Source organism: Manacus vitellinus, unplaced genomic scaffold (genome assembly GCF_001715985.3).
Source record: "Manacus vitellinus isolate BGI_N305 unplaced genomic scaffold, ASM171598v3 scaffold_1_pilon, whole genome shotgun sequence".
Lineage (NCBI taxonomy): Eukaryota > Metazoa > Chordata > Aves > Passeriformes > Pipridae > Manacus > Manacus vitellinus.
This window is the reverse complement of record NW_021939396.1, coordinates 32,484,594-32,706,034: the sequence shown is the minus strand read 5'-3', so window position 1 is coordinate 32,706,034 and position 221,441 is coordinate 32,484,594. Positions and strand designations below refer to the sequence as shown.

At 38.6% G+C, this 221,441-nt stretch overlaps 2 protein-coding genes across 2 annotated transcripts; both read right to left on the bottom strand.

The window, feature by feature from the left end:
* Positions 1-21,481: 21,481 nt before the first annotated feature.
* Positions 21,482-28,570, bottom strand: PRDM14 (PR/SET domain 14). The gene is made up of 8 exons (XM_029959367.1): positions 28,410-28,570; positions 28,034-28,266; positions 27,673-27,729; positions 27,447-27,604; positions 26,998-27,265; positions 25,246-25,448; positions 23,630-23,731; positions 21,482-21,652 (listed from the first exon to the last, which is right to left on the bottom strand). Exons 1-8 carry the CDS (start codon positions 28,568-28,570, stop codon positions 21,482-21,484), a joined length of 1,353 nt encoding a protein of 450 aa, XP_029815227.1.
* Positions 28,571-37,118: 8,548 nt separating this feature from the next.
* Positions 37,119-214,847, bottom strand: NCOA2 (nuclear receptor coactivator 2). The gene is made up of 24 exons (XM_018079524.2): positions 214,752-214,847; positions 213,214-213,289; positions 157,791-158,024; positions 113,960-114,061; positions 112,916-113,088; positions 90,874-90,977; positions 85,929-86,106; positions 84,340-84,525; positions 83,399-83,500; positions 83,162-83,302; positions 79,909-80,056; positions 76,565-77,834; positions 67,720-67,930; positions 64,389-64,598; positions 62,198-62,413; positions 61,447-61,576; positions 58,204-58,369; positions 56,045-56,323; positions 55,117-55,194; positions 54,400-54,637; positions 52,504-52,681; positions 50,013-50,211; positions 44,230-44,319; positions 37,119-41,214 (listed from the first exon to the last, which is right to left on the bottom strand). The coding sequence occupies exons 4-24, from the start codon at positions 114,040-114,042 to the stop codon at positions 41,203-41,205; spliced, it is 4,392 nt and encodes a 1,463-aa protein (XP_017935013.1). The 5' UTR covers positions 114,043-114,061; positions 157,791-158,024; positions 213,214-213,289; positions 214,752-214,847; the 3' UTR covers positions 37,119-41,202.
* Between the last annotated feature and the right edge of the window lie 6,594 nt (positions 214,848-221,441).

The window sequence follows — 221,441 nt, the reverse complement described above, 5'->3', positions numbered from 1 at the left end:
GAGACGCAAGTGGTGGTGGTAGATGACCCATGATTCAGATCTGTATAAGAGAGTAGACAGCACTATGGCTCTGTAAACACTGATCTTTGTACTTTTCTTCAGGTGTTTATTTCTCCAAACTCTCTTATGAAGCTTTCCGACGGCACTGTATGCCTTTGCTAACCTGTTGTCTATCTCTCTGTCAATCTTACCATCCGAGGAGATGACACTATGGCTTTGTAAACACTGATCTTGGTGCTTTTCTTCAAGTGTTTATTTTGCCAAACTCTTTTATGAAGCTTTCCGAAGGCACTATATGCGTTTGCTAACCTGTTGTCTATCTCTCCGTCAATCTTACCATCCGAGGAGATGAGGTAATTAAGCTGCTGGACTGCAGTTACTCACCAACTGGTGAAATAATTCAGGGACTGCTAATGTCTTGCTAAGGTGCTCAGTTCTGGGTTACTGCTGTCTAGAATATGACTCATGGTGGCACCAGGTGCCAGCTGTTCAGTGACCCATAAAAGATGAGCCGGTAGTAGATGGAAAATCCTTGGGGGCCAGACATCCAAGCAGAAAAGATGAGTGGTGATGGTACCAAACCCATCAGAGTCCTGATGAGTGAATCTTTAGTGTGAACTCCCGAAGTGATTGCTTCAAGAGACCGGAAGGGCCTGGCACACTGCAAAAGAATTACACTAATTGCAATTACTACTTTTTGTTTCTCAGTGCTGGTGGAAACCTGTGCTGTTAATTAATCTGTCATTTACAGCTGTTGAAACAGTTACTTTGTTGCTGTGGGGACACAGGTGTGGGCACACTGCCCCTATGCGATGTGAAATTTGGTGAAGTCACACAAACCTTGGTATTACCTCCCTGTACCACATGTGGTTTGAAGTATATTATTCAGTTTCTTTTAAAATTCCATTGTTAAGTAGCTGGTTTAAAAAGCAGTAACAAGAAAAACCCTTCCCACAGGGTGCAATTACATGTATTGCTGTGGTGGGTTTTTTTGGGGTGGCAGCAGTAGAAATTGCTCCAAAAACAACTTGATAAAGTCACAGTAGAAATGTTGCTTCAAGGACTGTGTCAATAAAAAAGCTGAATACAAACTCTCCTCATGAAATCCTTAAAATGCAGGTGGCAGGAAATGTGAAGATGCATTAGGAGTAGTAGTTTTTTTATATGTCTTCTTTTCATATTTTCACTAAACATTGAGAAATGACCACTCAGAGATATAATTTCTTTAACCTTAGACCTGAACCAGTACTTATATTCGTGTACTAGTTCCCAAGAAAGACAAAAATGATCTTATATTCTTGTTCTGCCTTTATATGATGGCGACCTAAATTATGTCAAGATATTACATTTGTTTGAACTTTGAGATATAAACATACAGGCTTTTTCTTCGTTATTTTCCCTACCTTTGAAAGGTATCAAGGATGCTTCATGAAAGATGTAACACTTCACATGAAAGAGATATTGATGTATTTCCTGTATTTTCACTAAAATGTTAGCTAGTGGACTTGGTATTTATTATGGACTTTTTCCAAAATATTGACCAGCAGAGCTGATGCCATTTTCTACAGACTTTCTCCAAAGAGTTAGTCAGCAGTGTATGTAAAGATGTCTTCATTTTTAATCATATTTTCCAGTATGTATCACTGTTGCTCTCTGGTTCATACTGTGGTTTTCCTAGGCAAATAGGATTTGAAATACATATGACTGTACATGTCTAGAACAGAAGGACATCTTTAAAGGGAGTACACATGCTCTTTACAGATAGATAGCAAAGATAATTGGATTTTCCTTTTTGGTTTCAGTAACATTTTATTCTTAATTTCAGTGATTGTGCAGGCTCATTTCATCTTACAAGGAACAAGCATTAGAAAGGCATGTTTCAATAACATCCTGATGAAGTCCATCCAAAGAAATACTGTTTAGTTCAGGTTAAAAATCTGGATGTGGAAAACTGCATGCTGTTCACTGATATCTTGAAGTCATTGTTTGTTAGTGAACAATTGGACAAGGCACTATCAAACTTGGCTACATGACATATGACAGGTTTTGGCATGACTTTCCTTTCTTTTTAATGGACAAGCCTGTCTGTGCTCATGACTGTCAACTGCTCATCAAAACACAGAGCTTAAATCCAAAATTTGACATAAACACTACAGCTCTAGCATTTTCCCCTTTCAGTTCCATCTGAAAACATAGACAAAGATTACCTGAACATTTTTCTTTAATACACAAAATACTCACTGCAGGCTAAATTTATAAATCAGAATCATTCAAACATATGGATTTAATACCCTACTACAGAAATAGGTACAGTCTAATTTTGTCTCTCTCCAAAGCTGAAAATAAAATAGACAAGAAAATTAGCATCTGAATCCCATATATCAGGCCCTAGGTATAGTTAAATATATATATATACATATATATATATATATAGAAATATATATATACATGAACAGAATTTAATTTCTTAAACTGTTGTATTCCAAAATACATATTTAAAGATCGTTACTTAATTACTGAGGCACACTTGGTCTATACATATTTTCTAGCTCACTATTTGTCTATGTCATAAATATTTTACTACACTGTTTGGGGTTTATTTTACTAGGCACTTGCAAAATCAAAATCCCCTCAGGTAAGAACATAGGATGAGAATGTCAGCTCATGAAAATTTAAATGCTTCACTTACTCCTTTACTACACTCATTTCTTCAATGTCAGTTTCTTTAAATACTTATCTGAATTTTCCCCAAATTATTGTTTTATTTATTTTTATAATAAAAGCCTCAAAATGTATTTTAGTCTTGAAAGGAGAATTAAACTAACCACAAATTACTGAAATAAAATATTTTTTTCTGAAATTTCTAGTGAAATAACATGTAGATTGACAGCGGATGTTAGTGAGCTGCTGCTTCATCTCACTGTGGCTAGCTGTCATCAAATATTAGATCCATCAATGGCTATAAATGTGTTATTTTTAAGCCTCTGGTGGTTATTTCTTGTATGGTCTTTACAAAAAATACTTGCCTGAATTATTGTTAATACGACAGAATATAAGCAGAAAGGCTATAAGACCTGTTTCTTAATGAAACTAAGTTTTTTTGTGGTGCTTAGATTACTTTCAGCAAAGCAATTGAGTAAAGACAGTTTGAGATTTGGCCTTCTATAGTAAGCACTCAATAGGCTACAAAATAATGCTTTTACATTAATCAATTTTGCCTTAACAAATACATACTTTCTGTAAAAATAGGTTTATAAGCCATGTTGCTTTATTCCATATCCAGCAACCTTGGGATAACAGTCCCAGGCAGTATGAGATTGTGCTGTAGGCCTTGATATTGCAAAAAACCTCAGCTTCTACAAGCAAACATAGATTTCTTGGCAATTAGACTAGCTGGACTAAATTCCTCTCTGACATGATTTATAAATTCATCCAATTTAATTTGCTGATAGGAAGCTGAGCACTGTACCCGGGTCATTTGGTCTGATTTATATCAGAAAAGTGTGCAAAAGAAAATGGAGCTTCTCTATCTTGCTCTTGTCCTCTCCTAGATTCCTGTTACTATATAACAGGCATCCTTTTCCTTTAATTACCTTCTTCACGGCTTGAGAGCTTTGATGACTTGATTAAGCCTTGCAGTGCAGTTCCAGTCCCTACCCATCTGATTAATTAGCCCAAACCTTATTAACTTACTAATTCCAATCAATAATGCACTGATGCTGAACTGTGCAAGGGCAAACTAAGGATAGCAATTTTATTTGAAGACACAGAGCCACATATGGTGTGTTCTTTTACTTCTTCATAGCTGCAAAATTAAAACTACACATCAAGAACATATTTGCTCAGGGATGAATTTGTCACCACCTGTCTTACCTGAACTACATCTGCAATAAAACTTATAGTGACAGAGGTGGCACCCCTGTGCTGGACAGTCTTTTTCCAAATATTTCGCTGTTGTTAGTGCAAAATGGCATCCAGCATTTTGGGGTTGAATTCTCCTGCACAAAATTCTAATGGCACTCGGAAGGCATGGCAAACCCCTACCCTCTCCTGTACACCCTCCCTAAACCTGTCCAGAAGCAGGGAGAGCCACCTGGTGCATTTTACTTCATTTTAAGAATACCGGTGGATATATTTCAATGCTGAAGGATTATTTCAGCAACTACCAGCATAGCCAAAACAGCACCCAGATGAGTCAATGCAAGTTTGACTGTGGGTACCTAAAACAGAGACGATAGGTGGTGGCATTCTGTGGCTCTCAGCTACTCTGCCCCAAACGCTGCCATGGCACTGGTGCTGGAAACCTGATATATTAGTAGAGAATTCAGCATGGCTGGGGCAGCTGTGAACTGTCAGGCAACTCCAATTCTCAAGCTGCCGCTTTCCCACTCAGTGATTGACCATTGCCACCATTTCACATATTTTCATTACAAGTAGATGCTAGACCCAACTTTCACAGTCGGTAGCAGTTGCGCCTTTTTTTTTTATTATTATTTTCCTGCAGCAGGGATAGCACATTAAAGTAGCTCTACCTGTTGTTATGAAAAATACTGCTCTTGTCTAAGCTCATTTGAGTTGGACTAGCTTTCTTCAACTACTAGAAGGGGAAAAATCATAGAATCATAGAATAGCCTGAGTTGGAAGGGATCCACAAGGATCACCAAATCCAGCTTCTAGCTCTCTACACAGGACAAACCCAAAAATCACACATTGGTTTTAAAAGTGAAGCAGTACAAGAAAAAGTACAAAAAAGTATGACAAAAAGACTTCTCAATCATTCTTTCACCTGTAGTAGATAGTCCTGGCAATAGCAAAGATAGTAAAAGGTACAGCTCACAGTACACTTCTTAGCAATGCACACTGGTTTGCATCAATGGAATTTAGGATAAGAGTCAGTACCTAAGGTTGATGCTTGATGCTAACTATTCACCATTTATTCTCCAAATAGAAACATCTTCCAGACCAAACATATATGAATAACAAGCCTTTAAAGCACTGTGCTAAGACTATCTGTACGAGGAGACCTGCACAGGTAGGACGTGTGGGAGGACACAAGGGTTCCTCATTAAATGCCATTGTTATTCTTATTTTCACTGGGTTTTCATTTTCTGATCACATAAGCAGCTTTTTTGTTCTCATTAACAACGTCCTTTGTAAACAATCTATAGTGCCCGAGTACCTCCATTATGCTTTCCACAGGCCACTGACAACAAACCACAATTCTCTAAACAATACATTTTCTGGGAGATAGTGGATATCAAGGACTCTTAATAGTGCTATGGCGAGAGGATCAATTGTTCAGCTCTATAGTGCAGGAGTGTCTCCTGAGCCCCTCAGTGCCTGCCTTTGTGTACAATATCACTGATGGGGAGTGACATTTCTTTCTCAGGGAACCTTCCATTAGACAGGCTGCTTTCAAGCAAATCCAGTGGTGGAGTGTTTGAAAAACAAAGCATGGGTAGAAATGGGCTTTTATCACATTTGGGCATGTGATTGATAAGGAATCAAGACACTTTTCCTGCTGCTCAATAAGAAACTCTAGGAATGCATTTTAATTCCTGAAGTGTTACTATTTCTCTGAAGTTTTAAATATAAATACCTGGTACCTCACAATTAGGGCACATTTCCTAAAACAAAATTTAAGAAAAATTCAAAGAATTCCTTTGTGTCTGCGTTTGCTAGAAGGTTTATATTGGTAACTAGTATTTGGGTATAATGGCTTCAAGCTACCTCCTACAGTTTCCTAAAGGTATGAAATCACATTTTTCATATGTTTGCACCAAGTTAGGCCAGGATAGTAATTATGCAAGGGTTATATTGAAACAAAGCTGTACATGAAGTTTCTACCCCATGAAAATCATATTTACGCTGCAAGCAGATCTGGTTTTGAACAACTCCTTCTATCATACTCATGTAAAATCCTTCTGCACATGTGCTTGTGAGTTTTGAGTCCAGCATCATGCTAGGAGTGGCAAGTAAATCATGAAGATTTCATCTTTACTGATTATGGCCTTTCCTGAAGAAGTAGAATGTGATGGTTTTTTCTTGAATTAACAGCCCTCCAAAGCCATACCGAAAATCCTGGATTTCTAGCTTCTCCTGGGATATTAGGAGAAATCAAGCTGTAGTTGAGATCAACAATTGATATGCAAGATATGGGACTGCTCATTTGTTAGAATTTGGAGTCACACTGCCCCGGAAGGAACTTATGAGGAGCCTAACATCCTAGCCTTGATGGCTAAACACCAGGGGTCAGGAAGAGTCATCTGCATGAGAGAGACCATACAGCCTTGCTGCGCCTCAGCTTCCTGTCTGCAAGCCAAAATGGAGCAGTGTGCTGATAAATCCTAACAAAGGACAATGAACTCCAAGAAGGAGGTGACCAACATAACCTGGCTTCACTAGGCGGTCGTTCTGCACAGCTAGAGAAGGTGTGAGGAAGTTATATTGTGGCAGAATTGAGATGCAAGTGGAATTCCGCATTAGCCCAAATTATGAAAGCTCCATCATGCTAAGGTGCTCATGAACACATGAGCCCAATCAGGAAGATTTTAAGCCAGTTTGCTACTGGCAACCAAGCTTTGCAGGGGAGTCTCATGCACTGTCACTGCCAGCACAAGATCCCAAGGGTCTGCCAGGCTGGATGCGCTACCCAACCTGGCTGGTCTCCCAGGGCTGGCACAGGACAGGGGAGGCATACTTCATTGGTCAAGATAAGCATTTAAGCTGCTTCCAATAATAATTTCATTCATTAAACCACGCTAAGCAGATTTGCTTGGTCTTCAAAATTAAGTCAAACGTGGAGAAAGGAAAGTGCAGCTAAGCTGATTGTACAAAGTCAGGCACAAAGGTCCGCCTGCCAGGGACATACACAGAGGTGCGAGCCTGGCTGCAGCAGTGTATCCATGCTGAAACAGGTCACACAGGCTTAATGAACATCCAACATCCATGGTCCCCTGTCACCAAAGGGTGTTGAGAAGTGATGTGACTACAGGGATGTGATTGCAGGGCTCTTAGGACTCATAGCTTATAGAGAAGTGCACAGGTCTCCAGACACTTCTGGCTTGTGTTTCTACTGTGCTCAGGGTCAGTCAAAAAGTTCATGCAGCCAAGTCTTAACACCTATTGAGATTCCTATTCATCTCACCCAATTATTCCCACCACCCCATCTCCCTTCTGTTTTCTGAAACAAGCTCTTCACTTGTCCTCTCCATTCCTCTTCTCTTACTGTCTTTTCTTTCCTTCCTACACTCCATTACCTTCTTGACTTTTACCTTGCTCTGATAAGATCCCTGAAAAAAAATTCCCGTTTTCACAGATATTCATGTAGCAACTGACACCTTCTACCTGTTCTTGTTTTCCACTACTTGTTCTTCTCTCATTCCCATTACCCCTCACCCCACTCATAAACATGCAAGCCAGATAACCATCACAGGACACGGACAGCAATCCTGATGGCAGACAGCATTGAAAGAACAATCAGCTCCTGCTTCCAAGCCCTTACATACATTATCAGATGCTGGGAAGCTGAGCACAATTGGCTATAGCAAGATGAGAGGACAACATGGGTTTGGTCAGGTATATAGAGACTGACATTCCTTCCCCAAAGTCACCCAGTGAGAGGCTGTTTCACCATGTTCTCCTTCCCTTTTATGCAGACACAAATTCGTAGGGATGCTGGTTTTGTCCAGCTACTGCCACCAGAGTGGTGGCCACCACTTCTGACATCGGCCTATATTGTGTCCTGAGTGATCCATGCCCTCAGAGATCCACACCCCCAAGGACTATAGGCTGAGGCTCTTCCTAAACATTGTCTGGGCAAATGCTCCTGACATCATGAATGGCATTGTTTGATGTGGTATGCATTTCCCTGCAAGGCAACCAGACCTGCCAGGTCTGGTAGAAAAGTCTTAGGTTAGTTAGGTCATGTGGAAGATGTCTATCTAGTGTACTGGGGGAAGGAACAGCTCAGGAGAAGGCTTCAAGGGCAACCTATTTTCTGCATGGTAAAAACCACAAGGGACTGACTCTGCTGGCCTAGCCCTTCCTCTAGGCATCCCTGGACTGCACAACAATCTAAGTAATACCCATTATAAGTAATTACTTAGAAGTTACTCAGTAAAATGGGGTATTACTATATTACATCTGTTCTCATGATACTCTTATCATAAACTATATATCCCATTCTAATCCATGTCACCCTGTTTCAATAGTAGCTGCTGAATATTCTTTCCTTGTGTTCCTTGGGACTGCAACAACAGGCTAGTTAAAAGCTGCCCGGACCTATAACACTAAAGCTCCTTCTCAAATTATACATTTTCATAACCTGTAGTTAGCCTGCCAAAGCACAACAGGAGTGAATCTGCTCATCAAATACGGGAACTCCATGTTTTGTTAAAATATTTGTCATTCTTCTGGTGTGCTGAGAAGGGGAGAAAAAACCACAAGTGGTTATATATAAAAAAAAGGGGGGAAAGTCTTCTATTTATTTTTTCCTATATTCTTTCCTTTAACTATATGGAAATGTTATTCTAAAATACATATAAGGGATGAGATTAAAAAAAATGCAGCAAGAAGGAAAGATCTGATGAGCTGGTATCACCCTAAAAACAAATGAAATATTTCAGGTTAGGATCCATCTCAGCATATATTTTAACGAATGGATTGCAGTGCAGAGAGGACAGTGAAATTCACATGCTCCAAATATCCCTGAGCTTTCATTCTAGAACATTAATGGAAGATTCCTAGCCAGGCTGAGTTTACTAAAACAAAAACAGCTCAAGGTCACACTTCTTAGGATATGTTCAATAGAATCACTCAAAAGGGCACATATGTTCCATGCAGATATATGTCAATCATATATGTTCTTACTTTTTGAAACCTGAAGTGTAATGGGACTATATTTATGTTAAAAGCATTTAAAAAATCAAGAAATCAATTTCTGGTAAGAAGCCTTCATATGAGGAAGAGGGAAATTTTTTTCCATTTTCTTTTCTTTTATTTCATTTTACATATATCAAACTATTTATTAAAAGCTATCAGTGTACCTACTTACCAAAAGTAAATCCTGTGTACTGCAAAACATGAAGGGAAGTGTAATAGTTCATTTAATTTGAGGTTTCACTTCAGACTTTAGGCACATAATTTGTTTTTCTGTTATTACAAGTTTAGGTTTTTAAATCAGGTAATTCAAAATGTTGTGTATTTTGCATAGTTCTGGTGAACTGTAAACCTGAAAATATATAACATTCTCATTGTAAATTATAAATTTTTACTGTCTTTACCTCTACATGCCTTTCTAAATACACACATACTCACATTTACACACAAGAGAATTAACAAATTGGTCGGGACCAACTAATAGCAACTACTGATTATGCTGGATGCAGAGCTAAATCCTGCAATATTAGCACCTAGAGAAGCGTCTGAGCCCCTCTACCCCAGGCGATACTCCTTTCAGTGGCTGAAGTGAAGAAAACACTTGAAGAAAGTGGTTTTGCAATGTATTTTGTTCACCTATCTGTCTTTCCATCAGGCCCTTGAGAGTGAGTGCATACAAAGAGAGTAGCTGTTGAGCATTACTAGGGAAAAAAGAGGTATAACAGACAATAGTTAAATATTAGGGGTTGGTGGTGGTGGGTTTCTTTTCGGTTTTTTTGGGTTTTGTTTTTTAAGAACTGGCTAGTAAAGGAGCAAATTCTAAGTAGCATAATTGACACAGCAGACTGTAGGGTTTTAATCAAGCAATCCATACATCTTTCCTTCTAAAAATTGCAGTCTTTCTTGGATCGTTTCCCATATATGTGTTAATTATAATCTTGAAAATTTAAGTAGGTACAATGTTCTGTCAATTTGTTCACTACTTAAAATAACAAAAGGGCTTCATCTCCAAGAAGAAAGTCTGCACAAAAGGAAATTCAGCAATGCAAGAGAAGGAAATTCCAAGTATACTTAAAAGCCTATAATAACTTCATTAAAGAGGGGGAAAAATGCAACTGAAAGCAACCTGCCTGCGGTATTCTAAACAGCACAATGGGGATAGATGCCCTACACTGACCAATTCCATTGGAGGGAGAGATATAAACTAAGCAGATTATTAGAGGGGTTCCTGAATATCGTTACAGAGGCACATATACAGTGTTCCAACAAAGGGCATCATCAGGCACGTAAATTCAAGCTCTACCCATGGAAAGAGAAAAGGAGCTGAACAAATGGAATTAGGAAGGCATTGGTAGCAGGACAAAGACAAGGACCTGCCAGAGACTAACACACCAAAATGTTCAAGAGGGAAACTTTTATTGCATTAGATTGAGCCAGGGAAGAAATAGTAAACAGTGGTTACAAATGTGTTAATCTGCTGCTTAGGACACTGAGATTTAGAGCAGCTCATTTGCACTGGTGATGTTCCTTTATTGCTCTTCCCCCCACTCCACCCCCCCCCCATACACTGCGAGGAGCAACATGTTGTAGAGCACATACAGTAAAGGCTGGAACCCTGCAGGCTCTGGAGGGTGCAGCTGACGCATGCTGCAGCTCCCTTCGAGGCCATGCACTGAGACTCTTTCCCTTAGAGAATAAGTCATAAGGAGGAGGACAAGCTGGATGTGGGAAATACATGTTTGTATCTTACTTCTGTATAGTAATTTTTTTTCGAGGTCAATTAACATGGATTTGGGCTCTACTTTTGGCATCAGTAAAGTAATTTAACTGATCTGGGGTTCTTTTTTTTTCCCACTTGGAAAATAAGATTTTGTATCCTTGTCTGTCTTTACACAAGTCCCTGAAGATCTGAGGACAAAAAGCACGAGTTAGCATCACACTGGGACATTAAAATATACCTATACCTACTTTAGCTCTCCCAAGTTTCTGACAGTGACCTTGAGAAAACCGTCTTTCAATAAAGAAATCATTGAGTAACAAAAGGTCACCAAAATAGCTCCAACACCACCCTCTCTTGCAGACTTCCACCTTGTCCTGGTTGCTGTAACGGCGCCTTGGAAAAGGTGGCAGTCAAAAGTCAGCAAGAAAGAGGCTTGGAAGAGACCAGTCTGGCCCAGAGCCTGCCTTACAGAGCTGGGAGCACGAAATGCCCCAAGAGCAGCTCAGCCGGGCCAGAAATTCCAGGATTGAGGTCATTGTACTGCAAAGGAGCCATTGTAGTGAAATCAATAGGGACATTTTAAAATACACTTACATGACAATTCCAGTGTCAGAACAGAGCAAGTCAAAGAAGGTTGTTCCTCACAACAGGTTAAACTCCTGAGGGTGGAGATAATCTCCCAGCAGGAAGGGAAGAAAGTGCTGTGCCCGCCTGGGCCAAGACGCTTTCACACTCCCTATTGCCAGCTTTAGGCTACAGAGCCGGCCATTATCAGAGTCATTGTCATTATTATCCTAAAATCTGCTGCCTGACATTCAGGCATCTATCAGGAAAAGACCAAGACCCTATTAGCGCAGGGGATGAGCCCCCAGGAGGAGGGAAGGTAACTTGTTGGCAGAGAAATCAACACTCCTATCAGCCCTGTTAATTCTAAAGTGACATTCATTGGTAAATCTAATTTTACCATCCTTTTCCATCAATCAGTCGAACAAGTCTCCTACCAGGGTTGGTTTTTTTTATTGTCTCACACAATAATTTTGCCTCACAGACACATGATCTGCTGGCCCCGGAGGAAGCTGAGCATCAAGCCTCTGTTCGTACGTGAAAACGATGTGCTCAAAAAGCACCACTGCCAGTGTGTCCCGACTGTATGTGTGATATCTGCCTTCCTGCTCTCAAGCTGCAGTTCAGGAAGTCACCATTTTCCTATTAGACATATTAATCGATTGTGAAAGAACGTCACTTCCTTTCCAAGTGATGCTTCCAACATGATGCTTAAATATTAGAAAAATCCCTTACCTGGAAGGGAAGCTTCCATTGCAAATGCACATTAGAGGTTTGAAAACAGTGGTCAGCAAAGTTCGTGTATTTTACTGATACAAAAAAAACTGTTAGAAAAATCATGAACTTTCATTCGTCACCTCACCAAGTCAGGTCCCGCTGAGGTTCTAATTCCTAAAGTTGATTCAGAAATATTTTCCCTGTTTTAGATGGCTGGTCACAAAAGATACTATCTGACAGGTTCTCATTTGTAATTCTAAGTTAATTCAATATTTTACCAGCAACTGCATAAAATACAAAATGAAGTAACAATTAGACCATACTCACACTTCCCTCCCCCCATTCTTTTTTGGAAATTAAATATTTGATTGTTATAGAATCTTTAAAGATCTGGGTATATAAAAAAAAACAATTGACTTCTTGATATATTGCTAACTAAGTGAATGGAAACAGGTGAAAGCTTGCAATAGTCCTGTAGCTGTTTAGGGGGGGGAAAAAAAAGGAATCTCTAAAGCTGTTGGAGATTTATGTAAAATAATCCAAACTCATGAAACTGAGTGTGAAGAGCAGCCTTTAAGGTGATCAATAGTACTAAAAGACCTCTTTACCACTCTGAAGGTAGTTAACTGAGCTGACTGCCTCGAGCACTGACACCTTTAAATGACATGTTTATCAAGGCAAAGATGGGTTACATTTGTAAAATATTTGTCCTTCTTCTCCTGCCATACATCAATGCACTAAACCGTGTAATTGTTTAATTTTCTTTTTTTCCATACCCTGAAAGTGATTACGAAAAGAGAGCAGTGAAGAGCTGACGTTCAAAGAAACTAAGGTTTATCTCTGTCTACTGGCAGGTGGGGAGGTGGGCAGGAGGCTGTTGATTGCTTCCCTCCCATTGGAATAGTTACAATAGCGCCTTAAAAGCTCTTTCTTACAGCCCCCCGGGCACTGCTACGTATACAGAAACATACGCCCCTGAATCCCGCTGAGGCGCTGGCTGAGGAACGAATCCGCCCAAAACTAGAAGAGATGGGCAAGATGTTGGGCTATAGAAGGGTTGAGGAGAGGCAGAGTTGTTGGCTCGGTCTGATCCATGGCCATGCTGAGACCACCACGGTGCTCGGGCTCTCATGGCCACCGCGTAACTCAATATGCTGCAGCTGAGGCACCTACGGCAGGTTAAACTTCTGACGAGTTTCTAACGACTGTAAAAACTCCCCTTTGGCCTTGGGTGTTATAACTATTTATGAGGTTGACCTTTAATTACTCTCTCATGTATAAATCTTTGATAATATGTCTTTGAAACCTTGACAAATACGGACCTACACAGCACAGGTCAATACCAATACAATAACGCCATAGAGCAGCTTCTACAAAAGCAGATGCTAAAGTGTATTACCAGAAAAGTTGCTTCAAAGGACTTCCCCCTTCAGCTGGGCACCATCAGCTCTTTCTTATTACGGAAGGGTTCGGGGAATGTAAAAAGCAAACATGCAAGGGATGTCAAATATCAGTGTGACATAAAGTCTGGAAAGGGTATGAACCATTATCCCACCAGGGCCCAAGGGAACCACAGCTGTCAGCAGCAGTAGGACAAGAGTGACTGCCATCTGCCATTGCTGTGGAGTCTTCTGTTCATCCTCAGTTCAGGACTTGGAAATAAATTGATGGTACCTAATGTGAATCTCACAGCATTTCTTGAAAAGTAGCTCTAGCAAATTCAATATATTTTGCAACATGAATGCCATCCAAAGTAGTCATGAAACTGAGAGTGGATAGTTATTAGTTTTGTATTCGATTTACTTGAATATTCAGTATTGCTTGACTTTTCAAAAGGACATTTTTAATAGATGTTCTACACATGCACGAGCATATGTACACGCACCCAAATAAATATACATAGGTGTGTATATGTACACACAAATAAAATGAAAAGTCTGTAATATTCTGTTAGGAAGGGTGAATACACTTGGTAAATACCTACACAGTGTAGAGGAGGGCGTTGTCAGTACAACCATACAGTTATATAAAACAGAACCTCATAATCCAGAATACTTCATTTTGATTTTAACCCATCTAGTATAACTATTGTTACCATGCAAGTTTAATACTTTGTATCATAAGTATTATGGAAATAAGTGGGGGGGGTTCCTATGACAATGATTAAAATCACAGAACTGTGATTTTAATCACTGTGCAGAACTATGCATATTGTATAAACACAATATGCATCATCTTTGACCATCATCATACATTATACAGAACTGCCATTTGTTCTAACCTAATGAAATTCTACTTCTGGGAGGATGAATCCCAAATACTTAGATTTGAATAAAAAAAGTAAAGATAAAATTAAAAGATTTTATAATAGTTTTTATTTCCTTATCACTGCTAGAAAAAGAATTGATATGTCTACCAGACAGATACAGTTAAAGAAAAGTGTCACAGACCAAAAGGTTGCACAGATTTTGTAGGAGGCTTTAAATGCTATTAGCCACTTTAGTTTTCCTTCTCTTCTGAACTTCCTCAGAATTCAATGATTTTCTCTTATTCAGAACAACTGTCTTCCTTTAGCCCTCCCATAGAACCTTTTTTGTCATAACAACATCCTGACCGAAACAGCTCCAAGGAGACAAAATCAATCAAAGCCACAAAAGGAGAATGTTTTTGTCTTGCTAGGCCCTACTGCTCATGTCTTATAGTTACAAAACCATCAGCAACTAAACTGGGTTAGACAGACCATCTGAATAGATCTGGTCAGTTACTCTAACCAAAATCAACAGACCTTTTTAATTTGAATAATTTGCAGTTTAAAAACCCCAACATATAGAAACAAACTATGTTAACACCATAGTTACGGTGTCGCATGAGCATAGAAACAGAAAAGTAGCTCAAAAGCCCTCAATCCAGACACCTTCCCTATGAGGAGTTAATATCAGAGTGGTTTTCTCCTTGCCTGCAAATCCGGCGCCTGAACTCTTTCTTGGATGGAAAGAAACTCAAAAAAACCCAAACTACCTGATAGGCAAACTTCCAAAATATAAGGCTGAGGGCACCCTTGTGAAGAGGTCTGGGGGGACAAGTAAAGAACCAACCCAGATGCTTGAGCAAATAACCAAATGTCTCTTTTCCAGGAACTTTCCCTTTTGATGACACATTTTTTCATGCTGAATTTTGATTTTTTGTGTATTAGATTAACGATGAGTGGGATCCCTCTCGCTCTGAAACTAAGGGAAAAAAGTCTTAGAAGAAGAGGCATGGGTTAAATTGAAGCCTACTGTGATGAAGTAGAGTGATAAATCTGGTACTATCCATACAAGGTTTCATACCATCCTTGGCCAGAGATTCAACAAAGTCGAGAGAGAGAGAGAAACTCACTTTGACTACTAAACTCCTGGATCAGCCTCCTTACACTGTGTGCAGCACAGACACCCAGCAGGGGAGTGTCTCGGCCCTGCTGGCTTCAGAGCCATAGTGTGAAGCCTTCTTTCACTGCCAGAGTGAGGAAGGAAGCTTTCAAGAAGGCAGCTCTAGACGCACCAGAAAACCAAGATCCTGCCCTCCAGGGCAGGACTGTCTCTCTTCCAGCACTGCAAGTGTCTCATGGAGGGGAAAGCCCCCAGTTCATCCAGTGTCCTTCAGCGCTACCATCTCCAATATTTGCTGCTCCTGTCTTGCCCATCCCCAGTAACAGTCGGAGCAGGATACTGCCAGCCCATGTTCCCTCTCTGCTTACTGATGGGTACATCGGTGGGAAACAGCCATACCTCAGGCTCTGGGGGGGAGGTTCAAGAAAAAAAGCAGATTCTCCTCTGGTTATTTCATTGAGGTTTTCACATTTCTGGAAGAAAAAAAAACCAAACAGATCCACTTTTCATTAAAAGAATCGTTTGAGTCTGTTGGTGAAACTGATACTACAGAAATAGACATTCCTGTGTGCTGCCTTGCTGCTCTATAATGGCTCTTGCATTAGGGACTGGGGGCAGGGGGGCTGCTGTTGTCCATTTACTTTAGTAAAGATTGCTATTGAATGAAACCTTTAATGGGGTGTTTATGCTCTCACTCAGCTAAGAGCTCCGAGCTTGGGGCAGAGTAGTCTTTCCCTCCACCTTGACAGCTATTATGGAATCAATACAGGTAATCCCTCAGCTGGCCGTCAGCACCCGCCGCTGTGGGTCTGCCGCTGCGGTGGGGTCACTTGTGGGAAGGCGAGACTTCTCCGGGGAGGACTTGTCACAGTGCTGTGCTCCCCCCACCCCGCTCCCGCCCACAGCTGCACCGGGCCAGCATCCTCCAAACCACGTGAAGCTCTGCAGCTCCGGAGGGAATGCCACTGACTCCACTTAGATTAAGCTAGAGGATGGACTCTACCCTTTCTCTCTAGGGAGCAGGAGCCTCACCACTTGATTTCACTTTAGGGATTATCTGTGACTTGCCCTTTTTGGCCAGTATAATCCAAGAAGTCATCCCTTTCTCCTTCCTTCATCCCCAGTGGATGTTCTCTGCTCCTGCATTTCTGTTAGGGACCAGAGTATCTCCTACCAGCTCTGCTTAAGTCCTTGCAGTCAAAGAAGGAGAGACTGCATTTTCTTGCTGCTGCTCTGCAGACTGATAATACTGTAGTTTGCAGGACTGTGTGGCATTCTCACACTAAGGCATGCAACAGTACTCTCTACACTACTAAACTGCTGGGCTAGCCAGAGGTTAGCCTTGTGACAAGAGATTAGTCCTGTGAATTTAAGTCTGGTTTGCCACTGCTGCAGTAGAGATGAGCTGGAGTCGCAGGACAGTCCCTACAACAAGAGCTGCTGCAGAATGACTGCCGGGGATGGAGATGGAGTAGAGTCACTCGGGTCCTGCTGTAGGACAGGCAGAGGTGCTGTGATACTCTCATCTGGTGCTGCCCCGTACCCCAGTTTGTCAACACCCAACCCCAGGCACCTTCGAGGGACTGGCTTTTCAGAAAAGGCATTCACTGGTGGAGATTAAGCCTCTTTAAAGTAGGAGTCAAACACAATAAGAACACAGACAGTTGCTGAAGATCTGGATGTGTCTTACATGAGGTCAAAAAAGAAGGAAAGAAAAGTGCAAGGACACTGCAAGGACAGTCTCACACCCCTTCCATGTGCCCAAGGCCTTGCACTACCTAAGTAAAGGAGACAGTAGGGAGAAGGTGCAAGGGGATGTGTGCGAGGAAAGAAATGGAAAAGTGTCTGTCGGGGTGAAACAAACACCAGCACTTGCTGTGGGGGCATTTAGGAGACTGGGGACCCAAGCAATTTCTTTCTTAAGCCAGTCAGGGCTCCTCTGGTGAACGACCTCTCTTGTTTTAATGGACGGTTTTGTTTGTGGCATTATCTTCAATTCACTAAGCTCCTCGCTTCTTTTCACCTATCCTCAGTGGTTAACCACCTCCCTCTTCTCAAGAGTCCCCCAGGGTGACAGCGGGACAGAGGCTGGAGCAGCAGGGGGATGGGGACCAGGTGTTTGAAGAGCAGGGATATGCAAGAAATGCTGGAGGCAGCAGATGTCGGTGTCCAGGCCTTTTGTTCCCTCATACTCGCCAGCCTGAGTTCTGGGACCACCTTTTTGTTTTTCTCTCCCCATTGTCATTCACACAGGAGGGGCTTCTCAGGAGTTAGCCTCACAGAGTCTCATCTCTCTCTCTCTCTCTCTCTGCACCCCACTGCCCCAAGAAACAGTTGATTGCCCTTATACTCCGGTTTCTATTTAGATCACTTTCTATTAACATTTAAAAAACCCTGACAGAGTTAATGCAGAACACTGAAAATCAGCCAGTGTCTTACAGGACTGGTTAGTCCCAATGACTTGACTTGCCACTCCCCTTGGCAGGACCATTTTTAATCCTCGTTAAGAGAAAGAACGGCCAGAACGCACACATCCTTTGCTTTAGTGAGAATGTGACTCCAGACAGGGATGGCACCCTGCACAGTTTAAGGTAAATTGAGTGAAAAGCACGGGTGCCTATTGCACAGTGTATTATTTTAGCCACTGTCAAGGAAAATAACACTTCTGTCCTACATTTGAACGTGCCAAGAAATTAAAGAGGTGGATCTGGTGCAGCATGCAAAGCCACAGCCCAGTCCCCTGAGAACTGTGGGTATGTCCTGTTTTCTTCTGACTCAGCTCAGAAATGGCTGGCAGGAGCATGGAGTGCCATGGTGCCTCCTCAGGAGGGACCTGGCAGCTGGGGCTGCCCAGCAAAAGGATTGAGCCTTTACAGTTGGTCACAAACATTCTACCTTGAACTTGCAGTGCAACCTCCCTCCTGCACGTGGCCTTCTGCACCATGCAGTCATCCTGGGAACCTGCCAGACCAAAATCTGCAACGTGCACACATGCTCTCTCCCTCCCCCTTATCTGTGTGTATAAACATCCGAAATCCCACTGCTGGCTGAGCTGGATGGAGCTGTGCATTCACCTGGCTGCTACCAGCACGGTTACAAAAGGTGCGAGGAGTAAATATGTAAATTCTCGGGGAGGAAAACCTCAGTGCTGGATGCACAGGCTACAGTCTCTCCTAAACCCTGGCTGGCAAGGACAGCAATAGGTTTGCATTGACAATCACTGCATTTTCCTCGCACGGAACCAAAATCTGCCGTGGGCTGGCAGGCGGCTCAGCTTGCCTTCCCTCCTGCTCCCTGCTGCTTCATTTCTCTCAACCCTGCTGTGAAGTGTGCAGAGCCAAGTGCCATCCTCACTGTCCCCAGCCCCAGCACAGCTGGGACTCGCCATTCAAAAGACAGAGGGTGCCGCTATAGGGTAGTTAAATACTATAGGGTAGTTAAATGCCCCATTTAGTTCTCAATCTGGATCCATCATCTTGCTTGGGCAAAGTGGGAGTGAACTCAATCTAGAACTGAATGGCACCAGCTTTCATGAACTATTGGGACACTTAAGGCCCAATCCATCAAGACACTCGGTGCCTTTGACTTCAAATGCAGTTAGCTGCTACTCAGCAGGACAAGGACTAGAATTCCCAGTAAGACAGTTTGACTCTGTAATGACTTACAAATGACAGAGAAAACACCCTTCATCCATTTGCTAGTACCTCAAATACACAACTCCAGTGCATTTGGCAGAAAACAAGCCATAGCCCATCAGTGTACATTATAACCTCCAGTAATTTATTTTCATTCTTTGCACCAATGTAATTGTAGCAATATTAATAATTAGCATCAAAATTTACATATACAGGTTTAATGTGCAAGACAACCAGTACAATCACACATACAAGTAAAACCCTTCACATACTCTTTTACAGGCAACACATGAAATGCTGTAGAAAGGTGCAAATATTTTAGTACGAGATATCTGGGGTTTCTTCAAGAAGAAAACGCACACAAGGAAGAGCACTACAGATGCACCATTTAAGTAAACAACCTTCATTCAAAAGAAACAAGGAAATTACTTGCATGGGAAGCTAACCATGCATTTCACAGTACTTTAAAGCCACTCCTAGTCATAACATTTATGTCATTATTAGTGAGTTGATTTCACCAAATCCTGAGTTATTTAAGGTACTGAACCAGCAAAGCCTTCATACACATAATTCACATTTCTGTGGGCCAAGATTCTGTATGCTTGAGGAAAAAGACCTCCTAATGACAGACACCTGTAAGAAAGATTCAGTTCCCCTACCCGTTCTTCAGCATGGATTTGTAGACCTAAGTACTGTGATAATTTTCTGCTCAGGAGTGAATATTACCCATTTAGAGGTCAGGAGTTCAGCCCTCAATATGCACAAAATTCAGCCTTCTCTATTATACTGCCTAGTGCTGGGCCTCAATATTTTACTTATAAGTAAGTGGTTCAATAAATATTGAAAAAATATTTTTACTATGAAGACAATGAGGACAGAGCATATCAAGTACAATAAAACTTACAAAAATTAGTGCAAATCAATATATTTATGGATAGAATATCTGAACGATATAAGTAAATGTACGGGTAACATTTTTTTCAAGTTTTATTCTGTATTTGGCACAAAATAAAAACTTTCCTTATACTTTATGTGCAAAATCCTTATTAATATGAGCTGATCTAGAATACTTAGAATATCATCATCCCAGTAACATCAAACTACTTGTGTTTGTCAACCAGCTCCAGCAAGGGCTCCCATTATCTCTCCTGAACACAACACACAGACAACTCACAGACAACTCGCAGGCTCTCACAGGGAGACACACAAATGCACAGCCTCCTGCCAATTGTGCTGGCCACTCGGTGATAACAAAAACTTCTGCACTAATTACAGCACTCCCTATACTCAGTGGTCCTTCAGCACGGGCTTTTTGATAAGCCTCCTAGTAGATATTTCACATTGACATAGAATATCATTGTTAACAATTCTGAAAATACATAAACTTGAACAAATCACTCCTGACTTTGTTGTATGGTCAGTGAGAAATGGAGGATGACACCTTCTGGTCCTCCCATGGAGGCAAAGGCTTTCCTGCAGTCTGGGGGAGGAATTTCACATGCTGAGTTTTAGGTTCTTAGGAGTCTTGGCATCACATATTCTATAGTTTAAGACTTTGAGTAGAGGAAGGGAGTGCCACTACAGCAGTCATCCAGTGTAGAGCCAGGAGGAAGCAGAAGAGCCCACCCTTCATATCAGGACTCACCACAAAAACCCATCTGGCCTGGACCAGACAGGTTGAATGATATTCAGAAAGAAGAATGACTGTGCCTGCAGGATCCTGGCCTGTGCTGAGACCACAATGAAATGCCTCAGTGAGGCCACCCGACTGCTTATGATCCAACTTGAGAGCTCACTGGCGTTTCTTCATGTTTGGTCCTCTAAACTCTGAGAAGGCAGAGCTTCACTGCCTCTGCTGGCTGGCATGTCAGGCCTGCACATCTCACCACACCCTGATTCTCTCTCTCTAGGCTAACCAGCATCCTCTGGAAGAGTTAATCTTCACAGTCCTGGAGCTCTCCATGTCCCAGCAGCTGAATGAAGAAATTGAAATACCTTTATGTTGGTCCAGCAGTCAGTATCTCTGAGGCAGTTCACATTTAAATAGAACATCATTAGAAAACTTACAGGATAAGGGAAAATAGACCCCATACCTATGGTCATGTGTCCAAACAAAACAGGTTAAATCAGCTTTGAGAAATGCACTTGATACAAACATCCCTCACACAAGTTTCGATATGGACTACACCAGGAAGTCCACAGCCATGGTGCATTACAGACGCAGAAACACTCCTCACAGTGATCTTTGTGCACAAAAGGTTTTGGGGAGGTCAAATGCCCTCCCGTCTGTTAAAATTAGGGTATGGGAGGAAAGGACAGGTTGAGTAACTAATATTCCAACTTCACCACAGTGTGGCATCAGGGTGTACCCAAAAAACTCCTGTCCCCTGGGCTCAGTCATATGCCTTGGGTCCAGAGACTGTACCTACCTCAAGAGTCACTGCACGGGTGAATGTCACCTCCCGTGGTGTGCACACAACCATGGACAAACAGATACACACACACTGATACACACATGAGCCGGTCCAGGACACACCCACAGGGTTCCCAACTAATGAACAGTGTGGATCCTCATGTGGAAGTTGTAATCCTCCTGCTCAGGGAAGTGCTGGCAGCGTGCAGCCCTTCTCCTTGCTGTGTGTGCGCCGCACGTGGCTGTCGTGGGCTGCATGTGAGGCAAAGGCTTTGCCGCAGTGCTTGCACTTGAAGGGCTTCTCCCCTGAGTGCTGGCGGATGTGAGTGCGCAGGATGCTGGATGCCGTGAATGCCTGAAGGGGCACAGATCAGAAAGGGGATGGAGCTGGAAGTAATTTGTTTTCACATATGCAATATCCACCTTCAGCTAACCCAGATCCTACCAGAAGCCATGTGACCTGAAAATTAAGTCAGGAAATAGCTCACATCCTCAGATAATTGGAAAAAAAATCAAAAAACTCACAGCAATGAGGGATCAGAAGCCAATAGCTATTGTTATATAGATGTGGCTGAGTCTAGGGAGATGGAGATAGATGAAGCTCAGAGAAAGATTTCTGACCAGAGACACCAGTAAATATCTTCCTTCATGTCAGAGGTAAGAAGTCAATACTGTCCTAATTAGCTTTGCAGCTCCTTAGTGTTTGGGAAATATAATGCAAGTTTTTCTTTCAACTTCAATTTTCTAGGTTAAACCCTTTCACTGGCTTGAGATTCAGCTGCTAGAATTCATCCATGCAGTCCATCATACATCTTTTGCAGGTTCATTTTCCCTGCTCCATCATTACTCTTCCTTCAGTCAGATCTTCCAGCCAGGTCCCCCACCACTACACACACACTTGAGAAGCAAAGTGTGCACTTTCCCACTCTGTCATAGACTCCTCCTCCCATTTGGGGATAAAACCCTCTCCCCAAAATTCGATCACGAATGTTGCAAAGTTGCCAGTGTTTTCCCCATTTTTTCTTTTCCCAGGACACTTTGCAGACCACACACAAGAAATTCTCTCTACTAAGTTTTCACAGCAAATGGCAATACACATAAGACCCTGAAGGTATTATATCAAAGGGGTCAAAATGTGTTTGAGGGACAGAACAGTGATGTTGACACAACACTGTTCCTTTAATCTCACAGCAAAGGAGTTGGGAATGCAAAGCCACCATTAGAGGTAGAAGGGGAAAAGGGGAATCATGATTGCATAGGACAAGCAGGTGAGGATTCTTTATAACAGCTCCTGGTTTTCCAGCCTCAGAAATGATGGCTATGTCCAGGATAGGTGCATCCTGAACTAGCAGTTTAACCTGATTCAATCCACAGCAGTCAAATGAGAACTAACTGGAGGCTGGTCAAGGGTCGCTAGAGATCTCTTTACTACAGTAGAGCTCTTTACCTGTAGAGCTCTGCCACCTACTTCTGTGATCAGGAGATAAGGGATGACATCTCATCCTAGACTCTGCCTACAAGGGTTCAGGATCTTTGGGAGACAGAAAAATCTAATAGCCAAAAGGAGCATTTTCTAAGGTTCGTTACTTCAGGACACTTCAGCTCCGTGTTAGTCTAGCCAGCCCTAAACAAAATGTCTCTCTCCCAAATCAGGAGGAGCTGACAACATGCTGATGGTGTTTCTGCATTGCATGGACACTCTATAGCACCTGGAGCCCTACCAATATTCATCCAGCAGCAGCCTGTACCATCCTCTATCTGCTGGGAGAGCTGTCACTGCTTTCACAGGGAGAGCTCACCTGAATCATCCCTGCTGTGATGGGCAGTAGCAGCTGAGCACATTTTTGATCAGTGCTGTATGGCTCTGTTTGTCTTCTTTTCCAAAGGAAACCTCCATGCCCAGCTGCACATCTACAGCCCTCTCATTTCAAGGTAAGCATGCACAAATCCCTATTGTGCAGGTTCAGTTTACAGACCAAATCTCTTTACGGCAATCCACAAGCAGTGTCACTAGTATCAAAAGCTACCTATCTGATGAAAAAGTGGGATATTGGATCTAGATGCATGCCTTGGATGGTATTTGAAATGCTCTCAAGCTTTCCTAGACCTTATTTCTGCAGCAGATCACTGAGCTGGGATGAACCACAAATTCTATATCAGATGGAGACCAGATCTTGTTTCTTCAGTCTTATCCAGCCCTATCACTTTAACTCACAACTGCCCAGAATATACAGACTTACCAGCTTAAATACAAAGCATTTTCTTGAAAGAAAACAGAAAAGAAACAAAGGATAACAGAGGACAGATGGAGGGATGGGACAGGATGCCTTACCTTATTGCAGTAGACACATTTGTAGGGGCGCTCCCCAGAGTGAACCCTCATGTGTTTGTTCAGGCTGGAGGACTGAGTAAAGCTCTTCCCACACACAGAGCACTGGGGGCAAAAAAAAAGGGCTGAAGTTAAAGTGAAGCATACAACAGCATAGTTAAAAAGACAAAGCATGCATGTGGATGATGTGTGCATGTATGCTTCCATATATTTATATATATACACATGTTATGTATTTAAGTATATATAAACACAATAGTAATTAGAAGCAGTAACAATCTAAAATAGCCAGAATTTTAGTATGGTTTTAAGAACAGATTGATTATCATATATATAAAAAATAATGCAAAATTTTAAAATTTTTCATTGTAATAGTTTCAATAACATGAACAGACAATGTCTTTCAGTAATAAAAATCTGAGTATTTCTCATCACAATTTAAAAAAAAGTAAATCAAGCTCCACTTGCTATTTTTTTCCTAAAAGATAAACTTACTAAAAAAAAAAATCTTAAATTGACCTCTTACAATAATAACCATTGTTTCAGAAATGTGGAGTCAGTCATAGAACTAGAAAGGAAAAGGGGAAGAGGGGAAGAGGGGAAGAGGGGAAGAGGGGAAGAGGGGAAGGGAGGGGAGGGGGGGAGGGAAGGGGAGGTTTCGGTTCGGTTCGGAGAGGTTCAGAGAGGTTCGGAAAGGAAAGGAAAGGAAAGGAAAGGAAAGGAAAGGAAAGGAAAGGAAAGGAAAGGAAAGGAAAGGAAAGGAAAGGAAAGGAAAGGAAAGGAAAGGAAAGGAAAGGAAAGGAAAGGAAAGGAAAAGGAAAGGAGAAATTAAATTGTATTGAACACTTTATTTTTAATAGAATGTTTTTCATCTCTTACTAATTCCATGTAGATATTCTGACACTGTAATAACGCCATTTTAGTTATAAAATATTTTCCTGGAAAAAAAATCACATTATTGTAAGATGATTTATAAAAAGGTATTTGGAGAATTTTAGGACTCATTTAACTGTGCCATCTCAGGCACTTAAATTTGCCCTTCCCAAGCCTTTAGAAAAAGTCTGATTTTCCAGTCTCAGAGAAAGCCAGTGCTGAGCAAGGTGTTTGGTGGAGATGAGTAAAGTATTTTAAAGATTTGCTTTCATCAATTGAAAATCTGGTCCACATGGAGTGTAAAACCTTTGACTCCTGTTTGGATCAACAGAAACATATACAGACGTCGGCCAGTTCTCAGACCGCAGGGGGGGTGTGTGTGGGAAACAGACATGAGACATCATCATGCCTGATCCTGGATAAGGGAAGCCCCACACTATTTAAGAAAAGGAGTAACAGCCATATGAAAATATCCAAAAAGCCCAGGAGATAATTCGTTTCATTTTAAACTCTTACTGACACTGTGGGGTTTGTTTTCCCCATATAAATCCATTACATGTCTCCAACTAAGCTTTGCTGCACAAGACAAGCTCTCCCTGCACAGGCAGAGCTTTCCCACCAGGGAACTGCCACGGAAACTGGAGGAGGGGGAGCATCATCAGCATCTTACCTGGGCCAAAAAAGACTTCTTAATCAGTTCCCCCAGAAGAGCCAGTGACTGAGGAGAGACCCGGGAGCAGGCTCACCTTGTGAGGTCTGTGCTTTTCGTGAACGTGTAGAATATGGATTCTCAGCCTGTCTCTTTTTTCGAAGGATCGGTCACAAAGGTGACAAGGAAATTTGCGGTCCCCCTGGTCCACGCAGCGAGTGTACTTGAGGTGTTTGTCCCGATAGTACTTGTAGGCAAAAACCTTGCCGCAGCGCTCACACTTGAAGCTGTCCCCGGCTTCTGTACGGCAGAAACGATTACACCACACGTGCCATTACACCACGGCAAAAGGGACTCAGTTCAAATCTGCATCCTTGTCAGAGCTGGGACCCAACGGGGAATTTAAAGCCTCTGGGAGGGTGATAACGGTAAACGGATGCTGGCAATATCATCAACAAAATACACGTCAGGTCTCCTAAGCGCTCGCACAGCTCCTTTCCAAGGGAGGGGGACAAACCAGAGCCCTTAGTCTGCTAAAATGACTGGCTTTAACTACTGACTTCAGCAAAGACAGGATTTCATCCTTGTAACTCTATAAACAGTTAGAGAACCTGTGAAAACCCAGTGCAGAGTCCCACATAAAAGCGTCTCCCCATATGGAACCATTGCCAGGTATTTCTTATTTACTTATTTATTTCTTATTTACTGTCCGTAAATTTTACCTCCCATCCCCAAAAGAAAATAATTTTGCACACCTTTTCTATCGTTTTCAATTACGTACCGAACAAAATAAGACGTTTATTTGGTTTTCTTTTGTATTTCAAACCGTTTGCAACCACTGAGTTTAGAAACAACACTGGAAAACTTTAAGATATTTTTGTATCCTTTTCTATCTTTAATAAAAGTAACTTTGGTTTAAACTTTAAGATGAAACGAACGATTTAGTTAGTCTGAATTAAACGCTTCCAGACAACAGGTACAAAAATTTCCATTCCAAATTTCCATGCCAATTTGCTTCTCTCCCCTTCTGTTGCACCTGGCCGACACATCCCTTCCCCGCTCCAAATCTTCCACCATTGGCACAAATCTCCACAAGTTTCACTTTGAAGAACGTCATACTTTCAGCACATTACAAGCAGAAGTATCCCACCCCACTCTCCGGGAGTAAGTGCATTAGCCACTTCTTTTGCCAGCAATATCGACATTGTGGGATCTGAACGACTTCAGCCTGCCCCATTTACTGAGAGTGTTACTTGCATGAAAAATATCACTTAGTCAGGTGTGCAATCCTAAGATGAAACAGGACCAAAAAAGGAATGACCCCGAAAAGCCCTTCTTCTCCCCAAAACGGCACCTCTGAACAACGGCGCTGCGGGGCCGAGGCAAGCTCAGCCCAGGACGACCAGATGTTTTACAATCGTCAGACCAACACTTTTAACTCCCTGAGGAACCGCGAACTAAGACCAAGCTGTCGGGGCAGAAAGGGGCGCCTCTTGCTCCCCGCTGCCGGCAGCCCTTGGTGCAAGCCACGGGCTCCCCGGCTCCGAGGGGAAGATGCTGCTTTGGGATGGTGGAAGTTGCAGGAAGGGGTGGCCGACGGTCGGCTCCCCGAGAGGGCGGGCAGATCCGGGGGACCGGGGCTGCGGGACCATCGCCATCTCGAGCACCCCCGCGGTCACCGGCCCACCGGTTCACCGCAGGGTCTGGTAAATTTTTAAAATAAAACACAGCTGGAAAAAGGTGATGTCTGTGTTTCTTTACCTCCCTTCGTGCCAATCTAATCCCTGCTAGGTACACGTCTATTGGGAAAAAGGGGCAGCGGTCCCCGAGGAGTCGCTGGAAGGCTCACCTTCGGGGTGCTGCGGAGGCTTCCCTTCCGACATGGCCTTCAAGCTGATGGGGATGCCCAGGAACTGCACGTAGCAATCACCGTACCACACCAGCAGCTCCTGTTTAGGGAAGATTTCCTTGCAGGTCTCGTAGAAGATTTCTCCCTGACACTGGATAGCCGTCAGATTCTGCTCCTCGGGGAATCTGGCACAGTTCACCAGAGACATCCAGTTACCAGCGGCGCCCTTCCCGTCTATGAAATGGCTCAAGCGACCGTATTCAAAGATCTGCAGAGCAGAGAGAACAGGATCAGTTTTGGCCAACCCATCCCGCACGACCCGCTCGCACCAATCCCACCACCCACACTGGGTTGAACCCCTCTTGCAGGCTACGGGAGAGGGACGGCCGAAAGCCTCGCCCCGACCCCGCGCTGGGGCTGCAGGCTGAGCCCAGCGATGCCTCCGCTACCTCCCACATCAGCGAGCTGTCGTCGTAAGTCTTGATCTCGCTGGTGTTGATCACTTTGCCTTGGAAAGGGCCGAAGCGGACTCCTTTGGGGATGGGGTCCGTGCAGAAGACTCCGAGGTGAGACACGTCCCCGTAGGTCAACCGCAACACCGAGAGCCCTGCGGGGGACAGGGCGCTGAGTGCGGCGCGGGCGGCCCAGCGCGGACGCGGGCGGTCCTGGCCCTACCTTCGGGTAACTGCAGCGAGTCCCAGTCGAGCGGCGAGGCGGGGGAGTCCGCAGCGCCTGCAGAAGAAGGACCCCTTCTTCAGCCCAGCACTGACTCTAAAGGAGCGGGTCCTGCCTCCCCGACAGAAGCCGCATCACTCCCTGGCCTTTTCAGGGTGTGGGCTCATAACACAGGAAAATCACGGGGAAAAGAAATCCAACGTGCCCCCGGCGATGGCCCTTTAGCCTGGCTGTCGCGGGATAGCCTGTACCCCTCTAGGAGCCGACCTGAACCCCCCCGCACACCCGGCTTCAGGCACATCCCTGCCTCCCGGTGCCACCCACCCAGTGTCCCTCTCGCCGCCGTCGAAGACCCCGTTACCCGAGCTGGCGGGGGACACCCGGAGCCCCGAGATGGCGTGGAGGCTCCCGGTCGGCTGGTTGCTCCGGAGCGCCCCGTACAGCACCGCGTTGAGCTCCTCCTCGGTGAAGCGGTACTTGCAGCTCTGCCCCGCTGCCTCGTCGGCCCCCGGGCTGCGGGCGGTCCTTAGCAGGGGGCTCGGATAGGGCGGCGACGGCGATCCCAAGGCCCCCGTCCCGCGGGCCGAGCCCTCGCTGGGAGGGAAAGGAACCGGCACCTTGGTGTAGAGGGGCAAGGGGAGGCTAGGGAAAGGCTCGGCTGGCAGGGGAGGCGGCTGGGTCAGGAAAGCGGGGACCCTGCTGAAGGAGAAGGAGGGCAGAGGCGGGGAGGAGGGAACCAGCCCGCCAGGGGTTTCAGGGGCTGGAAGAAGTCGGGGGCCGCCTCGAAGTACTGGACGGGAGGGAGGAAAGAGGGATAGTAGGAGGCGAGGCCAGGGCTCATCCCGAGCGCGTCTCCGCCGTCTCCGGGGACCGACTCGCCGGACAGGGACAGAGCCATGTCAGGACGAGCCGTCTGGGAAGGGAAAGCTGGACTTGTCGGGAAGCGGAGGGGCAGACAGCTGGGTGCTGCCAGCGCAGGGTCCCGCTGCGGGGCGGGGCGGGACGGAGTCGCGGGAGCCTCTGCTCTCTGCCCTCCGCCGCCAGGCGCCGTCGAGGCGAGCGGGCCGACGGCTGTCGGCCCCCTGCGGCTATATCGGCCTGCGTAGCGGGGGGGGGGGGCAGGCGGGGGCGGCCCACCCTGGGGGTCGCACAGCCCCGGGGGCGGGCGGGCGAGCAGGGGTGCCCCTTCCCCAGGGCGGAGCCGCAGTTATTCAGGGCTGCTCCTCTCCACGTCGGGGTCGGAGGGGGAGGCGAGGGCGGGGAGTCCAGCCTTCCGCACCTTCCCTGCCGCCGGCTCTGCCCTCCGCCTCGACAAGCCCCGGCCGAGGGCCAGGCCGTAGCCCGGGGGGCTCAGCCTCTCGCCAGAGCAGGAGGTCGCAGTGTGGGGCTGATGCTCGCAGAGGATGACCACATGCTGCCGGAGGCGAGGGCCCTGCGGGGCAGGACCCACGGCCTCCACACAGTGTCTCGGGGGTTGCAGGTGTGAGTTTTGGTTATGGAAAGGCAAAAAACACCTCTGAAACTCCGATGACTGGAACACGCAGCAGCAGCACGTTCTCAGTCCCTGTAGGTTTCACGGCCACTGCTGAGGTGCTTTTACACTAGCTTGGGGCTGCCTGTTGGGTGCATGGCAGAACACTGGGCTCTTGCTGGGGTTTTCGGGGTTCCATGACCAGGCCTACACTAGGACCTGCCCAGAGTAGGACCAGGGAAAGACATCTGGCCCCAGACTTGTGCGAAAGTGTGGGGTGATCTCCTTCTGCAGGATTTAATCCTGGTTTTTATGGTGTTTCTCCTTCCAGGTGGCTGCATGGCACAATTGCTATGAAAAGGGGACTTGAAAGGGGCTGAAGGATCACAGGGGCCCAGGTGTGCTCTTTGTCATTGCAGGATGTCATCCCTGCTGGTGCAGGGAGATGGAGAAATTTTTAGTCCAGGACAAAACCCCATACAGCATGGGTTACTGCAGAGCTCCCTCTTGAGTAGCTCATTCCAGCCTGGGTGACACTACACATGCAGGTGTGGAGGGAAGGGACAGGGTGTGCTCTGCTGCACTGCAGAGAGCTTGGGGACTTGCACACAAAGGTCTCTCTCAGAGAAAGGCAGCATAGGGTTTCCTGAGGCAAAGCAGAGCATGAGCCAAACTGCACACAGATTCAGCTGGAGATTTAAATGCTATTTCAGTGGATATAGGTGCTGTACTTTTTAATTTATTAATGCTCCATGTGATCCTCTGTAAAGCATTGCCTTCATCCCAAAGAACAGATGCACTAGGAAGCACTTTAAGCAGCCTCAGATAGAGAAAACCACGGCTCCAGACACAGCCACTGCCTGCACTTGACTAGAGGTGAAGCCATCCTTTCAAACCTTATTTCTTATCTGGTCTCAGTGAAGTGCTCTGAAATAGTGAGTTTGAGAAAGAATCACTGTCTGCCCCTGGGGAATGAGGGTGTTCAGCCCACACTCCCTCAGGGACTGTAATTCCTACCTAACAGAAGTTTTGATTTGCAACCTCCCCTTATTTTTTTTTTTTTCACTCAGGACATAAACACTAAAACAGCAAACACAAGCACACAACACTATTGAGAGAGACCCAGAACTGATCCAGGTTCCCTCAGCTTTCAAGACCCATTCCATAGCCAGCCCCGCATATCTCTGTCCCGAAAGTTGAGTAGGAACATTTAGGTATTTTGCATTAAATGTATTGAGCTAATTCTCCTACCTACAACCTCATTCTCCATCCTAACCTCTGTTTGTAAGACAAAATACAAAGACTGAATACACCAGGGAAGCTAAGAGGCACAGGAGTCTTAGGGACAAGGTAGGAATGCAGCTTTCAGAAACTTGCTTAAGGTAGTACCTTAGCTGAAATCGCCTGGGTTTTTTGTTGTCTTCTTTTTTTTTTTTTTTTTTTTTTTTTTTTTTTTTTTTTTATTTTATTTTATTTTAAATTTCCTCTGCGTTGTTCCAAACCTCTGTTATTTGTAAGACAGAATTGATGTTGTAGTGCTTTAGGAAACAGTTTCAGGCAGGCAGTTTAACATGCCTTTATTGATGCAACAGTAGCATAAAAGTAGTACCACCATTATTCTGATTTCCAGGAATAAATCTTTGAGCTCTGATTGCACAAAAAAGTTTGAGTTACATTCAGAATTAAAGTGTTGACAGATAATCTACGCTGTGTCCAGGTATCAGAGGACAGGAAGAGGGAAAGGGACTTGTGGAGAAGACATGCTCAGATTGGAGATTCATGAGAAATGAATACAAATGCAATGTGAAATTTTTAAATTCTCATCAATAGTTAATTGTAGAGATGCCCAGAAATAAAATGTTTCCTTTTTCTAGAAGCCTGATGACACACAGCCCAGGAAAGGAAAAGGGCTTGAGGCACTCTTGTCACTATACTGCAGATAAATCTTTAGAGGCTTTAACATCCCCATAGGGGTTAAAGGCATTTATTGCATAAAAAAGTCCCAACCGTGGGGAGAGATGTGGGGGACGCAGAAGTGCAGCCGCTAGAGGCACCCCCAGCAGTCTGGTCAGCCCTGTGGACCCACTCTCTGTTTTTATGCCTTGTTACAAAGTAACCAGAGCAGTCTATTGGCCTCCCTTCCCTGCTGCACGATTTTAGAATGTATTCATTCTCTGCAGTGATGTGGGGATGCACAATTAAGACAAGCACCAAGGGACATCCTGTGCAGGCTGCTTGCATAGCATTCACTCGCCTAAGTGACCTAAGTGTTGTCGCCTAAGTGACCTAAATGTTATCTCCTTGGATTGATCCAGATGTCTTGATCCAAAAAATTGCATCTCAAGCCCTTCTGTCCTCCTCTCAGTTTGGACACGAGCTCTTCATCATCACTCTTACGCCCACTCTACATCTTCCTTACTCCAGGCTTAAACTGGTCTGCCTCCTTCACATTCCCAAACACACAGGTTACACCTACAAGCAGCCCCTTCCTCCTCCAAAGATCACAGCAGCCCCTGATGCCCAGCTTCCCACGTGTGGGCTCCCTGTGCCCCAGCACTTACACTGACAACCACCTGCGGCATGGACATGGGAATCCCAGCGATGGCACCAGATGGAAATAACCTGAATTGCAATTTAGATCAGGTCAGAGCAGACACGGTTTATTGCTATGGCTATAAGAGACCACAGGGAGCAGAAGGGCAACTAGCTCTGCTGATGGACTATTAAAAAATGGGAAAACACATTAAAGTGTTTCAGCTTTCCTTTTCCAGTACTAGTTGTATTTTTAGGTACATCAGCATTTTAATGATGTTAGAATTAATTCTGTGACTTCACTAAAGCAATCCATTGCTCTCACCCCATTCCAAGTACACTGAGAATAGACAGTTAACTGAAAAATACTGCATAAGAAAAGGTTGGGGAAGTCAGTGTAAAATTTGCAGCAAACCGATCCTGTCATAGAGATGCAATCCTTTTCCCTTTGGTGGGGCAGGCCACTGAGTGGGCACATGAGCAAGGGCAGGAATATCTGTTGTTCTCATTTCTCAAAGAAACTTTGCCCACAGTTTGCAGGGAGCTGAATAAATTACTCCAGTCAGGATCACTGTGGGTCCTTCCAGCATCTTGAATAGTTGTAGTATGAAGTGATAAAGTGAAGTATAGCCTGAAACTTGGATGAGAGACATTTTTTAAGCAATAGAAGAGTTATCCCACCTCTCCTGCACTATCTTCTCAGGAACATCTCCTAGGGAGAAATTCCTGGGCACAACACAGAAGTTGGAGCAGTTTCATTGATTTCCTTCTACGACAGGGTAACCCACCTAGTTAATCTAGCAAAGTCAGTAGATGTAATAATTTTGGACTTCAGCAAAGCTTTTGATACTGTTTCTCACAGTAGCCTTCTGGACAAAATATCTGGCATACAGCTGAAAACTATGTGATGGGTGAGCAACTGGCTCACAGGTCAGGCACATAGAGTTGCAGTGAATGGGTTAACTTCAGGTTGGTGTTTGGTCACTAGTGGGGTTCCACAGGGCTCCATCCTTGGCTCAGTGCTCTTCAACATCTTCAGTAATGACCTGGATGCAGGACTAGAAGGAATATAAGTAAATTTCCTGATGACACTAAATTAGGAGGAGCCTTTGACTCCCTCGAGGGCAGAGAGGCCCTGCAGAGAGACCTCAACAAGTGAGAGAGAGGGGCAATCACCAAGTGTATAAAGTTTAACAAGGGCAAGTGCTGGATTCTGCACCTGGGATGGAACAACCCTGGTTGTGTGTATAGACCAGGGAATGAGAAACTGAAAAGCAGTGCTGCAGAAGGTGGCCTGGGGGCCCTGGTCCTGGTCGATGGCAAGGTGAATGTGAGTCAGCAGTGCCCTGGCAGCCAGAAGGGCCAACCGTGTCCCAGTGTGCATTAAACACAGCATCATCAGCTGGTCAAAGGAGGTGGTTGTTCCACTCTACTCTGCACTGGTTCAGCCTCACCTTGAATACTGTGTGCATTTTGGGCACCACAGTATAAAAAAGGCATTAAGCTATTAGAGAGTGTCCAAAGGAGGGCCATGAGGATGGTGAAGGGTCTGGAGGAGAAGCCTTATGAGGAGTGACTAAGGCAATTTGGTTTGTTCAGCCTGGAGGAGACTGAAGGGAGAACTCATTGCAGTCTTCAACATCCTTATGAAGCCAAGTGGAGGGACAGGTATTGGATCTCTTCACTCTCATGTTTAGTGACAGGACTTGAGGAAATGTCATGAAGCTGTCAGGGGAGGTTTAGGTTAGGTATCAGGAAAAGGCTTTTCACTCAAAGGGTGGTTGAGCACTGAAACAGGCTCCCCAGGGAAGTGGTCACATCACCAAGCCTGTACAAGTTCAAGAAGTGTTTGGACAATGCTCTCATGTACATGGTGTGATTCTTGGGGTGTCCTGTGCAGGGCCAGGAGTTGGACTCAATGATCCTGATGGGTTGCTTTCAAGTTGGCATATTCAATGATTCTATGATTCACCTCCCCAGCCTCTATGGTGTATCAGTTTCCCCAGTCTTCACTACCTTCTTCATTCTTAAATATGTCAGTGGGTGGAGGTTGAGTAGTTAATTTAGAGCATATTCAGTATGAATTGAAACATTTAAAGCAAAGTTCCTGCTGCCCCAGGTCAAATGACTTTGACCTCTGGCTCTCTGGTAGAAGAAGGGTCTGAATGCTATGTCAGCTCCTTCCCCTGCACAGAGACTCCTTCACCGTGGAATGGTGCTGCTGCCTTTGGTGCCCAACTTCAGGGGAGGTGGAGGGAACACCACATTGGATGGCATTGAAACTGTCACATGGCCTGTCCCCTGTGCCCAAACTAGTGTTGTTCTTTACGCCAGAATCTTTTAATGATCCCCAGAAGGATTCCAGCTCCTCAGGGGTGGAGAAGTAACAAAAACCAGGCATCCCATTTGTGCTGGTTTTGGCCAGGGTAGAGTTTGTGCTGAACACAGGATTGATAATATAGTGATGTTTTTGTTACTGCTGAGAAGTGCTTACAGAAGGCCAAGGCCTTTTCTGCTTTTCCTACTGTCATGCTGGCAAGGAAGTTGGGGGCGCATGGGAGACTGGGAGGAGATATAGCCTGGACAGGTGACCCAAACTGACCAAAGGGATGTTCCATACCATATAACATCATGCTTACTATATAAAGTAGATGGAAAAAATGAGGAAGAAGGGAACACTTGGAGTGATGGCATTTGTCTTCCCAAGTAAGTGCTACTTGGGGCCCTGCTCTCATGGAGATGGCTGAACTAAATTCACTTGTCTTTCCATGGGAAGCATGAATTAATTCTTTGTTTTTTCTTTGCTTGTGTGGCAGCTTTTGCTTTCCCTATTAAACTGTCTTTATCTCAACTCAGGGGTTTTCTAGCTTTTATCCTTCCAATTCTCTCCCCAATTCTGCTGGTGGGACCCTCAACAGCAGTCACCTGTGGTACCCAAGTAAGACACAAACACAGCTGAATCCCCACCTCCTCTCTAACTGGTAGAGGTCTATGTTCACTGGTGAAAGCACACTCTGCCCTGTTCTCTAGGTTTACAAGCACACACAGGTTCATGAATGCTGGGGATATGGGCACAGCCCTTCTGCCTGCCCAGTACCCCTGCCCACACCCCAGCCCTGACACCTGCTTTACAGCTCCTTTACTTGCTGGCTGGTGCAGCTGGATGCATTAAACATGAGTGCTCACACACTCATCCCTCCATATTCTGGTCATATCCACCGTACAATTGCCAGATTTCATCCTTTCAGGCAGAAGGTAAGTCACATTCTGTTTCAGCCACCATCAAATATTTCTCTAACTGTCCTTTAAGATCCTCTACTTGATCCTTAATTTCCCCCCTCTCCCCCCCGAGAGTCTCTCAAACTTCTAATTTGGGATTCTGTTTTTATTCAGAAAGAAGGTGGCTTCCTCATACCAACTGAAAAATACAACCTACTAAAATTGGGGTATCTTACGTCCTCTGGACTCCAAAGTGCTTCTTAAGCTTAAATCCTTCAATGCAATCAAGTGTGCTTTTTTCACTCCCATGGTAAGTATACAAAATGAGAGACTGAAGGGAAGAAGACAAAGATGAGTGGTCACTCCTGTTTACAACATCTAGCTTAAGCTCACCATGCTGGCTGAGGTTGGAGTCATTAGCAGCAGTAACAAAAGAAAGCTTAGACTGGAACCTAAGTCAGGAAAGGATTAATGAGGTCCATCGCACCATCTGAATCTTTAACTGCTGGTGTGGTTTCTTTTGCACCTGAGAGATGTCCCAAAAGCCTATCTTGAAGCGGTGCAGACCTCAGTGCCCATCTCTGAAGGACCACCATTCATACAGGTTCATTCATACTGTAATTCCAACTTGGACCTTTCCTGACCTACCTCTTTTAAGGACTTCATCAATTTGTGATTGTTCTTCCCTCTTTTAGCCAGTTAAAGAGTAGGAACTCTTAGTGGGACTCTGGACTGACCTGTATTAAAAGCTGGGATTCAGCAGCCCCCCCACAGTGCTGGAGCCTACAGACAACCCTCAGCTGAAGTTCCAGCAGGGATTTCAAAAAGGTAAGATGATGCAAGTCATATATACCCATTACATGCCCAAGGCCAACAGAAGCACTCAGGGCTGCCCTTTGGTTCTGCTTTCTTCAGTACAAGAACTAATTTATCATGAAGGTTTCACTGTGATTACTGTTTCAGGGGATGGGGCGTGAGTTTGGTCAAGAGGCTGTCAAGTACTTGGCATCTCTACCTCTGCACTTCATAGTCCAAGAACCAAGGCTGAGGGCAGATACCACAGGCTGCTCTATTCCTTTGACATGGCCTGAGCCCAAGCACAGCATGACACACAGCCCTCCTTTTATACTGGGAGTGACATATGGAGAACCATAAGCAGTGAGAAACAAGCTGGGGAATAATGCAAAATCTCTGGGCATCCCTGTTCCGTCTCTGTGAAAAGTCTAGTCTGCAGTTTACCATGAAAAGGACCTTCAAAAGGCAGCATCACTTTTTGTCTCTTTTGCCATGATGTCAGGTCCTTATGTCACATGCACTGGTCTCTGTCAACAAAGGCTGATCCAGAAAGCAAAAGGTAGTACTTCTCTTTCATAAAGTCAGTTAATCAGAGCTCATCATTAGCTTGTCACATTTTGATGCCAGGAGTCTTACTAAAACTGTTGTATCTTTTTTTTTTAATATTAATAAATTATAATAATGTCTAAAGGTAAGGTTCTGATTGGAAACATTTTCCCTCTTACTAGACAGACGTTTTCTCTACTTGCTTCTGACCTCACACTGAGAAGAAACATCCTCCTTCTTTGCTTTCTTTAATGTGGCATTATTTTCCTTATATCCAAAGACTACCATAATTTTGCTGAAGCCAAGAGGATAAGTCTTGTTTTGGTAGGAATGGTGAAAGGTTACCAGTATTTGAAGGTCTTTAGAATAACTTTAGCTTCTAAAATTTTTAATGTAAATAGCTTTTCTGCCTCATTCATTTCCCAGAGACAGCATACGGTCATTCTGATAACCAATCCTTGTAGTTCATTAATTTTTTTTTTTAAACTGACCAATCAAACTTTTTCAACTGTCTTAAATTCACCATTTGGCATAGCAAGAACAAGATCATATAACTCTACTCAGCCCCACTTCCCATCATTTGAGGTCTGCCTCTGCTGACACTGTCGTGAAAGATGCCCATTTCATCCTGACTGATATAAAAAAGTACTCATAATGAACTGTTCTCACATTAAACCACGAGATTAACATTTTCAGTTAATATAGCACTATAAAGATGAAAGGATTTGCAAGTAACAACTAGCTGGACTATAAAAAAGCCTTTAACAAAGCCTGCTGCCTTTTTAGAACCTACTGATCTATCTACACCCTTCAGTGCTTTAGTGCTACATCTTACACCCTTCTATGAACAAATAAAGACACAACAGAAACACGTTGAAATCTCTAAAGCCATGTAAAACCCGAAGGCATTAAAATTTATTAAATGATGCAATAACAACAGAATTCTTTATTTACAATAGCATTATTTAACATCAAATAAGCAAATAGCATCAGCAAAGCAATATTAACTTGCATAAATGTATTTAAAATTTCTCTGAATATATCTACCTTTGCATAAACTGCTAACACTAGAAATACAAACATCAATGCAGGTGAACAAAGTGATGTTCAGAGTCAACTCCGTTTTGAAAATAAATCACAACCTGAAACACTGTAAGCTTTCTCCTGAAGAACCATAGTTTATATATTGCTTAATTTTACCCTTGTATAATCTTTTCATATACACACATCTCAGATGCAACTTCATGATGAACTGTACAAATAAAACCCACAAATGACATAAAGGGAAAAAAATTAAATGACAGTAAATGTTTGAAGTAATGTGTCCATCATCTCTATTGAACAACATAAAGATTAAGTGATGATGCACTTATTCCAAAATTGTACACAATTCACTATACAAATATAATACATCAGACAGCTATGTAGGAATATACAAGACTTAAAAACAGATCTAAGGCATTATGCTAGATTTTAGCATTTTGAGGTTCTTGCACATAGCTTTTACCTGTAGTAAGAAACTTAAAAGATTTTGTTTTAGTCTACAAAGAAACACCAGGGAGAAAATTCTAATTAAAATCAAAGCCACTACAGTAAATTTTCTTTTGTGCAGAGAATGCTTTTGCTCTTAGGCAGCATACTACCATACAAATACTAGAAAACTTTTAAATTCACACCAACAATTAATGGCTTAAGTTGCATTTCAAAACTGATTGTGTATCTTTGGGTTCTGCAAGTGGAGCTGTGCCACCCATTTAATCTGTTAAGCCCATATGAATTTCGCTTTTAAACAAAGATTAAAAAATGTATTGTATAAACTGCAAAAACATTGCTTTTAATTAATACAGGCCCAAAGGGATACCGGTGTGGGACAATATTTTAAGGATCGAGTACAAATTAATTCCTTGTAGCAAAACAGCTCACTTCACTTTTTAAACTTACCACATTACATGAACACTTAAACAGGTCGCATGACCATGTATATATGCTTATTTTTCACATTATGCGCCTTTCACATTTAGTAATGTAAGTAGAACACTGATAAATTGTTCTGTCAAACAAAATCCAAGTACTTTCTCCAACAAATTTACTGTATACAGGATGAAAAATACTGATAATGAAGGGAATTGATTTGGCTTTTTTGTTTCTATAGTGATCAATATGATCAGAAGATTTCTTCACTCACTTTTCTCTTTCATTACTTAGAAGACGACAAAAGTCACAATGAACCCAAACAGAGCCAAAGTGATAGGTACAATCTCCTTTCTTTCAAAATGGCAATGGATGATGAAGTATCATAATCACTACAGATAAGCATTTGCAGGTCTGTTGTGAAACAGGACAAATTTAAACTATTTTGTCCACTGTGAAAAAGAATAATCTATCTGCAGAGGTTACAGTTAAGAACCGAAAAAGAATGGAATAGAAAAAAAATTATTTTAAAACCCATTTACACTTAGTGGTGGATGAAGTTAATTTCTTCAAATTTATGTACTTCTTATATAAATATTTTTTGTCAGATATATAATGCAAGTTTAACACCAATGTTATAGTAATGAGGCTGTGGAGTTTAGGGCTGATGGTTACTTTGGTTTCCCATCAGCAGGTCAGAGGATGGTTCAGCTGACTAAATATTCTGTTTGGTTTGGTAACAGAACAGTGGCAGCTGAAAAAATGTTGTTTCTCCAGAATGGTGACACTGCCCTCCTTAGGGACAAACACAGAAACAGCCTTTATCATATTTTCTTCAACATAAAATAGCTGCTATTTTATTTGAACTCCCACCTGAATACCAGAACAAATTAAACAGCAACAGAACAAACCTTTTACTCCCAAAAGGCAAGGCTGATGAGATATTATAAAACACATTGCATTTTACATTACATCAAAAAATTTGTGTTCAGGTTAGAAAGTTTGTGGATCGGTGTCCTGGTTCCGGCCAGGGCAGGGTTAATTTTTGCAGTAGCCAGGGGAGGGCATGGCTAGGACCCTATACCACCTCATGTCATTGGCAGGGTGGAGGAAGGGGGTCCCTTCCAGGGAGAAGGGCTCTCTTCTGGGTCAGCGTAGTGTGGTGGAGGGAGCAGTCGGTATTGTCTATTGTCCATGTGATAAGTTCGCCTCTTTCTTGTACCCTCTGTCATTAGTACTGTTGCTGTTACTGTTTCTTATCTCATTGCTGTTTCCAGTAAATTGTTCTTAACCCATGATCTTTACCTTCTGTGCCTCCCATCGAGCTATGAGCATGGTTTGGAGAGTCTCAGTGGGAGCACTAAATTGGGAAGTACCATTCCTAAACCATGACAATTAGGAGTCAGCAGAAAGAAAACAGAGGTCAAATCCATCAATTTCTTAATATTTCAAGTCCTCAGAAACTGATGTCAGTATAAGAAAAGATTATTCCAACCACAGTGGGCAAGGAAAAAAACCAACATGCCTTAACAGTGGCCTGTTTAGTAACAGTTTTTCTAAGATTTGTTACGAAAGGATATAAACGTACAAAAATCAAGAATTGGTTCCTACAGTGGCTGCATATAATATAGGTTAGTTAAATGATATTATGAGCAGAATCACAAGGTTTAGAAAATAAGAAGTCTCAAGCCTACAAATTAGGTCTAATCAAGGCATTGTGATTCTTTACAAAACACTTTTCCAGGAGACACACACGGCTAAGAAGATATCTAATTTAATACTGAAGTACCTCATTTGGAATCAACTTCACAACATGTATATCTCACAAAAATTATACAAGTAAAACACTTAAGTTTTCAACTTAAATTATTGCTTGTTTACATATAAACTGGATTTTATGTACCTTACAAAACGTCCTCGTAGTTCACACTGCTTTGAAATAATCAGAAACACACAATAGTGGTGAAGTCTGTAGTGATATCTGCTATAGGTATTACAGGAATTGTTATTTTCCCAGCTAAGGGGATGGGAACCAGAAATTATCATGCTTTAAAGCAGGTATCTTAGATATTATGCACCAATTCTGCCACTACCATAATCAGTACATGCATTACCATTGAACTTTGCTGTTCAACATCCAGTAACTGGTTGTCCAAATTGCTGGAAACACACCTAGGGAAATAACGGAGTAACCTGTTCTTTTATTCTATTAGAAAGAAGAGGAAGATGTCAGAGGTCAGGAGAGTCAGGTTAAAAAAAAATATCAGGATTTGCTGATTGTTAGGAATTTAATTAAATGAAAATGTAACCCACTTGTATGTTTGAATTCATGACTTGCATTATAAACACTACCACAAAACCCAACCAAAACGCCCCCTATAAACAGCCCTCTCGCAGGGTAATTTTCATCTGTTTTACAACTTTAACCCCATTCAAAATTGGTCTGTATAGTTTTCTGCATCAGTTGATCTTTGACTTGTCAGTGGAACACACTCGTTGAAGGTCTCTGTATGTACCAAACGTTGCTTCTACGCCCTCTTCCATGCCTCCTCTCCGCCCCAAAATGCAGGCCTTAGTCTAAAACACCAGTTTTCAGACAGAACTGAATCCTTTGCACCAGACTGAGTAAGCCAGGGAAAACAAAGCAAAAAAACCCCCAAGGTCTAGAACTAAACAGAAACAGAACAAGAGCATGGTCGTTTTTCCTTAAATACATACATTTAAATACATTCAATCTGACATGGTTTATGAAAATTGCCTGTCAACATTTACTTTGCAGGAGAGATCTAAGTTGCACTAAGGTGAATGCAGTGAACAGACTGAGCAACTGTCTGTACTCTAGCTTCAGACTGTCAAAGAAGAGGCTGCTCTTCGGCAACGACCACCCGGCTCCCCTCGGGAAGGCAGGGCTGAGTCCTGTCGGCAGCAGGCAGCCGCCACCGGCGCTGGCAGCTCAGCTGGGACACGACAAACAGACGCAGCTCTTCAAACTGGTAAGGATTTGGGGCCATAAGCCCAGTCAGCTGAAGAAAGGAGCAACCAAACCACCCTTAGGGTCAGCAATATTTCTGAAAAAGAAAAAAAAAAAAAGAAAAGGAAAAAAGAGAAATAGGGGAAAAAAACCCAATTAATTCTTCCTGCTCAGGTGGTGAAGATGGATAGGTCAATGAGATTTGGGATGCTGGAGTGCAACACCCACTGTCAACCATACTTGGTGTAATACTTTAAACCTGAAATTTAATTGGAACTTATAAAGCTAAACTATCCTTTGTGTACACAGATACAACTGACCTGCTATTTAATTTCAGTGATACCAGTAGAGGTTTAATTTCACTGCATTCTTAGGTCCTTAATTCATTCTAATTATCATGGATATTGTAACAACTCAGGATCATGTCCCTCTTGAAAACTCCAACTAACAGCATGGCAATAGGGTTTAAGAGAAGTCTTGTTCTTGGAATATGTGCAAAATCTCTATGTGTTACTGCTGCATCACCCTCAAAGGAAACAACGGCCTTAGTTCACTATTCCTTCCAAGATGCATAATAAAGAAAAAGGGAATAAAAAAGTAAAAAAGCTTCAGCTACTGATCCCTAGAGATGTTCTTTACCTTATACTTAATACCCTCGCAATGTCTTTACAGAAATACAGTACAAACTGGTTTCAGCTGAGTTGTACATTCTTATTTAAAAAAACCCTGAGGATGTGGTTTTCACAGTTGTTTTAAGACTGTCCCTTCTAGAGTCTGTAATCTGTGCCTCTCTGTCTTCCCTTGCAAAGGCCTGCTCCCATGGGGTGCTGTGGCCAGTCAGGTCAGAGAGTCAATCCAGCCAAAACCCATTTTCCTCCTCCCCTGGGGTTGCTTTTCACTTGTAGCCTGTGACACTGGCAGTGAAGAGGCTCTTCGCTTGCAGCCTCCGGCCATGCATGAGGAAGGCCCCATTTGCTCAGGGACAGTGCTGGTGGCAGGCAGCTTTCTCACCTGTCCATGTGCATGCTGCTAGGCTGCCTTCTGGAAGCTGCCTACACCATGCTTTTGACTTCACCACATTTTCCTCTGCATTCACACAAGGCCTAGAAATGTATCTTTATTGACAAAGTCAGCGTCATGAACTATCCCGCAATTCAGGAAAGCAAGGTCCTATGTTTTGTACATCCACTATTCCCAGCCCAGCTGGTGCAGCTGGAGCTACTTAGGGCAACCAGCTATGGGCAGCAGAGTGAGTCTTGATCCTGGCTCCTCCTTTCTTCACAGCACAAAGACACTGCACTCACATCCCTCATGCCCTGACTAATATGGACAAACTAAACTTTAACTCCTCTTTCTAAGATGTTGAGAGCCATCTCAGGGACCCTGTCAGTGGTTTTTGAAGATAAAGTGGGAAACACAAGTGAAAATACAAAGATGTCCTTATTTTTGAGGAGGACATTTAGCATTCAGTATCTCTAGAAAGATGCTAAATAAACACTTCCACTGTGCCAGCAACTTGGAAAAAATTGTGCACTGCAAAAATTGCACATTGATTCTCTTCTCAGTTTTCTAATTACAGAGCTTGAACTTTATTAAAACAAAGTTACACAGGAGTATTTTGTAGCTCAGTCGCATGAAAAAAGTAGCTATTTAACCTCTATTACAGTTCAAAGCTTTAGTAGAAGGTATTTATAGTGTATATAAATCATCTACATTTTCATTGACAGTCAGAGGTACATTAGTAGAAAAAAAGTAAAATCACGGAGCGCAGTCCAATGTACCTTTACAAAATAATTCAAGGTTTTAAGAAGTTCCTTTTCTTCAGGTGAGACAAAACTGCTGTCATGCATGGCTACTGTCCATCTTATTGTCACAGCACTGACTCCATTGTTCTAACTTTACACCCCAGAGATTCCCTGCCTAAAGTAATGCCACTTATTTCTTTCCACCGGCACTGTGAATTCTCTCCATCTTCTCTTACACCCTTTCTGTCACATCCACTCTATTTTCCTTCTGCCTTCAACCATTATTTAAAATCTACCTCCTCCTTTAGTCTGCTTCTGCCTCAACAGCCTTATTCCCTTTCTTTCCGCAGTGGTACCTGCGTATTTTCTTCTCTGACAATTGGGCTTCTTTTAGCACATGAAATTTAACTTGTTAGGGGATGCACTAAGTAGGAAACCTTCTATCAGCCTCACAGTACCTGAAGGAGCCTACAAGAGACCTGGAGAGGGACTTTTTACAAGGGTACGTAGTGACTGGACAAGGGCAAATGCCTTTAAACTGAGAGTAGGTTTCGATTAGATATTAGGAAGAAATTCTTTACTGTGAGGGCAGTGAGACACTGGAACAGGTTGCCAAGAGAAGTTATGGATGCCCCATCCCTGGGAGTGTTCAGTGTTGGATGGGGTTCTTAGCAACCTGGTCTAATGGAAGGTGTCCCTGGCTACGGCAGGAAGTTGGAACTGGGTATCTTTAAGGTCCCTTCCAACCCAAACCATTCCATGATTCTCTAGAAACACTTTGGTATATGACAGCTTCTACTAGAGCAGAACACTCTGCATCATTTTATTAATCATCAAAGTGACCAAAAAATAGTTGCAAATGAGACTCTTTATGCACAGGTCCCCCACTCTTGAAGACAGACACTTGTATGTTTACATGAACCATGAAGGTGTGGAAAGGGAGGTTTTAAATACGTGCGCACACAAAAAAGACAGGGATACAATAAAACACATGTATGGCTACTTCCACCTTAATACTTTCACATTCTTCACTTTCAGTCATGTTGATAACTTTTCAGACATATCTTCCTAATTTCCCCTATTATTCCAATTTCTTTTCTCTAAAAGCAGAAAGCCCTGCCAGGCCCCTGACCAGGAAGGCCTCGGAGGAGTGGGGGCAGCGGCGGCAGCTGCAGCTAGATGGCGCCTGCCCCGCACCGCTTCACCGCGGCCACCTCCCTCCCTCCCTGTGCCTATGATGCCAGCGGCTCCCTCACGTCAATTAATATTTCCCCGGGCACTTGTAACCCTGCAAGTAAAGAGATACTGTATCCATTCCAGCCCACAGCATATTCATCGTTCTGTTGCCTCTGTGGGCCATTTCTTACCCGTGCTGCATCTCCGTCCTGCTTTATCATATCCATTCCAGGCAGCTGGTTAGGAAAAAGATTGCCTCCCCTCATAGCAGGATCATTAACCTGTTGGTAACAAGATATTAAGGAGAATGAATTAAAAAATACAGTGGGAGGAGGGCTGGGAGTTAAAAAGAAGCATTATAAACCACTACACTACTTGCATATACCAACACCTACTTCTGAGATGATGCTGAAACCAGGGAAGTGACTGTACAGCCAAGCATCCTCCTTGCACAGCATGTATTTGACTCATATTATTCTGCTTCACAGTCAACAACAAAGATTTCTTTCCTGATACTATGACCCTTGTGCATGTTTTACAAAGCAGGCTCCATAAATTAGGTCAGTGTTATCTGAAGAGGACATCCCTGCTATGAAAATTCTGAAAGCAGAAACATGTAACTACTTTCCTAACCTCAATAACACAAGGCTTTGCTGCTTGCAAGCCACCACACAATTTTTTCAAAGCCTGATGAGATAACATGTAGGCTAAATTATACAAACTTAGTTTTAATGACACTTTTCTGATTGTAAGCAATGGGAGATAGCATTAAAAGGGAAAACGTGCAATGGCATGCTTTCCTAAAGGGATGGTCTCCACAATTTTCTGAACACAGTCACAGGAAAGAATTGAAGCTGTGCATTTCTGCACAACCAAAGCGTCTGTCATGCTTAGTTATGTGGAAAAGAGTGGTTTGCCAAATTTACAGCTTTGCTTTCTTAGTCAAAGGATTCGTCTCACCATGTAGGAACTGGTATAAAATACATAACAGAGCCCTTCAGCAAGGTTCTGAAATATTAGAAAAAACCAGCTTTCCTTAGAAGTTTTACGGGGAGAGAAACATCTTCCACAGTCTTTGCTGATTTGGTTCACTGCTACTTCCCTCAGAGTAGATGGATGCGATAACAGTGAAGATATGACCCTCCAGATTTTGCTGGAAGGAAAAAGACGTTTTCTCTGTCACCTGCCCTTTAGGAGACTTGTGTTGCCAAGGAGAGGAGATTCTGCCTGTGCTCTACCTCACTTCAGCTACAGCAACCTGCTGCAGCATGGGGGGAATCAAGAAATCCCAGAATGAGTAAAGCTGGAAGGGACCACAGTGGGTCATCTGCTCCAACCTCCCTGCTCAAGCAGGGTCATCCAAGAGCACATGGCACAGGCTTGTGTCCAGATGGTTCTTGAATATCTCCAGTGAGGGAGACTCCACAACATCTCTGGGCCAATCCGTTCCAATGCATGATCACCTGCACAGTAAAGAAGTTCTTCCTCATATTCAGGTGTAACTTCCTGAGGCCCCTTGCCTCTTGTCCTATTACTTGGCACTGCCAAGATGACCCTGGCTCCATCCTCTTGACACCCTCCCTTCAGATACTTATAAACATTGATGAAGTCCTGTCTCAATCTTCTCTCATTGAGGAAGACTGTCTTGAATTTACCACACCAAAGTCTTCTCATTTCAGATCCTCTTGACTGTTGTTTCTCTCGCTTTTCATTTTGAAAAATGGTGCAAAGCTAAATGCAATTACATGCAACCACCTAAAGAAGGAGTTTCAAATGCTGCCAGAGATAAGACTACAATTCAATGGGTAAGGTTAAAAATTTAAAATATTTTTGCCATAGGAATTTCAACTCTGAAGAAACTGATTGTTTAAGTGCTGCAAGCCTCCTAGTGATCCTTCCTTCCTCCTCCTTAGTATGAGTGAGCAGATTTTTAAATCTGAATGTGAAAATTTAAATCAGGATGGAAGAGAACCACGTTATTTCATTCATTCATTCTTTCATTCATTCAGAAAGAAAGTAGGCAGTTTTGCAGGTTTATCTACATGCATTTGACTAAGCAACAAAATCCAGGTTTGGAAAGTGTTTTCTGATATTGATCAACATTCAACAGAATGCACAAGTACAAATGCCTTTTCTGATTTTTCAGTAGACAAAGGGAGGTAAAAATCAAAAGCAGAAATAAATTAATTGTATATTGAATCAACAGCAGTTTTGGAACAAAAAGATGGCTGCATGATTTGCCTCATGGCACTTAGGACAGGCATAGAAAAGGACGGTGGTTCCAGGCTGCATACTACAAAAGTAGCAAAGGCATCAGTGAAGTTCCTGTTAACGGAATCTCTTTGCTAGTGATGATGCAAGAATCCTGAAATATAGTACTATTTTGTTATATGAATACATTTGCTTCAGAAGGCTTTAAAACACCCCATATTCACACATTAACTTTTCTGACTGCAATAAAAATCAGAAAAGTAAGGGGAAGGACAGAGAAATGGAAGGGTTTTTATAATTTTCTGAAGACAAGTCAAGTGGTGTTATCAGATGTGAAATCTGACTAAAACAAGACTGAAGATGTTTACAATTCCTTAGCAATAAAGTGTATTAATACAGCCTCCTGCTAATAAAGCAGAATTATATACAAGGTGTCTAACAAGAAAAGTTTCCTACCATTCCTCCTGGATGAGCTCCTTTCATCCAGGATGCTAAACAAAATCAAAATACTGTTTCAAGATAACTCTTCTTAGATGCCATTATAATTTTGGCCTGGAGAGTACTGTCATGAAGTCAAGGACAAAGTAAGATGTGCAAATGGTGGAACACCAGAAGGTTTACTTTCTTGATGCCTGGGGAAGCTGGCATTCTGTCCTGTTTTGGACAGAAGGAACCTGCAGAACTGGCAGCTAGCATTTCAGCATTCCTCGTAGCAGCCTCCTAGAAGAAATGCTAGTTAAGAGCAGCCTGAAGAGCTTTAATGTAACTATAAGAGAGAAGATGATAATGAGACAAGATCTCATTCCTCAAATACATAAAAAGCCTCTAAGTATCATAAATAACAAGCCCATTTTGAATGTAATCTTTTTATTTGGTGATGCTGGGAGCCCAGACAGTAAACAAGAGAAGGTGGAGATACACAAGTATGAGCAGATAAATATCTAACTTAGTATTTCTGAGCTCTGGATACATCTGTATGATACAGCATAGTGCCACAATGAGAGAGGAGACAGAGTCAACCAAACCTGTTTAGTACCAAAGGTAATATACCTGCTTCTTACCAGGTAAATAAGTCCAGGCACAGCTTTTTACTATTAGGTAATACATCTTCCACAACTATCTAATAACTATCTAATAACTATCTAATAACTATCTAATAACTATCAAAAGCAAGAATACATTTGCAGTGTGATCACTGTTACTCACTGTGGTTAGAAACAGACAATGAGAAGTTCAAATTATGTATTATGGAACAAAAAATGACATTGAATAAATAAACGGAAGTGTAGGTGACAGCATAAGAAAACCCCAATGAGTGAATGAAATGGCAACAGTCAGTAGAATTACAGAAAACACAGTCACTTTGAAAACCACCAGTGACAAGAAAAAGTCCAGCACAGTCTAGGTAAATTGCTAAATAAAGATGTCAAATAGTAAAAAAACCCTATGCACTGAAAACAGAAAAACCAAAAGTGTCAATATTAGTATTCAAATATAGATTTTTAGCTATTCATGTCTCTCAGGAAAGGAAATGTAAAGCAGCATAGCAAACATTCCTGAGGACTAAAAAGTACTGTCTCATGGCCCAGAAGTGGCCCCTCAGCTGTCAGTTGGCCACCTCTGACCTAGATGAAGCATAAAACATTTGCCTGCAGATGACACAGTGCTGGGGTGGTAAATCAGAAGGAAAACAGGTTACTGTTACAGTACGAGCCATGGCACTTTGCTTAAATGAACTCCATCTAAGAAATGCAATTTCATGGAGACAAAAGGGAGGCAATACATTTGGGAACAAAGAACAGAGGTTTCATCTATGTAGGATGTGCTGAGGAGAATTTGGGGATATCATAAGGGCTTCAGTGTGACATTGTCACCAACAGAATCAAGGTAACTCGTGGATAGGATTACAAGCTGTCTCTGGTTACTCTGTTCATACTTCTAGAAGGCGGTTACAACAATGGAGTTTAAAGTAGATCCACAAAAGGGACTGATGGGTTGAAAACAAACGTTGAGATGGATAAAAACCCCTCAGCCTATTCAGTTTACTGGAAGTTAGATAAATGTTATCTTGAAACAAGATCTTGTAGTGTAACAGGAAGGAAAAGCAGTGTGACAGCTGTGCCTGTGGAAACAGTAGCCTGCATGGAAATTTTCAAAATAAAACCAGATCTCTTTTTACAATGCAGTTTCTCAATTCAGGTTCTTGGGAAAAATTATGCTGCATAGGTACCCTGAGAAATCAGAAGGGGTCATCACCTTTAAATCTCCACTCTTTTCTTTTTTTCATTTTACTATTGTTTTACTACATTAAATTTGTGCAACTGTATGCACTTGGGAACTAATAATAATAAAAAAAGTCTGCTACAACTGGGCTTAGCAACTGGGAATATCAGAGAAGGTGACAGATTTGGGAGTATCAAAATGACTTTCAGTCACCAGTATGTAACAGCTGTAAAAGACAAATGTGATCTGCAGCTATATCTGTCAGAGTATTCCAAGAGAAACAGGGAACAACTAGTGTTATGCACATGGCTCTGGTGTTTAGGAAAGACTGATTCAAACCAGAACAGGTGCAGAAAAGGAAAGGAAATTTAAAGCCTAATAGGTTGAAAAACTGTGGCTTTTTTGTCTTGCAAGAAAAATCCCAAGAAACCCAAACCAAAATAATCCAGCTATCTCTAATCAACCAAAAAACCCCCAATTATGTTGATAGAATCTTTCTAAAATACAAGAAAAGAGCTATTTAAGGTAAAGGACAATACTGGAAAAGTAAATACTCTGTTATCAAATTTAGGCTGGAAAAAGGACATACATTAACAACCCATTAATATAATCAGCTTTAAACTGGAACATTATAGTATCACAAAAAAGGTTTATGATATTGTCTGCCATAGCAGGAGATGCTGCCCAAAGACACAAGAGGTACTTTCCTGCCAATATTTCTAAGAAAATTCCATAATTTCAAGACTGTGTTTTGAACAAATTGGAGTTCAGCTTTGAGACAAACACATGAACCTGTTAATTAAGAGGATTTGTTTGTCAAATACTTATTAATGTACTGTGTGAGCTTAATTGCAGATCAACAAACAGAAATGTTATTTTTTCTTATTTCAGATACCCTGAGTAGCAGTCTCAAATAACAGTGAGTCTGTAAACATTCTCTTGGCAGAAAAGAACAGGTTACTTATCTATTGAGTCAGCAACCTATTTGATACGCACCACATTACCAAAAATGTGGATTTTGTATTTGTGAAGTTGCCAGACAGTTAGTTCTTGAAGCTGATTGCCTTATTTATTGTCTGGTACTACACTGTGGCAGTTGAAGCATCTTCCACACCCTGCCCATGACAGCGTCTTTCACTTTTTTCTCTAGGAAACAGCTGCCTGCCATTCAGTGCTCGCCTCCACTGCTGGAAAAACAAGCAACTGCAACTGTGCTATGGAAACTTACCTACCAAGAACAGGAGCTAGATCAGCAGGCACTTTCACAGAAGTTTGGGAGCAACTACATATGTTGGCTACAGTGGTGCTAGGTCAAAATAGGAAATTTAGATGCAAAAAGTGCTCTCTACCTCATTGGTCACCTTGGTTATTCGAGTGCAGAGCTAAAATCAAAGCCCTTTTAACATCGTAATTTCTCAAGAAAACTAGTAAAAGAAACATAATGGCTTACAGCAGTTACAGCCAAACACAGTGGAGCTGAAAAACTACCGAAAATCAAAGCAAATCCTCTAGCTGTCATCTCACATCCTTAAATTCTCACCTGCTCAGGACCCATGGAGGACAACCCTGATGTAGGCACAGAGGTCGCTGAGGTCATGCTGATCTGCCCTGTCATCTGGTTCATGTTGTTCATACCACTTGTGTTGGTTGCCATGGATACACTGATGTTCATGTTATTGTTGTACATGCTGGTGCTTGCTTGCTGCCCAAAATGTGGTGGGGACTGTTGTGAAAACATGCTACAGCAAGGAATGGAAAAAGCAATGTGTCAGACTTAGAATGCTGAAGCCACTAAGAAACTGTTTTCTTTTTAATATATTTTAAGCTATAATTTGTATATACTGCCATTTATTCCAACTTCAAAGGAAAAACTAGTTTGCAGCTGCATTAATGTCTATGGAATAGATTTTTAAACTTTAAGGTCCCATGTCTGTGCACAAAAATGCATGCCTTTGCGTGTGAAACTATGGCAGAGCACAAATCTGTTATGCACATGCAGTAACAGCCAATTAGCTGTCTAAATGTGCTTTGTCTGTATTTTAAAGTAATTTTTGGAGGGAAAGGAAAACAGTTTTTTTTCCCTCCAGTGTTAGCACAGGACAGGAGTGCTGAGCTGAAATTAGAGCTAGTCTAATAAACATTCTTTTTTGCAAAATAATCTACTTGCACATATGAATACCAGATTTGCACATACAATTATGGGGAAGTGGGCTCACAAATATAGACATGCGATTGTGCAGAAATTTATTTACTAAATCTTACCATCAGATTTTGAAAATGTGGCACCGTAAAGAAACAACATAAAGTCTAAGACAATTATCCTCTGTGTTCCTTTAAGGCCTTTCTGAACAACTTAAGGAGGAGAACTGTGGAAGATCTCATCCCACATTTATTCAGTCAAGTGCCTTCTGGATAGTATCTTCCTTCTCGTTATGTTGGAAGTTATATTAGAGACTTCTTTACATTTCCTAAAATGCACTTTGCTGTTTACGTACCAGTCTTTTCTACTCTTCAAGCATAATCCAACAGTCAATGAAGGAATTATTACTGACAATGTGTCAGTTTAGAGGATCTGCATTAGCCTGAAAGACTGTGGAAGGGCTGCTGTGTGTCAGATGGCACACGGTAACCACCTCTGTATCCATGGCTAACTTTTACTGCCCCGTGAAGCACTGCTCCCACAGCTCCTACAGCTGAGGAAATCTTTCAGGGTTAACACTCAACCTTGCACTTGGGTCCTCCAGTAGGCTTATTGCTGTGAACTGTGAGACTTGGTAGAGTGCAACAGCATTCCGGGCACAGGACCAAACTCTGAAAATCCCACCATTCTCTTCCTTCCAATTCCATGTCTTTTCAGGCCACCTAACCCCATTTTTAAGTTGTTATCTGGATGGCTGAAATAGTACACTACAGATCATTGTGAATACTCAGTGGCTTGTGTAAACACATTTGACATGCCTCTGCTGTAGAGCTGCAGTTTAACAAAGCCAACCACTAGTCTTATCAAGCTGCCCCTGTGCCATTTTTGGCAGAAGCCATGACAGTGGCAGCTATGTCTCCTGCAGATGCTTCAGGAAGACAGTGAGGATGGGGCATGGACAAGGATGAGGATAAGAGATATATCAGCTGCTTTAAGGGGTACTTCATTTGGATCAGCCTCATCAATAAAATACTGGTGGTTTGGGTTTATTAAATCTTTGTCAACTGGTGGGGAAAAGATTTGTCACTGGGCTAGGACAATAAGAACAGCCTGAGAACTTCAGGATGACAAAAGCACTGTGCTAGAGACAGCTGCGTGCACCCCAGTGTTAAGTGATACAGGTTGTACCTGATACTTCCTTCCGTCTTCCAACGAAAGGCAAAGATCACTGCCATCTGGAAGCTCACTGCTGTCTTCAACATCCAGCCCATTTGATTTGGACAGACTGATTGTTAGAGCTATACCAACTGGGGCGGGGGCCTCAACTGAAAAGGTGACTGCATGCATGAGGCATGCTACGATGCTGTCAGGGAATTAAATTATATGCTGACCTCCAGTATGTGCAAGCACTAATGGGCTGAACCTGGTTACACTCCAGCATTTAAAGTGGGAGGTGATAATCCAGTCACCGCAATTCCAGAGCAGTAGGGAACGCACAGGCTCTGGCTCAGCTGACGCAGCCATGTGGAAAGCAGTGTGGGAACAGAACACGAAAACTGTATGCAGAAGAAATGCATCCACACAAACGTTAGGGGATGGAGTTCACTGTGCAGCAGAGGTGCTTCTTAAGGACACAGAGTGTTTGATCAGTTACCACAGACGAAGCAATGCATTGTGTGGATATAGGTCTTTTAGCTATGCACTCACTTCGCCTTGTAGGAAGGCAGAATTTAAACCAATTCGTCAAGCCAAATTGAAAAGAAATCTCTTTTAGGATAAATAGTTAACAACAAACACACTAACAATTACATAAAACAAGCCCATAAATAAGTGTAGACTGTAAATGACCCCATTACTCTGTGTGTTCATTTTGGTTTTGTTCTGGATTTACCTGTTACCACCCATATTCCCTTGTGCCCACCCATTCATCTCCGTAGAGGACTGATAGGCAGGATTAGCCTGAGACTGCTGAATCATGGGGCTTTGAGAGTGAGCCAGTCTTGGTGACATTAGTGGACTCTGAGGAGTGGTGGCCCCTGTGAAGCCTGGATCGGGTTGCTGACTTATACCTGAAGAAGAAAACAAGAAATTTACCCACTGTACATGCAGAGTTAAAACATGCCAAGAGCTCATACCTGTTGATATGTCTTTACACAGTCCTATTTATATCACCTGGAACCTATAACCTTGTATCTTAATGTGGGATTTAGATTTAAAGCAAAACATCATCAACTAATACTATATGTATAACCTTAAAAAAATTGTTTTGTGTAGGCATGTTGGTTGCCTGTCCCAGTCACACAAGTGGTCTCTCCTCTCTACAGACTTAAAGAAAAACACTGGTGACTCCCTACCCCGCTTCCCCACAACTGCATTCAGAACAACAAATAAAACATATTGCTTTTGTCTGTAAATCCATTTTGGTGAAAGTTATGCATGACCCGTTGACTGCATGGTACCACCTTTTAACAGTTAGGCTATAATTTCCAATTTTTTCTAAAACTCCTAAAACCTCAGAATCGCTGTTTCTCTGTCCCTGCAAAAACAGGTAGTGCCATTTTGTGCAAGCATTTAATGATTCTGTAAAATCAAAAAATCATCTAGATGCAAAGAAAACCTAATTAAGGCTGTAAAATGCCAATTGTGTGCAGAAATTTTGTTATAAACCAAGTCACTTTAGTCTTGTTTAAGTTCATTATAAATAGCATACTGAACATAAACAAGCTGCTCAATGAGGGGGTAAGAATAAGGTATTATGAAATTATTCTTATATTCATTGGTGTGACTTAACTTCTCTGTATTTTTGGTATATCAGAAAATGGCGATAATTACATCTCTTCATTTTCATCAAGCAGTTACAAATACATGGAGTGAAAGTAATACTATGAAATATTATTACTTTTAGAAACTGGCATAAAGGATAACAGATCACTAAGAGTAGATACCAAATTTAGAATTGGATGGGCATAATTGGTTATAGCAGCAGAACTTTCACATAACATACTATTTAATATAATTACAGTATAACTTATGCAATAGGTATAAATAAAGAGGCTGTATAACAATAACTGTATGGAGGTAACTGCCCCATGCACCCCCAGAACAAAGTGGTACACAGCTTTGTGAAACACACGAGGAAAATGGTATTAATTAGTATATTTACACAGGTTTAAGGAGAGGGAGTGGAATGCCTTATCTAAAACTAATTTATATTATTTAAATTCAATAATTAGTTGTTAATTTTACATTATAATGTACACATGAAGAACTTATTTCTTTTTTGGAAAAATATGTCTAGTATTTAAGCAATATCTCATTAACAAAATTTAAAAAATTACACACGGTTTTGCTTCAGGTTACTTTATGGTTTTCATCAATACCTATTCACATCTTTTTCTTCATTTGCACTTTTATCAGATATACTGGTTTGTTTAATTCAGTCAAAATTCAGAGTCCATCAAGCAAATACATACACATATATGGGTCTGCATGTGCACACCCACTTTTAGCTGTATGTATCTATATATAAACAAACATACACATCACACACTTCTACTATTGCTCAAAAAAAAGAATGGTGCTTGGAAAATAAGTCGTACTAGGGCTAGGAAAGTGGAAAGGCACTATATTGCATTTAAGGACTCCCAAGGGGTCCAAACCCCCATGCTTCACACTGTTCCCAGGGAGCTAGGCAAGAGCTTGTGGGAAGAGGGCTTGGATCCAGCACCGGGGAGCACGGGGGAGTTAAGGACTGCCCAAATGCTCTGAGATGGGGTGGGACCAGTACCGTAGTTTGGAGGAAACGGAAACTGCTGTGCATTGGCCTGCGGGATCCGCGGGTTGCTCATGGTTGCTGGTATGCCACCGGTGGCCACCATGCTGGGGGTCATGCTCAAGCCTTGCCCTCGCATCATCAGTGTCCGCTGCTGCACCTGCTGCTGCTGCTGCTGCATCTGCCGCTGCCGCAGGTGTTGGCTCAGGATCTCCCGCTGCCTCTGTGCCAGCATCTGCGCGTTGATAGGGCCCTGCAGGGAGAACCATCGCCGCCCATCAACAACCCCTTCCAAGGCAACCTCACCAATGGAGGCATCTCCACTAGAGCAATCTGGAAGATTCCAGCTTTTTCCCCCCCATCACACAACTAACAATAATATAAAGCAGGAGAAAATAATCCTATTAATACTTCTGTCAGGAAAGACTTCCAACAGTGCAAGAGTCACTAAATGAATTAATACTGGCATGTTTAAGGCTGCAGCAATTTGTAATTGCAAATAGAGTAGCTCATTAAAAAAACAGTACCTTTAGGAAATTAGAAGCTTGGTTAAAAATGGAGTTATATCTTTAGTAAACAACTACCTGTCCCATGTAAATACGGGAAAAATAAAACAGTAAACTATTTGTATTGAAAATGTATTTGCTGTATAGTATTACTACTATATTATATTAGAGGAAGAAAGAAAAAAAAGAAAGTGACTTCTTTTTTTTTAAAAGGTATTTCTCTCACCTGTGTTGGCACTCCAGGTCTCAAAGACAGATTCATGTTGGAGACGCTGCTGATTTGATTTATCAGTGGCTGCCGATTCTAAAGAAAAAAACACAAATCACCCCAACAACAAAACCCAAAAGTTTTTAGAAGGAAAGAGAAAAAGGGAGGTGTTACATCCAGAGTTATACACATCTACTTCCCCAAGTGGTTGGTCTGTAGGCCTAGTTTTACATATTCAAGCAGGGACTAATTTTCCTCCTCAAGTCCTATTATCACACACAGAATGTTGTTTCTTAAGGAGATAATACACCAGAGAAATATTAACACAGGCACTAAGCTGTTTATACCAAACTTCCTTCACAGTTCCTGTCCATTTTCAGTTTGGGACTGGACTGTTGAGGTTTACTCCAAATTAGACCTTATCCTGATGTTTGAAGGCACAGATGATCTTTCCTCCTTCAACAGCAAAACCATTGATATCTCACTTATAGTACTATGGACCGATATATTTAAAAATGAAACAAGAAACAACAACTTAAAACAATCCCCAAAAGTCGACCAAAGCCAACAGGAAAAAAAAGGATGTAGGTAACAGGCAGCAATAAAAGCAATTAGATTGGTGGAAGAGTCAAGATACAACAAATAGAAAAAGACTGGAGCAACAAAAAGCACCATTGTAACCTTGCTCAAAGACTTAGTGAGACCTAGGCTTAAATACTAGTCATGTTCTTGCATGGTATTATAGAAAGAATAATGTAAAGATGCCAAAAAAAATCATAAATGAGAATGTGCAAAGCACTGTCTTGTCAAAACTCATTGTGGCTACTGCTTTTAGTTTGAAAGGGGAATTCAGCAAGATCTGGTCTGTTTGGAGTAAGCTGACAGTACGTTTCACCTCTAAGAGGTGCCTGCACCAGCGTGGAAGCGGGCATGACAGGGGATGTACCTGCTGTGCCTGGAGCCTGTGCTGCAGCTGGAGCCGCAGCTGGTTTGGCTGGTTCTGCACGATGCCGGCAGGCCGGAGGCCGGGCCGGGGCTGCATGCGCAGGGCAGTGTATCCCGGGCGCTGCCCCATGGCATGGAAGCTGGGGTCCTGCATGGGCGCGTAGCTGCCCTGCGCCATCTGAGCCTGCGCCGCGTACTGCTGGGAGAACACCGGAGCCTTCTGCTCCATCAGGATGCTGGACTCCTGGCTGGGGAAGGACTCGGGGTCGACAGCTTGGCTCTGCAGAAATATGTGAACAATAGAGACAGTTGGTGGGACACAGCTTTTCAGAGGATTATATGAGACTAATACAGACAGCCTGCAAAAACAACCTTTTGGGGTGTGAATGCTTTTAAACAGAAAATTACATAAGTTTGCTTTACCTCAATATAAAACTTAAAAATAAATGTAACTGTATTTTTGAGTATCAAAACACGTTCATGGAGACAAATTCCTCCTTTTTTCTTTTTGTTTTTTTTTTTTTTTACACAAATACCCACAATCTTTCTCATGTTCTTAACACAACCACTGTATCACTCTACTAATGAAAAAAACCTGAAATGACAAATGTTAGATCAAAAGCTGTAAATTAAGTGATGGCAGCATATTTTTGCCATTGAATCTGAGATAAATTCAAAGACATTACAAATGAATAAGTAGATTTTTATCAGTATCCTTAAACAAAATAATGACCTCAAATAAAGATGCCTGAAACTATTACAGAAGTTAATGTGAACAGAGTGCCTAATTCTTTCAGGGCACTTTTCCACTAACTGATTATCCATTAGCATAAATAAGGTAACACAATTCTAAATTCCATTTTAGATATGCCCTTAATATTTGCCCTAGCCAGAATAATTTTATAGCTTATTCCATGCTGACCTTGAAAATGAAGTTAATCTAAATTTCAGTGCCCTCATGAAAGAAAGTCTTTAAGCTGCTATAAAATGATCAATGGTTATTTTAAAAAATATGTTTTAAAATGAGACCGTTTTCTTATCTGCAAAATTCTTCAACTGCTTCCACTGAGGTATTAATTAAATAGAAATGTATTTACCACTTAGTTTGAAATAAACTATTATTCATATTTTCTGGTAGTGGTATTCCAAAACCTATGTAATACTGCATGAAAGTTTCACACCGCAAAATTGAAGTTCACCAATAAATTGTATCTCCAGCTTAACACCTCACTGAGTTCTGTGTTGTACCAAATAGACTTGGAGATAGCTTTCTCATGTTTAAAGCAGAATTTCATTGGTCCTATTTCATATCTAAAATGCAGAGGTAGTTCAGAAGTTATGCTTAGGGTGCTGATGAGTGCTGGGAAATGAAATGGGTATTCTAGGATCCTCTGAGAATATTAAATCATCATATAAACATGTAAAGCTGATTTTGGAAATACAATTCTTATGCTAGAAACATCAGGAACTAACTTTTCCCCTGAATATTTTAATTTTTACCACATTTTTTTCCCACCATGTAAGACTTAAATGGAACCCACCAAAAGAACTAAGTGGAACCCACCAAAACTAACTGTCGGCAAAAATGGATGAAAAAGCACAGAACAATTTCATGCTACAAAGTTTAGGAAGCATGCTCATAATTAAAAAAAAAAAATTACAGTTTAAGTGCTTGGAACTCATCTCTTAACACATATTAATCAACTCAGGCAAAAACTACAGGTGAAATGAAACATTACAGGTTTGCTAATCCAAAAGATCGTTGCCCCCATCTCACAAAAGGCTTGATCCCACTCCTAGGCTTTCATATTCCTATTTTCCTCTTTCCTATACTCTGTTGTTGGCTGTGATCTTACCTTTCTCCCCTACAGGTGTTATTCTGACCATCATTTTTTTGTTTTGGTCAGTTTACTTGTATAAAGCAGGTCAGAAAAAGGAAATCTAGATGAGGGTGGCAGGGGAGAGGAGGGAAGGCTAAACCTGGAGCTGAAGGAAGCTCTTCAGGTGACACTGACACATTAGATAGACTTCCACCAAAAGATATAACTCCATCCTAGCTTGCAGGAAGTGTTTTATAATCCTGTTTTTCAGCTCCACCTTGACAACATACGTTTTAAAAGCAACTACTACATGCCAAATGCCATGTCCCACACTGTGTACCTGGCTCACTAGTTCTGGTATTCCTAGAGCCCTGTCGATTTCTTCTAAACCATCAAAATTCCTTAATGCCATGTAAAGCTGATCCAGAAGAGCACCCTCATCACTTGGTGACTCTGATGAAGGATGATTACACAAGAGATCATCTGGTGAGCTGCCAAACGGTTGCCTGTGAAAACATGAACATAGCGTTGGTAAACAGCTGCTGGAAAACAAGAAATAATATCAGAGGATTAGTACTCAAATTAAACTAACAAGTGGAGACAGAATTCTTTTAATCACTGCCAATTTTGTTTAGAAAATTATACTGGATGAAAGTTATGCTACCCAAAGAAGTAACTAAATAGTGTGATTAATGCCTGTCAAGACCCTACAAGCATGGTGTATCTGACAAGCAAGAAAGCACACCAAAGTTATGCCTGAGCGCTGATTTTATATTACAGGGTCAACAGTGGAACAGAAGTCAGTACAGAATATAGTCAATGAAGGCAGAAGGCTAAATAATTGTGGTTTTAAAACTAATTGTAACTTCGAATTTCAGATGTCAGATTAAGTATACTATCACAAGTAGACTCTCCTCTTAGCTGGTTTTCTATCAGGTTAAGCAAGCTGAAGAAGCCACAGAGGGCCATGGATTGTCTGAGCTTGCAAAACTGAACATCTGGAAGAGCTGGGCAGAAGCATGAGGGAGTAGGGAGAAAAGGACATTATCCTTTTTGTTTGCAGCAAAATACTGCATCAGCTTACCCCATCTGCATGCCCCATCATCAGCTCACCCCAACTGCACACTTGGGTACCAGTTTATACCACATAAAACCCACGTAACTTGGTTATGTGCCTTGGAGGGACATCAGCAAGAATTTGGATACTGTCAGGCAGAGTGTAGTGGCTCTATAAATCGTGCTTACCTCACCCCTGAATTTGTATGCAAAGCACACTCACAGTTACAAAGGCAGAATAAAGGTTTATTCTAAACCCAAAGGACAAAACTTCCTAAGAAACAAACTAAATCCGAAATAACACCTTATCTGCAGGCAAATAACACATTTTTGTTTTGCAGTTCACACACCTGCTCTGCTTCATGCATGTTACTACAAGACTACAATAGAAAACATAAAGAGCAAAGCATTCTGCAAGGAAGGGCAGCTACAATATGCGCATCATGGAAGAATCTCATCCCAGATAATTACTCAGATACAACAAAAGCTGTCATACATAGAGGGAGGAAAAGCACTATATGTGAACCCTTTTTACATGTCTGTTTAGAAAAACAAAGAAACATGTTTGTGTATTTAGTTTCCATAATGAGACATATGGTTGCCATGGAAGTCTAATCTCTATGTCAAAGCTAAGCAGAAGAGCTGCATCATCAGGCTATACACTGAAAAAACCCAAAGGATGGCAAGCAGGAAAACTAACCAAAATGTATTCTTTTTAATTAGATCCCAGGCAGTAAAACAAATAAGAGGATATACATTACATACCCTTAAAACATTGCAAAGTATTAATCAATCTCAAATACATAAGTTTCTCTAGCTGTCACAGATGGAATTATAAATCAGGAAAGGGAAAGAACAATAAAAAAAAATCCTCTGATTCAAATTGCTTGCAAACTTGAAGATGACCTATAAGAAGGGATCTACAATGTGGAAAAACAATTGATGAGGCTAGCAAAACAAACCTCCCTGAAACTGTAAATGGGCATGAACACACATGATAAGAAAAATTTTAAAACATTTGTCAAATCTGTATGTTAAACAATGACAATTACAATTTCCTCATTTCTTTTATATACTGAAATGATACTTTTAATTTTTTAAGAATTATTTTTACTCATTTAATACACATGACAATAATCAGATTATAATAATACTAGTCTTGGGGATTAATAAAATAAGAAATGGTGGAATCAACCAATTCATCATCTCTGTTTGGGTGCCTCTGATCAAATGATTCAGAGGCAATGCAATGGGAATTTTTTCCCCCACCATCTTCAGCTACAAGGGAATTATGAAAAATGCAAAGGTAGAAAAAATGGAAGAATTAACTACCTGGCTTGCTTACCAGATACAACCCTGTATTTTATTTTAAGGTGTAATTTTTAAAGTGAATAATTCAGTTATGCAAACAGTGCATTTTGCATATGGATACCTTAAGGAAACACCAGGAAACATTTTGAAAAGCACAGAAACTAACGAAGAAAATGCCACATATATTTATGGATAGTATTTTCGGACATCCTAATGAAAATTAAGAGAATGTAGTCGGAAGATTAACATTTTTTCAAGTATACTTCTTTCCAATTGCTTCCACTTCCTTTTCTTTTTATTGATCCCTCCATATCCCAACTTACACTGTTGAAAATATTTAGTGTTTTTCAATAAGACAAGCATAAAAAAAGACAGTATACAGAGTCAGTATCATAATGCACTTGCTTTAGAAGTTACCAGTTTGCACTTGCTTGTCCATTTTGCATCACTCAGACAGTCCATATATATATATATATATATATATATTATATATATATATATATATATATATATATTCTATAAAGTAAGCTGCAAACCTTTGGAGAAGATATGGCTCTTTTTTAAGAAGTGTAAACCACCTATTATAGTTTTGCCATTATTTAAAAAGTCTTAATAATGAACAAAGTTAACACATTACACATGAGTTAATGAGTTGTGCTTAAACTGTAGTTCTGATTAGCTGAGAAGGAGCTAACTTCAGGGAAGAGGCAGCCTTCCTTTCACTTCATCTTTCCTTCCTCATCTTTTACAGAATTTAGTTCAATTAAAAAAAACCCGAACAAAACATAATTAACCATGTCCTGCATCACTTAAAATGCTACCCCACTGTGGGAAGAAACAGGTATCTTGTAACTACACAGTTATGGCTTCTAGTACTGGCATTTTTCCACTTTAGTGTTCAGTATAATTATTAATAATTATTAATATTAATCATGCCCACGTTAATGCTCCAGAACTCAAAAATGGTGCAACTATCTGAAGTGCTGGCAGCATTCACTGTGACACAGAACTTTTAATTCTTACAACACATTAAAGGGCAAAGAGAGTGTTTATAAGTATTACTGGAACACACATACGTTTCATGAGCATAAAATACTATAAGCATTAAAGTGATGTACATTTGGTGAATATTTTATGCAGAATTTTGTTTCCAGGTGGTGTATAAAATATAGGCCTGTAAAAAATCTCTGTGTTCTGATGTGACACCAAGACTCACCGGTTCTGATTACCAAAAGTTGCCTGTTCTATAGGCAAGATGCTGTCTGGCCATGGTGCAGTCTGATTTGGAGGTGCCTGTTGTTGGCTATACTGAGGTCCTCCTATGTTCATCTCCAATTCAGATGGCCCTAGTCAAAAAAAAATAACCATATAACTCTTCTGAAAAGAAGCTACTTTCATGTTAATTCTTTCCATTGAATTATCTATGTTATGGTAAAAGCAAATAAAAACATTAAGACTTCAGTAACATTACACTTAGAAGCACCATTATTTTTTTGTTAAAGTTTGCTTTTAAAATTTGAGAAAACACGGTTCAAAATTATAAAATAGCAGATACAACATCATAGATGCAAAACTTAATAAGACAAGCATAAAAAAAGACAGTATACAGTGTCAGTATCGTATTGTACTTGCTTTAAAAGTGACCAGGAACACTTATAACGTTCACAGCATTTCCTCTAAAAAAATCTCTACAGTCTTTAGTAAACAAGAGTTACTTCTTATCCTCTTTCTTTTGCCTCACCACTGTGGAGCTATAGAGTAGCAGGAACTGTCCATCTCAACACATGCATTAAAATGTAGTGTTTTAGACACCTTCCTTCCCACGTCCACAAGAAATTTTCACTGTGAAATATGGTTCTCATCAAACCTATAATTGAAGTATTTTTTTTCTTTTTTTTTTAATCTGCTTCATCTTTAACAACCCAGCATATGCCAAAAGAAACAACTCCACACAGGCCCTGACTTACCCATATTCATGACCTGAGATGGAAGCATCTGCCTTGGGCCAGCCTGGTTGCTGGGTCTCAAAGGGATGCTGGCCGTGGGGTTGCGGATCATGCCTGCTTGCACCGGCCTGTTCATGGCGCTGGCTGTGGGTGCACAGCTCACCCTCACAGCAGCAGCCTGGCTTCCCCAGTCTCCAGAAGTCATGGCAGGTCGAGGGGCATTGCCACCGATCATTCCTGCACAAAAGCCAAACACACTTAGGTACCAGCACATGATTCAGAACAGCTTTAGCACTACTGCTGCCTGATGAGCTGCATTTTCAGCAACAAAAGTGCACTGGTATCACTCAAATCACATTGTACCACAACTACCCATTCAGACGTGCAAAGCTACAGAACAGTGCCTTATGCTACTTAGTCAAGGGACTGGAGATTGTTATACATTTTACAAGAGGAAGATCCCTTTATCATTTCCAAAATGCTGTTCAGAGTAAGTGTTCCCATATGTAGTGTGCAACAGGTGCTGAGGGTGTGTGGATAGCCTTAACTTCCTTCCTCAGGAAATGAATCACGTTTGCTGATTTGTATGTCACTGCTTTACTTTCCAAGTGCTAAGTGAGAATGGAGACTTGAGTAACAATGTGTTAACGTAAACATGCTTACAAATTAGAAGGATTGTATATAAATTCACATTCTGCAAACATCTTTTGGTGACTTCCTTCATCTGGAACCTAGAGCCTTCTTAGCTTCAAGGTTCACCCAGATAATCTTGCACCGATGTACAGTGCAGGGAAATTACTCACAGAAACTTTCCGACAGATGCTGAAGTTCATTACCGTTATTGTAGGGGAAGTCCTCCCACACCTACTGTAAACAACTGATACAGTTTATTTACACTTGGAATATATAGAATACTACACTCTGACAGTAGACAAAAAACCTCAGCCAAACTCCAACACAAAAACCCCCTAAAATCCAAAGATGGGCGTTCATAGTATTTATATATTTCAATTTTAATCAGTCAAGAGAGCAGGTAAAACACTAATTTCAGATTGGACTATTGGTTCAGATTTGTTTCTCCAGTTGCATTTTGCAATATCCTTAAATGAATACTAAAAGCCACACAAATAATTATTACTCATCAGTTCAATTACTTGGTGACAAATAACCAAAGAGAAAAACTGCCTGAAGAGGGTCTCTGTTTTGTGTGCTGTACAAAATTTGCTTCAGTGTTACATCCTCAGGTTTGTTCTATTTGTGTACATATTCTATGAGCTGAAATACGTGTTGTGCTAGAGCAAGGCAGGAACACAATAATACTCTCTAATTTGTATACATAAGATGAATGAAATCCTCTAATATGTATACAGAATATGAAAGAAATAGGACACTTAAAAGAATACAAGTTGAACTGCCTAAATAGGCTATTTCATTATCTGGCAGCATTCCTTTTTTAGTACTGATGCGAACTAAATATAAAAATTTGACACTGAATAGCCATATGAAAGGACTTACAATGCCTATTTATTTACTCAGAGCTCTTATAGCTGTTGTCACACACTTCCACAGTCTCAGACTGCGCATTAGTTGAAGTAAGTCCACCAGCCAGACTGTTCTTGTCAAACACGCTACAACACCTCTGTACATTATTAACATGTTGTAACTGCAACATCCGATGGTTCTCAAAAAGGTTATGTGTCAGAAAATGATGAAAACATTAGCATTTCTTTCATTTAAAATGAGAACAAAGGCTATTAAATACAGGATAATTGATGGCAAAATCAAGTTCTGTAGAGACACACATTGTAAGGGCAACAGTATTGCCCACGATTTTGTTTTGATAGACCCATCTCTATAGACCAGTGGTTCATTTGTTTCTGTGAGGCAGAAAGATTGGATTTTTACCTACTTAAGCCTCAGCTGAATCTGTAATATTTATGTGAACAGACTCTAGATGCCATTACACTGTGTTCATCTAGAAGTTTTCTGGTAGATGACAAGCAGTGCACAGGGGCAGGACTAAAAATACGCAGACACAGAAATTCAAAATAAATATGCCAATACATATCATCCCACGAAACATGATTTTCCCAGACTTTTTGGAAAGTAATAACCTGTACTTGTAATAACCCCAACGTTAAGCTACACATGTTATAGCCTGTCACTCAAGTATATTAAAAAAGAAAAAAAAAAAAAAAGGAAGTCATCTTACCTGTGCTATTGCTGCCTAAAGTTCCTTGACTTCCTATTATCCCTTCATTCCTGCCCATCAGACCCGGCTGAGGTATCACTGAGTAAGGGCTACTCGTTCTTATGGGTGGGAAAGTTCCTGCACCTGTTGGGTTCTGCAGTGTAATGTCAAGTGGTAAATTCTGGTTTGGTAATAACCTGCCCAGTTGCCCTGCTCGTGGGTTATTAAAAGCTAGACAGGAGGAGCAAAGAAAAAAAGCAAAGTTACAAAATGGAAACTTTACAGGTTAAAAAGAAAAAAAAAAAGAACCCAGACACAATTAAAGCTCTTGGGCTGAGCTATTTAATGCTGTTTAATTTACCCACTCCTATCCGTCTGAGAAACATCCCTTCTAGACATTTTAATGTAAATTTCAACATGGAACATTCTGACACTAAACACAAACCAGATATGATGTATATTTTAAAAAACTTTAAATGATGCAATTTAACTGACAGAAGAGCCACTACAGCAAAATACACCCCTATGTGATGTGCATACTACTGCCAATTAATCTTATACCTAGTAGGACTGTAATTGCATGCAGATCTCATCCTGAGGCAGATTGTTAGGAATTATCTCAGTTTTGAGTGTTTTCCAGCACAAGCTGTGCCCCTGAAGAAGTTAGCAAAATTAAGGGCAGATTGAGTCTATACTGGATCCCATAGCCCCATTTCTACATGTCCCTTTTAATTATTTTTTTTTATTAATGAAAATAAATACTTCCATGATTCAGCAACGATAAATAACTGGTCCAGAATTAGAGCTGTGCCACAATAATATTCTGGTATAACAGAACCATCCTTGATGGTTACTGTCATCTTTATGTAACTATTTTCTTCTAGTTTGTGCTTTTAAAATCAGCCTCTGTGAAGAAGACTGCCTCAGAAAAGTGAGGTTCAGATTATGATTGGCAAGCATCTGGCTCAGCTAGTCTTTGGGCAATGTTCCAATGCAAAAAGCATCTCGTATGCGCACTAGTTCTCAAACATGAATCAAACACTGACCTTGTAGCTATGATTCCATTTCCAATCATACTCACAAAACACATCCAAGTAAATTACACACTTTTGTGAAATTATTATTTGCAATACTTCCTGATAGCTTCCCCTAGTAGAGGTTCTGATTTAACAGCATCCTTAAAGCGACTTCTGCATTTTACCACATTACAAAGAAGTTAAAAAACTTCTTTCTTATTTTAGATTGAAGTAGCGCTACTTTTGAATTTGGAAACTTATATGAGGTTTAGTAAGCTTACTAAAAAGTACAGAAACATTCTATTCCAAAGGTCTCTGACTTTTATTCTTATTTTATAAAACCAGACTGCAGGACCTCATTATATTTATTCCTTTTTTTTAGTGTTAAGTTCTCTGGCAGGTGATTTTGCCTATATGTGTGTACAGGAAACACATCACATCACATACACCTAATTCTTAACCATGAGATCAAAATTTTGTCTTGTCTGTCTGTTCAAACAAGCAAACAAAACTTACTCATGAAACAAAAATGACCTTCTCAAGATTAGGGGCATCATCAAGTTTAAGGATTGAACCAAAAATGAACTTAAGTGACAGTTTCAGAATAGTTTGTTCCAAAAGTTTGAAAAATCACATAGATGAGCGAGTTGTTATATGTGTGGTTTTGCCAGCACCCCCTGATCTTACAAAAGGAAAGCTGGAAATGCAGCACAAAATAACAACACAGCTGATGAACTGTGATGGTGATTAGATCACATATTCTGCTCGTGGTCAGGATGGGACTGAAGGAGGCTCCTTGTTCCCATGTAACAGACTCAAGAAATTTGGCAAATCTAGCAGCTTTTTCTTTTAACAGATAAAAATATTTAAAGTATTTTCATGTAAAACCTGTAACATGAAAGCTGGTTATTTCTTCAGAAAAAAATAATTAAAAAACCCCAAACCTTTTTTGGAATTGTATATGATTTGACATTCATTCTACATTGCTTTTCTGTGAGCATATGAGAAGCCCCTCACTATTTCTGTGCATCTGTTTTCTGTATGTTCTTCTACTGAAAACAAAGCAGAAGTTCCTAGGGAAATCAGGCACAGACACAAAACTGAGCCAGAGGAAAAGGTTTTAGGGTTTTAATATAGATGGGAAACAGGATGCTGCTTTTACAGAACTGCTGCTAACCACCAAGTCACTCTCATTTACAATCATACTGTTACTGTACTGTCAGTAGCTTTGAAAGCAGATTTAAAGCTAGGTTAACTCTAGAAAGCCAAAAGGCTCCATTGGAAGGAACCAACAGACCTTGCTTCAGGAAGAATACACTAAAGACTTTACACGCACAAAGATTTTCTTCTGACTTTTGTGCTGCTGCTGTTAGTACGCCCATACTTATAAAAATGAGTACATTAAATCCAAGCATCTTACTCTGAGCAACACTGATAACAAGTGATTATTTAAGGATCTGAAGTGGCTTTAATACAAATTTAAACACTAATATTTACCAACAGAATATTAATGTTTATTTGAACATTTCTAAGTAATTTGGGTTACTTTGGAAGTGGCCCAGTGGTTTTTTAATATTATCAGAATATCTAAAAATATTATCTAAAAAGTTTTACAAAAAAAGAAATCAGTTTACAAGGAAGTAAAGGATGTAAGTTTACTAAGGAAGTAAATAGATGCTGCCACCTCAGCCAACAGGAGCAAAAAATGAAGTAGTGGCTTTTTATGCTACTTTATTCAACATTAGCTGATAAGACTTCTGTCTTGCTTGCTTTCCATTATTCTATGGTGGTAAACCAACATTTCAATGTTGATTTGTAAGCTAATTAATAAAACTAAGGAAAACTGTCAGCTGGAAGGGACTCAATTAAAAGCCACAATTTCAAATTAAACTTGGACATTCCTCTTTATCATCTGTCCTTCTATTAATCTTGTGGTTTTAGAAGAAGACTCTCCTTCATTCATCTCTTGTCCCTTTTACTGCAAGAGCTGCCAGAAAGGAGTGATCTGCATCACAAAAAAACACTCTCGGTGCCAAAGCCCTCACAACAGCAGCATCAGATACAACCACAACAGGGGACATTTGCTTTATTTTGAGGTACCCTTAGAATTCCTCAGAGGACACACACTTCCAGGGTGAACTTGGTGTGAATTAGACTTAACCTCCACGTGTGTTTTGAAATGGGACGACCGCAGGTGGCGCTGTGTCATCATGCAACACCAGAGCAGGACAAGGAGCTACCCGGTTCCTCCCCAGCCGACCCGGGGACACCTCGACCCCTGCTCTGGGGGCTCACAAGCTTAGTGTACACGTGTGTACAAGGCGGAGTGGACTCACTGCTCTGTGAAATCCTCATTGCTGGTTTCTGGGTGGCCACCGCCGCGCCAGGGCTGCTGTCACTGGTGAGCTGCATGAGGTCATTGATGATGGCTTGCTTGTCGACCGAGCCCGCTGGCACGCCTGGGCGGCTATCTGGGAAAAGCTGTGGTAACTGGCTGTTCTGCAGGTCATCCAGAATCTCTTCCAAGTTATCCAATTCACTGCCTGGCTGCAACAAAGAAAGCACAAACCCACAGTACACATCGCTGCTCGCCTGCTGTTGGCATCCTGCTCACACCAAGCCAGGCAGCCTGCAACTGTTACACCCGCACTGGTTTTGGATGCGTCCGGCAAGATGCCCGATGTGGAGGAAGCTCACAAAGCTCTTGTAAGGGGACTGTGCAGGCTTCCCAGGGCTCGTCTGCCTTGCTTGTGGGGAGACCAGTGTGGCACTGGCACCCCTTCAAGAACCCAGCATCAAGATGTATGATTCCACATGGTTCATACCTCGGGCAACAGGGAGACTCTCCCTGTGCACTCAGTGATCGGTGCTGACAGCAGGAATAATTTTGGCAGGAGAAGAGATCCAACAGTGCTGAAGATGGGGGTTTACATAGGTATAACTAATATTCCTTTCAGCACAGTCATATTTCTAGTCTCTTTATGACTTGATTAAAAGCATATGATGGAAAAGTTGCTTCATGGCTAAAACAATTACCCATATGCTTTTTCTTTGTCACATTCAAAACCTGAACACTGAATAACTCTATATAAGTTAACTGGCAAGAAATACATGTTTCAATGAAGTTCAATAAATTAAAACCTGAGAACTAGTTACTAGAATTTGGAATTGATTTCGCTCACAACTTCCGAAATAATTGAAAAAAACTTCTCTGGAGTAAGAAAAGAGAAATCTAGTTACACTTAATTCACTAGAAAATTATCATGAAATAAAGATGGAAGAAAAATTAAGTTCGTCCTATACTAACATAAATACCGACCTGCTTGTTTTTCTTAAAAATGTTGATTTTTGTAAGTATTTTTCTGGCAGCTTCTCTGTCTGTAAACTTTAAGAATTAGAATACTTTTATGACTGAAATGTGGAAGTCATCACAACTATATTCTCCAACCTTAAACCTTTGAATAGGGTAAAACTTGGGTAATAATTAACAACAGAGAGTCCAGACTCAGTTACCACCAAGCTGCACAGGAAACATATTATGACAGTATTTATAATAAATATCTACTCAAAATCAGCATCTTCATTAGGAAATGTGCAATGATGGAAGAGAGGCAGAGTGAGCAGCGAGCTGTGAAGGACAAGGAACTGAGAAATAACACCACAAACATGCACAACTGAAATACAATTCTTCCTGGGTTTTTGTCCTTCCCCATATCATGAACTTCTGACTTATTGATAGCAAGCTCACAGCACAGATCACAGGATAATGCAGAAATACCTGAGATAGTTTTAAACTAACTACAGAGGCTCTAGCAGGCTAGCTAGGAAGTACTGCACATTGCACAGTATGCACAAAAGTCCTGCTGCCACATCTAACCTGCTCCTGGGAAGCTCAGCTATTTTATTCAAAGGTAGCTAAAATGCCCCAAGGTTACACTGCTACATGCCTTTTTTGGGTGACTGGCTGCAAATAAACATGGTATTTACTCCTTTACTCCTTCTACATCATCTCCTAGTTTTACAGATTGGAGTATATGGTGCAAAAGGAGGGAGTTTACTCCATTAAAAGGCATCATGTGGGTGATCTGGAGGCTGGTATAATTGGCAAAATGGTAGGAAATCAAAGAATTAGAGGACTGGAGGAAATTTAAAATCTGAAGGCAAGATCAGCGTATGACGTTCCCTACAAAAGTTCATACAGCAGCTTGTTAAAAACATCCAGTGACAAAAAATCCACAGCTTCCCTGGGGAATTGGTTTCAGCACTCTGCCATCCTTACTATTCTTGTGAGTTTTTTTCTCAGTCTCAATGCAAAATGTCTCTCACTGAAATGGAGGCCTTTCCTTCCAATTGTATTTTGAATCTGGAAAACACATTGTGCTTTTTTTTCTTTTTCTTATTTTTCTGTATTTGAAAATGCATGCCCTTTTGGTCTTAAGCTGAAATAAATAAACAACCTCAATTTGTGAATCTTCAGCATATAAACTGTTTTCTAGATCGCTTATTAGTCTTGTTACTCCTGCAGATTGCCTTCAGCTGATCCACACTTTGGCTGAAGCCATGTCTGGAACAGGACTTAAAATGAAGCCTTACAGCTGCTGAGTAAAGCAGAAAATTTACTCTACACATGGTATGCTTTGATGGCATATTCCAGAAAAGCTGCAATTTTTTTAATTAAGTGACATTACTGACTCAAACTCATCATGATTCCTAGACACAGTTCTGAAAAAGTCCTATCTAGGCAGTTGTCCCCTCCTTTTAAAAAAAATATCTGTAACCTTATCCTTGACTATTGATAATAAATAGCATTTATTCACCCTGAATATTCTAACATATTTTCTCTATATCTCCTTGTTGCAGTTGAATTTGAATTCTGTCCTCCAGTATGCTTGCAGATATTCAAGTACCACATGCATCTTTACCAAGGATATGCTCTATTCTCCCATCAGGTCATTTAGGATAACTAAAACACTGAAAAGCTCTAGATGCTGCACGAGCTTCTGCAGAATCTCCATTTTGACAGTGAATCCATCAATAACTACTGTGTGTGTAAGGATTTCCAAACAGCTTCCTGCCCACTCACAGCAGATTCATCTTGACCATGCATATGTAACCTGCTTATGAGAGTGCTAGAAGTAAAAGGGCCAAAGAGCCTTACTCAAACCCAGGCACATGGCACACACTGCTTCTCTTATGTCAGCAAGCCCGCTACCCTCCTGCCAAAGGAAAAAGGGTTGGTCCAACATTACCTGTTTTTGACAAATCCCACTACCTTCCAGGCAATTACAAGCAGCTGGATGGACACAGTACATAGATTAAAAAGGCTGAGCCAGGAGGAATCAAGTGTGATTCTATGAAGCCTAAATCATGGCACGGACAGGTGATAAGCAGATTCAAAAAAGGGCTCCAAGAGACAGCCATGAGTGATGTTTATAGGAGCTGCAGTTTGAGTGATGGGAGATCTGGTACAAGAAGACTGCAAGAGCCAGTAGAAGAGACTGATATTGAGTATCATAAATTATAGAAGGATGATTCAGTACTCTTTGGGGGAATTAAGACATATGGCCTTCATTAAACATATCTGAGACAATAGTGAAGGGAAGTTTTATATGTTGTAAGGGGGTTTTTTTGGTTGATTTTGTGAGAGATTTTGTGTTGTCCTCTCTTTTAACATTCTGGCTACTGCAATTTGTTGTTTAAACATTAGGTGTTAAAATAATAACAATCCTAAACCAAACCCAAAACAATGCCAGGGAAGAACATATTGATACAAATGTGTCAGAAAACAGCACTCCCTAAGATGCTTTTAATTCCTTTCAGGAAGTGGCAAAGAAAGGCCAAATACAACAGATGTATTTCAACAACATAAATGCATAACCTTCCCCTTTTCTTTTGCATAACATAATCAATATTATTTTTGATGAGGGTTCTCAACTGCTACAGAAGTTCCAAGATAGGTTTAGAAGTAAGACCAAGCTACGACGTTAGCCTAAGTCTTTCCAGAGTCACCCTCAAAGGGCACCATATTTGCAGAAACTAGCATTAAAATATTTACTTGGTTATTTCATGGGATTTTTCTTTTATTTATATTCTATATTTATTTTGTTAATGGTCTAAATTGAACTTTATAAAAATAGAAGGCACACCCTAACCTCCCTGCAAAACAATTATTTGTCATGAATGGGGGGGGGAAAAAAAGCTGATAAGGTGTTAAGCATCACAAGAAAGTTTTTGTGTATGAATTTTCATATCTCTAAGCAATGCAATTGCTACAATCTCCACAGAACTTGGACACCAAATGCCAGGAAGCATAAGACAAATTATTCCTAGAAATATTTTTGCATTTGAAAAAGTACTTATTTTATACTGTCATGTAGAGAAATATAAAGTTAAGTGCTTACAGAATTTTTTTAGCTCTACTGAAAGGCAGTTACACCTCAACAGGAAGTCTGGTTTACAAAAAGTTGCTATGTCAAAGTCTAGCTTCCATGGATAGTAAAGGACTGGATAATATTCACAACTTTCTGGAAATCTCCTTCCTGCCATGGGCAATGCCCTTGGTTTGCAGTGAGACCCTGTATTCTAAAGACTTACAACAGGATGTCTTCTGGTGGGGACACAACTTCAAACTATACCTTCCTTACATAAATCATAAGTTAGCTCATCTGCTACCTCTGAACCATGGGCAGAGCAGTTGACCATAAGAGGTAAACAAAACCAAATTCCTGATCCAAACCACTGATAAATTAAAGGATTATAAAAAGAAGGGAAAAGGAAATTAGAAGTGAAATCAATATGGTATTTTTCTCTGTGGTAACTGCAATAAAGATAAAATTGGCTAGAAATCCTATTATATTATCAGGCTACTCTATGACTAACTTTTGAAAACAGAAATCTAATTGAAAGACATTCAGAAAATGGAATCCCTATTCTAAGGTTTTGATAGAATTTCAGGAAGAAACCAATGTTCCTCATCAACTTAATGGATTTTGGACTATTAAACCAGAAATAGGTTTTTGGAAGATGAGTGGCATGCGTAAAGAAAATATGCTAGCCTTGGGAAGATAATGGTTTCCACATAAAGCAGAGTTGATAAAGTATGTGAGGAACTCCAGAACAGTTTCTGAGTTTTAGGACAAAAATGTATATGCTTAAGATAATTTCTGGAACAGCACTGCTGGAGACTGTTCCATTGTGAAGTCCCTGTCAAACAGGCTGTCTGTATTGTCTACTGGTTAAAAAAGAGGAGAGTACACTTGTGAAGATTAGGATTTTATTCCACACTACCCCAAGTAATTTCTCAGAGAATAAGCTACTTTAGCAAGGCAATATCTGACGCTGTTCATCAGATTCTGTTTCTCTGATGTCCCCTTACACTTCTACCCTCCTTCCCCTCGAAGCTGTCAGCCAGTCCTTCCCACACTTGACCATCTCCTGACCACTACATGGGCTGCTCCTGGCCAGCAGCAGCATGTGCTGGCTGCAGCCAGAAGCACGAGGGACAGCACGAGCAGTGGTGTATAGGGAAGGTGCAGGGTAAAGTCCCATCTTGCAGCCACACAGTAGCCAGTGGGCTGTCAGGGAGAGTGGGAGAAGGCAGGCTTACTGCTGAGGGACACACTCTTCCGTTTTTAACAGTGGTATGAGCACTTGTGCTCAACAGCAACAGCACTGCTACAGTTGGTGCTGTAGGAAAAACTCCACTGAACGTCCCCAGCAGGTCTCTCCTTAATACTCTTCCCTACAGCTGCTGGAACTTGAATAACAATCAGCCTAATAAAGCTTGTTAACCATCATCCCACCAAGGAAGGGAAAAAGGTACGACAGTGCTGGAAATATTCTCTGCCATTTGAGAAAGGCTTCCTGTCAGTTGCTGCTCCCTGCAGAAGTGTATGTTTAAACACACTACCTAGAAGGCTGCTATTTTTAGTGTAGTGGTGCACTTCAAAGCATTTCCTGCTCAGAAAGTCACACCAAAAGTAAAAGGAGAAAACGCAATGGCTCTGCTGCCTCCCAACACACCCATCTCCCTTGCAGAGGCCACCCCACTGCTGGTCTACTGCAGTTTCCAAAGAAACTGCACACCCCAATGACTAATTACTTAAAAATACAACATTCCTCAGGGAGGAGAAGTTTTAAATAAACCTGCAAAATAGGTAACACAAGCACATAGCTAATTTTTACATATGGAAGGAAGAAGGAGGGGGAAGGATACAGGAGGATGGAAGAATTTAGCACAAGAATCTGTGTTCTGGTCTTGTACTAAATAGTTCCAGCTTTGATCTAAATTTAGGCAATGACCACTTCCTGTAGGAGACCATCTTCCAAAGCTGAAGAGTTTTTGATGCTAAATATTTTCAGTGATATCATAATTGGGGTAAAGTGGCTATTTGTTTAAAGGCCTGGCCTTCAGACAGTTAAACACTTACATTATTCTATATTCCCCACCATTTCCTCTCCTGCTCCACTCTGGACTTCTGTTTATTCAGCTCCAGGTTTCACTGCATTTTAAGTAGGTTTTAAAACTCTGTTTACAACCAATGGGAGCAACAAAAGTCCTTCTGTCATTATCCAGCAGTCTTCCCTCACAGAGATGGGACTGGTTCCTCTCTACCTTGGGGCTGAGGAAGCCCTTACCACTTTATCACAATTCCTGCACAGCTTCATGGTTTTCTGAATAAACCCAACTCCTGGACCTTTTCTGTACCTCTGGTTCCCCTGTCCTGGGAGACAAACTCTGTCTTCAAATTTTAAGAAAAGGCAATACACTCGTAGTCCATACTTCAACCCCCTCAAATCGCTCCCTGACCTCAGGAACATAAAATCTAAAAATAAAAAAATGAATAGACTATTCACTTCATGAAGTTCATAACTCTGGAGAACCTGATTTTCAACTGCTTGGCAGTGCTTGTAGACACTGAAGTCTCTTTCTGTAAAGTTGGTCTTATAATTAGTTACATGTTTACATTTAGGGTGAGACAACTTCATATCTTTAGTCACCAGAAAGTAAGGCAGCTAGTTTAAGCTCTTCATCTGTGCTACCACTTGTCAATGGCAGTATCACTGAGGGGCAGCTTACCTTCTCTATTTTAGACACACATTAGGATAAGATAAAAAAAATTCTGGAATACCTCTCTATTTTTCCATCAACGATAAAAGGAACTCGTAGGACTACCTTGGACTAGACAGCTAATTTCTAGAGGGGACAAAACTTGCTTTCTCAGAATGGGTTCACAAGCTAAGATGTTCACTGTGTACTCCACAGAGATCATAAAAGAGAATATTTATATTCTTTTAGAAATTTAATTCTTATTAATAAACCATCTAAAGACCATGATTTTGATCTGTGGATGACGGACATAAATTTTTTGGTAATTACCAAATTCTACATTCTGGTCCAGTACCTAATACGAAGGACTGAAGATCTCTGCCTTTAATCTAGTCAATGTTAAGGATCTGAACTAAAAATTGAAATCTATTAGATACTTTTAAAATAGTCAATTTTTGCCAGTTTAGTTGTGAATTTCTTGATATCTGTGTTTTTCTAGCCTAATGAAGCGTAAGTTCTCACAGAGAATCTAAGCCCCACCTCTACAGACACTACAAAATAGCAGTTTCCTTTCAAAACTAAACTAACATCCAGGTTTGAGGATAAATCCCTGCAGAAATCAGTGTAATTTGGCTTGGTTTCCCCTAAAGCATGGGAAGGATTGAAAAACCACAACTGCTCCTACATAATGGCAATAGTTGTCAAATTCTGTTGAAACAGAAGAAGCAACCTTAGGAATAGCCTGGATAACTGACATTTTAACAATGCTGCATCCACACTGTAGTGGTGTGTTTGGTCTCTATGTTTTGTGGTTATAACCACTGATGAAAGAACTGTCTACTAGTTACAGACTGCCAAAAGGGCAAGTAAAAAAATAATAATCCAGTGCTGTGACTTAGGGCTAAGAACATGTTGTCTATCCCTCCTCAGCCTCAAAATACAATATAGAAAATATAAAAAACGATGTCTTTATATACACACAATAAATAATTACAATAGATTCATAAAAACAAACAAAGTCCGCACATTAAAAATATGCAATATTTTTAAATCCAATATTTTAATAATGAAGGATATGGCTGTGAATGAGAACCATGAACGTTTGCACAGTGTATGATCTGATCATGATTTACAAACTAAGGCTTCATGCACAGGGCTGCCTGGGGATTAATGACCAGCTGTGAGAGTTGATAGTGTAGGACAAATCTAAGGATCATTAACTCCAGCTAGTTATAACCTCCCCAGAAAATGCCTTATATTAAAATTGATATTGTAATTACCCGTTTTATAAATAAAATAAACATACTGAAGTAGCAAATTGCCTTTGCTGCGTCCCTTTTCTTGCAAAGCTCTAAAAATTGGAGCATTCTGGGTGATGTGAACCTGGTGCTTTTTAAAAGTGAATTCTGCATGAAAGCCAGTGAAATAACACTTTTTAGCATAGGTCCTAACAACACACAGTTTATTAGTAGGTTGGGCAGTAGACCAACAAGTAATCTTGCACAGAATGTGAAGAAATTCTGAAAGTAAAATAAATGCAGGTAATCTTGCACAGGGAGACGTGATCTCTGTACTGAAGTTCCACGGGAACTTGGGTTGAATATAAAGACTTTTTAAGGAAAAGAAAAAAGAGAACGAATCCTCCCAACTGGCACAGAAGTCTATCTGCTCTGATTTTAATTTGCAGGTCAAGTGTAGCACAAAGACCAGTAATGCAAAGCTGGTATGAGTCCTATTCTTCAGCACAAACCTGTTTTCCACAGGAGGAGTGTAGCTGCTATGCTGGGTCAGGTCAAGGACCTATTTAGCACAGAGCAGTTCAACATCAGCCTGTGGGAAAAGCTGTCAATTAGTGAGCACTAACCAACAGTCATGAGTATTTTCTCTTTGCCTGACTACCATCTGGGAAAGGTTGCCTGCGTTATCCATCTCCTCCCAGGCAGAATCTGTGCTTTTAGACAGAGTGATGATCACAACCTAGTAACACCAATTGGAAAACTGAGTACAGACCGGATTTCAAAAGACAGATAATAGTTTCCTGAAGTGCCAAGATACTACTCTTAGAAGAAGTTATTTGGTAGAAATGCAGGTCTAGAACATGTCATTCACATGTAATGCAAAGATTAGCTTACCTGTTCATTAGGCTCAAAGCTTATCTCTTCTTTTTCCGTCCTCATAGCTATTAACTTTGTGCTACCGGAAGGGTCTGTCTTACTGTCCAACCGCTCCAGTTTTGGGGGTATGTCTGGTAAACCAATATCTTTAGTATCATCTTTATCTAGCAAGTAGCGAAGTAGTGCATTATTATTCTTCTTAGGACTCGCTGGCTCCTGTTTAACAGTCACCTCTGAACCAGGAGCTGTGCTACTGGACTCCTGATTCAGTTCTTTGCCTGTGGCCTCTGCTGTGAGCTTGGCCAAATCTACAGGAGAACTACTGTCCTGCAATAGTCTGTGCAAAATTTTATGCTTCTCCTTGAGCGAGGTTCCATGTGCTGAACCAGACCCAGGCAACCCTCCCGTGGAGTCCTTGCTAATGTCTCCCATGGTACTGGACAAAGGTGAAGGCTCCATCTGATCTGATTTGGTGGTCAGCAATTGTAAGAGCTTTGTCTGGCTTTTTCCGTCGTGCAGTTTATTTTGTCCATCAGGTCTCTCGCCACTGACAACCGGTGGCATGTTGCTATCGCTGTTATCTTTCTGTTCTCCTGAATGGCAGCTGCTCTCTGCTTGTCCAGTTGTACCTTCTGATTGCTCCCCGTATATTCCAAAGCAGTCTTTAGAGTCCAGGCTTCCCATCTTGCTCAGCTGCGGAGGATTCATATTCACAGGGGAATTTTGTAAATTTCCCATTTTTAGGTCAGGTGAAGCCAACGACGATCCTAGAGAAACGCCATGGCCCTCGCTGAGGGCCTGAAGTGCGTTCAGGGAACTGTTGGTGTAGTTATGGCTATTTCCTGTGCTGCTGCAGACTCCCACAGGTGAATGTAAGCTTCCTGCAGGGGAGAACTGACTGGGTGGGATGCGAGGACTTCCTGCCACTCCAGGGCTCACACGATGCCTTGGGGAAAGCATAGAGTTTGGCTGCCCTGGGTTCATGCCAGGGCTGCTTTGTGAGGGGCTATTCATTTTTAGTGCATAGTTACTACCCTGAGGAGTGGATGCTTGTATGCTTGACACATGGTTCATTCCCCCTGAACCACCAAACCTGCCTGCTGGCATGCCCATTTGTTCCTTTGGGCCATTTATGGCAAAATTTATATTGCTACTGATGGTCATATCCTGACCTGGGTTCCCACTGCACATGGCCTGATGGGCAGGGCTGCTGGAACTAATTGGGTTCAATATCTTCCCCATTCCTTGTCCAGTCAAATCCTGATTCATTCCACAGACATTCTGCTCTCTGTGTGGCAAGGGGAAGAAAAACAGCCTGTTAGCTAAAATGACAGTGGCCAAGCTGCAATTACTTTACAGAAAAAGAAGCAAAACCCCAAACCTTGCTTTAAAATAACACCAAACCCCTACAGTCAAAACCAAATCAACAATTTGAAAAAAGTGATATGCAACTCTCAACATGGCAGAACATTAACAGTATGTTTTTTCAGAACCTCATTAACAAATCAGTGGAAGAGAAGAAAAACAAAATTATACTTCATTTAAATGACAGTCATTAGAAATGCAGATAGGTTACAATTTCAAACCCTCTCCCTTTAACGTATCTTTCCTCTACAATTTGACAAGAGCTAACTTCTAGAACTGACAGAAATCTCATCTGAAACATATGACCCAACAAATACATGTTTTACAAGACAGCTGTGGACAGCTGTTTGCTGGAGAGTTTTAAATTTCTGTGAGATAGCCCCACCACAAGGCTGGAGTGGGCTATTTGCCCACCAAGTTCATAGTGAAAAGAAAGTTGAAAAAGTCACATTTCTACACTGCCAGAGTATTTCAATACTGCTCCAAAACAGCATGTGAGCCAAGGGAACTACTGGATACTGCTTTAGAATGAGAACAGTCTGTTAGCAATCTAGTCTTGCACAGGCATTTAGGAAAAGGGAAGAAGGAAAAAAAACCCCAAACCACATACACGTGAGCTGAAACTCATATTTTAGAGACACAGGCTGTAAGACAGAGGAAACAGAGGAGAGAGAGACCTTCCCCCCCCCCGAGAAAAAGCTCTTGTGAGAGCACCTGAAGGTCACTTCTCTTTTCCTCAGTAGATTTTAATTAGTTTATAGGAAGATGCAATATACTTTTTACTTCTGTGTTAAAACCTAATTCAGAAAAATTAGAACACATTGTCAAATACTAAAAGCTACAGAAGAGAGAGAGTCAAGTAGATAAGGAAGAAAAAAAAAGAGGTTCTGACAAAAGTCAAATCAACTCTGAACTTCTAAAAACAAATACTCAGGGAACATTCCTAATATGCATTTTCCATGAGACGAAAACCACTCCTACTTGCACAGATTAAGTAAGTGCAGATAAACCTTCACATTTTGATAAAGCATGAGAAGTGAAAAAACTGAAGAACACAGAGTAGTGACCCTTGTTATTCTGTATTTGTTACCTTACATATAAAGGCAAAGGTGAACAACAAGAACTATAAAAAGAGAGGTGGATTTTTAAAACCTTATTACAAATACAATAGTACCAGCATTCTGCTAAAAAAAAAAAGAGGCAAGAATATATGCAAGTGCCATTTTTAACTTAATGGTCCTTCCTTAAATTTAAAATTTAGCACTTCATGAAATACTAGGTACATTCAGAAATCCAAAGAAAAAAAAATTTCAGACAGCTTTTGGTCATGTCAATTTTTAAATCTACAATTTCTGTAAAAGCACTGTTTTATTCTTCTCAGAAAAAAAAAAGGTTCTGAGGATTCAAGGAAAACAGCATTGTAATTATAATCAGCCAACACATCTAACACAAATAGGACACACAGTGACTTAATAAAAACTGTATGTTGAAGTTCTGATACTCATCCTTGACTTTAACATATTATTGACTGTGTTTTTTAAAAAAACCCAAAACTAATAGTGGTGGCATTTCTCAGGATTGGACATGTGAAAGTCACTGCTCCAAGCACCAGAAAAGACAAGGAATGAAGAGAATCAAGGTCCTAGTAATTATAACATGTACTTTCAAGAAGACCCAGCACCAAGGTATGACAGACTGTGAACTACAGAAATTTAATCCTTCAAAGTTTTCTAGATTTAATTATATTTGGAAAGTTTCTTGTGTCTATTATGCAAAATACAGGAAATTAAACTACTGAAATTAAGAACGCGACATTAAAGGAATTTATGTATGTTTAATGGAAGATCTTAATGTGAAAATCTAGCATGCCATTTTTAAATCCTGAAATAATCTTACAGCTTTTTCCTGTTGCAAGCATTGATTTCAAAATCTTACGCAACCTCGTACTTTCCATGTCTCTTTGCAGAGTGTGGATGCAGCAAAGTGGCCAGGATTACCTGTGAAGCATATGAAAGGAGACTACAAGCTGAGGTTCATTAGTCGTCTGAGAACGGATGAGCTTGCTCTTCGTTTGGGCAGAAGCGATAGTGCCATCCGACAAGGAAAACCGATAAACAGGACTAAAAGCTAGTCCCTGCCTCAGCACTGCAAGCAAGCAAAACAACAGAATTAAATTAATGAGAAACTGTAGTACAGGTAGCTTAGCTGCTCAGCATCTGATGTTCTAAATCCATCAGCACTGATATCATAGATACTGTGCTACTTAAATAAGGAGAAAACCCCCCACTTTTGAAAATAAATAGTTGCAACGCACATAAAATAAAGGATCCCACATACTGTAGGGTCATTAAAAGAAAATCTATATGGAGTGACAGCAATAACAGGAAGTTACTATGAAATACAGTGTATTTCAGGAGTAAACAGGAAGTTCTTGATATCCATTTCACTCTTCATCAAATATGTGTCTAATTCCTTTGGTTCCTCATACTTTTTTTCATCTGCATCATCTATACCGTGATGATTAATATAAATGTCTTTAGTTTTTAGATCATGTTTCCAACAGCCTGTATCTTTTCCTCCATATTGCCTGCTTAAACTGTCTTGTAACAGTTACTTTTAATACATCTTTAATTTAAAAAAGTACATCAATCTCTTACATGGGAACAACTGGAAATAAGAACAACTAAAATGAGAAAGTTTTACTTTCTAAAGAACAAATAACAAAGACATACAACTCAAAAAAATGACAAATACAATTACCTAAGCCAAAATTTGGGCTGTGTTACCCTTTCCCACTGTTGACTGCATTTCAAGTTTGGTGTTTACTTCACTGTACATATTCTGCAGCTCTTTAAGTTTTCAGTATAAATCTGAACTTCAAGAAATTCAACCTCTACAAATACTTTTAATTTCCTATTTTTTTCATACATATACATTTTCTGTGGGTTTTTTTAATTTATTTTTTTTTTAATTAACAGTATAATCTGATCTTCATTTCATTGCTTGTCTTTCAGTATTTCCTGTTGTAGTGAAATTACATGGTTTTCCAAGGGTGGCGTTTATTTGTCTCATCTACAGAGCTACCACATTTTCAGCCTTGCAAGACTGGGTATGATTGCTTTCCTTCCCTGTCCCCCACTGTTATATATTGTTCTGCAAGATTTCAAAGTATTATTTAGGCACTGAGAAAACAGGAAGCACAATTTAAACAACCAGAAGGGTTTCTTTCAGAGTAAAAATGTAAAGAAAAACAAAAACCTACAACTGTGAAACAATACAAAGCAAAATTTCACTGTTAGGTATGTCATTGTTTCAGTTTAACCTTTGGGCACCAGAAGGTCCAAAGCTCTTAACTTTAGCATATACCACATCAGGAAATTCCAGTACTCAATGCCAACAGGATACAAGTGAAATCTCTACTTAAATCATTTTCCAAACCAATTCTTTAAGCAAACAAGAATGTTTCCGTATTCCTCTTGAGGAAATGCTGTTTTTCTGACTGTGGCCAATAAAAACTTACCATATATTCTGCATTTTATACTGACATTTAATTTCAAAGCATGTTTTTTTATTGTTTATCAAGCTAATTCTGCATTTTTTTTCACGTTGTAACACCGGATTACTTGTAGGAGACCATTACTTTCTCTGCTTCTATTATCAAACTATAATGACTTAAAAAATGCAAAGAGTTTCTCAGTCAAGCACAAAGATGCTATGGCCCAAGATATGCCTTGTTTTTCTTCTCTGCACTGCAGGGCAGGGGAGGGAAACATTTCAGCCATTAGTCCTCCCCAGTGCTGTATCCTTTGCAATAAAGCAATTCCAGAGGTTTTTCCTCCCCCTCTTGTCACTCACTCTCTTCAGTTCCACAAGAGAAGAGCCTTCTCATTTAGACTAATTGTACAGCTTATACCACGACCCTAAACCTCTCCTGCAAAATGATACAGTGTAAACTCCAAAGCACATATATTTTCATCACTTCACAGATAGCTTAGAGAGGACTCATTCAAACCTTGGCACTAGGTGTAGGAGCTGCTAATTAGGTCAGGAACAACTTGAAGAGGACCAAAGTAACAAGTGCCATAGCAGATACTCCTAAATGACCTTTGGCACAGGTGGGTTCTTACCTGAAACTGCTCTCTAAACCCCTGGTGTAACTTTAACTGCATACTACCCTCTTCAGTTCTGTCTGAAATCACAGCATAAGGCTGTGAACTCTTAGCCCTTCTACTGTATATACCCCAAAAAGTGTTATCTAAAACACCTCAGTATTTCTGTGCCTCCACATTCCTAAAACGCCACCTTAAAGTTTCATGAAAGCAGAACATATTAAATACTATTTAACTAATGCCTCATGACTAAAGCTCTTTTTTTGTGTGTATTTGGTGGAATAATTTGATATTTCAGTTACAATTTGGTTCCAAGACGGCATGCCTGCTGCTTAATGACCATAGTAACTATTTGTTACAGGCTGGCTGTAAACCCTGTTCTACAAACATGAACCCAAAGAATGATGCTCCTGCACTGGAAATGTTCCAGTTATTCCCCACTGGTTTTGAAATTACTTTCCCATGGACTAGAAAGGGTCATTTGTTTTTACTAATTTGGATCTTTGTAACTAGAATTAGCAGTATAAGGGTTTTATCAAAAATCCCCATCCAGTCACTGCCACAGAAACCTCATGGGGAACCTTTCACAGTGCAGTATTCTCCTACATCTTACCTGCCATAGTCTTGACTAAGTAGATGTGCTTGTGCTATATTCTATAACACTTATCAGCCAGATACAGTGCAACAATGCAGGTTTGCAAACAGCACAAGCGCTGCAGCTTTGGCAATTCACACTGAGTGTTTCTCACAGGGAAACGTGGCGGTAAATGTCCATTTTTGTAGAGAAAAGGAATATAGGTCAATGATCTGCAATGTGTGAGTTGAGGTTCTGAAGAATGATGGGCAGTGAATATTTCACTGGGCAACATGCAAGGGTCTTTCATTCCAAAATAACTGACATTTTGAAGCTTTAAAGCACATTCCAAGGTGGCACAGTTATAACAAGCAGGCTAAAGCAAACAGGGTGAAAGGTGCAACATCTGTACAGAGAGCCATCAGTGTGTCAGGTAAATCAGCTTGAGAAGGGGACTGTCACTAGTCCTTGATTGTTCCATGTAAACATAACAAAGAGAACAACAACCAAGAGATACAAATGACAAAGAGTTTAAATATAGAAAGTGCTAAAAATATGAAACCTAACCTTCCTGGTGATGCCTCTTGGCAAAAGATATTTCTCCCTCGTGCTGTAAATGGAACCTCTGAATGCATCTTCTCACCAAATCCTCCCAGCCAGGTTTCATGGCTGCTCGCATGGTACTTGTGTCCAGTGAAGTTATTTTGCCTGGTATTAGATACATTAGAAAACACTTGTTACAGCAATTTCCCCATTGAGGAAAAGAAATTAAAATTAAAAACTCCTACTCGTGTTTCACAATACCTTGTAGATCCTGGCGTGTAGTAAAGCTCTCTGATGAATGAAGAAGCGGTCTTTCCTTCATTGGCGCTCTTCTTGCAACACAAATCAAGCAAGACTGCAAATCTGAAAGAAAAATGTTTATTTTTTATACAAGGGGAAGACTTTTGTTTACACAAAGACTTCAGAAATATTTTTAAAAAGTTCCTTAAATCCATTTGAACCAAAAAATAGGTCTTGTACCAATAAAAAGATATACAAAACTCAGTGAGTTTATATCTTCGTTATTTCCTACAACATTGAACAAAACAAAAAAGGTGGGTTTGTTTTCTCTTTTTGAAGAAAAATTATCAAGGACTCCAGCCCAACCGATAAGTACTGGCACATGTTTTGCATATACCTGTAGTAGCTCAACCGTTCCGGAGATAATTAACAAACAAGAACACACTGCAGGCACAAAGAGTACATTTCTTCAACACTCACCATTTCGAACCTTCTAAGCCACATTTCTTAAACATGCCCCAAATGCTTGCTGTCTCTGAGAAAGCAGCTTCAAAGTAACCATTTGTACTTACCTGAATACTTATAAAACAATCTGAGGAAATTTACCTGCTGAAGTAGTAAATGGTAAAGGAAATGGTAAACCACGATTGTCTTCAAATTCTAAGAATTCAAAAAATTGCCCTTCAAAACTTTCTTCCCAGTCAGCTAAATTCTTCTTACAACTGAAGCAATATAAAACTAGGATATCTCTTTCAGGTAAACAGTTTCTCTCAATTTCAACTATACTGGTTTAACAAATAGGTGCATGCAAGTGTATACACTCATAGCCAAGATGAAAGTATCTTTCTACAGTTAAATGAAAAAGGAAAAAAACATACAATTTTTCCATTTTTTCAGGACTTAGAGTTCACTTTATCAATTGCCCCAAAAATTCAATAACACAAATTTAAAGTGGTAATTACCTTCACCATCCTCCTTGAAGGAATTTGGTTGAGAAACAGCAAAGCACTGCATAGTTTCATATTTCTGATGTGCTTCCTGGTTATCATGGCCTTCTTCAGAATCAGCAAGAGGTTTTACCAGCATCCGACAAGTAAAGGTATGGCTATTACGCCTAGGAGTGTCACCAGACCAAGATCCCCCATTCACTGAGCAAAAGCAAAGATCACATAGTGAGACAAACCTGGTAGCAGGCATTTCTGCTGCTTATCCACAGGAAATTAATCAAGGTGCTTTGCAAACTGGTCGAGAAACAAGCTCATTTAACAACAACAATCTAATTTTAATATTAAAGCCCAAACCAGCACATAACAAAGTGATTTACAAAATTATCAGATTTTAAGAGCCCTGCTAATTTGTTCAGCTATCATGCTTTTTTCAAATGACTTAAAATGACACAGTAGAAAAGCAGGATAAAAGTCCAAATATCGGTGCATGTAAAAGTTATACAGTACTGTATAGATCAAGTTAATTTGTAAGTCTGGAAAAAATAAGGCAGTATGTAGGATCTTTCCAGTGAACTTAGAAGTTATTAATACAAAAGAGATGTCTGCACTGTACAAAAATCTGTGTCCAGATTAGAAAGGGAAAGAAAAGGAACTAATATGTATTTATAAAAACAGGAAGCAATACAATAGGGAATATACTGAAACACACAGTCTCTGCTACAATGGGAAAGACTGGAGGGATGAGAACAACCTGGGTGGAGTGATGGATAAAATAAAGGCCTAACACAGTGCTTAAGGCAAGTAAAAAAAGAAATAAAATCCTTAGATGCACAAATATAGGTACTGGACATTAGTTGGAACGAATTAATGTAGCACGACATAAGGAAATAGCAGGGTCATATTTAAAATACTCTTCCCTTGCCCTCTTGAGTCATAAAATGCAATAAAGGCAGTAATATATTGAGTTTAGCCATTTACATTTTTGCTTCTTCAGGGTATATAAGTACACTAATAAAATGCTACAGCGAATTGCGTAATACTTTAAAAACTGCTGTAGGTAAGTGAGGCACCCGGTATTGACTTTCTCCTTTTCACCTCCTCTGAAATACAATCACATTAAAACTAATATCAATATGAATCAAAAAATGGCTGCAACTAACAAAAACAGGTTTTGAAAGATAAACATAAATACTGTTAAGAATAAAAACACTGAAATAAAAATCCTAGTATAAGGAGGTTGCCGGTTTTTCTTTTATATTCCCCCTTTCCTGGGCCATTCTTGGAAAAACCAGCCTAGACAGAGAACTAACAGGGAGTTCACATAGCTAATGCTGTCTTTTAGTGATTCACCCTGGAGATCCATTAAAAAGTATCAGCTAACATGAGTTACTAAGAGCAATTTTAACAAAGAAAAATTTGAAAAGAGTGGAGGATGCTTTTGAGAATAATATTAATAATTCATAGTCTATATATACATTAAAAATATATAGTGTATATGATGAAACTGTAAGTAATAGAAGGACATTAACTTCAGTTACTGAAACATTGACTTATAAAATCAAAGTTAAATAAGTAATGATATGATATGAGGAAAAGTTATATACCTAAAGATTTTGGCAGCAGGATTTTGACAAATTCATTGTGGTCCCCTACATGCAGGATGCTATATATGCTTGTGTTCATCAGCTCTTCTTGGTTGTACCTCAGGTACTGTGTCACATTCTCAGAAACAAACACGACATTACCTTCTGGGTTCACTACGAAGAAGAACCCATCTAGGGCCTATAGGGGGGGAAAAAAAGAAAAGTAGAGAGAGAGAAACACAATACCAAACAATCAGATTAACAAGATGCCCAGAAAATAAATACTCCACCCGGAAGACACAGCAGAATCTTTCCACATCAACCCCAGTTCTTATATTATTGTCTGTAATAGCAATGGACACATTTCAGATTGAGCATCTAATCTTACTTATATCAAACTAGTGTAAAAGCACAGAAGGGTACACACTTTGCAAAATAATGAAATCCACCCATGGAAAAAAACCAAATCTCCCACCCCAAACAAACAAACATAAATAATAGAAGAGGTTGCTATTTATCTGCCTGCGTATGAAGTAAGAAAGCTGGACCAGAAGATGGTTCTGCTAAACCCACAGCCTGTTCACTCCTCTATGCAATACAGGAAAACTGATCCCAGGAAAACACCACAGGACATGCTGTCACAAGGCAAGGAAAACATAAGCAGAAAGAGAAAGACTCTCTTCCCATCCCCAGCAGTGGATCTTCATGCAGCCAGGAATGCGAGAGATTAACAGCAGAGAAGGGCAAAGGGAGCTGAGAGCAGGCAGTGAGCAGTGAGGATGGGAGAGCTTTAGTCTCTACTGCCAGGAGTGCTTTCATTTTTTTTTAATTTGACACCAACTTAATTCAGTCCACACATGATCCAGAGAACAGGAACCAGACTTTCACCTCTTCAGCTCAGCTTCACGGTTTTCCAAAGGATTTAAAGTTTCTGTGAGGAAGTGTCTACATTAGTATTTTCTGCTGAATAGTCTCCCCCCTTATCTCTTGTGACAGTGACAACCTCGCTGCAGCATTCTTTCCAAGATATCTCCCCTATGTTATCTGAAGCCTAAGCCAAATACTACATCACTTCTACCCAATGAGGACAAAGTAAAAATTTGAGTATTGGTAAGAAATTCTCATGCAAACTTTATTTTTCTTAAGATGCAAGGATGATTGCAGATGGTAGAAATGTCAGAATACATTCATCTAACTTTATCTCATAAGAGCAGATAAAGGGGGACATATTTAAACTTAAAGTACCAAAGCATGCCACTAACAACCTACACAGACTTCTTCAGCTTTGCCTGATTTATTCACCTCTCTAAGGATTGGCAGGAAATCACTAGAAGAGTTGTGAGTTATTGTATCTCCAGAGACAGAAAGAAATCAGAAAAGCATGCAACCCATGATTCATTATGGGTCAAAACCAAGTGGATCCATACTAAACCTGAACACAGCTCACTGCAAAACAGTTTAACAAGCAGGAGCTGTCATAGCAAGCATGTGGCATTTTTGATACGGCCACATTTGTACACTGTACAACTTGTGTGTTGGTCTTAGCAGGCAGTTCTCAAGTCCTCTGATTACAGAGATGTTAAAAATATTGTACACTACTGAACAATTAGCAAATCCAGACAGTAAAAGAGAAGGTTTAGGATGGAATTTACTTCTGTCTTCAGCCATCTAGCACAAGGTTAAAGAGAAGACAGAGCCAGGCTCTAGTCAGAGGTTCACAAGGGAAGGATGAGACACAACAGACATGCGTTGGAAGACAGGAAACTTCATGGAGATACAAGGAAAAAAAAATTCACTATGAAGGTAGTCAGATATGGGAAGAGGCTGTGAAACTACCCTCTCCAGAGCTATTCAAACCTTGGCTGGACTTGGATCTGGGCCACCTGCTGTACTTGGACCAGCTTGTACTGGGAGGTTGGAATACACAAGTTTCAGAGGTTCTTCCCAAACTAAGTTAGATAATCATTCTGCTCCAGTGGAGGGATAGTTAAAGCACAATGCTCAAGCAGAGTAGCTGAGGCAATGGTTGACACACACCTTCTTCATTCTATTTTATATTACAATATAATAAAACTCACAAATAAATGCGCAAGTGTATACTTTTCCTGACTGCCTCTAAATTAAGATAAACCAAGTCTTTTTTCCTCCTGTTGTCATAAATTCTAATCTCTGACTTTTCTTTTTTATCATTGCCTTCTTGTTTCTGTTAATTCTTGGTTTCTCCTGTTAATTTACTTTCTTTGGAGAGTTCCCTCCTTTCTACGTGCTTTCTTAACATTCATTACATTTTCCTGCCGAATACTATTTAGTTTAACTAGCAATGATTTACAAATTATTAATAAATTGAGGCTCTAATATAATTTTCTATTAGCACCTCTGCTATGGATTAGGATCTTGGACCGCATTTCACCACCATTTGAAACCAGTGTAAGCATAACCTCTTTGATTTAGTCCTTTCCACATCGTGACAGCACCCTGTACTGTGTGAGGATATGAAAAGCTGGATCAAAGAACTGAGTTGGCTGAAAACTAATTGAAGAAAAAAAAAGATGCTAGCCACATCAGTCCCCTGAACTGGCTCACCATGGAACCACATGGTGTTTAGAGCTGGCAGAAGGGTCTGGGTTTGGCTAAACCATTCTACTTGCTAGCTGTCCATACATCAATTCAAAGGGATTGGAAAACCAAAGCCATCACAGATGTTTACTGCAGTCCTAAGGAGAAAATTTTCAAAGGCGAAGATGGCAAGCAAGAAATTTTGAGAGTTACTGGCATCCCACATTAATTTTCAGTTTTCTCTACTGTTTCCTAGTGTGGCAACTTCTTTGCGAAAGAAGTGCTCTGTGCTGTTTCCTCACAGCTGCTTCTTGGGCTGACCACAGAAGTGGTCTTTTGGGCCTAGAATAACAAAGGGCTTTATATTTCAGTCTCTCATTTCTTTCTATTCTATTAATAAAATAATCTTGCAGGTAAGCAGCAGCAGGCTTTTCAGCAAGTGCACCAAGTTACTTAAATATTCTAGAAGCTTTCGCTTTTGTAATAATTTCTTAATTCTGTGTCCAGATGTGAGCCACCACAATCAATAACTTTTCTTCAGAGCTACTGGGACAAAGGGTTAACAAATAATGGGTAACATGATGGAAGAGAAACCAAGAAAACAGATATTATTTTAGATGATATACTGAAATGGAAAATACATTTGTATTCTTTGAGATGTTGTCAGTTCTCTCTTGGCTATTTTCCCACACTTTCATGCTACCTACTTTATGCTTGAACCAAGAGATATGTTAAAATATTCCTCTGAGGGAGCTGCTTGATGAATTTTACTCATTTTCTTCAGCTGGAAACACTCGCTATTTTGAGGATTCTTCGGTTTTATTTTTTAATAAAAACAGACCAAATTTCTAAACCAAATCAACTAATAAACTGTTCATCAGCATTGCTATTTTTATTTGGCAATGAAAAAGAGTAGGTTTTTTGAGGAGGTTGTATAAAGGGGTTTTGTAAAGATGAAATAACTTAATTGCATTTCCTTAAGGCGATAAAGACACAAAGAAAGTATCTGTAGTCTTTTCACAGCAAACATGTAACAACTTCCAGTCCTTTTTGTTTCTTGGTGCAAAAGGACCATGGTTCATTAATTGAGTTCCACAATCTTTCATTGTTAATATGCAATGGTTTCAATGCAAAGAAAAACTAAATTAAATGGAATAATGGAACAGACAGGTGATTTTACATGTCATGTTTGCTGCAATAGCCAATCATGAAAGATAAGCCAGGAGAAATACTGCCTTATTTTACCTGTGATTAAAACAGGTCATTACAATTAAATTAATAGAAAATTTACAGATAAATTTTAGCATAGCAATGTAAGAGATGAATGTTTAACCTTGTTTGATAGCAAAACCAACAACATTCAATTCAGTGAGTATGCATAATAAATAATTAATTTGTTAGCCCTACTTCTCAAAGAACAATGTTTTTGCTCCAACCTGTCTAATCTTTCTTATGTTTAGTACTCTGTATTTGGAGCCCTTATTTCATATGCAGTAGAGAAAATGATGTGTTCATTTAACAAATTATGAAAAATAACTGGCAAATTGGCAAATTGTTCGCAAATAGTTAAAGTTGTTATAAGTGCATTTAGAAATGATCAATAATTATGCTTTTGCCAAAGCTGGTTCCTTTAGCCTGATTCAGAGTTTGTGTTTTATGTTATCTAAAGTAACATTTATTCTTCCTTACAGATAAAGTCCACAGCCAGAACAGGAATAAACAGTTTGCAAGTGAGCTTAAGCAGATAAAGCAGTAGTGCCAAAGGACAGTAGCATATGACATTAGGATCCCAGACAACATCCCTACCCAACATTACTATTAATACATTTGGAAGCTAGGTTTTACCCACACAGCCTTTTGGAGTATCAAAATAAAAGCTAAAATCAAACAGAAATCTTAACTGAATAAACTGAAATGCACATTCTGAAAAGCTCTCTAGATTACTTTTATATTCTAGAGGGGAGTGTCCTGCTGTAAGTGTTGAAATGCCAAAATATTAAAACAGTATAGCAATAACATGCAATTCCAGAGGAAGCATTATTCACTTGTATATCACTGTATATATAAGTTAAAGTTTAGGTGGAACAGGTCTTCCACAGTTGTTGTGGTTTAGAACAAATAAAACATGCAGACACCCAAGATTTGCTACCAGCTGAAGCCCCTCAAGTTGTCTGTATTCCAAAGAAACAGAACTCTCTTTTTCTGCCTCTTCCTACCCCAAATTAAAGAGAGTTTCATCTCTGAATCCAATTGAAATTGGCTGTTTGCTCTTAAATGACAATCCCAAGTAGCCAAGATGGCTTGTCTCTCTTGACTTTTCCTTTATGGCGACCTCTGACTACACCTTTTAATTTAATTCATCCTAGGAGGAGCAAAACTACCTTAAATAAAGGAATTTTGTGCTCCTTACCTCAAGCATCATTGGTCCAAGTGCATCCTTGTCGATGACACTCTGACCCGTAGATGATACATCTGCTTTTTGCACTTCATCTTCATTAGCTGCTGCTGCTTTTTCTGCAATAAAGAAAACTATGTCTTAAATGACAGAGCAGTGATCCCTCAGAGATACACCAAGAGCCCGCAGAGAATTGAGAACAGCTATGAAACAGTTACAGTGCAACAGTTCTGAAAATGAGATTAAACAGTCTTCCATAATGATTCAACGGAAACATAACCAGCCTATTTGCTTCTCAGTTTTCAGGTTTTATGACACAATTGAAATAATTTCTGCTGTTTCTCTGCTAGACATTTTACTGAACTACAAAACCTAACACTGGGCAAAGACAAGGGCCTTACATGAAGATGCAGTGAGCAAAAGCCAGGATCAAGGTGTATTAAAAGACTGATCTAAAACAGCATGCAAAGCTTACAGCTGCACAACTTTTCCACAATAGCTATATTTGGAAGGAAAAACAGAAGTCCGCAATCTACTGTCTCAGTACTGAGAAACAGCCATCTCGGTTCTGTTCCCATGCCTCCACCCACATTCTTACTATCACACAATTTTCATACCACCTTATTTGCCAATATGTTATTAGAACTACATGCAATTTCAAGTGCTGTATTTGAAAATTACAGGCAAGAAAATAATGATTTAAGGTTTCTGGAACATAATGCCAGACATTACAATGTGTTATATACAGCATCACAGATCACACCCAACTCCAAATGTACGGGATGCTCACAGAACTTTCAAATCTAGTGGGTTTATAGTTCATATCAAGTAATGGACTGTATTAATTTTTCTACTCCAAGAATGATTCTGGTGTTTAAGGGTGAAGTAACAGAAGTAATAAAAATGCTATACAAAATACCTATTCTAGTATTACATACTGTACATAGCAAATTGAAATTAGTAACTTTTTGTTGCTAGTTCTACATTCAAAACATTCTTTTATTATTTTTCAAGCAGCAGCTATGTAAAAGTAATGCCACCCCGCAAACTAGAATATTAAAAATAGTTAAGGATTTCTTATTTTTAGTACGATTTTTAGATTATTTCAAGCACACTGAAGTTACAAGAACAAGAAATTATGCCTTCCACAACAATAAACCAGAAGATTAATTTAGGAATTACTGAAAGTACAATGTATTGATGGTACAAAGGGCCTCTGGAAAATCATCTCTAGTGAAAATTAAAGCATCAGTCATAGAAATCGAAATGTATCCAAATGTACACTATTTTCTGCTATCTGTAGATCTGCAATACTGCAGACAAAGTTCCTCTGAACTTTCCTTGGCAAAGGTTATACAGTCAGTGTGAATATATGCTGCTTAGACATACAGTAAAGAAATTGCTTCTGAGGACCCCCGGGTGTTCTCCTATCAGTGATCACCCATTGGCAATAAGGCTTTGGTCACTCGGGCTGTCTCATCCTAGAATTCTACAGTTTCTTGCTTTCATGAAAAGATTCATGAAAATTTTAGTTGTCTTCTTAGGATATGTTCTTATACTGTATAACACCATTGTGAATAATGATGAAACAAAATTGCTCTGAAGATAGATTGTTGCAACTAATGGTCTAATTTTAAATCACTCTTATTAGCTCTATAATCTGATAGAAATAAACACAGTAGAAATAACTATTAACATTTCCTCTACAACTTAAATTCATCAGGATACAAAATTAGTATTTTTGGTTTAGACTAGGGACTACGCTGAGATTTTATAAATATTTTTTTTTCCTTACCTTTCTTCTTTTGGCAAAAAGTAGAAATTAGATGTAACGGAAAAACAATTGAACGATCCTTCCCATACTACAATACAGCAGAGTTGGCACCATATGATGATACAAAACTGAAAACATGTTCTAAAAATTCTAAAAGAATTCTAAAAATAGAGCTGAGCTTTTAATAAAGTCAGTGATGATATCTGTTTCCCATCTGTTCCTGGTAGCATAAAGTGATCTCTAGTTTCACACTATAAAATGTTATAATGGATAGGGATAGCAGTTTCCTGCTCTCATCCCCTCACGCTGCTTCAGCCATTGAGATCATATTGTCTATGGGAGGACATGGAATTATTCTCTATGTACCAGAAATGGAGGGGCTGCAGAGATGGTCCAGTAATGGTGTGCAAGCACATTAATTACATGCTGCTTCCAGCAGGTAACTGGCACCAGTTTACAGAGACTACTTTTACCGATTGTTTTTCACATAATACAAAATATTTGCTGTGATTCTTTTTCACTCTTACAACCATGGAGTTCATACAAACCACCAATTTCATCTATAAAAGCAATTGTTGTCTTTTATGCACGCTGGTGAGGTTTTATACAAACGAAAAAGAGAATGTTTCTAATTACTATAATAGTAGTCAACACAAAATCTGAAATACCAGGTCACATCAAGGATCTCTTAAACCTCACATCCAGTTCCTGAGTGGCCGCTTTCCTCTCTGCTTCCCCATTTCTCCACTTTGACTCTTTCAATCCTAACTGCCTGTTTTATCCCTAGTTGTCCCTCACATTAACCTCTCCATTTTCTTTTCCCTTTGACGCTGTTTTCCTCAGAGGGCTCAATAAACAAAGTGCTTGCTCAAGGAAAAAGTGTAATGAACGGAGAAAATATGAAAATGCTATTTAGACACAAATGTTACCTGTCCACCTCTCCCCAAGACACTGACAATGTACACTACATTACTGATGACATTTGGCGAGGCATTCTGAAAAGCATTATAAATCACAAGTGCTCCAAAATTATGGACTTCATAATTGGATCTGTAACTTAATTGTGTAAGAATTCAAGCAACTGGAGAGCTTAGAAGAGGTTACACATAAGCCACACTTATTTAAGTGTAGGAAACCATGGCCTCAGACAGCCTCTGAGTAGGACCAGCTGTAACTTAGGTCATTGTTATAAACTGCAGCTACTGATAATGTTCAACTGTGCAATGAATTGTCCATTTTTGACTAAACTACAAAGCCCTCATGAAAACTCTATCAGCATATACAGGAAAAGTAAGTCCAAATCCTGTCAGCAGTGTTGTCCTGACAGTCAGTCATGGGGAATGTCTTGAAAAGCAAATCTTTCCTTCAGCAATACAGCACATGGGGCCAATTAACAATGAAAATTTGTTGCAGGAAGGTTGGAAAAAACAGTGACTGATACACAAATTTTGAATGCTGGCAACACTCATGAATTATCACAAGTCAGTATTTTTCATTTTTCTTAACAGTTCCAACTTATGGTGCTAAGTAATGGTGCAAAAAAATGTAAAGTTTACTTTTCCTTTTTTACTTCTCCTATCTTTTCTAGGTTCACTGGGGGCCCGGCAAACAAACCAAAAATTTTATAATTTCCACACTAGATTAATGATTTTTGAAAGTTAGGGGTTAGGAAAATATCTGCAGAGGCCCAACCTCACAAAGCCTCTCAGAAGCCTTTTTTCCAGCCCCATGGGAATTGCAGGTATTGCCCTGTGATTAACCACAGCTGCTAGATTTTTCCACTGCAGCCACTCACATGGAGGGCGGGAGCCGGTTCCCTGATCTCACACCTTCCAGCAGTGCTGCCTCCTGGAACAGCGACGTCCCTGTTCAAATGTCAGCAAAGTGTTACCAGGCATGCTACGGGCACAGTGGCCAAAGCAGAGCCCAGATCTAGTGTGGAAAGAGAAATATAGCCTTGTGTTGGTGGAGGAAGTGAGCCGGGTGGAAAGGGGCTTCCCACGGCTTCATCAATTCTCCACTGGAGAAGGAGCGTTAAATTAGAAACTGGTCCCATCCTTATGCATATGGCTACCAGGGATCAAGCATATTTCATCTAAATTACAGTGGAATAAACTTCATGCACATGAAATTATTATTATCTCTGCTCAATTAAGAGATTAGCCTACAGAGAGAGAAAAATTTAAATAAAATAGAAGTACCCCTGAGAGAGATACTATAAAGAATATATACATCCAATTATGTAGTGTTTTAGTGATGAGTGTAATTTCGACTTTAAACTGTGGGTATGTTTACAATTGCATAAGCAGTAATATACTAAAATACCTATGAATATTTTCAATTGGGCATGTTCTTAGTGATCATTAACTGTATTTACTTTTCTACATTTAGCATGCAGAATAAAGAAGGAAAAAAGCCCTCAAAAGTATTTTCTGACAAATTTATGAGTGGGAAAGCCTCAAGCTTTATTTGAAGCTCATTCCAGATTCTGAAAGCAAACCTTTGCAAAATCACATTAGTTTAACAGAAATTTGTAAGTCAGAGAAAGAGAAGCCAAAAGCAATAGCTGGAAGTCTCCTGCTACATTTTAACTTAGGAAGCCTTCCTGGTTTTCCATCCTCCCAACTCAAGATATATCGGTGCTCTCTGGATTTCTGACAACAGACTCAGAAGTGCTACTGATGGGCATCACCTTCTCTTGGTTGTAATTTAAACCCTACTTGTCTACATGTGGACAAGGAGGACCAGCTGAAACACCTAAAAGGCTGTCTTTGTCTGTATTCAAGCTCTGCTCCAGATTCCTTAAGGGAACCTGCTACAAAAATATTTCCCCCTTGATGCTCTCTGGAAAACCAAGATGCATTTTTGAATTGAAGAACAAAACTGTAGCCTCTGCAGGAATTGCAAAAAGGCGAAGAATAATTTTAAAGAGAAAATTTACATCAACACACATTTAGTTTATTTTTCATAGGAGAAACACTTAGGGTTCTTCATAGAACAAGAAGACCAAAAAAAAAAAGAGATGCTGGTGAAATCCTCAACAGGGCAGTACCAATACTCTAAAAACTGCTGAAGAAAGAGGTGAAGCAAAAAAAACCCTGTAACAGGAAAAATCAAATTTATTATCCAATATTGTTTAAAATAGTGCCCTGTATATAATTCCTGCTTCTCATTATTTTCTGAAATTGCTATTGAAATGCCACGCCCATCTCAAATCACATATCCTCATTTGTATAATAGGTAAAAAAATAAGCTAAGAGATTTATTACAAGCAGTATTAGAAAGCTCAACTCTGCACATTCAAAAAAATCATACAAATCAAGATCCTTGTAACAGTAATGGCAACATTACTTGAAAGGGAATACAAATGCTATACAAAGTTTAAACACGCAATTAATTTTTACACTGAACTATCCTGAAAACGACTTATCTTCTCCATTTTTTGTATGCATTAGCCAACTACTTTTGTCTTGCCTCATTCATATTTGTAAATTTGCCATGTATGATCCTTCTAAATTGCTGAGCATAGTGGGTTTCTGTGGTTAGGTTTTGGTAGCCGGGGGGGGGTAAAAGGCGTGGCTTCTGTTAAAAAATGCTAGAAAATTTCCCTGTCTGTGGAGCCAAAGCCAGCCGGCTCCAGGATGGGCTTCCTGCCACTGGCCAAGGCTAAGCCAATTAGGAATGATAGTAGTGCCTCTGTGATAACATATTTAAGAATGGAAAGTTATTGCTCAGATGAAAAATCCAGCCAGTGAAGAGTGGAGTGAGAACATGGGAACAACAACGTAGACACCAAGGTCAGTGCAGAAGGAGGGTCAGGAGGTGCTCCAGGCACCAAAGCTGAGGCCCTGCAGCCCGTGGTGCAGACCACGGTGAAGCAGCTGTGCCCCTGCAGCCCATGGAGGACCACGGGAGTGCAGAGACCCACCTGCAGCTCATGGAGGACCATCAGGGTGCAGAGACCCACCTGCAGCCCATGGAGGAGCCCATGCTGGAGCAGGTGGATGCATGAAGGAGGCTGTGACCCCGTAGGAGGCCCAGGATGGAGCAGGGTCCTGCCAGAGACCTGTGGCCCATGGAGACGGAAGCCCACCCTGGAGTAGGTTTTCCCTGGTAGGACTTGTGGCCCCTGTGGGGGACCCACGTCAGTACAGCTCATTCATGAAGGACTGCACCCCATGGAGAAGAGATCCACGCAACAGCAGTTTGGGAGGAACTGTTGCCTGTGGGATGGACTCACTCTGGAGAGGTTCATGAGGGACTGTCTCCCATGGGAGGGACCCCACGGGAGCAGGGGAAGGACTCCTCTCCCTGAGCAGTGGCAGAAACAATAACTGACCATAACCCGCATTCCCCATCTCCCTGCACTGCTGTGGGGGAAGAGGTAGACTTTGGAAGGAAGGAGGGGAGGAGGGAAGGTGTTTTTAAGATTATTTTATTTCTCACTCTTTTGCTCTGATCCTGTTAGTAATCAATTTAACTAATATCCCCAGTTTGAGTCCGTTTTGCTCGTGACAGTGATCAGTAAGTGACCTCTCCCAGCTCTTATCTCTGCTCATGAATCCTTCACTGTTTTTTTTCTCTCCTCTGTCCAGTTGCAGAGGGGAGTGAGAGAGTGGCTTTAGTGGGTACCTGGCATCCAGCCAGGGTCAATCCACTACACTGTGCAAAACCAACATCCAAACATTCAAGGAAACAGCAGAAGTATGTAACTGTAGATACAGTATTACAAACTAATGCTAACATATAATAGAAAGTATACTTAGCAAAAGGTTACATTTTAGCTGACCTTACAGTTCTGAATATTAGATTAAATAACATTTCAATTATTAGATGTAATAATATCTGTGTGTGACTATTGCTAAGTAACTATATTGACTGTGGTAATGGACAGGAGGTTTTTAACATGAATAGGGCTGTATAGAAAGTGCCTTCAAATTTATCAAATTGAATAAGAACAGAAAAAAATGAAAAACGGGGGAAAAAATATTGTATTTGGTAATGTGAGTAGTTTTCGATCACAGCAAGTGATGAAGCAAAGCAGTGAAGAACGTGTAAGTTCTTTTGATGGTTTGCTAACCACAGGGAGAGCAGCTCTGCCTTGTAGCTATGTAATTCAAAGCACTACGATGCACGGCTCACATGGAACTTGATATCCAAATGCACGTTCTTACCCAGTTCCCGTTGCCTCAACACAAGTTGCTTTTATTTCCTGAAAGCAAGTAATTTTTCAAAACACCAGTGCATAAGAAACAGCAACTGTCAGCGATCAATTTTAAGACCAGCTTATCCCATCTCTGTGAATAAAGTTAGCTACTATTTTAGGGAACTGATTATGTAGTGAGGTTGCTCTTTCATCACACAGCACACATCTGTCCAGAGCAAAGAAGCTATTAGACTCTTGGATACATATTTTCCCCCAGAAACTATAGATCAAGTCTTACGGGAAAAACTATGCAGTATCTCAGGAAGGTTTTAGGAGGTAAAACAAGGGAGAATTATGCATCTGCACCGAACTAAAATTAGAAAAGCTGCCATATGGCTCTGTGAAGCCAGCAGCACGTTCTTATTCATTAGGAAGCATTCTGCTAACATAAAAACACAAGGCCTTCCTGTGCTCTCCAAATGTGTTTATCTTTTCAACATTAATGCATGATATATCATCAGGCTGCTGAAATCTCCTGCAGTGCATATTAAAAAAGCACAGCTGCACTTTTTCTCAGCACGTTTATTCACTGAGAGTAATCTAAGAGCTCAGATTTGCCCACCTCCCTGACACACAGCCCTCTTGTCAGCCCGGCTCCCCTTTGGTTGGAAAGGGCTACATTCTCACTGCATGCTCGCCTGCCCAGCTCATCTCCCCATGCTCTGCTCAGCTCAGCTCAACTCATCACTCCCACATGGTTTAGCTTCATATTTACTACTGCTAGTAGAAGCACACTTAAATGGTAAACGACCCCAGGGCTTAAGCTAAAAGCCCCTGGAAAGCTGTAAGCTCAATTACTCGCTCAGGAGTAACAGCACTTACAACACTGTGATTTCTCTTTTCTAGTGTTTTCAACTTCTAACTGGCACAGCTGCTCTCCCACCCCACACATACCTGCCCCACTTTCCCACCACAAAGAAGCATCAGTAAGGCACTAGCTCTACAAAAAGCTTTGCGTTCTCACAATACCATTGAATACAGATAAACTTTCATGGAGCTCTTCAAGCTTTGAGTGAAGTCTGCTCTTAGAAAATTCAGTAACAGTAGCCAGCGCATAAAATTTTCATGGACACTGAAAGTAAAACAGGCACTGAAAACCCATGATGGATTTAGGAATAGCAACAAATGGAAGCAATAATATCTAAAATTAATACTAGTTTTATGTTTCTTAATAATTTTCACATTTTGCCATCATTCTTTTCTTGTAAAGTCAGCATTTTTGTCACTCAATACAACTTCTGTAACAAGTACTGCCTGAGAAATAATTGCCCCCAGCTCAGTTAAACTGGAACAAGGACAAAAATCATGAAATTTAACTTACCAAGAATAATATTTAACTGCTGGAGAGAAAGAAGCCTATTATCTATCTCTGTATGTATTTTTTTGCTAAATACTTTAATAGTCATTTTACTGCCTTTTCCTTGGTTTCTTCTCTTCCCCCCTTCTCATTTTGCCTGTCTTTTCTGTCATCACATCTGTGACCTCTTTTTCTTCTCATTATCACAAAACTCAATGGTTTACTTCTTGAAAGTGAGGGAGAAGACAGGTGGCAGCAGCGAAGTGTCCACTCCTTCCTCCACTCGCCCCAGGAGCCAGTTGGCTCCAAGTCCCATGAGCTGGGGTCTCACAGCGCTGCATTCCCGGCACATGGCCCCATTCAGAGCACCAAGGCAGAATTTCACCCTCTATAAATGCACTTAACTTCTCTGAAGATTGCTAAATCTTGGATTTAACAGCAACAGCTGAAAGTGACGTTACTTACAGAAATTTGTACCTACTATTCCCAGATTTATCTACTTAATGCACTGGTAGTGATTATTCTCACCTGAGATTACCTCTGAAGGTCACTATTTTCTGATAAATTAAGGACTGGGGACTGAAGTAAAATCCTGAATAACCACCCTCTTGCTGCTGCTTCTTCAGTGAAGAATAAAGCATCCTATCTGGGACCCCAAATCCTCAATGGCTTGATCCATCCCCAGCACACAATAAAAATACGAAGCAACACAGCAATTAAAATAATTTCTTTGCTGATATTATTTCTAGTATTTTTATTTATCAGCAAAGACACAGAAGAACAATTGTCATACTACTCTTCAAGTGAAATCTAAACTAAGACTAGAAGGAACCTTGGATCCAGAAACTTTTTCTCACTCCACGCCTCATCTTCAACTGAGAGGATACATCAAACTACCATATAGTCAGTGGGAAGTTGTTTTTCATCTCTTGACCATGGAATTAAGCTTTCATCATGACCATCGCCTGTTGAATCCCTGGACATGCTGCAACATTAACCCTTTCCACTATGTTTTTAAAAAAGTGGAAAGGAATATAATTGGGTAGTTTTACTCCTGCTGAATTTTTAGATAGGCCTTAGATTACTAAAATATTTGAGAATATTTAACATGTGCTTTTATATAAAATGAAAAAGTGTGCTTAACTTGCAAACTGAAAAATCAAATGTGCATGTATAATATTCCTATGTTTTACAGCTATATACTTTCTCTTTTCTCCAAAAAGACCACCAACACTATTTTTCCAGTGTATACTGACTGCTTAGAGAGAGAGCATAAATTAATTAATCATCAAAGGTGCTGACTACCCAGGAGACTTCCTTATCAAAGGCCAAAATCCAGGATGACACTGAGAATTTATAATTTTCACTGGTTTAAAATGCTAGGGTTTGGGGTTTTTTTGCATTTACACTTCCTAAGAATGTCTAGTAACCAGCATAATCACAAATCTCTGATTGACTGTAGTGTAATTTAGAGTATTTAGTAAGTGCCTAAAATACAGTACTGAAACAGCAAAGGAGTACACATGATTGATTAAGTACACTGGCTATCAGTTCCCTACCCCAAAATATCCTCAATTTAATCTGTCACTTATTATTCTATGCTAAAATCAGATAAACAGACTCAAATATACGTAGCTGTAGACAAACACTTATCTATGAAATAGTTTTGCATCTCTTGCGACTTAGATGATTTCGAAACAGTCACATAAACTACTTAACTGTACATGATAACAAACACCACGCATCCATCAGCACTGACTTCAGATCTGTTATGTTTATATGGCTGAATTTCAAAAGAAAGAGCCAAGCTAACTGACCTCTGCACTGAAATACTAGATACAAATATTTGGCATCGCTCAGTTAACAAAGTAATTATTTTCTTTGGTATGTATTGAATTAGAATAGAAAATTTTACTGTATTTTTTGGCATTTGCAATTTTGTAAGTGTTAGATATTTACTCAATGAGTAACCTCATCTTATTTTGATAATTCATCTCTCAAAACAGTATTAATATGAATGTCTAAATGGTGGGAGCCCAATGTTCTTTAACATTTTGGCTGAGATAATGTTTTCAAAGACAAGAAACATGGCAGGATCTGATAATTTTGTAAAAAACAGGGCTCCACCATGGTCTCAGAAATAATATATCGCTTTTACAAATGTTAATAGCTCTCCAGTTGGTTCTTTGACACGTAAAAACATAGGCAAGATTTTGAAAATAAAAATACAAGGGTTAACGCTCTTTAGACTAGAATCTGTAGATGTAATTGCCAAGCTAATTAAAGCTACAGGTTTTCAAAACTTAGGCCAAAATAACATACTGGAAAGGAATATTAATCTAGCCAGACTCTGTTTCTTGAAGCCTTACTCCTCTGTAGTCAACCAGCTGTTAAAAGGAAACAGATGATACCCTTTATTCGAATGTCACATCGCTATGATTACAAAATATCTGTCTTATTTTGGGATGCTGATGATAAATCTTTGTGACACATCAGATCATTCACAACAACAGGCAAAGATCTTTTTGCTTTAATACACTGCCACTGATGACTGCAAAAGTTTTCAAGAGACCTAATATGGTACACCAAAAAGAAACAAGATGGATCATGGGCTCCCTATGAGCCCACAAAAAGAAGTTTCCATAATAAAGTGTAGGCCAAAATGGAGCACAGATAATTGAAGACAGCTAAGGAAGAACAGAAACAGGTTTAATTTAATGTGTCCATGCTAACGTGGATAACAGGGCTCCTACTGCTTTTAATAGTACAGACTATAGTAGATAAATCTTTTACTAAAAAGCTCTAAATCATTAAGGACAAGTAAAGTTTTTTTCTATAATAGCCCAGTGTTCAGAAATAGAAGCTTGGGCCTCTCTTCTTGTACCATCACAAGCCTCGCCAAACTTATAAGTCAATTTAGAAACAGAAACATTTCTATTACTGCAAGAAAAGCACTAGGAAAAACAAAAGCTTCTTAAAAGAAACTGTTTACTTCTGCATGTTATTATTTAAAGGGATTTTTAAAATTCAAATCCTTTACAAAACTATGTTTTAGATTAATATATTAATATATTAATTATATATTATAATAATATATTAATTTCATATATTTCAATAGTGGTTACACTACTTCAGGTACATTATGAATACAGTTGGTTGTTGGAAGGATGGTAATGATTATTAACATGCATTGTTTAAGATATTCTCTAAAATTAAAAGATCTTTATTCACTACCCTAGAAAATCTTTGCTTATCTTGTTGCTAAGATTTACATCCAGACAAAGTCACTTTTAACCTCAATTGCATTAATTTGTTCTGTCACACATTAATTAGCAGACATTTTAAAATGCCTGCTAATAGAACTGATAGGTACAAATGGGCTCCCTTCAACAGACCAAAACATACTTAAAACTTAATTAATTAGGTGTTTCTTTAACCAGAAAATGTTGAAGACGATGCTCTGTCCCCAGCCACATCCCTCCTCGGCACTAAGGCTGGTAACACAGGTCTGCAGCCAGGCCCACACATCAGATCAGAAGTGATAATCCAAACCCTTTTCCTTCAGTCTGCAATTTACTTATTTGCTTGTAAAAAGAACATGGGTGCCTCTGCTCCTCATTTCACCCATTAGAGAACCAACAGACGAGACTTTTTAGGTAACAGTTGTTATTTCCACAGTATTATGGGTCCACCTCAGCATAAACATTTCAGGACACTGGGTCTTGAGCTGCTTCTAAATTCTAAGCCATTTGTAGACCTGGGCCAAAGTCCTTATTAAATAAACCAACCAACTAAGCAATCAAAATCCCTCCCCCCAAAACAACAGAAGAAACCATACCCCCTCCTTTGGAAAGAGTTTAAGCTGTTGAAATACAGGATATATGCTCCTTGTCTGAGCTTCAAAGAAAGAATGAATGGCAATGCCCATGACTACCACATAGCTCAGGGAAAGGAAGAGTATTCTTGTACCATAAAGGTTTTACAGACTTGCTTCTCTGTATCGCCGATAAAGAAAAGGACAAAAAAGCTTACTGGGCATCTTTACATTTTAGATTGCCAACTGCAAACACATAATTATATTTTGAACATTAAGTACAACTGCTTGACAAATTTGTATTGCAATGTTCACTTAAAATCAGCACCTGTAGCAGCCAACCAGATGGTGGCTCAACTTTCAAGCTCAACAGTAATCACAATAATCCTTGATATTCAGCATCATAACGATTCATTAGTAAGTTTTGTATCATCCCCTAAACTATTTGATAATTTCTTACTGCAGCAACTAAAAGTAAAAACAGTGTCAGAGAGACAACAGCGAATGGAATAAAACTGTTACAGGTATGGTGTTACTGGTCCTAAAATTATGGTTAAAGCCACACTGAAGGCAAGAGACAGCATAACTGGGGAAGAAGTGAAAAACAAACCAAAGGACAGTTGTTGAGAAGAAGAGAAAAAAGTAAAGGCTTAAAAATGAAGCCCTTCAAAACAAGGGGAGAAACATGGAAATAAACAGAAAATCCATTCTACATGAAAAAACACTTTTGACAGTTAGTGACAGGGAGCACTGCATTCAGAAAAGTCAAGGGGGATACGAAGAAATAACTGAAGATAAAAAAAACAAACATACATCTAAATATTTCCTCCAACCCGAGATGGTGAAAAGTTTTGTACAAAAGAAGCAAGACAGGAAGAATTTTATGTCATTGGCACAATACTCCTTCATATTTTTCCACTAAACACCAAAACAAACAAACCAGGAAAAATCTAAATGAGGGCTCCTCTGAGTATTCCAATCTATATTTAGAAATTACAACCTTGATATCTCTTCCTCTTTTTTTTTTTTTTTTTAAATTTCCAAGTGAATGAAATGTTATATTTAAACACACTTCCTTTTCAATGTGGAACATAGGCCCAGACCTAATTTGATGTAAAATAACTTGTCTCTGGAAACATCTCCCCCAGAAGGATCATGGGAATCGCAGGTTGTTCCAAATCTTTCTAGGAAAGAGTGCCTCAGGAGAAAAAGTAGCGCTATAAGGCTAGTGCTCTTCATGTTCACACATCTTAAGACAACAAGGGACCATTCTACCTGTTTAGTTTCACCTACTCCTGTATCATGACAAGAACCTCCATCAAATGGTTTGAAGAACATTCAAATCTCTTTGGGAGAGCTGACAGATACTACGAACTTCTTCATTAAGTTGCTCCAAATTTCAGTTAACTTTCCACTAACCATTTGCACCTTATGTATGAGTTGCCTTTGGTCACAAATTCCAACTGTTAGGTTGTATCCTGCTTTTGTGTGTTAAAGTCCTCTGTGGCAGGCAAACTGTGTAGCTCCGTTTCATTTTGTGCCAGTAAGCAAAGCAAGGTACAGGGACATGCCTTTCTGCTCTGAGATGACTAGGGCCTCAGTGAAAAGAGGTATCACACTGCCACTTCAACCAAAGGGGCATATGGATACTATTTCAGACAACATGGCAATATCTGGAGCATGTCCAGTTACGGAGTACCTACTTTATGGATTTATGGTTTATGGAATTATCTACTTTAGCAGAACCTAAACTTATGTTCTTTTCTGTCTTCACCTTCTGACATTTGCTCTGATCTTGTGTGAGCTAAAGAAGGGAAGGAGAGTATGTGTGTGTTTAAATGTGTAGTGCACACACCAGAGTACCCCTTGTCTTGTGAAATACATAGAGATGTGCCAACACACTATAACAATGAAAGGAAACAGAAGGCATTTATGTCTTGGATCTCTAACTATCTGTCTGAGGACATTCACTAGGAGCTCAGCAACGTTCATGACGGAGAAAGCAACTGATCATTTGCCACATCATCCTTCAATCTTCAGTTTGTGGGATTTTTCCCAGTTGCCCACTGTGGGTTTTCGTAAAAAAATCCGAAAGCTGAAGTAGCAATTATTTTTCATATTCTTGGTGATTTCACATTCAAGGCCCCCTATTTCTAACCAACTGTCCACACACAAAATCTTCTACAGCAATAACAAAATGCATGACTTAGAACAGATGCAATTATTTTGATTTTAGTTTGAACACAGAGGAGCCTTTCGTCAATACCTCTTCCATGTGCTGTGAATCCACAGGTTTTCAGGATTCAAACATGGTGTGGAAGGCATTGCATCCTGTTGTGTGTAAATATTATATTATTGCTTTTCAGGCTGCAGTCTTTAAAAAGAAAAGGTAAAAGCTATATAACAAAAGCTATAATAGATGATCTTGACTGAAGTATCATCACTACTCTCAGTGAATTAATTTTACTTGCTTTACATGCTGCTGAGATTAGTACGTTGCATTCACTAATCTAAATCACACACCAAGATCTGGTGTTCTACAGCCAAACGTTCCAGCTGCAAGAGACTACAAACACAATCATTAAGACTCTAAGCATAAGCATAAGACATAAGCAGAAGGCTCTAATCCTTCCTTAACACCTAAGCTCAGTATTTATTTTTTAGCACCTAAACTCAGTATTTGTTACTGACCAGACACCTCTAAAGACAGAGCAGCTGGTGAGAAACACCAGACTCAAAGCTTAGTTCATACTGTGGAGGGCTGGCTGTCAGTCTGTATTTCTGTATTTTATTTTTCCCTCAAATTAAAAATCTAAATGAATTTATGATGTGTACAGTTAATAAGAGATTACATGATAAAATGCAAAAAAACCCCAAACAAACTTGTAAAGTTTTGAGGTTTAAAGTGTTCAGTGACAATTTAAATGAAGTCTGAGAACAATACATTTATCTGAAAGAAGGCAGCTCCCAAAATTCCAATTTTCAGGAAGCGATGCCTCCATTCCTCTTACGCAAGACATTTTTTTACACTCTCAGGAGTACACAGACCATTATATGATAGCATTCCCCAGCATCGGTATTACAGATCCCAATCACTTACACCACAATCATCTTTGCAGCTATAGAATATAAACAACCATGCTCTGCTAGTTTGAATTCTTTTTTTTCTCTTGGTCATTTAGAAGTTACGAAAGAAAACAAAATAAAGATCAAAGAAAAGCAGAATACAAGTAGGATGCAAAGTAAACAAGAAAGTTTTCCTGTACTACCTGCCAATAATGACTATTTCTACTTGAAAAAGGCCACTATCTTAACAATTAAGAATAACATTTAGTTTCTCTTCAACTTTGAGCCATAACTTGGAGTCAAAGCTGACATTTCTGGTCTAAAACTTCAAGGACATTTTCTCTAGAACAGAAGTCATCCACCATCGGCTAAGTTCAAGTATAAGTACCTAGATTTTACACTGGTTTCACAATTCTGATTATCAGTTTGATGATTATTTTTGTCTGTTTTCTTGAAGCAAGAGAATCATAGAATCACAGACTAATTTGGGTTGAAAGGAAGATTTAAAGATCACTTAGTCCACCCCTCCTGCCATGGGCAGGGACATCTTTCACTAGACCAGGTTGCTCAAAGCTCTATTCAACCTGGCCTTGAACACTTCCAGGGATGGTGTATCCACAACTTCCCTGGGAAACATGTTCCAGTGCCTCACTGACCTTCATTGTAAAAAATTCCTTCCTTAAGTCCAAGCTATATCTACTCTCTTTTAGCTTAAAACCATTGCCCCTTGTCCTGGCACCACAGGTCTCAGCAAAAAGTCCCTCTTTATCTTTCTTCTAAGTTCCCTTTATATATTGAAAGGCTGCAACAAGGTCTCCCCAGAGCTTTCTCCACTCTAGGCTGAAAAATCCCCCAATCTTAATAGTTTGAGCCCAGTGTAGACACAGCTATAAGTTGTAAAGATGCCTTCAGCTACTTCTTTCAAAAGTAATATTAATTAAATTATAACACTGTTTCCACAGGAAACTATTAGTATAGTTAAAATGCCTTATGTGTAGATAAGGTCTAAGCCAACTATTCTGCATGATACTCAATTCTAGTAAAATAAGCAAACCCCACAAAGTTTCCCAGTTGATGGGTCTGCTGGCTAATGACTACTTTTTATCAGAGTCAGAAAAGAAACTGATGGTCCGCACTATCCAAAACAAGTTTTAAATTCTTCAGGGAATCAGTAGCTCTCTGGAGGCATGCAAATAGTAAAGTCAACATAAACTGGATATTCAGCCAAAAAGCTTTACCATGTACAGAGGAAGATCAAAGACACTCTCAGTGCATCACTCTCAACTGTAGGTAGGGGAGACAGCAAAGCAAATTCAGTAATAGATTTTTTTTTTTTTTTGCAAATATTCTGCATTAATTCCTTGACTTCACAGCACAAATTCCTCTGACACTTAATTCAGTCTTAAAATCCTATCAGGCTGAAAGTATGGCATATACAAATAATAATAGCCATGCAGATATCCTTAGAAAAAAATAAGTTAAAAATTGGCATAAAATTTAAATAGTTCATCTCAAACATGATTAATATAAAAATATAATTACAGAAACATTGACCCAGTAAAATATTTGCAAAACAAAACCCAACAAACAAAAATCTGCATATGCTCTTGTTTTGATATCCTGATTTGGCAAGATATTTATGCACATAATTTTAAACCTTTAAGTAGTTCCACTGACTTAACAGGGATTACTCATCTGCTTAAAGTTAGGCAGTTGCTTAAATACCTTGTGAAATATAGATCTAAATTCAGATCTGACAAATTCAAAGTAGCAGCAGCCAAAGCAATACCTCATTACAGCTTTAAGGCCAGGCTGTTTTCCTTTAGCAAGCGCTTTTACTTGCATACTGGCGCTGGAGGCAACAATAGACTATCTGCTGGAGTGACCCTGTGATTACATAGTACTGCTACAGGGAAGCAAAAACTGGTTTTGCTATCAAATGCGAAACCAGAAAAAGAAGACAAATATGATTAACAACAAGCCTTCTTTAAAAGTTCATACAGGTTCCACAGCTCCTGAATGTCTCTCTTCATCAAGTACTTCTTCTCTCAACATTATTTAGCTTTCACATGGTGATTCATTCTGTCCAAGGTCTGTCTTTTAAGGCTATTCTGAAAACTAGATCTGTCAACTCAAAAGTGTACATTAATAGCTAGACTGATATTCACCACCCTGATATTCCTTCCCTGAACTACTGAAAAGCTGATCTACAGAACACAAAATCTCTTCAGAAACTGGTGACACATGAAAACTGGACTCTGCAGGAAAACTGAAGTGACACAAAATCACATTTGAGGATACTTTAGCACAGTAGGTTATATCTCACCATATGATAATCTAAATGAGACAGGTGGATGCCATCTTAAAAAAAGGCTACAGAATACAAGCATGGAGAGTAGAAGGAGAGAAGAGATGGAGACCTAGAGTTTAATAAAAGGTACTCAGGCGACTTGAGAAAAAACCCAAAACATGTCTTGTACTTGATGTCAGGACACATTCTTCAGCACTCCAACTGAAGGGGTCAGAGGAGACTGCTTAGCTAGAGAAACTGCTGAAGAAGCTCAAGGTGATCTTCAGTACCCTCTGTACCTACTGCATTGCTGATATTCAAAGAACACAGTAAAAGCACAACTAGATAATGAAGAAAAGGAAGTCTCAAAGCCTGAACCAGGAGATGTTCAAACAGTGAAATGTAAAAAATAGTCTGCTTTAAAATGTGAGTTATTTACCTGTCAAGACTGAGGCTAGCATGACATATAAGAGAAGCTTTAAACTAAGGGCAAGGGTTTAATTTTTATAATCTGCTCTATATCCTAAAGGGGAGAAAAAAAAAGAAAGCGAAATAGAGACAAATCAAAAAATAATGAGAAAAAAACCCACTAACGTAATGAGAGGAGTCAGGCAGATGACAAGGAAAAGGACTACTGTTGGAATAAAATCAAATGAGATTGATGTGAAACAGTTCAATTGATTGTCAACTAAGGAAGAAGAAAATTCAGATTTCTTTTATTTGCTGTCAGGATTTTGTTGTCTTCAAATATGAGAAAACATTTTTAACAGTAGTTATACAACTGAAATTAATGTCTTAAGTGCTGAAGTTTCTTAAAATAAGGCAGGATCCTAAAATCAATCAGACACTATTTTACTAAACTTACTTCTTCTTAATTACAATGAAATGGCTTTATAGTTCCTTGAGTGTCTGACATATAAAGGAATGTTCATTCCCAGTGGTCTTTAGACTTGCCTAAAGCAAGCTTTTTAAATTAAGCACGTGCAAATCAGAACTTCTGTGCTTGTACACATCTGTGTACATTATGAACACACCTGCAACATATATGACTATTACTCCTTCAAAGTAACTTAACACAGATTGAAAATAAAAGGAGAGTTTGCACTTCCATGACCATGTAACACAACCATAAAATCACTATTTCATATCACTTTTATACTATAAATAAAAAACGGAATGTTTTCCAAAGTGCTTGAAACACAAGTCTCAAATCCCCACTAGAAATATCCACTTAAGATTTACATGAATATAACTTCTGTTTCATCTTCATGCTAAAATAATAATTTTTCATCTCCTCTGGACATTCTCAAATCTCTATCCAATCAGTGTAAGACAATATGATTAAAGCCCTCAGCAGAAAATTTTGTAAAGGAAACATTTCAAACCCCAGATTAAAACTGCATGCAATGGTTACATCTACCAAATATCTTTAATTCTTTTAATGAATTCAGCTTTACACATATATTTATAACTTGCTTTCAAATTGTAATAAACTGAATCTCTAACATACCACAACTTAGGAATCTTTGAAGTATATACTGTGAGAAATGATGTAAAGATAACAGATAAAGTATTGCAAATATACATTTGCATATCAAATAGTTCAGGATAACATTATACTAAATTATAGAGTATTATTAAAGCAAAAATCTATTACTTTTTTCAGCTACCAGCCCAGCAAGCTTGACATGGGAAACGAACATCAATCTGCATTTCACTCTTCCTTGTTTTCCTTCCTAGAATCTAGAATAAAGTCTTGTTGTCAAATCTCAGTAGCTGCTATAAAACTTGTGGCTTTACTAGGTATTTATAACTGACTGTGCTTTCATAAGTAATTAGACCTTCATGTGCAATTCTATTTATAGATGAAAAAGAAAAGTAGAAAAGAATTTCTAGTATTTATTTAAAAAAACCCCAAACTCTTCACTAAACCTTCAATATAATAAAAGTATAGATTAAGTTTTCACTGTTTTTATCTAATATGCTCCAGAAGAAATGCAGAGCAAACCCACTGTGTGAAAACTGAGCCATCTCAATTTGTCCATGTTAGTGTAGAATCACTCCAGAGTTTCAGGACATTCATTTAGTTTTCATTCTCCTACAGGTATTCTGCATATCACTAAAAATCAACAAAACATCTTAACTGTAAGAAAATACTATTTTTAACCTGAGTTTCATGGCACTCTGTGCAAGTATAGTATTATTTTAATGATTTTTGTTTTAGAAATACATAATACAAGTGTTTGACCATTGTAAAGGTCTTCTAACAGGTCTTGGCAGTGGAAAAGATTTGGAACAACCTGAAAGTTAATGTTTTAAATGATGAATATATATAAGTACAGGATTCCTAATGTGAGGTGATAAACTACCTATAAAACCTGAGAAAACAATAGTAATAGTGTCACTAGGTCTTCAACCTGTTCGCATTGACTATGTCAGGTTTTTTGTGGTGTTCAACAAAAGTATAGGTGTACTGTTCATGCAGTTTGGATGTTTACTATATGAGACATATTTGTTGATGAAATTCCTGTTCCAAAACAATACTGCGTTTCAGAGAATGCTGTCATTTTAATTTTTCTTAAAAGGAAAAGCCTTTAAAATTTGCTTTTACAACAGAATTAGCTTCTATGTAGGAATAGGTATCAAACCTTTAATCAGTTTAAAGGAATAATTTCAAGCATTCTCATCTTTGCATCTAGACCCTGAGATGCTATTAATGACCACCTTGAAGGTCCCAGTATTTTGTAATGCCCCTTAAAGAGGCTTAAAGTCAACCTGTATCAGCTACAACCTTCATGCAAACACCCAAACAGTTACTAGAACCTCTAATTATTATCAACTGCAGAACCTTGTGTAACAAATCAACATCATAAAGAGTAATTTAGTGTCTTTATTGCTCAAGGATGGTAAACTACTTCTACTTCTTGAAATAAATTCATAGCATTTAGTCTGTGTTTAGAATTGTATATTCAGTTGCTTTTGCAATAAGACTTTATGAGCTTAAAGTGCACATTCACCTTTGGTACAATTCTTGCCCATGATGACTTCAATAACTTACACGTAACCTGGTCTGATGAGTTTGAATATTTTATAACAATATGAAAACTATTTTCATGATATTGAACTGAACAACGAAACCCTGGATTTGACAAAGTTACGATTACCTAGAGCCAGATTTTCAAATTAGATTTTCAAGAACTGCTAACAGAATGACCAAGTAGACTAGCAGATTTTAATTTGTGCACCCACTACCCAAGAAAAGAAATTTTTTTGTCCTTATCCCTTTCTCAGGTTCAGATAGGGAGTACGTGTCTCTTGGTGACAGCAAAACAATACTTTAAAAATAAATTTGAGAAAAGGATGAAGAAAATTAGGGGAAAAGAGTATCTCAAAAGCCAGCAAGGTACAAGACAATGATGGACATTGTGCCAGGTTAATAAGTATACTTCTATTATGGGGCATGGCAACATCACTAGAATATCCACTTTAAAAATCATAGCAACCTAATAGGAATAAGAAGAGAACAAGCTGAGAAATAGGAACACTCCCTAAGATTAATCAGTTAGAGCCACTTTGGAGGTAGCTGACGTAATTCAACACTTTCCACTTAGCTTTGAATAGACTAATGTCTAAAGTTGGAGATCTACTTATATACTTGTTTTAGAAATGAATATGTATGCAACATGTAATCTCTGCTTTATAACTTCATACATACAGCATGGAAAAGGAAGCAATATTTCACCACAGAAATCACAGAATACTGAAAAACTGAAAGATGTATAACGTGTTTGAAAACCAAAGGAACCACTCTAAACACAGTTCACAAAGAGATCTTCTACATTAAAAGAAAAATTATATGCACCCACTTTAAGAATTTGAATCTGCCCCAAACACCTGCAGTGCTATTCATGCCTGCCCAGACAGACCTGTGCCACAAAACCCACTTCCAAAAATTTAAAGCTTCTAGAAGATTTGGGTTTTCTCTTTGAATAGGAAATATATCAAAAGAAAAGAAATACAAAACTAATCTTCTAGACAAAGAACAGGAAGAAAACTGTCACGTTCTCTGGTTTACATTTATAACAGGACCCTATCTAGAGATTAGAATAGTTTCAAATCTATTGTAGTCGAGGATATGATGTCATCATTTAAAGGACGCAGATAATTTAGTCCACAATATCTATTCATACCAACAAAAGAAAGCAAAAGGGGGTATGCAGAACATTTACATACCCCACTCTCCTAGATTATTCCTCTTCTGCATGGATTCATCATCCATGTTTGAGTATGTAAGTAGTCTTTTATTTTCCCCAAAGCCATCTGCTAGTTTAACTTTCGTGAAAGCACAAGTTATTTCAATTCCATTAGATACACATATCAGACCGATTGATTTTCTCTCTTTCTAAGCAATTTTCGGAGAAGCTTATTTTTAAAATACTGAATATGACACTTAACACATTCCGTTCACGTGACATTACAGCATTTTTCATTACTGATCAATGAAAAACATGGGAATTTGCTAAAGAAAAGCTGAATTGACTATCAGCTTTGCCAAAAATAAAATCATAATCAACACAAAATATTCCAAGTCAATTAATTAGTCTTCTTACCTTGTTCTTTTATTTGACGAATTTGCTTCACAGTTTCTTTCAAGATTGCACATTTGTCAGGTTTAAAGTGAAAGTTGTCAATATCATTAAAATTTGCAAAAATCAGCTCTGCAAGTTCTTCTATATATTTATTCTCTTGCTCACGATTGCGTTTCTCAGTGCTTCTTTTAGGGCTGAAAGAGGAGTTAACAAAAATCTTGTCTTTAATGTCAGTTTGCCTGCCTTCTGGCCAGCTCAAAGATGATTTCAAAAGGTTTGACAGTAGTTTAACAAAATCAGAGACAAAACTGCCCTCTCTCACTACAAAAATATAACTCACAAGTTTTTCTCAAGCAGAAAAGGTTTCCTCTGGAACAAGGAAAGGAACACTAGAAAAGACATTACGTATTTTTTCACAGCAGTCATGTTTTTGTTTCAAAAGAGACTTGGGATTTTAAATTCACTGCACAAGATTAACTGGGAGGTGTGGGGTGGATTTGAACACTTATGCTTATTCCCTCCATGGTACTGAGAATCCAAGGAGTATCGTATAGTGATGGTGTATGAAAAAATTAAACAGCTTAAAAAGTTGAAGCAAGGAAAGCCATACTACCTACATCCGAGTGAATTTATAGCAGTCATAAGAAAAGATGATGAATGAGTGGTTATTCTTTAAAATTTTTTGTGTTAGCAATACAACTTCTGTAAAACTGAATAATATTTTTCAAGGCCCTGATTATAATGTACAAGAGAGGTAGTAAAAAAAAATAAAAAATCTCAGATTGCCAATATGAGTGACTGAAGACTCCCCGAACTGACTAGCCAAAAAAGATTTTTCCATATCTCCTAAACTGTCACCAAAATTTTGCATTTTGGCATGACACTGGATTCAAAATAAACAAACAAATTATACTAAGAGAGAATAGTCCCCATCCCAGAAGTAGTTTGGCACTGACTTCTCTTCTCAAGAATGTTGTTCATTATTTTCTAACTGAAAAATATATACAAATCTAATATTTTTTGAACTCTTTCTCGCTCAGCATCTTCAGAAGTAAATGGTCTAACCTGGGTCCAAGCTGATCGGGATCCTTGCGCTTTCTTGACTCTGGTCTGGATGGGTCAGAGGTATTTTCTCCCATCCCACTCATCTTGAACACATATCAGCAACTAAAAGGAAGAAAGAGCAAGAAAGGGTTATGGTGGAAAAACTCTTGAGTTCTCTGTTCATATTTCCAAGATTCTCATTCCATGATCAACTCAGATTTTACTTGGTAAATCTATCATTTGAAATAGAGTTTGTTTGAAAGGTACCAACAAAAACACTGTGTTTATGACTCCACAAAGTGCTACATAAAAGTCCTTTGGAAGAAAATTTGTGATGGGTAAACAAAGCGTCATCATCTCTTTGATTGTTACCAGTTGTGTAAGAACAGATAAGTACGTATTGTGCCTGGACTGCTGAATTTTCATGGCAAATTTGCAAGGTTGAATGAGGAAAGACAAAGGAAAAGCCATAGTACCACACAACAAGAAAAACACAACAGAATTGAAATACATGAAATAAAACGCGCCCCAGCTACATAAAAAGGTATCACAAGCAGCTTTAGTTAAAAACCAGAAGATAATGCTTGCACATGTACATGTACAAAATTGGAGAAACAGAACATCTGTCAACGCTAGAAACCACTGAGGAACTGATAAATATTTTGTACATATAATCTACCTCATAAGGAGAATAACTCGCCAAGCTATCAAGCTTGACAATTTGTGCAATAATTTGTGCAATAAACAGCCTGTGGAAGTTCTGCCCTGCTCCTGGCTGTCTGTTGCCCTATGCAACATAGAAGCACATGAAACTCGCCTACCTCAGGTTACACACTCCTTAATAAGTACCAATATTCTGGAGGCACAAAACACCATTACAAAGGACAAGGGAGATGATGTAAACAATCAAAAAGCTCATGCAAGACAGGGCAGTCCCAGCTCGCCATCTGCCTAGTTGCTGCTGGTTTTGAAAGGATGATGGTAGAGAGATGTTGCCAGACATTTCAGAGAGCTCCTGTATGGTTCAGGATTATCAGAAAAATAAACATGAGGGTCACGAAGGAGGTGAGTGTACCCAGGAGGTGATTCATACCATGCTAAAGTATGAGCTGGAGCCTGTAATTCTATGACCACTTCACACTGGCATAAAGTGGAAATCAGATATCAAAACAAGGGAGTTCACCACCTGCTTCAAGACCTTCATTTCTGTCCTACCAGGTCCCTTCCCTCCGCTGTCCTGGTCAGCTGTGCACTGAACTTAATGAGGGAAGTGCTGGGGATTAAAGATGCAGTCCCCTTCTTTTTTTCTTTTAGACATTTTTTAAAATCTAACAGTTTATGTGTTGGTAATCAGATGGTCACACTGGAAATCTTAGTTTTCCCAGTGAACCGACTGAGTAAAAATACTGCAGATATTGGCAGAAACAGCCCAGACATTAAGGTCCAAGCAGTTCTGCAGGGACGCTGAGAAAGGCTACTCTTTGAAAGCTGAGCAAGGAAATGAAGATTTGGAGCCATCTCAGATTCAGGAGTGATCACCACCTAACTTTTTCTTAATTAAAAACAACAATTAAAAATCATTAATTTGTGCTGAAAATACTTTTTTAACCAGTTTGAGAAGAAAGTGGAGTAGTTTTCCTTTTTCTAGATACTGGTCAAGTTCCGTGAAAAAGACTGTATGATGCCTAAAACATATAGCTTCCAGATGGTCTTTGACATGGATGGTATAAGATTCTACTTAAAAAGTATCTGGATTATCTTTTTCTCTATTGAGTCTATACAAGCATACGTATACCTATATGTACATGCATGCTGCCATCATTTTGAGAAGAAGCCACTGTAAGAAGGCCCTAGTTCTGTGGTGGAGCAGAGCTGAACTTTCAAAGGGAAGATGTACCATCACAACCTCCGTCATTCTGAACTTGCTGGAGAACTCTCAGTGACTTCATCAGGGCATTCACAGAGCCACACCAATGCCAACCGTACTGCAGAGCATGAAACATCTACCACAGTCTCCAGTGTGGTCTGTGACACTGGTTGTTCCTTAAGAACTACATATTTTCAAGGATTTCTAGCCCCAGTAGACATTCACATCATAATTTATCCAAGTATAGGAGTAGAAATACACATTCATCTACTAGGAGCTAAGCACTTCCTTGAAAATATGCAATTTCATAAGTATCACAAGGAGAGCTTCAAGTAAGAAGTAAGATGTTATTGAAGGAAACTGTGACAATAATTAAAGAGAAGCTGTGAGGAGACCGCATTTCCACGTCTCTGCCCAAGGAGAGCTGGAACTGTCCCCGGGGCTCTATTCCAGAGAGTAAATTTCTCACTGACCAGAGCAAGAAAAGTCATGAGCATGATGAAAGCTGTATATTCCCAGATCTGATCTCTGAGCCAAACTCAGATGGTGATCTAAAGTTCAGAAGAACAATTAGGCTGTGGAATCCCTTCATTGCTTATGCTTCCCAAGTAATACCTGAGAAATGTAGATCAGCTAACTACTTTTCTTGAGAAAAGCAAGCACAACAATTAATGAAAGCCTGTCAAACATTCAATTGACATCATCTCACCCCTCTTGCCCTCCAAGTAGTACAAAGGTAAACATTTAGAGTAGAGATCCCCCTCCATTTTCCCTTCCTCCCCAAGAAAGCATACAGTAACAGTTACTGACAGCTTTCCCACCTACTCTGTCAGGCTTACTTCAGAGGGAAGTTGTATTTTTGCAGAAACCAAAGTTTAACCAGTAGTTCTACCGATGCATAGCTCAATTCTTCTTGCATTCACACTAGATGCTATCCTGTAGGAATTCCACTAGGCCTACGTTATCAGCCTTTGGAGGACACATTAAAACTCATCTCCCACCATAAACTCTAAACTTCATCCTTTTTGTATTGAAGGGAACCAAAGTGGTATCATAATTATGAAACTAGCACCTTCTTCTGTCCTTATTAAACACAGTAAGTGGTTCTAAAGAGATAATTTATGTACTTATTTTATTTTGTTTGCACAAACAGGCCATTACATCTTTGTCTCAGCAGCATTATCAGTTTGTTCTTAGAATGAGTTACCCATTTCTCTTTCACTCATCATGATTTATTTCTGGAAATCTACCACCTACTAACATATTCGCTCTCTATTCTCCCTTATGTCTTAATTAAAAATCATGTTCTATACCTCAAAGACCTGTATAGGCTGTGCAGTTCCTGTGCTGTTGGTGCCTGTGCTCCAGAGCAGAATGCAAAATCCAGAGTTAGGTGTCTTGGAAAGTAGAGAGCTAGACAGATGATATTAAACAATCTACAAAATCTGAGAGGCTACAATGAGTCACCTTTCTGTATCTAGTACGAGGTACTAAAATCAAAAGGATGCGCCCCCAAACTGTCTGCCTAAGAATTTAGGGGCTGACCAGGATAGTTAAAGTTCCTATTCTCTTGAGATTCAGAAACTGAAATCCACTCCCAAGTTAGGAGAAATGAGGAGGAATCAACTTTCCGAAGCTGTGGATAGACTATTCAACAATACTATCTACCAATTAAAGCAGCCAGAAACTGGGGGATGGAGATACAGTTCCCTCTTCACAGAGGGCTTTCAAGCCTGCATTTATCACCACACGGGACAGCCTCCTGTGTGTGTAGTAGGCTATCTGCCTGCCAAAACTGGATGTTTATGAAGCAAAGAGGGTAAGGTTGATTAACTCTTGCAGTGTGGGAATATTTAGATGTGTAGTCCATACCACTAAACTCACAAGTAAGTAGTTCAAACACTGTCTTAAAATACAGGGATTGAGGTTTGAACCCCTCAGGCTGAGGAGTGTAGCCTCTCTCACCAATGACTCTAACAAGTCGAGTCAAAGAGGTGAGCACTCTCCCAGTTTCCTCATGTCTGTTAAAAAGAAAGCAGCTGTTTTGATTTTTTTCCATGAGCTAATTCACATTGAAGAGCTATGCATACTGCTAGATGAAGATCTCTAGAAGGTTTAGGTACCTCTACAAATTTAATGTGGCACAAACAAGGAACTAAACCCAAGTTTTTCAGAAGAAAGTACTTCTGGGCACATACAGTACCAAGGAACCCTAGGAAACTTCCAAGCAACAAGTGAAAAATCTCATGGATTTTGATTGAACTAATAGATGAGTTTTAGACAGAGAAATAAACATCTGCAGGTCAGGAGCAGCTAAACTGCATATAATGCTTTTTAGGTTCTGCTCTAACTCCCTCTGTACCCAATAATTTATCTGTATCAAAATTTCTTGGTTATTACGGTTTATTTTAAAATGATAATTTAGGAACTTTTAATATTCTTAAGTTCCTGAACCACTCAGATAATTTCTCAGAGCAAAAAATGAAACTCCCAGATTTGAGGTCTGAATTTTTCCAAGAAACATTACAAATCAAAACTAAAGCCACTGCAAGTAGAATGACAAGTCAGAGACTCAAAGTTTTACTCCAGTAAACTTCCCCTTAAGGAAACTACCTTAGATTAGAAAGCAGTATACATCCCGCTCCTCTGATCTTTTTATACATCTCTGCAGGAATTTTCAGAAAGAAGATAAAGAAATGGAACATTTCAATCCATTTAATGCTTTAGAAGAAATGGAAGCGTTATATCAGCTCTATCATATGTCTTCTGATTCAAAAATCAAAAAATGTAGGTAAGGGTTGTTAAGCATGGTACAAAAAAAAGAATTAACCAAATTGGGAATCAATAAAAACAAAACCAGCAGTAATCACTGTTTTTGAGGAGAGAGAGAAAAAATGTTTGAAAACGAAAAAAATAGCATCATGATATGTCAGATACTTTACTAAATCAATTTTATTTTGAAAGAAAATGTCTTACAAAGTTGAATTTGAATGCATGTCTTGCAGAATGAACTCTCATGGAAGACCAGGCACTCCCTTTTTCATTGTGTAAGTTGTTTGAGAGCTGTACTGCACTCCAAAATACAAACATAATGTCCCACTGTAGAATTAGTATTTTGTCTTCAGTGGTGGCAGCAGATTTTTCTTCTCAATATATATTAAGTTTTTTCTATTTCTCTTTACCAAAAAAAAACCAAACACACTTCCCCCCTCCTCCCCCCCAAAAACCAAACACCAAACCAAAAGCCCAAACAAACTAATAAAACTGCAACAATAACTAAGAGCTGAACTTCTAATGCTGACTCAGATGCTACTCAAGCTTCAATTCCACTGGGCATGAATGAGCAAGAGAGCAATGGAAAGATAAATACACTCACTGCAGCATTTTCCTACAAGGAAGGAGATAATTAGAGGAGCAGAATTATTATTACTAAAAATACCTAAAGAACTAATTTTAGTCTCCAACAGATGACCCATTCCAATAGGACATCTCAGGTAACTTAATACTTTCTTTCTCTTTACATTTAGGACCAGAGGTGTATTTTCCTTCTCTCTCCATTTCACTACCATAGGCCTAAGCATTCAAAATACTTGTAGACAAAATCACTGCCTCATTATTCCAACTGTTAAATGTAAATCAAAACCACTGAAAAATTAAATTTAAAAACTCTAGGACAGTATACATTAGTAATTACATTCACTGACACCTAACCAGTTTTTACCAGATGTTGGGAGACTGAAACAATAGAGCCTGAAACACGCTTAAATTCCTTTTTTTTTTTTTTTTTGTTATCAGTAATAAAACAATAGTCTCTGCTCTTGTGACGGAACATCCTCCTTTACGTCCTCCACCAGCAACTGCTCAAAGTTGAAGTACACAGAGCGACTTAACCTAATTATAAAGCAATAGTAAACATTCATCTTGCAAAAGAGAAAGAAAAAGAGAGGCCCCTGAAGTGGGAGACGAGAACATATTCAGCACAAATATCACACACAGATTGTGTGAATTTGTAACATCTCTTCTACTCCTCAAATGCCATGAAGGAACATGGAATGCAGAGTAAGCCTTCCAACACTGATTCTTAGCATCAGTGAATTGAGCTAATCATCCAGAGTCACTGTAGAAGAAGATAATGTGCATTTTATCTCTTATCAGAGCAGGCCATCTTCCAAACAAGGCCTTTTAAACTGTCAGATTTATTATAAGCCTAACAACTGCAGTTAAAGAATAAATGAGGATTACACCTTCAAAGCTGCTATTTCAACCTGAAAAGTAGCAAACAAAAGGTAAAGTACCACATAGTGGACAATCAGGTAGCAGTACTATACTGCCATGCTTCCATCCCATCAATACATACAGGCAGTGTATATACAACTGATACATACAGAAACAGTTTATTAAAGTCAGTGTTTTATTGAGTAACAAACACAAAAAAATACTGTTTACTGACCAAAAATACTACCAGTCAGTGAAAAGTTTGGCAAAAATTTTCTCTCTCTCATTTAAAAAATAAAAACAGCTCATACTTCTGTGGTTAATTGTTTACTCAAACATACAGCCATTATAGTTACCCCTTTTTTCCTGTGAGGTTGTCATGACTAAAAACCTTTCTTGTCTCGGTTTCAGAAGTATAAATGTACTCCACATAGCATTAATTCTGGTAGAAGCCAGAGGAAAGTTGGAAGTGACACGCAAATTCTGATTCTTCACATTTTTTCCTGCTTATGAATTCTTTTTTCACTGGCTCCATTTCAGAATCAGAAAATATTTAATATTGGTACATACTGCAATCTTCAACTCTTTTGAAGAAGGCAATACTTGCCAGCCACTTTCCCAGGCCTCCAAAGGAAACTGCTGTTAGAGGCGGAATAAGATACTAGATCAGAGGAAGGGTTGCTTTAACTCCCAGCACATTTCATTGTAGCACCTGTCAGAATCCCAAACAGTGAGCTGAGCCCGCCTGCCCCACACCACACTGGGCTTGGAAAAGTGCAGCCATTTTGCACACAAACTTGCTCTTGCACAGGTATTTTGACAAATCCAGAGAAATGTGAATAAATGTTTGGAAATTAATAAAGAAATAAGAGGTGAAAATCACAAGAAATAGAAGGAGTAGGGGAAAAAAGACTGCATTATCTGGTAAAATTAAATTAAAGCAAGAGATCCACTGCTAAAAAGTTTGACAGAAAAGAAAGTTAATGATAAATTAACTCTGATAAAGAAATTCTCCTGAATCCCTGGTATACGTAAGCCACATGTTCTACAACCAACTTACTGTATGGGTCCCTCACCAAACACCTGGAATTGGGATATACTCCAAACAAAACAATGCGAGTAAGACAAATCTTGGTTGGTGATGATAATCTGATATTAAAAACATAAACTAACTTAGTTAAGGGTATGCTTTTTTCTTGAAACAGCACTACCACTTTCACTAAAGATGAAACTGCCCAAAATCTTTACCACCCTACAACAGTCACAGAGTATAAAGCAAAAAGAGAAAACAGAGTTTCTACAAAGAAGGTGGTAGCAGCAAGATTAAAAACTCTAGTCACCTTTAAAGGACTTGTACTAAAATCTGGCACACACCTGTAGCCTTTTTTTATCTGAAAATAGCACTTCTTAGACAATACAATTTTATTTGAAAGAGCCTATTATAGGTAACATTAAACCAAAATTTACAGTAATATTTACTAAACTTTATTTTATTCTTCAACTCTACAAACTAGAACTAAGAAAAGGAACATAATTTACTTGCAAATGCCACTGAGCCCATGTATCGAAGAACTGAAAACTGGCTCCAACACATACTACTCACATTTTTGCTCAGTCTACAAAATGCCGTAACAGACTATAAACAAATGTTTGAGTTGAAGGCTCCTTCCTCAGTCTTTTCCCTTACTCCTGTGTAATGGCTTTAGAGTGGTGTATTAGACAGTAAGAAGACGATATATTCCATTTGCAACCTGAAAGCCAATAATGCTCATGAATTTTTTACCTGACAGACACTTCAAGATGCCACTGGGAAGATTGTCTAATAAACACATTAGGCTGCAAATGGGCGGCAGCAGCTCTTTAACACATGCTGTAACAGTCAAATAAATGGCTAACATTAATGTTCAGTGTTACAGACTGGTATTTTATATGACTTTCTGTAAAATCCACCCACATCTTGAAGGAGAAAGACGTTTTTCTCAGCTACTCAAACCCACAGCTTTGAGAAACCCCCAGTTCTGCTTGAGACTGCCAAAACCCCTCCAGACTGACCCCAGAACTGTAAGATGGCTCCTACCTTCTGTATTCCCATAGGCTAAGGCTCTTAACAGAGCCACTCACTCAGCTGCTTACGGATTAAGTTACGTCAGCACCTCTAATATGCCCAGGAATAGCAAAACCAGGCTTTAATGAAACAACAGCAAAAAAATATCAGAAGAAGAAAGTACCTTCCCCCCATAACATATAACCTGTTTGCTTAATTTCTGCTTTTAAAGAGGAAAAGATATGTTTGCACCTAAACTTCATGACTCTGTATTGCAATTTCACGTCTGGGATTCTATCTCCCTAGTTATCAACAACTGTTTGTGATTCTTCATATTCAAGGACAAAAGAAATGCAGCTTAATACCACTAAAGCTTTCCTTAAAACACCAGATAAAAACAAAAATACAATGCTGGAATACGTATATATATATTTGTATATATGCCAGTCATTCTTACATCCTTTTGTTTGCATTAGGTGGATAACTAACTTTAAAAAATAAAACAAACCCAATCAACCAAACAAAACCTCAACCCCTTATTCTAAACCCATTTAGCCTTCTATGATGTATTTAATAAGTATTAAACTCTGGCTGCAAAAAATATGAAGCCTGAAAGCATTTTCACTGGAAAAAGAATCCAAATTCCCATGTAAGATGTTTATTTAATCTATATTTTTTCTTATAGTTCACAATTATTAACAACTTATGAGACTGATTTCAAAGCCTAGTATTTCAAATCTACTGTGATATAAAATAAAACTTTGTGAATAGCTCAGCTGATAAATGAAGCAAACCTAACAACACAGAAAAGGATAATATTATAGAAAACTTTGTATTTAAACAGCTGATGGTACTTCTGAAACAGTGAGTTAAGCATGTTAACTACCCCTGAGTCCTCTCTGCTAATCTCAATTTCAAAACTGGTATTTGTCAACTTTAATTATCACACCAACTTGCTTTCCCAGAAATCACCAAAAAGCAAGGGCAAAACCAGACTTAAGAGAGTGGAAGAATGGAACAACTCCTCTCACAAGCATAAGGCACAGTGGAAAAACTCACATCCAGGAACATTTTCTAATCTCATAACTGACACAAATGTATATATTTATTTACAATACAAATAAGCTTATACAGTTTGGTGTGATTTTCAAGATGTCTATCTTAGCAATGAGAAAAATATGACAGATCACATAAACAAAGGCATTTACACATCTCTGTGGTGTGGGCAGGCCTACATTGGAATTTCACTCCAGCTAAATGCCTGTCAAACACCAGTCTGTTTACTTCAGATAAAACATGTTCCATTAATAAAAAGCTCAGGAAACTGCATTGTGTATCTGTAAAAAGTGGAGGGCAAGCCAGAGAGAACAGCATGTTTCCACATCAGGACCCATACACAGAGATATTAAACCTATCATATTTGAATTTGAGCTCCATGACTTATTAATCTGAGTTTCAATGACTTCATACAGCTAGAGAGGTGTTGGTCCTCCTGGTCACTAGGATCAGGTGCAGTGTGACAACCCAAGCTTGCACTGAAACCTCAGTAAGAGATGCTTATGTTGCATGCCACGTTTCCTATCTCTAACCGGGCCATCAAAACAATGTTCCTTCAGTCCCAGAGTAGATACTACTGTATTTTGCTGTACTTCAGGAAGTCCAACTCTATGTATCTTCTCTGGTGCCCAATCAAAAATTGAACTCATGTTTCCAATTTTCACATACCTGAGGCACCAATATGGTCTATTTTAACTTTCTACTCAGCCCCCCATTACTAGAAAGCATGTTGAAACTTCAGGCCATTCTTTCAAATGCCAAGCACTGAATTAAAACTGATTTGCAGAAAACGTACCTAAACATCATCTATAACATTTCTACACATCTTCATATTGCTATCATGGCAAATAAATAACCCACTGTACACATATGTACAAGATACATACTCCACACTTCCTTCTAAACTAATGAGATGCTCTCATAACAATGCATTTCGTTTAATAGCATAAAATAACAAACGTTCAATTTAAGAATCAAGAATTTAAGCTGCTTTGTTCCAGAAGGTTGCAAGTTAACAATAGTCTAAAGTCAAACATACCTATATTCAAGTTAAACAAATGCTAGTACTCAGCTCCACAAATGGCCTAGGTCATAGTAACTTTAACAGCAGAAGTGAATTGGACTTCACTTTGATGTACTCTCTCAGTCAGGGATGTAGTTGGTTCCCTCAGCAGATCTGGAATGCTGTACCATTTTCTGAAATTGTATACCAAAATCATTCTGCTGAGTATGGTGCTCAGTACAGCTTACCTGCCCTCTGAAGTGCATTTAGAGCATCTGCCCTGGAAAACTCAACGTCCTCCTCAGCCTGCAGTGGCTTGACTCAGCCCTGGTCCCAGAGGGTGCCTAGTGGCAAGACATGTTTCTGGGTGTTATAGGAGAGAGCAGACAGAGTTTGGCCTCTATTCCTATTCTGTATTTGTATGAACAGGTAGATCCCCTCAGCAGGTGCTTCCTGCTGATACTGGAATGCATGCCAGTATCACCCATTTATCCTGGAGGAGCAGTGTAAGAGTTGGGAAGTAGAAAAAAATTTATTACATTTTTCTTATTAAAGTTGGAAGAGCAATGTGCTTTTTGAGAGCTGTATCATGAAAGATTATACTTGCATCACCTCCCAACATGCAGAATTACAACTTTATACTTAAAACAAATGTATGTTAGATGGATGATAAACTCTGGGCAAAGCCATTGAGAGTTCTAACTACACACATTGTTACTAAGCAAAAAACCCAAAACTAATAAATTATGTCAGAGCCACATATGAGTGTATTGCAAATACTTATGAAATATGATTAACTTGATGTTCTTAATATATCCATAAGTTTAAAAACTGACCTGTGAAGATGAATAACAATTACTAATGACTTCAAATTTTATGTCCATCTTAATTTTATTTCCTTTAGTAAAATTATTGCAATCAGCAATAACAAAAGAAGATGAAAGTTTAATTGCCATTTTAAGGCATTTAAAAGGAAAACACAACCTATAAAAATGCTGTTGCTTTACTTAGTTAACTGCCAAGGAATAACAAGCTTTGTACCCACACACACATATATATATATACATACACACATATGGATACAAACTGTGACCAAATAAAACTTACATAGGGATGGCTATATGAGTCAAATGAGAGAGATATTTAGTTAGTGACTAGTCTGTCATGGAAGCTAATAGCGGATGTCTTGGAAAAAGGTACAAGGCAGCTGTAAATGATCCTTCCCCCAATATCTCCTCGCTTTACCTCTGACAAGCAGTGGTACAAGCTTAGCTGTATTGTTGCTGTGCCTCCTCCCTCTGATCCTATATGCAATGGTGCCTAATTCCTTCTTAAATCCAAAATACCTTTGGTCTCTACAACGTTTACAGGCAACACCCTATAAGCTTTAATACAGTTCCCTATAAGCTCCCCACAATAGAAATGACTAAAAAAATTGAGCAGTTCTAAGGGGATGTTATGACTCAACTGAAATAAATCAGAATTTTATCACTGACTTCACTGAAGCTTCGATTTTCCTCCTAGTCTACTAAAAGAAGATGTCAAACTGCTATTTGTCTCTTTTGTAAGACATATATCACCCCATGGGCCTGAAAAAACTATGCTTGTATCCTGCAGCCCAAGGAAAACGAGACAACTCTACTATTAAAGCTGAATGTTCATCATGAGACATTTTATTATTTTTGTAAAAATAAACTGAAATTAATTTTTTGTTAATAATGAAATCATTCACGGTAAAGAAGAATCACAAGTGCTAAGAAAGAATTAGTGTCTATTCCAAGTATTTCGAATTTTGGATTTAATGGAATATAATTACTAAAGAGAGGAACAGCAACTACATTCATCGACTGAGTTGACCAGAAGCCTGCAATACACTGCCTCAAAATAAAAGATAACACACACTTAAAACTACTTAGACTGAACAGCTGGAAAAACTTCAGGAAAAGGATCAGAAATAATTTTATTCCATTAAGTTTTAGCAGAAGTTTCTTCACGAGACTCTTGTGATAGACGGTTGTTTAATCACAACAGCCTATGCTATCAGGAATGGAAAATCAGAGCAGTACAGTATACTGATGAAGTTTGTCTGGGGACAGTGTGCATAGGAGAAAATTAAATGGGAACAGCAAAGAGGAGAGTCAGGTACAACACACACTGCAAATTAAATGAATTTATCATTTGCATTATCATTTGAGTTGATTCTTCAATTAGATTTTCATAAAATTCCTGCACTGTTCCTTACACTCTACTCTGTATCTTCACAACCCAGTCAGCCTTTCCAAAACCTCACTGTCCAGCTTCAGCTGCCAGGAAAACTACCTGCAGGGATAAGCCAGGCACCCAGGTACTGAAAACAGCCCACTTCTGAAAGACACAGGCTTTCGCATCTTACACCTCAACTTCAGAGAACTAAAGCTTTACCTGCCAATAATAATTTTTAGTCCAGTTCAGGCATCCTTCTAGGCCTGCCACAGTGAATGTAAGCAGTAAGAGAAGCTAAGGAGGAATGTAGGTAGTAAGATGACTCCATCAGGATTTCCTCAGAGGTACAGTGATTATCAACTTACAAACACCCTTCTCATTTACTCAGCTCTAACAGCTTGGCTTGTAGACCCAGTCTTCAGCCTTTAACTCAGCTTTCTTATTACAATTATGGTGCTATTATAGGGTAAATGTGCTAACAACTTTATTCCACTTATTAAAATAGATTCTGAGAATCAAGGTTGTTTTCATACTTTTTATTCTTTTCCATTACTAGACTAAATAAATAAATTAAATGGCACTACAAAACCTAATCAGCCAGTTGACTTCTTAATAATATTTATTATTAAATATCATTCTAAGAACTCTGGAGTGAAATGAAATGTTTCAAAGTACACCTCTAGTTCAGACTTTCCCATGCAGGTTTTTTTCTTAAAATACAGTATATTTTGCAATGCAGTGACACCTTCCCTCCTTCCTTGCGCAAGAAATTTCCCTTAGAGAGATGACAACAAAAAAGGGGAAAAAAAGAGAGCAACAGCTTTTGAACATTACCAGTGTAACCTTGTTGACTACAGAAGCTTGTCGACTAAAGAATTTTGAAAAGAGCAAACAAAATTACTCTGGTCAAAGATAGTGCTTCAAGTTTTACATATGCTAGATACCATACTTATGTAAAAAAATGCTTATGAAAGAGAACACCACAACTTGAGCTTTGTGAGAACATGGAGTCAACCTGAAGAACACAGACTAAACAAAAGGTTGATTTTATTCAAATTTCCCCCCTTAATATGTCCTAAAAGGCATCAGGCAAATCAAAAATACTGTACAAGCAGCTAAAATCTATTTTTCTACAAAACATAGGTGCCAGCATTTCAGTAAGCACTGCTTGGCCCCCACTATCTTGTTAGATCTTCTGTAATGAAATAAAGGAAGAAAACACAAAAAGCAGAGAGGAAGTTTCATTGTTCTTGTGGCTTCGACATTTGGTGCCGTGAACGTGACAGGCTCTCAAGCCTCTACTCAACGGCACCCCTGCCCCAGGCCTCTGTACCAAAATGTTGGTATACTGAAATTAAAATAATCAAACCGAGACAAAAGAGAACAAGCAAATAAATAGTGCTAACTTGTTTACACTTCTGGCTCTGCCTTCACAGTATGAAATAAAGTCTCTTCAAACACAAACTACATTAATTTGAAAAACAATAATATTTTCCTTTCTCCCTCCTATCTCAAAGTAGCACGAGTTTTTCAAAGTCCTAAATAAAATAAACTAAGGCATTTCCTGTATGTATTTAGTTAATTATTAAACGGATTCTAAGCATGATAGTCACCACTACTATTTCAATATGAATCCAGGAAAATACACTTCTAGCAAACTGCTAGTGCACTGCAGTAATGACTGATTATATGCATCTCCTCAATCCTGCCCTTAACTCTGAAGGCAAAATTCTAAAGAAGTGATAATCAGCACTCCTAAAGAAATCCAAACACTTAACTTTTTTTTTTTTTTTTTTTTGTGGTCCAGGATTAGTGTTATTGCTGTGAGCTAAAGAGCAATGCTGGGCTTAATGCTGTGTACAACAGGAAAGTAAAGTCAACAAGCCTGCAATAAGTTCCCAAGCAGGAGAGATAGCATACTGTATTCACTTTACTACGAGTAACTACCTATAACCATTTCTAGGGGATATTATTAGGTAATTAATCTGCAATATTAAATGCTGTCCTCCCAAGGTTAAAAGAAAGGTAAATACTGCCAAGATATTTAATGACATCAGCATGCATAACCATGAGATAAATATGAGGTCTGAAGATTAACCGAATGTCATTCTGTTTACAGGATCATGTACTTGTAAAGAAAACTATTAAGATTAGAGAATAGAGAAAGTTATATAAGAGCTACCAATATTTCCGTGTGTTTTGCCTACTCAAGCTCTTGGTCAGAAAGAGAAAGCTTTATTCCAAAAATGTCTCAGTACTCTGTACTTTTTCATGTGCATAGAAATCACTGAATATTGAATAGCAATTACTTCAATGAAAAAGACACTCTCAGGCTCCACCTCCTCTTGACAGTGGGAAAATACAGATGGGTTTGTGTATTATTCTGAATGCCAGAAAACTTGCTTACAAAAATATTTCCTGTGCACTGACTAAGATATATTTAGCCTCATAAACCCATAAAACTGTCACGGGCAACCACGAGTACACCTGTAGCCATTAAAATGGGGGGAAACAACAGAAAATGGAGAATAAAATTCACATTATTTCTTTGCATTTGTTATTTAGAAACATTATCTTTAAACTCTCTTACTCAAACAGAAATCAGCTCTTCCTCCCAATCCCCCAAACCAACATCCCCCTTGCCCCCTACACCCCCAACATCCAGACACCTATGATGCACCCACGGGAGCACACATACATGCAAAAAGAAAGCATTAACAATGAAGTCACGGCACTTCAGAAACACACCTTGTCGTCTTCCAGCCTTTGCAGTTGAAGGCAGATCTTACTAGTTTTTCTGCGTCTTCAGATCAAGATGTAGATAAATCCCCCATCCATTACACTGGCTTTTTATTAAAAACGGGAGGGGGGGAAGATACAATTACCAGTAAATTTACAGCCTTAAAAATATCAGCTCTCCATTATCCCAAACCAGTGTTATGTCTTGATGTAAACCAAAGCACATGCTGAGTGAGGACGTGCGCACACAGCAGCTTATCATCTCTGTCATCTGCTTCTAATGACAGCTGACAAACTGGCCACGCTAATCCTTCCCTAACTGCTGATCAGAGAGATCCCCCTTTGACAATCCAGCATGGTGGAGTACTCGAAAATTCCTCCTGCTTCTGTTCTGTTGCTGCTCTAAAAAGCAGTTTCCTTTTCATTGAGATAATAGCCTTTTCTGCAGTCACGTGGCGCCCGGGCTACATTAGCAGAGCTTGATGATAACAGAGTAACTCCCCTCCCTCCCTTCTGCTGATGTTAAGGGTATGACTCCCGGAGAAACCCAAACCTGGCACACTTGAAATCGTTTTGCATCTTCTTCTACCAAAAAGCAAATTGTGCTGTTGGTGGAGAAGAGGCATAGATGGGCTCTCTCTACTTCTTGCACCAAAACCAATTAGCAAATATATTTTTAGGCGGTGCCTTTGTTGGGGCACACACACTGGTCATAGACATGTCATATGAGACTAAACTAAATATTAAGCATGCTTAATACTGAATATCTGGCATGTTAAAATTATTCTTTTCACCCTAGAGTACTTTAATTTTTTGCCCGTAATTTTACTTCTACTATAATAAATACTCTTCTCTCAGCAACACCCTAGGGTTCAACTCCTCCCAGCACCCAACTCTCTCCCAAATGCAAAAAAGCACAAATAATAAATGATTTACACTACAAACTCCAGTATCGGTGTTTCTCTCTTTTTTTTCCTCTTTTTTTTTTAAAATGACATTATTTATCTTACTTTAACTCAGTACTATGACAAACATCTTAAGCATTTCTAAAATACACTGCCCAGTGGGGAAACCTACCTAAGCTTCAGAGTTTTCTCCTGAATGTCAAGTCCCAGGAAGGTCTGCACCTCAGCATTTAGGTTTCCTGCTTGTAAAAGGCAAAGTACACATACAACCACAACTGCTCTCTCCTGCCTTCACTGAAGTAGTTCTTAGATTCAAAGAACAAGCCCTTCCTTTTCTGCACTAGCACACCATTTCCCTGTTACCCTAGCACACAGTATTAAGATATCCAATTTATTCCCCCCAGCTCTGACAGCACTGGGCAGTGCAGGTGGGCACAGATCAGTGCAGCCTTACCCAGACATTTCATCGCTGGGATTCGCAAACTGTTTAAGTAAGCTGTGGATGAAGTACCTTTAAGTAATTGTCAAGCCCACAGAACAACTTTTGCAGCTTTGTACCTGCTCCTTTCCAATGTGATCAAGAAACAGAATTATCTCCTTTTCTCCTTCTATTTCCATCTTTTCCCATTACACCACATCATTCCTCTTTAAGACAACACTGATCATAAACTTATGGTTTCTCCAGAAACTGAAAAGATTTGTGTAAAGACTGTGGTTGCACTTATAGGAAAATAAAATGGAAATCATGAGGAAATAGTGACTATCCTGTACACACCATCTTTGCCAACGCTGCCCTGTCACCCTTTCTGTTTACACCACTCCCCCCAAGGACAGCTCTACTCAGGAAAGCAGCCCTGCCCAAGGCTCTGGGGAAACCCTGCTCCAATGCTACCATCAAAGCTGAGGGCACAATGTTTCTGCAGCAGAGAAACTGAAAGTGGAATGGGGCCCCCTTCTGCAGCAGCATGAATCCTCTTTTCTACTCTGCCCTTTTCCATGCTTTAGAGAAAATCTATGAGAAGGATCCTCAGTCCAGGAGGAAATAATCTGGTTCCATAAGGAGACTATATTCAGCAGAAAAACATATACACACAAAATTGACATGGTTTATTTTTCCCGGTCTTTTTTGTGAATGTCCTTCCATCTCAAAGCACCGCATTATACAGGGTAAGTAGAATGAACTTCATTTGGAGCTACACATAACTAAGCCCAATAGAACAAGAACTGCTTTGCGATCTTAACTTTCTTTTATGTCACTTGCATCTTTCATATGAATTCCTCAGCTGAAGAAGATGCACCAAGCATACTGGTGAAATTGGAAAATGATACAAATGCGACAAAAACTTAAGATTACAGAGAGCATCTCTGATATTCAAGAAAATATATCAACAGACAAGCACCAGAAGAAAAATGAGCTTTCACAAGGACACACACACACAAAACACTTCACTTGTGTACACTTACCAGTCTAAGGAAAACATAAAAAATGGGAGCATCCCACTCAGGTACCGTAACTAGAACTGTACTGCTAATATTTACAGGAATCATTAAATGATAAATTCAAAGTCAAAACAATATGGTGAGCACAAACACAATTACAGTGTTAAGGAAAGAATTATGTGTAAATAAGAAGGAGGTAAGAGAAAAGAGTCATCGTAGCTATAAAATAGGAGTTGAAGGCTGAAAAAGGAGCAAAAGTACACAGATGTTGTTAAAAGGATTGCTTAGTGAAGAACAGTGTACAGATAAAGCTAAGGGAAAAGACGGACTATCCCGCTGCAGTGTACAGACAGATTCTAGACAAAAAGGTAAAGAAGAACGGAGTGAAAAATTATTCCTGATGGAAAACACTGCTCTGAATGTAAATAAGAGAATATGCAACAGCAAAGAAGGAAAGGCTCTTTGGTTTTATCAGGCTGAAAATACATGCTTCCAATGGAAATGACAGAGTTGTTGTTTCCTTTCAAATAGTTTCATAGGAATCATACACATAATTTGGGGATGAGCAGGTGACCTTCAAAACTAATTCTGGCACTACAGATTTTTTCATGTTAGAATAAGACACAGATTTACGCAGCAGAAGAGGTTCATCTAAGAAGTATATTTCATTAATAATTCATTTTTTTTTTTGCCCAGTCACAGGTGGCATTACAGTAGACAAAGGGAAGCTACATCTTCACTAAAACATTTACAATTTATATTCTAACATGATCAAATAATTAAAATTGATAAACAGAACACTGCTTTCATTGCATGCATTTCACAGTTTTCTTACATTTGTGTTTTCTCTTTCTTTCTTTCTTTTTCTTGAGAAAGAGTGAATCGGGCAGAGACAGGACATACCACAGCACGATCTGGTGTTGTTTGCTCTTCTTCTAACATACCCATATCTGAGGCAAGGACTAGCAAAATGATCTCAAAACACCTTTTTAATCTTTTTAATCCCAGAACATGATTTCTCTCACCCTCTATATCATATTCAGGAGGATCCAATTCCACCCTCATAATCCCTTCAATCCTCTCAGTTTGGAGCACCCAAAGGGGTACCCTAATTGACAACCATAGTGACAGCCCTCGTTTGCATGGCAAAATAGCAAGACACTTCAAACTGTGTTTGAAAGATTACAAAGCTGACTCACTAGGTTTTATTCAAGACAAGAGGCCAGTGACTTTTAGGAAAGCTGACTAGGCAGCATTAAGTACTCTATTGTGAGAAAGACTGGAAGGGCAAAGCCCACACCAGCACAGAGAACAACAACCAGAAACTATTAGGACTGGTTGCCAAAATGCACAATAAGGATATTGCTGCTCAGGTCAAGAACAAAGACAGTACAGTGATTTATATGTTATATTTCAATAAATGCAGCAGAAAACATGGTTCTCAAATATTAGTTTTTGGGGTTTTTTTAAATTCCTCTATCTGAACACTAACAAAAACATTGGGGTTTTCATGTCAAAACTGGAAACCGGTTGACGCATGTGGCAATGACATCAACCTTTTATCAGTTTAGGAACTCCTAATTCATCAGTACTTGAAAACTAGGATTTTTTCCTTTTACCAGTTGAGGAAAAATAAATAGGATAATGTAGATAAATCTAGTTTTTCTGACCTTTGCATCTCCTCTTGAGGGGCACAGGAATCATATCAAATGTACTTCCACCAGTATTTGTAGCGCTTGGCATTTCTCACAGTCAGTCTCTGTATTAGCAGTACATATACCTACAGTGCTAAATACCTTTTGACTTCTGTCCATACGAGGGCAATGAAAAGACACTCCTTCCTCTCTGAACCTTTCAGATATTAGTATTCACTTCTCTTTGTAGTATGGAAATGTCCACGCCTCTTGAAGACAGCTCACCAAGGCTCTCATAACTTCATAAGCGTGCACTCAGTCATGCACTCAGAGCATTCTGTGTGCAAGTTTCTGCAATACCTGACTGGATAATTCAATACTGACGTGTGTGCTATATATAGCAATTAAGTTCTGTATGGGCATGTCCACTGACAATTGTGCTCTCTTTTTTTTTTAAAGACAAGTTTGATGATTATGGTCAATGGAGATTTTTGAATAATGGTTGAAGAGGTTTTCTTGTTTGGTGTTTTGGGTTTTTATTGGGGGGTTGTTTGTGTTTGCTTGTTTGTTTTTAATCTCTACTGCTGCACTCCTTTGCCTTTCATTAAGAAGGGATACAAGATAAGAAAAAGGGGTTCTTTCATTGCAATCTGGAAATGGTCAGCTCCTGGCTCAGGTCTTTCTCTTGCTGGAACCTAAAAAAGGGTAATGTTCCCTGCTCAGTGAGTTGCTTCCCTCCATGCTGACGGACCATGAGAGGAACTCAGTGCAGGAAGTTGAGCAAGCAGAGAAAACCAGAACCAAACTGGAAATACTACAGCATTGAAAATAAATGTTGTATTAACACAATACATTACGTAAATATAATAACATTGAGTGCTACCATGCGTTTTTAATAGAATGTAGCTAAATTATGAAGAATCCAGGATTTTTTAAAAATAAATTACTTTCAGCTCTACTGAATGTGCCTTCCAGTGAATATATTTTTAAAATCAGCTCAAACTCATTATTTTACCTCAACTCAGAACAGAAATACTCATACGGGAAAAGACTTCTAATAATAAAAGGTTCCTGAAATGTGTGGACCAACAGCTGGCAAGATTCAATGGCTGAGATTTGAATTAGACAAGAGTTTAAACTACACAAAAGTTAGACAAGAAATTGTTTATTATTAATAGAAGAACAAAATCACACTCATTCATCCAAGGACAAGGTAGATTTTCTTTCATGTAGTTTTATCAATAAATAAAATATTTCTAAACGACACCATGACTCAATCGAGGTAGAGGATTAAAGAAATAATTTGGTAAATTCAAGGTTTCTGATAACCAGGCAGGGCAGCACAGTGTAATGCCCCATCTGGCTGCAACAGCAACACTGTGTGAACGCAGGAAGATTTGATAATTTGCCTATTGTTTTCCTGGAAACAAAGTTGCAGATGTGTTTAGTGCAAATGGGACCTCTAGTATCCACCTTTAATTCAGGATATAGCAAATCACTCTGGCATACCTAGTGATGAATATGAGGGTCTCTGCACCTAGACCTTGTTTTGAAGAGAAAGCTAACATTTCCTAGGAAGTCATAAAAATCTCATGCCTTGTCAACGTTCAGCAGTTGTCTTCTAATTGCTAGTGGCTTGCAGACATTGTCTTGCATTTGAAAAGCTGGTTCCCACCAGCAGCAAGGAGGAAATACACAAGAGACTGTATCTTGCAGATCCTGAAATTCTGGGCTTTCAGAGCCTGCCAAAAGACCTCACTGAAGACAGGAAATGCTACTGATTACAACTAGCATCACATGTGAGAAACTGGAACACAGAGACAGTTGCTCTTTAAAAATTTGAGAATAAATAATAAGCTAATTTAAGGTTGCATCATCCACTCAAATCTGAAAAGCACCTGAAGCAGCATTAAGTCAGTGCAAATGCTGACTGGTAAATGGCAATGAACAGCAAACACTAAGTACTGACCTCTTGCCTTAACCATTCACAATGTGGTACACATGGTCATGTTCCAAACTTTGTTCTTATGAAACATCCAAATATCAATGGATGATATGAGGTACAGAGGAGAAACTGAAGAAAGCCAGGTTTTCTATTAGGAGCTTTCAAGTGGTAGTTTCTATCAGTATTAGACAGAACTGTGAAAAAAGCCCTGTTTAACTGAGCCCAAGCATAAGTACTCCTGCAAAGGCTGTCACTGTTTGATGAGAAAACCAAAAGCCAGAGACTGCAGCCTATCAAGCAAAACAAAAAGTGACAGGAAAAGTAGAAGCCATTGGAATTAATTTGGAATTTGACTTGTAATAAAACAATTACATGCTCTGCTATGAAATAAAAATCAGCTTTAGGACAATTGGTCTGTGCTCCTTTTTATAATGATGTAGCTGTGACAAAATTGGGATTTAACTGAAGTATTCCGAAAATTCAACAACTTCAAATTTCACTTGTGAGAATAAAACAGGGGAAAAACTCCTTTGTGATAATTCAACAGCAATTACTGAATGTATGCTATTAAGGAATATTTAACATAATGACAGTGTTCAGCAGAAACCAGACTTGCTCACTTCTCATCAGACAAAAGTGCAGGTTTGCTACAAGTGGCAGTAATAACAAATGGCAGCCATAAAACATGAAAGACAATACTAATTTCATTTAAATAAACAATAAATTTCAGGTATGTAGGCAAATATTGCAGTAGAAACAAGACATCACATTCTGACAGAGACCTAATTCTGAGCAGAACCGCTACATAATCTCAAATAAGCCCCAGCGTGGTTAGTGTTGAATATTTAAGTCTATGATAAGACAAAACATGTCAGGACTTGGGTCTACTGCTAACCCTTAAAAAGTTCAACACACTGAATTCCAAAATGGAAATCTATTTTACAACTTCAGTTTGTTCTAGTTTTTTCCTAAAATGAACTGCGAAGAAGGTGCATATGTATGACTGAAGGGAAAAGTTCAGAAACAGAATACAGCTCAATCATTTTAACGTGAAATACATAGAAAATAGAGCAAATCCTGTCCCATCCTGAGAACTCCTACACACATTTATTGATGCTGTGCTGTACATCAATATGAAAAAGTCAGACATGATCTTTGAAAACAGATGACAGACACATTAGAACTGCTACCAACTGCAAATAGCAGGTCTGACAGGTCTTCCCTTAATGTAAAAATGACCCACACCACGTTTGCAAACTTTAGATTTTCCACAAAAGCCATCTCAAAAATATTACTTTAATCTAACAAAAATATCAACAATATGAGTGGTGCTTTTCATTTTCTTAAAGACTGCACTTGAGCATGTTATACTGAAGCACAAGAAGATACAAGGTCAGTTAAATGGGGAGAAAAGTCAAGTTTGGAAGAATATGTGGCTATTTCATTCCTTTTCTTTTGGCAAAGAGATTCCCATCTTTATCTTTCAAAAACATGGCTGTCACAACTCTCATCTTGAAACAGAAGTACTTGACAGTTCAGTTAAGGACTATTTCTTAAAACCATTAGCAAATAACTCTTAATACAAGACTTATGAGTTATTTAGATTTTTACAAATTGCCTCCCCCAGGTTCTTAAGAACCTACATTTTCCAAGCTTCAAGTAAATAATATAATAATAAATAACACTGTATAAGCCATTTACCTTGAGTGAAGTAAATATCCTTTTAAGAAGCAATCAGTCAAGTCCCTGAAATTAACTGTCCTTTCTGCTGTGCAATTTCTTCCCCAAAACTATAGAGAAAATAGGCAGGGCATGTAACGCATTAAGACAAAAAGGTCTCAAAGAGAACACTTTGCTGGCAATTTTAACATCAGTATGGCAAAAGAAGACAGAGATGATCTGTGAAATAATCTGGACATAAAGTCATACTTTACTTTCAAAAGTCAGAAATTCGACCACATGCCAACAGACAACCAAAGTGACTGTGAGAGAACTGATGTGCTCTGTTTCCAAACTAGACCTCCACCTGAGAAGCAGGATGTCCCACAGAACCACCTTAAACTGCAAGTATATGGCCACTACTGTTGTCCAAAGGCAATCCAGTCTTACTTGCTGAGAAATATTTCAAGATCATCTTGTGACTTTGTTCTATGATGTGCATTTGTATCTATGGATTTACAGATGACATTTCAGTGTTAATTTGGACTGATAAAGCCTTGTAGGGTCATGGACACTGGAAGGCTGATTTTCTCTTTATTGCATATGTGACCAGCAGGTCAGGAGAGTTGATTCTTCCCTTCTACCCTGCACTCCTGAGACCCCACCTGGAGTGCTGCATCAGGGTCTGCAGCCTTCAACACAGGAAGGACATGGACCTGATGGAGTGAGTCCAGAGGAGGGACACAAAGATGATCAGAGGCCTGGAGCACCTCTCCTGTAAGGACACACTGAGAGAGTTGGGGTTATCAGTCTGGAGAAGAGAAGGCTCCAGGAAGGCCTTTCAGAACCTTCCAGTACCTAAAGGGGGCTTACTGGAAGGTTGAGGAGAGACTCTTTACAAGGGCATATACTGACAGGACAAGAGGGAATGGCCCAGAGAGGTTGTGGATGCCCCATCCCTGGAAGTGTCCAAGGCCAGGTTGGATGGGGCTTTTGAGCAATCTGGTCTAGTGGAAGGTGGCCCTGTCCATGAAGGGGGGTTGGAAAGAGATGATCTGTAAGGTCCCTTCCAACCAAAACTATTCTGTGATTCTATGGGAGTGGTGGGGTTTAGATACTGTTGTTCTGGAATAGCTAAACAGACGCTCTGATAGCCAGCCATATTTCTGAAAATGGTTTTAACTTAGCACAGCCAAGGTTCAGTGACAATCACTTTTCTCCCAGACAGCCTAACAGAGGTGGATACAATATAATTTAAGTGAATCGAGGCCATTAGTTAATACTAAAGGGAGCTTTGTTCTCAAACTGCAGTGATTCTCTTGATAAGCATATTTGACACTGCATGTGCTTGATGATGTTACTGTTCAAAGAAAGTTAAGGTATTAGTGGGCTGCTGAAGGAATTCTTTTTCCTTGAAAGGTTTTTGGAAAAAAACCCCAACTTTTCAATTTTTTTTTCATTTTACATGGGAGGGGGTGCAACATACAGTGATGACCACCCAGAAACATAAGCCCTTCCAGATAAAAAAGATATCTAAAGTAAAATAAATTTTAAAAACTATGAAAAGAAACCTATAAAGAATGGCAAATCTATGTCCCTATCAGCCAAGAGTGATGCAATTTCTTAAATTACCTGCTGCCTGGAGACTTTTGATTTAATGCAATTCTGAATATGCTGGCTGTACAATACTATATATAGGAATGTAGAGTTGGCACTGAGGGGCACATGTAAGAACACTTTTTGAGAGGGTCAACAGTGGAGAGCCCTCAATGGAAGTAATGAGTGATGGGAATTAAGTAATAGGGTCAGTTAAAATGCCTCAGCTTTAGAGAACCAGACAATACGAGATTACAGTCCTGGCTGCAATGCTGTTCTTCTCTATTAAAGCAGGGTTTAAAAAAACCCCAAAACCCAACTGTGGTTGCAATATTATTTTATGACTTTAAATATAGCATAATACAAGGGAAAAAAAAAGCAAAGGAAATATTGAGCTACGTATCCCCCCACATAACATTGACACTAACATTTGTATTTGCAATGGAGATTACTGAGAAGGACATGGAGGAAGAAGAGGAAGTGGTAAAGTAGCCATTTAGGGTTTAGGTACTTAGGAAGCTTCCATGACACAGAATCCCTGCAACCTTTAATACATCACACTCATTTAATATCTATGCTATATGTAAATTTATATAGATGAATTACCTTTATTAATATACAGCCTGCAGTACCTCAGCCATTCTTAGAGTCAGAGCAGTGGATAGATAAGAAAAATGAGACAAGACCTCAGATTCTACAGCTGTGAAGAAGGCTAGATAAAAGTATCCAAAAAATACAAAGAACATGTAAAACAATGCCTAAAGTGTAATGGAAGAGGACCAAAATGGAAAGCAACATAAAGGGAAATATTTCCAAGCAGATGGCTCCTTTTAACAAGTCACTTTTATATGGTCTTGAATTACAGTCTTCTAAACCAAATGCATTGACATGCAGAGGTAATTTTTCTTTGAACAAATTTCTGAAAAATCAAGTCTAACTTGGGCATACCACTACTTCCCTTCTCTATCACAATTTGTTTTCTAGTAACATCTCCCCAGTCTTTTCAACTGGACATGACTTCAGCTGTAAAAGTGCTCTTCATCCAATAGTGCAGAACCAAACCTAATAGTAGAGAACCAAACCTAACCAGGAATCTGTTATCCCCAGAGAAGTTTTAAAATCTGTGCAAGAACCCTCTTGCATCTGTTGTCAGTACGAAGAGAGTCTGGGCCTATCCCAAGTAGTTAAAGGCTCTTTTGGATTCAGCTGGATACAAATGTGACATAATATTCAGACTTAAATTAAAGGCCGAGCACTTCAGATTTACACTAATGTCACAGATCTCATTGCTAGGTAATTTAAGTGTGCTCTGCTGAAGACCATTCCTTACATTCTTTCAGAGGCCAAAACTGATACAGAGAAATCTGATTATTAGTAGTATATGTCTGCAAGAACTTGCATAGCAGTCCTTCAAAATCTGTGCTAGTTGCCTTCTGATTTCCGAGTACAACTGAGAATGTTCATGTTGAAGAGTAAAGGCCAAACTGACCTGCATATACCTATGCTTGCTTTCTGTATGTTTTATATCTGTATCTACCTATATACATATTCAAGATAAGCCATGTATATAGACACACATAACACATACCTAAATTAATAAAATAAATAATGTAAACAGTAAGCAGAGAACGCAACTTTTTTGATGACAAGTAGTGCCTACAACAAATCCGAGCAAACATACTACAACAAATCCCAGCAAACATACTAAAAGACAAATCAGTTTCTTTAAATTATACTGCTGGCATGTCAAATATTAGAAAACAGATAATGGTTACAAGTATTAGCAATCAATTGGAAGTCAAGTAATCTGTTACTCTGTAGTACCTCTACCATAATTTTGATACCACGAAATTCTGATTTGCTTACTTCAAAACCCAATCTTTGCCCCACCTCTGACTATTCTTTTTGGTCCTCTCATACTCATTCTTTATTTTAAAAATGCTTATTATTTTGAAAACTGCATATGCACTTGTCATAGGAAGCTGGATATTGACACTTGAAACCAATTCCTTGAATATACCAAAGTTTCAGTATTATCACACACTCATATACATAAAATTACATTAGACTTCATATGATGAATACTTCTTTTTTAAGTAGAGCTCTGAAGGCATGACTTTTATTCTCAGGGGAAAAAGGAACAGACAAGATATCTATAACCTTACAGTCTGCATGCTGTGCATGTCATGTAGCAATAAATAATTCATATTTTGACCTTAGTAGATACCTTTTACTCATGGATTTCAAAGAGCTTTTGCAAAGGTAGATATATGTTTTATTAGCTGAAGTTTATAGATCTCAGGATGAACAGAGATATGAAATAACCTATTCAAGGTCATTTAGTAAGCCATGTGTATTTAAGCAGGTAGTATCAGGCATGCTGCCTTTTTGAATCAGGTTGCAACTTACAGTCATACTACTAAAACAGGCAGGTACTGTCTTAAAATTCAATGGTACCCACGAGAAAGCATGATGGATGTTAGCTCTTTAAAAATACAGAAGTCTAAACATATTCCTGGGAGAGAAAGGAGAAAAAATTACTAACTCTAGGTATGTGGTAGCAGGACAGCACAGAAATTCTCCAGAATAATCTTTTGCAATCACTCTGGAAAGGGAACTGGATCTACAGGCAGAGCTGTCATGATCTGCTAAACAGGAATCAAAACAAAGCTGTCCTCTTCCACAATGAGATGTTCTTGGACACAACTTTACCAGAAGATGATACACTAACAGGATTTAAGTTATGTAAACCAGAACTGAGCCACATTAAAAATTCTAGGAGATACAATTTTTTTATTTTCATAGTCTAAAAAAAGTGGTGTTTCCCCTGGTGTTAATACTTCACTTTAAATTCTGAAAAATACTTTAAATAAAAAATAAATGTGCAAAAAGCTTTGTATAGAAAACTGTTTCATCAACAATCCCAAACTGATATGTAAATATAAGAACATTTAGGAGAATGTAGGACTAGGAAGACAGTTTATTTGTTAGTTAACACCACAGCCATAATGCTTTGGATTAAATACTTAGTCTTGCAATTCTCTGAACTGTCTTACCTAACATTAAGTACAGAGCTCCATTCACGGCCTTAACTGTAAAGATTATGTGTAAATGCTTTCTTGAATTAAGATCAGAATGTTCTTACTATTCAGGATGGAGTCCTTGCAAATAACCTGCATAAATTATCTGTTCAGCTGCCCTCTGAAGTGCAGGAGTAGTAGTAGCCAAGGTCCCTCTGAAGTGCAGGAGTAGTAGTAGCCAAGGTCCTTATGGGTTAGCCAAGATAACAAAGATACAAGCCTTGGGTTGTTTCTTCGTTTTGCTTATGTTTGTTTCTTTTTCCCCAAAGAAAGAAGCTACTATAATCTGCCACAGAGGGAGATTACTCTGTTCAAATAACATGATGTTTAAAGACTTTTACTTTACAGCAGGAAGAAATTATCACCACTGGTTTATAACAATTGGTAGTGAAACACTATTTCATAAAAGGTCAGCATTTCAAAGCTAGATTTAACTAACAACACCCCTGAAATGTTTGCTTTACAGAAAACTAGGTTTTATAAAGAAAAAAGAAGTCACAAAAAACACACATGTCCTTATTCATCAGATACTAAAATAAGGTAAACCCAAAACCTTATTACTGACATACCAAAGTATTGTTGGGGGGAGGATCCCCAACCTGACTTGTCTATGCAATCAGAATGCAGTTTAAAGACATACAGCATGCACTAAGAAATGACAGATTTGGCAGAATTTTCCTGAGATTAATTAAAGGGGAATACTTTTAAATCCTTCTCTTCTTCTCAAGCCTCTCCAAGCTGAATTTACTCCATTTAGGTACCAAATGCAAAGGAGGCAGGGAGGCACATGCTATTTTCCAATCAAGTCATCTACAGCAAAGCATTCTGGTTTAGAGAGGAGAATTTTTTAAGCTTTCAAAAGCAAAATCATTCCGAAGGCCAAAAAAAATATATTCCTCTGCACAAATTAAGTCCTTCAGACAGTAAAACGAAATGCGCACATGTCATCAAAAATTTCCTGCACAAGATCTACAAGACACCTTCTGAACTCTTTATATTTATGCTTAACTGCAAAAATATTTGAATATAACAGAGACATAAGTAATGCTTCTTTTTGGAGTTCAGTCTCCGATTTTGCTACCCTACATTTGCCATGTAAACAGGAGTATCAGCATTGAGGACCAGGATAAACACAAGCCACCGTGCCAAAGGTAAGGGGCAATTACCACACACAGCACGTGTTTCGTCACCCTTCGCCCCATACCTTCTCCGTATTTAAGCTCCTTACCTTTTTTTTTTCGCTGCTACTTTCACCACCTGCGCTTAAGCAGAAATTATTATAAGCTTATTAGCTGTAAGTGGTCACGTCTACAAACATGGGAAGGGTTGGTGCTTGGTGCCAATCAGCTTTCACTAATCTGCACCCTACCAGTGATCCTACTGCTCCTCGGGACTGACTGTCAGGAGGTCAAAACTGCCCCCTGAGCCAAGAGGGGCACAAAGGTCATATTCCTGCCTCCCCTCCTTTTACTAAAGACCTATATTGACCTAACTTCCATGACTTATGGAAAACAAATGTATCTAGTTACTTCTTTCATTTTGAAGGTATTTGTTATGTCACATACATTGTGAAAGGCCAGTGATCTTCACAGCTTAGGTGGGGAAAAGAGAAAATCTCTCTCAGAAGATCACATACCTCAGGAATGGAGACCGGAGGAGTTCCTCACTCATTACAAATGAAGAGAGTCAAATTCAACACTTTCTTGGAATAAATATTTCATATTTTAATTTTGATGCTCTACGTAAAGGGAAAAAAACCCACACCAAAACAAAAAAAACAAAAACCAACAACAACGACAAAAAAACCTGAACCAAAACCAAAACCCCAAACTCTAAATCTACTCCTTGTCTACTCTTCCACTAGCAACTTAAATGTATCAAGAAAAACAGTTCTTTTAGCTGGATCTGTATGGGCAGATTAGTACTTTTATCCTCCAATTGTACAGCCAGTGCTTAGCTTGGTGAGCAGCGTGAAAATAACTGTGCTGCACTATATACAATAATTTATGTATTAATTTATTTGTAATGATTATACAATGGTTGATTGACAACTTAAAAACTTCTCAATATCCAGAATGAATACTCTTGTGGTGATAATTCACTTGGAGTAACCTAAATATTACTGGTAGGGTGATGATGGTCCCCTCTCACCACACTAACTTCAAAATCAAGTCAGGCCAGGTTCTGACACAGGTCAGAAATGCCTCAATATGGGACAATAAGAAAAGATTCCACCAGGTTTGGAAAGTTGTCTTCTGGGAGCAGAAAAAGCCCATCACACTTCACTTGAATCTGTATGCAAGGCGTGGTCTAAGAAATCACAGCTTTTGTCAGTTACTCTTTCAGAGCACATACAAAGGAAAACTAAATTAGGTATTTAGATAACACTAAAAGGAAACTAAGCTTACATGTATTGCACACAGGCATTTCACCTACTTACCAAAGGGTAGATAAGAACTTTTTGTGCCACTCATAATGGAAACCTTCATACTTAGCTTTGAATGATACTAGGAGAGTCATTTTAACTATTTTATTTCCAGCAATGATTAGGAAATATGAACATCTCTGTTATATGGTGGCAAGAAATAATGATCAAAATTAAAAGAAGAATATGAAGGCACTATAAAGGACATATCACTGTTAAAGGTTTAATATATTACTCAGATTGGTTGATGTCTTAATATGAGTCACATTTTAAAGCAGAATTCAGGGTATTTATCAAGTAACTACAATCGTTAGAGATATTTGACGTACCGGAATACAAAAACACAAATAAAAAATACCTGTGAAAAGTGCACATCCTTCAATTACATTTCCATTTTAATCAGTGAAACTGTGAGAATAATCCCATTATATTTCAATAATGTTTCAATATTAACATTTCAATAACACTTCAAGACCTATCAGGTCATTTCAATACCTTTTTGTACTTAAAAAAGAACATAACTAGACAAAACTCAGAGTATTCTGTGATTCTGAAAATCACTTTCTTTCCCAAATATGAAACCTGCCTCTTAATTCATTTGCCTTTCTACTCCATATAATAAGAACTTTTTTTTTTCTATAGAGTTGGTTTTGGGTTTTGTATTTTTCAAGTGCAACAAATCCAGAATACCTCTATGAAGCTGGTACTTATGAGATAGAAAGTTGACAATAACTTGCCCCTATTTTCAGGTGAAATAGCTGTCATGTGAACAAACCCCAACTCATTAAAGTCATGAATACAACAGACAACCACTTCACACTGCAAAATTATGCTACTACCCTTAGATTAAGGTTACTCAACTATGTTTTAACAAGGTCTGTGGGGTAACCCTGCCAACCCACTATCTCTGGCAGAGGCCACTGTCATGCCCACAGACCAGACTCGCAGGGAGCATAGGGCAATACTGCAGCTCCTGAGCCTCCTCTGAAGAGCTGGGAGGTCAACAGGTCCAGGCAAATTTTGAGTGCAGCTCAAACCTGGCCATCTGAAAGCTGCTCATCAGTAAACGAGGGGAATGCAGGGGTTGGATTTTTAACTGACTTAAAGTTTGGTTTGGTGGGGGTTTTTTAATGTGTGTGTGACGTGGGTTATAAAACTGTAGAAGGAATTAATCTACCTTAGTGTGTGCTGTTTGGCATTTAAGGAGAGTAGTTTTCATTTCACTGCATTTTAACAACCAGGAAAGGTTCAAAATCTTGTGTGACCAGATCAAACTCATGTAGTAGCAGTCACTGAGCCGTTTCAGTGCCTTAAAGCTTGCAGCAGCACCTCTTTGCTGCAGGTACAGGCATGGCTAAAATGAACACAATTTGTCTGCAAAAAGAAATGGAATTAAACCCAGCCTATGTACAGTGCAAGCTTCAGCATGATTTAAAAGAAAAAAAAAAAACACCCACCCACCCTTTACTTTATCAGTATTTGAAATTTCTCCCTTCCTCCAAAGAGCACTTTTCCAGTATCTTATTTAGCTTACTACCATATGCTTGCAATTTCTACTCTCCATAGAATTCATTCGGAAAAACCAAAGGAAAATTTTTGTGAACCACAAATATAATAAAATAACCCCCTCCATGAAATGGTCTAAAAAGCTTGGATTGCTTCTGCTCCACCTCCCCACATCTGGCACACGCATCAGATTACAGGCCAGCAGGCAACGCAGAGACAGAAAGGGAGATAGCGGCTGGATCACAACTAGAAGGAAGCATGCCTTCTATAATTCAGACTCACCCCAAATGCCTATACGTCAAAGCACAATAAAAAAAAACCCAAAACAACTGTGGGAGAAGTCTGCACACATATATAACACAAGACACACAAACACCCAAAAGACGGTGAATTGCATAAAATACGCTCAGATGACTTCAGAACTATCAGTCTGTGCCAAAAGTGCAACTGGGCTTCCGATTTTGTAAGTGACAAAATTTAAAGGAAAATGGCAATCATCGGTTTCTAACTCACAAGACACTTTTTCTAATTTGCCACGTACTTCATAGGTACAAACAAACCTAAAAGCCACTGAATTATCTAAATGCCATAATATTGTCAAATAAGAGTTTATCAATTGGTCTTTTTGAAGTTTTAGTTTTGCAAACTTAAAACTCAACCAGGAAGATGCATGCATCTACACAAGGATCTAAGGAGCTGGTTGGGGGCCTTATTTCCCAGACATCCCTCCGGAACTACATTCTCCTCATCCCTTCAAGCCCACACCACCAGCACAACAGCATAAAACTTTCACTGAGTCTTTCTACCTTAGCAATAAATCTATACTGCAACCCAAACTATCAAAATTATTCAGACCGTTCAAATGATTTTTTTGTTCCAAATGGACTTGGCACACTGGTCAGGAACTCGTCGAGTCAAACATAAGCAACAAAAGTGGAATTCTTCTTGCTAAGCTAATTGATGGCCCTACAAAAATGAAACGCAACTGCATATTCAAAACTTTCAAAGACGCACTGTATTAGAGTTGCAGAGCGCCTTCCCCTCAGTGCCTGCTGTAATATGATAGTAATTGCTGTGAAAGGGCGAGAGACGACTATATGTTAAATCCTGCCATCTGTAGGTGCTTTACACAGTTCCATTTGCTGCTGCCGGGTCAAAAGTTTACCCTATTTCGCTTGTTCATAACCAATCACACAAGTCTCTGCTATGCGTAATCTTTGACCTACTCTCAAAGCAATTTTTGTATTATACAGTCATATGATTACACTGAAAAAACCCACACATTTTATTAAGAATACATTTCTTGTTGGTTAGCTTAATAATTATTATTATTTCCATATTCAGTAAGCATACTGTACCAACCTTGTTTTCTTACCAGTTAACTCCCTTGGAGTACAATCACAGTGCCGTAAATTCTCCAGCATTTCTGGCTAGTTGCAATCCAGAACCACATGCAAAACATGGCTGGAATGCATTCACACTATCTGTCACTTTAAAAGTAGGGGGAAGGAACTGCTCAGTTTGTCCTAATAGGGAGAGAAGGTGCTCTGTAAACACTTAAATAATGTTCACAGTGAAAACACAAAAAATGTTTCTGAAAATTAGGACTGTCAGAAGAATATCCCTGCATGTTTACCTTAAATATTAAATATACAAAAATATACTGCATAGAAACATTTGTGCTACTGATATTATTATTATTATTAAATATCTAAGGAACAAGTAGTCCCATGAACAACAGAATTAATTAAGCCTCATCTCCCACAGATTTATACCTTCTGGTTGGTTGACTTTGGTGCCTAGAAAGGTGAAAGCTTTGAAGGAAGCATTTCCCACAGTTGGGACATTTGCTTAAAGTCTCTCTTTTCCCATCACTAGGATTCCCAGGCAACTAATATGGTTATTTAATGCTTCAACCTTTCCCTCTGTCAGGGTACCTTTAGGTGCTTCCACCTGTACTCAGTTACTTATTTTCACAAAACTTGTGGGATCTGAATTCTGAGACCTCCACTGTGCCAAAAAATGTCATCAGCAATAGGTTCAAAAGATACTGAGGCGAGATGAAGGGATGTGTGTCCATCTACACAAGTACACGGTGTGACCTCATGAGCCTTGTTTCTACAGGAAAAGAGGCTAAAAATAAAGGAGAATATTTGACCTTATTACTATTTCACAGAAAGCTAACTTAGATGGACCAAAGTAAACAGCTGGCTATACTAACAGATCACCTAGAAGTAATACCACAATATTAAAATCCATCTTGTACATTTTGCTAGACAGTTTTTAAAGAAAAACATACACACGGGTCTGATTTAGCTTCAAATAGGAGATATAAAGAGATAATTTCCCACATATATGTATTTTACTGTAATCTATGATACGTGATAAGATTTGTGATACTTTAATTTTTTTTTAATCTAGCATTTATGCAAGTGTGTTGTCTTCAAGAACATAAACACAAGCCAGCACTCGCATGAATAGTTATATTGCTCCATTTCACATGACCCTTAGCTGCTAAACTCTTTGTAAATGTAGCAAGAGAATATAAGCCAGCCCATGTCACTGAGACCAGTTAAGTAATATATACCAGAGAACAATCAAATAACAGCATTAAGCCACTTCTAGGCAGGTCACAGAATATGTTCACATACAAAACTCTAATAGTTACGAAGTCCGATCATTTACTAAAAGACGGAATAAAAATTACCCCAAATAAATAAATCAAAATATAGATTTTAAGGCCAAAACAGTCCACCATCTCACCTCTTGTACAACAAAGACCACGGGATTTTACTTAGCACCTCTTACAGCAAAGACCAAGACCTTAGATCTGCAAGTACATCGCTTTAGAATGCTATACATGAAGTCATACAATACTTCTATCACATACTACTACCATAAACTGAGCAGTCTTAGTCAATGAGATGTTTAGAAAACAGAAAAAGCTACTGATAACGTTGCATTTCTTTTAAACGAACAAATAAAAATCAAAGTAAAATAGATATCAACATTTTAAAACAATGGAAGAGATTTATCTAACTGGGAAACATGTTGGCAGATGTTATTTTATATATAAATCTAAAAGAATTATTATAAAATTATTAATACTAACAATTATATACCAGATATTAGCTAACAGATATTACCCGAAGTTCTATACAACACAGGTGTTTGTTATAAATATTATATACATAAATATAAAAAATAAACTGTGTGTACATTTATACACAGCATTCAGACATCTGTTAACAGGACTGGTACCACCTACGATCCAGGCTAGGAACAAGTGAATAGTCTTTTGCCCAGGGGAAAGCAAGACGGATGCTGTTACAGGAAACTTACTCCACTCAGTTTATCAGAAGCAAAATGAACAGTGGAAAAAGCCTGGTTTAAAAGAAGAAATAAAGAAAACAAGGCAACAGAACTGACTCTTAAGAACACAAAGAGGAAGGTACCCAAAGGTATCTACAACATGTCTAAACACAGGGAAATTTTTCACCTTGGCAGAGAAGTCTGATCTAGAGCAGAGCTCAAACAACTGCAAGGGATGACAAGACTGAAGAAGTGAAGTTGAAAACTTGGGAAACCTGACTCAAACCCCAAGGTGATCCAGTAGCACGGAAATGCTATAAAGGCACTTGGTAATTTGTGTAAGTTTGTGCATCTCTTCTTATTTTTCTACAATGCAAAAAGTGATTTTAAAAAGTTTGCAACTGATCATGGATTTATACTATTTTCTATATTACTGGGGTAATTTCAAGAGCTCAACATCGATCTTGGTAATGTGGTTAGCTGACTCATGACGGCCCCATTCCTGATAAGGAGAAACAATCTGTCCCCAGTAAAGAGATCATTCATGCCAGAGCCAGAAACTTTGCAGGAGCCTAATGAGGTTTAGGGGAATTTACAAGTACCTGGATTTTACATAGGTCCATAGAGCAATGACATGAGGGAACTGCCACGCATAAGAATTTCTTCTTTCAGTTTTATTTAAGAACAACAATTCTGCTCTACATGTTAGAGACGAGGTCAATTGCAGTAACTCCTTACAAAAATGCATATATTCCTCTATTTGACTGTATTTGAGTTAAGCAATACATATTATTTGTAGAAATACACATACACAAAAGTAACAAGTTTCTTCTATCATCAGCTGAAAGAGCAAGTTATAGTAAGTTGAGATCTTAAAGCTAACACCCAATTTATATATTTATATATGATTTTTCTATTGTTTCATTTTCACCTGAACCATCTTCATTAGTACAAGAGCCTAATGGTTTCGTAAGCGTGAAAATCCTTAAAACAATGAATTCAAAAAGATACCAAAGTTAAAAAGTATAAATCTTACAAAAATCTAATTTAGTATTTAACCTTATGATGACAAAAACACACAACCAAGTGTGGAGATGATTGTTACAGGTATTTGTTTTGGATGACCTGCACAGATTAGAAAGGTATTAATTGCTCTCACATAATGGGTATGCATATTATCTCAGGATAATAAAACTTTATATAAATACTATCACTGCATACCAATGAAGAGTGCACATACAATTTTATGCATTTTATTAATATTATTATTTACATATATACAGAGTTTTCCAGCTTCCCATGCTCTTTTCTGGTTTAATAGGTACAGTCTCAAATTAGTCTTGCAATTCTCCTAAAGGGCAATATAAAACTAAAATATCAAAATTCAGTCAAAAATTAGTATTTATCTTCTCAAACAGAAATTAGAAGTTTGAATCTGAATTACTTCATATGCAAATAAGATGCTTCTTATATGGCATGTGAGCTTGTAATTCATAAGGTCATTTTTAATGCAGTGTTTTTATTAAAGGATATGATTTTCTATTAAAAGAAGTCACTTATTACAAGGAGTTGGCAATTCTATTTCAGTACGATGCAGAACCTCAAGTCAGCTAATTCTCACAGACCTCACTTCCCAGTCCTTGGGGTAGTCACCAACCTGGCCAGCCTGCACATGACACAAGTAGCTACTCTAGAAATATTGTCAAGATTTCCTCATGGAAATAAAGCCGGACCACAGGAGAAGGGAGACACTTCCACTCCCTTGGAGACAGCCCTCTTAAACTGGATTGTAGCAAGCCTCCAATACAGTCCTGTTGCTGGGCAGCATTTGCTGCTGCAAAGCTGCTCTCCGTCTCCTTTGGTAAAAAGCAGAGCAGATGGAAATTTCCTGTAGGCTGGTCTTGGCCCAGAGACCACTGTTTGGACCATACTCCTCCGCGAATAAGAGCAATCCATTCATTGCATCAAACTGACTGGCCCTACTGTCCTCTTTTACAACACAACCCCGCTCAATTCCTTTAAGTCAGTGATAAAACACAGCGCAATGTGAGCACATTTCATCGCCTGTGCCTGGGCTAGGAACTAAGCCATGAAGGAAAATGCGGCCATGTCACGCTAAGCAAAGAAATACATGAGTAACTCTGGCAAACACCTAAGATAATGACTCAAGGTAATGTTATATTGATGCTATAATAAATTATTACCTACAGACACAGAGTAAGCAGACACAGCAGCAGAAGCTGTACAACCATCCTCTTCAGAATGGCAGCTGTATGTTCTCTTAAAACATTGGAAGACAAGAATAGGAAGAAATCCTTTATACAATTAAAAATGTTATAAACTTGTTGTGTCCTGAAAGATTCCAAATTTTATTTAGAATGAAAGAAACACTTCAGTATATATAACAACCATGGGTTTTTTCTAGGATGCAAAGGAGTTCTGACTTTCATTGGTCCTCCCTTGTCTCCCCTGTTAAATCATAGCCAAAACCACTAGGGAGTTCAACGCAGAACTCTGTCCTGATTTCTGTTCCCTTTGTAATCACTGTTGGATGTATCTTGGCTGTTACACAGAGGTTGTTAGGACTGTTTTTCCTTTCAAAAATCCATTCAGAAACATGAGTCAAGGTTCTTGTCATAGATGTAGCTCTTCTGATTGTTCTAGTGACAACAAAATGGGTTGGTCAGCTTTTTCTGAAGAAGTGAAAACCTTGGTACAGGATGAAATAATCCTTTTAAGAACTTCCTTGCATAAAGACAAAAGATGGTCACTATGAATGTATAATATTCCACTATTTATCTGACAGTTGAAGAGGAAAGCTAGGAAAGGAAGGGAAATGTTCCATATTATGTTTAGGACAGAGTAATCTTTATTGAGCTCTTTCTAGAGGTTTCTCACAGGGCTTTGCAAAATGCAGTGATACCTATCACATGAAGAAAAGGTCCACTGTCAATTACCATATGCAGCCAAGTGCTGCAGCTTCAGTAACCAAGTAGAGCTTCCCTGGAGAAACTCTCCTAAGAGAGTAAACTTACCCTGTAAAGGTTCCTCAATGGCTCTTTCCAGCAAGTAGAGTACACGGGGAATGTACATTTGCTGCTCAAGTGCATGATATCAGCAGAGACAGAGAAATGTGACAGGCATTTTCTGGATGAAAAGTTAGGGCTCTCCTCAAAGGCTCCCCAAGCAGCCTAAAACACATTTGAACCAACCCGAGAGTGTACATGAGCAGAAGAGGAACTCTTTCCTATCCTTTTGTATTCATGCTTTTCTGTCACACTAAGTGCATGAGCGGAGTCAAAGGCAGGATGGGTGAATTAACTCAGAAAAAAGCTGTCCAAAAAAGCTGAGCAATCAGTCCTCAAAAAATTAATGATAAAAGACTTTGAATAAAGCCAATTTGTAATGGAATGTAAGAAGGGAAGTCCCTAAAGAGAAAAAACTGTCTACCGGCTCGGCAGCAGGTTTTGCTGCCCCATGCAGTTTACCATGGCAAGAAGCCAACTTGGCAAGGCTCACTCTTCTCCAAGGAGCCTGGCAGTGTGCCAGGCACACTCACAGGTCTCATTGCTGCTGCCAAGCTCGAGGGGCAACTGAAGACCCTCTTCTGTAAATCTGCAGATCGGGTTATGACTGGGAATATTTGTGTTTTAAAACGTTCTGAACCAAGTCAGGTTCCCTCTGTGTTTATACAGCGACTGAACAGGCGAAACAGAATACTTAACTGAGCTAGAGAAAATGAGCCACAGATTGTTAATTATATGGCTATTTGCACTTTGACTGGAAGAGGAAGTAAGCTAGTTATAACTACTTTGGGTTTTACTCCTTCAACTGCATTGAAACCACATTTATGACAGCTGAAACTGTGCAATTTTATATAAATGTTCGTGTTTCCTGTTTTTGAAACAAGTCCTTGTCTGCCTGCCCTTACCTCACGGTAACGTCACTGGAACCATAATGTATTAAATGTGCTCAGTTTTACTGACCTTAAGATCTTATTTTACTGCTTTTAAATGTGTAAATAAAATGCATATACTGGACTACTGTTGCCTAGCATCTCTACTACTAGGACCTAACTGTACTCATTAGGCAACACATGTTTTTCACGTGTGAGACTGAAAAGCCCAGCTCTCACCGGAGGCGTGCTCAGTCCCTGGTGACGTGGTCATGGTCACTCTCAGATGAGGAGGCAGGTGCATCGCACTCCCCCAGCAGGCAGGCTGCACTCCGAATAACACATGCAGGGAGATCTATCTTTTCCTGTTCAATATGCAAGTATTTTAAGTAATTTGTAATAGCAGTTTTATTATTTTGCACAGTATAGTATTCATTCTTCATTGTGGCGAGTGTATGTTCAATCTTATAGACACTGAATGTGCGGAGTAACCAGTCCTCCTTGCATAAATTGAAGAAAATCTCAATTTGACTAGAAGATAATTTTGAAAATATCATTTCACAACTCTCATAAGGAGCAGTATATGTTTTCTGTCCTTTTCTCTCATTCTGCTTATTTATGTTAATTGGATCTCAAAACCCAAACTTCTGTAATAAGTACAATTACATAAATCAGCACTCTGCTTTTCCAGTGACAGTCATTTTCCTACAAGGTTACATCAGGAAGACTGATCATACTGTTCAACTGAAAAGCAAATGCATATCCAGTAATTACTGATGATAAAACGCGATAATTTTTACCAAAAAAACCCCCACCCACATTTAATTTACAATGTACTCCTCCAGATTCAGTTTGGGACATGCTGCTTGAGAGTCAAGTACCCCTATACAAATGCATGATATTAACTGTCAAGACCACAGAGAGAAGCAGCAGCATTTCTACTACCTTTGTTTTGTTCTTCGAGACCACAACCTCTTACTTTAGACCATTAGACCCTACCCTTTAGCTGAAGGAACTTGCCACATTCACAGTGCTAACAGAGAGTAAACAATTACAGACCTCTTGATATCACACTGAAGGAAGATTAAATAAAGGTTTGCTTTAAAAGGCCTTGTTCAAAAACCTTCAACTAAAAGAAATACTAAAGCTAAAATTTCAAATTTAATTACATCTGATGTATTGATTTCTCTCAACTTTCAAAGTAAACACAGTATACAGTTGAACTCAGGCACTTTTTAAAAACACTTCCCTTGGTTGTGTTCTTCCTGCCTCAAGTCAAGGCATTTGAAGCCAATTTACAACTAAAAGAGGTTGGTCCTGCCACCCCTCTTTTCCAGGCCATCATCAGCAGAGACATTTGTCCAACTCTGCAGTTAGGAAGTTCAAAGAATTCAAGAGCCAGCCAAGTGACCCAACCAAAAACGCAGTTAGCTGACCACTAGTTTGGCTCTCTGAGCCACCTCAGCCGAGAGTTGCAGCTGCAGCAGCACTGGTATGAAGGAGATGGGGTAACACCTCAGCATGGAGGGTGCAAGCCACACACTTCTGGAAGCTGTTAGACCAGTGCTAGCTGCAATGATGCTATATTTGTGGCATCTCCACAAAAACTGGCCCTATGTTCAGCCCCTATCCTCCAAACAAGGGAGGACACAGAAAAATCCAATTCATGAAGTGCATCTAGAGGTGCCCAAATTAAAGGGACTCACTGAGCTACAAAGTCTCAACTCATCTTTTGACTTTTTTTTTGACTGAAGCCTACTGTTTCTATATGGAAGTGCTCAAGTTCAGATCTTTGTAAAACTTATTCCCCAAAGTAATGTGAGCATTTCTAATAAGGAAAAGAAAAAAAAGACTTAATGAAGGCAACCCAGATTAGCTGAATGACACATCACAGTGGAACAATTCTGCTGTTAAAGACCATGCAGATGTTACGATGGAGGCAAAGAAAGTCTTTCTTTAGCTAAGCACAGCTGCTGCATACGACTTCAAAAAGACTTGGCACAGGATTTCAGCCACAAAAGTTTCCCCTCACTTCATTTCATGAACGTCATCTGCAACTTCAGTGAGCTGCACCAAGGACAAAAACAACACACAGGGAGTTTGGAACATCTTATCAGCAATGGGGCAGCTTCTTGCACTCCCAACACTCACATGCACCTTCAGAAAACAACTACACATCTCCATTCCTCGTCAGCCCACCAATCCCTCAAAAGCAATGATATCCCACACTGCTGTTCCTCCTGTTTATACCTTCTTTATCTTCTGTTTTAAAGAGGACAAATTACTACATAATTAACATATATAAAAGCTGAAAAAATAGCCATAATTAACAGATAATTTCCTTTACTTTTTAAGTAACATTACAAAGTATTATCAACTTCCGTTCACATCCCTCATACACTAAGCTACTCTGAACAGACACCCTGACTACAAAGCTGAAAATGCCACAGCTTACAATCACATTGAATGCACATGCTTAATGCCAGTCTTGTATTTTTCAAGTAACATATGTACTACAAAGAAAATATATATTCACTGCCTAAATTCAGAGTTCAGCTTTCCCTTCTAAATGTGTCAAAGTATTACAGCTAGTTATATGTAGTACATAAGAAGAACTTGCATTGATTTTATATATTTAACAGTAAAGCACACAGAAACTTGATTGGCATTACACCTGTGATTTCTTTTCTTTCAGTGATGATTTTGTTAGGAGATGTACCTGCGAATTTAAACTGCTTTAAGGCACATGTATGTGTATGAGATCAAATTAGAGCATTCCTGACACATGGGAACAGAATCTTTGAAACTGTTTTGAATTTCTCCCTTCTTTCTTCTTTTATTAATTCATATGACATCAGCTCGCTGACTCTATAACATTCTTAGGCATTTACCATGTGAAGTCATAAACTGCTTTGTCACCTACAATATTTTTTTCACAACTGTGAAGCTACAAAGAACTAGTCTAAATGAGAAAACAGCAATAGAAGCAACTAAAATTCTGTTAATGTTCAAACTGTATAAGTAAAATAGAGTAGAAAAAAATGCAGAAACAAAGAAATATAAATAGAAATGCACCAGAAGAGGTGCAATTTAAAAACGGTTCAATTACCTCATTATCAAGAACTTGATACAAAGCTGGAAACTCACAACTTTAAAGACTGTTAGTAATATTTATTAAAAACAGTGAAAAAAACTCAATAGAGCAAAGGTAAAGCTTGAAATACTAGAAATATTAACCACAGTATTACTGTATTCATGAGAACATAACACTTCAACATGACCTACTTCAATAACAGTAAATAAATTAAAGAATATGGACACTAACGTCCTGACTCTACTGATCCAATAAAATACCATCTTCTCAGAATTAGTAACAGACTCATGAAACTGAACCAATTTGTTCAACAGATGGTTCAGTTGACTCAAAGAAATTTTACTTTTCTATTGCAGAAATACAGTGCACTGAATAAAATTCCACTATTATTAGCAGGATTCACAATATATTAGCTCATTATTAGCTTCCATTTCCATTCTTTCTCTCTTTCACACAACAGAAACCATTTTCCATACCGGATTAGATGTGACAAAGAAATAAAGTAGGCACATTGATAAAACAAGTCACCCTCCTCCTCTCCCCTCTCACCCCCCTGTTTTATGGGATACACAGGAACGGCAGAGTTTTTATTTTTCTTGGCGTTCCTCTCCCCACATTAGCTGATAATCTCCTCCGTGTAGCTGTGCCAGCGCACTGCCTCGCAGGCCCACAACACCCCTGCTGTTCCAGTGCCATGCTTTTCTCCAGCAGGCTCTGCGAATCGTGCGATCCTTTCGTAATGTGTGCTATTGCATCAGTCTAATTGCAACATAATTCTCAATGCTCCAGGTAAAGCAAATAATTTCATTTTTAACTTCTGCTCATAAAACACAGATTGTCTCCCCACCACCCCTGCTGCCTTTTTTTATTTTTAAAGATTTAAAGAAAGACTTGCACAAACTGCACAGCAGTAGTCAAACAAAAATATCTCATGTTTTCTTAGAAAGCAGCACTTACATTGCTCAACACCTAAAGCATTACTGCAGCCTTTCACAGAGCCATATGCAGTAGAACCCCTGTGAGCAGGCTAGAAGGGGAATGTACATTCTTACTCTGTGTATTTAATATAATATTCAGCCATTATCAAAGCTTCATACTTTTTTCTCTCTCTCCCTCTCTTCCCTGCAACAGAGAGTAACAGCTTATCTGGCAAACACACTCACTAAGCTTCTAGTCACCAAAGAAATGCTCTTGGTTAATTCATAAAATCTGATCTAATGTCAGATATTTTGCGTTCAGTTTAGCTAAGTTAAAACAATATTTAGCGAACCATGCCTTGGCCAAAAAATTCTCTGTTATCTATTGATTACAACAACTGGACGTCACACTAGGAAAATATAAATCCCGAGCCTGAGGAAATGCAGATGAAATTCTGATCTCAAGCCACTCTGATAGTGGGCATTACAAACACTGTCTATTTAGTATCTGATACAATAACCAGGCACAAGAGGCATGTGCCTGCAATGCATGATGAATTTAGATTTCATTTTGGTTTTATGTACATTTATTATCTGAGTTGACAGCATCAAAAAATGCTGTGCCTCTTATACCCCAAAATCATCCTACATCATACAAACTAGTCTCTAGAAGCAAGCACTCATAGAAGAAAATAGTAGAAGTTAAGTTTTAAAAAACTTAAACTTTGCCTTTGTTTGCTTTTGTGGAATGGTATATGTCGCAGTTATGTCATACTATTTCCACAGCGCCTCTTCCACATTCAAAAAATTACAAAATTACCACTAATCTACACAACAATCTGTTTAACTCTTGGCATTTGGCGTATGGTCCTATACCTTATTTACTGCACACTACTCACAATTTTTTTTTGGAAGATGGAACAAGTGATTTTTTTGTGAATTCAGTGGTGCAGCTGAGTGTTTCATCAACATGATGGTTAGCCTTACCGTTACTCTGTTACTCCTAACTAAGAATAACTGTGTTATTCCTAGCTTCCTAGCTAAATGAAATGAAGCGACAGCTTTAAGGTCAAAATGATTCTCCAGTTCTGAAGACAACTTTGTCTCCAGTTTGGCAAAACTCAGACCTAATTTTTTCTCAGCACTTAGCATTACGTTGTGCTTTATATAGAACTTTGAAACCACAGCCCCCACTGCCTCACTCCCAGTTACCAGTGCTCAGCACTTTTTCAAGTAAGATCTCAAGTCATCTGCAAGACAGCAAGACACATACTGAAGTTAGCAAAGACATGAGAAAAGCTCATTTTGAGCAACTTACCTAGCATCACCTAGGAAGTCTGCAGCACAGCCGGGAAGAGAGTCCCGCTCTCCAGGGCAGCATGCAGCTGCGCAGACCACCAGAATGGCTCCTGCCTCTTGCAATCCCCTGCCTCGTCCACCACCCGCGTCCCGACTTCTGCTGGAAGTGAGGCAGGGGTACTACAGAGAACAGCCTTCTCCAACGCATCAACCAGATTCATTCCCAGAACAAGTCCATCCTGTGCACGGGGTCCTGCAGGGAAAAAACAGCACATCAGCACGCGATTAAATACCATTAAACTGAGGGGTTTCCTCACAAAGGGCCAAATGTGAAACAATTCTCTGCATGGAAACTAGCCAGAGGTGATGGTTAAAAACATCTGGACCTTCCAGAACAAACTCTGCCTGTTTTCCTCAAGCCATATCCTCTGGCCCATGTTGATTCTAGCCCTGGTCCTTCTTCATTCCTACCTTCAGCACCCTTGCCAAATCTCTCCTTACCCTCACTCCTCAAGGCTTTTTATCTCTCCCAGCTCAGTTGCTTCCAGGCTTGGCTAGCAGTGCCACACTCTCCCCTTGACCCCCCCTATTTCCTTCATTCCCCAATATTAACTCTCACTCTCACACATCCCTGTTCACAGGCTATGGTATTTTAGGGCCATGACCACACTAGGACCCCATGCATGTCAACGTCCCAATGGGTTCCCTTCTGACTCTCAGGCGCTGAGGGACAAGGCATCGTTTTTGTCCACCAGATCAGCCTCCCCCCCAACTTCCAGGCCACACAGCTCTTGCATGATCAAGACAGCATGTAAGAAGTATCCTGTCTTTAAAAAGTTACAGTTTAGTAAATCTGTGAATTTTGCAGCACTGTCAAAGGCAAAGCTGTGACTCATAACCTGCTCTTCTTCTCCAGTGCCTATCACTAGTGCTTCCCACACTGCCATCTAACTCCTAGTCTCTGTTTCAAAGGGAGGGACATTGAGCATTTCCAAAAAAAGGTTGTTGATGTTTTGTTTTGGATTTTTTCTTTTTAATCTACAAAGAGAAATAACTTTTTCCACACATTCTCACAGATAGCTACATTATTTTGGCAACAACAACAACAAAAATTAAGCTAGAGGCAACTGCCTAGCCCCAAAGACTAACATTTTGTGAAGTTATTAAAAACTCTGAGGAACATCCTATAGTGGGAAACACCAGGCAGCCTTCCTTACTGCAACTACTGGCACTCCCCTTTCAGCCCTTAATAGCTTAACTCATTCAGCTCACTGAAAAGACAACTGTGCAAATCCATACGCCCGAGACCTGTGTCAAATGGAGGAGGAGCAGCTACAGATGGACAGTGCCAGAGTGAACCCCATGCCGTGCAAGCCACCTTTGCCTTCACCACCAGTTTTGTTGCATGCCTACAAGCAGTGTCCAAATAGCATCATCGGACAACAGCACACAGTCCAGCTAGTGTTTCTTCAGATGCTGTTCTTTCCATCCTAGAGGTACCAATGACTGCCTGAAAAGCTAAAGCTGTTCAAAAAATACTTCTAGGCCATGAAGACCTGAAGTAAAATAGGTTAGCTTCATTCCTGATGAAGGTCACACACAGCTAACAGAGATAATTTAAGCAAATTCATTTTAATTTACATTTGCACTTAATTAAGAGCAGCCCTGTATCAATTACAAAGAGGAAGGGTAACTGCATACCATACCATTGCTTGTGATCACCTGCCCCTACCTGGATGGGAAATAGCCTTCTTGTATAAAATTCTGGGAAACTTTTTCTTTCCTTTTCTCTAATTTAGCAGTTATTTATCTTAGCATGAAAAACAAATGCAAGTAAATGTCAAGTAAAATACAGAAAAAGGAAAACCTCTCAGAACAGACAACACATTATTTTAGAGCAAAGTCCAATTTACAGATTTTTATACTGAGCTCTTAATAGCAAACAGGGCAACAATTCCTCAATGGCTCTTGTAAATACTCTGCACAAACGTGGTCCAGAAGAGCAGACCAGGAAAAAATAAAAACATTCTCCCATGCTTACACACAATACAAATCATAACTGGATTAAATGCACTATGACATTTATTTTTCAATAAGAAATAATTATTTCTAAGGAATGACTAACTATTCATGTGAGATTATACTTAGTCTAGAGACATCTGATCTATGGGAAAAAAAGTATTGGACCCACATGCACACTCCCAGAACGTTTGTGTTAATTCTTATGAAAATAAACTGAGAAGTTTCAACTTCACTGTATAAAACAAAAGGAGCATTAAAAGCTCATTTCCGTCTTCAAAAACTACTAATAAATAATTTTATTATATCTTGAATTCAATTTAGTAATGAAACTGGCTATCAAGCATCTATATTAGCTATATGTAATTTTTTTAAGACCAGAATAATTATCTGTTCACAAGTTACAGTTAAGATGGAAAATATAATTAGGTTGAATGAAACTTCAGTACTTCAGTGTACAATCATGGAAACTACACAAAACTGCTTAAGAAAAAGAGAGCAGAATTTCATGCACTATTTCATTTGGCAGAGTATAACATTTGCTGTCGGCAAAGGACTTTTTTCAATGAAGAAAAAGGAAAGGAAAGTATTTCCATTCATACAGCATTGCCCAAGCGATTAGAAGTATCAGGCACTGGTAACTGTCTCTCAACTGTAAGCAACTGCAATAGATTTTGCTCTTACAGGCTACTATATAGTGTTCCTAAAAAATTAACTGAAGCCCAGCAGACCTCCAAAAAAGCTGTGTTTTTTTAACATAAGCTAACCTACTTATTTTGTCATCAAAATCAATATTTATAGGCTACAACACTACATCAAGTAGGAAAGCTTGAATGTAAAACAAATCACAAAACACTGATAATGGAAATGCTTGAAAAGGCTCTAGGATTGCAAGTATTTATGTAAGATTTGTGAATATATAAACACTTGGTCATATATGTCAAGAAAAAGGTGAGTCTCAGTGCAGTGAACTAAACAACAAAAAGACTAATCTTCCTTAGGACAGCATATCCTACAAGGACCTAAGACAGCTGTCTGAAGTGTATCGAACATCTTACCCAACAGCAAAGACTCATCCAAGACCATAAATTCATTGTAAGGTAAGATTCCCTTTTCCTTTATTTTGTTTTTAAGTAGTTTGAAGCATTTTTGAAATACAAATTATTCCTGGAAAACCTTCAACAGCTTTCTATTACTAATACAATTATCACTAACCACACTACAATGCAAATAGAGTACTATCATCAACAATACTGGCATCGCTTGATGAGGGATTCTTCTCTATATGGTAAAACTAAATCTGTTGTTAAGTGTGTTTAGGGAAACTGTTCTTTAAGTCATCATAAGGAACATAATTTCCTACAATACTAGAACTTCCAATTATCGAAAATCCCAAAATTATTATTCCTTTCTAATTTCAAGAAATATTTTAAAGAATTCTATAATCCTATATAACTACAAAATCCTACATACTAGCATCAATGCAAAAACTACTTCATGCATTGATCAACATGTATAGTGTAGTTTACTCTTTTAGTTCAACCTGTTCAAATAACATGATACAACGAGTTCAGTATAAAACATTATGGCTGATATGCAAATAAACAGACTCCCACACTAAGGCTACTGCTCCACAATACATTGCACACAGATGCTCACAGCTTGCCCTCACACTGAAAAATAGATTAAAATGGAAAAGCAAACTTGTACCTGTATTCTATTGATTTTATTGACTTCGGGCATATTATTTAAAAAAAAAAAAAAAGTGAGTTACGAATACTGACCAGAACTTACAACTTCCAACAGCTGTGGCACTACATCCTTAATTTTGTGGCTCATCGTCATATAAAATAAAGCCCCTGTCCTGGAAACGCAGTAAAGCACCATAAGTACCCACAACACCAACCCTCTGCTAACCCCATCCCTAGCACCATCGTGAGTTAAGGGTAATTCTGCTTCAGTTAAATATTGTTAAGGTCAAATGACTTTTCCATTCTTTACCAATTATTGAGGGAAACAGCAGGTGCAAAGTGTGTGAAAGTGTCACAGCTTTGTGGAATCAACTCACATCCCACAATGACTTTTTCTTAGTATTTACAGCAATTTCCAGCACCTCGAGCACTGTTCTGACTGTCCAAAGCTTGGTCATTTCATAAACACTTCTTTTAGACCAATATTTAAGCTCACCTCATTTCATGTACTCTACAGGAAAATTTGTTTTTCTTACTCTATGAATGGCAGTGCCAAAAACAGATAGAGAGCAAAGAGTAAACGGTATTTAGTAGTATGAAATCCATGTGCTATCTACTAAAATAAATCTACTCACAGTCTGTTATGTTTTCAAAACAATATACTTGAGTCTCAGATTTGTGAAAAATTGGAAGTTATATACTTATATGTGATTTAAATTTTTTTTTCAGAGAGTTATAAAAAAACTGAGTAACAGCATGGATACAAGGATATATTGCATAGAAAGCTAACACAAAGTCCTTAGAATAAATGCAAATACACCTGTAGAATTCTCTGGCCATTGAACTGGCTCTTAGGACATATTTCAGAGTGAAGATGACTCCTGGCACACACTTAGCTTGGCAATGTACCAAAGCAAACCTTTTAAAGTTATCCCCCTCTTATTACTGTGGCTTGGAAAAGAAATATACTGTGACCATTTATTTTTGTGAGCAAAACCCCCTTTTTGCTACAGGGCTTTACTACTGGTTTAAAACTATGTTTTAGTTTTCACTGAGGTCATATTCAGAAATTCAAAACTACATGATAAAATTCATACATTTGCCGAAGACACAAGAAAGTTCTCCACAGAGCAGAGAATAAAAAAATAGGAGAACTGAGAAATATTATTCCTCCTAAACATACAAAAATGCATGTCATACATAGTTTCCTTAACAAAATAATTATCATTAAACTCTGTTTGTGCCTAATTTGTGAGAGTCTTTGAATAAAATATCCTTTTTTACACTACCTTGCTATTCCAGTAGTATGCTTTGCTCCAGAAGTTGTAGATTTTGAGCCTGAAATCCATGATGAGCAGGAGCACAGAACATTTTCTAACAGATGCTGTGTGAGGGAACATGAGTTTGGTGCCTCCATGCATGACAGCTCTGATTTAATATGCTGATTTCTACTCTACTCCCTGGGCTACATTTGTAAAACTTAATAATCTCCTTTTTGAGATCTCTTATTTGAACCCACAAATCCTTCCTCTCATGGAAATACCCCAAACACCATCACATTACTGTGGACAGAAATGCTCAAAGTGTGCTGTTACACCAGAGTGCTGAGCCAACCTAACAGCTAACTCCTATTAAAAAATCCCTGTGCTCCTGTCTCTTTCCTTGTATTCATCCTACCCTGCCATACCAAACCTTCTCACTTGCTCTTTGATGCTTCTCCCCTCTGCATGGATAGATTAACACTTGCTAGTCCAAAGACTAGGAACCAGGCATGTCTGCTGACAGGGGACTGCATCTGTTTAAGCTAGACAAGCCCTCTGAACTGTGTAAGTCTGTCTCTGCAGCCTGAGGAGACTATTGCCATCTCCTGTCTCTTCCCTACTGAGGGTAAAGAATCTCTGAATTCCCCAACCAGCAGTTTCCAAGCTGTAATGCATGGTCGATAGCCACAATAAGTGCTCTATAGCTAATCCAGCAAAACTATATCATACACCATAATTACAAATGTCTAAATTTCGCAGATTCATAGCAGTAACCAGTGAGAAAATTTAGGAGTGGGAAAACGTTCTCAAAAACTTAAGGAAGCACCTAGTAACAAAGCTTGCCTATCCTCCATCCTTGTGTAAGAACTGAAGAAAGCCCCCAGTACAGTCAACAGCCAGAGCACACCCCATTCCTAATCTCTGATACTTCTCTCATCTTCAGCCAGCGTAGCTGGCTAGTGGGCACCACACATTTAATACACTTCAACTGGACAGCGCAGCAGTTATGAAAGTTTTGCTAAGTTTTTCAGCAAAGAAGATTAAAAAAATCACCAGTAACTTCAAACTTCAGTAGTTTGGTCCAAATTAAGTTGCCTGGTTACTATTATTTTTTTGGATTTCTTGACAAGCATGTCTTTTTTTTTTTTCCCCCTTTAAGCCAACTCACCATCAACTCACTATGAAACCCAAATGAAGGAACAGTTTCTCTACCACATAACCTCCCCAAATGTGAAATGGTTTTAATACTTACCTCCAGTGACAATCACAACACAGAACCAAAGAATTATTATATATTAATCCCATGAATTTCTGAGTCAAAAAAGAACATACAGCATTTAAATATAAGTTTAAAGTGAGACAATTCTACTCAATTTACTAAGCATACTACTATGCATATGTATTTATATAGATATACACGGATTATATATTAAAATATAAAACATATATAGCATATATATAATTTCTAAAAAAACTTCCCCAAAAAATGCTACTCAATTCTTCTAAAAACCAAATCAGTTCCAATTTTATGACTAAATTTGGTGACTCATTTTTTTCTTTGCTTCCAGGATTTTTCTGCAGACACCCCCAGAAGTGAGGAAACTGCTTTGATTCCTGCTGAATACAAATGCAGTAAGTTGGAACTCTCAAAAGAGAGAAAAAAATTGTGATTGTTTCAAGTGTTCATTAAGTGCAAGTGGAATCACATGGAAAAGCTGCCATATCTACAGCTCGGGGTAACTTTAGTCCGCAGCTTTCACCAAGGTGAAGTAATGTTCTGATGCAAGGTAGGGTGCAAAGAAATTCTAACTACATATAAATTAAAGGAGGTAAAGAGAGCTTCACACTTTGCTGAGACCATCAGTCACGCTCCTTGCACCTATTCAGAGCACCCAGAACACCCCCATGCCACGTTTCTGTCCTCCTCTCTTTCAGAGAGGAGGTGTTGACCCACCTTATCCACTCCTTGTGTCACATGCACACTACTCCCTTCAGTCCCCTTTTGGGAAGCTAAGGGCCATTAACATGATTGCTACCTGACTGGTTTCTAACTAGGCAGGCCAGTTTTACTGCTGTCTTAATGAGTGCAAATGAGACAACTGCATTTTCCAGTTTTCTGAGGAGCCACTCCAGCAGGGAATGTGTGGAAACACTGGTACACAAACCTGTCCACGGCCCTGCAGACTCTCAGCTCTTGTACCACATTGGTGCCATAACCTTGGCGTGGCTGGTGCCACTGCACATAGGCAGGGCATCTGAGCATACAGACCGATCATCTTTAGATGCAATTTATCTTTTTTTCTTTAAAAAGAGGTCAGCTGGCATGCCTAACTCTATTTCTCCTCTTGCATATCAGCAGGACAGTCAGCATCCCATTTCTATTAACAGCCTGCAAAAAGTTTTGTAAACCATCCTTCAATGACACCAGGGCTTCCTGCCTCACGTTTTTTCTACCTCTTCTTTCACCCCACTCCCAATACACGCCAAATCCTCATTCCTATCTATCTTCCTCCTGTTCATGAGGCAGGTCTTTCAGAGTGCCAACTTTTTGAGCTGCACCAGGAGGATGGGCAGAGAGGGAGCTGGGGATATTATGCTGAAGGTGTTAACGGCCACCATCAAATGGTTCTTTGATCTCCAGGCAATTACAGAGCTGGGCCTGCTAACCAGATGCAAGGGGCTCCCTCTTTCCCCCATTTCTTTCTTCTGCATCCCAGACAGACAGAAATGGCATCAACTTGAGTGCAAGACTCCATAAACCAATTATAAGTTTATTTTGAATTTAGAAAGAAGAAAAGGACTATTTTGCTTTTATAGAAGATGTCAGAAAGAGTTTGCAAACCAACAGTATAACTCTGAAGGAGACTCTTGTAACCAATCCCGTCTGCTTAAGAGCTGGCTGAAAATATGCAATTTGAGTGCTGAAGTTTAACAACAGTTGAAGTCCTCAGAAGTTCTCATCACAATCATATATAAAAAAAGAGAATTTTTAAAAGCTTCAAACACTAGATGAAAAGCATATGAGATTGGTTTAGTGCTTTCTACTAATTAGTACTGCTTTTATTATACAGGGCAAAGAAATAACAACTTTTTTTCCTAAACTGGCAGTGAACAGCCAATTCAGAAAGCTGCGTTTTTGTTTTCTGTGACAAGGCAGTGGAAAAATCTCTTTCATTTATTAGGTCTGCAGAGACCAAAACTGGCTGGGTGTCAAAACTGCTTTGTAAAACCTCAGATCCATTCAGCCATGTGTAGACTCCATAATTCTTTATGACCTGTTATCAGTATCAACTTCACAAAAGATGAAACTTTGTTGTCTTCAGGGTTTTGCTCCCTTTTATGAAGGGTTGCAATAACCCTCGTTGAACTGACAGTTCAACACAGAAAGGAAAAAAAAACCTAATGGCAGTGCCAAATTAAATTATTAGATTTTTTTTCTAGATGGGCTTTGCATAAAGATACAAAATTAGGTTTCCTACAATGGAGAATAAGTTGTATAACTATGTAAATTTTAAAAACTCTCATTGCTCCACGCCCCACGACATACACCTATGCTTAAGTGCCAGTTTCATCACCTCACTAGTAACTACATAGTAGCCTGAATTTGCCATGAGGCTGGCCTTAAGTTGAAAGGCCTGATGGCAGCCTGAGATAGTAAAACAAACTTTTTTTAGAAGGATGGGGCTTTTGAGACCGATGAAAACCAGCAGGGTGGAGTGATTTACTTGCTTTTAACTACAAAAAGGATAAATTCCTAGATGGCTTTGATGAACTGAATAAAATGTGCTGCCACGTTAAAAAGTCACTTCTAATATCGGATCAGGTGCACACTATATTATATTCAGGGAAAAATATTAAACACAACCTACATCACATTCTTACATTTTTTATTGCAGAAGTTTATGAATAACAGCACTCACAACACTTTTTCATCTCAGACTTCAAATCCAAAATAACTAATTAATCATTTTATTCAACTGAAATATTCTTGGCTATGCTAAGATTCCTCTGTATCTGTCTACACTGACAGCATTTGCTTGAATCGTCCCATTTTTTTTAGCAAAGCATTCTATTGCATTCTTTAAAGTAAAAAGAACTGCAAACTAACTCACAAATTTTTCCCACGTTATTAAGTACTGTAAATAATAACTTTACCATTAAACCAAGGAATTCTTGTGAAACATTCCATACACTTCACATATGCTAGAAGTCTAGTGTCCTCGTTCCGTACTCCGTTTGCAATCTTGCATCTGACACATACGTAAACATTAGCAGTCTATGTCCATGCAAGCTACATGTATTTATCAATACAGATAAACATGCACACACGCACATGATTTTCTTCAAAGTTTAATAAAATCTGCAGGGTCTTTAGGTCACTGAAAAGTACGTGTGATTTTTATCACCACCACATAAACAGCCTTCTTTAATATTCCTCTCTTCACTAGGCAGTCTGCAGATCACAGGAGCACGGAGATTCTGAATTTAGTTTCAATTTCACAAGAGCACAGGGAATGTTACACAGCACCATTTCTCATACACAGAAAGGAATCTGTGCTCCTCACACATAGGTCTGCTACAATTCAAGCTTCATCCATAATTTGCTGATAGTTTGAGGGTAAGGAGTAAAAATTTTAGAAGTAAACAAACACAGCATTCATGAATACAACATAGAAACAATTTAGCACTGTTTTAGGAGTACGATGTTCAAATACGGCTCATTTAACATTTTAGAAATCTGCTGCAAAACATTAGAACTCTATCCTAATCTTTGTCCCTCGCTTGAAGCAAAACAGCTTTGTGTTGCCTCTAAAAATAGGGAGAGAGTAGGGGGATGGGAAGGGGAGAGAATAAGAGGATAAGTGGGAGTGAGAACTGATACACCATACTGACAGTAATTTTAAAAAGACTTGGTATTCTTAAAACTATGGCTTTCCTAACAAAGTCAGGCACATTCTTAATTATCAAATAAAAAAGGTCATCCTGTATGTCTTATTTTGTACATGCACATGCAAAGAAAAAAAGGAAAAGTTCTGTTTCATCTGTTACCAAAACCATCATTCTGCAGTCAACACTTTTAATGAAATACAGGCCAAAGGATTAGTCAGAACAGATTCATGGAAAAACAAAAGAAATCTGTACATAAATACAAGCCTACCACATAAGTAAACCCAAGAGTGAATCCTGCTCAAGTACCTCCGAGTACTGTCCTAAAAGGCTCCCTGCAATGGCTTCCATCAGCCCAGCAATTAGCAGCAACTGCAGTAGCCACTGCCCTGAAGTTGAGAAATGACACTAATATCATCATTAAAGCACTGAGTCAAGTATTCTAAGTATCGAACGCGTCAGCAATATAGTCTGTGTTACAAGACTTCAGAAAATTCTTTTTTTAGGGAATGAGCAGACAGGGGCCTGGTAGGGAATGCTATAGGGAAGACTATTAGGCTATAGGGAAGGTTGATGCAGCTAAGAAGACAAGTTAATTGAAAGCTACAGTGTTACGAAGGAGCAAAGAAAGTCAACTGATTGTGCCTATCAAAGAAAAACTCCGTTGGGATGAGCCAGAGGCTGGCTGATGGATGGGCATGAGCATGGAGCATCACCAACACAGAGCTGCTGAATTAGCCTTGGAGAGGCAGAAGCAGCAACTCAACATTTTCCAGGGCTTAACATTAGCCAATCTCAGCTGGAGCTTTGTGTGAGTAAACATGACTCTGAAAGGTTTTTTTCAGAGGGTTATTTTTAAATACCTGACCATATGAGCTTCCTTGGAATAGGAAAAAAGGGAGGCAAAACTAAACAGTCATTACATATATGTTTAAATATAACATTAAAAAAACCCACAAGATACTTAAACTTACTAGAAATGTTCACTTTCATTTTAATTTTAAAGTTGGCAACAGACTTGGAACAAAAAAAGGCTATATTCTGACTGAGATGCAGCAGTGTGGAATTTCTAAAACCAGTATTTAAAACATATTATAAGAGAGGAAAAAAAAACTTGCTCAGAATTTAGAAAAACGGCAATTTGGGTTTGAGTCCTTGCTCAGAGACAGTCACTCAGAGCTAGAAAAGCTCAAGTAGAAAAGGCAATACTAATAAGTGCTTAACAGGAGTTTGTGGCTGTACAGAGTTCAGTTAACAACAGCAACATCAACAAATAAGGTCAGGAGATTTGACCTAGGTTTTCTCAAAATTACTTTCCCTGTAAGACACATCTGCACTAATGCCAAAAAGGCACTTATAAGTCTTTACCTACTTCTGTTTTAAAATATAGATATAAACACATCTAGGTCTATTTAAGTCATCTCAAAAGACGCAGCGGGATGCTCAGAGCACATGGTTACAAGCATCAAGTATTATCAAGAAAAAATGCTGAGACCCAGAAAGAAAACAACTACATCTCATGGCATATTTTGGGAATACTGGTGCTGTTTGACTACTGGAAATCTAATAACTGTATTTTTCCAGTAGTATCTGTTAATATATTTACAATCAAATTCCATAACACTACCTAAAATTACAAAGCAAGCACCTGCTTGAAAACATGCTTTCAGTACAAAGAGAGAAGTATCTGTATATCAATCAACCTCAAATCAGCTGTGCCTTTCTATTTCCTTGGGATTTTTTTCACTGTCACTATCAATAGTGCATGCAAAAAATTGCATAGCTCTGCCATAGTTCTGGTTAATTATCCATTTGCTGAAATATCCATTTGCATGAGCAAAATTATTTGCCAAATAAAATGTTTTGACAATTAAATGGTAGAATTTGACAATGGAACAGCAAAATTTAAGTATTAAAATTACATTATTTTAATATATGTGTCAATATATGACACTTAAATAGCCATTGAAAGAATGGGACTTTCTCCTACATGCACATTAGTTTTCATGGTTACTTTAATTGCTTACTCCATGATCTTTCCTTAGTTTTTTAAGTTTGGACTTTTATAGCGCTACAAGAAACTGATTTTTTGATTTCAAGGAAAGTACACTCACCCCACATCTCAGACTAGAAAAGAGATGCCAACCCTTTTTTCAAATAATACACCCAGAAAAAAAACCCTCAAATCAACCTGCTCTTTGCCTAAACCCATCAACAGATGAAAAACACCAGAAAGACCCAACCCTGAGTGATACTGGTTAATACTTACAGATTTACTCATTCTAATATTTGGATATTCAACACATTTTCATTTACTATGTGTACATATGGATTTCTGGAATGACAAAGCTTCTCTTCACATGGCAGAGCACTAAAAAAATTCTGTGTTATCTGTTCCAGACTGGTTTCCTTTCTGCTACATACACACCATATATTTTAGATGATCTGATAACCTACTTCTGGTTTTGCACAGTTACTGCAGCTAATAAAATTGTTGGTTGTTTATTAGAGAGGGAAAGAAGAGCAACATCGGCTCTTTTAAATGTTTGTTTCAGTTCCAAAGCAGTAATTTTTTTATGAGCTTCTAGGATTTCTCTCAAAGTACACAACTTTAAAAAAAAATAAAAAGAAGAAGAAAGGAAGAAAGGAAAAACAAACTCCCCAGAAGAGCATGAACACTCAAACCATGTGTACCATGTGAACTAACCATCCACGGAGACAGAATAAATCCCACTATTTCATACACATTTGAGTAGCAACAAATTGTGCACTTCAGGGGTATTTGCAATACCCCTTCAGCTTCTAATCACATCTAAGAACCCTTCATTCTAACCAGTGTTTAGGTTAATGGTTGGACTCGATGCTCTTTGAGGTCATTCTCAACCTAAAAGACCCTATGATCTCTGGGTTCCCTCACCCTAAAGAGTTGATGAAAGGCTGAAGGCAATGAACAGAGACTGTCAGGAAAATGAAACAAAACATGTAACATTTACAAGAGAAGATCTGGAGTTCCAACCATAAATTAGCTTTCTTCATAGTTGTTTTATTCCTTGGTATTTATCAACAGTTACAAGATAATAGTTAGTTTGGCATGAGTGCGACTGAGTATCTGCAGGAGACTAAAGCCACTAAAACCATCTGCAGACATTAAGTGGAAGTAAGTGATCCTTGGGCTACTTCTTTCTGCTATTCAAGAAGTGCCTCTTCTTGAAGAGGCACTGCTGCCTTCCCATCCATATAAGACTTGTCAGTGTTCAACACAATTAAGTTATAGAAGCAAAAGAGGAAAAAAGTTAAAAACTCCCTCACAAAATCACGTCGCACCATCAAAACCAGGTTTCACATGACAATAAGGGTTATGATCTCACTCACTTTGTTTTTATGTAAGTGTACCCCAAAAAAACCCAGACAACTAGAGGACAGGAATAGAAAAATCAAGCTCTTGAGTTAGGACCTAACTGCACTTGCCTGAGCAAATCAGTCTCCTCACATGGATGAATTATAATGCATCTAACCACACACATTCCAACTGTGCTGCCCTCTGTACTTCACCACAATATTCACTGTATTCAATGTTTTGTCTTACTTCCATCGCCCGTTGTATGACTGCACACACCATTTGGTGCAGTACTTAGAAGTGTTCGGCGTCAAGGATTATTTTCATAAGAGAACTTTCTATGAAGTTCAAAAGTTAGTTGACCTGCTTTGCTTACAGTATCATTTGTGTTAGGATCAGCATTATGCATCATGCTTTCAACATGAGCAACAGGCAGGATATAAACGTAGGTGATTATTATGGAAACTTAGGCCCTTATTTTCTACAGTACTTAGGAAACAAATTTATTTAAATATTCAAACCACGTAATCTCCTGACTCAAAGTACAGGTTCTCCTTGAAAAGACTGAGCACTCAGCATTTTTGCAAATCAGACCAAAGATGAGCACGCGCAACCAAGATGTATACTTGGTGCTGACCTCCTAAAAAGCTGAATGACATCCGAGCATCATGTGGGAAGCTGATGGCAGAGCCCAGCGCAGAATTCAGTTTTTTACAGCTGCCTTGGTCAGGAGACTATTTTCTGACTGCAATCCTTGCCTAACTCAGCTTTAATAGACACCTACCACAAAAACTTGGTGAAGACGGAAGCAACTGAAAATCAGGTTTCATATTTATATTGAGATTGCTCAGCACACATTATACTAACAGTTTGGTTTTAAATATTACCTTCTCCACCTTTTTGCCCCTTTTATGTGGGTTGTCAGGTTTACAGGCCACAATATTTATGCATTAAGTTTTATTTTTATATATATGTATATGTTTCTACCTACTTATGTATTTTATATAAAAATCGGTTTCTATGTTTTATATATCTATAAAAGACTACAGCCAAAATTTTACTGAAATATTAATCAGACTTTGGAATGGGGGATAAGGGAGCCAATTTTATAAGTTAAGCAAATGAAGGGTGAAAGAATGAAGCATCCATTTGTGGGAAAATGGGTCATTTGATGAAAAATTTCTCAACTAAATGTGAAACAAATTAAAAATACACTGCTAAGGCAACTCCATTTTTTTTGGCATCATATTTGTTGCTGAACTCTTCATTCATGATCTAGCACAAGTTTGAAGACAAATGTAATGTGTAAATTACACAGCCCCAATTCAAGATGCCTGTGAAGTAAAAATAATAAACTAATTCAAGTCTCACAAAAAGCTGGATGTTTACCATGCTGGGGAACTCAGGATTTCATAGGACAACATTTTTCACCTTCCCTTTTGGGTTCCCTTAGGAGGAGACTCACACTATTTATGTGTATTGCAAGCAAACACCTGATCCCATTACAGAGCACAGATTAGCAAACCAGAAGATCTATCATGATCTATTGATCTCTCTGTGTATTTCACTGAGCAGAATGACTAGAAGAAACATGGGCAAAGAGCAATAGCAAATGTAATTAATTTTTTTTAGACCAGAGAGTTCTTTTAAGTAGAAGAAAGTCCTGATTCCTACTCCTTGGTCCCAGGTCTGTGTCTATTTCTTTTTTCAATGGGTCTGGATAAAAAGAACAAACAAAAAATATTTTTAAAAATTCATAAGGAAACATTGTATTGTCCTTGCATGGATACTGCTTGGGAGGAGGAGGAGCTGGACAGCAACCTCTCCACGTAATCACCTATAGTTTATCTGAGTTCTGTTTCTAGAACACATTGTATCTTAGCATATGACATGAAAACTACTAATTGTTCCTCCAGGAAAAAAATCAGATATGATCTCATCAAATAAACTATATTGGCTAGCATTCATTATATTACTGTGTTTTAATTCCTGGTTAATCAAGTCCTTGGTCAGCCTTTTCAAGATTTTATTTAGGGTTGGAGTCAGGCTATTAAGATTAAACAACCTATTGTGCCAAGACAGTATTAAACTTCTTGTCAGTATATCTACATTTTCCACATGTGACAAATTTGCATGAGTGTGGGGGTGTTAAATAAAAAAGAAAAACCTACATTATCTGTACAGATAACTCTGCAGATAATTCCATGAAGTTATGGACAGAAGTTGACAAACTAACCCGCTAGACTTAACTACTCTGCCGTTTCATAGCCTACTGAGCCAGTACAGGAAAGGCAAGTGTTTCACCAGCAACTCAAGAGCCCAAAACAGAGTATAATTTTTTTTTTAAACCAAAATACAAGAGAAATACATTTTTCATTTTCTGTGTTGTTAAATGCAAAGCTACAGTTTTTTCCTCAGGTTGCTTTGGTTTTTCTTTTGTTACTTTCTATTATCACAAGCTCCTGATTCAGATTCATCTTCTCCTCCCCACACCCCCCACCTTACTTTGATTTGTTTCATACCATTCCCAAACTGCCATAATTCTCTTCATAATATTCATGGTTTTCAAACCATCACTTTTAACCTGCAGTTGGTTTCTTGCTGTGTGTTTTTAAAGCAATTATTTTTCATTTGTGTATTTCACACTTTCTTAATGAAAATATATACTGATTTATGGGCACCTAACTTTAGAGATGTACTTTCCTCTCCCCATTCCAACTAGTTCAGACTCGATCATGCCTTGAAACTTACAGCACTTTTTTTCGGTTGTGTGTTCAATCTTCCACAATGGGATGTAATGTCTTTTTTCCCAGAGTAGGGTGCAAAATGTCTTTCCATCTTCTTGCCATCTCTATATTTAGAATGCCCAAAGTAACGGTACTACCAGAGGGAAACTTAGTATGTATTCCTTAGGTTGAAATCTCCCATGATATCCTCCTCTTTTCTCCTCTTACTCATCTCTTGGAGGGTGAACTGCTCTCATCTGTAGTGTGACTTCAGCAGGTCTTCATCTTACACGCTGTCATAAACATTCAGAATCGTTTCCCACAGGATAGTCTGAAAAATCATGGCTAATTAATGACACCATTTCTAGCAAAGTCAGATGTCCTCAATACGCTTAGGTCTGTTTCAGTTTTTTTCAATCATAAATCTGCATGTGAGGTGGGTTTTTATATATGTTATTCACTTTTCTAACACGGGGAAAAAACCTAATCAGCATATACATACTTTTTTTTCTTTGTTATATATTTATAACCTGGATCAGATGTCCATATACTGGAAACAGCACTCTAAAAAGTCCACAATGACTTCCCAAGAGATGCCTTACCTTGATCCTTGACTCACTTTCATCCAGCTGCCTTTTGGGGAAGTAAGTTCACAGGATTTGAGAAGCAGCTTCATCAGTGCTGCGTACAGAGAGACAATCATTGCCTAGTCCTGCTGGCCACACTATTTCTGATCCAGGCCAGGATGCCACTGGCCTTCTTGGCCACGTGGGCACACTGCTGGCTCATGTGCAACCAGCTGTTGACCAGAATCCTCAGGTCCTTTTTCAATGGGCAGCTTTCTCACCACTCTGCCCCAAGCCTGTAGCATTGCATGGGGTTGTTGTGATCCTAACAAATTGTAACTAAAAGCAATAAATATCAGTTCATTGCTTTTGCATTTCTGACTGACATAAGAAATGCTTTAAATTAAAACTCTTCCAAGGTAGTGACAGTGTCAGAAACAGATATCAGACAGTTCTGAGATTTGCCCAAAAGGCTTCATCCCATCACACAATAAAAGAGTTTCTGATTTAATAGGAAAACCAGCACATTTGCAGGCAAAGAAAATTCCACATCTTTCCAATTATCTAAACAAACAGATAACATTACAAATATGAAGCAGTAGTCTTATGGGAAAAAGCAAACAACCTCCTCATTAAAAAATGCCCTTTGCTAAGCACTTTTACATACATTAGAACAGCGACAAGCTTGCTGATGCCATTATGCAACCCTTATGCACAAACAGAAGTTGATTTTCATATACAGCAAAGCGTGATGAGAGATTATCAATTATCCAATTGGTATAAAGACTCAAAGAAGTCTTCCATATGTTCCATATGTTCCCAAATAGAGAAAATAAAGACATCAAGTCACTCTGCGAAACAACAGAGATATGAGAGATTGAGTAACTGTGATGCCAGACTGATTCTTCCCAGAAAGCTGAAGCATCTTTTCCCTACAACTGCATCTTAATACTTTTGTCACTACTATATACAGAAAGAAAACCTCTCTGATCCGACACCTTGACACAAGTTACTTGAAAAGTCTTATTAGCAAAAAAATCAAGCCACTTACATGAAGGAGTATAGCCAAATAAGAGATGTTTCAATTACCCTACAGAATGGCTTTCAAGGAGCTCACAAAATAATATTAACAAATAAACAAATTTGCAATCCTGTTCTGAATTAACTTTTGTTCTTATCAGCTCTAGTCCATCATCTCAGATCACACTTTGACTTTATTAATGAAAATGTATTAGTAAAAAATGTAATTTTACATTAGTAAAAAATGTAATGCACCTTGAATGCACCTCTGAAATCTAAAATAAAATTATCAGATAATTCAACATGCACACAATGAACTGCTGACTTCCATAGTGACCTTGTTTAACACAGATTACTTAAGTTAAAGTTACTTGTAAAATACATGCTTGCTAAACAAAGTCATTCAACAAGCACTATGACTAACAAAGCTTACTCTATTACAGGTTTGTGCCATGTGGTTGGTTGACTTTGTAAAGCTGTTCCCATACTTCAGGTATTGATGAAATCACCCTCACCTATGACAAATCCTTTGGTTCTAACACCTTTTCTTCCTCAGTTCAGGCACTAATAAAGTCTCTCTCCTTTACTTGACTTTCTGTTGTGGTAAATGCCTTTGAGACATTTATTCCTCTTTCCTTTGAGATATTTGTCAATATTTATTGAAAAGGGCTAATAATTCAAAACTAACAAGGATTGAGACCCTGAGACAGGCAGACAGCCTAATCATAATAATTGCTTTTAATGCAAAAACAAGTTTAAACATTGAATTTCTAAGTTTTCAATAGTCACTAAATCCTTTCTAAGAGAAGAGTATAGTATAGGTTGGATATCAGGAAGAATTTCTTCATGGAAAGGGTTGCTAAACATTGGAATGAGTTGCCCAGGGAAGCGACAGTCACTCCCTCAAGGTGTTGAAGACCTGACTGAACAGAGCACTCAGTGCCACAACCTCATTGACAAGGTGGTGATCACTCAAAGGTTGGTCTTGATCTCAGAGGCCTTTTCCAACCTAAATGATTCTGTGATATACAGGGAAAGCATAGCATATTTTATCCCATTTGTATTGTTCTACCCACAACTCTCAAAAGCTGATGAGAACAGAAGCTGCACTGAATCACAGAAAGCCCAAAATTCTTGCTTTTTCTGGAAATTAAGAGTGATGTTGGACCTGCTAACTGTTTTGACCTAATTAACTCCTTTCTAAAACTTTAAAACAAAGTAATTGTTCTTCAAAAAGTGCTAAAATTCATAAGTTAATGCTTAAGCTTTCCCCTAGACTTTAACTCCATTAACCAGCAGTGTTAATTAGATTGAGTTAGGTAAATCCATAAGGGTCACACCTTTAAAGCCTGGACTAAACAAGACCCAACCCTAATATAAATTGAGTGGATAAATTTATTAGCATGCTTATTAGCATAACCACCTAATAAATATCCCACTAGGCTTGTAAGCATCAATGGCTGTAAAGAGCAATAATATTCACAGACTAAAGGTTTACTGTAACAAAAGAAAGTGGTGACACTTACATTGGGCTAAATGAATACATGCCATTTAAACTCAACATACACTCTGCCTTTAACTGGACACAGGGTACCATCTTCCAGCATCACTTAAATGATGAAGGTCTAGCTTTAACAGCTCTAGATGAAACCTTCAGCAAGTTATTATCTGTAACTGGCTTTGGTTCTGAACGGATGATGACAATTCTGTAGCAGAGCTAAGGTCCCTGTAGTCAGCATGAATGCAGTCCTGGAGTACAGTATTGCACCCACAGCACCCTGCATTCATTGTAAGATGTCCTGGCATTTTACTGAGGGATAATCATCTATGCTGTGCAGTTACCACAAATAATGACAAAGGGGGAATACATGTAATAGGGTAAAAGTGTGCACAGAAAACTGAGATTTAACTGACAAACAACAACTTGTTCACACTGCACCGAGAAAATTCCCTTTCTCCAGACTAAGCAAGACTTTAATTCTGAGAAGAAAGGGCAACTCATTATTCCTAGGACATTTCAGCAACATGTAGGTGAGCAGTTCTGAAGAGGGGCGGGTGGATGCCATGCAGGCAAAAACCTGAGTTCTCCTCTTATTACAGCTTCAGGTGCAACAATTTCAGAATTCCAGGATGTAAGAGCATCCACAGACTACTTCAGGAATGATTACGAGGAGGATTTAATTTAGTATTTCTATTTTTAAAAAACCTAGATAGAATAATTCCCAATTACTTTCTGCACGAGTTCTCCAGCTTTTCGCAGTTGTGCAGTTTTATTTGAGGTTATCACACAACTGGGAAATCTTGCTGCCTGAAACTTTGAGCAGACTAAAATGCTGTGATTTTTTCTAGAACTATCTTGCTGGAAACAATCCTTACATTCAAGCCTCTCCGAAGATGTTAAGCATATGCCAAGCATCCTATTTCAGGCTCATCTTTCATCCATCTCCCTTATAAGGGCAAAGTTTCTCAAGTGTGAATCAATCCAAAGCACTGATTATATATTTAAAATGTCATGCTAAAATCCTAATTAAATTATTGAACAATTATTCAATTATTTCCCCTTAACTTTAGCAAAACAATGTGGGTTTCAGTCTCCCTCAACCAGCACTACCTCCATTCAGAGTACGAACCAGAACTAAATGCAATGACCACACTACACAAAGTTTAACAAATGCATACTTTAATAGCTTTCTATTTTTTCCTCATCCAACAAGTAGACCAAATAGACTCCAGATTTTAAAGAAGGAGAATTTTCACTGGACTATAGAAAATTATGTCCTGATAGTTCTAAACTACATTTTAGAAAAATCAGTTTACATAATAGTTTTCCTGCAAATTTGCTTCACTATTGCACAAATTAAACAGAAAAGACACAGCAGTATGCGATGCAAAAAAAAAAAAGTATTTCTACACGCTGGCCTTCTATTATGTGAGTTAAGGGCAGATACCAATTGTATGCATGTGGCTTCTCACAAATGATGTAACCAACAGCAGAATTCCAGTCTTATCAGAGACTTGAATGCTTTCCCACAGACAGCGTACTCAGTTTTTTTTACTACTGAATCTTTTTTGCCTTGGCAAGTCATGAAACTTTGGCTCCAACCTTATGAATGCCCAAATTTGATAATATTTGAAAATAACCAGATTTTTTACCATTGGCTATAATATCATGGTTCTTATCCATGAAGCAAAAAAAATTAAAACAAAATTAAAAGAAAGTAATGCAAAAAAGTGGAAAACAAAACCTTCAAAATGCACTGTATTCACCACCTCGTTATTCCTTCACAGATTTAATATCATTCTAGAAAACTTAAGAGATGCTAGATATGTAGATCTCATTCAACTAGCAGGAGGCACCTATTTCTAACTCTAAATTATAATCTGAAGCCTAGTAGAGTTTTGGGGTTGGGACAAGGGGGCATTGGTATTTTAGTTTGGTTTTTAATATATTGTTCTACAAAGTAAAAAACAAACAAATACACCAGCCACCCCAGCCCCAAAAAAACAAACTCGAGATCCTAAAACAGTAAGCATTTTCCATCCCTGACTACATTCCTGAAATATCCCACCCTCACAGCCTTCTGCTCTTCAACATACAGAAACTGTGGTTGTAGCTAAAAAATGCTTTAAGTCAACTGAAAACTAGAGAAGCATTCTGCTGTATTTTTAATTTGGCTATATCTTTATGGCCAAACTTTGCTTGCAACCTTTGCAAGTCAACTGTTTCAAGCAGATGGGAAATCAACACAGTACTCAAAATAGAGGCAAAAAAATTGTTTTTAAGGCAGTGAAATGAAGAAAGCATTACTTTACTGAATCTCACTTATGTTAGCACTTTCTAAAGAACCTATCAAACATAACCTAAAGACTTAAAACCTGAATAAACAACTATAGAAGGATAGGCATCTGCCATTCTGTAGAACAATTAGGAATACTAATTTCCCAATCTACTTGCAAAAATTCTGTCATATTCTAATTCACCCTCTTTTTTAAGTTATCTGTGATGAGTGCACTCTTTCAACATTTGTAGCCTTCTCACCAAACAACAAATACAGTTTCTGTCCTCTTCTCACTTCTTTGCAGGACTATTCCCTATCTCCATCCAGGAAAGTCAGAGATTGGCACATTATGAAGAAATATCATTGCTTAACTCCTTAGTACATCTCTTTGTATTTCAGTCTTCATGGAAACTAAAATCACCAGGCTTTCTCATTAAGTTCATCATGCTAAAAGTAGATGACTTTCATGTGAAAAAATGAGGAACACACAGGAGACATCCCACAGAAGTGTCTGTACACACACCATAATGACAACAATCTCTTCGGGAATGCTTGAAAACCTGTAAGTTTTGATCTTTCTATTTACATTTTTATACCAAAGGACATAGCTTAGAACTTGGAAATGCACAACAACTACTTAAGAATCAATATGGAGAGGCAGGAGTTAAACTGCAACATCTCTCATGCAAATAACTACCATGTTCTAGATGGGATTAAACTTTTTTCCACAGAACTGAACTATCCACATTCTTCCTGTGATCATATTTGAGGAGCTGTTCCTTAACACAGCTAGATATAACACGTCAGTACATAATAAAGTTTTCCAGGGATGCAATATTTAAGAGAGAGACCAGAGATTAAGAAGGAGACTAAATGATGCTCTCAACCCAAGCAGCATCTTCAAGAGATACTAGGGGACATATTTCCACAGAAAACTTTTCCTTTGGACACAGAATGAGTAACCTTAGGACTTGTCATTAAAATCCAGCATACCACACAGGTATTTGACTCAGAAAGTTGAGTCAACATCACTTCAGCAAAGTTATCTTGCTTTTCAATAAACAGTCAAAATGAAATTTCTAACAAACACAAGGACTGTAATATTTCAGTGACATTAATCGCAAATTCATAAATCTTTCTCTATTCTCCTCTGCCAATTCTGCCCCACCCACACTTCACTGGGAACTTAGATAAACAAGCCAAACAGGCAAGAAAGTCTCACACATTTGAGCTTGGTATACCTGAAGTGCACTCCATTGCAAACATTCTATTATGTAAACATTTATGAATAATTTCTTTGTATTTAAATTAAAAATTCGACTGGAAATACAAGGCTGCATACCACAAGGGTTGTTTTAATTAGTGCAATGAAATTAATTCATGTTAAATGTCAGCCCATTTAAACAATTAGAACAGTACTGGTGACAAGCAAGATGCCCATACAAAGCACACTAAGAAATATGGAGAAGTCTACTACGAAAACTCAGTTTTGGTTTTAGCAGTGTTTTGGAATTGGTGGAAGTGAATTAGCATTACAGCAAGCAGGTGAATTCATCTGAAAAGCAAAAAAACCCGAAAAACTAGACATGTAGTCTTTATTAGCAATGATACATACTAAGCTGTTCCAGCAAGACCTTGCCATTTAGAACAGAATATTTTCATACTCCGGCCACATAGATCCCAGAGACTCAACCCACATTTCCTGATTTCTACAACAAAGAGTGTCATTAGCTACCAGAATCATTAGGAATGCAGTACTACAGTAACCCTACTTAAAGAAACCTTTCATCTAGTTTGAGAAAAACAAAGGTATGGTGAGACTGGTATGACAAGTTAATCAACTTTCAAGCTATTAACCATTAGCTTCAAACAAGACAGCTCAACTAGTAAGCTCACAGTCCTACAAGTACAGAACCTGTGCTGAACTCAAGTTAATACAAGTATCAAATGTTCAATTTAGTCTGCTTATTCCAATTTATGACTTCAGTTCAGTCTGCTTATTCTAATTCTCTACTTCCTTTTGTTTTCATTTGATTCATATATCAAGTAATGCATAATTTCATAAGATTCAGCTGCTAAATAAAAGTCTCAAAGGGGGTTTTCTTTGCTACACAACTCCACCACTGGATTCTTATTAAAAGCACAGATTCAAGAGTTACTTTACTAATATGCTGCTTCTCAAAAAATCAGTGCTATTGGGTTGGGGTTATGATTTTTCTAGGTCTTATCTTTTTCTGCAAGTTGTGTTTAGCTGTTGATTTTAATAAAGCATTAAAATGTTCTTCTATAGTCACACACAGTTGAGTCTTATAATTCCTGGTAATCTTATGACTTTTAATTCCTTACATTCCTGTATGTAATTTTGCTATGCCACAGCCAGTCTAGCTGCAATGGGAGCCAAGACTTCTGTATACAGACCCTCTGACTATGCCTCTTATTGTTACCTCCTCTGCCATCTTTGTATGTTCTACTAAAACAATACTATTGCATATATTTTTACTTTAGTTTATCCTTAAAATTGCCTTTTCCATCAGGTACATAACAAGAACAATGTGTACAGATAAGGAACACGTCTATACAAACAAGAGAAGTCCTGTAAGCTTCTCAAACACAGAAAAACTGTACTGTATTTTTAAAAATCCGTGGGGTGGAGCGGGGTTGGGAGTTGCTGGTGAGAACCACTATGCAGCTGCTTAAGAATATCATTCCTGCTTCACCTGACCAGATGCAACATAAACTAGGGTATTCCAGAAATGTCTTCCAGCAAACCCACAGTCAACTTGCCTGGAACAAACCTCTGTTTCCAACTCAGTTCAGACAACTAACACCTCTCCTTACGTACCCAAGCTGGCTGCAGTACTGCCATTGATTTCTTGACAACACGTGTGCACTGAGCTTCTAGAGATCACAGGTTAAATAGTAGAGATAATCCTGTTGCAGTTATCTGTAATTTGTTCACATAAATGTTGATTATATCGGCCAGGCTGGTGGAATAAAACCACTTGCTCTTCCACTGCGTAACTGTGGAGCCCTGTGCGCAGTTCAGCTAAAAAGCTCAACGAAGGTGGTATTCCTGACAAAGAACTCTATTTTTCTTTACCTGCAATTCCTTCTGTATTTTCTTTAGCAGCAGTGTTATATGAATGACTGCATCAGTAAAATCTGCAACCTTCAGAAATACTATGTTCTGAAAAGCTTTTTTTTAAGTTGTTAAGATTAATTACAAACATTGCATATCTGTTAAGTTCAGAGAAATATAAAGGGAAAAAAAAATACCTGAAAGACAACTGAAGTATAATTTTCAGAAATCCTGAATAATTTTAAATTTTTCATAAAATTTTTCATATCTTTTTAAATGAAAACTTTAAAACTCTCAGAGTTCAGCAGCACTCTTCTCATCAGCTTGGTTTTCATTAACTGTTTTACTCTTAGATCTCTAAACAGCCACTCCAGAAGTGAAGCTACAATTAGTCACTGAAGATGCTTGCTAGATGAGATTAAGAGTGTTCCAGATGTATCCTGATTAAATCTACACACACTAAACAAATTAACTTTCATTACAAAATTATCAAATATATTTGACTTTTACAATTTGAATAAAATTGTTGGTTTTCAGCATGATTATGGGGAAAGCAACACATTTCAAACTGCAACATGCCTGCGAGTTGCAGATTTTGGACAAACTGGCCAATGTCCACTAAAGCTGAAAACGGGAGATGAACATCTCAGATATCTGAGAATTTTAATGAAAATCAGGAGCAGGTAACTCAGGCATCCTTTAACTCCATCTTTTTTCTTTTTTAAGCAAATATTTTGGTAATTTTCAAAGACCCTATTGGGAATTTAAACCTCTGTCTTGCACAGTTTACTAGTAAAGTTAATAGCACTCTGCAGGGGTTTCCTATTATTCTCAAGACTGCTGTTTGCAGGGTAGTGATTTCTGCATATTTGGAAAATACTATCATCTTCTAGTACACATCCTAATTCTTTGTCCAACATTTAAGTACATAATACACACACACTAGAATGAAAACATCTAACTATCAAAAAAAATTATTATGCCTAAAAACGTCAGAAACTGTGATACATAAACCCTATAATTTCAATACTTGCTTTTAAAAGAATGAATTCTCTAGTAATTTTAGGACATTTGTTTGTCAAAGTTGAATTTGGCCCAGTATGAGCCAGGCCACTGAGATGAAAATGCCAGGCATACCCCAAAACACCAAATCACAGTATCTTTTCAACACAACCTCAATGTCAAACAGCAACAATGAAAAAAGGAAATAAAACAAAGACCTATTGAGGTCAATGGGACATTTCAAATAATGCTGCTATGGACTTTCTAATGAGACTTGTTAGCAACCCTTATACTTCAACTGCCAAACTCCTTTCATCATAAAGGATCTTGAAAGCTTTTCAAGCAGAAGTGCCTACACCTCTATGGTTTACAGTATACCTTTGATATTCAGTAGAAGAAATACCCATGGGCTATATAACTGTTTTCATTTTGTCCCATGAAATTCCATTCACTTTTGGATGATGTATATGTTGTTAAAATCCAAATTTTTCTCCTTTCTGGCATTCCTGCAAAATTTTTGGCAGCAAACCATAGTCATAGCCAGCGGTTATAAAGCTGGACTCATTTCACCAATGAAGCAGCAATTGAAATGCCAGAATCATTTTAACTGGTCAGCAGAAAACTCTTTCCTCCCATGTCCTCTCAATTTACCTTCCAAAAGTCATCATTCAGTTCAGAAGATCCCTTACCTCTAACCATGACACAGTGATCCTAAAAAAACAGAATCAGCATGCAGCTATAGCAGGCAATACTCCACAAGATGGTAACAAAGAGAAACATTTTCTTAAGTCTTGGAGGAGGGAAAAAAATGCATGATCAGTCATGACTAGGATTTTTTTTACCCATCCAAACAAATTAAAACCTAAATCAAACCATCCATTCTATCAAAGACTAATGATAGACAATTTTGTAGTTCAGTTGAATACTCTAAGACATCAGTGCTACAATTCAAAATTAAAACCTTATTGCTTCCCACTTACTAAACTCAGGAATGTTCATGCACAAATTATTAGAGAATGTAAATTAGGTTACACACTCTAGACTTTAGAACATGGGAAATGGTAGCTTGACAGTCATCAGTGCTGCTTTGGATATTCTACCATGTCATGCAAATGCATTATGACTGAGTTTTTTACTTATGTAATACCATTCCTTCATTAGCTTTAACTTCTTTATTGTGAAGAAAAACAACATACAAATGTCTGAAAAAGGCAAATGAGTACAGCAACGAAATACAAGTAGAGCAGGACCCCTCCCACTGTAGCAACTTCCAGATTAAGAAGTTACACTCACATACTCTGAATTCATTGCCACAGAAAGATTTCTTCCAGCAAAATGTTTTTCTTCAAGGTGCCAAATACTTTATTCAGTATTAAAACTTTGGTCTAGGGAACCTTGAACTCTGAATTTCCTTTTTTTTTTCTCCTCCCCTCCTTCTTCAGAGCAGAGAAGCACAGATCAAAGGTTTATGCTACAAGAGAGTTCACAAACAATGGTACTACCAGTGCACTATGAAAACTACATCCCTCTGCCTCAAATTGAAGGATATATATAGCTTCACCACAGTTTAAAAACCATTGCTAATTTTACTTAGTGTCCCTAGTTCTTGGACTGGTGTGATAAAAAAAGAAAATAAAAATCTATTGAAAATTGTCCTGCTTTCCATTTCCCCATGTCATATCAACCTCTCTCCTATCCTTTCCAATCGTAGGGTAGACAGAAGAGATCCACCTTTAGAATCAAAAGCAGAGATGCTCACACTGAGTGAAGTAAGAAAGTATACTATGGGAATCAGCCACAGCCCTCATCCACAGCTGCAGGTTTCAACTGATCCTACCTCAGAGAGGTTCAGGGCTGCAGGTGTTACCCAATCAGACAGATCATCTCAAAGAGAGGCCAAAACTGTCTGAAATTTTCTTCTTACTGCTTCAACTAGCAACAAGAAGAGCTATCCCTGCCATCCCACTCTCATTCCCAAACTGGGGAAATTTACCCTGGAAACACTGTGACACTAGACACACAGAATGGCTGAGGTTAGAAGCGACCTCTGGAGATCATCTAGTCCAACACACTGCTCAAAGCAGGTCAGCTAGAGCAGGCTGCACAAGACAAGGTCCAAATGGGTCTTGAGTATCTCCAAGAAGGGAGATTCCACAAACTTTAAACACAAGAACCAAAGTCTAAGTAGGTCTCTCAATTTATGATGAGCCCAGCAAACGCTATGTGGGCATTTGTGCCCTGCTGAAGAGTTTGGACTATGAAACATTCATCCAACTTTGGGATTATATACGCCTCAACACCACTTGAAAGAAACAGGTTTTCCTGAACACAGTCACCAGACTCTCCAAGAAAAACTTATTCCCAACTCTATTTATATTCACATAATCTATCTATGGGCTAGAGCTCAGGGGTTCCGTATGGTGTGATTAAGATGTTCAAAGCAGTGTTTACACTTTTTAAAGAAAAACTGATAACTGTTTTCTGCTCTTCTATGCAATTCTAAAAGGGAGACAGACCTGCTACAGTTCATAGCATGCACATTAATGAGAACAGCTGAACAACACTTCAATAGCTCAGTAGCTCACTTGTGGAATATCAAAGAAAACAGCGATCTTCCCATATGATATCCATGGTACCTGAACAGAAATTTTCAGAAAGCTTGACAAAGTCCTGGCTACAGCAATCAGAGACCTCAGCAAACAAGATGGTGGAATCTTCGTAGGCCTTTCAAAGATGACTGATTTTGCTCTGGATGCCGAAGAAGTGAAGGAGAAAGGTTGAAAATTTTGCAAGGCAGACCATTTCAGTACTGTGCTCCATCAGCCCTTCTTATGCAATAGGAGAGAAAAGCGGGAAGACTTCCCAAAGTAAAGTATCTTTAACAAGAAAACTTCTTCAAGAGATGCCTAAGTGAAGGCACTTCTAAGAGAAAAAGGTAGCATTTTTTCATTACTACGGAGATTAGACATACACGGATAAAACTACGTTGCTGGAAGATTTCAGACCTGCATCAGACACCAAACAGTCTTAGAAGAAGAAGGAAACATCTTTACCAAGAAGTACCAGCCTATCAGCATTAACATTGCAGAAAGAGTCATACTTTGATTCACTCAAAGATGAAGGATGCAGTACTGACTCCAAGGTATGTACTCTTTAACAACCTCACAGAACTGATGTAATTTTGACACAGGAGGTGTGCCTGCTTACAGAAACCCTCATGAATTCTCTTATGACCTTGTTTAGCCAGCTCTGTGACAGCAAATAATGCAGGGCCACACCTGAGGATCTTTGATCTTTCCTGTTTCAGAGAGAAGGAGTAACCACCAGCCCAAAGAGATGGATGAAGTGGGTCAGAGTGTTTCTTCATGGCATGGAGTTTCTTTCAATCAACAGATCTCCTACTCTTGCAGCCACAACATGACAGAGGCAACTTCAAAGCAGCACTCTGTTACTGAGATGGCATCTCAGAGTCACACCAGCTCTTCATGAACTTTTCTACTACGAATCATTTTAGACAGCTATTGTAGACTTCTCAGAAAGCCTCACAGACTTCTCACACAGTCTCCATTGAGAGTTTAGAAAAGAGGAGGGGTGGAATGCTAGAAAACAGGCCCTGTGAATAACTGTCATAGAGCAAGACGCATTTCAAAGACCAAATACTTTGGTATTAACTACCCTGCTTCTTTAGGGCTGCCCCAAGGCCACCAACAAGACAGGACCTGCTCACTCTGCTGATCTTGAGATAAAAAAAATCAGGTGCAGTCACAGACAGCACCCTCCAGCACACATTCAAGCAGCCTAGCACTTGCTTGGCAAAAGAGAGACATACAGCCTGGGCAGATCACAAGACAGGGGTGCCTAGAAAAGGAGAATCTGCAGGGCAAAATTTGCATAGGGACATGCTCAGGTTAAGTACCTACTGACTGCTATCAAACACAGACCTTGGTACCATGAAAAAAAATAAAAGCCAACAATTTATGCCTTACATTATAGTAAAAATACAAAGAGCTTAACTAGAACTTCCCTAGCAAAAGTGACTCCTAACTACCTTCAGGTAAAGAGAAGAGCACAGCCATCTGTGACAAGGGCACAGCTGATGCTGCTTTATCTGCTGTATCTTAGCTGGAGTGCAAAGCACCCGCACCAGCCCTGGGCAGCTGTGCACATCTGGTATCCTGCATGTACAGCTACCGTGGGCAATCTGGGCACACACCCAGCATACCAGGTTTCAACTCAACATGAACACAATGAAATAATTACATAACAAGAAATTGCCTTTCAAAATCAAAGCCAAAAGCCACTAGATTCAAGAAGTCTGTTAATGTCACAGAAATAGCACTACAGTCAGACTGAAAAAATGCCACTATTTTCAAGTATTTCTAGTCTTCTCAGTGAAATATGTGCGAGAAAGTATGAACCAAAACCTGAAAGCTCTCAGTATATAAGGAACTCAGATGTCATTCTACCCCTTTTCACACTGAACACAAGAATAAATTTAACCATATTAACCTTTCTAAGTTACTATTTGCAGTTCTGCAATTCTACTTTGATAATCTTCAAGCTGATACGTTCATAATAAACAGTTAGAAAACCTGGGCTTGCTCACATTTTATTAATGCTGAATCAAGGAAAAAAAAATAGCATGCCTCCAGTTCAGGAGATAACCCTATTTAACAAGGTGTATGTTACTCTCTTAAATGTTATGTAAATGTTTTCTTTAAAAAAAAAAGAATGGATTTAATTGTTGCTTTGAAAATCAAAGCCCATGAAAAGTCCATATGTGGAAATGTATTTATTCTCATTTTTAACTGATTCCACATGTACAATTACTCAAGTATAAAAACTTACATTTTCCAATACAGCAGACCAAACATTAAAAAGTTGGAAAAACGCTGTAATAGTAGAAGATTTATCTAAGAAGAAAATCACGACAGTCAGTGTTATGATTTTTATAGTACTAACACTATTAAAATGCATGTTCATGCAGTGGCCAAAAGAATTATACTACAGGCTTAGAAATAAACATTAAAAAGCAGCAGTTTCCAAACAGCGGTCCAAAATGCCACGGTTGGCACACAGTTCCATTTGAAGTATTTTTTCCTGTATGTCTCCATTAGAAATGCACGATGGTCTTGAATATGCTTGAAGGATGAGAGCTGTTCCATTGCCGAAAAATTCTGCAATATCCTGGCTCAATTTGAGTTAAAAAATGAAAAAAATATGTTTAAGAAGTGAAACAGTTAACCTCTTCTTTCATACATATTCAATACCTATTAGAGGTTCTATAGAAACAGTACCTAAGTAAAAACTAGTAATTTTTCAGTAGTGTTTTCAAACATACTCTAGGTATTTTGGCAAATTGGTGTCTTCGGACCTGTGTTCCTTATTGTCTGAAAGGCAGAGTCTGCTTATACTAATCAATTATTTAACCCTTTTTTACATCTGAAAAGCAAATATAAACTCTCAGAGTTTTTCAAGTCCTGAAGGCCCTCTTACTAATTAGCTTTCTATGCCCACTAAAAGATGTTTTTTAACATCACTCAGACAATGTTTTGTTTAAATAACTGCTCAGGAAACACCATTCTATTCAGTATTTTAATTCATAGTTTAAACATCTCACTGGAATTCTATAGCAGAATTTACTGTCCTTGGCAAACAAATCAGAAGCATTATTTTATTCCTTAAATAGCCCTTAAACTCCACACCCAAGTGAGAATGTAAAGTAACAAATTAGAAAAGGACTGACTGTCATGTACCTTAGGTCAAACATGACACCACAAGCACAGGAAGCAAGCAGGAAGTTATCTCTTAGCTTGAGCCAAGCCCAAGCACAGGAGCAATTCCTATCCACCTAAATCAGTATCGTAACATGCATTTTTGTGCTAAGATGGCACACTAACCTTTCAGGTAGACATAATGCTCACTTGAATGTGGCATGGATCTATACATACTCCAGAGTACATAGTGGATCATAATTTTATATATGGTCAATGAATAAACCCATATTAAAGGGTCTGTCCATCTTCAGAAACAGTAAAACCAAAATACCCAAAATACAAGACTTTCCACAATGTTTCACATTTAAAAGCTATCAATGGCTAAAGACAACTTGATTGCAGAGCTATAAGAGAAAGGGATGCTGCTCAAATAGTCCCAACCACCTCCAGATGGGCTTTAGGAAATTGCTAACAATTTCACTATCATTATTGCGATTAAATTTCTTATGGTCTCATAACTACTACATCCTGGTAATAATATATTGCTCCAGAACTGAGCTTCTAGTCTTCCTGGTACCTACTGAGTTTACCTTTTACTTTGTTCACCTGATAAAAGCCAATGCACTTTGGCAAGACACACACCTAAGACTGTTAGTAAGTATGTATGTATGTTGTACTGAATAGGCAGATTTACAGGCCTAAATCTGACTTTTTTTCCTAACTCAGATGTATCTTAAGATAATTTTTTTTGCTGTTTATAACATATGATATGCTACTGCTACCAATCATCCATTATGGTCAACGTAATGTACTCTTATACTAAAGAAGAGGCAAAATCTTTGCACATGTACACATTCCTTAATAAGTTTCAAAAAGTATTTATTTAAGGTTAAATTATTATTTGCTTCCTGTAATAGCAACTTTTTCAAAGTTAGTTAAAATGTTTGCTGTTACAACCTCTACAGGTTGCTAAACACTTTCTGGGTACAAAGTCACAAGTTCTGTGGAATGCTGTTCTGTGTACTCTGCCTCTGTCAGCACAACTTCCCTAGGTAACACTTGCACCATACAAACACCAGTTATATTTGGAGAGTTAAAGGTCTGTGCGTTTAAGTTTTGTTATCAACGGAACACACAGCAGGTCCCACTTGACCACTCAAAGCATCATCTGGGTTTTCCTATGATCACAGCAAGTGCTACGTTAGTGCATCCCTTCTGTGCAGTCAAAAGGGTTTTAAAGATAATCCAGTAAGTCAAGTAATCACAGGCTTTGTACAGAATTTAATAAAAAAAAATCACAAACAGAACAAGGTTTCCCTACTCTGAGCTACAGTGAAAAGGCATGTCAGCAGTCCCTTCATTTTAGATTTCATAATTTTTTGTAAAAAATGTAAAAAGATTGTTTCCCCAAAATGTTCTTCCAATTAGTATTATCCTACATAAACACTGTGCTTCCATCAACTTATGCTATTAGTAGCAAGTATATACAGTAGCATGTATATTTCTATTCTTTGTCACACAAATGCAATAAATTTCAGTTCTTGAAACAAGTATCCTTGTGAACTAGCATTTCAAATAACTGCTCGAAACATTCAGGTTCGCCTTATGTGTTAAACAGCTAATACAACACATGTTAAAACTTAACGCTGAGATTACTGGCTAAGCATTCCTGCAAAACTTAAACTGTGCTTCATAGCATTCGGAGAAGCCCCCATGAAGCCTCCTGACAAATGAGTCCTCTTCCAGGGCAACATATTCCATGTCCAACAAATTCTGCAATGTACAAAGAGGCAACCAGCGAAGATTGCTAAACACCCTAAAGATCAATATCTTTGCACAAGCAGCACAACCTAGAGAACTAAGCATGGGACTGGCAGCTAGCAACTCTTCAGCTTAATGCTGCTGCGACAGATACGTATCTTCCTGGTTCCTTAAATGAACAAACTGATGCACAGTTATAATTACAGAAGTTTTGTAAAATCTCTGAAGAGTTCTATATGTTCCAGTAAAGCACGAAAGCCATATCAAAGAACAACAAACCATTACTGCCCCTATTTTTATGAACCTTGGCAGTAAAAAAAAAAAATAAAAAAAATTAAAATGTGACATTATGTTTTTTAAAAAAGAAAGCATTTCTAATTTTTCTATTAGTTCAGAATACATCCAAGGGAAAATTCTTTTAAAAAAACCCTCAGACATAAACGACTAAGTGAAAATAACTAAAATACACAAAGCCAGAGAGCAGAAAGAGGTATTAGAAACCTGGGCAACTGGAGCAACTGCTCCAACTGTCAAACTTAGCATTCTTATTAAAAAGATGGTATGATTTTGGTTTGCTTCTGTGAAGTACAAAATACATACTAGAGTCCTCTAAACAACTAACTCCACAAAGCAAACTTTTAGACTATTATCAGATTTCTTTTTCTTCTGGCTTATCTTGTAACAACAAATGAGAGGTTTTAGAGGACACCATGTACAAATATCATGAGAGAATAGCTGTACAAACAGATTTTAAGAACATTTCTCCTCGCAGTCATTCAGAACACCAAAACCACAGATTACTACATAGGGCCTAAAAAGGCCTTGCTTATATACTAGAGGTGCCATTGGAATTCATTCTTTCAACATGCTTTAAAAAAGCTCAAGCATATCCTTATGATAATAGACTTGTTCAAAACACCATCAGAAACACTGTCATACCCACAATTTATACTTAAAGAAAACTTGTCATATCTAATGCACATAAAACTTAAAATATACAGTTCTACTGACAAGCTGAAGAGCACCCTGACCTCTCAACTCTAGAAGCCTCATTAAGGTTTTCTACACACACATACAAAATTAAAAGTAATTTTTTTTTTTAAAAAGGGGGAGAAAGGAAAGAAATTTTTAAAATAAGAGCAAGTACACAAGGCTGTAGCCTTGAACCCAGTTTTTATATGAAAACAAGGTAATATAACTTTACCTCATAACTGATGTTACCTCATCAGTTGGAATATAAAGCTGGTTTGGCTGAGGTCTTTCCCTCTCAGTATTGTTGATTTCTGCCCAAGAGTTACTTTAAAATAAGCAGGTCATATCTATCAAAAGTACAAAAAACATGTAACAACTACAACTTAAGCCCAAGACAGGTAAATTTGCACTGATTTACAGAAGTAAATCTTTTTAACCCTGCAAAGAAATTAAATGTTCTAATCAGCAAAGGTAGATAACTCTCAAACCTGTGTGTACCCAAACACACAAATGGAAAGAAAGGCAATGTAGTAAAACCTGTTCCAACACGCTGTACATTAGAAATCTGACTCTCATATTTCATAAGAGCCAAAGGAAAAGAAAGATGCAATGAAAAGCAGGTTAAGAACAAGGTAGAACAAAACCAGTAGAAACCTTCCACACATCACAGTATTGAAGAAACCTATTAAAACGCATTTTTGTAGTTTCAAAAGGTCAAAAAGAAAAAAACCCAGAGGATTTAGTCTTAATTCTGTCTTTGAACACCCCCCCCATACATGTCCTTCACAAGTGTCCTTGAATCTTAAATTAAACATACTTTCCCTGCAGATCATGAAATTGGCCCTATCAGACAAAAATGTTTGGCTAAAGATAGATAACTAAACCAAACATCCATAATTCAGCAGAAAATATTAAAATGTTTAAAAATGGATTTACCATGAGGATTTGAACTTTATGTATAGCAGTATTCTGAAATTACAGAGCTGGAGAACAACAGCACAAGAAAAACTCCAGCATAAAGTAATTTCAAATACAACCAAATGCTCAGAAAAACTGCTTGTCCTTTTGTGTACAGCCCATTCAAAGATGGCATTCCAATCACAGCTCTACTGGGCTATTTGTAGGATGACAGGTAATTATTTAGACACAACTTTTCGGAGCAAAGATAGACATATAGTTAAGAAAGGCAAATGAAAGGCAGCATTGGTACTCTCCAAAGCACTCCCGAAGTGGAAAGCTTCTTTCACAAAAATTCCCACTAAATTACAACAGCAAAGGAATCATCCCTGGACAGCTGGGCTGATATTTTACTCTGCTATTGGTTATATTTCATTCCTGGTGACAAAAGTTGTTGACATTAAGGCTGAATAGTAGAATTTGCGATAGAAGAAAAACCATCTTGCATATCCCTTCCAACATTTTTTCACTACTGACAGCACTTGAATGGCCCAAGAACTTTGTTTAAAAGTTTAAGTACAAGACAGATTACATCAAATGCGATCGAGGAAATAAGTCTTATGCTCTGCCTTACAAAAGGTTGTTTTATCTGCTTTTCATTGACATAGACCAGTGGTACTTTGTCATTGCATTTGAAATTGTCCGCTTATTTCTTCTTTAAGTTTACAGTTCCTAGGAAATGCATAAATTCCAGGCCAAAATGTTTCAAGACTTCTTCTCCCTGAAGGCCATTCCTTAAAGGGATGAGCTCACACATGTGGCTAACTTGCTATATTAAGGAACAGGATTAGTATCTGAAAACAGATCAACATCGACAACACCACTGGACAGAATAATTGAAATTACTGCACCATCATTTATGGATAGGCCTACAATCAGCTCTGAGCATCGCTAACATGGTGCATGAGAACAAGACCAGGGCTTTAAAAACTCAGTTGTTTTCCTAACAGGGTTGTCACTGTTGCAAGACGTGACTTGGAAACCTTATGAGGTGCAACTGAGTACTTACTCAGCTGGAAGTAATAGAGTGATACTTTCACAAGAGCCCTTAAAAACCAAGTGTGCAAGTGATGTAACACCAGTAGATAGAAAAAGGACAGGAAAACAATATGCATAATGGAGGAATAAAAGGCATTTATGTGAAAAGTAGAATTGTTACTCTAAAGGTTTTTTCTCAAGCACCTGGTAATATTTCAGTAACATCCATTTGTATATTACACTTGGGAGAGCACTAAACACTCATTTAATTTGTAGAACAGTACTAGATGCAATAGTCTAATCTTTCCACTTCTGCCAGAGTTTATGACAATTTATTTATTTACTTGGTTATCTGAATCAACAGGCTGGACCTTTAGCTTCTTATATTGACCAAATCCTGACATATATGAAAAGTGTAGAAACACTTCAATCACATAATTATGTTGAAACAATGCCCTGCTAAAACAAACACAGAAATTTATGACTATTGAAATCACTGTTTCAGATCTCAATTTAGGAGATCTGGAAATAGAAACCTTAGAATATACTTGTACATGAAAAATAAGTCTCAGTTTTAATTTAGAATTTCCTGGCTATTACTGATATAAACAGTGCAACAGAAATTTATGTACTTTGAGATTGTAATATCTTAAAATAAAACATGTTCTTAAAGTATGGTTATAAAAATATCCATCTTAGTATGTGTAGTCAAATATATAAATTAATATATTTACAACGGAACTAACATGCCATAACAGTTTCTTTGCCAAAAACATTTGTCACTTGGGTAGAATAAACAAGTATCATAAGTTTTTAAAGCCTTCTGCAGTTCAAAATTCTCATTTTTATGCCCTTCCACATCCTTCTCTTCATTTATCTCCATGATTGTGTTATATTAAAATGCACACAAATTCTGCATTTAGGAAAGGCAGATAAGATTTTTCATAAAATTAGAATTCTGAATGGTGTTCAAATGTACGCAGACAATGTTACCAGTTTTGTAATGCTGGCACAAATTAGGTTCTATTCATTTTTATGGTTTCTGTTACTGAAGGGAAACAAAGGGTGAGAGTGCTCCATTTGGTTTCTTAAAAGCAGAAAAATGAGAAGTATCATATGTACAATTCAAACGGGTGCTCATTTGGAAAGCTGAGGAAAAATATTTTTCAAAAAGAGATGCGTTAACAGTTCAAACCATTGTCTGAAAGCTCTTAAGGGAGAAGTTGAGAGAGGGAAGGACAGAATTACAACAACAATATTTATTAGATACAAACAGTCTTGTACAGTAGAGTGAAGCAAGTGTGTGTATGTGGGTGGGACATTATGTAAAAAAAAAAATATAAATGAGTCAACAATTACATTTATTGTTTTAAAAATATCCACAAAATTTTGTTCTATCATTTTCAGCAGTCTTTAGTGGACTCCCTCACCATCTCATTGCTGCAACCACAGATCTCCTTCCCACCATTTTGTCTTCTCCAGAATCAAATCTCATGTAGAAGAGGATCATAAATATATCAGGGCAATGGCATCCCATTTCTGCTCCTTTCCACTTATCTTTCCACCTCAACAGAATAAGGAAAAGGGATCACTGCTGCAAGTGCATACTGCTCAACTTCAGGTTAGCAGCATTCATTTTCTAACAGTGCTCATCAAAAAACTAACTTACCAAAACCATTTCCTTTGCAAGAACATTCTCAAGAGAATCCTGTTAGAATAAGATTCAGGATGAACCTTGGAGTGAGGATGAGAGTATCACTCCAAGACAATCCACTGAACAGTCCTGGTGGTCACTAAAGCTGTTTAAAATCCTAACCTGATTTGGGCAAGTTGGCAATTTTACAACTTGAGTTCCTGTCACCACAGAAAAATGCCATAGCACTGGCTATTCCTTAATTCAGAATCTCACTTTCATCCACACAGTCTGTAAAAAATTTCCAAAAGCATAATCCCATCCTCATATATAACAAGCATATATCAGATATCTCACTATTTTTGAGAAAAGGAAACAAAAAAATCTGACTTAACCCTAACCTGCTTAACTTCTGCCACTTGCTAAAGCATTAAATCATGGTTCTTCATTACCAGTTCCTAAGATATTGTTGTGAAAAGGGGCTGACAGCTGATGTGAACGTATAGCAGAGCTGTGGGACCACCAAAGGACTGGGTTGCATTTAGGTCCTTCTTAGGAGGCACTTCCCAGGTGCACTAGGAAACCAAGTGGCAGAAGGCACTTCACCTGCTTGTCAAGGATTCATCAACTCCCATAAAATAACATATATCAACAGAATCTAGCTAAGTCAGTGAAAAAATTTAAATTATACAAGTGATTATGGGTACCAGGACTCTGCTTCTTAAAACAGCATCACATGAGTTTCTCAAGGGACGCCAAAAGACAATGAAAAGAAAAATAGGGTTAAGCTCTTCAGGTGTTCAAAGGCTTCTCTACCAGAATAAGGTATTTTTCACTCCTTTTTCTAAAGCCTAAAAAATGGCTGAACCTTTTTAGGTCATGTTTTGGTAAGCTTTTACTTTCTGCACAGCAATTTAAATTACGAGTACATTTTGTGGTAAAATTTTAATCTACTAAAATATAAATGTGCATAAAAGAAAAACAATTAAGCTTCCTCTACAGAATATATTAAAGCTGCCAATATAAAGTGCACACATGAAAAATTAAGCCTATAAAAATATATAATGAAAGACATCTGGCACAAATGTCAGCCTTCACATGCTTGTTTTGTCAGCTGTCAAATCATGGTAATATACTATGGTAAAAGGCACACTGACAGCAACATTCCTGGTATTTTAAAGAACAATCATAAAATACATGCATCTGCATTGCTACCAAAGTAATTGAATGGGGCTGGCAGTCTTTAGAAAAATATTCATGATTAATGCTTCTGACTCTTAAATGAAAGCCTGTGCAGGACAGATCCCAAATTATTTCTGTTCCACACAAGGCTTTTTGAAAGAGTTACCTGGAGTTGTGAGTAATAACTCAAGCAATTCTTTACAGTTATTGTAGGTAAATACTGTTCCTAAGCAGCAAATGACATGGGGTCAGGGAATGGTATTCATTATATACCTACCTTTGTCAATAAAAAAAGTATTTTAAAAATATACATAAAAGGAAAAAAAATTCTTCCCAATAATTCCCTGCTTGATTTAATCTCAATGAGTTAATTATTTCGGTATGTCTTTCTGATTTAAAAAGCCAATGTTTTTCCTCTACATCAAACACAAGTTCCAGTTACACTTTGTAGTTGTGCACATTAAGCACTAAAAACCAAAAAATCCTCCGGATGTGGTCCCGTTACCATCCTCCTATGGTCCATCTGGACTAACAACAACAAGTTCGAAGGAAAATGAAAACATTATACTGATATAGGTTTTTAATTTAATATATTTCTTTACAAAATAATATCATTTAATATATTTCTTTACAAAATTGAACAGTGATACCATGGGACAAAAAATAAAGTTGTCCAAGATGATGCTACCTACCTGAAGATTTTATATAGCATTATAGTCATCATCTCCTGGAAACCAAGGGAGCAGTAGTAATAAGAGTTAGTCATAAAGACTGCAACCTAGTTTCCTGTTAAATATATAATCATGCTGCAACAAAACCACATTACTTTTAAATAACCATTCCTTAAAAAGTATGCATGAATTTTTTCTGCTGTAGTCAGGAAGCCAAATCAGGTCTGCATTTATTCACATACCAGGCACACTGTGACATTTTACTTAAATGCTGAGGAAGGTGAATGAAGAAGTTTTCACTAGAAACTAAGTTTATTTACAGTTTGCTTGTTAGGGTTTTTTTTCTTTATAAAGTTAATTTCTGCCTTGATGTTGATGTTATGAAGTAGAAAAGTTTTAGTCTTTCTTACATTGACTTCACAGCGAGAAAGGGAGGGAAGACAGGTGAGACAGGAGGGATGAAATTAAGACTCCTGGCTATCAAAGACACTGCAGCAGGCATTGGACCTGGTGGGTCCCAATGGGAGCTGCCAAGTGGTGAGCTTTTCTGGGGAAACGCCAGTAGGAAAATTTTGTCATTTTACAAGATAAATTGAAGCAAAGCCATCCAACCACTGAAATTAGGAAATAATGAAGTCTAGGTGAAAACTGGCTTGCAGTCATGCTGAAGAACCTGTTTGGGGCAAGTAAGATGACACTGTGTTTTCCTGAAGTACAGTTGGCCTCACCAGGAGTATTAGACCTGACCAAGGGCATTTTCTACCTCAAAGAGATCTCTGATGAACATAAAACTGGCCAGTAACAGCTTGAGTTTGTGACACTTGCCTATACTGTGTCACCATTCAAAGGATGTTTCCCTCAACCTTTTTACTGAGTAACACTAAATATAGACTAACTGCATAAATCTCACTGCTTTCACTCATCCAAATAGCAACTAAGCACATAAGAAAGTTCTGATAGTGGTGTAAGTCTGCAATCACTCTTCCCAAAAGATATATATAATACATATATATCTCTCCACCTCATTCTTTTCAGTAAGCTTTCATTATCACCATGACTATTAAAATGAAGCTTTCCACATGAGCAGTAGCTCAGTGAAATATCACTCATCTTAAATGCTTTCTGTATAACATCAAATACCACCAAGATACTTAATCAGATTGATTATCTGAGGCTGAAACAAACAACTTGCAGCACTGACAGCCAAAATCATTATGCTAGACTTGGGGAAGGACACTACAGAGAACTCTGTATATCTTTTTCGTGCCTCTACCTTAAAAATCAAGAGACTTAAAAAAAGGATGCTAAGAGATGGCATTATGGCTGGTTCACAGATGAAAAACAAGACTATGACTATAATTTTATAGTAACTTTGTAACAATTGCACTTTTGTACAATGAGAGTACCCATAATCTGCATATTCAACTGGAATTTCTCAGTGTATGGAGTTTTTGCACACTTTTCTATAAAGGAAGGAAGTTCTAAATTTTAAATACCCATATATATCTCAGAAGATTATATTAATATTGTACATGTCTTTTTCAGTAGATTTTGAAGCACATAGGACAGTGTCTTGATATAACATATCTTCTAACTTTTAAAAAAAAAAAGTCTTAAGCCTCATATTCCCTCTGCATGAAAAGGTGTTTCAGTCCCCAGCTGACAAGCAGAGAGTAAGGCACACGGAAATTTAGTTTGACAAATATGCACTTGACCGACTTTGTGCCCTCAGCCATCCGTAATTTTGCTCTCCCGTAATGATTTTCTGATGCCACATCAGAGCTGTCAACAGGTAAGGTCCTTCTTTGACTAACAGGATGACAGTCATCTACCTGATGATGTAATTTCTTGTAACCTGTAGAAGCAGTTTCTTTGGGGCAGTGGAAGAAAAGGGCGAACACACACAATCCCACAAACGCACATAAACATGCTTTATCTCATTCATGATCACATGAGTTTCACTTCATTCAGAAAGTAGACTAAAAATGACAAGGGTAGGGAAAATGCATAAATACACACTATCAGATTCATTTATTCTCACACCTTTTTGTCTCTCTTCTACTCACTTCCTCAGTCATTTTTGGTCAGCCTTCCCTGTTATGTTGTACCAATCATCAAAGAGAAGCTTGGGAAACATTCTGGCATCCATGTAATTCTTGTAAAAACACCAAGAAGTATAAGCCTCTCAAAACAAGGATCCTAGGGAACTAGGAAAGCAATATTTTGGCTTTTTACCAACCATTTCACAGCAAAGGTAATTAGTAAGTTACATACCATTGTAAGCAACACCAGCATGAATCCAGCTTCCCTCACTGCTTGCTCTCTTTTCCGTTGATGCCAAGATCGTGACAGGCTTACTTAACATGGTTATTGTTTCCAATTTCAAACACTTATACTTAATTAAGTTTCAGCTCTAGATGATCTATCTTAAACAGCCAAACAAACCAAAAATGCTCCAACTCCATTACCTCACCTTTTTATCCCCTCACTAGAGCAACAAAGCATTGGAAACACTTCAGAAGGATTTTGTTTGTGTAGAATGGCTAGGATTTAGTAAGTCCATGTGATAAGTTACTTTTGAAATAAATTACATGGCATAACATATGTTTCAGTAACAGTAAGCATCCAGATTCTGGTCAGTCTTTTCATATCAAGAGAGAATTCTATGTATCAGGAGCAAAAGTCTGTGACAGAAGCCAGATGAAAAAACAAGATGAGTAATGTGTTGAATTTCATGCATATTAGGTGCAGTCTTCCATCACCTGACAAACTGGAAGAGCTGCCCCTCTGTCTCTTGTATAAAAAAGCTATTGCCTTTCAGAATCAAAAATATCAGACATTTGCAAATACTTTAAAAGTTTTACATAATACATAATTACACATGCCTGAGCCCACATAGAACCCCACCCCAAAGGAATTTCAAGATTTCAATTCAAATGGAGAAAGAAGAGCTGAAAAGATTGGGACAATGATCAGCATCTCAATACTCCTTTCAAGAACAAACAGGAAACGATAACTAATGAAAAATTCCAAATATTATTAATACAGAAAAATATGTCCAGCTTTGACAACCAACCCAGTCGTGGAATAAACACTTCCATCTTCAGTAGCTGCTAAAACAAACACTCTTTTACAGGCTTTGACAGAGAACAGAATTCATTTCCCCTTTACAGCTGCAGTGCTTCAAAGTCAGTTAAACATCAATGTGACAGCCTTACTTGTGAGAGCTCAGACATTTACTGTATTATCTTAGCCGGACATGAGCAGAAAGCAGAGACTGTGAAGGCAGAGAAGGCAAGGGGGAGAGAGGGAAATCAAGGCGGTTTTTCTTAAACACCTAATGAAGTGTTCATCTTGGGTTTTGCCACAGTGTTATTTTTTCTTGTTCATTTACTCTCTGTTTAAAGACCCAGTTAATACAAACACAGCACAGGTCTGAAGGCAAAAAGTTCACTGGGATGTACCTTGTTTGCACAGATACTACTCAGTTAGCAACTTCCTGCTCCGTGACACAGTGTGCTTCTACAAATGAAACCCAGTTGACTGAGCTACTATAAATGCTTACAAATTAGACTATTTTATTTGCAGCTAGCCATCATCCTGCTGATTTTCTCATTAATATCTAGAAGACACATAGTTTAGATTCTTATCCTAATTTCTGCCACTGACTTTCCTGTACAACCCCTACCTCACAAGATCATTGTGAAGCTTAATATATATTAATTTCACACACAGCAACAAGCATGGTAAATACTTAATAGTAGGCAGTTAGGAATATTGGCCAGATGTTAAACCAACCCTAAGAATGTGTGCAGGCCACTAACTTAAGTATCATGGACAAAGAATAGCCACCAGATAACTGTAGTAGCCATTTGCAAAAAGCAGTCAAGAATATTTTCTGAGATTCTGTGGAAACCTGGCTGCTCACATGATTATGGTCTTGTCTACTTCCAGATGTTTAATTACACTAAAGAAAACTAAAAATACGTGTTCTTACTACTGGTTTCCCAGGAAAGCAGTTGTTGTTACCATTGAGGGAAATTATATGATCACAAAGAGAAGATGTCTTATGAATTACCTACCAAAAAATACAACCCAAACTATGAGCAAAAGATTTGCTGAGTGACTAGGTCTTTCATGACAAATGATCCCTCAAAACTGTGACTCAGAATAAAATCCCTACAATACTGAAAAAGTTTTTTATTAGGTTTTGAACACATTTATCATTTCTCTGTGCATGCTGTAAGCAAGCTTGGGAAAAAAAATAATCACTATTTCTTTATTCTTAGTGGTATTCTGTACATAGATACTGAAGAGAAGGCATGTCTGAAATACATGCCTAAACTACAGACCTTTTGATAAAAAATAATAATAGAGAGAAACAGTAGCTAGTAAAAACACAATGTTGTCACATCAAACAGTCTGCACAAATTATGTTATTAAACAGTATTCTCTTTTAATTCTTCGGCTCAAGTGGAAATTCTAGAAAAAGCCTGATGATTTGTAGCCATATCATTTGGCAAAACATGTAAGCTTATATTCAGGAACTCTCCAAATCTCAGCTAATAAGAGTTTGAACCATCTTTCACCTTCTGAAGGGTTACTTCAGGGTTAAGGGAAAGACAAATCAAGATGCACTTCATCTGCCAAAAATAAAATCACTCTTCTTCACTCTTCACAGTAGCCCCAACCTGAAGATTTCTATTTTGCAATACTACTTCGGATTTGAGGTTTCTGTCTGGAAATTGACTGACTCCCATACTCCCTCCCCTAAGACTTCAGTTAGTATTTTCCCTTTAAGAAAAAGAAGAGAAGCAAATCAAGCATTCCCTAACAAAAGCATTTTTTGCCTCTGCATCTTGAAGAAACCCTCTTCTCCAATAGGCCCAATGAATGACCTTCAGGGAAAGCTGCCCAAGCAGGCCAGTCGCCCAGGCTCAGGGGATGAGCTGGCCTGGAACTCTGCCTACCCCAGCAAGATGGTGTGTTTTGTTTAACCATATACTTACTTGTTAAAATCTTAGTGTTTGGAGGCTTGGGGAAGTGTTTGGGTGCTGTGCTGATGTACTCTCCTTACTCCAGCACCACTATTTTTAGTAACCAGCAAATGGGTGGCTGTAGGACCTCTCCTATCACCAGAAAGCTATCCAGCTTGAAGTGGGAAAGCAGCCCAGCTCGTGCATGCTAGTAATTCTTCAGATAGAGGCTTGCAAGCCCAGCCCTGCTTGCTTCTGCTGCAACTAGCACTTCATTACATGCACTTCAATGCAGTACACAAGTCTTTTGTAAACAAACCTTTGATGGAAATACTTTAAAATAAATCTGCATCTTTTCTATCTTTATAATCCTTACTGCACTATGTTACTTATGGATTTCTGTCAGCTCTGAGAAAACTTGTGTGTCCTAAAAAATTCCTTTCCCCTACACATATACAAAACTGGTGACTAGGTTGTTTTACCCAGTATTTCCTCCCAAAATTGCCAATCCTCAGACCTGGTCAAGACTTACATTTCCATATGTATTACCAACTTGAGAAACGTGACAAAGGTGTTGAAATACAATTTAGAATTTATTTCAAATTTATATATATCAAACTGTACAATAATAAATATAGCTGCACTGGTAAAAAAAAAAAAAAGGAACAAAAAATTCTCAGAAGTAACAGTAAGTAAATTCTGTTAAATACACAATTCAAACTATGTATAGACCCAGTTATTCAAATCAGAAATCTTGAGTGAAATACAGGCACGTGGTATGTGACAGATTGGCAATGGAAAGTTCTGTAGGACAGGCTACACTCAGAACAGCGCTGGAAATGAGCCCACAGCTCATTTCAAAACTGATGTCAAAAAGTCTTGTGAAATTTCTCGGTATATGCAATGCACACTGCACAGCTTGTCTCCATTCAGTACTCCTCACCATTAAAATGATATATAATGCTAAGCTTTTCATTGTCTTAGTTTATGTCCTACAACATCACAAACTACAGATGTTTAAAAACTCAATTTAACTTGTAAGACAGAGAAATATGTAACCTGCTAAAGTACCACTAGGTATGTTGTAAGAGTTAAAGCTAAAGTGCTGCTGAAAAAATTGTAACGGCAACATGCACAGAATTTCCAAAATAAAATAGTGAAAAGTAAAACGTTAGTGTGAATTCATTTTTAACTAAAATCTCCCTGCTTTTACTCCCCCAAGTTCAAGTTACTAAATAAATGTTAAATACTCCCTTCATGTATGACACAGCATAAAACACTCGAGTACTTGTATTGCAGTAATTTGCAAATGAATTTTATAGGTTTGGGCAGGATAAACATTACATGCATAAACTTGCAAAATATTCAAACTGCTTCTTTATCTACTTATAAAAAGCTGAACTCCCTTCAGTTCCAGTCACATGAATTTAATAATCAATTTTATCATTAAAAAAAACACAGATTCTTCTTGTTGGGGCACAAAACATTCACACAAATAGAAGAAAACACAAAAGAAAAACTCCTCCATGTTTAAGTAACTCTGAAGACACAACATATACTAAAAACCTAACCCCATCTCCCCCCAGGTAAAGAAGACATTTTCCCCTTATCCCTCAATTATATTAATTTCCAATTATACAGCTGATATTAAGAGGGGGGTTAAAAACCAACAAAACAAACCACCCTGCAACTTTCACCCTCAAGTTAGGTCTTAAAAGTAAGCCTACAAGATTCATACAATCCCTTAGTCATCAGGTCACAATCCTAATTTAAAACAACAAATTCTCCCATTTGGTTCCATTATAAGGTGATAGCTAACACTTCTAGTAATTTATAGACATCCCATTTTCCTTGAGTTTAACCAGACAGCAAATCAAATAATCCCACAGAGGATTCAGAGCAGGCTTGACCCATTACTGAAGTGTTAAATTAGAATTTCAAAGAGTAACTCCATAGTCACCCTTCACAGGGATAATTTTTAATTCTTCTCCTGTGAAATGTGAAGTTAAGTCAATACTTGATGTTTTATCTCATAACAAAAGCAGACAAAAATATTGCTAACTCAAAACAATCTAGGTTGATTCTTGTTTAATAAAATAGCAAAAGGCCACTGCTTCAGTGTTTTAATAGGCAAGTTCTCTCTAGCATTTTTTTACAATTTCAGTATTAATTCACATCAAGAGAAGCAGGCATTTTATTTACATTTGATGAAATTAAATACATAAATATATAATTATTTCTTTTCTCACACAATCCACAAACAGTGGTGAATCTGAATTCTGCATATGAAGAAAATAATGAGGGTTGGCCACATTTTACAGCTAAGAAAATGAGAGACTTGGAGGTCAAGTGACTTGTTTAGTATACCTCTGGCAAACCTGGCACTGAGAAATAAGCTCCTGGCTCTTGAGCACAAGGTCTACCTCCATTCCCATTGTTACCCATATAAGCTCATTCCTATGGGTATAATTACAGGGAAATTTCCAACACATGCGTGGGCAAACGTTGCAGGTTCCCAAATTCTACAAATGGTTCCAGACACCTTATCTGAATTACTTGTTGATTAGACAACAACAACAATTAAAAAAGTTTTCCAAGGAAACAATACATTCAGTTTTTGTAGCTGACCCCCAGCCAGCCTAAATAAATCGTTTTAACTGCCTGTTCAACACAGGAACAGCAAAAGCTTGGCACAGTAAGAGCCACAGAGCCCATCAATGGCATGGCATAAGGGTGGTTGATATTACCGGGAATCCTGAACAAAGCAACAGGACAGAACTAAAAACTGGTAATACAATCAGTACAAATTACAACATAGAAAACATATACGCAGAGAAAAAGCCATACATTTTCAATTTCTAAAATATTAAATAAAAAATTCTCATGTTGTTGCAGATATGCACCCTCACAGAATGTAGTATTAATTTATTCTGTTCCTCAAGACATTGTCTGTGTAAGAAAATACCAGTTCCCTTTTACTGACTTCTTTCCCTGCCAGTGGTAAGCAAAAATCAGTTAAAAACCAATAAAACACAAAGTTGTCTTTATAGTCGGCTAGTGCAAGTGAAATATTAGCAGAAGTAGGTTTGACCCAATACTGGATTTTACATTTTCATCTTCCCTGTATTGCCAGTTAGCTCAAACTTTCTGCAAGAAATCTTCTTATTTCCTTTCTCAGAATCTTGTCTCTAAAAAAGTCCCTCCTCCCCCAAGGAAATTCTAAGGGTAGGCTCATAGTCTTTCTTTTCTCAGTTTCTGCAATACAACTTGAGAAAAAATTATTTACACAAGTGTAACAGAACAGAATACAGCTCATTTATGAAAAAACTACCACTGTACTTATAGAACAATATTTCCACAAAATCAGAACAGTAAGAACAGTCCCCAAATCATGTCAACAGCAAGGAAAGTTACAGCATACGGCCCTTCCCACCATAACACAAAATACTCTCCAGTGGGTTTAAATTTTTAAGAGTTTAATTCTACCATTGCCAGCCACATTATATATAGTTCACATTTTTACTTCTCAATTGCTCTGAGAGATCCAAATATGTCTCATTTTGGTCTTTTCAGGTTTTCAAAAATTAATCAGTTTTACATGATAAAATACTTCACACTGATCTTATCAATAGATTTGGAAAAAAAGATGGCATACACAGTGGCAAGCATGTGCAACTTTAATTTGTATTACATCTTCGTAGTCAAATGCATCCATTTAATTATGGACAATGATACTTCTGATACAAAGAGCAGAACTGTACCTATAATGAATTTTTAATTTCAGCCATTGAACAGGAAAAGCACGTATTTTAGAAGTGTTTCAAGTTGTGCAAACAGTCAATTCACCAGGAAAAAATGCCCTTGTTTCAGATAGCTTATTTCATGTCAAAGTAGGGTAAGCTATTCAAAGCATTAAGAACATCCACAAGGGGATTTAATTGCTAAATATATCTGTGAATGTATACCTTCACTTCCTTTGCAGTACCTTGTCTGAGAAGACAAACTTATTGGTAGCAGATAAATAAATTAGATCTATAGAAGTAGGCAAGTGAAGAAACTACTGTCCTTTACTGTAGGACACACAAAACAGACAGGATACACACCTCACACACAGGAAATCAGTTCACCAACGAAGTATTTACACATCAGTAAAAAAGCAGAGCTATTTCAGAGGCAGCAAAGCTCTGCTCAGAAACACTGAGCAGCCCGGAGAGGGCAGCAATCTCCTAAGAGGCAGGAGACCCAAATGCAAACCTCTGCTCTCAATCAGGAGCACTGTGATTCCCTCCTCCATCTTGTTGCACTCACATCCCGATGTTCAGAAAGAGAAGTGCTGCAATCTGCCCTCCAGTCTCTCCCTGCTTTGGCAAAGATGGGTGTACCTCCAGTTTCCAAGCATGCTGGTGCATTTGAAGGTACAGGAAAGGTCTCCCCAGCTCCTGTACTCATCCCAGGTGAAGTGGGTGACACCCTCTCCCACAGCCATAAAAACCTGGGAAACTGCCCATCCCCAGCTTGGCTCAATTGGAAGAGTCTGGGCCACACTGGACCCAGGGTGAACTCCAGCTCCTGGAGAGTGAGACCAGAGGCCATCACAAGCTGTCCCTCTACCCAGGGCACAGGCTGTGCCACTGAAATGGTACCCCTGTGAGAGCCCTTACCTTGCACACCCACAGCAGCTCCCCACCCACAGCTGTACCCATAGCTGGCCAGACTGCTTCCCTGTGGCTTACTGATTGTTAAGTCTTGCTGTGACTCTAGCCTTGAAATCCAAAACTTTTCATTTCAGAATTTCCTAAGTGAGCCATTACAGCATTTCTGATTAGCAGTCAATTTTCTCCCTTCCTCAACGAAGCTACTTATGAAATTCATGCCAACTCATTAATAACTTCAAGCTAGCCAAAAATACATTTTCAGTAAGCAATTCCCCCTTAAAATACACATACACAAATAAGTGTATGTGACTCTCTTACTAGAGAGTCACAACCAGAGATCAAGCTGTCCTGACCCAAAACATGGGACTATCCCAAAGCTTCATGAGGTTATATCAGAAGACCACAAAACACTTCTCTTGGAAGCTGGAGGCGGAAGGAAATAGCTCAGAAACCGAGTGATGAAGCAAATAAGAGGAAGAGTAAGTAGGAGGCAATTTTGATAACTACTATTACTGGAATCAAGTGCAGCAGTAGCAGGTTGTTAGGTTTTTTCCCCCCTTTAAATGCTCACAGTACCCAAAACAGGACCAGAGCAACATATGCATGGTTCCATGCCAATATTAAAAAATAAATACATACTATTGTGAAACATATGTACTATATACACAGCATATTTGACACTAACTAACTAAAGAAGAAAATTAATAGAACAAATCTATGTGCTCCCACAGGTGGTGGCACACAGCCTGTGGTGTACAGTAATGGTGTAGTGTGTTTGGGGTGTGACAGTGGTAGAACAGCAACTGATCTCATATAAAGTGGTCTAATTTGGGGTGGTTTGGGATTTTTTTTTGCTTCTTTAGATTTGTATTGAGTATATTTTAAGTGTGGCAACCATAGTGTTATACAATTTGACTCACATGTATTGATTCCTCAAATATTTCAATGTTGATCAAGAGCCTAGAACCTGGATATTGACAAAAGAGTGAGCTCATGAGGAAGGAAAGACTAAAATCACAGTAAGGGACAAGGAATATTTCAAACATTAGTAGTCATGAATCGAGCTTCACATACCATCAGCTGCACAGAAACCCTATTCCACCGCAGGATACATTCTGGAAGTTGCATACTGTAACTCCAGACAGAAAAAGTTTTACATGAGTCTGTTCAGCAGGACTAAGCAATAAAAACACAGTTAACCAGGATCTGTGAAGAGAAGCCAAGCAAAAAACCACAACTGAAAACTGAAAGGCCATAAAAATTAACCCAAGTGAAATTTCATATGTGTTGGCCACCTACTTTTAGAGAAATGTAGATGTTTTTATCCCATTTTAAAATACTATTAAAGTGCAGCACCACACAGTAGTTTCAAGCTCACAATCTGAACAAAGAAATGCAGGAGACATCTCACTCTCTTAAAGCAGTAAAACAGGTACCTAGAATTGAGGGACAAAGGAATCAAAGGCAAAAAGGGATCTTCGATTCCATGTGTTACTTGTAAGGATAATGTTTCAAAGCTTAAGTGAGAATATGCAACTATAAGCAAAAGAAAAACATGCTGAAAAAACGTGAATGGAAACATTTTACCTCCTCCTGACACTACTACAGCATCCCTGAAGAAAGAACCAAATTGCAATACTTACTATAAAACTAATTCTTATCTCAATTCTAATTTTAAATATTCCTAGTTTGCCTATTGCTGTCATTTTGAAATATACAGAGTTTGGTGCATACAGAATGCTGTAGTTTATTGATTTGGGATTACTGAAGGAATAAAAGTACTGATAATGAAAAAAACTGAAGAATCTGGACCATAAAACAGATGTCAGAACTGGAGAACAGAGCATATTCTTCATTTATCATGGCCACAGTTGTAAATGGAGTTTTAGCAATGCATTTACACACTGGCAAATATTGTATGCATAAGGGTGTCAGTACCCCTTTTTGCTTGTGGTGAGATGACTAGAGGAGGATTCTGTAACACATTCTGAATAGCTAGAGCCATGTGCAGTGATACTATTAAAATTCCCCAATATTTCTAAATCATTTTAATAATACTGAACTTCTGTGACTTATCTGAATTTTCAAAATCCAAAGTTTGTTTTAAAAAGAAAACCTGCAATTTCTTGCCCATCCAGTTAATATAAAAGTAAATTAATCAGACAGAAACACACTGTGCCACACTTTATAATCACCTACAAATTTGCTTACCATTATAATCACATAAGTCTTCTGAGCCTAACATCCCAGCATTGTGACATTATAAAAATTCACCCACTTTTATGTAGAGAAATATCCATGAACCTCCAAATATTGTACCATAATGCTGTCAAATAAACAGGCCGCTGGAATTCAATTTCCAGAAGGCCAAGGCAAAATCTACAGGCCTTCATCTGAAATACCAGTGTCATTTTCAAGCCCTGTATTTAATTAATACTATTTACTGTCAAGAGCCAAGCCATGTAAATATTTCACTCTTCCCAATTCAGGGACTAAAGGCAGACCCAGAGGAAAATCTGCCCAAGTAAATGCATCTCATCTTCTTTGATCATGCAAGTGCTCAGTTGTCCTGTTCTTGACCCCTCTAGAATTCCCAGGCTCCAATACTGGTGGTATATGTCATCAATCTATATATAAAATATACATTGATTTTCCACAGATGATAATGACAGCTATTTCTTCTGCTAATGTGTATATAGTAAACCTTTGCCCACATAAAGAGGTTCCTATCAAGGTAAGAAATGAAAAAATCTTAGCAAAGTCCATTACGAAGTCAAACCCAATATTTAAGAAGTGAATAAAATCAAGTTAGCAATCTCATTTCCTAAGCATTTTTTATTTATCGCACCAAAACTGAAATGTTAAAAATAATCTTCCAGGATATAACTACATACAAAAAGCAAGCTTCAATTGACTGAACGAGCGTTTGCAACAGTCCTGGATATGTATGATGTTTCGTTCCATCAATTCAGTAACAAGTTCACTGATGGAGCACTCCATTTAAATCCATTTACAGTAATTAATGAGTTTTACATATGTAAGAATAGTTTAATCCAGCTTTACAATGAATTTGAACGTTGTGGCCTCAAAACTATGAAAGTACTTTAAAAGTGCTTTCATTACTAACAAATCTAGTTCTGCCAGTTGCAAGCATCATGAGATTTTCTTAAGAGTACTCTAAATTTTCATAAATTTTAAAAGAAAGAAATGGAATATATTACATTTGTATATATTTCAGCTTTTCCACAAAATAATGTTTTTCATAAGATCCCAGTTCCAATTTTAGGAGGAAAAAAATCTTTAGGGTGCAACTGTATAAATCTCAATAGATGCTCATTTCTTAATATTTCAGTTCTTATCGTACCACCCACACAGAACTTCACTCTCAGAATATCATTTTAACGCTGATTACAATAAATTCATTATAATCAAGCATCCACTTTTACAAGCATCTTTATAGGCAATTCATGTTAACTAATGTCACTACTGAACAGTGGTGACTGAACACAGAATAATCTGATCACATTTCATGCAACACACAGCTGCCCAATTTCAAGGTCTAGGAATGGAATCACATTCCCTTTATTTATCACAAACTAATTCAACGTAGATTAAATATCCCTCACAGAGAAAACCTGATTCAGTAAAGATTACCCATACCTGTATTTTATTTTAGGTATTTCAGAAACACAGCTCCTGTGGGAAGTAGGGTCCCCTGAATTGACTCTAGAGCTCTAGGTACACACAATTCCACCCCTGCTTTGCATGCTGACAGAAGTGAGCTCTGCCTTATTCAGGTTTGATACTTGGAATCTACTCTTAAGTTCCTCACTTTCATCCTTAAACTAGTACCAAAGGCTCTTAAAACTTGTTTTGATATTAGGCACTTTTACTGTCAGTGTTACACGTCATTTTCTGACAGCACTCCCTTTACACACACATGTATTAGGAGAACACAGTCAAAAATGAGACATGTCAGAATTTTCTTTATCTACTTCAGCTGTAAACAATGAGCACTATAACTCAGAATGAAAGGACACACAAATATTTTCTATCACACTTGACACTAACTACAACACAAATGTCAATGAAATCACTACAAAGTTAGATTGAAACAGACTCTTCACATCAACAGTGGCAGAAAACTGAGATTTCTCTAACCTATGCTCTTTTTGCTGAGAAATATTTCTTACAAAGCAAACCACTTCATGCAAAAAGAAAAGGAAAGAGAGAGAAAATGTCTTCTGACTGATAGCTTTTCGACTAGGAATTAAACTAGGTTATTTATTTGTTTGAGGGTTTTTGTAAGTCTAAACTTCTCCCCATTCTAACTGCATTGCTTTTTTTGTTAGCACACAGTAGCTATCTCCCACTACCCCAACTAACATATAAGAAATAGATCTAGTAAGTTTTAAGTAGTAGTTTCACTTTCCAAAAAACTTAATACAGTGGTAGACAGGCTGAATGTGCACAATTTCAGTCATAGTGGTCATACAGTCTCACAATATTCAGTCAAACCCAACATGTATTATTTCACAAGTAACACTAGTCAAAAGCCAAGGACAGGATTTCTTAAATGAAACTCCAACTGATATGTCCTTCCTACACTACTATAATTTTGGATGGGTATACTGGTTAAAATAAACAGCTACAGCTCTTCCATCTTGCAATGGGGAAGGTGAACATGCAAGTATGTCAAACAATAAGACTGAAACCCCAGGCATTCAAAAAATGAATGGAAGAGTTTCCAAGGATTCAATAGAACCAAAATTTTAAAACTATTTCTTGTCCTTTATTCCTATGCAACCTACTTTTGCTGAACTGTCTATCACAGGAGCACATGGATAACCACCCATTTTAGAGCAAAAGGATATTTTGAGCAGAAAACTACGTCTCTACATCATTCTTGCCCTTTAAATCCTTTCATGACACCAACATTTTACAGTGGTTTATTCCTCACTGTCATCACCACAGACTTCATATACAAATATTCATGTCCCATTTGCTCTTATTAAAGGTTTTGAACTTCCCGAACACAGCAACTGTGTTTTAGCAAGCATCTTTAAACTTACCAGATTACTTTCTAGCACTGCAACAACCAAATCTACGGGTTTATCATTTTGGCATAGAATATCACAACACTAAGCAAGAGACAGGCTGGGGTTTTTTTCTCCACATATATTGATTAGGGGGAAAAAAAATCAATTATATGGGAAAATTTTTAGAATCTTTGTCTTTCTTTTTTTAAAACAACTTGCTTAAATGATTACAAAAGCAGATTATTATTGAGAAGACTTGCACATTCACATTACGATTATTATGCAGTCCAGATAAGTACTGTAAATAAATAATATAGTTTAAGTAATAAGTATAAATAAGTAATAACATCTATGTGGCTAAGCATTTTCAAATTAATACATGAATAAACTAATAACTAGTATTATAAACTTCATTGAACACAATGAACTGAAGAGTTTTATCAGAACTAAAAAGGGGAAAGGCAGAAAAAAGCACTGGAAAACTGCTTAACCTATTTCCATTCACTGAGGCTAGAAAATTCGGTAAGTTAAGAAAAGCATTGTTAGTTTGCAGAAATTGCTCAACATAATTAACAAAAGAGGAAATGATACTTGATCTGCACATACATAACTTTAGCCATATTTGGTTAGCATTTTATAAACAGTTATCTCCCAAACAACTAAAAACCTTTTCAGAAGGCTCATTTCCCACCTCTATATTTAGTGTGCAAGCCTCAAAAATACATATTTCTGACCTTAATAAGTCACTCTATGTGTTAAATGACAACATTTATTCATGAGTACACTGAAAAGGTTCTCACATAAAATCTCAAATGTGTATTTGTTGTAAAAGATTTATACGAAGTGAGCATATTGATATATCAAACATATCTAAAATAAAACCACAGCATTTATATTCTACTTTCTTTCACTGCACTACCAAACTATTATTAGTCTGCATTTAAACAATCCGCAGGGGTCTCTTTTTCTAATTCTCAGCGGTATTATCCCTTCTTGAGAGCAGAGTTAAACAGGCACAGCACTGCCTGATGGAGTCATCAGACAGTAATTCTTGAGCAACAAGCAGTTTAAGTCATCAGTGTCATTATACCAATTTCAACCCTCAATTTAAGTAATTTATTAGTGCACAGAGTTGGATGGAAAAGCTTGTATTATTCCATATTCAACCTTTGCCATAAGACAGACCATAATCAGCACATTTGAAAAACGTCAATTCCTTAGTTACAGTATCAAATATCAAACAAATCTCATGAGAAAGAATATCACATGTTGACCCCTTCAGCCTCTCTTTGTATAAAGTCCCATTCCTGGCTCTGGCACTAAAGCAAGGACCCTGCTTCCGTAACCAGTCTGAGCATAATTTTTCAAAGTTTCTAAAAAGTTAGTATTTTAACTCAGTGTAGAGGATCACACATTACTTAAAACCACAGCTTGTTCTGCTGTATCTACACAATCAATCTAAGATATCTCACATCAAACTTCCCCGTGAAGAAGATTAATCCAATTAAATGCAATAGGATATAGACAACTCACCAAGACTCAGCGATGCAGACAGCAATTTCTAGGGGCTGTGTGTGCAGGGGGCCTCACTACTCAGATCTCAAGCATGCTAGGAACAAATTTGAGAGAAAAATATCAGTCTTTTTTTTGGAGACAGGTATAGGAAAAAAAAATATGTTTAGCACATTGCAGTTCTAAGCATAACACAGCGAGGGAAACAAACTCTGCAGAGCATTATCTGCTTTTCCAGACATAACTACAACCCTCTTCCAGTTGCACAATCACTCCAGGCACACAACTTCCTCTCTACCTGCTGCCTACTGCAAATTCACAGCGATAGCAACTAAAATGTTTACATTAACTAACACAGTACACAGCCCCTATTTTCACAAAAGAATCTATGAGAACTCTCTGTGAAAGTGGTTGGTTCCTTTTTTTGTTGACTGCTTGGCTGGTTGACTTTACAGCACACTAGTTTCAAATCTCTAAAAAGGAGAAAGTGGTGTTCTTATAAAGTGTCTTTCAACCATTATTACCACTTGTATGTACAGGAGCACGTTTTTTCTCTCAATCTCCCCTTACAATACTCCAGATGCAAGTGACAAGTATCAGTGACCAGAAAGCTTTTCATTATTATGGAGTCCCATAAATCAGTAAAGAGTCCCACAGAGCAGAGGACATATATTGCACAGCAAAATACATTTCTTTGGGGAGGAGGAGCATGCCACTGCCCACATAAACATTAAACCTGCATTTCTCTTTGTAGGTCAAATAGTACTTTATGTCAAATGTATCCAAGCAAACTACCAAAGAATAGTTTTCTACTTTCTTATTCTAACAAAAAAAAAGGCAGAACATAAAGCAAATGAGAACACAAAGAAAATGAAAGATACACTACCAGAGTCATCAACAGGGAAAAAAAAAGCACACCCTAATTATGCCTCAAGAGAAATGGAATTTAGAATCGACTTCGTTCCTTCTGTCATTTCTGCCATCTTAGAGAAACCTTCTTCAAACCAGATCTGCTTAAGTTCTTTCAGTCACAGACAGGACACCACTACAGTAACAGACTATTCAGGGGCACCACTAACAAAGCAGTATTCTTATATAAAATATATACACAGAAAATATGGCTATGTTATTTCCTCAGGAATGCCCAAAAAGCACACAAGCTCTACAGTTCACAAACATGGGCTTCGAGTGGGTCCTCGTTGACAGAAATCATAATCTTGTCTTAGAATAAAATTTTAAGTAAACTATTAGACCTTTTGATGATTTAGTGAGATTTCCAGTATCTGTTAGACATCTGCAGTTCAGAAACCCACCAAAGAGAAGCTGCTGTCTCACCAGCAGATGGGGGCTGCAGTTCCAACCCACAGTGGGGAGACCTTTTCCACAGAGGAGCAGTAACTGCCTGTGCAGACAGAAGCATTTCCCACTCATCTCCTGTCTTTCACCTGCTGTGCGCCACTGAATGAGAGTGAGTACTCTACTACCATTTTGTTTCTTGATAACTAGCGTGGCTGCTCACTTGTATTTTTCTATTGTGTTTTCCTATTTTTGGGTCCCACCTCCTGGTCTCCGTGGCCTCCAGTACCGCAGCTCAAGGAGTCTGTACACAGATAATGTAGCTCCTGACGATTACACTGGTGTCCACAGAGCACCACTGGAAGGGACAAGTTCTGCTGATTTTCATTCGTTCTGCTCATAGAATGTTTACCAGTAATACTGTCTGAAAACATACACAGCATTACCTTAAAAATACTATTAACAAGATCTTTCTTCCCAAATAAAACTCTTGAATTACGCAGTAACTAGTGACAAGCTTATGTACCTGAATAGGTGTATTCTCTAGTATATTTCTGATATATTTCTCCAAGTAAACTAGACTGCCAGTGAAGAAAAAAGTGACGAACATGAATTGATTGACAATTAAATTATCTGTTAGTCCTTTGCCTTCCCTTCTCAAGCCCATTCTGGAGGTTTAAACAAAAGCGAGCCAACTAGCATGCTACAACCCACGCCTATGCAAATTCCCACTAGAAGCAGGAGGTTCTTGAGATGGCCCTCAAAACGCAAGAGAAACTACTCTTGCGTGAAGACAGCTCTCACAGTGACATAACCTTGCTAATGCTGGTGCACAAAGGCCTGTGTAGGTAGGTCTCACACAAAGGTCTACGTGAAGAACAGGTCTCTTCCTCAAACAAATTATCAACATTACCTACAACATAAAAATGGAATATACCACAGCCATCATTCTCCACATCTGCCATTTTCCGAAACCACCATTCAATCCTCCCTCCTACAAAGAGTAAAAGCTCAAGGTCAACTGAAAGCAACTGATACAGAACAGAACAACACACCATTCTCTGACTTCAGAGTACTTTACATCTTTGTTTTCCATTCATGCACAGTCACTTCTTTCTTTCCAGTCTCTATTCCAGGTACCTAAGATCCATTACCCCCTTGGTCCATAAAAACTTTAAGTTGTGAACAAAATACACACAATCCCAACTCTACAAACTACAGTTTAGCTAAAAGAGAGTGAAAACTGCCACTTTCAGACATATTTGGAGGAGATCATCTACAGCATGCAAAGCTTAGTGAGCATGAACTAGGTGAGCTTAGTGAGGCTTTTCTTACCTACAGTCTTCAGGTTCCCTCATTCTTATACTAAGAAGAAAAGGAGGCACAAATGATCTCACCATTTAACAGTACCAGTTAACAGTAACTTCTCACAGCACTCTAGCAAGAAAATAGTTTGAGGCTTCATTAAAAATTCAGTATCTGTTTCAAAGTAATGCTTAAAAAACAGCAAAACAAGCAAAAGTATGTTTGCTCTGCAAATGCCAACAAAAACTGGCAAGCAATTAAAAAGAAAAAACCTTTAAACTATATTATTAGAGCTATATTTTATACCAGTAAAGCATCAACAAGTTGACTTTTTTTTCCCCTCCAAGATAATGGCAACAACTATTCTGGCCATATGTAAAGAAAATAGTGTATTTCTAGCCATAAACTTTTATTTGGGAAAAAAAATACAAAGATTTAGACTGGAAGAAGAGCTTTTCTCCTTGAGAATACAACTAAAAACTGTTAAAATAAATTATTTATTTATTTGTACACACTCAATCTTCCTCTACATGGAAACTGTTTTAGAAAATGGATAGAACAGGATGAAGAGATTGTTCATAGCTCTGGAGACAAAGGTATAAATCTCAATAAGGGTAGCAAGTGAAATTAGTTGACAACAATCACATGTATTTCTGGGAATATATAACTGGTTGGTCAGCAAGTCCTGACAACAATTCGAAAGAGTAAAGAGTAAGGACTGAAGAGCTACTTAGTGAACTCAAAGCATAGTGGAAACAGAATGAAGAAAAGCTATCTCCACTGCAGACTAGGTCATACCTGAACTCTCAGTTGCACAAATATTAAAACTTATGACCTTGGGTTTTCCTGGGTTTTGTAACTATCAGGTTTTGTCCGGGCTTTGTTTCTGGTTGTTTTTTTTTTTTAATTTTTAATTTGATTCCATCACACAGGCATATGATGAATTTTAAGTTCATAAAAATATCTGCAATGAAAGTGTCAGTATATACTATCAAATTTATTCATAAGCAGACTTCCTTCTACCTGTCGAAAGTTTTCTTTTTAAATGCAGTTTAACATCTCCTACGTAATCTGTGAAGTACGAATGGGTGAGATACAAACAGCATTGTTTTTAATTGCAGTGATTTTCTTCAAAATCCAAGGGCAAGGCTCATTAGAGATCAATACTGACAGCCATGAAAAACTAAGTCTGTTCCCACACAGATGAATTACAGCATAGGTAGAGTAAGACTAAAATTCCATAATAATTCTGACCTAGCATGTAAAATGTTATTTCGCTTTCCATGCCCATTCTTCAATCTCAGACTTCTCCACCAAGGCAACCAATAAAGCAGCCAATTGTGATATGCCCACTATAAATCCTAGCAAAGAGCAACAATATGTCTTACATAGCTCACTAAAAAAGCATCAAAATAGCAACTCTCAGTCAACAGTATATCAGATCTATGTTCTCACTATGTCCCCTCACAAAAGCTCATGTGATCCATACTACATAAGATTTATGGATAAATCAACACATTCGGTAGATATTTTAATTAATTTGTCACCTATACTCTCTGCCCTTTCATTATTATGTTAAATGTTTCCATGTACTGTGGACTATTTAAGCAAAATACAAGTTTTCCTTCTCAAACTTCAAGTAACATCTTGAAATTTAAAAACATACAGAAAAAAAATGTAAATAGGCTTTACCGAGGGCATGGCATCTTAGCTGCAAAATGCAAATGCACGTTACAAAGAAGCTTCTGAATATCTAAGTAGTGAGTACACACTCAAAGAAAGAGTGAGATTTATTATCAGTTATAACTAAAAGGAAAGCAAAGGAAAAATAATATCTGTCAGTAACTATTAATGGGAGATTGTCATGGAAGCCATTTAAGGAAATGTAAGACTTGGAATAGCATAATGATGCAGCTGCAGAAGTAAAAAAAAATGTGCATATTGTTAATATGTTGTGGTATAGCTTCAGACATTTAAATTAATGAACTAATTTCAAACTTCCAAATGCCAAACACCCCAGTGACCATACACTTTCCATACGAATTGTACACATTTTATTTCCATTAAACTCTTAAATAAAATTTCCATTAGTCTTTTACTAGAATAACGTGCAATTTCCATAGAAAAAGATTGAAAAATCATAAACAGTTAAAAAGTGCAGTGCAGCAAATCCACCACATTCAAGATCTATTTTTCAAACTATTCATCAACTCAAAATAATTGCATAATATCAGCAAAAGTATTCCAAATGCTCAGGAGAGGAAATGCTGTTCTAGGTAATAGGTAAATGCAGGACTGAATGAAAGAAAATTAATTTCTTTCACTCTTCCATCATGGAAATGGTATTTCTAAATACAACACTGACAAAATGGCTTTGTTTTAAAATCCTGTTTAAAAATTCCCTGGTTATTTTCTGTTGGTTTTTTTTTTTTTCTAGTTCTGTATCCTAAATTGATTAAACTATACAACCTGTCATTTTTCATGTCAGATTTCTACTTGGTATGTTTTGAAAAGGCTAAGCTAGTGATTCATTAAAAATAGGGAGTGTTTCCATAATATAAATGCTGCTGACAAGCTACTAACTGTAGAACTGGTAAGATGCCTTAGTAGTATGTAACCACTGATGTAATATTACAAATTATTTTGAATACTCAACCTTGCCATTTCACCAATATATATGACTGTTTAAAATGCTAGTCTAACACAGAGCAGGAGTCCTGGCAACTGTATTTATTCCCTGAAATCATAAAATATTGCCAAAACATTATCTGTAATAAAGATGTGAATTATATGTTATCTAAGCTCGATTATCCTGATGGGTAAAAGCCAAAGAATACTTCTTTAAGGTTTAAATTCCCAAGAGAAGAAGAGCTCAGATCCTGTCTGCAAGCACACAATGGAATCACAGCTGACGATGCACATCTTTTTCTGGATGTCTCCATATGCTCAGGAGGGTTTCCTCCCCCCCTCCCCATTTCTCCCTCTCCACCTCCCTTGCTCCCAGCGTTACATTGAAAAATTTGTCATTATCCACTGCCAGGAGTATGAGAACGTTTTAACAACTAACAAAAATAAAGCAGGGCAGTGAACTTCACCTCATTTAAAAGTAAGGGATCTTGCCAGAGTAGCCGTCTGTAACTAAGTTAACTATCAGCAGAAAATGGGTGGATGAATGGATGCTGTTTTATGCCTTCTATAAAGTAACTATCCATGTTACTTTGGTCTTAGTTTAAAATGCTGTGTCACACAGAAGAGCATATACTGTAACAACGCATTTAACCTCTGACCTCTAAAGCCAAACAGATGTAAATGAATATTAAGCATTTTAATGCCTATAAGAATACTGAAGAAATGTGTGGAATTTGTTAAATACTTTATACCTACTAGCATGCAAACTGCATTGTTTAGAGAGGCCAACCATGGAAAACGTACAAAAAACCTCAATGTGGTAAGAACGATTTCAGTTCAGTGTTCCCTTTCTCCAATGCACAATCTATTAGTGTTCAGCAGACAAAGAGAGTTACATTTATATTTGAATTTGGTACCACTCCTTAGTGTGTCTTTTCCTTTTAAATGAGCTGACAGCATCCTCAAGGCTTAGACCTCATAAGCCTCTGCAATTCTGGTGTCAGGTGTTAGAGAAATTCCAGCTGAGCGCAGAAGCCCAGATTTTGCCAATGAGACAGCGACATCAGCAACAAAGGCAAGGAGCAGAAGACAGTAGGCATTGTAGCAGCAGCTGGCTCGCTCCCTGACTTTGTTCTTCCTGCTGCAAAACCTGGGCTTCCTGCAGATGGGCTAGCTCTTACTGGTTTTTTTAGAGGACGGAGGGAAAAGTTGGGAATGCCAACACTACAGACAGCTTACACACCTCTTTCAAGGGCGCCTTTCAGCCTTCTCATGAGCAAGCTACACCTTAAGTGATTATAAAAACATAAACATTATTTATAAATAATTTATTTTTACTTCAGTTTAATGCAATACATTACATTAAACGCAAATAAATCCCTTGTATTTTCTAATTTTTCCACCAGAAATAACCTTTATTTTCTTTCTCAAATAACACAATTCCAGCTTAAAAACTTAAGCTGATTCCAAAAGTATCGTTCCTGATTGCAATAAAGTATTCCTTCCTAAAATGTTTCAAGTTTCAAATCTAGCACTGACACCACCAGGACACACAACAAGGAATTTACACGCTTAGTAAAGAAGTGCCTTCAGACATTGCAGAGATACTGATGAAGCACATCATACGTAGACTCTCCCCCTAGTGAAGACCACAAGCCTGAGAAAATAAAAAGTTGAGAAATCTTCAGGTTTTTTGCGAAATAAAATAGTACAGTGGTTGAAAAGATGAGGTGATCGCAGCACCTTTGTCATGCATTTATTGCATAATGTTCACCAAGATGAGATAAAAACATATTAAAAATAACATGATTTTTCAAATTAATACATGATGTTAAAAAGATCAACCTTTCTTCTTAAAGTTGTTCTCAATATTTCTGAAGGTCAAGTCCACGACAAACTATTTTCTTCAAGACTGCAGATGACCAAGACTGACGATGAACATAAGCTTCTCACAGCACTTATCAAATTTAGGGATTAACCATTTGGGGGTGATTTATATCTTTCTTTATCTCATGTGACAGAGTAGAGCCAACTTCTATGTCCAATCCCTAAGCAGCTGTATCACAAATGTCAAAATAAGGGACACAAATGCATGAGTGTCTGTATGTGCTTCTATACACATCTGTATGTGCAAATATTCACAAGCCTAGGATAACCTATTTGTGACACCACCAGTGATAATAAACAAATGTTCTAAAAAATACGTAGGAGGCATAGTACCTACACCAACTGCAATAAAAGAACCACTTTCCATTCACACTAAGTTGCGCGTAAGCAGAGACGAACCCTGCTTTGGGGAATAATATTTTTGGTACAACACCAACAACAATGTACAACGTTGTCATTTCTCAGAGAGCATCCAACACAGCAGACCAGCAGCTCCCTCCCTTTGGGCACTGCCAGAGGATTCCCCCATGAGTGGAGCCCACCAGGTAGCCCAACACGGCTCTTGGGTTACAAGGAGCCAGGAAATTAACTGACTAGAGATGTTTTTATAGTTCACTAGATAAAAAACCCGAAGGTATAAAACCCAAATTACTGTCTTCAACCACAACGGCAGAACAACAGAAACAAAAATGCTTTAAGTAAGAAGACTGGCAGTCTAAAATACCTACTTATTTACAGCGGCAATAGAGCTCTGCTGTAACTGCCACAGTCAGACACTATATGCTTACCTCAAACTATACTTAAACATTATGAGTTCAGTTATAAAGCCTATTCACCTGCTTCCTACTACTCTGAGGAAAAGAAAAAAAAATAAAAATACAAAAGCAATTGATTATTATCAAACAAGCAAGCTATTCTCCTTTCACAAGGAGACTCCCTGCTAAATTACAAGTATATTTATACAGTGAGCTCCCACATACGCACACTTCAGACAGAAGTACACAGGCTAACTCAAACTAAGATCCAGATATCATTTCCCGGTGACTGCCAGCAACCAAACCTCCTTGCCCTTTTTTATTTCCCTCCCCCCCACCTTTTTCTGCCAGGCTCCCGGGCAGGTTTCCCGCAGACAA

Bases quoted from the DNA above. Each gene is read 5' to 3' on its own strand.
- NCOA2 (XM_018079524.2), bottom strand. From the start codon at position 114,042: ATGAGTGGGATGGGAGAAAATACCTCTGACCCATCCAGACCAGAGTCA. The intron at 83,303-83,398 runs GTATTGTGAAAC...ATCTAATACCAG, and splicing joins TACACGCCAGGATCTACAAG to GCAAAATAACTTCACTGGAC. The intron at 67,931-76,564 runs GTAAGCTAATCT...TCTTTGTTGCAG, and splicing joins GCTTTGAGCCTAATGAACAG to CCAGGCAGTGAATTGGATAA.
- PRDM14 (XM_029959367.1), bottom strand. From the start codon at position 28,570: ATGGCTCTGTCCCTGTCCGGCGAGTCGGTCCCCGGAGACGGCGGAGAC. The intron at 27,266-27,446 runs GTAGCGGAGGCA...TCTGCTCTGCAG, and splicing joins ACAGCTCGCTGATGTGGGAG to ATCTTTGAATACGGTCGCTT. The intron at 21,653-23,629 runs GTAAGGCATCCT...GTGCCCCTTCAG, and splicing joins AATGTGTCTACTGCAATAAG to GCATTCACGGCATCCAGCAT.